The sequence below is a fragment of the Adiantum capillus-veneris genome, chromosome 6 (assembly GCF_014529385.1).
Source record: "Adiantum capillus-veneris isolate H3 chromosome 6, ASM1452938v2, whole genome shotgun sequence".
NCBI classification, from domain to species: domain Eukaryota; kingdom Viridiplantae; phylum Streptophyta; class Polypodiopsida; order Polypodiales; family Pteridaceae; genus Adiantum; species Adiantum capillus-veneris.
The window spans coordinates 52392906-52681263 of record NC_140936.1 but is presented as its reverse complement, the minus strand read 5'-3'; the positions used below and the strand labels follow the sequence as shown (position 1 = coordinate 52681263).

At 45.4% G+C, this 288358-nt stretch overlaps 2 protein-coding genes and 1 pseudogene across 5 annotated transcripts; 1 reads left to right on the top strand and 2 right to left on the bottom strand.

Annotated features, from left to right (window-relative positions):
- Window positions 1-54181: 54181 nt before the first annotated feature.
- On the bottom strand, window positions 54182-54957 carry LOC147455508 (Aldehyde oxidase/xanthine dehydrogenase, molybdopterin binding protein). Its single transcript, XM_086513724.1, has 2 exons — window positions 54916-54957; window positions 54182-54532 (listed from the first exon to the last, which is right to left on the bottom strand). Exons 1-2 carry the CDS (start codon window positions 54955-54957, stop codon window positions 54182-54184), a joined length of 393 nt encoding a protein of 130 aa, XP_086369850.1.
- Window positions 54958-55543: 586 nt separating this feature from the next.
- LOC147455506 (transducin family protein / WD-40 repeat family protein) lies at window positions 55544-262569 on the top strand. Of its 4 annotated transcripts, none has more exons than XM_086514268.1 (18): window positions 55544-55975; window positions 84463-86847; window positions 86932-87057; window positions 87247-87724; window positions 107787-108015; window positions 108101-108265; window positions 108871-109143; window positions 124864-125139; window positions 125221-125529; window positions 187174-187473; window positions 188214-188270; window positions 188353-188784; window positions 200456-200679; window positions 200800-200933; window positions 208291-208545; window positions 208997-209175; window positions 209283-209312; window positions 262083-262569. In XM_086514268.1, the coding sequence occupies exons 1-18, from the start codon at window positions 55621-55623 to the stop codon at window positions 262182-262184; spliced, it is 6309 nt and encodes a 2102-aa protein (XP_086370394.1). In that variant the 5' UTR covers window positions 55544-55620; the 3' UTR covers window positions 262185-262569. The 4 variants fall into 4 exon arrangements, with proteins under 4 accessions (XP_086370394.1, XP_086370393.1, XP_086370395.1 ...); XM_086514267.1 differs by having other exon boundaries at window positions 209280-209312; XM_086514269.1 differs by lacking the exon at window positions 209283-209312.
- On the bottom strand, window positions 111062-111699 carry LOC147455507 (diacylglycerol O-acyltransferase 2D pseudogene; annotated as a pseudogene).
- Window positions 262570-288358: the final 25789 nt, after the last annotated feature.

Genomic DNA, 288358 nt, shown 5'->3' with positions numbered 1-288358 from the left:
CATACTCAATGGCTTGTGAGCTAGTGGATCTCGTGTCAGTAGACACCCTCATGCCTGCTATCATCAAGTTGTCCTCTAGTTGGATTGCATTGGCAGTGACATCTTCCCAGGTTGTGATACCTCTAATCACTAGTCCATTATAGATTCCTTCATTCCTCAACCCTCGAATGAATCGATCAAGCAGTTGGTTATTGTTGAAGCGCTCATTTACAGGGCAACGAGAGTTTAAGTGCTTTAGACAACTAATGAAGTCCCTTACTGACTCTCCTTCCTTACGTTCGGCCTTCTGTAGCTGAGATGCTACACCCCAAAGCACACCTTCTCGTATGTACTCCTTTAGAAACAACCTTCGAAGGGTAGGGTAGATTGTTTTCTCGTCCACCCTTAGGGTCCTATACCAATCTCCAGCCTTCCCACTTAATGTCAAGCTTAAGGCATTGCACTTATGTAGTTCGTTGTGTTCCCCTAAGGAATCACATACTTGTTCAAACACTTCAATGTGTTTCCTAGCATCTTCGTCCCCATTGAATTTTTGCGTGAGTTTGGCAATTTGTACTGCCTTACTTCTAGGCTCTCTATCAGATGCATGACGCATATTTTCCGCGATAGATCGACCTATGGTTTGAGCAAACGCTGCCAAGTCACCTATGTGAGGAGGCAGGGCCGGTGGAGGTACTCTTGGAATCATATGTGGGAGAGGAACGGGTACCGGTCTTGGCATATGTGTAGATGATGCAGGATATGGAACATAACCGGGCATAGGTCCACTCGGATAAGAGCTAGGGAGCGGCACTCGAGGAGCATAAGCAAGTGGTACAATTGGAGGTGTGGGGGCCATGTGTGCATAAGGGGCTAGAGGCACATACGGTCGAGGCCCCATATTAGGTACTACGACACTAGGTAGTGGCACTGCGCTAACCGTAGATGTCATCGGTACATTCTCTGTCAGGCTTATCCCTGGAGTGAGCACTGTGTTTTCCTTGATAGAGGGTTGAGCCAAGTTAGGGAAGCTAAAGTTTTCGCTCGGAGGCTCAGATTGCATAGAGACCCCAGGTGAAATGACGTAAGATGGGTCCATGGGGCTCATTAGAGGAGTCTCCATTTGAGATAGAGTAGGCTGTTGAGCCTTGCTCGTATCTAGAAATCTCATGGGGCCATTTGAGAGTATATTTACCCCTCGGTTTTGCCTTTCTGATTGAATAATGCCATGGATAACATTGCAGATCATTTTCTGTTGATCTTCGATGCTCGTGGCACTAGAGGTGGATTGTACAATCTCTATCCATCCTACATGGTAGGCGTGGCCAGAGTGTAGATCCGTCAACACCTCAGTGTGGAGGTCGTATGTCCAATGATCATTAATGAACCATCCTTCTAGAGTCGACGTGTTAATGGTTTCTTGTGAGGTAGAAGCAATGTTGCTCCCCGTGGTTTTACTTGTCACCAACGGTACTCTAGAGGGAACTTCTGAAGGAGGCAGCTCAACAGGGCCTTCTTGGTAAGAAGTTGGTAGGATATCCACATGGACACTCTTTGGGGGTGTGGGGTCCACGTGCGATGTGAAAGGAGAGTCCACTTCCCCACCCCCTTCGTGTGCTTCATTTGCATCAGGTTCCGAGCGAGTAGCTCTACCTAATGTTTCCATGAAACGGCTAAACATACTAGTACTAGGCTGTGGAGCTTCGGGAGGTGCATGGCCTTCTCTCTCAGTGTTTTGGTTAGGGTATGCTTCCATGATTTCTGAGTCGGAGGAGGAATCACTAGCGGCTATTTTAGGGTCTTGGGTGGTGCTACCTTGTGTCCCCGCTGAGGGTCTAAAGCTTATCGTGGATGGGTAATGGGTGTCCGTATGAACAGAGGCACTCTCAATATGCTCGTGTTCTAGCACCCGCCCAGAGCGTAAGTGCATGTGCTTTTGATACCCTAAGGTGTCAAAAAGCTGCTTTAGGAGGCCTTGTGACTAGTTTTTAGCGTGTTTTTTGTTTGTTTTTTTGCTAGATTTTTTAGAGCGTGTCGTGGAATGGGCCGTGTGATAGCTCAAAACGAGCGTATCGGTCAGAGGGTCGTGCCGTGCTTTACAGCCCTCCGTTTGGTCACTCTATGCCCTCGGAATCCCTAAAACTGTCAATTTCCAGTAGGGAACTAGGCCCAAACTAGAAAGTCTAAGGGTGCAAGTGGGAAGAGAAAGGAGGAGAGTGGAGGACTTGTCCCACATGCTCTCATTCTCTCTTGAGGGAGTAGGGTATATATATAAGAGTGAGTCTAGTATATATCATAAGACTGAGGACTGAGGCCTGGGCCTGGGCTTGGGCTTGGGCTTGGGAAACCGATCCCGATCTATCTTTTATACAAACCAACCCGTCCGTTTTAAGAGTCACGTTTTTTATTTTCGAAAAATATCGCCGCCCACTCGCTCCCGTTTTTAATTTCCGGATTTTTTTTCTTTTTATATATATATATATATATATATTTTCTCAGAAAATGCAGAAATTGCAGAAAATGCAGAAAATGCAGAAAAAACGCAGAAATTGTAGCAAATTGACCAAAATGCAGAAAATTGCAGAAATTGAAAACGCCGAACTTGAAAATGCAGAAATTGCAGAAATTGAAAAAACGCAGACAATAGCGGAAATTGAAACTTGACAACAATTGCAGAAAACGCAAAAAACAGAAATCTTCCACACACTCCTTCCCTGCCTTTCCTATGATAGAAATTGCACCACAAGGAAGCGTAAAGTGCTAACCGAGCTTAGTGTAGGGCATATCCCCGGCAGCGGCGCCAAAAATGTGCGCTCCTTGCCGCACTGTCGAAGCAAGGGACTTGCCAATACACCGTATGCGAGCCACAAACGGCTCCAAGCACACAACAAGTCTAAACTAGCAAGCTCAAGAAAACAAAGGGTGTGTCACTCACCGCTCTACGCTCGCCTTCGTGGTGGATTCCTCGCCGCGATGAAGAAGAAGCTGCAGTCGTGCCGCGCTCAACCGCTTCGCCGCCGTCGTGCTTTCGTAATGCTCGATCGCACACACACTCTCCCTCTCTCTCTCTCACACACACACACACACACACAAGGAGGTGAAGAAGAAGAAGATGGAGATGGAGCAAGAGCACTCTTCAATTGCACAAATGAGAGAATGAGTAAAAATTAGGTTTAGTTGGCTTTTATAGGAGCTCACCCCATTCACACTTGGGCGCCCATGCTTAACCAACTAATCCCTTGAATGTCCAAGTTAAAGTGCGCCTCTCATTGGCGATCACTCTACCTTTCCCTATTGGTCCGACAAGCCCGGTACCTGACTCTAAATAATACAACGTTTATAGATCATAGGGTGTCCGTGTGTCGTGAGGGTTAACACCTAACCATAAAAATACACTTTTCCGGTTTAAGACAGATTTGATATGTTCTGCATTTTTCAAATACCTTTTGCAAATGGTCAATATGTTCCTCTCGTAGTAAAGAGTGAACACAAAGATCATCCATGTATATTTCTAAGAATATTCTCAGGTATTCTTTGAACGCATACGTCATTAACCTTTGAAAGGTAGCTGGGGCATTAGTTAAGCCAAAAGGCATAACTCGATACGCATATATTCCCCATTCTGTGGCAAACGCTATTTTGTGTTGATCCTCTATTGCAATTGCCATTTGGTTATACCCTGAAAACCCATCTAGAAAGGAATAAGCCCGTTTCCCAGCCACCCTCTCAAGTACATGTTCTGTGATCGGCAAGGGATAATTATCCCTTATGGTGGCTGCATTTACCTTTTTGAGGTGTACACACACTCATAGTTTTCCATTCTTCTTGGGGACTACCACAATGGGCGACACCCAATCTGTATGTTCGATTTCATAGATGAATTCAGCCTCCATCAGCTTATCAATCTCGTCTTTGATTCGTTTAGCAAATGTGTCATTATATGTATAAGGACGTTGTTTCTAGGTTTGGCATCTGATTTCAAAGGAATTGTATGTTGACATATCGATGGATCAACTCCTTTGAGATCTTTGTAGGACCATGCAAACACATCTTTATACTTCTTGAGAAGTTGTGTTAGCAGTTCTTCTTCTTCAGGCTCTTAAATCGGTTGTGATATAGACCGGCTGAGGCTTCTCACCTGGTTCAGCGAGGTCTATCCTTTTTGCATTTTCCGTCCCATTGTAAGATTCCTGGTTTGTTCTTTCCCTGACTAGTGGTGTCATGATGATTTTTCTGTCCTGGATGGTGAATTTCCGATAGTGTGATGGTACATTCATGTTTCCTTTTTCTAACTCTCCTTTACCATCACTATCTCCCTCAGTAGTCCATACCTCTCTTAAAGACCGTTTTAGTTCTTGGTATTTATGTTTACGCTCCAGTTTGGTCCACTCTGGGTCTTTTGTTGTTTATTTTTTTTAGTTTTGAGTTTTTTTTTTTTTTTTGTTTTAGCTTTCCGTACTTGTTTTATTTCCTCTCGCGTTCTTTCCCTTCGAACTTTTGAGAATCTTCCTGATATTTGATCTTTTACATAATCCTCTGCTTTTACAAGCATTAGATAGTGAGTTTTATCTTTTATCCTGGGCATCAGGTTCTCTCTCGCTTTGTTTTCTGTTCGTTTTTTCCTATAGCGTTCCTGGCGTCTAGGGTGCTGATTGGCAAAATCATAGAACTTGATATTCTCTGTTTTCTCCCCACGCTCCCTTGCGTTGTCTGAACACTCATTATCTGCATCGTTATTTACCTCCAGATGCTCAGAGGAGTTATAAAACTCTTCTTGTTCTGGTGGTTCTACAAACTCATCTTCTCCTGGTATAATGCTTACCATGTAATAGGGTAGCACATCATAGCCATCTTTATCGCAAAATTTTGTTGTTGGACTATCTGTAATGGTACAGACATCCAATGTTGCTAGTATGTGTTCCCATTCCAGAGGTTCTAAGGCATCTTCAGGAAAAGGTTTCGGAATATAATCCTTGTCCTCAATCGCTCTTTCTAAGATGCATTCCTCTCTTTTTAAGCTCCCACAATGTGAAGCTCCGCACATCCATAGCTCTTTTTATTGCCCTAACCATGCTGGGAGTTCCGACCCTACCAATGTAGCTGAATCAAACTCTTCCACTGGTGTTTGGTTCACATCCTTGTAACTGTGGTCTTTCAAGTGAATTTTGGTTGTTGTCTCACCATGTCTGAGGTATATGTGGTCGTAACCCCAATCCTGGACCATTTTTAATTGGCGCATGAATGGTCTTCCTAAGATGATCTCGTAATTGTTCTTTTTGTCGAAATCGACTATTGCAAATGTATGCTCATACTCGATTCCGCATGAGGTGACAATCACTTTTTCTAAGAGTCCTAGAGGCTTCTCCATGAACCCATCTGCTAATTGCAATTTCATTATGGTAGCTCTCAAAGCTGGTTTTCCCCATTTTTTCTAGATTTCCTTGGTGGCGATAGCAACTCCTACTCCACTCTCAAGAATAGCTTTGGAAACTACTCCTTGGAACTCTACTGGTAGCGTGGTGTTTCCGTCTTCTCCCTCACAATACTCTCCAACCTTGTTTAAAGGTACTCGCCTAGTGTTTAGTTGAGGCCAGTCCAATTCTCTGATCCCTTCCTGAAGCTTCGAGGTGGGGTCTTTCACTCCAAATTTTTCTAGGAATTTGCCTACTGTGGTCCACATGTTTGGTCGTAACCTTAGGAGTTTGGCTAATGTGATTGTGCATGCCACAGGAGTGGACAATAACTCAATCAACCCTTGTGAATCCATTACTTTGTTAGAAGAAAGTCTTTGAGATGGGATTGCTCTCACCTCAGACTTGGCTTTATAGTCTCCTAGGTAAGAGGGTAGAGTTTTCAGCGAGTTTGGTTGGCTGTGCCCCCCAAACTAATTGATCCCTGGTCTCCCCCTGTGAATGCATATCAAAGTTCATTTGCGATCTTGCCTCAAATTCTTCAATAGGAGGTAAGATCTCATTTTTTTCTTTTCTCGTGCTATTCATGTGGGAACTCACCCTATTAGCTTCGTTGGCCTCACGGATTTGCTTCCACAGATCATCTAGACCGTTATAATTCTTACCCATTTCTACCAATGTTTTAGGCTGGAACCCGTCACTTGCCTCATCTGTTGTATTTGGCACTATGATAGGCTCTCCCCTAGACTCATAAGCATTCATGAGTCTTTCCTTTGTTTCTACTTGTTCCTCTAAAGTTGGTTGGATAGGGGTTGGAGATGGTACTTCATGCCAATTTGCAGGTTTACCAAGCGGGTTTTCTATCAAAGATTGAGTTGTTTCAATCATCTTTCTACACATTTCCAATCTCTGTTTTTCTATTCCAGCATATGGATAAGTCATCCATCTTTGCTCTTGGGTTTGGTTCTTTGTGATTCTGGCTTCGTAAGCTTTTAAAATTACATCTAACTTCTCATTTACCTTGTCTGCCAATACTGATCCTCCTGATCCTGCACTTTTGGTTCTGCTATTTCCTTGGGTGTTATGGTTTCCGCAATGTGTGAGCTTAGGCTAGCTAGATCCTCTAACCACTCTAATCTATCCTTTGTGTGTTTTAACTCCTCGGATAGAGCCGTTTGCTCTCGTTCTCTCCTGGCTTTCATACGCGCCTTTCTAGCTTCCAAGTGCTTCTCTGATTTTTCGTTTCTGAACTTGGGGCATCGGTTTTTGGCTCTTCAATTATGGGTTCGTTTGTCCTTTTTTGAGCTTGGGGTCGTGTCAGTGCCTGAATAGGTATGATTGTCTCGTTTTCTGACCCCTCCACTAGAAGGCACTTCTTCCAGCATGTTCAAGGTAGTTTTTTCTCCTTTGCTTGGGTTCTTAGGGCAATCAAGAATCAAATGAGTAACTCAACACTCGGTGCAATACGTGTTGACTCTAATGGTTTCATCATGAGGACAGTCTCTTAACCAATGGTCTCCGCCACACTTCTAGCAGGGTCCTTTAGGCTGTTGAGGTGCTCCTTGAGCTCCTCTTTGTTGGTATGCATGTCTCTCCCTACCCATGCCTCCGTTGGCTATGAACAACAATGTTCGTTCATCCAAGCTATATCTTCTGTCTCCTGCTGACTGCGCAGTTGTTGGTGGTCCTACAGCTCCTATCATGCTCCATGGTTCTGGTGTTGAGGGTTCTTCCGGTGGATAATAGACAGGATTTGCAGCATATCCATTGGGATCTTCATAATAAGCCTGCATAGGCACCAAAGCCTTCTCTTCTGATTTAGTTACGGTTGGTGTGTACCTTATGCCAACTGGTTGTAATCCTGGTAGGGGTGGTTGTTGCCCCAACACTGGTTGTGGTCCTTCTACACCTACAGGTCCTGGTAGGTTTCCTGCTTGATACCTAGGCATCGGTGGAATTTGAGGAGATGCTACCTGAGCTTGGGGAGCATAAGGTCTCTCTCTCACATATCCCTTGTTATAATAACATTCCTCCGTCCCATGGTTTGTCCATTTTTGTTCAATAGCACACCACTTGGGCTGTTTAGCTTGGGGTTTGGCATACAAGTTAATCTTTTTTAGCACTTCCTCTACAAGCTGCTCTTGGTTTACAGCTACTTCTCCTTTCGATGCTATCTTAAAAGACTTGCTTCCACTATGTTGTGAGGATGAATCGTCGTCAAGATTCTTGAACTCACCCTCTTTGTAGGCCGCACAATTTTCCACAAGGTAAAGAGCCTCCTTAGTTAACTCATTTAACGTCGTGCTCCTCTTCATATGTAAGTCCTTCTGGAGATCTGCATTCCTTAGTCCTTGGATAAATATAAGCATAAGTATGGACTGAGTTGGCAGTTCTTCCACAGGACAGAACTTAACATATCTTTTTAGTCATAATAAGCATAAGTCTGGACTGAGGTGGTAGTTCTTCCACAGGGCAGAACTTAACATATCATTTTAGTCGTAGGGCTGCCTTTCGCACAGATTCCCCATCTTTCTGTTTAAATTTATGGATTTGTGAGACTGTATTATGAGCTATCCCCCTTTGTGAGAATTCCTCGATAAACTCGTCAAACACCTCCTCCATAGACTCACAGTCTCTTCGCTCCACAGAGTCTAACCAAGTAGCAGCGTCATCCTCTAGGGTTAGTCCAAACCCTGCAAATTGGTAGGAAAGTCTAACACCTCTTCCGCTCTAATTATACGCACAAAGGCTGCTACATGATCTCTCGGATCCCTGTTTCCCGTTTATTTCTTGTTTACCCATTTTTGCACTTGAGAAGGTTTAATTCTACGATGGTCTACAAATCTCATCATTGGATCTCCTCGTCCCAATCGATATACCTCCTCTGGCCTTGTGTAGTAGGCTGGTTCCTCTCCCAATGGTACTCCTAAGCCATAATTTCTAACAGTTCTTGCAAGAGATGGTTCATCTCTTAGAACTTGTTCTATGGGTGGTCTTCCAGGCTCTGTTGACCCTTGAGTTTTTGGCTTACTCTCTCCTTGATACCGTGAATAGAGTGGTGGTTCTTGTAAATCCCTTAGCCCTCATGCGGCTTGGTAACCATCTTGATTTTGGTCTTGTTCTAATGTTGCACTCTGTCGAAGCCATGCCTGCAATGATGGCTGAGTTCTGGTTGGTTTTGATTGTTGAATGTCTGCGGTCGGCGGGTAGAATGTGAGGTCGCGTCATACTCTTCTAAAAAGGGATTTGTCGACTTGTTAGGGGTGCAGGTGGCTCTTGTCACTTCATCGGGGGCATATGTTGATGCTTCTGGAACTGTTGCCTTTTCTACCTCCTTTGGGAGAATACGTTGGTATTCTCACCCGTACCTATCAACAAAAACGATATCCTTCCCCATAGAAATTTCATAAGAGAATAAGTAAAGAACCTTGTCTTTGCTTAACTCGTTTGGGTATGGTTCTTTGCAACGAAAGTAAGAAACTATTCCCTCGCTCTCATTTTTGTAAATTCCCACATTCTCGTTATAAGTTGAAACCCTGGTTGTTTTCTTATCATACATAAAAATCGCTCCAGGTCGATCAATGTTTGGGGGCGGTTCTTGAGTTTCTGAAACCATTTTCCCCTTCGCCACGTTATCTCCATATCTATTGTAATCCTCAGGGTTACTAACTATCAGATAGTGGCTCCCCTTTTCGTCTCGGAATCTATCTCCGTCATCATAGACTCGAATTATCTCCAGTATCTGAGCCGGCCATTCTTCAATACAAATACACTTGCATCCTTGATAGTCAGAATACACTAGGGCTCCCCTCGAGTTTGTTTCTTCTAAGAAGATCACAGTGAACTTGGAAGCATTCAAAGGATTTAGGGAGGTCCTTCCTCCTGGCATTGGTCCATCATAGGTGAAACCTCCTGGCTTGACTACCCATCATGAAGAAGGATTTGTCTAATGAAGTGTCAGTATCACTACATTCCTCAATAATCGGTGCTAGTGGATCTAGCCTTGCCTGAGTTACGCTCTCCTTGGTGGACACTAAGCTACCTTGGTTACCTGCCACCTTTTGGTCTCTAAAAATGTGTCTTCCTGATCTTAAATTCATCAAACTTAGCAATGCAATTTATCACAAATCCAACCACTCACCCGGCAAAGGATCAGTCTCTGCGCACTTCTTGCTTTGCTGCTAAATATACCTGTTCACAAGCGTTTAATTTCGGCAATTGAATCAAGGCATTTAACCGCTAGAGGTGATCTTAGTAATGATTGGTATAACTGGAGAGTTAACCTTAACCACTACTGTATTTTATACACTGCTGATGTTCCGAATTAGGTCTGCTAATCTGGAACTGTACTCCCCTCGAACGTTGGTCAATTTACATGAAAAGTCTGCATTCAGTCTTTGCTCCGTCAAAAGGTCAAACAAGGTCCAAATTCACTTCTGAAAGAAGTTCTAGAACCCTTAAGTCAAATGTAACCTCACTTTATAAGCTCAGTCAAATTTTCTCTTCACTAAGCCCCAGTAGACATCCTACGCGTAGGATGTCTCCTGCTCTGTTTTGCCTGGAGTTTTGCACTATGGATTCCCCTTGATGTTCTGAGTCCACAGTTGTTTTTACTTTTTCATTTGGACACCTATAAGCTGGTCCAACGGATCAGAAATCTATTCCGACAGCCTGCTCTGCTGGTCTTGATCAGTAAAATCAACTCCAATTTGGACCAAAATTGACTAGGAGGCTTGCCTCAGGCTATACAACACCCTGCTATGCCTACAGTCAGTATCTGGTTTCAATTTCTTGCTTTAGACATTCTACACGTAGCATGTCTTTTTGCTCTGAATAGCTTCAAATGCACAGCACAGACTCCTCTTGAGGTGCTGATCACTTTGGTATGCTCAAAACTTAGTTTGAAGTGCAAAATCACACAGATCACATCCTACGCGTAGGATGTCTTTTTGGTCTGTTTGACCCCAAACTTGACCCACAGCTTCCCTTTGATGTGAGCAACCCAATGTTATGCTTAGATTTTGGTTTGGATTTCAAAAGTCCCCAATTTTAGTTGTTCTAGCCTTTTTTAGTCAAAAGTGCTAAAGTCTTCTTAGAACCCAATTTTCTCACCCAAATGAGATGACAACCTCTCTCAGTCACTCAATATCTCATGCAGATCATGCTCATACAGCCATCCTATAGGTTTGGTCTTAAAATAATGCCTTGGCACAATTTGGGTAAGATGTCTAGCAATTTCTGTCTATCTGGCCTTATCCTGTCAAGATATCGTCAAATTTCCACTTTCCAAGTGAAAATAGGGTAAAACCTACCTTCTTAACACATTGGTCAACTCAAAATTCCAAAATTCCCACCAGATTAGCCTGTAGACATCCTACGCGTCGGATGTCTCCTGGCTTAAAATTAATTTTTTTCCTGACAGAAATGCTCCTGATGCTCTGCAGATCTATCAGAAACACTCACAGCAACTTTTGGACTTCACTTCAGCTTTCAAACACACTTTTGCGTCTTTTACAACCTTGTGACGAATCTAACAAGCAAGTATACATGCATGAAGTGCTCTAGATCCTAAATCATGATGTCCTACTTACCCTACTCCTCCTCATCATGTGAAATGGTGATAATGGTGTTTTGGTTGCTTCCTCGCCTCTCCTGACCTCAAGCTCTCCTCTCACCGCTTCTACCACTCCAACTCCTACTCATCAACTCGACTAATACCTAAAACTATCTCAGTCTTCCTAAGTCGAAGGATCTAGGCCAGACACACGCTCCCTAAACTCCCTCTAAGACCTAGAGAGTCCTCCACCCTCTGATCCTATCTAAATGTAAAATGAGACTCTTGGCGAGCCAAAGAATCCCTATCCTCAAGGACTACTCTCGGTCACCTACCTAAGGTTTTTGTCCCCGGCAGCGGCGCCAATGTTGGACAGATAGGCCACGACGGACGTCAACACAACGAGAACTCACCTAACAAGATTTGTCAGCTAAGGCGCGTGGAAGCAAGCATAAGGTGTCAACCTACACTCGATCGACTCCTAACTAATTCCTACAGAGGTCTCTACCCAATGTCTAAGTTACAGCCTTCAAGAGTGCATAAGAGGAACTTCCTACAACGCTTTCTAAAGCCGAATACCCATCAAACAATGTTGAAACACCACAGAACTTGTAGGAGACCCTACTAACACCAATAGGTCGCTCTCCCTAAGGTCTATGAACCAAAATCCCCACCCAAAACACCTGGTGCAAAATCACGTAGGATGTCTGGCCAAAATTTGCAGGTCTTCGTTTCCGAAATCTAAAGTGCCTAATGTGTAGCTCTACTCAATGCGAACGCGTGGATATGCTGCAATGCAAAATCGGACAACGTATGCTCACCGAATCACCAGATGAAGCTCGTAGATGGAGCTCGCAAAACCAGACCGTACGCGCACAATGTAGGTATTGGTGCGTAGCTCTAGTCGGGGGCAACACGCTGCACTTCTCCGCACTCGATTCCGACCACCGGTGCGCACGTAGCGTCAAGATGAAGCTCTCACTCTCTCTCGTACACAGTACGCTCACTCACAGACTTCCAACTTTTTAAAATGACAAAAGGTTTTTCATTAAGGTCAAAAAGTGATAAAAATACCTTACAATTCTTAAACCCTAAAGTTCCAAGTTAACCATCTACTCAATCTAAATGTCAAAACTGGGATACAATCTGGAAACTTCTGTAAGCCCCAATATTTACAAAGGTGAAATGTCGGGTTTTCTCAATAAATGAATAATTACAAAAAATAATAATCTGCTGAGCAGTCATTTTCCGTAGGGTGTGTCCAGCTTCTAACAGCCGTTACAGCATCTCCCATCTCAAAAGCTTGAATGCCCAACTTGGTGGCCAACTCCATTGATATAAAGTTGAGAGGAGAACCAGGGTCAAACAAGATGAAAGCATCATGCTCCCTTACCGTTCCCCAAGCATAGGAGAGAGGTGATCCTTTGCAATGAGTATCCTCTTTTGGAGCTTCGATAGTGGAAGCTCTAGGAGTCTCATTGCGAGCATATCTTTTGGGGCAAGAACGATAGCCATGTCCTTACTCCCCACACTTAAAACATTTGTGATCCTTGCGAAAAGTTTCAAGATCTTCAGGAGAGAGTTTATTTACCTTTGTAAACTCCTTTCTCCTTGGACCGATTATTGTTGTTGTTGTTGTTGTTGGAAGGGCCATGGGAAAAATTTTGGGCATTAATTTTTCCCTTTGCATCACTTTTGTCTTTATTTTTCATGGGTTTGACATTCCGTCTAACCCCTTGTTGGAAATTGATACGTGAAGCAACCATGGTATGGTGGATTACTTCGCTAATAGAGTCAGGCCATTGAGAGTTGACATACTCGGCCATCTCTTCAGGTAATCCCGCACAAAATTGTTGTTTTTGCTCAGCAAAGTCTATCTTTTGAAAGACAGTAGCCTTGAGATGTAAATCCCAAAACTTGTCCACGTATTTATGGATAGACTCATGAGAGAGAAGTCTTAAACTCTACCATTCGGTGAGAACTTTGTCCTTTGCATCACTTACAAGGAATTGCTTCATGATGGAAACTCGTAGAGTTTTCCATGTCTTTGGCGCTTCCCCATTGCCTTGAAGACTAGCCCACCATTGACGAGCCGATTTTTGGAAGTGCATAGCTACATGGCGTAGCTTGGAGGACTCCGTGAAGCCCTCGTCTCCAAAGGCCGCATCAAATTGTTGGATGAAGGCCAATACTTTGTTGGTAGCACCAAAGGTGCCATCATAGGTGAGAAAAGAGATACTCTTTCCTCCCTCTTTGAACTTCTTGAGCTTTTGTGACCTTCGCCATGCAGGGTAAGATTTGCTATGTCCTCCCCTCTTATATTCTTTAGGAGAATAGTCATAGCTTTCATCGGTAGAGGAGGAAGGTGAAGAAGAAGGAGAAGAGGGTGACCTCTTTCTGGCCCTTTTCTTCCTTGGTTTCCTCTCTTCAAGTTTTGGATTGACGAGGAGAAGGACTATGGGTTAACTGTTTCCTCTTGGGAGGAGTTGGTGATCGTTTAGTCCTTCTTCGTGGAGCCACATCTTCGGAGGAATTTAGGGATTCATTGCTTTCTTGATCTTTGGATTCCTCCTCTCGTATGGGAGAGAGTCTTCTTCTGGGGGTCTCTTCAAGAGGCCTCGTAAGCTCTCTCTCCTCTTGGAGAGGAAAGGAAATCCCATAAGCACGAAGTTGTTGAGTAACTTCGGCTTGCAAAGTGGGGTTGCCCATAGCTTGTTGCAACCTAGTGACAAGATAATTAACAAACATGGGAGCATCATCATTGGCACCTTCATGTGCAAAATCAAAGTTATCAATGTTCATTCTCCTCTCTTGATTATTGTCAACCATGTTAATTAAACTTATGTGTTTACTTAGTGTATGTTTTGGCAATTCAAAACCTTAGTTGCTACTCCTCTTAGCCTTTGAAAATAGGCACTTAGGTATCTACACCCAGGGCTCGAATTGGTTAATTATAGAGAGTAGTGGAGTGAGTCTAACATAGCGAAGATGTTGAGGGATAGCTCCTTTCGGACTTCTTATCGCTCAATAATGGTAAAGCTGAAGGCAAGTCTAAAAAGACTCCATTATTAAGTCCAAAGCTCCCGAGGTGTGCACCATATCCCACATAGTGGGCTCAACAAAACCGATAATAGATCCCAGTCCCACTAACCCTAATATAATTAACAAAATCAACCATTAATAGGATACTTAAGGACCTCTCTTCTTAAGCAAGAAAAGAGAAACCAAATGCTCTGATACCAATGTAATGGAAATTGCCTATGAACTTTGAGAGTAGTGGAATTAGGAAATTAGGTGAAGCACTTTTGAGAGATTCTTTGTGAGCATAGCGGGTGAACTTATTTGATGGCAGCAACATAAACATGGTACTTAGTTAACTTGGAATGAACAATAATTTTGCAAGAGAGAAAGAGTTTAGAGAACATGACAATAGTTGAGGACCGGATTCATATGGAGCCGGTCCCCCCTCCAATAGGCATTTTTATTATAGTTTCTCCCATCAAGAGAGACTTGGTACAATACAATCTTTGTGTTCCTTGTGACCTACGTGATGCAATGAAGATGGAAAGCTTCATGCATCACAAGCATAGCATAAACTTAAAGAAAGCATTAACTATCCCAAGTCTCAGTCCCAAGGCCTCAAACACCTTCGAAGCATTAACTATCCCAAACCTCAGTCCCAAGGCCTCAAAGTCTTTTGACAAGTGTCCTCCTTACCCTTTAGAGAGAGAGAGCTTGAAAATATCTAGATATTTGTTAGGTGGAAGTAAAATCTCATTGGACCCCTCTTTAGCCCAACCGATAGTATTCAAGCACCCATGTGGTTAAGCTTAATGAGAGTCTGACATGTGTCCCATGTGCTCTTTTAGAATTCCCCTAACTTTGAGATTTTTATGCATAGGAATTTTCTCAAGCAACTTCCTCATTAAGTGAGTAGGTTCTCTTTTTGACTCAAGCATCTTACCCCCCATGCATAGGAAGCTTCTCAAGAAACTTCCTCATTAAGTGAGTAGGTTCTCTTTTGACTCAAGCATCTTACCCCCTATGCATAGGAAGCTTCTCAAGCAACTTCCTCATTAAATGTGACAAGTACCTCAAGTACCTTAGTCATCATACATGACAAGCACCTTAGCTGGAGCTCCCACCTCAAGCATAGTCCTAGCTTGCCTAAGTTTAGGTCAGGTTCCCACCTCAAGCACAGCCCTAGCTTGCCTAAGTTTAGATCGGGTTCCCACCTCAAGCACAGCCCTAGCTTGCCTAAGGTTCTCACCTCAAGCACAACCCTAGCTTGCTTAAGGTCAAAAGAACTTTTAACACTAACCATTGGAGGTCTTTAATGAAGCTAACTCTAAGGTCTTTTAAGCTTCAATAGTTAACCTTGCTCTTTGACAGACCATCTCTGATTTGGGCTCCTTTACCATTGGCCCCGTGTAGAGATAGATCCGTAAGCACATGTCTATATTCTAACCCTTGTTCCCCTTTATTATACCATATTAAATGATCAGTTTAATATGAGAAAATCATTTGGGTTGGTTAGATATTAGATATTTGATGACATGTCGTATTACTACTGTGCGTTTTCTATGTACATTGGCAGGTCATTTTGGTTGAAATGTACATCAATCAGACATTGTTACTGCTTTCTTGAATGGTGACATATTTGAGGAAGTTTATGTAACACAGCCTCGCGGTTTTGTCATAAAAGTACAAGAGGACAAAGTGTGCAGATGTATGAAGGCTTTGTATGGGTTGAATCAATCTCTTCGTGCTTGGTATGAGAAAGCTGACACTCATTTGGTCAAACGAGGATTTCGTAACAGTCCAACAGAAAGCACATTGTATGTAAAGCGTGAGGATGATGTATTTCTCATTGTGGTTCTTTATGTTGATGATTTGCTGATCACTGGACCAAATGAGAGACATATTGCTGAATTTAAGGCTGATTTGAATGCTACTTTCAAGATGAAAGATTTGGGGCTGTTGCATCATTACTTGGGTATACAGTTTAAGCAGTGTGATGGTGGTATTGCCTTGTGTCAGAAAAGTTACATAGAGACATTGCTATGTAAGTTTGGACTTGAGGATTGCAAACCTATTGCCACTCCCATGGAAACAGGTTTGAAGTTGAGTCTACATGATGCTGGCGATCCTGCTGATGTCACTCTTTACCAAACTGCTGTTGGCTGCCTCATTTATGTATGCAACACGAGGCCAGATATTCAGTTTGCAGTCTCGCAGGTCAGCAGATTTATGCATAGCCCAGGGTCTAAGCATTGGCAGGCTGTCAAGAGGATTTTCCGCTACCTTAGTGGCACTTTACATCTTGGCTTGTTTTATCCCAAGGGGGGATCATTGCCGCCAGACTTACATGCTTTTTCGGACTCAGATTGGGCTGGTTGTTTTGACACGCGAGTGTCCACAAGTGGTTTTTGTTTCATGCTTGGCAGTTCATGTATATCATGGTTGAGCAAGAAGCAACCTACTGTGGCCACTTCGAGTTGTGAGGCTGAGTACAGGGCAGTCTTCACAGCTACGGTTGAGTGTGTATGGCTCAGACGCCTTATGGCTGACTTGGGTGTTGGACAGGACACTGCCAACACTATCTACACTGACAGTCAGAGCGCATTGGCAGTTGCGAGGAACCCAGTTTTTCATGCTCGCACAAAGCACATTGAGGTGCATTACCACTATGTCAGGGAGAGGCTCTCAGCAGGAGAGATTAGCTTGGCTTATGTGCCAACACAGGACAACCTTGCAGATCTTTTCACAAAGGCATTGTCTCGTGAGAAGCTTGAAGCTTTCTGCAAAGCTTTGGGCTTACTCCCCTTTGTGGATTGATCATGTCCTCAGGGTATGGCACTTCCCTTTACTCATGTGCCAGCTCTCGTTCACCCATCACTCCAGGGGGGATTTGTTACCATATATATGTGGTAGTGATGTGTGTGAACACACTAGGACTGCCGGGGCATTTTTTCCCTCTTCAGGAGGTTTTTCCCCCCGAGCATTGTATATACGCCTATCACTCTAGGGCTATCCATCTTTCCATTGCACACTAAGTAACACACTCTCTATTGTGTGCCTTGAGCTTCCTTCATCTTCTCCAAGCTTTGTGTGTTTCTCTGCAACCCTAATTCCAACAGGAACAAGGGTTAGAATATAGACATGTGCTTATGGATCTGTCTCAACACAGGGCCAAGGTTAAAGGGCCCCAAATGAGAGATGGTCTGTTAAAGAGCAATGCTACCTAATGGAGCTTAAAGACCTTAGGATTAGCTTCATTAAAGACCTCCAAAAGTTAGTGTTAAAAAGTCCTTTCCTAGGCAAGCTAGGGCTGACCTTGAGGTGGGAACCCTACCCAAGCATGAGGTGCTTGTCGGCTTGCTAACTAAAGTGCTTAAAGTCTTTGTGGGAACATTGCCCAAAGCTTGAGGTGATTTTTATGCCTAAAATGACTAAGGTTCTTGAAGTGTTCAATTCAACGATAAACTCTCAAGAGGCATAAACGGTTTCCATGCTTGATTGACTAAGTGCTTGAAGTGTTCAATTCAAACCAAATGACTTAAGAAGCATAAAATACACATGGCAAAATTCTCCACACGTGGCTCTCATGATGTGCTTGAATCCTATTGGATAGGCTTTAAAGGGGTCCAATGAGAATTTAGATGCATAAAAATAAATAATTAAGTTCTTTCTCTCAAAGAGGAAAAAGAGGACACATGTCCCAAATGATATAATTAAATATTATTGGAGAGAGAGAGAGAGAGAGAGAGAGAGGTGTGGACCAAGCATGAGAGGGGGGTATACTCTCCCACACACACACACACACACACATTCTCTCATTGTGTGGAGTGCAAAGTGCAAGAGCTCCATCTCCTTCTCCAAGCTTGTTGAAAAATAGAGAGCCTACACCAACACTCTTGGCTATGAAATGCAAATCCAACCATGAGTCATGTTTCAATGCTTAAGCTTTCCATATTCTTCATCTTCATTACTATGCTATTATGCTATGCTAAGCAAGAAGAGTGATGATAAGTGAGGAACTATTTCTTTCTCCTATGGATGATTCTTCTTCCTCTTCCCTACCCTCATTCTCTGCTACCTCTCTCCACCTTCAAAGGTGTTTGAGGCCTTGGGACTGAGGCTTGTGATAGTTAATGCTTTTTGCAAAGTTTATGTTATGCTCGTGGTGCATGAAGCTTTCCATCTTTATAGCATCACCAAGGTCACAAAGAACACAAACATTGTATTGTAACAAATCTCTCTTGATGGGAGAATCTATAATACAAACGCCTTTGGAGGGGGGACCGGCTCCAAGTAAATCTGGTCCTCAACTATTGTCATGTTTTCTAATACTCTCTCTCTTGCAAAAGTATTGTTCATGCCAAGTTAATTAAGTACTATGTTTATGTTGCTACCATCAATAAAGTTCACCTCCTATGTTCTCAAAGTAATCTAAAACCATATTAGGTATTATGGTAGAAATCCCGCATTATGGAAAACTCCAAATTGACCAAATTCATGTAATTTGGGAATTTCCAACTTAAAGTGGGAAAAAAGGAGACAAACTTGTTCATAAGATAGAGTGAGAATCTTATTGGATTGTGGTGTTGATAAACACCAAAAGTCAAGAGGATGAACAAAGCATGAATTTGAAGAAACTCTCTTCATTAAATAAAAGAAAGAACGGTTGATACAGCTAGTCTATCTTGTTTACAAAATTGACTCTTATCGTCACAATAGAAGCTCCGCATAATCTACTCCAAATTTGATGCCATATCCAAATTTTGATCCAAGGGTGGCTGATGTGCATGATCAAGACTTACTTTAGCTTTTAGAGCATGCCTTTCTGGAATCTTAATTCTAGAAAATGGTCCTTCTTTGCTGGGTCTCCATGACCAAACTATTGCATCTACTGTTTCCCACATTTGTGGGTCCTTGCAGTTGATAGCCCAAAAACCCTTCCAGCAATTAGTGTAAGCTTGAGTATCCGTCATCCCACTCTTTCTTGCACAAGGTACCCAATATTGAATCAAACTTTTTTTGTAGTTTGGTGATGTAGGCTCATCATCAATGTCTGATAAAGCCATTGCGAGCCAAATTGGATAGATTTCCATGTCACTTGGAGCTAGCATAACAAAGTCACTTTGGTGCACATCAGACATAGGGTCAAACTCTTCCCTTGGTCTATCTCGTTGAGGACCACAAAAATGATCATTCAACTCTTCAAGGCCTAGGAATCTTTCTGCTCCTTGTTGTAAGCTCATTGTAGTGGATTGTAGGTGACAAGAGTCCTGAGTTGTTGGCCAAAAATTTTCATACAAGACTCTCTCTGATATGGTTGCTTTTCTAAGCTCATTAATCACCTTACTCCAGTAATCTATCACAGGTCTATAATACCATGGCACATTTGAACCATTCCCTAGATTTTGCCAAAACTTAATATAATTCTTCAACCCTAAAATCACTTCTTCGTGAGCCTTGACATATTCTGCCATTGGCACCAAAGGTGGATCTCCATGTGGCAACATTGGATTGCCTTCTATGTCAGTTTTCCAAAGGCGAATGCTTCCACTCCAACTTGATACATCTACATGTGCCTTATACTACATCATTGGTGTCTCATCTTGCATAAAAAACATGAATTGAAGTGGTTTGGAATATCCAACAAATATGTCTTGTCCATCAAAGATAACCATCACAATATTGCTTGAAATCGGGGACCTTTTCAAGCAGAAATGGGGCCGGAGATGAAGATGAACTATTTCGTAATGTATCCATCAAGTGTGGAAAAGTATATGTTTGTGTAACTCTCAATTTTTTTGAAAACTTACTGAACATGGCATCTATGTCCTCATGTGTATGCCCAACCATCAAAAATCCTAGCTGGATGGTTTTGAAAACACCCCTTGCAACAAGCATTGACAAATAGGCAAATAAGTATTGATTTTTGTTTTCCCCTGCACAATTATCCAATTGTAGTAACAAGTTCTCTGGCAACTTGCAAACTGTTGACCCCGATTCCGCTTCTGATGGTTGCACGATGGGCTCTTTTCCATCACTCAAGTTGTGGTGGTCTAACGCATCCTTGAGTTCAAACCATGTAGTAGAGAGATACTACTCCTTGGTAGTCCATTTGTTGCTAGATCACCAAGGGTGCTATCGTTTATCGAGCGGGGGGCGAGCGGCAAAAAGCGAGCAAGAGATAAAAAATCAAGAATCATAGCATTGTAGGGTCCAAATACACATTGAGTTTTCAGATAAGTTATTTTATTTTTCTACTCTTCAAAACAATAGGAGCAAATTTCCTGCTCAAAAAAGGACAACATTAAAGTTATTATATTAGGATACCATTTTTTTATGGACTAAATTTTATGCTATTAATGTGGTTTATGGACCTTCCATTACATTACCAATATGTTTACTAAAATTTATCAAATAGTGTACTCTCATTACAAATTAGGTGGGCCAAAAATGTCTACTCAAAAAAAGACAACATTAAAGTTATTATATTAGGATACCATTTTTTTATGGACTAAATTTTATGCTATTAATGTGGTTCATGGACCCTCCATTACATTACCAATATGTTTACTAAAATTTATCAAATAGTGTACTCTCATTACAAATTAGGTGGGCCAAAAATGTTATAGATGCCAATAAGAAGTGGGGGGAAAAAAGTGAAACTCCAAATCAAGTTTTGCAATAAGAATCCATTTTTTGCTTATTGAAATTTGATCCTCAGCTTTCATTTCTCCTAACCAAGATGATAGAATGAAACAAGAGGTCCTTGCCTTGCTCATCTTTGCAATTTTCTTAAACTTGTAGGTAAAATGTAGCATTGCAAGTCAATCTTTGTATAGCTAAGTTGGAATCTACCACTTCACGTACACCCTTTTTCTAATTGAGATTTGAACCTTTGTCATTTTATAATGGATTTAGTGGTCATGACTGTATTAAATTTGAGACTATGGTTGTATCAAAGGATTGACATGATGGGGTCTAGCTCCCTCTAAACATTGACGGTAACTGGGTTAAATTTAGGAGGTCTTGTGGGGTCAAAATCATTAATCTTCTTCTCCATGGATGACAAATATGACCAGCCCTCAACCAGTATTTATATGGCTATATTACCATGCATGTGAGGACTAATTTTTTAAATATGATATGCTCACATCCCCTATGCTAGCCATCTCTAGAATCTCTACAATTTCTCCTCACAGTGACATAGGTGAGGAGTGACATAAGTGAGGTATCACTGAATTGATCATATATCATGTTATCCCAATTAAAACATGTTTCTCATTGCCTTCTCCTCATCTAGTTTGGCCAGCCTACTTGCATGCCCGCTTGAAAATCAACTTGTGCATGATGAGGTACATGCATTCAAAGCGGGTATGCATTTTTACCTTTGTTCATATCATTAGCGGTTATGATGCATTTTAAAATGTGCTTTCTTCTATATCTATTAGTTGCTAAAGAATTTATTACTTGAAAAAACAATATTATATCAATATGCTACTTTAAAACCAATAAAATTTCTCATACTCGAGGCATGGTCCTAGCTCACCACCCATGACACGAATGCTCAAAATGCTAAGTGAGATGACAATACAAGGACACACTATGAGACCAATTAAGATACCTTTTTGCTGTGCACAATATTATTGAATTTTAGTAGTTATGACCCTTCTAGTTTGATGTATCTATTCTTGATGTTTCTAGCCAAGTGGTGATTAAAGTCTATATGCTAATATTGTTGTTTCTAGAACTCTATATCCATGGGGTGCTCACTATATGTAAACCTATAGACTATCACATGCATTGAAGGGATATTAAGAAAATCCATTTCATTCATTGAACTCTCTTATCCATTTTTCTAACTTAGAATAGGATAATTTTTAGTTACCATGCACTTTTGGCAAGCATTCTAAATGCTACTGTAACATTGTTGGTGACAAGTATCATACAGTCACCCCTTCATTGTGCCATTTTTACAAGCTTTCAAAATGCTAAAAAGGGTACATGAGTAGGATACGAAGTGAAAAAATGGATTCAAAAGAATGAGAAAGTACCTTAAGGTTCCCTTTTTTGGGAAGCATTTTGCAATGTTGATAATTAAGCACTAAGTGAGAAGATAAATGGCTTTTAAAAATGAGAGTGGCTTCATACTTTACATTAAGGGTAGAACCTTGGAGTCCATAGCTCGCGGCGAAGGAGAAACCCTTTGAGGAAGGAGGAGTGGCAAAAGAGCAAAAAACAGGGAAACCCTTTGTAGAAGGAGGAGTGGTGGAAAAAGATCAAAAAATGGGGCCTGGTCGATGGGGCTATCGCTTTATAGAGAAGGTGGTGTGATGGTAGTTGTTTATACAACAACTACGATGATACTACATGAATTTTTGTTTACAAAAACGATTAACATCGTTGTTATAGAAACAAATAAAGACTTTGTAAGCTAAAACAAATGGGCTATTAATCATTATTTTAGTTTCTGAGTCAAAACCAAAGGCAACGCTATTAATTGCTAATTTGGGTAGTAGCGAGCAAGACCACACAAAAAAGAGAGTGATGTATTAATTGCTATTTTTGATAGCAGCGAGCAAAGGGGCAGGTTGGTGCCACCAAAGTGTGCTCACAAGGCACTGACTGACGGCGCTTCAATGTTGCGATGAGCTCGCTTGGTCAAGATGCATAGCACTTAACTAGCCCGCCTTCGTGCTATGGCAAGCTAGCCTACACCACTTTGAAACTTCAAGTTTATTGCAATACGCCAGGTCAAAACAAGTTTGAGTCAAAAACTACCTCGCTTTCCTTGAAGACTAGCACGCACACAAACGCAACATGCTCATCAAATCTCTATAGAACCATCGCCAGGTCACTCCGTGAAAAAAAAAAGTGTAAAGCTTAAAACATAGAAGGTAAGTTGTTTAAAAAATGGGAGATTAGATGAAACCATAGCCACTTTAAAAATGTTTGGAAATGCTAGTGGAAAGGGTTGGGTGAGAATGAGTTTTGTTTTAAAAAAATTGAATGACCACTATATCCCTCACCATGGCTTGTTGGAAAGCGTTTGGAAACGCTTGTGTAGAGTGCTTTGTGAGAAGAGAGGACAAGGCCTTTTGTTTTCAAAAATTGAGTGAGCAATAATCCTCTCACCATGATCTATTGCAAAGCATTTGGAAACGCTTCTCCAAAGGGCTCGGTGAGAAGAGTATGCTTGGTGAGTACCAAGTGCATATTGATTTTCTCACCATGGCAATTTATAAAGCATTTGGAAACGTTACTCCAAAGGGTTCGGTGAGAAGAGTAGGCGTGGTGAGTACCAAGCGCATATTGGTTTTCTCACCATGGCATTTTGCAAAGCATTTGGAAACGCTACTCCAGAGGGCTTGGTGAGAAGAAAGGGCGTAGTGAGTACCAAGTGTGTAGCGATCCTCTCACCATGGCCTTTTGCAAAGAATTTGGAAACACTGGTGTATAGGGCTTGGTGAGAAGGCTACCGCCTTTTAGTCAATGCACTGACCAAGGTGGTGGTCTTGTGATCAGAAGGGAAACATGGTTGCATATGTTGACGGGCTATTGGTGATGTGGGTGTCCAAGGTCATTGTACATGGTTAGGTCAACGCATAATAGACAACACCGTTTTAACAATGTTGTTTTTTATGTATCAATTGGTGAGGACAATTGTAATGGATTGAGACGTAGATGACCACAACCCGTCAAGAGATTGAGCTCAAATGGCGGCAGTTATGCATCAAATTGGTCAATCCACCTTGTATCCACTTTCAATAGTTCTTAGTGGATTTCCTCATACCACATGACATGTCATGTCATATAGTCCCACCAACCATGATCACATCGGTTAAAACACCTGCTGGTCATTACAACTAGCTACTGGTTGAAGGGTGTGATGAAGGAGCCATGTATATCTAGCCATGTTGCAGACTACACCATATTTCATTGAGCATGTACTTCACATACTAGCCTAGTTTTTGTACAAATTAAGTCAGAACTGCACTTGTTGTATTTTGAAATGCTATCAGCCAGGGGATGGTGAAGGCAACAATTCACAATTTGCTCTGTGTATGTCCATGAAGAAGTGATAATAAAACTTTAACACCTGAGCACTAAACTGGGTCTTTTCAACTTGGTCTTTGAATGCTTTGTGATAAAGATCCAAGCTCCTTACATTTACATTCAGCCCTATTTTCTTCCTCTTGCTTCTCTTATTTTCATTAATTGTTTTTACTATAGGCCATTGTAATCAAGGCCCTTGGCTATGGGTCGGATATAGGTTGTGATTGCTTACTACTATAAATAGTGATAGCTTGAATAACAATAAGTGACTAAATTAAAGTCACAACTCTATTAATGTATGCCTCCTCCTGATTGACCCTACAACTAGGCACCTGCATTATCATCAAAGACGTGTCACAAGGGTAATATTCAAGAGGAGTTTCTTGCATATTTGATAAGGCACTTGCGAAGGATAAATTGGATGTTTATTGGATTCTTTACATTAGTTTATTTCTTTCCCAATTGGTTCCATATTGTGGTCGTGCAACTTGTTACATATCTACCATTAAGGCTATCAGCAACAGCAATCAGTGTGAAAAATAAGGGACACATTCAAGGAAAACCATGTTTGCAAGGAACCTCTCATATACCATGGTCTTAGTATAGCCCTTTGCATGATAATTTTTTATGCTCTCTCTCTCTCTCTCTCTCTCTCTCTCTCTCTCTCTCTCTCTCTCTCTCTCTCTAATCAACACTTTCTTGGTGTTTCTATTTCCTTAACTCTTCTCACCTTGTGTTTTGAAACTCCATCTACCTCAATTAAAAAAACCTTCACTTTGAAAATTGGCTTTGAGAGCAAAAGAAATTAACTCTGTAGCACTTGGATAGGTAAACTTTGACGAACTTGCTTTTGGAATTTTCTATTTAACATGGCTCATATAAAATAACGAATCTTTTTTTTTTGGCAATACCACCCAAAAGGAGAGGGCTGAAATATATTATAGCATAACTCAAAGAAATACAAAAACTCCATGCCCAAATTGAGCCATGGGTTCTTCGGCACACTTAATGAAACTTAACAGTGGATCTAGAGTCCATATATGAATCTATATAGTTAGTGAATCTTATGAATCTTATACGATAACCTCACTCATGATTTGCATGCACTCCTATCTTGCTTTGATTAATAAACAATGTAGGGTTGATGAAGGAAAAGTGACAATATCCAAGCATAAATGACCTTTGTGGAAAAAATAAAGAGAAAGTCTCCTTCAATGTATATAGCATATAATACCGACTTCTTACAAATTTATTTTCTTTTTACTGACCTCTAAAATGGCTAGTTCAATTGGTCTTGGTTGAAAGTTAACTTGAGACACTCTTTGTCCTAGAAGTTTCATATGGCTACAATACCACTAACCATTTTGATGCTAAACCTTCAAGGGCTATAATATATTATTGTGTGAATGTAGAACTTCTATATTTTTGGCCAATTAGAAACAAAACTATTTTACTACATTACTATGGATGCCAAGGAAAGTGCTGTTAATGGTTGATATACTAAGTATGATGATCTCTTTGCTAGTTCAAGTGTTGCATCACATTATGCAAAAATCACAATAATACTATAAAAAAAGTGTTGCATCACATCATACAAAAATCACAATAATACTATTGAAAAAGAGGGTGTGACTAGCACAAAGGTGGTTTACATGTGAGATGTCGCCTCTGTTGTAGAGATTTTTAGGCCTTCCCAAAACTCTCTCTCTCTCTCTCTCTCTCTCTCTCTCTCTCTCTCTCTCTCTCACACACACACACACACACACACACACAAACAACACACAAAGTAAAGAACTTGTAGACGATTAATGTTGGTGTTGATAGCAAACCAAGTTACTTATCTTGTAAGACATGCAACAGAAATAAGAGATCCTTTTCTTTAAAAATATTCTTTAGAGTGTGCATAATAAAGCCTGAAAATTGGATTGTGCAAAATTTTGTAGGGAAGATATGATAAGGTGTGAGACACATTTGTCTGTTTTTCAAAAATGACATAAGGATTTTAATCAATGCATACAAGCTTTGAGAGCGGTTGGAGGTTGAGTTGATTGTTAATTAAGTAATTTAAAAGAATAAAATCCTCTATTTATAGGGAGCAATAGAGGACATAGGAATAACCATTTGCTATATTGCATACTTGTAGAGATACTTGATACAAGGAACATACTTGTAGAGATACCTAATACAAGGGCCATGTATAAGCAAAAATATTCACACAAGGGTCACTATTAGGAGTTAACAACATTAAAATTTGATCGATGTGGTTTATTCTTTCCATGTTCCTCGCTCGCTTTATATCCCTCACTCGCTTCTTGCCGCTCATTAAATGATATCACCCGATCACCAAGAGGATGCTTATCTATCCTCTCTAAGTTATGTAAACAATTAGCAATTGATCCAATTGTAAGATTTGGATCAGATGGCCACAAACAATTCAAGACAAAGTGACCATAATGACCTTCTCCATGGCCATGAGTGATCGTACCTATCAAAGCCACCTACAAATTGTATCCTGAATCCACACCCTTAGGAACAATCCGTAATCTAGGAATGACAGTCTTCTTTGATCCATCTTATCATGGATTATAAAAACATACTTTTGTGGTTGAGTTTCTGAATATGTGCACCATGCATAATATAAGTGCCTACAACTCTTCTGTTGTGCCATGTGAACTTCTCTTTCTCTCAAGAGAAGAGCTCTCTCTTCAAGAGAAGGTTTAGCTTCTAGCCTTGCCTTGATTGAACTACAGACATTGCACTTAGAGAACTCACTTGGCTTTGTTAAAGTGACATGTGGATACTCTTTGTTCCAAATTCTATCGAAAGAAGATTGAGATAACTTCTTCTCATAGCCCATTTGGTCCAGTGTTGTGTTCATTTCTCTTAAAATGTCAACTTGTTTGTACATTGATGGAATCACTAATTGAGACTCTCTTGAACCATCTATGTGTTTTGCTTCTATGTGGCATCTTCTTAGAGTTCTTATCCACAAATTCATTTAATAGTGATCTCGCTAAACTAGTCTGTTGAAGTCCTCTTCTCAATGTACATGTGTTACCATGCACATATTGGCGCGCACCGTTTTTAAAATTTTCCTTGTAGCGGTAAAATGATGTCTTTGGTATTCCATGTAGCTCATAACATGCTCTACAACGAACAATAGAGCCATTTATCTTGAATTGGTATCGCATCTTCTCATCTTTCTGATAGCATATAGATAGAACATCATATACATAATTTGTGTGTGCTTTTTGAGACTCTCCCCAAAATTCCTGCCGTAATCTTGTCACCAAATCAGGATCTGCAAACGGACATCATTTTTTTCCACAACAATCAATGCATGAAACCCTTTGAATTGACTCAGCTGAAAGCTAAAAAGTAGAAGCTGGTGTTGCTTGCACTTTTTGAGTCCTGTTGATGAAACTGTATCGTCTCTTACTTAGCAAAGGGGCATCAACACTACCATCAAGTTTTTTCCCAGCATTGGCATCATTGCATACATCCTCATGTCTAGTATGCATCCCATCTACAGGAACAAAGCGTTGTAGTGGGCTCCCATCCAACATGGTTGTCTATTGGATGGGCCACTTTAGCAAAGTAATGCTTCCCACTTCATGCATATTCTCACTCATTGCATTCTCCCTTTCAATACCTACGCCCACAAAGTCATCACCAAGTACCTGAAAATTGACATAATCATGTGGAAATACATACAAGATGGTCCCTTCATTCACAGTGTGCATCATTGTGTCGTCCTTTAAAAGGACCCTTTGATTTCTCCAAGGTTCGCATAATCATGTGGAAATACATACAAGATGGTCCCTTCATTCACAGTGTGCATCATTGTGTCATCCTTTAAAAGGACCCTTTGATTTCTCCAAGATTTGTGTATTGACATTTCAAACTTTGGGTTTGTAATAGGTATTGCATCTGTAACTAGAGGATCAAGATGATCCCCTTGTTCATCAACACTGTAGCTTTCATTTGTTTCAATTACGTTGTTATTCATTATGGATTTCTTCAAAAGAAGCTTAGGCCATCGAACAGCACTCCGTAATGAGCTTTGGAGAGATGTAGTATCCATTGTAGAAAAAGGGAGGACCACATCCTTCAAACATTCCTCCACTAGTATAGATACATTTCCTTGCCCTATCTTTGTACCACCACAAGTGGAATCAGGATCTGTTCTACACACACAACCAATACCAACAATTTCATTATCAAGTACCATATACACTTTCTCCCCAGATTCAAAGTCCATCCTGTAAGTTGAAAAGAAACACCTTGTTGATTTCATATTTATAGATAAATTCTCTTTGAAAAAATATGTATAAGTTACATTACACATTACACAAGGGTTGTGAATACTATAATTCTATAGACATTGCTATATTAGATCATAGCTTGGACAAGTGGTGGTTCTAGTTGTAATGGCCATTGTCCAAGGTGCTATTTTAGGAACTTGCTTGTCAATGTCCAAGTATCTCTTGCGTCTTCAAATGGAAGTAAGGTTGGACAAGGGGGGATCTTGAAACCAAAAGCCCCTTTCTATATGAGGTAAATCTTGGAGAAATGGTGGACCTAGTTCTAATGGCTATGTTCAAGGTGAACTATTGTAGAAACTTGCTTCCCAATGTCCAAATATCCCTTCCTTCTTTCAATGGAAGTAAGGTTGGACAAGTGGTGGATCTTGAAACCGACATTCCCTTTTTCTATATGAGAGTAAAGCTTGGACAAGTGATAGACCTAGATTTAATGTCCACTTTCCAAGCTGGTAATGCACGAACTTGACTCCCAATTTACAAGTATCTCTTTCTTCTTTCAATGGAAGTATGGTTGGACAAGTGGTGGACCTAGTTAATGTACAAGGTGAACTATTGTAGGAACTTGCTTCCCAATGTCCAAGTAGCACTTGCTTCTTTCAATGGAAGTAAGGTTGGACAAGTGGTGGAGCTTGAAACCGACAGTCCCTTTTTCTATATGAGAGTAAATCTTGGACAAGTGATGGACCTAGTTTTAATGTCTAGTTTCCAAGGTGGTATTGTAGGTACTTGATTCTCAATGTGCAAGTACCTCTTGCTTCTTTCAATGGGAGTATGGTTGGACAAGTGGTGGACCTAGTTAATGTACAAGGTGAACTATTGTAGGGCCTTGGTTCTCAATGTCCAAGTAGCCCTTGCTTCTTTTAATGGAAGTAAGGTTGGACAAGTGGTGGACCTAGTTTTAATGGCCAATGTCCAAGGTGGTATTGTAGGAACTTGATTTCCAATGTGCAAGTATCTCTTGCTTCTTTCAATGGAAGTATGCTTGGACAAGTGGTGGACCTAGTTAATGTACAAGGCAAATTATTGTAGGGCCTTGGTTCTCAATGTCCAAGTAGCCCTTTCTTCTTTTAATGGAAGTAAGGCTGGACAAGTGGTGGAGCTTGAAACCAGAAGTCCCTTTTATATATGAGAGTAAAGGTTGGACAAGTGGTGGACCTAGTTTTAATGGCCAATGTCCAAGGTGGTGTAGGATCTTGGTTCCCAATGTCCAAGTATCTCTTGCTTCTTTCAATGCAAGTAAGGCTGGACAAGGATGGATCTTGAAACCAAAAGTCCTTTCTAAATGAGAGTAAAGGTTGGACAAGTGGTGGACCTAGTTTTAATGAACAATGTCCAAGATGAAGTATTGTAGGGACTTGCTTCTCAATGTCCAAGTAGCCCCTTGCTTATTTTAATGGAAAAAAAATGGAGCAGTGGTGGCTCTTGAAACAAAAACCCTCGTGCTTTATTTGAGGGTAGCTTGGACAAGTGGTGGACCTAGTTTTAATGGCCAAGGTTCAAGGTGAACTACAAGCAGTTGGTCCAACCATAATAGAGTATATCTTGGACAAGTGGTGGACCTCCAAGTTTTAATGAAGAACATAGGACAATTTCAAGGCTTTACTTCCCAATGTCCAAGTAGCCCTTGCTTTTTTCAATGGAACAAGGTTGATAGTAGGGCCTTTCTTCTCAATGTTCGAGTAGCCCTTGCTTTATTCAATGGAAGCTTGGAGAAGTGGTGGACGTAGTTTTAATGGCCAATCCTGAAGGTGAATTCCTAGATGAGCTAGTAGCTTCCTGAAGTCAAAGAAGTACTTGCTTAACAAGGACAAGTCGTAAAGATTTGACAACTGGTGAAATTTTGAAACAAAAACCCCCAAGCTTGCTATGACGAGAATAGCTTTGAGCATGGTTTAGGCATGTTGTAGATATGGTCAATGTTCTAGGAAAATTTTGAGTTCTGAGCTCCAAAATAGAGTCATTCTCCACCACTTATTTATGTTGATTGTCCTTGGTGAGTTGTGAAGCAAGGAAAGAGACTAGGTTTTAGATACAAAGTTTATCTAAGCTAAACCACAATTGACAAAGTGGAGTAGGGTGGTGCAACAAGAGTTTAGATTGGGGTTTAGTGTAGCACCCCAAGCGGGGTCCCGTGGGGTTTGGGACAACGTCCCAAGCAAGGTCAAGGGGCGGCAGCCCCTGTGGGCTTAGGAGCAACGCCCCGATCCGGGTCGAGGGGTAGCAGCCCCCGTGGGGTTTGAGGCAGCACCCCAAGCGGGGTCAAGGGGCAACAGGCCCTGTGGGGTTCGGGGCAACACCCCGAGTAAGGTTGAGGGGCAGCAGCCCCTGTGGGTTTCAAGGCAACGCCCCGAGCAGGGTCCAGGGGCGGCAGCCCCCGCGGGGTTTGGGGCAGCGTCCCAAGCGGGGGATACTCAAAAGGTCTAGTGAGTTTTAAGTTTTAAAGTACACGTGGCATTTTAGATAACCCTACCACAAAAACACACAGTGAACCAAGTGAGACACAGACGAAATAGGGGAGATTCGTTCTTGCACGCAGAGAGGGATTTCTTGCTCGTGCACACAAGGAAACCATAGCGCATGCAAAACAGGTTGTGCACAGCACGATAGGGGCGACATCACAGAAAGGATATTCTTTTACTGTGTAAATCAAAATCATTTGACAAGGTGCATTTCATCTCCCTCTCTCTCTCTCTCTCTCTCTCTCTCTCTCTCTCTCTCTCTCTCTCTCCATCTACATCAGGTTTCTGTCTTTATGTTTCGTTCTCCAAGAAACCAAAACGTTTCTCTTTCTCTGTTCTGCCTTCTTATACACGCATATACATGGATGTTTTGCTCGCACACACAACCCACACATAAACATGATGAAAACTACTTTCCTTCACATTGTTCACCTTCCTTGCTCCCATAAAGACCCACATACATACCAAATCACACATATTTACATAGATACTCTATCTCTCTCACACATACATATACATAAAATATAAATTTCTAATTATTGCTCTATTTGGCCTACTTATGTATGTGCATCCATCGGTAATAATGTAGTGTATGCATGTTGTGAATATGACTGGTAGTGTGTTTTCTTTGCCTATGTATGTAGGTACATATGTTTATGTATATGTATGGTAGAAATGCATACTATCTCATGGTGATATACATACAAAACATACAAATACATATGCTTGTACATGACATAGTATGGATACATGACATACATACATATGCACAGAATTTTTTTTTGTACATAAGCATGTAAATTTCAGTAGTTGACTTACTTGTGTCTTCCAGTGAAGTTGCTTTCTTTGGTATTTTGCTGCTTTTTGTCTAACGCCTCTGTAAATGTGATTCCTTCTTTCATTTCTCAACAAAGGTAACATAGCTTACTGAGGTTTCTAATGAACATGATAGTTGAAACTAAGAGAGGCTCATAGATAATACATGAAATGAAAATTTACCTACTATTGGGATGAAATAAGATAGGTTCTTAGTATAAAGAAGGTTATAGATTGAAGTTGGACAAGTGGTGGACCTTGCTCTAATGCTATAACATCTCCCTCAAGTAGAAAATTTTGAATTGAAGCGGGAAATTTTTAATTTAGGCGATAAATTTTGAATTTTGAATACAAGCAGGAAAATTTGAATCCAAGCGGGAAAATTTAAATCCAAGCGGGAAACTTTTAATTTAGGTCAGACAAGTGGTGGATCTAGAAACCAAGCAAGCCATGCTGCTAGATATAATAGCCAATGATAGGTTGTACATGTGGTGGACCTTGCATGGATTCTCCATGCTTAGCTTAGACTATGGTCCTTGTGGCTCTCTATGCTCCAATGGAGCTTAGATTGGACAAGTGGTGGACCTTGCATCAATTCCCCATGCCTAACTTAGATTGTAGACCTTGTAGTTGTATATACTTTAATGAATCTTAGCGTGGACAAAGAGTGGACCTTGTGTCAATAATAGAGTTTAGCTTGTAGAAGTTTCTGAGATTGTCACTCTTTTTGCTTCAATGATAGATTTTCCTTCAATGATAGACCTTGCATCATTTCAGCCTAGACTAAGGATCTTGTGGCTCTGTATTGTTCAAATGAGCTTAGCTTGAACAAGTGGTGGACCTTGTGGCTCTCTGTGCTTTGATGGGGCTTGGACCCATGCATTTTTCTTCCATGCCTAACTTAGACTATGGACCTTGCATCTCTCTATTCTTGACTGGACCTTAGCTTGGATAAGTCATAGACCTTTTTGCTTTTTAAACTTTAATGGGACTTTTCTTAGACAAGTGGTGGAACCTTGCATCCATTCTTCATGCTTAAATTAGATTGTGGACCGTGTGTCTCTCTATGCTTCAGTGGATCCTAGCTTGGACAAGTGGTTGACCTTCTGGCTCTCTATTCTACAATAGAGTGGGTCTCTATGCTAGAATAAATCTTAGCTTAAACAAGTGGTGAACCTTGTGAATCTCTATGCTTCAATAGAGCTTAGACTTTGATAAATGGTGGACCTTGCATTAGCTCTCCATGCATATATTAAATTATGGACCTTGTAAGTATTTATGATACAATGGAGATTAGGTTGGACACGTGATGGACCTTGTGGCTCTCTATGCTTGAATATAGCTTAAGCTTGAACAAGTGATGGACGTTCCATCATTTCTCCATGCTTAGCTTAAATTGAGGACCCTCTGTCACTCAATGCTTCAATAGAGATTATCTTGAATAGGTGAGGACCATTATGGCTCCCTATTCTTCAACGAAGTGACGCTCAATGCTTCAATGGAGCTTCGCTTGAAGAAGTGGTGGACTTTGCATCAATTTTCCATGCATACCTTAGATTGTGGACATTCTGGCTTTGTGTGCTCTGGTTGGATCTTGTGGCTCTATATGATGTAATGAAGATTAGCTTGGACAAGTGGTGGACCTTGTGGATATCTATCCTTCAATAGAGCTTAGCTTGGATGAGTGGTGGACCTTGTGGATCTCTATACTTCAATAGAGCATATGTTTCGACAAATGGTGGGCTTCACACATACTTCCCAATTCTTAGTCTACATGGCCAAGTGGTGGATCTAGGATCTACTCATCCCACCAACATTGTGTAAAATTACAAGTGTTATGATGGCCAAGTGTTGAATGCACTTAACTTCAAGACATGGTTAGAATGGCCAAGTGGTGGATTTAGGAGACACCAATAATTGGATCCACATTTCAAGCCTTTTTTATAATGGCCAAGTGGTGGATATGTGATGCACCTACTTCCCAATTCTTAGTCTAAATGGCCAAGTGGTGGATCGAGTATCTACTCATCCCACACAACATTGTGTAAAATTACAAGTGTTATGATGGCCAAGTGTTGAATGCACCTAACTTTAAAACATGGCTAGAATGACCAAGTGGTGGTTCTAAGAGATACCAACAATTTGATCCACACTTCAAGTCTTTGTTCTAATGGCCAAGTGGTGGATCTTTGATGTATCTAATCCCAATTTTTAGTCTAAATGGCTAAGTGGTGGATCTAGGATCTAATCATCCCACAGACATTGTGTAAAATTACCAGTGTTATGATGGCCAAGTGCTGAATGCACCTAACTTTAGGAAATGGTTAGAATGGCCACGTGGTGGATCTAGGTGACACCAAAAATTGTATCTACAATTCAAGCCTTTGTTATAATGGCCAAGCGGTGAATCTTTGATGCACCTACTTACCAGTTCTTACTCTAAATGGACAAGTGGTGGATCTAGGATCTACTCATCCCACCAACATTGTGTAAAATTACAAGTGTTATCATGGCCAAGTGTTGAATGCACCTAACTGGCCAAGTGGTGGATCTAGGAGACACCAACAATTGGATCCATATTTCAAGCATTTGTTATCATGACCAAGTGGTGGATCTTCGATACACCTACTTTCCAATTCTTAGTCTAATTGGCCAAGTGGTGGATCTAGAATCTACTCATCCCACAAACATTGTGTAAAATTACAAGTGTTATGATAGCCAAGTTTTGAATGCACCTACCTTTAAAACATGGCTAGAATGGCCAAGTGGTGGATCTACGAGATACCAACAATTGGATCCACACTTGAAGCCTTCATTCTAGTGGCCAAGTGGTGGATCTTTGATGTATCTAATTCCCAAATTTTAGTCTAAATAGCCAAGTGGTGGAGGCTAGGATCTACTCATCCCATAGACATTGTGTATAATTACCAGTGTTATGATGGCCAAGTGTTGAATGCACCTAACTTTAAGACATGGCTAGAATGGCCAAGTGGTGGATCTAGGTGACATCAACAATTGTATCTACAATTCAAACCTTTGTTATAATGGCCAAGTGGTGGTCTAGGATCTACTCATCCCATAGACATTGTGTAAAATTACAATTGTTATAATGGCCAAGTGTTGAATCCACCTAACTTTAAGATATGGTTAGAACGGCCAAGTGGTGGATCTAGGAGACACCAATAATTGGATCCACATTTCAAGCCTTTGTTATAATGTCCAAGTGGTGGATCTTTGATGCACCTACTTCCCAATTCTTACTCTAAATGGCCAAGTGGTGGATCTAGAATCTACTCATCCCACAAACATTGTGTAAAATTACAAGTGTTATGATGGCCAAGTATTGAATGCACCTAACTTAAAGACATGCTTCAAATGGCCAAGTGGTGGATATAGGAGACACCAACAATTGAATCCACATTTCAAGCTTTTGTTATAATGGCCAAGTGGTGGATCTTTGATGCACCTACTTCCCAATTCTTACTCTAAATGGCCAAGTGGTGGATCTAAGATCTACTCATCCCACAAACATTGTGTAAAATTACAAGTGTGATGATAGCCAAGTGTTGAATGCACCTACCTTTAAGACATGGCTAAAATGGCCAAGTGGTGGATCTAGGAGATACCAACAATTGGATCCACAATTGAAGCCTTTGTTCTAATGGCCAACTTGTGGATCTTTGATGTATCTAATTCCCAAATTGTAGTCTAAATGGCCAAGTGGTGGATCTAGAATCTACTCATCCCATAGACATTGTGTAAAATTACCAGTGTTATGATGGCCAAGTACTAAATGCACCTAACTTTAGGAATTGGTTAGAATGGCCAAGTGGTGGATTTAGGTGACACCAACAATTGGATCCACAATTCAAGCCTTTGTTATAATGGCCAAGTGGTGGATCTTTGATGCACCTACTTAAGTGGTGGATCTAGAATCTACTCATCCCACAAACATTGTGTAAAATTACAAGTGTTATGATGGCTAAGTGTTGAATGCACCTACCTTTAAGACATGGCTAGTGGATCTAGGAGATACCAACAATTGGATCGACACTTGAAGCCTTCATTCTAATGGCCAAGTGGTGAATCTTTGATGCCCCTACTTACCAATTTTTACTCTAAATGGACAAGTGATCGATCTAAGATCTACTGATCCCACAAACATTGTATAAAATTACAAGTGTTATGATGGCCAAGTGTTGAATGCACCTAACTTTAAAACATAGTTAGAATGGCCAGATGGTGGATCTAGGAGACACCAACAATTAAAGCCATATTTTAAGCCTTTGTTATAATGGCCAAGTCGTGGATCTTTGATGCACCTACTTCCCAATTCTTAGTCTAAATGGTCAAGTGGTGGATCTAGGATCTACTGATCCTACCAACATTGTGTAAAATTACAAGTGTTATGATGGCCAAGTGTTGTGAATGCACCTAACTTCAAGACATGGTTAGAATGGCCAAGTGTTGGATTAGGGAGTCACCAACAATTGGATCCACATTTCAAGCCTTTGTTATAATGGCTAAGTGGTGGATCTTTGATGCACCTACTTCCCAATTCTTAGTCTAAATGGCGGTAAATCTAAAATCTACTCATCCCACAAAAATTGTGTAAAACTACAAGTGTTATGATGGTCAAGTGTTGAATGCACCTACCTTTAAGACATGGCTAGAATGGCCAAGTGCTGGATCTAAGAGATACCAACCATTGGATCCACACTTCAAGCCTTTGTTCTAATGTCCAAGTGGTGGATCTTTGATGTATCTAATTCCAAAATATTAGTCTAAATGGCCAAGTGGTGGATCTAGTAACTACTCATCCATAGACATTGTGTATAATTACCAGTGTTATGATGGCCAAGTGCTGAATGCACCTAACTTTAGGACATGGTTAGAATGGTCAAGTGGTGGATCTATGTGACACCAACAATTGTATCTACAATTCAAGCCTTTGTAATAATGGCGAAGTCCTGGATCTTTGATGCACCTACTTACCAATTCTTACTCTAAATGGACAAGTGGTGGATCTAAGATCTAGTCATCCGCCAAACATTGTGTAAAATTACAAGTGTTATGATGACCAAGTGTTGAATCCACCTAACTTTAAGACATGGTTAGAATGGCCAAGTGGTGGATCTAGGAGACACCAACAATTGGATCCACTTTTCAAGTCTTTGTTAATGGCCAAGTGGTGGATCTTTGATGCACCTACTTCCCAATTCATAGTGTAAATGGCCAAGTGGTGGATATAGGATCTACTCATCCCACAAACATTGTGTAAAATTACAAGTGTTATGATGGCCAAGTGTTGAATGCACCTAACTTTAAGACATGGTTAGAATGGCCAAGTGGTGGATCTAGGAGACACCAACAATTGGATCCACTTTTCAAGCCTTTGTTATAATGGCCAAATGGTGGATCTTTGATGCATCTACTTTGCCATTCTTAGTCTAAATGGCCAAGTGGTGGATCTAGGATCTACTCATCCCACCAACATTGTGTAAAATTACAAGTGTTATGATGGCCAAGTGTTGAATGCACCTACTTTAAGACATGGTTAGAATGGCCAAGTGGTGAATCTAGGAGACACCAACAATTGGATCCACTTTTGAAGCCTTTGTTATAATGGCCAAGTGATGGATCTTTGATGCACCTACTTCCCAATTCTTAGTCTAAATGGCCAAGTGGTGGATCTACGATCTAATCTCACAAACATTGTGTAAAATTATAAGTGTTATGATGGCCAAGTGCTATATGCACCTAACTTTAAGAGATGGTGAGAATGGCCAAGTGGTGGATCTAGGAGACACAACCAATGGATCCACATTTAAAGCATTTGTTATAATGGCCAAGTGGTGGATCTTTGATGCATCTACTTCCCAGTTCTTAGTTTAAATGGCCAAGTGTTGGATCTACGATCTACTCATCCCACAAACATTGTGTAAAAATTCAAGTGTTATGATGGCCAAGTGTTGAATGGGCCTACCTTTAAGACATGGCTAGAATGGCCAATTGGTGGATCTAGCAGATACCAACAATTGGATCGACACTTGAAGCCTTCGTTCTAATGGCCAAGTGGTGGATCTTTGATGCCCCTGCTTACCAATTCTTACTCTAAATGGACAAGTGGTCGATCTAGGATCTACTCATCCCACCAACATTGTGTAAAATTACCAGTGTTATCATGGCCAAGTGTTGAATGCACCTAACTTTAGAACATGTTTAGAATGTCCAAGTGGTGGATCTAGGTGACACCAACAATTGTATCTGCAATTCAAGCCTTTGTTATAATGGCCAAGTGGTGGATCGTTGATGCCTCTACTTACCAATTCTTACTCTAAATGGACAAATGGTGGATCTAGGATCTACTCATCCCACAAACATTGTGTAAAATTACAAGTGTTATGATGGCCATGTGTTGAATGCACCTAACTTTAAGACATTGTTAGAATTGCCAAGTGGTGGATCTAGGAGACACCAACAATTGAATCCACATTTCAAGCCTTTGTTATAATGGCCAAGTGGTGGATCTTTGATGCACTTACTTCCCAATTCTTAGTCTAAATGGCCAAGTGGTGGATCTAGAATCTACTCATCCCACAAACATTGTGTAAAATTACAAGTGTTATGATGGCCAAGTGTTAAATGCACCGAATTTTAAGACATTGTTAGAATGGCCAAGTGGTGGATCTAGGAGACACCAAAATTTGGATCCACATTTCAAGACTTTGATATAATGGGCAAGTGGTGGATCTTTGATGCACCTACTTCCCAATTCTTAGTTTAAATGGCCAAGTGGTGGATCTAGGATCTACTCATCCCAGAAACATTGTGTAAAATTACAAGTGTTATGATGGGCAAGTGCTGAATGCACCTACCTTTAAGACATGGCTAGAATGGCCAAGTGGTGGATATAAGATATACCAACAATTGGATCCACACTTCAAGCCTTCATTCTAATGGCCAAGTGGTGGATCTTTGATGTATCTAATTCCCAAATTTTAGTTTAAATGGCCAAGTGGTGGATCTAGGATCTACTCATCCCATAGACATTGTGTAAAATTACCAGTGTTATGATGGTCAAGTGCCGAATGCACCTAACTTTAGGACATGGCTAGAATGGCCAAGTGGTGGATCTAGGTGACACCAACCATTCTATCTACAATTCAAGCCTTTGTTATAATGGCCACGTGGTGGATCTTTTATGCACCTACTTACCAATCCTTACTCTAATAGACAAGTGGTGGATCTAGGATCTACTCATCTCAGAAACATTGTGTGAACCTACAAGTGTTATGATGGCCAAGTGTTCAATCCATCTAACTTGCCAAGTGGTGCATCTAGGAGACACCAACAATTGGATCCACATTTCAGGCCTTTGTTATAATGGCCAAGTGGTGGATCTTAGATGCACCTACTTCCCAATTCTTAGTTTAAATGGCCAAGTGGTGGATCTAGAATCTACTCATCCCACAAACATTGTGTAAAATTACAAGTGTTATGATGGCCAAGTGTTGAATGCACCTACCTTTAAAACATGGCTAGAATGGTCAAGTGGTGGATCTAGGAGATACCAACAATTAGATCCACACTTCAAGCCTTCATTCTAATGGCAAAGTGGTGGATCTTTGATGCATCTAATTCCCAAATTTTAGTTTAAATGGCCAAGTGGTGGATCTCGGATCTACTCATTCCACAGACATTGTGTAAAATTACCAGTGTTATGATGGCCAAGTGCTGAATTCACCTAGCTTTAGACATGGTTAGAATGGCCAAGTGGTGGATCTAGGTGACACCAACAATTGTATCTACAATTCAAGCCTTTGTTATAATGGCCAAGTGGTGGATCTTTGATGCCTCTACGTACAATTCTTACTCTAAATGGACAAGTGGTGGATCTAAGATCTACTCATCCCACAAACATTGTGTAAAATTACAAGTGTTATGATGGCCAAGTGTTGAATCCACCTAACTTTAAGACATGGTTAGAATGTCCAAGTGGTGGATCTAGGAGACACCAACAATTGGATCCACATTTCAAGTCTTTGTTAATGGCCAAGTGGTGGATCTTTGATGCACCTACTTCCCAATTCATAGTGTAAATGGCCAAGTGGTGGATATAGGATCTACTCATCCCACAAACATTGTGTAAAATTACAAGTGTTATGATGGCCAAGTTTTGAATGCGCCTAACTTTAAGACATGGTTCGAATGGCTAAGTGGTGGATCTAAGAGACACCAACAATTGGATCTACATTTCATGCCTATGTTATAAGGGCCAAGTGGTGGATCTTTGGATCTTTGATTAACCTAGTTCCCAAATCTTAGTCTAAATGGCCAAGTGGTGGATCTAGGATCTACTCATCCCACAAACATTCTGTAAAATTACACGTGTTATGATGGCCAAGTGCTGAATGCACCTACCTTTAAGACATGGCTAGAATGGCCACGTGGTGGATCTAGGAGATACCAACAGTTGGATCCACACTTCAAGCCTTTGTTGTAATGGCCAAGTGGTGGATCTAAGATCTGCTCATCCCACAGACATTGTGTAAAATTACCAGTGTTAAGATGGCCAAGTACTGAATGCACCTAACTTTAGGAAATGGTTAGAATGTCCAAGTGGTGGATCTAGGTGACACCAACAATTGTATCTACAATTCAAGCCTTTGTTATAATGTCCAAGTGGTGGATCTTTGATGCACCTACTTACCAATTCTTACCTTCTTTGAAAGCGTGCTACTGGTAGATTTTCCCTTGTTAAAATTTCACTATCTCCCTCTGCTCGGCTGTCAACTCCTTCTCATGCCTTACGTTGCAGCTAGCTCCCTATTTGTGTGCGCCCTCTCCTTGTAGACCAAGCAAGGCTACCCTCTTGACTCACACTTCATTTGTTTTTTCTTGCAATAGACTTTTCGAAGTGCTTGTCTTATTTTGCAATGTGGACTTGTCCTTCCAAGGTCAGATTCAAGCAAGCTTGTATCAAATGGACAATACATTCGCCTATTGCCTCCCCTATGCAAGGTTGCATGATAATGGCCATGTTGAGTTCGGCATCCCCATAGCCGAAGGCATCATATTCACTTCGCTCATCACTAACCCAAACACAAATTTGGTGTACTACCACTATATGATGCTCATGGGCATTAGTACATGTGCTACTCGGTAGATTTTCCCCTTGTTAAAATTTCACTATCTCCGTCTACTCGGTCGTCAACTCCTTCTCCCGCCTTACATTGCAGCCAACTCCCTATTTGCATTGTGCCCTCTCCTTGTAGACCAAGCATGGCTACCCTCTTGAATCACACTTTTTTTTTTTTTAATTGCAATAGACCGTCCTAGTGCTCTCATTGGGCTGCAATGCGGACTTCTCCTTCCAAGGTCAAATTCAAGCAAGCTTGCATTTGCCAAACAATACGTTCACCTATTGTTTTCCCTATGAAAGTTCACATGATAATGGGTGTCTTGAGTTTAGCATCCTCATAGTAGAAGGCACTATATTCACTCCGCTCATCACTAACCCAAATGCAGATTTGGCAAACTAGTACTACGTGACGCTCATGGACATTAGTACGGGTGGCGTTCCGCTCAATATTGCACCATTCACAAACAGATCCAAAAACTGACGAGTGGTGTCATTGTATGCTATCATACCAATGTGCTTTTGATGTTGAGTACGCCCTACATCTAAGCATCATCTCCCCCTGATCGTCCCTATTGCGTATGCCCTACATCTTAGCGTTGTCTCCCCTTGTTCATCATCATGCATAGAATCTCTCTCTCTCTCTCTCTCTCTCTCTCTCTCTCTCTCTCTCTCTCTCTCTCTCAACCATCAAAGCACCATTATGATTAGTTGAAGGACAAATCCTGGAACTATCTCAATCAAATGCTAGCATCCACATTATCAAGGCCCTTCTTCCTTACTACATTGCTAGAGGACAACCATCTCTTTCCAACATCATGCGTGCCCATCTAGTGTGAAACAAAATTATACATTATACTCCTTGCACTTCCCTACTCAAGAACAGAGAAGGTCTAAACAGTGCACCCAAGTACCAACTTTTGGTAACTTCAAGAATGAGCATTGATGTCTGGTCATAATCAAGTAGCAACTCTCTTTAACACCGCTAGAAGTCAAAGACCTAGATGTTGGGGAAGTTTCATTGGCCATGGCCTCACTATGTACAAAGCAAGAAGGAGAGGGGAGCAAGCATCTTCTCTCTCTCTCTCTCTCTCTCTCTCTCTCTCTCTCTCATTGCAAGAGGATTTCAAACTATCTCACCAAGTGTTGTACTTCTTGCAACTATCAAAGCCTACACCATGGACCCCTCAACCAGGTAAACGATTCTCCTCTGGACACCCATCGCCAGTAACATCAAAACTATTGTAAAAATTCTCCAAGTTGCTCTAAAATAGGCTCACTTTGCCTATGGATGTAGATTTTTTAATTAAATGTCTTCTTCTTTGGACATACATGTGTGATTCATTCATATCTACTCCCCTAAATTTCCAAGGAAATTTTGAATTGTTCCATTTAATACTCTCTCTCTCTCTCTCTCTCTCTCTCTCTCTCTCTCTCTCTCTCTCTCTCTCTCTCTCTCTCTCTCTCTCTCTCTCTCTTGAAGGTCTCTTGGGAAAGTTTCCTATGACGTTAAACTCTCTTCTTCGTTTTCTTCTTCTTCTTCTTCTTCTTCTCTCTCTCTCTCTCTCTCTCTCTCTCTCTCTCTCTCTCTCTCTCTCTCTCTCTCTCTCTCTCTCTCTCATTGCAAGAGGATTTCAAACTATCTCACCAAGTGTTGTACTTCTTGCAACTATCCAAGCCTACACCATGGACCCTCTCAACCAGGTAAATGATTTTCCTCTCTGTGATGCATGTGCATGATGGACACCCATCGCCAGTAACATCAAAAATATTGTAAAATTTCTCCAAGTTGCTCTAAAATAGGCTCACTTTGCCTATCGATGTAGATTTTTTAATTAAATGTCTACTTGTTTGGACATACATGTGTGATTCATTCATCTGTACTTCCCTAAATTTCCAAGAAAATTTTGAATTGTTCCATTTAATACTCTCTCTCTCTCTCTCTCTCTCTCTCTCTCTCTCTCTCTCTCTCTCTCTCTCTCTCTCTCTCTCTCTCTCTCTCTCTCTCTCTCTCTCTCTCTCTCTCTCTCTCTCTCTCTCCCCCTCGTTGCTATGTTCTTTAAAAGTCTCTACTTTGCTGCGTTTTACTGGCAGAGAAGTCTATGGCTTGATTGGTGTGGCTAGTACTTTCACACATGGAATATTGTTTAAGTGGCTATGTTTTTGGCCTTCCAAACCAGGTACATCACAAGGACCCTTGACTCCTTTCAAGCCTTCAAAAATCCCAAAAGCTAGGGGTAACACAATGGCCCGAACGAAGCCTGCTGTTTGTGTGCCTATATTTGTCAATATGTGTGGATGTTGGAGCTTGCAGTCACTCCTTTTTTAGGGACAATGACATCTCTCTCTCTCTCTCTCTCTCTCTCTCTCTCTCTCTCTCTCTCTCTCTCTCTCTCTCTCTCTCTCTCTCTCTCTCTCTCTCTCTGTGTGTGTGTGTGTGTGTGTGTGTGTGTGTGTGTGACAAACCTGTAGAGAAATCTGTCGACCTACTTCTGGAACCAACGAACTGCCTCTGCGAAGCTGTGATCTACATCTGCGAACCTACTTGATTTTTTTAATTACGTGCTAAGCTTTTCAAGACGGTGTGAGATATTCACAGGGGTATTTTTTTATTACGTTCTAAGCTTTTGATGTCCATGTGTTCGCTTGTGTGTCTAGATTTTGCAAAAAGAGCCTTTGGATCGCCAAGGAAAGAAGGTGGCTAAATCTCATTTTTCATGTGTCTCAAGAAATTATGTGCCTACTTCACATGGGAAAAGTGGTGGGAGCTCTCCATCTGTCTCTCATGACCATGCCACTAATTGAAGCGTGGGATAGAGTGGTTCACTCATGTAGAGATGCTTAGCTTGGTTCCACATTTGCATCATGCCCTAGGCATCAACATCCCTCGCAAGGAGTCTACTTTGTTGGCTATTGGTATGGAGGTAGATGTGCCAATGGGCACCTCTTCTTGATAATTGTGCCTTGTGGTTCTCTTGTAACTATTGTACATATGCACTCTCCTCTTAGATGTTTCACGTTTAATGTGTGCGGGTTGTGCACCCATGACAAGTGAAAGCTAACCTAGCATTATGTACATACACATAAAGCAGATGTAGTAGTATTATAGGAACATAATCAACATGAGTTTGCTGGTCAATTTTTGTACTATGCATGCTTTTGGATTTCTTATGCTGGTACTGGTTCTTTTTTGGATGTTTTGATGATGGTGCGACATGAATTGCAGCCAGTCTTGGCCCACAATGGTTGAGAGGGGCGATGGATGGTTGTTCAATGTCTTGTACAAGGGAATATTCTAGAATTTGTTGGCATTTGTGCTTATATTGCTTTGGCAAAAATAAGTCAACTTTGGCAAAATTAGCCAAATACTCATGCCATTCACATGCTTTTTGGTGTGGGGATTTTAATAATGTACATACAAACATGGACAATACATCTGACCATTCACATATGTTGAGCTTTGAGCGTTCTTCTTGGGATACTATGGTGAGTGATATAGATTTTTTGGATTTGTGAGTCATTTCTCATTCTTCAAATGGAGTTATACTTTTACCCACATGCCCACTCCAGATATAGAGTACAATTGGATCGTTGGTATTTGTTGGGCACTCCACAATATGATATGTCTGCATGTGATATGAGGGTTGATCATTCCTTTACTCTATGTGATCATTTCTCTCTTTGGCTTTTGGTTCATTTTGAGGCATTGTCTACAGATTCTCCTCTTTCCGGCAAGTGGTTATTGCATATCAATAACGCATATCTTTCTCACTAGGCCTTCCAAATTTTTATTAAAGCGATGAATCATGATTCCTCCACTTCTCTCATATGTTTATTGATGTGGATGTGGCTTGGTATCTTTTGTTATGTGTATCCACGTAGTCATAAAGGATTATGGTACATAATACATGCATTAGCAAAGAGACAAGGTGCAAGAAGGTAAGGCAACTTGTCAAGACTTAGAAAGCCTTGCAAATTCTAGACCACTTATTGATTCGAAACGAGAGAAGTTATGTGTAGCTAAAGTCTCTTTGATGCATAACAACAAGAGGAAACTTGAAAAATGGAAGGTTAGATTGAGACAATATGCTTTCATGGATAAAAGTTGTTTGTCAAAACAAATTTTTAAACATTTGCATCATTCGCGACAATTTCTAGCCATTAAAAGAGTTTATGGTGAGAGTTAAGGATGATATTGGTCACTAGACTACCAATAAAGTCCAGCTAGCAAATTCCATGATGAATCATTTTCAACGGCTTTTTGCAACTCTTGAGGCTCCCTCATGTGAGGTTTTGCAAGCAAGGCAATTATTGTTGTTTGTATATGCAACCTATATTGACAATGGATGATGTAGCTACTCTTGAGGCCAGCTTTATTGAAGCCAAACTACATAGTAGTTTGTTACATCTTGGTCATTGGAAATCTCCTACGGTTGAATTTTTCCTTTTCTTTTGGGAGTCCCTTAAACAACCTCTACTTTACATGATGAATCATGCATGGACTACACAATCTTTGCCGCAATTATGGAAAGAAGGACAAGTGAAATTGTTGCCTAAGAAAGTACTATGTGAATCCTTCTTACATTGGTGTCCTATTACGCTTATGGCATTCATTTACAAATTGATGTCGAAAATGATAGCTACACACATCAAAGATCATTTGTTTACTGGCATACATACTGCTCAGTATGGGTTCATTCCTCACTGGCAAATTATGAATAATATTGCTAACGCTTTCATTGGCATTATGCAAAATATACTAGACAAGATGTAATCATGCAAGTTGATATAGAGAAAGCATTTGACATTGTTCATGCACAGATCATGGCGGCCTTGGGCTTTGGTTCCAAAATGCATAGTGTGGTCTACTTTCTTTATGAGCATAGTCAATCTTTGGGGATAATTGATGGAGAGCTTACTCAGTTGTGGGATTTTGGTCGTTCAGTTGGCAAGGATGCCCGTAATTGCTACACATCCTTTATTGCTGTATTTGAACTCCTTGACGACATGTGGCCAATTACATGGATTGGAATTACCATCCCATAATCATTTTGTGGCGCAAGCATATGCTTATGACTCCATGATCTAGCCTAGAAATCAACTAGATGATGTTTGATGTATCATGGAGGCTTTACATGTTTATGGTTAGCTATTGATGTGCAAGTTAACTTTCAAAAGTCTAATCTTTTGCCATTGCTCAAATGGATTGGCATTCTATATTATGGTGAGGTGAGATAGTGAAGTCGGATCAGATTGTGCGGAGTCTTGGATACCCTATGGCTTGGTCAGTGAACAATGTCAAATTCTTGGATTGGGTTGAGAATAATATTAGGTCTAAATTACATTTTTGGAAATTATCTACCTGGCCATTACATGTAAGACTCAAAATAGTGCAGTCCATCTTGGTGGCATACATGCAGTTTTTTCTACCATTTTTGCATTGGTCACCTCGTCATCTTTGGGCTTTCATGTCTCAGGTTTCGGAGCATTTTTGGTCTACTTGCTTCCACCAAAAAGGCTTGCGATTGCTCGTTATGGATAAGCTATGTACTCCAAAGCATTGTGGTGGTTTAAATACTTTACATTTGTAACAGGATACTTTATTCCCCATCTCATGTTATTGCAAGGAAGGCCACCTTGTTATTGGTAATGGTAAAGCAAAAACAGCCCTAGACATTGATGTTTGCATTTTTGTGTTCTCATGCGGTTTCTACACTGATTTTTGGGCATTGGCACCCTTCATACGGGGATGTGGTTTTTGGCATTTGAAGCCACGATACTTGGCTGCCCCCTTCTTTCCAATCTTGTAACTAATTTTGGAAAATAGTCACGAAGGAGTTGTTGTGGCATGGTCGAGATGACACAAGTGGCAATTTGCTTAGAATAGAGAGTTTGCATTGGAGTCAAGTTTTTTATTAGTGTTTAACGGTCTCCCAAACAGGCTTATTTTCTCTCCTGGAAAGGCATTGAAATGGTATCTCAAAGTTGATGGGTAGGTGCTTTCATTTAGACATGCTGCTTTTACTTTTGTTCTTGGAATGCATTTTAGGCACGTGTGGCACACCATTAAGGAACTAATTGATTCTATATATCCCATTGTGTCGCTTGTTTTGTTGAGGATTGAATTTGTGATTGGCACTATGTTGGTTCTTCGATCCTCTCTATACCTACGAAGAAGGTGTATTGTCATTTGCAATCATATCTTGGATACATGAACACTATAGTAAGGTATGGGATATGAATAAAGGTGCTACATGGTGGCGACATAAAGTTATGAAAATGTGGTATGTTAAGCTTCCTTTAAAAGAGTGATTGTTTATGTGGACATGAATCATTGGGGTTCTCCCAACTGGCTAATTTTTGCGCTCCATAAGATTCGCTTCCTCGCAATGTGTTTGTGTGGTGCCTGCACTGAGAAAATTCCACATCTATTGTGGTCTTGTTCTCATATGCAACAGTTTGTGGATTACATCTCTACATATCTTTGCATGCGTTTCCCTGCGGTACATTTTGGTTGATATTTCTGGCCTTTTCGAGTGCTTCTTCTACTACTTCAACCGTATGCATACTTTTTTGATTGGGTTAGATTCTACGTGCTTGGACAATGTGGAGAGCGCATAATTTCCTCATGTTTCAGCACATTCAAGTGGATTATGTATCCTCCTTCAAAACCTCTCTTTGACAGTCTCTTAAATTTGTCTATGACTTGGATGACCTCTCCTCCCTTCATTACGAGCTCCACTTTGACTATTTTTTATTTACCACTTGTAATATTTCCTATGGGTTTTCCTCGATTTGAGGTTTTCCATTAGTAATTCAATCTGACATTACTAAAAAAAAAAGTGATAAAATCACAAGGCCGGCCATAAGAAGTTGCAACAGTGGTAAAAAAAAGTTGTCTTTTGGAGACGTAATAGAAAGATTCTTTTGATGGTGGCAAGAAATGTATTCTCTTTTTTCACTTGCTCAAAAAGAGACAATTTGCTAAAGTAGGTCATGGCCCACTACAATTGAACTCCTAAAACCCAGAGAAACATCAATGATTATTTACATAAGGTGATGCAGGCTTGTTGACATCTGTGTCCAACTCAATCCCTTTCACTAGCTACCCCACCTTCTCTAGACTAACTTGGCAATTAGACTGGGTAAAGACATCCTCAATACCTTGCTTCTTCTGGCCAAATTCCTCATCCTTGGGCTCGTGGCACAAGGAGATCAACCAACATCTTTCCCAAGTTACTGTCGATGAGCTTGTTTGTTTGTTGGCAAACGCTCCATGGAGGACAACTAATTACAATTTGAGGGGGGCATCTTGAAACTTTTATTGAGAGAGCAATGATCTGTCCTACCATTTCACCACCACGAACTAATTGTTACAGAATTGACTAAAGCTAGCCTCAATTATGAGGAGCAGAGGGTGATTCTTGCATAGAGTAGGGTACGGTTGTTTTAATCACAGTTGTTTAAGATACTCTCTCAAACTCACATGCTGTCCAACTCATTAGTTGAAAAATTTGCCCCCCCCCCCCCCCCCCCCCCTTCTTGTGCTATTATGTGTTAGTGTGCAGGCACTCGAGCCACTCAATAGGCAAGAGGTAGGCACTAGGGATACACATGCATGAAAGAGGGGAGGTAGGACATCATGCTCCGAAGGAGGGGACATGGGCAACAACCTGAAAGGGGAAAACTCTCTCTCTCTCTCTCTCTCTCTCTCTCTCTCTCCTTTTTTTTCTTTAAAACTAAGCAATTTGTCATGTTTACACATTACCTACTATAGCTATTATTTACAAATTGGTGTATTCTTGAGGGAGATGGGAATGGAGAGATCTTTTGGAGGGAGCTTTTTCTAAGCCTTTCCCTGAATAGTGTCTGCATGGAAAAATCTTATCATGCCACTTGGAGAGAGCTTTTTGGAGGATCTTTTTTTTTCTCAATCCAATAGAACCTTAACAATAACATGTAATTTGCAAAAAATTATGCTTCGAACGTAGGAGAAGGACAAGAAGATACAAGACACCCTATTAAATCATGAATCTCCCAAAATAATAATAATAAAAAGTTTAATTTAGCAACGTACATTTACTAACAAAAAAGTATGCTTTGTACATAGGAGAATAACAGGAAGACACAACTGTTATACAGTCTGTGCCATACAATTACATATGGGCACTAGGGGATGTGAATGACACAATCTAATCACGATTCTTTTTTATGTTGTACGACAATAGTTGAACGCACGAAGTAGATCCACATTTGTTAGCTTGCTGTGGTGGATAAACATACTGACATGAATCTCCCAAAAGAATTATAATACATCATTTAATTTAGTGGCTAACATGTTTGCACATAGCAGAACAACAGGAAGACTCAAGCCACCCTCTCAAATCATGAATTCCTACAAATAGAATTGCAATCTTAAATTAGTTGTGACAGTTTGTGCCATACAATTACAAAGGGGATTTGAGTGAAACCATTCAATTATAATTCTATTTTATGCTGTACGATGACAGTTGAACATATGAAGTAGATCCTTATTTGTTAGCTTGCTCTGATGGATAAACATATTGTGGTTGGTCCAAGCCAAAGTAGCGAAGGAAGATGAATTAAATATGCTTTTGCAGGCCATGTAGGGTTTGCTTTGTGCCACCCGTTCTGTGAAGTCACCACATGTATTCATTGGGCTACTTGCAATATGAACTTCATAACTCTCGCCACGCACTTGTGAAGAAGATGTCCCCACCATGAATTTTCATGCATACCTCTCCTCACCACAGTGTGCTACACAACCTGACCTTCCATGGTTATTGCCAATTCAATTCTCTTGGATGCTTGAACTGATACTCTAGGCCGATAACGCACAATATTTTTTTCCTTCACCACAATCTTCTTTACTGTGAAGCCTTTTGTCTCCAATGCCAGCAACTCTAAAGTAGTCATGTTTGTTCCTTTTTCCACAGGCCATATACTTGGGACTTTAGCAAGGCATTGAGTGATTGTGTTACAGATCTGCCACGTGTGATCCACACTATCGTTACATAACCACATGAATTGTGCCTTTGAACCATTACCGTGAGCACTATCATCCCCTCTTTCCCAGTTGAATACCCCAAAAGGATGGTGTTACAGCACCTGCACCCGTGTTCTTTATATTCTTCTTACACTTTTCGACTCTAGATCCTAACCACCCTTGACATTGAACCATGCTTCCCTTTGGTATACAGCGGATTGCCCACATTGTATTATGATCTTCTACTTCCTCAATTATTAGCCCACCCTAGTTTTCTTTGACAACCTGTCCGACCATTCCGGTAGTTTCTTGGAGACCTCGACAATTTCATAGGATGTTTTGTGTGAGATACTCAGGTCGATGTGAAGCAGTCTCCTCCTCATAGCTTACTCTCCCAGCATATTTTTGCTTTTTGGGTACTGTGACATCATATCCCTCCATTGCCAGTTGTTGATAGAGTGGTGTACCTCTGAGCCCATCCTCAATCTCTCTAGTACATTAACTAGCCCTGGTGCTCGACCTTGTTATGCCCGACGAGCAAGTTTTTATGTAGAAGTCCTGTTCCATGATATCTACCCTCCCCAAATGCAAGCATCTGCACTTTGTACCAAAGTGTTTCATGCATCGTACAAGCTCAACATTTCCTTATTTCCCTCCGCAACAAGCCAGCTCATGTGCTTTGTTTCAACAAGGTTTGTAGTCAAAATGTATGACCGATCATCCACTTTCTACAACATAACTACAGGACTCCAACATAAATTTGTTTGGTAATGTTTACCTCAACGAAGTGTTTTCTCTAGCGAGGGTACCATACATGCCACAAACTTAGCCAACAATCCATTTGCAACAAGTTACGTTCGAACACTTTTCCAGAAGCCCACCAAGCTCGTATAGTCCTGTACAAGCTGGTTGCCTCTTCCTCGCTCCTTGCGTAGCGTCATAATTCACACATACGCTTGTGCTCATCCTGGAAATTTTTATGCATGTATTGCATGGTGTGAATGTGCAAGCTTTGCTCCCAATGAAACAAGCACGACCATTCTTTTCCTTCCATAACATTGGCAAGTCCTCCGTTGAAAACAGTTTGAATAGCTTTCCAATTTGCTCTAGCCTCATCTGCCATCAATCCTCTAAAATCAGCTAGACGGTGACGGTTGTCCAGCAACACCACATTCATCATTTGCCATAACATGATCTGCACTTGTGTGTCTTCTTCCTTCATCTTGAAGATGGCAATTGTTTGCATTTCTTCAATCCTGAAGAGACAAATGATTAATCAATGCTACAAAGGAACGAAGAAGAAGTTGGAAGTTGTCTTTGCAGGCCTTACAGAGGATCGTAGACATGTGTTGCCATTATTATCCACCCCACTACGCTACGTACATGATCGAAGAAATTCCAACTTCTTTACAAGTCCCCTCTCCCATCTTGTTGCATTCTATTTACCAGCTCGACACCAGATACATGTGCATTGATCGACATTTTGAAAACATGACATTTGTTATTATGGTCTGTTGATTGTCCTGGAAATAGCATACTGTGGAAAAACCTATAGCCGAAATTGTTTTTCAGTCGAATCAATTCGGACCCCGCACCGATTCCAATCAGGGTAGCAGTTGCTTCTTTCATCCAATGTTTAAACTTGAGATTAATAACACAAACATGTATGTCAGCCAAGAGCAAGCGCAACAGGTTCAAAGACAAGAAAATAAAACAACACCTTTGAGTATGGATCACTGGTTGAGCTCATTGTAATTTAGTTGCTCCCCATTTTCTCAAACCACCACTCCCATTACCATCTGCTTTGCAAGATTCAATTGCAAGTGCCTAGGTCCACTCGTTGGTGATTCATACAACACACAAGACACAAGTTCTCTTGTCTTCTGTGTTGCCGATCCCAAAACTCCCTTTGTGACGGGGTGGTTATGCATTCTGATGTGGATGAAAAATCGTGTCTAGTTGTATTCAGCAAGCAAGTAACAGACAGCACAAGAACACTCTCGAAGCAGCACTAGACTCTGACCACAGTGAAAGCACCGTAGTGTCCCGTTTTTCGAGCTTAACATACCAACTGGCATAATTGATGTTAGCAGTTTGCATGTCCAAGAAATCTCATTTGGCCATCCGTTTATCGCATTGATTGAGCATGAGCTATTTTTATAGACGAGATGTCCGCCACACATTTACTTCTCTTGATTAAAGCTAGATACTTCATTCTGGAATGAACATGCTTAACCCAACAATGGCCATCGTACTTTGGGAACTTCATCAATCTTTTTCTTGATTGAGCACCTAGAAATCATATAGCTCGACTTGGGGTACTTGTGGCTATTTAGCACGATGTGCTCCAATCTACTCTTTGTTTTTTCTACTTGGTTTAAGCCCGAAGGTATTATTTTATCTTTTTGTTCTTCTTCAATCCAAACATCTTGCATTGTTTCTTGGAAAACATAGAATGAATCTTGATGTTTCTTGGATGAGTTTCCAGCAACAAAACCTTCTTTTTCATTAGTGGAGCTATCATAAACTCCACCATTGTCACATTTGACCTTGAGGACATATCCACACCAATTTTTGTGACCAACAAAAACTTTGTGGACAACGGTTGAATCCAATATAAATTGAAATTGATGACCTAATGTCACACCATCTTTCACTTGAGTCTGAATATCGCCATCCAGAGTGGAAATGATGGCAAATATCTCGTTGTTACTAACCCCCCCCCCCCCGCCCCATTTTTTTTTTTTTTGAGGATTGACCATGGCAAATCTTGCAAGGAAATCAAGCAACAAAGGTTCACCTCTAAAAATATTCAAGAACAAACTCACTTGCATGACAAAGAGGAAGCCATTGATGGTAGAACTTTATAGAGTTTAGTGGCTATCTAGATATATTTTAGCTGACACCTAAGCCTATATTTATAGACAATCGACACACTCAAATACAAACATTAAATCTCTTTATGTTACCCTATCATCAAGTATATCTTGGAGAAAACCCCGGTGGTTGAACGACTCTATTAGTATCAATTTCTGCTCTCTTCTCTCCATAACTCTCTATCTATCTCTATCTTTCCTCTTCTTTCTCTATTTATTTTCTTCTCCACACTTTTTATCTCTATTTAGCCCCCTTTCTCTCTATCATCTCTCTATCCTCACTTTCTCTATCCCTCTCCCTGTACTTCTATTTCTCCATCCCTCCCCCTCTATTTCTCTTTTCATCTCTTCTCTCTCTCTCTCTCTCTCTCTCTCTCTCTCTCTCTCTCCATCCCTCTTCCTCCATTTCTATCTATCTCTCTCTATCCATTTCTCTCTCTCTCTACCTCTCCCTCTACTTCTCTTTCTATCTCTTCTCTCTCCATTGATCCCTCTCCTTGCATTTCTCTCTCTCTCTCTCTCTCTCTCTCTCTCTCTCTCTCTCTCTCTCTCTCTCTCTCTCTCTCAATTTATCTTCATCCATTTCTCTTTCTCACTCTATCCCACTCTCTCACCCTCCTTCGGATATTAAAAAAAAGAGACATACAAGCAATTTTCTGCGTGCTTTTTCCAATCAAGATTTCACTTGCTTTTTATGATATATATAAAGAACTTCTTAAAGTTTACTACCACAAATAGATGAAATTGAAGCTTGAACTCAAAGGTACTCTTTTGTCTCTCTCTCTCTCTCTCTCTCTCTCTCTCTCTCTCTCTCTCTCTCTCTCTCTCTCTCTTGCGTTAATCTTAAGTGGTTGCAAGTGAGATAGAGAGAAGGAGGGAGGGAGGGAGGGTGCGTAGGTGGGGAGAGGGTGAGATTAAAGCATTTTTTTGAAAATCACTTTGGTGAAATTGAAACCATAATTCTCACCCTTACTTTCACCTTCCCTCTCCCCCCCCTCTCTTTCAATTGCAATAATCGCTAGTGAGCGCTAGCTCTCACTTGCGATTAACGCATGCGCACGCGTGTGTGTGTGTGTGTGTGTGTGTGTGTGTGAGAGAGAGAGAGAGAGAGAGAGAGAGAGAGAGAGAGAGAGAGAGAGAGGGAGCGATGGAGAGAGGGTGAAAGTGAGGGTGACAGAGCGAGGGAGGGAGCTATCACTCATTTGGCGGAGGGAGATTTTTGCATAAGATGAGAGGATCCAACACAAACTTGATAAAGAGAGATTTTTCAATAATTTTGACAAACGGTCCATTTTCCAAAAAAAGCTCCCTCCATTCCCCTACTCCTTCCTAAGTTATTAGGTATATAAGTCTCTTTCTCTCTTTCTCTCTCTCTCTCTCTCTCTCTCTCAAGTTTTGCGGAGAGGAAGAAGAGAGGTTAATCAAGCTGAGACTGGCCCTTGCGTTCAGAGATACTCTTCTAGCCTTCTAAACCACACAACTTCTTCAATCTCTCCATGGAAGCTAATGTCTCAAATCAAAAGAACCTCTCCTTCCCTTCAATCACCAGCTTCATTGCAGAGTGAATTGTCCTTGCCGAGCGAGTGAGGCTCTCCAAAAGCTTTGGATGAAAGGATTCTATTCTTATGAGCTACAATGTTCTCCATCTCCACCACAAATTTTTGTGGTATGTTATCCACAATGGACGACTTATACATTCTAGTGCCATTTGTAGTCAACGTGCCCTTGTCATCCACTTCCAGCTCCTTCGTCAAGAAGTAGCCGATGCCTTGAACAAAAGAGCCTTCAATCTGTCCAATGTCCATTGTTGGATTTATACTTTTCCCACAATCGTAAAAAATGTCCGACCATAAGATAGTTATAGTCCCTGTGATAGTATCAAGCTCCACCTGAGTTGTTGCCACACCATAATTAAGGTAGCTTTCGGTAATTTAACTTGGAGATTAGTGCACATGGGTAGACAAGTTCACTTGTTTATGTTCAGTTAGCTTGATAAGATCGTTCCAAGAAAGGACGGCAAATGACTCTTCCTCTTTTTTCAACTTCAACGGAAACAACCTCTCAACAAGAACTTGGCAAGCCTGTCTTACTTCCTCACAACTTCCTTCAAACGCGATGCTACCAACAGTGAAACCCCCATGGCAGAGTCTCTCTCTCTCTCTCTCTCTCTCTCTCTCTCTCTCTCTCTCTCTCTCTCTCTCTCTCTCTCTCTCTCTCTCTCTTTCTCGTGCATCAGTAGTATATTGCTTGAAGGTCACATGCGCACACAGACCTGAGGTTCTCTTGCATTGCCCCCTCTACTCAGAAACGTCATCGTCATGCTTCCAAGGGAGTATCTGTAGTAGCTATCTATACAAGGCATGGCATGTTTTGCATCGACTGTATTAAGATGTGCATGGTGATGGTGATGGGGTCATTGTTGTAGGCACAATTTGATGGAAAGAAGCTTTCGAGCAGCCCGCAACTCTCCCTTCACACGCCTGGGCCCATCACCACCTCCTTCTTCATTCATGGTTGATGCACTTCTTCTTCTCTCTGCTTCCATGCTCACGTCGAGATAGTATGTGTGTGTGTGTGTGTGAGAGAGAGAGAGAGAGAGAGAGAGAGAGAGAGAGAGAGAGAGAGGGAGCATTCCACCTAAACTTTAATTCTTGTGCTACAAACCTACTCATGAGTCCTATGCCACTTCTTTCCATGATTCACTAGATGTGAAATATATTTGTTTTGTTTTTGCATTGAGTATTTGCTGTCTCTCCTACCCAATCAAAAAATTATGCATTTAAAAAAAAGAAAAAATTACCAAAATACCCCTCTATTTTGGGAATTTCCACAAATTAGAGGGATATTTTGGTAATTTTCCCTTTAAACAAAATAACCTTCCCTTTTTCATTAGCAAAAAGGAGAGCCATCACTCAGCGTCAGCGCCAGACGTTCATCAAGAACGTCATAAAACGGAGCGGTACTTCAGGAATGAAAGATGGATTCTAACAAAGCGCCTCTCAGCTTGGAAGTCAAACAGCGCAGCTTCCCAATCTCAAGCGGATCTCCATCACAGACAGTAGATTGGCTTCCCAATTTTTTCGGCAGCAGTTGGGTTGCCTATGCGTCTCCTAGCAGCTTGGTCATCTCCATTGTACCATCGCCCACCTCAACCCATGAAGAAAAATTGGGCCTTTGCCAGGTTATTGACAATCCTCACGATGCTCCTGCACGTATTTTATGCGTACGTTGGGCTCCCAGCCCTATCGGCCTCCTGGGTGCGTCATGCGAGCACCTAATTTGGATCTACACACCACAGTTTTCCAATACTCATGAGGAACACAACTCTCCCGGTATATTTCACCGTCTTTTGAATTGGCATGTGCATGAGCTGTTTAATGCGCTAGTCGAATGGCATGCTTAAGTTCTAAGGATCATCCCAATCACTGGTTTTTTTACACTTATCGCGTATACAGTTAGCAATTGGTATAATCTGTTAGTGGTATGAGAGGTTTAAGCTAGTTGTATGAGAAGCTCACGTTCTAAGGATTATCCCAATTGCTGGTTTTCTTACAATTATCTCATATACATGTAACAGCACGTTAGCAATCTGCATGATGAATTTGCTACTTATGAAGGTTGCCCCCAAAGATCGATTTATTTTCAATCTTAATTTTGCAGCTCAATTTGTCTAGAACTTATGGGGAGCTTCTTGCTCTATTAGACTTTGGATCATGAAGGCAGTGATTGTTTCTTACCACCTCAATCTTATGTAGAACAACGTGGTTAGCGGAATCAATGGATGTCTTGCTAGCCTTATATATCATTGAAATACTTGATAAAGGGACTATTGAAATAGTGTGATCAAGTATTGCATACTCATAGTTTTCTAAACGTTTGATGGTCATGCCAAAGACCTTACACAGGTGGATGCAAGATACCATATCCAAAGATTAGCCAGGTTTAATGGTTATTCAAGGGCCACATACAATTGGAGCAAAAACCCACGTTTGGGCATTTTTTGTGACCACCTCCTTGTAATATGTGCAGGAATATTGGAGAGATCAAGTCTCCAATGCTGTAGCAGTCCAAAATAACCGCTTAGACAACCACCGGATTGTTAGAGTTTTTGTCACGTGACACATCCAACCCTATGTGTTCGTGGACAAGCTACAGCATAACAGGGTCCAGTCAGTCCAGTCAGTCTAGATTAGAAGTGATCTGACACTTTTGTGAGTCTATTCGTAGACCGTGCATGCCCAGTCACTTGGTATAGATGCATATCCTCTGGTTGCACATAGCATGATCATCAATATTCCCATCAGAATCCATTAGAATCAGCTAGGGGATTTTTCCAGTGCATTTAGCCTATTTTTCCTATTTTTGACATTTTTCACTTATTAATTTAAGTGACTTTCCAACAAAAGTAGGTAGGGCAATTTTGCTAAGTTTATATATAAGCAAACTAGAGCTAGCACTATTTGGCAGAAGAGGCAACAGGAGCCAAGCTCAGCAGGAAACTTCTCAGCAGAACCTTGGCGGTTTCCCCCTCCAAGCAAGACCCCTCACCTAGCGTTTTTGGAAATTGCACAAGCTAGCGTTTTTGCATCAGCTTTGCCTAGCGTTTTCCAAATCCAGCATCATCGCCACAGGACCCAGCAAGCTAGCGTTTTTGCAAGGACCGAACCACAGTACCTAGCGTTTTTGACATCAGAAGCATGGCGATTCCAGCAGACTCTTGCAGCGTTTTCAGCAATAGAAGACTTGCAGATTCAGCCCACAAGAAGTAGCAGATTCAGCTTCGTAAAGACATCAGTTTTCAGCATTTAAGAACCTCAGTTTTCAACCCTAAACCTGCAGATTTTTAGCGACAAAGACCTACAAAAAACAGCCCCAAAATCAGCGTTTTTCGGCAACAGCAGATTTCAGCCCATAGCGTTTTTGGACAGTAGTAGGAAGATTGCAGATTTCAGTCCTTAGGTCGACTTCGTCATCACCGTCGTCATCGTCGACATAGCCTAGACTTGCATCAATCACTTGCATTCATTTGTACCAGATTGTGCAATCATAAGTAGACCACTCTCGCCGACGAGAGTGGGGCCTTCGAAGGAGGGTTTTACAGCGTCTCTGGTGTTGTATCTCTCTTCTCTCTCTATCTCTCAGTCTCATACACTTGCACGCACAGTATCCATTCACTTTGTTTGTGATCATAGCATTCTCTCATTAAGAAAGGTAGGCTCTCCCTTCCATAAGAACAAAAGGAACCTTGAGCACAGTTCGGAGCACAGTAAAAAGCCTTTAAAACTCAAAAGCTTCTGGTTCAAAAACAAAGCCAAAATGCTGCCAACGCAATTTACGGAAATCCGTACAGCCTGCCACGTCATCAGCCAGCGCAAAACGCGGAGATCCGTACAGCCTACCATGTCATCATGTCAGCGCAATTTTCGGAATTTGTCTGTTGCCTTAGGGTTAGGGTTTTTGGCAGAAATTAGGGTTTGCAGGTTTTAGGGTTAGGGTTTTCAGAATTAGGGTTTTCAGGTTTCAGGGTTAGGTTTTCCAGCATTAGGGTTTCAGCAATTAGGGTTTTTGGTAGACATTAGGGTTTAGGCCCCTCGGCCACATCTGTACGTTAACTCCATTCTTTAGGCTTTGACACGTCGGCAGTTTGTTACATAAGAGCACCCAATCATCCTCCTTCAATTTCAAATCGCGACCATGGCGACCCTCTGTCTTTTTGTGTCGTTCTTGAGATTTCTACAAAGCCTCGTGGACCTTGGCAAAAGCCGTGTCTAAGTCGCGCATATACTCATCCGCTTCAAAAATCTTATCTTTCGTGCTTAGGAAGGGTGGAACCTTTGTAGCACCTTCAACAACCTCAAATGGCGCCTTCCCCGTCGAAGAGTTTATCGTGTGATTGTAGGCAAATTCTACCAAAGGTAGACACTTTTCCCATTGAGTCTTCTAATCCGAGATATAAGGCTTCAATAAATGTAAAACCACTGAATTGGCAATCTCAGATTGCCCGTTAGTCTGCGGGTGGAACGATGACGAGAACTGCAACCGCGTGCCAATGTTCTCCCAAATTGCCTTCCAAAACAAACTCGTAAATCTGGGGTCCCTATATGAGACAATCGTCTCAGACATGCCATGTAATCTGAAGATCTAGGCCACAAACAGTCTCGCTAAGTGATCCGGCTTGACTGTTTTCTTCACTGGAATGAAATGAGCTTGCTTGCTAAATTTGTCAATAACAGTCCAGATACCATCGTGACCACTCTGTGTTCTCGTGAGATCAAAAATGAAATCCATTGCAATACTTTCCCAGGGGCGGGTGGGTATGGGCAAAGGCTGTAACAATCCCTGTGCTTTATGCCTGTCAAACTTGACCTTCTGGCATACCAAGCAACTGCGCACAAACTCTTCCACATCCTTCTTGAGTCTCGGCCAAAAGAAGTATCTCTCTACCCCTTTCATGGTGGTAGCGATGCTGCGGTGACCCGTAAAAGGTGGACAGGGGCATTCAGTCATAACCTTTTCCCTCAATGGCTGTGTAACGCACAACATAGTTGCTTGCTAAATCTGTCAATAACAGTCCAGATACCATCGTGACCACTCTGTGTTCTCGTGAGATCAAAAATGAAATCCATTGCAATACTTTCCTAGGGGTGGGTGGGTATGGGCAAAGGCTGTAACAATCCTTGTGCTTTATGCCTATCAAACTCGACCTTCTGGCATACCAAGCAACTGCGCACAAACTCTTCCACATCCTTCTTGAGTCTCTGCCAAAAGAAGTACCTCTCTACCCCTTTCATGGTGGTAGCGATGCTGCGGTGACCCGTAAAAGGTGGACAGGGGCATTCAATCATAACCTTTTCCCTCAACGGCTGTGTAACGCACAACATAGTTTTTCTCATCAAGTAGCCATCACGAATGGAATATCCCGCTACTGTCTCCCCATTCAATATCCGCGTGAAAACGGCTGCAAAATCCGAATCTGTGGCATATTGGTCGACCATTTTCTCGAAGCTCCTATGATATATCGCGGAAATAGCCAGAACCAACGGCTTCTGAGACAAAGCATCTGCCACCACATTCTTCTGTCCCTGAACACGGACAATCTGGAAGTGAAACTGTGACAAGATGTTCGCCCACTGCATCTGCTTTTCCGATAGCTGCTTCTGTGACAAGTAGCGCAAACTTTGATGGTCTGTAAAGACAGTAAAATCCGCTCCGAGTAGGTAATGCCGCCGCTGAGTAAGAGCATGGATAACCGCCAAAAGCTCTCTCTCATAAATCTGTGCTGTCATTTCCGGCCTTGAGAACAATTGGCTCTCGTAAGCAATGACATGGCCTTCTTGCATTAAGACCGCACCTAGACTACGACCATAAGCGAGCTCTCTCCTGAGCAGTAAGCTTGGGTCGTGCATCTTTCTTTTCTGGGTTGCTCTTTCTCTTTCTGCTTTCATTTGCTGAAGTCTGTTCGGCTCGTTGTGTCATGACCTCATTGGTGACTTACTCTTTAGCTGTAGGCATTCTTATATATGATATAGTAGCTACGATGCTAGACACTGCGTTTGCAGTGGGAGTGGTTAGTCTATATATTGCTAATCTTGGCAAGCAGCATTGGATAGCGGTGAAACACATCCTCAGATACTTGCAGGGTATAGCAAGCAGGTGTTTACGCTTCGGTAAAAGCGACACATCTATTGTTGGTTACATGGATGCAGATTATGCAGGTTGCAGAGATAGCAGGAGATCTATGTCTGACTACAATTTCATATTTGCAAGAGGAGCCATTTCTTGGAGACCATCTCTCCAAGATTGTACGTCGTCTTCCACTACAGAGGCTGACTACGTTGCAATGTCAGATGCTAGCAAGGAAGCTATATCGCTGGCTCGTTTAGTGGGAGATCTAGACATTTAGCAGGTTCCGGTTTTGCATTGTGATAGTCAGAGTGCCTTGGCAAGGAATCTCGTGTTTCACTCAAAGTCAAAACACATTGAGGTGAGGTATCATCTCATTTGGGTTGTATTGACGGATAAGCGCTTGGAGCTTGTCAAGGTCCACATTGATGACAACCTAGCAAATGCTCTTGCGCAGTGCCTAGCTACGGAGTGGTTTACACATTGCATTGAGTCAATGGGTTGTAGGGTGAACATATAGTTGTACAAGGGTGAAGGCACTAACGACCACATTGGCCTTTAAGTGGGAGGTTGTTGGGTAAACTTTAAAGGCCTTGTGGCCAGCACCTGCACCCATGTGACCCTAACCCACTAACCGTTTTTTTGTATACTAACCCTTCTATATACAATATATGAATAAAGGACACACATAAGGCTAAGGGCTTGACTGTGTGTTTTTCCCAATCTACCTCCTCTCCACTTCTTCTCCTCCTTCCTGCATGTACTCGCGCACGAGGATCCATCCCCACACGAGTTTGCCTTTCATTGTCAGGCATCACAGTGGACTCAGGTGGGCGACAGAGTTACTCGTGAGTTCTTTGAGATTGTGGGTCCTCGTCATGCGCACACTGTAACAGACTTGGACACTCCAAGTCAACAATCTACCGCGACAGCACCAAATAACCACTTCAAAACAGTTCACAGTTTACAATTGATTCAACATTGGCCCGGCGGAGTTCTGTGCCTAGAGATATTGGCCCCAAAGACTAGCGCTCCTTTCGGTATTTCTTTTTGTATTAATCTGAGTTCAAAGTACAAGAGTGCGGGCAGGCGCTCACACTCAGACTCTGTGTCCAGATGCTCTGAGTTGTGAGAGGCCAGCCCGTTTATTTAAAGGTTACATGGGATGCCAAAAGCAGAGCCCCCAAAAGCTTCTTTAAAAAGCTACCATAAAAACTGCCTCTAAAAAAAAGCTTTCAAATAAAGCAACTTTAAAATTTAAAGCCCTTTCTCTCTCTACAGCTTACGTAGAATAAAGCACTTATCAAAAAGCTTCATCGTAGCATCACGTGGACCAAAAAGCATTGCCAAATGTTGCCAAAAAAACTGAGCGTTGCCGCAGTTGCTGCCACGTCATCAGCTGTCCGTACTGCTGCTACATCAGCCTACCGCTGCCAGCCAGGTGCATTGCAGCCCGCCAGGGTGTGTGTATGTGCATTGGGCAGCCTCGTCCTTAGTTTGTGACACACACCAGTGTTAGTCAGCTGAGGAGACCCGATAGGTCAGTTGCTACAGAGCCCAAGGATATACGTGTAGTTGCGCTTTAGTGCCCGCTCTAGCTTGAGGAACTACAGGAGACCCTCATGTGCCTTCGAGGGATAGTTGCCCAGGAAGGATGGTTTGACTCCTAGTTTCTTCTTGGAGTACTAGGAGGTGCTCGATCTTGTCCTTTGTAGTGCTTACCAGCACATTCTGCACACTGGGGAGATGCCTGACAACATGAGCGAGAGATTGATCTACCTTATGGAGGGAGGCTCCTTGGATGAGATTCGGTAGTGGCGACCCATCACTATTCTCAACTCAGCCTACAAAATCTTAGCAAAGGCTCTAAGTTTGAGAATTCAACCACTACTTGACATCATTATACATGAGACACAGACGGGTTTTGTCAAGGAGCAACATCTTTGACAACATTTTCACCTCTGGGAGGCGATTGCCCTTTGAGAAGAGGATCTTGTGATACTTTTTCTCGACTTTGAGAAGGCCTACGACAGAGTTGACTGGGGCTTCCTTGAGGGCACTATGCGTCGGATGGGGTTTTCAGATGCATGGATTAGAGGAGTGTCAACTCTCTACAGGCATGTGCACAGTCAGATGTTGGTGGTGAGGGAAGAGGGGAACACTTCATGCTCACATGATCGATTTGATAGGGCTGCCGTCTTGGCCTTTTCTTGTTCCTCTTCTATGATGAGGCGATGAGTAGATTTTTGACATCACAGGAGGAGGATTTGGCGGACCGCAGCTCCCCATTCGGGGAGAGGAGCCTTTGGACGTTGAGTTTACTAATGACTTAGGCTTGTTCTTGGAGGCCGTGAGGCCAACCTACAATGGTGTGAGCAGTCTCTTGAGGTGTTCCGTTTGTGCATGAAGAGCACTGATCAACCAGCAAAAGATAGTGGCTTTCTGGGCCTGTAGTGCTCCCATGCCCAATTGGTCACTTGGAGAGGTCTTTCAATGGATTCCTCCAGGGACATTAGAATTTAGTACGTTACTTGGGTTGTTAGATTGGCTTAGATCCGTCACTAGAGCAGCAGAGTGCTCCTCTTCTCCTTTCCATCAGGAGGAAACTGCTCCATTGGAGTTCAACACGGCTTTCTCTTGCTAGTAGGGTTGTGGTGGTCAACCAGGTACTGTTGGCTACTATGTGGTACATTGCGTCTTGCTGGATTTTCTCGAGCTCTTGTATCAGCCAGCTGTAGGCGCTAATCAGGAACTTCTTGTGATCAAGGCGAGACACACAGTTGGCTTCGGCCAAAGTCGCTTGGCATGTCATCTCTTTACCTTGCTCTCAGGGAGGGTTGGGGATCAGCGACCCAGCAGTGGAGCAGTGATAGAGAGCGGTGTTGGGAGCTCATCTGCGGCTCGACACTGTGGTTCGTCTGGCGAGCCCGCTGTTTTTGCACCTTTGAGTCTCAACCTGTTCCACCGGCGGAGAGTGTTGGCACATCTGGCTAGAGCTGGTCCATACACTCAGGGGCCAGTTTGAGAGACTTTAGGCAAGCTTTGACTGCATGCGAGAGCGCCGCGAGGCCTTCTTGCGACTGTGGCATCCTGGATCCTTCTTCACCATGGTTCATGGCGTGCCTAGATGGCAACTCTGTCCACCAGTGTGGTTGTTTCCTCCTCCCATTTCCTGATTTCTCCCCACACGTTGATGTAGCCCTCTTTAGCAAGGACAGATGATTGTAGCCCATTGGGCATGTTTTTAACTAATGGAAGGATCTTTTTCTTTAAAGAAAAAAAAACAAAGATTGAGAGTGACACATTGTTGACACGGTGTTGAGTATGCCAACATATGTGCGCCTGTATGGAATCTTGGCCACGTGCAAGTCACTGACAACTTAATAAGTTGGGAGGGGTTAGGAATTTCAACAATAAGGGGCAAACTGGACACATGTCAATATGAGAGTAACCTGCTTGACAACTCACCACCTAGAAGTAGCTTGGGGGCACCCAAATGATAGTGGGGACTGCTTTTTGTCATTCTGTGAGTGAATTTTCAGGTTCACAGCTTTAATGGACGACTTGCCTTTTCCCTTTTGAAGCACAATGGAACTTTGGGCTTAATGCACAGAAACCTACCAAAGATAATGAAGTTTAAAAAAGTAATCTTACTGACCATGAAATTTGAATACAATTTGCAAATCAGCTTGGGGTCGGAACTAACTCACAAATTTCAATCCGTACTTTGTGATTGTGACACTACACCTATGTAGGGAGGGCATGCTATTTTGAATGCTTATGGAAACACAGTTGCAAAGTCAAGGCTGACCATTATACTGAAAAGTTGAAAACAATGATCAATCACATTTGTGTCGGGGGTCTTTAATACAAATCATGATCATTGTAACCTATTTAGTGATGACATCCAGACCCTACTGACCTTGTCACGGTTGTCGTCCACCGGATAATTTGGTCAAGGGCACTTTTTGGCTCTTAATGCAAAGTGGATGGAGGAGGAGAACATTGCAAATTCTCTTCGGTTTTGAGCTGTACTGAGCTTTTGGATTATTAGCAGTGTCTATGCCAAAATTACCGATCAATTAGTAGGTTGAATCTCGTGCGGTATGGACTGCACAAGAGGGGAGCCACTTCACTTCTTCGTTACAGATTACCTAAATTGAATTTTTAAGATTTTAGGGATACTGACAGGCTGGCATTATTTTGCATAATGACTTTATGAACATATGTACATTGAATTGAAAATTTCCTTGATTGAACTGATGACATGTGCTCTTTCATTTGTGTATCGTTAGAGTCATGTAGAGAAAGATAAAATGTCAGCAACATTTTATTTGATGAATGGTTTGAACTTAGTGCATCTAGACATCTGTTAGAGATTAGTGAGATTTGGATGTGAGGGCAAAGTGAATGAGAACTGAATGAGATTCTAGTGCATCAAGATTTCTATCTGAATGAGATGATTGTATACTGTTGTGAGTGCATCAAGAGTTCCGGAAAAATGAGATAGCTGCACAATGATCTAGGTACATCGAGAGTTCTAGACGGGATGAGATGGCTAGATTGAATGCTTGAAACAAGGTGTTTTGTGTGAGTGAAGTGTGTCATTTTGTGAATTGCATGCTATGTGAATGTACTGTCTTGTGGGGATGGCCATGGGCATGGTTTGCTTGATTGAAATGTGAAAAGAAAGGATATGAATCTGATAGCAACAAGATTTAGTAGATCAAGACATCCGTGTAAAGATCAATGCAGTCTGGATGTGATTGCTAAATAGGTTACAATCATCATGAGTTATTAATAAAACCCTTGACAGAAATGCGATTGATATCTGAGACCCTCCATAGAAATGTGATTACTAAATAGGTTACAATCATCATGATTTATATATGAGACCCTTGACAGAAATGTGATTGATCAGTGACGATGACTTCGTGAAAGTGTTGGATTTGTGGAGTGTGGTGCCTGAGTACATAGAGTCTGTGTCTACTAAAGAAAGTTTATGTTTGACTGTTTTGCAAGCGTAATCGAGGGCAATTACAATTCTTTCAAGGGGAGGAAATGTCACAGTGATGATGTGGCATGCCCAACTGGAAAAAACTAAGAAATTGAACCTAGAAGATCGATTGAGACACCTAAGGAGGGTCCAGGGGTCTAAACTCAAATAATCAAAAGCTTGAACTCTGGCTAGCAGTTCCTTAAATCACATGATGACGTGGCAGTCTGTACGGATATCCGCGTTTTGCGTTGGCAGATTTCAAGAGTTTTGGGCGTGAGCTTTTCGATGGAGATTCTTTTTGGACTCAAGTGCTTTTAGAACTAATGCTTTTAGGCATCCCCTGTAAGTTTATAAGGACCCTTGGAGCCTCATTCTCAAAGAGCATATGGGCGCAGAGTATTGGAGAAGAGGACCGTCAAGAGTTGTACTTTGCAAAGCATAATAATAAAGAAAGACTGAAAGGGGCACTAGTCTTTGGGGCCAGTGCGTCTTGGCTCGAAACTTCGCCATGCAGTGTCAACTCTCTCTCCATGGCACAGGCAGCCCGAGACCGGCTTACACGAGGATATGCAGCGCTGGCCACCTTGGAGCGCAGATGCCATCAGGCCCACTTCCAGGAGCCCCGCACCAAGGGGTGGCTTTTTGACACTCTAGCCACACCTGCCATGATGTATGCAGCCGCTGTATGGGCTCCAGGGCTATCCGCATCCCTATGGACATAGATAGAGCGCCCACAGATCATCATGATCTCCCGTTTGCTCCACAACAAACCCTCAGTACCACATGATATCATCAGAGCAGAGCTAGCTACCCCACCGATGCTACTAGAGGCTCTCTTTGAGACAGTTTGTTTCATCCAGTGCATGCGAGAGCTCCCACCAGACAGACTCACCTGCAGAGCTTTTGAGGCATCGATACAGCTGCATCAGGAGGGGGACACGAGGGCATGGTACTCACAGGTCATAGAGTGGTTTACATCCCATGGCTTGGACATCACGGATCTGCCCCCTTTTCAGTATGATCCCGACTCCCCTTACATACGCCTCTCACACACCGAGAGGAATCGAGTTCTCAGACAGGATCTCTGGCAGCTATACATGAGGGAGACATGGATCACACCCAGAGAGCCTCTTCCCACGAAGAGGCAGTACTACAGAGACCACTTCCTCACTATTGTAGCAGATGTTTCATCCAGAGACCGAGATACATGGATGTCTATATGCCACATAGAGCATGGGTCGCCATCGGACAGCTCAGAGTATCATCACACTAGCTAGAGATTGAGGCAGGGAGAGCGGCACATGTCCCCAGAGCAGAGAGGATATGCAGACTTTGCACAGCAGAGGTTGAGAGCGAGGAGCATTACGTATGCAGATGTAGAGCATATGAGGAGATTAGAGGCAGATATCTGACCTTGTTTGCAGATCAGCCCACTCTACATCAGATCTTTGAGTCCAGAGACCAACGACAACTCTGCCGCTTCCTCATAGAGGCACAGCAGCATCGGGACTCCCTCCTCCAGGCAGCACTAGGGATGAGAGACGAGCGCCAGACACAGCTCACGGACTTTTTCCAGAGGACCATAGCAGCACCATCACTTTCGACCACCCAGAGAGGAGTGACTCTACAGCAGGCTGAGGAGGTCCGAGCTCGCAGACGCCCACGCACACATGGACGTAGGGCACCGCGCCTACACCAGAGAGATCCAGGAGATCCAAGAGCACTACTACAGATCCTTGGAGGAGCGACGTACTCGGGCTTTTGCAGATCCAGCCGCCATCTTACGCGGATTGTCCGCACCCTACCCATCCATGCATCATGTATTACACCCTGATTATGGGACTGGATGGAGTTAGAGATAGAATAGCATCTCATGATTGTATTTACCCCAGCATATAGGATTGCATCTCTCCCCCAGTTTTTGGAGCTCACCCCCACCCTCTTTGTATCACCTCCCCCCAGACATTACACAGGATAGTTTACTTTTACTTTTGTACCCTTTTATCCTTTATGGATACACAGAGGACACCCACCTCATGTACTTTCATTTGTCTCATAGGCCGATTTCGGCCTCTTTATAGACGTTAAAAAATCTTTCTCTCTCTCTCTCTCTCTATCTCTCTCTCTCTCTCTCTCTCTCTCTCTCTCTCTCTCTCTCTCTCTCGACATGGATTCCATTATTGTTATATGCTGATGATATTGTGTTGATCTCCAACTCTCCGGAGGGGATGCAACATCACTTGGATGCTTTGAATAGGTTTGCTCAGGAAAGTGGTTTGTCCGTCAACCTTGGTAAAACCAAGCTCATGGTATTAATACCACCCCACAGTGGATCAGGAGATCAGCGCCAGCATTCACATACGGCCAGGAGATTGTGGAATATACAGAGGCGTACACTTACCTCAAAGTGGTTTTTAGTGGGCCAGCATTTTCATTGAGGAGGGCAGCAGACACTGGATTGACCAGAGCCCATGCAACATTGGGTAGATTGGAAAGGATGTGTTCACAGGTTCAGTTTCAGGAGCCTCGGACGAAGCTCTGGCTCTTTGACACTCTGGTGGCTTCTGCATTGCTTTATGGAGCTGAGATTTGGGGACCATCATTAGATCATCACGGGAGGACAGACCGCAGTGATGGATGGGGGGACATGGAGAAGCCTCTGGTCTCTATGATCTCGCGGCTCATTAGAGCCAAGGCCTCAGTACCACGTGCTATTGTTCGAGCAGAGCTAACTGCCCCCCCACTAGTGGTTGAGGCGCTCACCAGATCGGTCTCCTTCATACACCGCATGTGGGAACTTCCCAGAGACAGATATGCCCGCCTTGCACTTGAGTCCTCTCGACAGTTAGCCATGCAGGGAGATACAACATGTTGGTATGGGGAGATGACATCATGGTTTCAGGCGCATGGGTTCAGCATAGACAGATTGCCTCCCTTCCAGTACTCACTGGATGCACCCTCTTTGACTCTTACACAGTCCGAGATCACCGGGCTCATCCGCCAGGACTTGACTCAGCTAGACACCAGGAGGACATGGATACAACCAGCACAGGAGCTGGGCAGTGGGCACGAAGATGGCTTTCTACAGAGAGAATCTCCTCCAGCTTACGGTTGATGGTTTTGTGACGAGGCCCAGACACATGGACACCCACTTGTCTCATGGGATACGATGCGCTATCGGCCAGATACGTACATCTTCACACCAGCTGCGGATCGAGACTGGGAGATACATCGGAGTACCAGCAGAGGCTAGGACATGCCCCCTGTGTGACATCGAGCCTGAGACAGAGTTGCACTACACATGCCACTGCCCCGTCTACTACGAGATACGAGGCCGCTTCCATTGCTTGTTCAGAGAGGGCTTTGGATCATTCTCCAAAGTCATGCAGTACGAGGATCAGAGATGCTTGGGTTTGTTTTTGCTCGAGCTACGCAGACACAGAGAGAGCTTGATGAGAGGAGAGGCTAGCCAGTCCCAGAGATAGATCACAGATTTCTTTAGAGCTGCCACTGGACACCTGGAGGAGTTACTACCACAGCAGAGCTCGTCGCCTCACACCAGAGGCACACTAATCGACCGAGCGACTGAGCTGGGAAGATCCAGACGCCCACGACTGCGGAGGACTACACAACATCGACGGAGGCTGCATCAGAGGATTCGGATCACTTTGGCTCGACATGCATGACGCCCGGTCAGACTACTGACCATGGAGGAGATTGATGAGATCCGCTAGCGACCGAGGCTGGATCTCTTGTGATCTAGCTATCCCAGCTAGCTGCTTAGTTCACACCTAGTAGTTTAGGATTCCATAGTATTTTATTGTGACATTTGTCATTTCATTTTTGTCATACTCTGACTTTGTATCAGATCCACCACATTGTAACTTTCTGGTCTCATAGGTCACTTTGGCCTTTTGAAGACGTTAATATAACATTTCATTTCATTTCATCTGTGTGTGTGTGTGTGTGTGTGCCCTGCAGCTGCCCTTGCGCTGCCCTATAGCCTCGCGATGTGCTGCATAGCAACCCCGCCATCGTGCTGTCCTGCAGCCTCGCGCCTCTCCCTCGCTGCCTCGTGTTGACCTGCAATCCCGCCCCCCCCGTACAGTACCACGTGCCCCCCCCCCCCGTACAGCAATCAGCAGAATCAGCAGGCAGGCAGTTTTTTTTCCTGCGCAGAAACTAGAGAACGTAAATTTCAGATTCAGAAATTTAAAATAAAACAGAGCCAAGCACACAGGACATGACAATGGCAAAAATTGAAGACCTCACGAAGATCGAAGACAAGCTCCACGTCGCCATCAAAGAAAATAAAAAGATGACGGATTTGCACCAGCTATGATCTATGCAGCGACAGTTTGGGCCCCGGGCCTCACAGACGCCCAATGGAGTGCGGTCGAGAGGCCCCAGGTACGTATGATCTCGCGATTCTTTCGCGGGAAGCCGTCACTTCCACATGACATTATCAGAGCAGAGCTAGTGGCACCTCCCATGATAGTAGAAGCACTGTTCCAAACTATCTCCTTCATTCAGAGGATGAGAGAGCTCCCAGCAGACACACACACGCAGAGCATTTGAGGCAGCTATACAGATCTCAGACAGGGTATGACAGAGCTTGGTACACTCAGGTTAGAGCATGGTTTGACAGACAGTGTCTAGACATGGATAGACTACCACCCTTTCAGTATGACCCAGATTCACCCCACATCCGCCTCTCACTACGTGAGAGGAACACTGTGCTCAGACAAGATCTATGGCAGCTCTACTCCAGTCGGACATGGCTCACACCCGACCTGGCATCTAGACGGTCACATTACTGAGATCAGTTCCTGGACATACTAGCAGACGGGTTCATTCAGCGACCACGATACATGGATACTTACATGCCTCACAGCTCGAGAGTAGCTATTGGCAAGCTGAGGGTTTCCTCACATCGACTAGAGATTGAGACTGGCAGAGCATCAGACACCCCCAGAGAGGAGCGGATATGCCGGGTATGCAGAGTAGAGCTAGAAGAAGAGGAGCACTTTGTATGCAGATGCAGAGCATACGATGACATCAGAGGCAGATATGAGGGTTTATTCATAGGGCAGCCTACCCTTTGGGAGATCATGGACTCCAGAGATCAGCGCCAGCTGGGGCGATTCTTACTAGAGATACAGAGCCACAGAGAGGCCTTGCTTGAGCCCACGACAGCTCAGACAGGAGGGCGACAGACCCAGCTCATTGACTTCTTTGTCTCACGACATCTACCAGCCGCCCCACCACCCGACACATAGAGAGGGGTGACTCTTCATCAAGCTGAGATCTCCAGAGCTAGGAGACGGCCCCGCGCTACAGGTTGCCCGGACCCCAGACTTCATCGACGCCAGATTGCGGAGATTCAGACCCGTGATCGCCGAGCCACTGAGGAGAGACGAGCCCAGATGATGGCTGACCCCACTGTTACCATATACATGTGGTAGTGATGTGTGTGAACACACTAGGACCGCCGGGGCATTTTTTCCCTCTTTAGGAGGTTTTTTCCCCCGTGCATTGTATATACGCCCATCACTCTAGGGCTATCTATCTTTCCATTGCACACTAAATAACACACTCTCTATTGTGTGCCTTGAGCTTCCTTCGTCTTCTCCAAGCTGTGTGTGTTTCTCTGCAACCCTAATTCCAACAATTGGTATCAGAGCAGGTCACGTCCTCCCGGGCTTAGTCGCCAGCTGCTCCAGCACACGCCTGCTCACTTTCTCCGATTTCAGTGAGCTTTGGCAAGCGTTCGCAGGTCGACAAATATTTTGGGGAAGCTCGAAGAGCTTGGTCTGCTCAGAATTTTGATTTGGGCTCATTTCGGCCTCCGTTTCCACTACGGGCAGTACTGCACAGGCTATTTCGTCATTTTGTGCAGATTTTCTGTCAGTGCCGTTTTCTGCATAACAGGTGCCTTATAGTCTTCTACGGTTTGTGCTATATAGCACAAGTTGTTCCCGCTCCATTTCTCCTATTTTCGGGCAGTTTTCACATCAGGTGCAGCATTTACCATGGCTGACAACAACAACACAGATGTGTTCAAGATGTTTGCTGCTGAGGACAGGTTGGATGGGGACAACTACCCTATGTGGGCTTATATGATGCAACATGTTCTTGTGTCAAAAGGTGTCTGGAACATTGTGCAGGGCATTGATGTACGTCCTGGTTCTGAAGATGTAGGCGATGTTGAGGATGTTGCAGGTCTTGCTGCAAGGATTGCAGCTGTTAGAGTTGTTTTGCCTACAGCAGAACAAGCTCGTTGGGATGTTAAGGATGCGCAGGCTCATGCATTGATTGCGTTGTCTGTGAAGCGCACCATTATTCCTCACATCCGTTCAGCAAAATCTGCAAAACAGGCTTGGGATATTCTAGCAGGTCTTTATGCAAGCCGCAATGAGGCTAAAATTGCTTTGCTGCGTAAAGAGCTAGAGTCGAAGATTATGCATGAGGAAGATGATATGGACACTTTCCTTGCTAGTGTCAAGGATATCAATGAGCAACTCATTTCTGCAGGTGAAGTCATTTCTGACAGTTCCCTTGTGCAGACTGTTCTTGATGCCTTACCAGATTCCTACCAGACTTTTGCTAGTACTTGGAGACTGATGACCCAAGGAAATCCTGAAGTTGTCAAGTTTGATGCATTATGCACATTGCTGTTGCAAGAGTCACTTTCTAGAAAAAACAGGACTAGGCAGCGTGCAGTTGAACAGGCTTTTATTGCTTCTCAAAGAAAGGGTGGTAACAGTAATGCAGCCACTTCTTATGGTTCTGCTGCGAGTGGCAAAAATTCTGTTCCTAATGCTTCTGCTGGCAGCACTTCGTCTGGCAATTCTGGTGATAAGGGCAAAAAGAAGATGCGTTGCCATTATTGTAAAGCCAATGATCACTTGATCAAGTCGTGTCCTAAGTTGAAGGCCAAAGAGGCTAAGAAGAAAGAGGGTGGTTCCACTGCAAATGCTGGTTCCACTACAAATGCAGCCATTGTTGAGTCTTCTGTGAAAGGAGATTGTGATGCTGATGTTGATGCAGAATGGGCTTTTAGCGCAGAGTGCACTTACAATCCTGCTGTCCATGATGCATGCTTGTCAGTTGCTGCAGATTCACATGTGTGGTATTTCGACAGTGGTGCTACAAAGCACATTACCTCACATCGTGAATTGTTTACCTCTCTCGAGTCTGTCCCTCATGGGAATTCAGTCACTTGTGCCAACAACGCCTCTTATCCAGTTCAGGGAGTTGGAAAGATTGTGCTCACTGCTGCTAATGGCAGTTCCTTCACACTTGTTGATGCACTTTATGTACCTGGGATCAAGAAGAATCTATTGTCTGTATCCGCACTTGCTAGACTTGGACTTGTAGTCAAATTTGTGGATGACAGATGTACAGTTCATGATCTCAGTTTTGGTGATGAAATTGTTGCATCTGGGCTTTTGTGCCGTGGGCTGTATAAGCTCACTTTGTATGACAAGTGTGGACAAAATTTTGCAAATGCTGTTGCAGATTCAAGGGCTATTTCAGATGCAAAACTTTGGCATGCACGTTTTGGTCATCTGAATTTTGCCAGTTTGCTGCGTTTGCAGAAATCTGATATGGTTGCTTCTTTGCCGCCTCTTGAAGCACCTATCAAACATGTTTGTGAAGGCTGTATTCTGGGTAAAATGCAGCGTTCTAAGTTTCCAAAGGATGGTTCAGTTAGGGCCACATGCAGGTTGCAGCTTGTGCATAGTGACGTTTGTGGGCCCATGCAAACTCCGTCCTTGGGCAATTACCTGTACTTCGTGACTTTCATTGATGATTACTCCAGGCATGCGTGGGTATTTCCGCTTAAAGCGAAGTCCGAAGTTTTTATGTGCTTCAAACAATTTTTGGCTATGGCTGAAAATGTCTCAAAATGTACTATGGGCACCCTCCGTTCCGATCGAGGGGGGGAGTATATGTCTCATGAATTTAATGCATTTCTGGCTAGTCGTGGGATAAAACACCAATGTACAGTGCCTTATACACCTCAGCAAAATGGTGTTGCTGAGAGGAAAAACAGGTCACTAACGGAAATGGCACGATGTATGGTCAAAAGTCAAGCTTTGCCGCATTCTTTTTGGCTTGAGGCCATCATGTGTGCCACTTATGTACTTAACAGGTGTCCTACGAAAGCTTTGCAGTCTATTACTCCATATGAAGCATGGCATGATAGAAAACCTTCTATTGAGCACATGCGTGTTTTTGGCTGTTTGGCATATGCTTTAGTGCCACAAGTGCAGCGCAGAAAATTGGATGATAAGGCTGTCAAATGTATTTTTGTTGGTTATAGTGCTGAAAGCAAAGGTTACAGGTTGTATCATCCGCAAACAAAACGTATTTTGGTTTCACGGGATGTAGTGTTTGTGGAAGATTCTGTTCAACCCTTGCTGTCATGTACTAGAGACAGTAATGTAAGCTCACAGGACATTTATGACACTTTGTTGCCTCTTTTCAGTGGTGGAAATACGAATGTAAGTTCCAATGAGGCAAATGTACAGCCTATGGGGGTTTCTGAAAATGTTTTAGAACAGCCTATTACTGATGCAGATGTACATGATGTACTTGATGAGGAAAGGGCTGAAAATGAGCAGGCTAGAGGTATGCCAAAATGGCTGGTGCACACTTTGCGTGACAGTAAATTGGATGCACCTTTATCTAGTCGTACTCGTTCAGGCTCTCGCCATGCATCTTATGCATCAGATTGTTATGCTTTGGCTGTGTCTAGTTTACATGATGTTGAGGAGCCTCTGTCTTTTCATGAAGCACAGAATTCAGAAAATTGGATTGCTGCCATGAAATCAGAATATGATGCACTTATAGAGAATGACACATGGACTTTATGTGATTTGCCTCCTGGCAAAAAGGCCATTGGTACGAAGTGGGTTTACAAGTTGAAACGCAAGCCGGATGGTGAGATCGATCGCCATAAGGCTCGACTTGTTGCAAAGGGTTATGCACAACAAAAAGGCATAGATTATGAAGAGACTTTTGCTCCCACTTGTCGTATGACTACTGTGCGTTTTCTATGTGCATTGGCAGCTCATTTTGGTTGGGATGTACATCAATCAGACATTGTTACTGCTTTCTTGAATGGTGACATATTTGAGGAAGTTTATGTAACGCAGCCTCGCGGTTTTGTCATAAAAGGACAAGAGGACAAAGTGTGCAAATGTAAGAAGGCTTTGTATGGGTTGAAGCAATCTCCTCGTGCTTGGTATGAGAAAGCTGACACTCATTTGGTTAAACGAGGCTTTCGTAACAGTCCAACAGAAAGCACATTGTATGTAAAGCGTGAGGATGATGTATTTCTCATTGTGGTTCTTTATGTTGATGATTTGCTGATCACTGGACCAAATGAGAGACATATTGCTGAATTTAAGGCTGATTTGAATGCTACTTTCAAGATGAAAGATTTGGGGCTGTTGCATCATTACTTGGGTATACAGTTTAAGCAGTGTGATGGTGGTATTGCCTTGTGTCAGAAAAGTTACATAGAGACATTGCTATGTAAGTTTGGACTTGAGGATTGCAAACCTATTGCCACTCCCATGGAAACAGGTTTGAAGTTGAGTCTACATGATGCTGGCGATCCTGCTGATGTCACTCTTTACCAAACTGCTGTTGGCTGCCTCATTTATGTATGCAACACGAGGCCAGATATTCAGTTTGCAGTCTCGCAGGTCAGCAGATTTATGCATAGCCCAGGGTCTAAGCATTGGCAGGCTGTCAAGAGGATTTTCCGCTACCTTAGTGGCACTTTACATCTTGGCTTGTTTTATCCCAAGGGGGGATCATTGCCGCCAGACTTACATGCTTTTTCGGACTCAGATTGGGCTGGTTGTTTTGACACGCGAGTGTCCACAAGTGGTTTTTGTTTCATGCTTGGCAGTTCATGTATATCATGGTTGAGCAAGAAGCAACCTACTGTGGCCACTTCGAGTTGTGAGGCTGAGTACAGGGCAGTCTTCACAGCTACGGTTGAGTGTGTATGGCTCAGACGCCTTATGGCTGACTTGGGTGTTGGACAGGACACTGCCAACACTATCTACACTGACAGTCAGAGCGCATTGGCAGTTGCGAGGAACCCAGTTTTTCATGCTCGCACAAAGCACATTGAGGTGCATTACCACTATGTCAGGGAGAGGCTCTCAGCAGGAGAGATCAGCTTGGCTTATGTGCCAACACAGGACAACCTTGCAGATCTTTTCACAAAGGCATTGTCTCGTGAGAAGCTTGAAGCTTTCCGCAAAGCTTTGGGCTTACTCCCCTTTGTGGACTGATCCTGTCCTCAGGGCATGGCACTTCCCTTTACTCATGTGCCAGCTCTCGTTCACCGCATCACTCCAGGGGGGATTTGTTACCATATACATGTGGTAGTGATGTGTGTGAACACACTAGGACCGCCGGGGCATTTTTTCCCTCTTTAGGAGGTTTTTTCCCCCGTGCATTGTATATACGCCCATCACTCTAGGGCTATCTATCTTTCCATTGCACACTAAATAACACACTCTCTATTGTGTGCCTTGAGCTTCCTTCGTCTTCTCCAAGCTGTGTGTGTTTCTCTGCAACCCTAATTCCAACACCCACTGCAGCCATCCGAGTAGCCCTGGCTCCACCCCCACCCATGGACCACATCTTACACCCACCCATTAGCACATGATGGAGCTAGTTTAGTCAGTCACCTAGATGCATATCATGCGTGTACTACCCTCTTGCATATAGGCGCCGTATGCCAATCTAAAAATCATCCGCATGCCTCACATTTCTTCGAACATTTCTCTTTTAGCTAAGTACGGTGTCATTTGCTCTCAACTATTTAGATTTTCTCGTCTTTGTTCTAGTAAATCTACTTTTGTTGTTCAATCTTGCCATCTTGTTTCTTTACTAGTTGAAAAAGGATACTCATTCAAAAGAATCATGAAAAAATTTCGTTCATTTTTGCATCGTAGTAAGTTTATGTTTAGTGTTTCTTCCTTTGGAATGTTCAAGATAATTAGTCGTAAATTCAATAGAAGTGGGGAGCTAAAAAGCCCACTTATTGTTTGACTTAATAACACCTTATTTTGTTGTTTTGATCTTTAGCGCTTCTAGTATTTTCACTATAGCTTGACAATTGCTAGCCTTTATCATGGCTGAGTATGCCCATCACCTCCGGAGGGTGATAGAAACTCAGCTCGTTGGTTTTGTAGAGTACGTTCAAAGCATGAATGGCCTCTATATAAACCTGCACCTACTCTTGGGCACTGACGACGTGAGTAGGGATGTCATAGCTATTGTCCAAGCTATGCATGATAAAGGTGATAATCTTATTCTTCCTGTTTGGACAAGCAGTGAAGTTGAGATCACATATTGTCAAGTTTGGTTCTTTGCTCTTTGTAGGTTTGTAGTAGTATTCTTTTTTCGATTTCATATTTAGCTTACGTAAGGACTTAAGAATGTGTTCCGTTATAAGTTGTGTGAAGTTTGATTTCTAGGATTAAGTTTTTAAGATGTCTTATCCTTTTTTTGCTTAAAGTTGAGTACTTGTTTTAAGCCAAGTAAGTTGCGTCAACTTATTTTACACATGCCTTTTCTAAAAACATTTTTAAGTTAATAATGTTTTGTTTTATCTAGTTTTGTTTCGTAGCAAACAAAGTGATTTAGTTTGTTTGTTTGTTTGTTTTTGTTTTTCTTTTCTTTTCGTGTGTCCCTTGCTTTTATAGTTTTATGAGTGCTTTATTCCCTCTTATAATTCGTGACTTCAGACTATTCTGAACTTATGAAGGTATACCATAGTGATAGCGCTCCACACACTCACACTCTCATCATGGAGATTTGTATCAGCTTTATCAATTAGTCAGTCAGTTTTTTCAGCACTTTTGTCTTTCCGATTGACGGAAGACACACCCATGTACATTGATTTGTCTCATAGGCCGATTTCGGCCTTCTAATAGACGTAATTTTTCTTTCTTTCTTTCTTTCTTTCTTTTTCTCTCTCTCTCTCTTAACCTCCTCCCGTAAGCCCCTCCCCCCCCCCCTTGTCACAGCCCCTCGCGTAAACAACCCCCCCCCCCCCCCCCCCCCCCCCCCTCGCGCTTCCACTGCCCGCAGCCCTGCCCCTCGTCACAGCTCGCGCTTCCACCCCCCCCCCCCCCCCCCCCCCCCCCCCCCCCCCCCCCCCCCCCCCAGGGTACAACAGGTACAGTGGCCAGCAAATCAGAAATCAGAATTTCGCAGGGGAAAAAATCAGTCTTTTCGGAAGAACTTTCAGAAAATTTACAGAGGATTTTACAGGAAATCGCAGAATTCAGAAAGTGCAAAAATTGTTGATTTTCAAAAATTGCAAAAATTGCATAAAACGGAATTCTTTGGTCGTTTTGATCGTATTGTGTAGAAATTGTAAGAAATGCACGCCATGTATGCTTAGTGTGGAACATGTATGCATAATGTGGAAGCGCTTGTGTGTGTAGGTCAATTTTCTCTCTTCTCTCGTTTTTTGACACCGATCAAACATGAGGAAGCAAAATGATAAGGCCGACCCCTTAGAAGATGCAGTTTCAAAGTGCAAAGAAGCAATGGTCGAAACCATTAACAATATCAACCGCCAATTATTAGGGACAATAAGAATGCTCGAGGATCGCGTTTCGGCCCAAGAAAGCAAGATCATTGCAATGGAAGATCGGATGACGGCCCAAGACGGAGAGATTGCATCACCCAAGAAGGAGCTCACCGAGGCACGCTCACGAAACACGCTTGAAGAAGGAGAATTGCAACCTTCAGTAATAGAGAGCGCAACACGATCAAAGAACAAGTGCGAGCCATCAAAGAGGGGGAAGAGCAACACAAAGAAATGACGACCTCTTGGGTGGACGTTATCACAAAGACTCAACAGAAGGCAGATGAGGCCGAGAAATGGATTGAGGTTGCCAAGAAGGGGAAAAGCAAGGAAACAACAACGTCCACACCCACCATAATTAACCTGACACTAGAAGAGGAGCAAAGAAGGCGTGTGCACTCTCTACATGTGAGAATTTGCGGCCTTAAAGACAGATAATGTGGACGAAGAGGTAAAAGAACTCATGGCTTTGACGGGGGTTCATGAGCCGATGCACTCAAGAGCATGGAGAGTGGACAACAAGAAAAGTGGGAGCAAGGGGGAAACCTTGAAAGAAAGGGCACTCATCCTTCGTTTTTCCTCCATGGAAGCGAAGGACTTTTTTAAGAAGAGACCAACTCTTAAGAAAACGGGCATCTTTCTCGGGGATGATCTTACCCTCTCATAGATCGCTCATATGCAGGAGGTAATGCCAGAGATTAGAGCGGCAAGGGAAAAAGGTAAGATCACTTTTTACTGAGATGGAAGAGTGGTGATATTGGAGCCACGCTCCACATGACGGTGTGAGACCTATGGGACCACACTCAAAGTTGCTACCTGGAATTGTAATGGATCTATGCGTCTTGATGTGGGTGCTTTTGAGGAGAGTTTTACCGGGAGAGACATCATCTTCTACTCTGAGACACATCAGGCCCCTGGGCAGTCTATGCCTCACATTAGTGGATACAGATGGGAGACAGTTTGTAGACAGGAGACACGATTAGAGCACAGAGGGCGGGGCTCAGGAGGAGTGGCAGTGTTATTCAGGGAGGAGTTGCGGCCAGTGATACATATTTCTCGTAGGGATGAACAAGCTAGGTACATGTGGGTGAGATTGAGAGCAGAGACTGGTAGATATCTTTACATTGCTATTTGCTACTTTCCCTCGAGTACGTCAGTATATGCACCACCCTGAGGACAGTCCCCCTTTTGATGACATATGGGGATTCTCTAGAGATGGTGACATTATCATCCTAGGGGACTTCAATGCTAGGACTGCCCATCATCAGACGGTATTTTATGATACTTCAGAGGAGATGCTAAGAGAGCTGGATGTTGCAGAGACGGGCCTATCCAGGATATCACACGATGGAGAACATACCGAGTATAGATGGCACTTGATAGACATGGGGACTGCACATGGATTGGCCATCTTGAATGGCCTACAGAGATTTCCCGCTGCGGGAGGCTTCACATGCTTCCACACAGACATGGAGCCAGCATGGTAGTTTATGTCATGGCACAGCCGAGCCTCATCTCTAGTATCCAGGATCTCATAGTTGGGCCCAGACTTGTGGGGGTGGTAGTGGATCCTGCTATTGTGTCACTGACCATCTCTTTCCAGTTCAGAGTAGCACACATTCCACGAGTAGCAGCCCCTACTCGCCTACACTTTCACGTAGGAGACGGATTCTGTATACATAGACGCGATTTACAGACGCCTATCCACTGAGGAGCCAGGACAACCTCTGGAGGAGCTTACTACCATACTGACACAGACATTACATGATGCAGCAGCAAAGGCATACCCACACACACAGCCTGAGCAGAGACGTCGTTCTGGGAGCATGCCTCAGGATAGCTGGTATGATGAGGAATGCCGTCAGACTAGAGCTAGACTTCAGAGGGGAGTGCTTTTGGGGGACATCACACACAGACAGTTTCACAGATTGACTTCCGACGCCTAGTGCGGCGGAAGAAGAGGGCATTTTTGGCTCGACTAGAGCAGGATCTATACCAGCTATTCTTGAGTCAGGACTCGTGTGAGGCATGGAGGCTCTTTCATGAGCAGTCTCCCCCCCCCCCCTTGCCATTACCTCTACAGAGACCTGGGGTCAGTATGCATCATTTTTGTACACAGTTTCTGGACAGCAGCCCCTTCTCGACCCCCCCGATCCATGCCCACACACATGTGCTTTTTTCACCGTTGGGATGGTGAAGAAGGCCATTGACAGGATGAGGACTGGGAGAGCATATGATCATGATGGCTTAGTGGCTGAGCATTTCATGCATGTGAGAGATCTACTAGCAAAGCTTCTAGCAGTTATGTTTAACCGTGCCATGTGTGAGGGCTTGCCTGATTCTGGGAGCTTGTCTACGATCGTACCTATCTTCAAGTCAGGAGACCCTATGGAGCCTGGAAATTATCGCACTATCATGATTGGACACACATTGGCACGGTTGTATGCATCCATTCTTGAGCAACAGCTGAGTAGATGGGCAGAGAGGGAGGGAATGTGTGCTGTTGGGCAGGCAGGGTTTAGGAGAGGTTTTTCTACTCTTGACCATATTTTGACACTTAGGGCCATCATCGAGGAAGGCACATCCCGTGGGAGACGGATCTATTGTAGCTTTGTGGACTTCCGCAAAGCATTTGACACAATACCCTGAGCTAGATTGATGCGTAGATTACAGGAGATGGGAGTACCACAGAGCTCATTTGGGGGATCATGGCACTGTACAGATCAGTAGTAGGGCATGTACGCACCTCAGAGGGTCTATCTACACCGGTTCACTCCAGGATTGGGGTGAAGCACGGATGCCCGCTCTCTCCTACTCTATTTGGTATGTATGTGGATGAGGTTTCTGACTACATTGAGAGATGGTGATAGAGGTGCACCGCTAGCAGGGACATGGATTCTGCTATTGTTATATGCTGATGATATTGTGTTGATGTCCGACTCTCCAGAGGGAATGCAACGTCACTTGGATGCTTTGCATAGGTTTGCCCATGATAGTGGCTTGTCTGTCACGCTTGGTAAAACCAAGGTCATGATATTTAATACCACCCCACAGTGGATCAGGAGGTCAGCGCCCGCATTCACATATGGCCAGGAGACGGTGGAATATACAGATGCTTACACTTACCTTGGAGTGGTTTTTAGTGGACCAGCATTTTCTTTGAGGAGAGCAGCAGAGACTAGATTGACCAGAGCCCCTTCGGCATTGGGGAGATTGGAGAGGATGTGTTCACAGGTTTAGTTTCAGGAGCCTCGGACGAAGATCTGGCTCTTTGACACTTTGGTGGCTTCTGTATTGCTCTATGGAGCTGAGATACGGAGGCCTTCATTGGATCATCACGGGAGAACAGGTCGTACTGATGGATGGGGGGGCATGGAGAAGCCTCTGGTCTTCATGATCTCGCGGCTCATTAGAGCCAAGGCTTCAATACCACGTGCCATTATCCGAGCAGAGCTAGCTGCCCCCCACTAGTAGTTGAGGCGCTCACCAGATCTGTTTCGTTTCTACACCGCTTGTGGGAACCTCAAAGAGACAGATACGCCCACCTTGCACTTGAGTCCTCTTGACAGTTAGCCAGGCAAGGAGACACAACATGTTGGTATGGGGAGATGACGTCATGGTTCCAGGCACATGGATTCAGTATAGACAAATTGCTCCCCTTCTAGTACTCACTGGATGCACCCTCTTTGACTCTTACACAGTCCGAGACCACCAGGCTCATCCGCAAGGACCTGATTCAGCTAGACACCAAGAGGACATGGGTATAGCCAGCACAAGAGCTGGGCATGAAGATGGCTTTCTACAGAGAGCATCTTCTCCAGCTTACGAGGGACGGTTTTGTGACGAGGCCCAGATACATGGACACCCACTTGTCTCATGGGATACGGTGTGCAATTGGCCAGATACGCACATCTTCACACCAGCTGCGGATCGAGACTGGGAGATACAGCGGAGTGCCGGCAGAGGCCAAGACATGCACCCTGTGTGACATGGAGTCTGAGACAGAGGTACACTGCACATGCCACTGCCCCTTCTACTACGAGATATGAGGCCGCTTCCACTGCTTGTTCAGAGAGGGTTTTGGACCACTCTCCAGAGTCATGAGGTACGAGGATCAGAGATGCCTGGGTTTGTTTCTGGTTGAGCTGCGCAGACATAGAGAGAGTCTGATGAGAGGAGACGCTAGGCAGTCTCAAAGACACATCACAGACTTCTTTAGAGCAGACACTGGACACCCAGAGGAGCTACTACCGCAGTAGATGTTGTCGCCTCACACCAGAGGTACACTGATCGATCGAGCGACTGAGCTAGGGAGATCTAGACGCCCACGACTGTGGAGGACTACACAGCATCGACGGAGGCTACATTAGAGGATTCGGACCACTTTGGCCCGACATGCACGATGCCCGGTCAGATTGCTGTCCATGGAGGAGATTGATGAGATCCGCCAGCGGCCGATGCTGGATCTCTTGTGACTTGTGATTTAGCTACACCCAGCTAGCTGCTTAGTTTACGCCTACCAGTTTAGGATCCCATAGTACTTTTATTTAATCAGTTTATGATTTTGTCATTTCATTTTGTTACTCTGACTTTGTATCAGATTCCCCACATTGTAACGCTCTGTTCTCATAGGTCATTTTGGCCTTTTGAAGATGTTAATATAACATTTCATTTCATTTCTCTCTCTCTCTCTCTCTCTCTCTCTCTCTCTCTCTCTCTCTCTCTCCAAAGTTTAGTTATTTGCAGATTTTGTTCATGTGTTGCTATTGATTTTTCGCTTGGAGTGTCCAAGCTTATAACACATACAGGGATAGATGCGACATTCAAGGCAATCGATCGATTGTTACTTTTACCTGCCTCAACTAAGAAGGATGTGGATGATTTTCTATATCCTTTACCGATTTGAGTAAGACCATGGGAAAGTATTGCTATGGACTCTTGATCTCTCGAGGACCCGGGGGTGGGCATGATGGTGTTTGGACTATTTTGAATAGGTTCATTAAGCAAGCTCACTTTGTACTAGTTAAGAAGAAAATGGATCATTTGGCTAATCTGTTTATTGACAAAACTTTTGAATTCACGGGATGGCTAAGTATATTGTGTCAGACAGAGACCCCAGGTTTACTTGTTTGTTTCGGAGAGCAGTGTGCAAGTTGGATATGACACTCAATTTCTCTTTGTTGTTTCATCCACTGATTGATGGGCAATCAAAGATTACCAACTGAGTGGTATACGACATGTTGAAGTGTTACATCGTTAATCATAAGTCTTGAGTGGGAGAAGTATCTACCATTGGTGGAGTTTTCTTACAGTAAAAATATACACACATCGATTGGGAAGGCACCATCTGAGATAGTCAAGGGTGGCAAGAAGGTGCCACCTATCTTCAATCTTGTGTTCCAAGGACAAGATCTTTTAGTTGTAGTGGATCTAGCTACATCGCTTGCCGTGGTCAAGGGGCTTTGTAGATGTCTCAAGCATGTCATAAGAAATCAGTAGACTAGCATTGACACACTTAAAGTTGAAGGTGATTGGGTGCTTCCTAATTTCGAGAAGACTAGATTGAGGAAGATCAAGGGTAAGGAGAACACGAGATACTGTGGGTCCCTTCCAAGTCTCGGAAAAGAAAAATGAGGTATGCTTTAGACTGAAGTTTTCAGATACTTGAAGGACTCACAATGCTTTTCATATGTGTCTACTACGATCTTTCAAGGGACAAGTGCCAAAGGATAGGGATTCAGAGGAGCTCCCTGATGTAGAAGAAACAGAGGAGATTCTTATACCTTAGAAGATCCTAGCGCACAAGGAAAGGAAAGTGAAGGGTGAAAATACTTGGTCAATTCCAAGAACTGTCTTGCTCTTGATGCGATATGGGATGGAGGAAGATGACTTGGCAGATACTCCTTAGTTGTGAGAACTTGAAGGCTTTTGGTTTCGCTGCGACCATTCCAAAACTGCATGTCGGTTCAACATTTTAGTCTAGTGCCTTGTGTGTTGCACAAGAGGGGAGCCACTCACTCCTTTGTCGTAGATCAAGACAGATTGAGAGTAGAGCCTACCATTGCAACTTTGGGGATACTGATGTGTTGGCGATCCTCTTCTTGGTGACTACTATTTGTATGTATGTTATACCATGAGATGTGATGTTATGGTTGGAATTCCAGTGTGTGATTGAATTGTTCGAACAAGTGGGAGGAATGGAAGCATCTGAGGCTGGTGGAGGGGGAAGAGGAGCAAGTTGAAGGGGAGGGAGCTGCTCGATGGGGCCATGGGAGGGAGAGGAGAGGGGAGGGGCCAATGGTGGGCTGTGGAAAGGGGTACGCACAGTGTGAGGTGAATGCCTACATCTCCTCTTCAGTGCTGATGAACGATATCTTCAATCATTCTAAACGATTTGGATTGGTGTTGTTGAAGTGTGATATGTTTTACCCTGTTACTTCCAATTTATTGGTCAAACTTTTAAGGACTTTGAAGAGCTTGCCACTATCACATAAATTTGTTTGAATTTATTTAGAGAGCCTAACTGAGGTATCTAAATGCTAGTGTTTGCTAATTTCTTGCAGATTTTCCTCGGGGATGGGTCTTGGCTGATAAGCTGAGGCATACTTTTAAAGTCTGGAGCTTTGGATGGACCGAGTCAGGGGATGGGTTGCTTTCAGTAGGCACAGAGGTTACTATGTGGAAACAGGATGAGACTGGCTGGCGTTGCTTATGGACATCTCCTGTTATGCATCCTCAGGTATTTGCAGCGGCAACGTGGTCTGCCAATGGGTTAGCTGCAACTGCAGAAGGCAGAAACAGTCAAGCGGATGACAGCAATCAAAGCGCAACAAAAGGCAAGGCGACAGTGTGGTGGTGGGAAGATAGTCTGGGATTGCTAGAGTCTGAGCTTGTTCATCCAAAAGAAATTGTGTTTCTTCAATGGAGGCCATCAAAGGGACCGTTAGGTTTGAAGGAGGCTTTTCGGCCAGTCCTTCTAACTGCATGCAAAGATGGTGCAGTACGGCTGTGGCTAGAAATAGACAGTGGAAGAGCTAGATTAGATAAAGCTTCGGGAAAGGATGTATCTTCAAAGCACCTGAAACCAGCTTATTTTGTGAGCGCCGTCATAGAAGCTGAGCAGTCCCTTCATGGGGTTTTAGGAGCAGATGTCTTTGTAAGCTGGCCTCTTCAGTGCAGAGCCGAAAAATCAAACAGTACATCTGCACGTAGTAGCACTGCCATCACAAAAATGAAAAACTCTGGTTCATGTGAGTGGTTAGTAGGTTTAGGTCCTGAGGGTTCTATCTTCTTGTGGTCTGTATTTTGCCTTGATGATATATACCCTCCTCGATGCCCTCGGATCTTTTTGTGGAAGCAGGCTAGTGGAGTATTGGCTATTCCTCTTCCACACGCAGGATTTGATATCAGGCAGGTGTTTGTAAAAATTGTTGCACAAAGGTTAAGCAGTAGATTAACAGATCCACCTTTCACTCTGGATCTTTTTTATACATCACAGCCTACTCTGTTTCAATGGTCTCGGATATGGCCACCAATTATTGCCTTATGTGGAGATTCTTTAAAAGAGTCGGAATCCCCAGAAGTAGATACCCATGAGAGAGCGCCAACAAAGACTAAAAAGGATGTCTGGGGTGTGGTCACAGAGAATTTTAATTTGCACGGCCATTCAGATAATATCATCAGCATTGCTGTACATCCGATCAGTTTCATAGGGCTTGTTGCCACAGTGGATAGTCAAGGGCACATTTGTCTCTGGTGTACCTCATGCTCGTCGAATAAAAGGTCAAGTTTGTTTTCTTCAGTTTGGAGGCCCTCTGGTGAATCAGTTGTGGCGCTGGAGTCCAACATCTTGACTTGGTTGCCAGCAGTGCTCTCGGGAGGTCAAACTGTGTTGCTTCTTACTCGTGCAGGAAATGTTGATTGTTATTTGATCTCAGAAGTACAGAACACTATTTATCGTGGCCAACCATTGGCAGTTAAACTGCTTTGTAGTCTCAATCTAGCTGTACGTAGTCCTGAACAATTTTTGGCAATCTGGGCTTTGCCATTTAGTGTACAAACAAAGAATTTTGTGATAGTTGGGTTAGGAAAAGCAAGTGGTAAACTGGTTTCGTGTGACTTGCAAATCATTGAAGGAGAAATCAACTCTCATGACAGGGATCAAGATCCTTCTGACCAAGTGGGTAATGGGATCAACTTACTGGTAAAAAAATTTTCAAGTAGAAATTTCGGGGCATTGGAGTCATTTATATCTGTTGCCTTTCCCCCTGTAAGTTTTTTGCCCTTTCTTCAAACACACTCCAATTCCATAACTTATGAGCCTTTGGATTCATCTCATTTTTATGACATTGCTACTGGTTCTGAAGATGGTGCTCTAAGGTTGTGGAAAAAAGATGCTCAATACTCTACAGACAATTCTGAAGTTGCTATCAAAGATGATGTTTGGCAGTGTGTGGGCTTTATGAAGGTCAGTTCAGGGCCTGTGACCATGATTGCTATCGGTTGCTTTGGTCTGAAAATGGCTACTTGGTGTCCAACTTCTGTAGATACATATGGTGAGGGAATTCTTATATGGAGCATTGAGAGAGTGAGCGACAGAGCCATGCTTTACCTGAGTGACAGAGTCTCATTAGTGGGGAGCCCAACTTCAATGCAATGGCTTGACCTTGGTAATGGAGGATCATTTTTGGGATTGTTAATGCAGACAGAATTGCAAGTTTACACCGAGTCACGTGTTTTTGACAAAAGACTAGAATCCTTTGCACCAAGCAAAAATCAGGAACAGCAATCTTCTGAACAATTCTCTTGGCGCTTGTTGGCATCTAGAGCATTATTTTATAGGACATCGTGCTTTTCCTGGGGACCAAAAGGGTCACTGCTTGTGACATTCAAGGAGCATCTTCTTGTCTATGATCTGGCCGACGTTGTGACAAGAGTTCAGAATCAAGGTGCTTTAGTTTTGAGACATCACCTTCAATCTTTAAGAAAATGTGTTTATTTTAATCTCCTTTACTGGTGGGGTTGAACTGCAGTGAACTTGAAATATTTTCTGGGATCACAGCGGGATCACACTTGGAGCCTTGTTACAGCTGGAACAATACTAAGCAGTCCACTACCTGCGTATCATCCAGTGGCAATGCTTTATCACCTTTATACAGGTATCATTTTTTCTCCTCATAAACCCATATATGCCACAGTGCAGTCATGCATGTGACATGATGCATCAGCATGAGGATGGGCCATTGTAGTAGTTTGTGTTTGTGAGTTGTAAAGGAGTGATTTAACATTCCATTTTGATCTTTGTTATCTCTTAGAGCTTTACTCAATAAGTTTTGGTTGCCTTCAAGGAAATCATCAGCGAGCCAGAGCGTGTCTTGGGTACCTACAGCAGAATCTTTCAGGACTGTTTTCTAGTACCCAGGGTGAACTTCCCTGTGGCGGTTTACTTCAGATCTATAGTCCAGCTCAGTTGCTAGAAATCTTCCTGAAGGAGGTTAAATCAGAAAAGAATGATAGAAAGACAGAAGCAGAATTTTTGAGCTGGGGCGCTGGAAATGCCAGTGAACTCGAGGATTATGCTGCAAGTTTTAGTAGAGTGAGTCTGGCAGGGGATGACATAAGTAAAGCTGACACTCATCATGAAAGTGAGACTTCAAATGAGCTGAATGTAGAGAAGCTTGAATTTCTCCTTGCAAAATTTGCGGATGGACTTGGTTTAAAAGAGGAGCACAGAATGCAGCTATTAAATGTAGCAGATGTGCTTGTAAAAATGGACTCCGAATCCAAGGCCTTGGAGTATGCAAGTCTGGATCGTCCAGGTCAAAGGTAAGAAAAAAAGTGTTCTGCTTCAATGAGTAGTAGCTTAGTGGTGTGTAGATTTCTGGCTGTTTGTAGTTATGTGCGTACTTAAAAGATAGTGTACGTGTGTTCAAGTACTGCTCTTTTGTACTCTTTCCATAATATCCAAAGCGTGTAGAAAAAACTTAGTCTGGTTGTATGGGCTTATGTGTGTGTACACATATTGTAAGTGCGGGCATGTGCGTGCACGCTCGTGCATGTGCGTTTTGCGAGATGATTCACGATGTTATTCCCCCACTGGTCGCCCAAATGCATCTTGATCTTGATATTGCTTGGTATCGTTTCATCATGCACGTGCAATGTGTGATTCAAGATTATGGCAAACACTATGTGCTTCATTTAGGTGGAGATGTTGAGGATGCCAAACATGTCTATCAAGAGCTCCAAATTTTTGCTAATATGCGACCATTAATTGAATGCGAATTGACAACGCTTTGTCAGGCTCGTGTATGTTTGCAACATAATGATAAATGCAAACTAGATAATGGTAGACTCACGCTTGACATCGAGCGTTTGTGGATAAGGGATGTGCCTCAAACAAATTTTTAAGCACCTACACCATTCAAGGGCCTCTCAAACCATCAAGAGAGTTATACTCCGGCCGGGCTCTTGGAAAACCTCAAAACGTAATGCCATGGCTTCACACTTTGGGAATGTATTTGCAGCTCCAGCGCTGGCTTCTGCTGAAGCTCATTATGTGCGACAACTTTTCTTATTCGCGGTGCATTCAATTCTCTCGCCTCAAGATGCACAAGCAATGGAGGTGGATTTTACTGAAAATGAATTGCACTCGGCGCTACTTCCTCCTGGGGGATGGCGTTCCCCTTGTGGGGATGGGCTCACTGTTGGCAACGTTGCCTCCTCAGTGCTTTTTTCTATGCCATTGCCACTCACTCGTTGTTGCATCTGGATCACTTGATTTCGCTTGGTCGTCTTCACCAGTTGCAATTACTCTCTGAAAATGACTATTTATGCTGACAACTCGTTGTTTATGCCTCCCAATAACCAGGATGACATGCGAGAGATTATGTAGTATTAGATACTTGCGGTAGGCATTAAGGTCAATTTCTCAAAATCCAAACTCCCGTCTCTTATTAATGCACGTGACTGGCATCATCTTTTGTGGCTCGAAGATATTTTTGATCCACATGTGATTGTCAGACACTTGAGGTATCCTACTGGTTGGAAGGTAACTAATACTCACGAAGTGGATTGTGTTATGCAACGCCTGAATGTCAAATAAGAGTATTGGAAAGTGTCCATATGGCCATTACATGTTTGGCTTTGTATTGTCTAGAGCATCATGATGGCTTATATTTAGTTCTACTCGCTCATGTTTTGATATTTTATCTCATTTGTGGCGCATGTAGTAGGAAAAGTGTGTCGTGCTTTCTAGTGTGGGTGCTCCTCTGTGCAATATGTGATTGTCAGACACTCGAGGTATCCTACTGGTTGGAAGGTAACTAATACTCACGAAGTGGATTGTGTTATGCAATGCCTGAATGTCAAATAAGAGTATTGGAAAGTGTTCATATGGCCATTACATGTTTGGCTTTGTATTGTCTAGAGCATCATGATGGCTTATATTTAGTTCTACTCGCTCATGTTTTGATATTTTATCTCATTTGTGGCGCATGTAGTAGGAAAAGTGTGTCGTGCTTTCTAGTGTGGGTGCTCCTCTGTGCAATATGTGTGAAACCTCACTCCAACAGGAAGTAGCGAGAGCACTTGTAGCAAGAAAAGTGTGTCCGCTCTCTATTGTGGGTGCTCCTCAGTGCAATGTGCATGAAACCTCATTCAAATAGAAAGTAAACACAATAGAGCAATGGAATGAGCAACTAACAGACTCAAAACACCATGGAACTCAACTAACTCATGGAACGAGTATAGACTCTGGTTGGCAGCACTCTCAGCTATAAGCCTAGGAGTCATAGGTACAATGGGGATGTCGAGGCTCCAATGTGCAGGGAGGGTGTAGACGTGCGGTGCTAGACACAAAACATACGATGCTAGACCATAGAAAGTAGATGAAGCGTGCGACAACTAGAACCAACTACTCATAGATACAATCATAAGGAGCCAGCAACGGCTAGAAATATATCCTTGATAGTCCAGCTACGTCTATCTCCAAACTGTGGTGGTGGTGATCTGGCCATGGTGTCCACTAGACCACCACCCATGTCTCTGCCCCATATCACCCACGCGAGAGTCCATCACGAACCCCAGACCAACTATAACTAAGTACCCGTTCTATGCAAGTGACACTGTAGCCTTGCTACAACGTGCTTTGTTTGTTATCAATGGAGAAACTTTGCACTCCGAAGCGTTTTGAGGGGCTGGATATTTTGGACCTTCGCCGCCACCCTCTTGCGAGGAAGGCCATGTTGTTACCTACTCTTGCACAATTGTCTTAGCCATGGACACTCATGATTGCCTCACTATGTAAGCAAGTTGCCACTTCCACCATAGGTCACTGGCAGACCTCCCTCTGGGAGATTGTATTTGGCAAGATAATGACTCATATTTCTGGTTGTGCCGTTACCGTTACCGCTCACCTTTCATGGCATGGCAGACAACCACCAAATGGGAATTCACTATGCTTGGAAATCATTCATTGGAGTAGGGCATCCTCTCTTACTCTTGTTGATTGGTCACCACTCCAGACGTACTTCCCCTTTCTTGCCGAGGCATACACACGGTGGCTGATGTGGTTGACACGTTTAGGAATATGCTTTGTTCTTCTCAGCCAGCAGCACGATTTGGTTTGGGCGTGCATTATTGTTAGATTTGGAGCGCGCTTGAGCACATGCTGGCTGTTTTCGTGCCCATTCCGCCACTGGCCAATGGATGTTGTACGTCGGATTGAACTTTATAAGACAAACTTTTTGTAGCCATTTCTGACCGTAGCATTTATGCTTCTTTCCTGCATGAGTCTTGGCTGGCTGACCATTGTAATGCGCTATGGTCTCCACATAAATTTGATAAATGGTGGAGAGAGGCTCTTACCGCAATTCGGAAGAGCCATTTGCCTCTGAAGGAACGTCTATTCCTATGGCGCTGTTTGCTGGGAGTTCTCCTTGTTGGAACTCTCCTTATTGTGCGTCACATTAGCTCTTCTCGTTGTGCTAGATATTTACGTATGATGAGGCTGTCAGCCACCTGCATTGGGATTGTTGCTTCACCGGGGCCTACCTTGACTGCATATCAGCGTGTATGCGCCTTTGCTTTTCCTCTGTCAGCAGCAGACACCTGCATTGGGATTGTTGCTTCACCGGGGCCTACCTTGTGTCACAAAGTGATGACGTGGCGGATAGCAAAAACCCTAATTTCTGCCAGAAACCCTAAAATTCCTGCAAACCCTAATTTTTGCCAAAAACCCTAAATTCCGAAAATCGCGGAGGCGGATTATTATTAAAAAATAAAAAAAATAAAAAAAATGAAAAATGATGAGCGACGCGAATTTTGCTTTTGCTTTTAAAAAAAAAAAAAGAGAAAAGACTCTCTAAGAGAGAGAGAGAACTGATGCTTTTGATTTTAAAAGCTTTTGGGGCTCTGCTTTTGGGCATCCCTTGTAACCTTTAAATTAGTGGTGAGGACCTCACTTCTCAGAGCATCTGGACGCAGAGTCTGAGAGTGAAACCCTAACCGCTCTCTTGTACTTTGATGATTGATTAATACAAAAAGAAATACCGAAAGGGGCGCCAGTCTTTGGGGCCAATATCTCTAGGCACGGAACTCCGCCGGGCCAGTGCAAATCTATTGTGATCTGTGAATTGTTTTGAAGTGGTTATTTGGTGCTGTCGCGGTTGATTCTTGACTTGGAGTGTCCAAGTGCGTTACAGTGGTATCAGAGCCCGATCGATTTCTCTTCTACGGGAAATCCGATCCCCGAATTTTTTTTTCCGCGGCACCTATGGCTTCAGGCAATGATCAGTCGACTCCCTCTGCATCTGGAGATGCGGGTTGGGATCACAACGAAGATTCAGGCAGAGAGTATGGCCCGCCTTGGCCTACTTAGGTGGAGCGGCGAGAGATAGAGCGTCGCCTGTTGATCAGCGATGCAACAAAGATGATGCTCAATTTTGCCAAAGACCCGAAGATGGCAAAATATATGAACCAGACCTCTTTGGAAGAGGTACAGACGGAGTGGCAGAGAACCACAACACCACTCCCGAAACCCGCTCTCAAGAAACCTTCTGCCTCCAAGAAATATACGGAGAAGGAACTGGAGAACGTGGTTAATGCACGGATTCCTCAGCTTTTTGACACGCAAAAGAAAGCCAAAAAGCACGGCAAAAAGCAGATGAAAGGCATTGACTTCCCGGGATATTTGGGTCGTCGGTCGACATTTGACAAGGCAAAGAAATTGAAGAAGCACGTCAAGTTTGAAGACCTATCCAGTTCTTCTTCTTCCTCTTCTGACAGTTCTTCTAGCTCCTCGGATTCGAGCGAAGAAGACAGAAAAGGTAAAAAGCGAAGCAAGAAGCAACGCTTTGGAAAGGGCAAGAGAAAGGCAAAGAAGGCTAAATCTCGCCCAGAGACTGACAGTTCTACTGAGGATTTGTCTACAGACAGCTCAGATTCCGATGACGGAAAGTTTTATGCGAACACGAAGAATTTTTACAAAGCCAACCAGTATGACTTTCTCAAAGATAAAAGCAAGAAAGTCCGAGAGTTTAAGGCAGGTGGCCACTCGATCAAGTTTGATACTTTTCAGGATACTCAGATGCTTCGAAGGCTTTGTCTTTTATACAGCAGTTTGACATCGCTTTCGCGGGAGGACGCTATTCAGAGCACTCCAAGATTCGGAGAGCTGCCTCTTACTTTAAGGGGAATGCTCGTACTTGGTGGTCCACGCTTCTATTAAGCAAGACTGTGCTAGTTACATGGCTGAAATTCAAGAGGCTTTTTATTTCTTCTTGGTTGACTCAAGAGTTTGAGCAAGATATACGAGCTGCTTGGAACCATCTCCGGATGACCAAGAGCGATACAGTGAATTCTTATTGTGAAAGATTTTGGAGCTCTTTTCTACCCACCTCTTCATTCAAGAAGATCTCGTTAAGAGAACAGATTGAGCGGTTTACCTTGGGTCTACCTACAGAGATCCGAGATCACTGCTTGGAACAGAAGTCATCTTCTATTCACGAGTTGATGAGTCATGCGAAGCGGGGCTTTGCCATTCACTCTGGCAGTCTGACCTACCCCACAGATGAGGCCATGACACAACGAGCCGAACAGACTTCTGGGAATGAAAGTAGAATGAAAAAGAGCAACCCAGAGAAAAAAAAGGATGCACGACCCAAGCTTACTCCTGAAGAGAGAGCTCGCTTCATCAGAGAGGGGAAGTGCTTTGGATGCGGGGAACATGGACATATTTCCGCGAAGTGCCCTGATACGGCACAGAAAGATTAGCATGATAAAAACGACGACAGGTCTAAGAGTTCGAGAGCAACTGAGGAATGTGGTAGAAAAGGCAGATAGAAAAGCAGAACTGGTACCACATGGCGTGGGACCTGCACCGAATCTAATGAATGAAAGTACAAACTTTGCTGCTTTCGGGGCAAAGCGAAGGATCAGGAAGCTCTTTTGAAGGAGCCAAGGCCAACTTCTTTTCACTTGGAATTGGCGGCTCGATTTGGAACTACGCCCGACAGACTGACGCCACAGGCGGAGGTAGTTTGACTGGCACCCGGATGGGATGTTTCCATTACACCGAGCATTGGCAAACTTTGTTTGCAATGACAGGGGTGTTCAGGGCACGCGAGTGACGTTCTACTCGGGATCCCTTGGTACCACAAGAACTACGCCGTGGTTGACTACTTGGCCGAGAAAGCGACTTTGATAAATGAAGGGCTTAGAGATTGTACTTGAAGAACTTCAGTTTTCTTACTCATTCTTTTGGGAGAACTGAACGATGGATAAAAGTTGAATATGTTTTGACCTGAAGAAAAGAACGCCAAGATTTTTTTCTCCACGCTTATGCCGATTGCTTTTGAGAGGGCCTGAAGATCATACCATTGATCTGATATCTGGAAGCACGCCACCGAATCGGCCACCTTATCGTGTGAGCCGAGTACAGAATGAAAAGATTATGAACTCAGTGAAAGACCTCTTGGAAAAGGGTCTTGTCCAGCCTAGTACTTCACCGTATTGCTCTCCAGTGTTGTTGGTTTTGAAGAAAGACGGATCTTGGAGAATGTGCATCGATTATAGCACTCTCAACGAAATCACCATCAAGAACAGATTTCCGATTCCTAGGATCGATGATATACTCGACAGGTTACAGGGATCCTCGTGCTTTAGTAGGATTGACTTGAAGAGTGGATATCATCAGATCAGGATAGCGCCAAGAGATGTCTACAAGACAGCTTTTCGGACGACTTTTGGGTTATTTGAGTTTTTGGTGATGCCTTTTGGCTTAACCAATGCTCTTGCGACATTTAACCGGATGATGGATAGGATTTTTCGAGAGTACAGGCTATTTGTTGGCACTTTCTTTGACGACATCATTGTTTTCTCCAAGAATGAGGTAGAACACAGAGATCATCTGCTTCAAGTCTTTCAGGCATTACGAGATCACACATTAGTGATTAATGCTACAAAAAGTGAATTTTTCCTACCAGAGATACATTTTTTGGGACACATTGTGTCAACAGCAGGAGTGCAAATGAACCCGGCCAAGATAGAGACTATCCGTGATTGGCCCGATTTGAGGAATGTCCATGAAGTTAGAAGCTTCTTGGGACTGTGTTCGTACTACAGGCGGTTCATACGAAAGTTTGCAGAGGTTGCTTCCCCTTTGCATACCTTGACACAGAAAGGAGTACCTTTTTCGTGGGGACCCACAAAGGTGACTGCCTTTTAGACATTGAAAGAGAAATTCACTACAGGACCAGATTTGACTTTGCCGGACTTGCAGAAGTCATTTGAAGTATTTTGTGATGCTTGTGGTCGTAGTCTGGGTATGGTCTTGATGCAAGAAGGCCATGTCATAGCTTACGAGAGCCGTTTGTTCTCTAGGCCGGAGATGACAGCACAAATCTATGGGAAAGAGCTTTTGGCGGTTATCCACGCTCTTACTTAGTGGCGGCATTACCTACTCGGAGCGGATTTCACTGTCTTTACAGACTATCAGAGTTGACGCTACTACTTCTTGTCATAGAAGCAGCTTTCGGAAAAGCAGATGCGGTGGACGAACATCTTGTCATAGTTCCACTTCCAGATTGTCCATGTGCAGGGACAGAAGAATGTGGTGGCAGATGCTTTGTCTCGAAAACCGTTGGTTCTGGCTATTTCCGCGATACATCATAGGAGCTTCGAGGATATGGTCGATCAATATGCCACAGATACAGATTTTGCAGATATTTTCACACGGATACGGAATGGGGAGACAGTAGCTGGATACTTCCTTCGGGAAGGCTACTTGATGAAAAAGACTATGTTGTGCGTTACACAGCCGTTGAGGGAAAAGGTTATGACTGATTGCCACTGTCCACCTTTTACGGGTCACCGCGGCATTGCTACCACCATGAAAGGGGTAGAGAGATATTTCTTTTGGCGGAGACTGAAGAAGGATGTGGAAGAGTTTATGCGCAGTTGCTTGGTATGCCAGAAGGTCAAGTTTGACAGGCATAAGGCACAGGGATTGTTACAGCCTTTACCCATACCCACCCGCCCCTCGGAAAATATTGAAATGGATTTCATTTTTTTGATCTCCCGAGAATACAGAATGATCACGATGATTTTCCGATTACATGGCACGCCTGAGACGATTGTCTCCGACAGAGACCCCAGATTTATGAGTTTGTTTTGGAAGGCAATTTGGGAGAACATTGGCACGCGGTTGCACTTCTCGTCATCGTTCCACTTGCAGACTGACGGGCAATCTGAGATTGCCAATTCAGTGATTTTAGATTTATTGAAGTCTTGTATCTCGCATCAGAAGACTCAATGGGAAAAGAACTTACCTTTGGTGGAATTGGCCTATAGTAACACGATACACTCTTCGACAGGGAAGACGCCATGAGAGATTGTTGAAACTGCTGCGAAGGTTCCATCCTTCCTGAGCACGAAAGATTAGAAATTTGAAGCGGATGAATACTCGCGAGATTTGGATACGGCTTTTGCCAAGGTTCGCGAGACTTTGCAGGAGTCTCAAGAACGACAGAAAAAGGCAGCGGATCGCCATCGTCGCGACTGGAAACTGAAGGAGGATGATTGGGTGCTCTTACTTTTGAGAAGGCACGCCTAAGAAAGAAAAAGGGAAAGGAGAGGCTTTTTCCAAAGCTTAGTATGTGATACTACGGACCTTTCCAGATTACTGACAAGATAAATGATGTCTCCTTCCGATTGAAACTGCCAGATACTTGGAGGATTCACAATGCATTGCATGTGAGTCTCTTGAAACCTGTTAAGGGTGATGTGCCTGATGATGGGGAGCCTGATGAGAAACCCGAAGTGGAAGAAAACGAGGAGATCCTTATTCCTGAATAGATTTTGGCACATAACGATACGAAGAAAGGTAAAGTCCGAAGGCGGTTCTTGGTTTAGTTCAAGAACTTTCCTGCATTTGATGCGAAGTGGATGGAGGAGGAGGACCTAGCAGATACTCCTCGGATTGTGAAACTTTACCTCGATGTTTTGGTTTAGCATAGTCTACTCCAAACGGAACCCAGAAACTCAGCTTGGCCGAAGATCTGGTGCAGTGGGATGCACAAGAGGGGAGTCACTCCACTCCTTTGTCAACAGATGCCTCGATTTTGATACTAAAGTCACTGATGTCTCTTTGAGCTTCAGGGATACTGAGAGCTGACAGTATTCTGCTGGATGACTTTATGAAATGGAATTCCTGATTATGATACTGATTTGTTCTTGACTTCTTGTGAGTGCAGGAACTGATAGCCGAAATGACTGCAGCATTTTGGTCTGATTGATCTCGAATAGACATGGTTGCAATAGGGGTTAGTCAATCGGACATCGATGAGGTCCCGATTGGACCTAGATGTGATTGCTAGCTACATTGCCGATAAATCATGGTCTAAGATCCGAATGAATGTTGAATGTCATGTGATGTCCTGTGATGTCTGGTGATGTCGTAACTAAGTCAGACTTTGTAAATAATTAATTTATTTACGAGAAAAGAATTATCTAATTAGTTGTGTGCACACCAGAATAGACCTAGCAGTTCTAAGGCCTCAGGTGAGCCTAAATGCGGGCTGGAACACCTCAGAGGGACCTTAGCAGAAATTACCCTGAAGCCCTAGTGATTGGGAAATCGGGTCTTCAGAAAGGGGTAAGCAGTAGCCTCAGATTTTAGGCTCAGAAAAATACGCGCGTCAGTACAAGCACATGAATGAGATGGGGTCCTTAGAACAGTGACCCTAAGGCTAATAAAGCTAATAAAGCCTTAGGGTAAGTTTCGTGAAATTAAATTTAACGGTCCGTGCCCGGGCGGACGGCTGGACAAGTGTGAACAGGTAAAGGCGGTGCACTGCCCATGCGGCATTGCGCCGGCAGACCTTTGGTGTTCTCATAAAAGAATCATTGGTAGCAGTTGTTAGTTAGTTGCACATTTTTTTTTATGAGCTAGAAGTTTTTAAAGTCAAAAGTTGAATGGTTTTTAAGTTTTTAAAGTAAGTGTGCCAAGTGGCACACTTACCAATGCAAACTAATTCTCTCTCACTCTCACTCTTACCCTCTCTCTCTTCCTAGCGCCCCCTCTCCCTGATGGCTATTTAGGAGCCCCCCCTCGCCCATTTTCAGGGCTGGCAGTGCACCTACCCCCCCTAATGTGAGCGTGCTCTACGCGGTGGAGCCCTCCATTGAAGCTTGAGAGCAGCCCCTTGCGACATATGTGGTAGCCTTGTGCTCCCATTGTCAAGAACAAGGGATCTCACAGTCATAGACACCTTCTGGTGAAGTTTCATCGCGAGAAGCTGCCGTAGACGCTCTCTTAGCAGAGTGCGGCTGCTGTAATTCTCTGTTTTCAGCCCCTAATCACCTAGATTAGGGCTGTTTTCAGCAGATCAGCCATAGAAATTCTCTTCTCTCTCCTTATCCTAAGTCTACATCATGTTTGGCGCGATTCCATCGCGAAGAAGACCTCTGTTTCGGCGTAGGGGTGTGCACAGGTAAGAATTTCAGGTTATGTGCAGAAAATTACAGCAAGCATGTGCGTGTGCATTTTGCTTGTTTCTCTTTTGTGTTCGATGCATGAATGAATGAGCATGAAGGCAACACATAACGGAAGATGGACTCTCCTCTGTGAGAGCTTCCGATGAGCTGTTTCGGAAGATAGACTCTCTTTTCGAGAGCGTCCAACCAGTCTCGCAGAAGAGGGGAAATCCCCTAAGCAGTAAGAAAGTGGAAACACTTTCTCAGTCAGTAGTCAGAATAGAACAAAAGAAAGAATAGAGGACGGGCGTATGCCCCGTTCCTCTGCTTGTAAAGATTCTCCCTTAGTAATAAAGATATTCTCTTTATGGGGGGGGACCAGCCCATCTTCTGGTCCCCAATGAAGTGTCAAGTTTTCTCGCTCCCTCTAATTCTCTTGAGTATTTGAAGTGCAATTAAACGTCAGTTTACGCTTCCGTATTTTTGTGACAGTGGTATCAGAGCAAGGTCCTCTCTCTCTTCCTGAAGGGATTGACGACTCTTGGCAGATGCAGAAATGGGAGGACGCGAGATAGAGTTATCTCTCCTTCAACAGCAGGTGGAAGAGTTGCAGAAAGCTCTCTCCCATCCAGAAGTCCAAAAGATTCTCCTTACTCTTGAAAAAGGGAAGGAGAAAATGCCGATGGGGTCGTGAGAAATCCCGCAGAACCCAAAGGCGCCACAACCAAGGAAAGATCCTTTGATTGGAACCTCCAGCATGCACGAGAGGCAGAAGAAACCTCCAGAACGTCATGTGCGGTTTAATCCAAAAGTTCAAGAGCAGGATCCCCCTGATTCCCCTCAGTTCTCTTTTATGAAGGATCTGGAAGACATAGTTTCTCCAGAAGACATGTTTCTCGACGATCCGTCGCAGCAAGAAGTGCATTCAAGGGAAAGGACTCCTGTCCACAAGGAGTCTAAGCATAGAAAGAAGGAGCACCATAAGAAGAAACACCATAGGCAGAAAACATTCAAGTCGGGAGATAAAGATGTGAAATTCGACACCTACAATGGACGGCCTGATAATGACAAATCTTTGGCTTTCATCCGCCAATTTGAAGTTGCATTTGCAGAAGGGAATTTCAAGGAAAGATCCAAGCTTCGCCATGTCAGTTTGTACCTGAAAGGCACCGCCAGCAATTGGTGGTTAACCCTTATCCTGGAAGATCGCAAACCCCAAGATTGGATTGCCTTCAAGAAGGAGTTCTACGCACAGTTCCTTCCTCTAGACTATGAGGAAGAGGTAAAGAAAGAATGGGACCGACTTTCACAGTCAGAGAACGAAACTGTTCCACGTTATGTGGATAGGTTCTGGGACGTTCTCTTGAAAGTCACTCCATTCAAGAAGATTGACGATTCGGAGAAGATGCGCAAGTTTGAAGCAGGTTTGCATGAAGCCTTGCAAAAGGCTATGAAGCTTTACCCTCGAGGTAACTTGCAGATACTTATGGAATCAGCCCGCATAGCTGATGGAATACATGACAAGGGTACTCCCAGGAAGATGGAGCAAAGCACTTACCATGCTAAGCAGAAGGCTCTCCATGAGCAGCCTACCTCTTCTACTTCTTCTCAAAAGAAGAAAAGAACCGCCTCCGAAGCAGAAGCAAAGCCAAATCAGCCCAAGAAAGGGAGATATCTCTCTCCTGCTGAGTTGCGAACATACATTAGTGAAGGAAGATGCTTCAAGTGCGGACAAGTTGGTCATATGAAGGGTGACTGTCCTACCAAACCTCCACAACCACCCTCTTCCAATGCAGTCCCAGATGTACAGGGAAATACAACCAAGGATGGAAAAGAAAGAGCTCTTCTCAAAGCATGGGGTAGTATCAACAACCAGCGCGCTCTTATTTTGTTTGACCCTGGTAGCAAAGACAACTTCATCTCTACCAAGCTAGCTGACGACCTGAACTTGCAGCCCAATCGTTTCGGAGTCTCTATTCAAGCGCAATCTGCTTTCAAAGGGCAGAACTCAAACTCTACTCCAATCATAGGGAAGTTGAATCTAAAGGTCGACGACTACAAGGATCAAGAGTCTTTCTTACTAGCTTCACTTGAAGGATGCGATGTTATCTTGGGAATGCCCTTGCACTACAAGATGCATCCCATTCCTGACTATGTTCAGAAAACCTTATCTTTTGCTCATAAAGGAAAGGAGTATCTTGTACTTGCAGATGCAGGTGATTGGCGTATTCCTATCGCCAACCACATTGCCATCAAGAAAGAAATGAAAAAGTGTGTTTCAGCGTACTTGATTTTTGCAAGAGAGAGAGATGTGTCTGTTTCACAACTTTCTTCCTCTTTAGAGCAAAAAAGACTTAAGTTAATAGAAAGATATAAAGATTGTTTTGCAGATGAACTTCCAAATGAACTCCCACCTTCGCGACCTGAGGATCATACCATTGATTTGATCCCAGGAAGTTCTCCTCCAAATCAGCCCCCTTATCGAGTTAGTCTAATGCAGCAAGAGGAAATTCTCAAGCAGGTTAACGAACTTTTGGAGAAGGGCTTAATAAGGCCTAGTACTTCTCCATATTGTTCACCTGTCTTGCTAGTACAGAAAAAGGATGGCACATTCCGCATGTGCATAGACTATAGATCTCTAAACAAGATCACAATCAAGAATCGATTTCCAATCCCTCGGATTGACGACATTCTTGATAAGTTACAAGGAGCCAGTGTCTTTAGTCGTATAGACTTGAAGAGCGGTTATCATCAAATCCGCATAGCTCCTCGGGATGTGCATAAGACTTCATTTAGAACAACCTTCGGGTTGTATGAATTTCTAGTGATGCCTTTTGGGCTCACTAATGCACCAGCTACATTCAACAGAATGATGGATAGAATCTTCCACTCATACAGAAGCTTTACAGGCGTTTTCTTTGATGACGTCTTAATCTTCTCAGAGACGGAAGACGAACACTATAAGCATCTCGCCTTAGTGTTTGAAGAATTACGCAAACACAAATTATTTGTGAATGCTAAGAAGAGTGAGTTCTTTCTAAAAGAAATCCACTATTTGGGCCATATAGTATCTCACAACCAGGTGAGAATGGACCCTGATAAGATTCAAGCAGTTGTAGAATGGCCTACGCCAACTACAGTACATGATGTACGAAGTTTCCTTGGCCTCTGTTCTTATTATCGGCGTTTCATTCGAGCTTTTGCCGCGATAGCAGGTCCCCTCCATGACCTGACAAAGAAGCGGATTCCATTCCATTGGGGGTTTGGACAAAAACAAGCTTTCGAAAAGCTTAAGTATCTACTCAGTCAGGGACCTGTTCTCACCGTCCCTGATCTTCGCAAACCTTTCGAGGTATACTGCGATGCATCTGGAGATTGTGTAGGAGCAGTTCTGAACCAAGAGGGTCACGCGATAGCCCATGAAAGTCGGCGCCTTAAAGATGCAGAGTTGCATGCCTCCATATACGAAAAAGAGCTACTGGCAGTAATTCATGCTCTTTCCATTTGGAAACACTATCTATTAGGAGCTGATTTTATTATCAAGACAGATCATCAAAGTCTTCGCTACTTTCTCACACAGAGAAAGTTATCAGAAAAGCAGATCAGATGGGCCAACTTTCTTTCAATGTTTCATTTTCAGATTTTACACACTTCTGGAACAAAGAATGCAGTTGCAGATGCTCTCTCCAGGCGTCCAAAGATCAATGCACTAACAACAATTTATCATGAGGAACTAGAATCTCTCAGCGAGATGTATCCTCAAGATCCAGACTTCGCCACAATTTGGGCAGATCTTCAAGCTGGTCAATCAAAGCCACCTTATTCTATCAGGGATAATACACTCTATCGTCAACAAGCAATATGCATAGCTCAGCCCTTACGACAAAAGGTGATGGATGAAGCACATAATTCTCCTTATGCCGGGCATCGGGGAATTGCTTCCACCACTAGTGCCCTCGAAAGGTATTTCTTTTGGCCAACACTCCGTGTGGACATTGAAAAACATGTACGTGAGTGTTTAGTATGCTAAAAAGTGAAATATGACAGACATAAAGTTTATGGCAAGCTTCAGCCGCTCCCTGTGCCTAACACGCCATGGGAAAGTATTGCCATGGATTTTATTACGGATCTTTCTCGATCCAAGAATGGAAATGATGCAATCTGGACTATCGTAGACAGATTCAGTAAGCAAGCCCATTTTCTTCCAGTAAAGAAGACGATCAAAGCTGATCACATGGCTAGAATATTTCTAGCTCAGATTTTTAAACACCATGGATTGCCAAAGACTATTGTCAGCGATAGAGATCCCCGCATGACTAGTCTATTTTGGCAGGCATTGTTTGAAAACTTGGGAACTAAGCTTGATTTTTCATCAGCTTATCATCCTCAAACAGATGGTCAAAGCGAAATCGCTAATGCCATTGTTTTAGATCTCCTCAAGTGCTATGTTTCGGAACGACAATCCGAATGGGAACAGTACTTACCAATAGTTGAGTTTGCGTATAATAATACCATACATTCCTCAACTGGTAAAGCCCCTTTCGAAATTATTTATGGGAAGCCACTCTTACTTCCTATTATGGTGACCAAAGAAAACATCTTCGCCGCAGATGAATTTGTGCGCAATATTGATATTGCCCATCAACAAGTAAAGCAAGCGATTCTTCGAACTCAAGAGCAACAGAAGAGAAAAGCAGACAAGCACAGAAGGAATCTCAATCTTGAAAAAGGACAATATGTCCTGCTTCGGTTTAAGAAAGCTAGATTGAAAAAGCGGGTCGGCAAAGGGAAAGTTGTCAAACTTTCCCATAGATTTTACGGCCCTTTCAAAATTACAGATAAAGTCAATGATGTGACTTTCAGATTGGATTTGCCTTCTAACTGGCGCATCCACAATGCTTTTCATGTCAGTCTCTTCCGACCATATGTTGGACCTCCTCCAGTGGCGCCCGTACAAGAAGATCCTCTAGAAGTCGAAGAGACTGAGGAAATCCTTCAACCTGAACAGATAATACACCACTCGGAGAGACAACTCAAGTCGGGGAGTCTACATCGAAAGTATTTAGTCAAGTTCAAGAATTACACTCCTTTAGATGCAAAGTGGATGACTGAGTCCGATCTCAAGGACTACCCTGACATCTTGCACAGTTATGTTGACGCTCTAATGTTGAGGTCAACTGTTTAGAACCAAGAGGGATGTAACTAAGTCAGACTTTGTAAATAATTAATTTATTTACGAGAAAAGAATTATCTAATTAGTTGTGTGCACACCAGAATAGACCTAGCAGTTCTAAAGCCTCAGGTGAGCCTAAATGCGGGCTGGAACACCTCAGAGGGACCTTAGCAGAAATTACCCTGAAGCCCTAGTGATTGGGAAATCGGGTCTTCAGAAAGGGGTAAGCAGTAGCTTCAGATTTTAGGCTCAGAAAAATACGCGCGTCAGTACAAGCACATGAATGAGATGGGGTCCTTAGAACAGTGACCCTAAGGCTAATAAAGCTAATAAAGCCTTAGGGTAAGTTTCGTGAAATTAAATTTAACGGTCCGTGCCCGGGCGGGCGGCTGGACAAGTGTGAACAAGTAAAGGCGGTGCAGTGCCCGTGCGGCATTGCGCCGGCAGACCTTTGGTGTTCTCATAAAAGAATCATTGGTAGCAGTTGTTAGTTAGTTGCACATTTTTTTTTATGAGCTAAAAGTTTTTAAAGTCAAAAGTTGAATGGTTTTTAAGTTTTTAAAGTAAGTGTGCCAAGTGGCACACTTACCAATGCAAACTAATTCTCTCTCACTCTCACTCTTACCCTCTCTCTCTTCCTAGCGCCCCCTCTCCCTGATGGCTATTTAGGAGCCCCCCCTCCCCCATTTTCAGGGCTGGCAGTGCACCTACCCCCCCTAATGTGAGCGTGCTCTACGCGGTGGAGCCCTCCATTGAAGCTTGAGAGCAGCCCCTTGCGACATATGTGGTAGCCTTGTGCTCCCATTGTCAAGAACAAGGGATCTCACAGTCATAGACACCTTCTAGTGAAGTTTCATCGCGAGAAGCTGCCGTAGACGCTCTCTTAGCAGAGTGCGGCTGCTGTAATTCTCTGTTTTCAGCCCCTAATCACCTAGATTAGGGCTGTTTTCAGCAGATCAGCCATAGAAATTCTCTTCTCTCTCCTTATCCTAAGTCTACATCATGTTTGGCGCGATTCCATCGTGAAGAAGACCTCTGTTTCGGCGTAGGGGTGTGCACAGGTAAGAATTTCAGGTTATGTGCAGAAAATTACAGCAAGCATGTGCGTGTGCATTTTGCTTGTTTCTCTTTTGTGTTCGATGCATGAATGAATGAGCATGAAGGCAACACATAACGGAAGATGGACTCTCCTCTGTGAGAGCTTCCGATGAGCTGTTTCGGAAGATAGACTCTCTTTTCGAGAGCGTCCAACCAGTCTCGCAGAAGAGGGGAAATCCCCTAAGCAGTAAGAAAGTGGAAACAATTTCTCAGTCAGTAGTCAGAACAGAACAAAAGAAAGAATAGAGGACGGGCGTATGCCCCGTTCCTGTGCTTGTAAAGATTCTCCCTTAGTAATAAAGATATTCTCTTTATGGGGGGGGACCAGCCCATCTTCTGGTCCCCAATGAAGTGTCAAGTTTTCTCGCTCCCTCTAATTCTCTTGAGTATTTGAAGTGCAATTAAACGTCAGTTTACGCTTCCGTATTTTTGTGACAGATGTCCTGTGATGTCGTGTGATGTGACTGTCGATTTTGTACATGTGCTAGATGTGCGTTCCTAGTACGTAGGTACTAACAGTCAGTGTCTGCTAAGACGGTTTATGGCTTTTGTCGGTTTTGCAGGTGTAATCGCGGTCGATTACAATGCTTTCAAGAGGGGGGTATGTCACAAAGTGATGACGTGGCGGACAGCAGAAACCCTAATTTCTGCCAGAAACCCTAAAATTGCTGCAAACCCTAATTTTTGCCAAAAACCCTAAATTCCGGAAATCGCGGAGGCGGATTATTATTAAAAAAATAAAAATAAAAAAAAATGAAAAATGATGAGCGACGCGAATTTTGCTTTTGCTTTTTAAAAAAAAAAAAGAGAAAAGACTCTCTAAGAGAGAGAGAGAACTGATGCTTTTGATTTTAAAAGCTTTTGGGGCTCTGCTTTTGGGCATCCCTTGTAACCTTTAAATTAGTGGTGAGGACCTCACTTCTCAGAGCATCTGGACGCAGAGTCTGAGAGTGAAACCCTAACCGCTCTCTTGTACTTTGATGATTGATTAATACAAAAAGAAATACCGAAAGGGGCGCCAGTCTTTGGGGCCAATATCTCTAGGCACGGAACTCCGCCGGGCCAGTGCAAATCTATTGTGATCTGTGAATTGTTTTGAAGTGGTTATTTGGTGCTGTCGCGGTTGATTCTTGACTTGGAGTGTCCAAGTTCGTTACACCTTGACTGCATATCAGCCTGTATGCGCTTCTGCTTTCCCTCTGCAGTTTTCCACAAACGGTTTTGGTCTCTTAGCATTCACCCAACTTCCCTTCAATGTTTTGCAGTCTTCTTTACATGGGTCAGATTTTGGGCTCTATGGTCTTTGTGGCGTCAACGCAATTTTCGCATGTTCCATCAACATGATGTGGATCCCTTTCCTTCATTAAAGATTTCACTTAAGCAATCCTTACATTTTGTCCTTGATGTTGGGGACATACCATGGCATATCCTACAACTCTCCTACGTTTGCTTTTAGAGCCTTCACATCATGGAACAATTCAGTGTTCTTCCCGTTATATCTGATCTTTCTGATGGGTTTACTTTGGGTCTCCTACTTGTAAATCAATACAAAAAGAATTACAAAAAGAAAAAGTGTGTGTGTGTGTGTGTGTGTGTGTGTGTGTGTTGGGGAGGTGTCACAAACTGCTGACGTGTCAAATCGTAAAGAATGGAGCCAACTTGCAGGTGCTGGCCGAGGGGCCTAAACCCTAAGAAGAACAAGTAACAGAAGAAGTCCTACCAACTTATGGGGACCCCGTCCGATGGGCCCCCAAGTGACAAAGGAAATAAAGCATGATCCACACGCAAAAACTGATGACTGACAGATTTTCGAAAATTGTGCTAGCATGATGAGTGGCAGGCTGTACGGATTTCTGCGTTTTGCGTTGGCTGATGACGTGGCAGGCTGTATGGATTTCCGTAAATTACGATGGCAGCTTTTGGCATTGCATTTGGGACCAAAAGCTTTTGAGTTTTGAAGGCTTTTCACTGTAACTGCTTATCAAACCAAGGGCCTTTAAATATGAGGTTAGGGCTCATTCTCTGGCATGCTTCCTGGAGAAGGTGCAGAATGTGGAGTACCGGCTTGTACTGTGTTGATGCAATATAAAGAAATACCGGAAGGGGCGCCAAGGTTTGGGGCCAATACTCTCTGGGGTGGAATTTCGCCACTCCGTGTCGCGTGTCGTCTCTCTCTCTCTCTCTCTCTCTCTCTCTCTCTCTCTCTCTCTCTCAATTCAGTTGTTATTGAAGTGCTAAAAGTCTGTTCAGTCTGTTCTTTTCTATTGGCACGTGGTGCCCGTCTTGTGACGCGGGGGGGGGGGGGGGGGGTGCGTGTGCACGCGCGCGTGTGTGGTGCTTGGCATATTGCACCCTTTCTTTGTCTCAGAAGTCATGATGCTGAGGAGACTGTGCCACACTTATTGTGGGGCTGTCGCTGCTCTTGGTCCTTCATTCGGCTGCTCTTCGGTTGCGTTTTCCTTCTACCACTTTTCACAGACGGTTTTGGCTTTTTGGGGAGCTTCAGTCTTTACAGTCTCAGTTTACAGTCTTTTTTGGTTGGGTCAGATTTAAGTTCTGTGGACCATTTGGCACCATCGCAACTCCCTAATGTTTCAAGGCATTTCCGTTGACCCGTTTCCCTACTTCAAATTTTTGCTGGGTCAGGCATTGCATGTTGCCTATGATGCCTATAGGATTTATTTTGACTGTTTCTAGCCCTTGGAGCCCCATGTTGCTCTACTTTTTGTATCTTTTCTACTTCGTGGATTTTCCTTGCTTTGAGGTTTCCCACTTGTAATTTACATCAACCAGATTTACAAAAAAAAAAGTCTGTGTGTGTGTGTGTGTGTGTGTGTATGTGAGTGATATGCTATACCTCCTTTGAATGTGGACTCCTGCTTTTCAGATTGGAATCTTGCTACTACCAGATTGGAATGCATTTCAGCCGGCAATGTTTATGCCCTCTTGCAATGTGATTCGTGGATTGTGCGTCATGGTAATCAGCTGTGGTCAGTCTGCAAGTCATCCTTGTGGTGGCAACGAGCATTGTCTCTACCTGTGAAAGAATGTGTTTTCTTGTGGCGCTGCTTGGTGGGCGCTACCTGTTGGCAGCCTATTGCATGCACGGCATATTGCGCCTTCTCGTTGTCTTAGATGCCATGAAGCTGAGGAGATTCTGCCACACTTATTGTGGGGTTGTCTCTGTTCGAGATCCTTTATTCGACATGTGTCGGCTCCTCTTCGGCTTCAGTTTCCTTCCGGCACTTTCAACAGACGGTTTCGGGTTTTTGGGGTGCTCCAGTCTCCGCAGTCTTAGTTTGCGGTCTTTTTTAGTTGGGTCAGATTTTGGGTTCTATGGACCATTTGGCACCACCGTAACTCTGTAATGTTTCAAGGCACTGATGTTGACCCGTTTCCCTACATCAAATTGTCGCTTGGTCAGGCGCTGCATGTCGTTTATGACGGTGGGGACATCACTCTTGATACCTATAGGAAGGATGTACTTTGATTGTTTCTAGCCCTCGGAGCATCATGGTGCTCCACTTTTTGTATCTCTTATTTGTCGTAGGTTTTCCTCCCTTTGAGGGTTCCCACATGTAAATTGCATCAACAAAGGTTTACAACAAAAAAGGGTATGTGATATGTTATTCTATTGTTAAACAGATTTTGGTTGGCAGTACAACTCTCTCACAGCAGGCAAAGGAAAAAAGGTGGCATGTTTGTACGCACTGAGGATCTGTGCTTGGATGCAAAGGCTATGGCCTGGGCCTTTCAATCAGAATGCAAAGATACTCTTCTGGATTTATGCTTGGGTTCTGAGATCTCATGGCCTGCAATGAGAGCATTGGGTGCTGGTTTTTGGCTTACAGACATTTCTCAACTTCGTTCAAGGGTGCATTCTTTGTTTATAGCAGTTGCTTTTCACAGCAGTGAATGTTTAAAAGCTATAATCTCATCTCATCACAATGTTGATGCAGATGGAAAAACTGGCTAGAGCACAGTACCTCCTGGATAAAAGCCCCAAGCGTTGTGCTCTTCTTTACCTCGCCTTGCAGCGGAAGAATGTTTTGATGGGACTTTTCAAGCTCAGCAAAGATGAAAAGGATAGAGTCCTGTATGAGTTCCTTGGCAGAGATTTTTCGGTGCTTATCTTTTGATAACCTGTTAGATACTACGTACTTTTACTGTTTCTCAAATTTTTTTGATGGTCATTGTTAGGGCTTATGATGGATTTATTTGATTGAAAGTGTTGTATAGCTATTGTCAAAGGTCAAATATTGTCAAGGTCAAGTACAACAAGCTGTAGAGGCGAAGTTGTCTCTCTTTTCCTAAGTGCATCGTGCATATTTCATTGAGTGCCCCTGCCCTGTGAGCGCTCTGCAGAGGTCTTCAAGATCTCTATAGATGATTTTTCTTAAGTTTTTAGACCTCTTTTGATTTCCAGTCAAGTAGTTATTTTGTGTACGTCTGTTCAGGCATGTCCCTCGGGCAGTCTAGAACCAAGATATGTGTTCAAAGTAGTTGCATGATAGACATCAGTGCATGTAGAATGGACTATGGCAAGAAGTAAGTTCTGGGTGAATGTGCATGTGGCATATAGGCTTAAGGGCATACTCTCTAATGTTTGGTGTGTGGTTGTTATATGCACACACATGCACAAGCCGTGAGGTAGGGACAGTGTCTTCTTCGTCCTTGCCTGCTCTTGTCATTTTTAATCACCTTATAGTTTCTCATCTGGTTTTTTCAGCTGGAGAAAAATACAGCGGCGGCATTAAAGAATGCTTATGTTCTACTTGGAAAGCATCAACATGACCTTGCGGCGGCCTTTTTCCTGCTTGGTGGTGATTTGAGTTCAGCTGCATCTGCTTGTGCAAAAAACCTGGGGGATTTGCAACTTGCTCTTGTGATTTGCCGCCTCTTTGAGGGTATCAATGGGCCAAATGAACAAAGATTGGTTAAGGAGTATGGGTTGAAAAAGGCACAGAATGAGAGAGACTACTGGCTGGCTAGTTTATTTCAGGTGAGAAAACTAAAAACTTTAAAGCATTTGAACCGCTTGATGGATTTCATGGCTTTGTGCAAACAGATGGTCATAACCAATATTTTTCCGTTTGAAAGTTTTCATTGTCACATAACAATAATAATAATAAAAATTTCAGCTTATTAAGGAGATTGCTTAATCAAATCAGTAAGAGAACATCCACCTGAGCTATGCCATTCTTGCTCGGTCAGGGGTCAAATATACACAAAAGGCGGGAATCAGAGCAAGCATGGAGAGAATATGAAGTTGTCTTTGAGTAATGCATTGTAACCAATGTTGGGGGAGTTGGTGATGAAAAAGATGAGTACTTGACTCTGCCAGTGTGGATAGGCTTTTGTGTCACGTTTTCCAGTCTAGTTCAACTTTTGGTGGCTCGTTTGAAGAAAAGTCTTATCCTAGTTGACATTAATGGTACTTATAGGCATATAGAATTTATTTACTTTTGCAAGAAAAGAGATCCTTCCATTAGTTATTAATAACTGCGCGAAGGCTACAACCACCTCTACGAGAGAGGGCGACATCAGAAACATGGGGAGACTCTCCCAGTGAGAAAAAGTATGTACAATGAGGGCTAGATCACTAGATGGGAGGAGGAAAATGCCACACTGGTGGTCGGTAGTGCCATCTAGGTGCACCCTGAACCATGGTGAAGAAAGGCCCTAGGCGCCAAAGTCGCAAGAAAGCCTCTCTGCGCTCTTGCATGCGATCGGAGCTGCCTTGAAGTCTCTCAAACTGATCCCTGCGTGTATGTATCAGCTCCAGCCAAATGTCATGAACAGTCTTTGCCGGTGGACCAGGGCGAGCCTCGAAGATGCGAAAGCAGCGCGCCCGCCAGATGAACCAGAGTGTCAGGCCGCAGATGAGCTCCCAACACCACTCTCTGTCACTGCACCACTCCTAGGGGATGAGCTCTATGGCAAGCTGAAGTGTAGGTGGACCCTCCTGGATCACTATCATCCTGCTAGTGGAAGCTGGAGTGCCGGGCCCCGGCCAGTGAGAGTGGATCAAGCTACATGCTGTGGAGAGTGCTGACATCAGTCGGAGCACTCAAAGCCAAACTTGTTGTGCCATGGGGCAGTCCCACAAACAATGACGGTGACTGTCCAAAGGATGGCCACAATCTGCCCATGTTGCCGAGAACTCACTATGTACTAACCAACTCCCAACTTCTGTAGCCCTGTGCGCTACAAGCCACTAAAACATAGTAACTCTCCTCGGCTGCTTGCTGTGTAAGGTGCAACGGAAGTGAATGTTGAACTTTGCTCAAGATGAATGTAGTGCGGATAGTGTGTCGTGCTCTCTACAGTGGGTGCTCCTCAGTGCAATATGCGTGACATCTCACTCAAAATAGAATGAAAACACAGGATACAATAGATAACCGCTAATCAACACAGAGACACAGCAGCAGACCAGAACATATGGACTCGACTATCTCAAAGAATCGATATAGACTCTGGCGTGGCAGCACACTCAGCTCCAGCCCAGAACTCACGGATACAATGGGGTGTCGAGGCTCAGATGTGCAGGGATGGTGCAGACGTGCTGTGTGTATAGACTCACTCCTCTAGATGACAACGCTGGACCATATATGAAGAAGATGATAATCATGACCCAACAGCTACTAATCACATGTACCACCATAAAGAGCCACCAACGGCTCATAAATGTCAGCCATCTAAGTCTATCTCCAAACTGAGGGTGGTGACTTGGCCACGATGTTCACTAGACCACCGTCCATATCCCTGCCACGTGTCACTGCCCAGCCTAGAGAGTCCGTCCAGTGTGAACCAGACCAGACCAATTGTACTAACTGTGTGTCTTGTGAAAGTGACATTGTAGCCTGCTACAGCTCACCGTCTCGGTGAGAGCAATACTGAAAAACTGTGGAACAAAACCACTAGTTACCGCATCCGTACATCTTTCGTGAAGCAGGTGCTATGACCTTACATGCCTCAAAAGTGGAGTTAAAAACACTGCACTGCTTGCAAACGCCTTAAGCCTTTGAATAGGTAGGAACCCATGATGATTGCATAGTCCAAGAATCCCAATTGGCAAAAGAGAATGAGGCTCCACAACAAAGAGATATGCTTGGTTTGGATCCAACGCATCTTTATCCTCCATAACCATAGTGAGAGGAAAATAACTTGGTCCATGCTTGCAGATGAACCTTGCAACACTTTTTGCAACAGCACTCTTCTCGAAAAGAGGGATGACCATAAGCCCAAGTAACACCACAAATAAGGTTAAGCTCCATCGTGATGGCAGAACAAAAAGCATTAACAACAACAGGATGACAACTAGGTGAATGCTTGAAAGCCACAAAGAAACAACGGCTCTTCAACTTGCTCGTCTGTTGTGATCGGATTACAAAAAACTTGCTCTCCCCCTTTGTGTCGCTGGCCATCTCCTGTGAACAAGGAAACAAAGCCAGAGGGCCGCTTGATTGTTAAATTACAGAAGGTCTCCGTCTCCTCAAGCTGAAGACAAGAGCCTAAACAATGTGAAAGTACCCGGGGGATAGGGTGAGGAGAAGCCGCAAAGGGAGTGTTGGGCCATGTATGGGCAGGGGACGAGGGGTGGGTAGGGGGGAAGGGGGCGAGGGCTGGGGTGAGGGGTGAGTAGGGGGGGGGGCGTGGTGTGGGTAGGGGGGCGAGAGTTGGGCAGGGGGGCGAGGGGTGGGTAGGGAGGCGAGGGGGGAAGGGGTGGGTAGGGGCGAGTAGTAGGGGGGGGCGAGTGCTGGGCAGGGGGGGGCGAAGGGGTGGGTAGGGGCGAGTAGGGAGGGAGAAGATAGGGGTGAGAATGAGTAGGGGGCGAGGGCTGGTGAGGGGGGGGTGAGGGCTCGTGAGGGGGGCGAGGGGAGGGTAGGCGGGCAAGAGCAGTGGAGGGGGAGGGGCGAGAGCTGGTGAGGGGTGGGCGAGGGCTGGTGAGGGGGGCGAGAGTAGTGGAGGGGGAGGGGTGAGGGCACGATAGGGGGCGAGGGGTAGGAGAGAATCTACTGTAGTGGATGCTGCCTTCCGTCACACATACACATTCCCACGCCCACTTCCATTCTTGATCACCATAGCTAGACCCTCTCTTCCTAGCTCCCCATTTGCACGCAGGACTCTCATCCCTGCGTCATCCCCTCCTCAAATGATAGAGCCCGATAAGCCTGCCATGCCCTTGAAGCAGAAATTTGTCATGCTGGATTTCCTTAAGACAGTAAACCTCAAGTATGTGGCTATCACTACTTGATCCAGCATGCCATGTACCTTTTTTTGCTTCCCTTGTGTATGGCCGTGGCCGTAGAGATGGGTCACCTTCGGTATGTCGGTATGAGAGCCATTTGGGATATGCTTCAATACAATCTGGTCAATGTCATGCTCTTCTCCACCACACTTGTCTTTGTCATTAGTATCTACTTCATGACAAGGCCATACCCTGTGTATATGGTGGACTTCTCTTGCTATAAGGCGTTCAAAACGGACGTGCAGTAATGAGGATTTCATGAGATACATGTTGCCATGGGTGCCTTCAATGATAAGAGCTTGGAATTTGGGTGTAGGATTTGTGAGCGATCCGAACTTGGTGAAGAGACATACTTGCCGCCTGGTGTGATTAGCGAGCCGCCTAATCCATGTATGGTAGAGGCACGTCTTGAAGCAGAGTGTGATCTTTGGCGCTCTGGATGATCTCTTTGCCAAAAGTGTGAAACCTAAGGATGTGGGCATTCTTATTGTGTATAGGGGTGAGGGGATAGGGGTGGATAGGGGCGAGGAGGGAGAAAACAACTATCATGAGCAAGACAGCTATCATGAGTAAGGAATTCATCAAGCAGGACTAAGGCTCTGTGAAGGGAGTTCGCTAGACACAGAGGAGAGCTTTGTTCTGATCACAAAAGCAGAGACCACTGGAGGTGATGTTTGAGGGAGGGTGAACTCCTGTAGAGGAGATTTCTTCCCGCTTCTATGATTCTTCATAGGCTCACCAAATTCAAAGGCTCCCACCAAGGGCGCATCAGGAGTAGCTTCTATGACCTTCAACCTTTGAGCTGGCTCAGGTGGCTCATTAGGTATAGTTACTGTGGAAACATTGGAAGAGGGTGTACCTTCAGGCAAAGAGTGAATAGAGACTCCATAACAGGGCATAGATTTGGTAGCATCCAACCACTCTATCAGATCCTCGTCTGACCTGTCAGTTGGAGTAGGCTGTTCCTATTCAAGGCTAGTTGCTAGGGACAAAGAACTATGTTGCACGACGGGATCCATGCCTCCTCCTAGGCGAATGAGTTGCATCGGGGAGCCAGGAGTATGTATCCACATGGCATCGTTTCCCCAATCATGAAGTGCTTTAGAGTGTCGCAGCCATGGTCTACCGATGAGCAAGGGAAATCTGCCCTCAACCTGGGAAAGACGAACCACAACAAAATCCAAGTTAAAAGTAAAGGCTTGTACCTGCAGAGGCACATTGTCCACTATGCCCACTTAGTAGACTGTCCGCCGGCCGGCCAATGGAACTGTGAAGCGAGCAAGGCGAGTAGGCTGTAGACCTAGAGCTAACATAGTGAACTCGGGCATCAGGTTGATGCCAGATCCACCATCCACTATCACTCCTGAGAAATGCGACCCCAATACGGACATGGTGAGACGAGGGCTTCTATAATCAGTGAGGGGAGTAGCGGGATGGGATATCATAAAGGACTTTGATGGTCGCACTGGGAGGTGCCCGCCAATAAGACTTGCTCCGGGGTAAAGGGATTGAATAACTGCAAGGGTGTCACTTCTGGAACTCGCATCTAGCCGCATCATGTCATAGAGGGAGACTTGTTGGAAGGTGTTCTTCAAGACTTTCTCTGCTGTAGGCTTTTCTTTTTCTACCAATGGTTTCTCTGGTACCTTGATCTTCTGTAGATCGGAAACTGCTTCCAAGAAAGCTTCATCAATATCGGAGAGCAAAGATTTGGATTCTTTCTTGGCACTGGGGGATGGCTCGTCAACAGTTGAAGGCAGGGTATCCACTGTTGTGAGAATCTGTGGAGGAGTTGAACTTGCTGGAATGCTAAGACCGAGAGCAGCTCTCTGGGCCCGAGTGAGGACACTAGATGGCTCCTCTACCACTTGCAGCTTATTTTCAGGGGTAACCACGTGGGTAGAAGCTGGCGGCTGAGTAACGGTGCTAACTGCTATTAGATTGAGCTTGGGAAAGGTAAACTCATTTTGGCTTTGACTTGGATTCGAAGCCATGGATGCACGAAGTTTAGGGCAATCCTTACTGTAGGGATCCTTTGTTTCAGGGCAATGACAGTAGGGAGGGGACCCTTCGGGCAGAGGGCGTTTGCTTTGGTAATGACCATATTCCCCGCATCTGTAGCACAAAATGGGCCGATTCAATGGGTGAGTCGAAGGGCGAGGGTCCTTGCTCCTGGTGCATGGAGTTGGAGGTGGAGGCATAGAAGCTTTGAGGTGATGAAGGAGCATGGGTATGATAAAAGCTCTGAGACAGAAAAGTACTTTGCATACCTTGCATAGGAAGGGCTGCCAATAAAGGTGGCATGTGGTGTGGATGGCCACAGGGAGAAAGCATGCTGGATGCAGGTGCTGGCCCTTGTTGAAGAGTAGGACCAAGACTTTGCTGTATTTGTCGCAATCCCTTGAGGTAGTAGCAGTCCCTGTCCTCATGTCGAGACTTTTCACAGAAGTGGCCGTAAACCCGAAGGGGACATTCATGTGGAGGGTGCCCTGGAGAGCGGCATGAGCTACACCATACCATAGCGTTAGTCTCCTGCTGAGATTGAGCTCTGCTAGCTCGCGCTTGATCTGTACCAATGCCTTGTGATGTGGAGGCTTCTCCTGTCTAAGAGAGCAGGACCTCTCCTCTTGAAGAGCTCGCTGTAACTTTAGGGCTTCCAGTTCCCTGCGTAAAGAAGCTAACGGATTAGAAGGACTTTCCGAAAACACTGAGGGGGTCTCTACATGAGGGGAGTTGGTGAACAACTTCCTGGCTCCCTCTATCCTTGTAGCACCCGCGACAAACTCGTCCATTGTGGCGTCAGGTCGGAGACTCTCTCGGAGTTTTTGCTGAGAAGTTTTGGGAAGAGCCTTCTCCACCCACTTCTTAACCATAAATTCACCCGGTTGCTGAGGAAGCTTGGCCACCAGAGACTTTGTTCTGGTCATGAGCTCTGCAAAAGTCTCATTCGGCTGGAGCTTCAGGTTTGCCAATTTATCCAATACCTTCTCCTGGAAGTCCCCTGGTCTGAAGGCTTCACAAAACTGTTGTCTTAAAGCTGCCCAAGTTGAAAAGTGATTCTTTGCAAACTGACTATACCACTTGGCTGCTAAACCATCCAATGTTGATGGAAACAACACCAAATAAGCATCTTCTCTATCAAGACCACGACCTCTACAGAGAGATACAAACCTCCTTGCATTGTCGTCTGCATCTGCTGAGGAGAGTCCCTTGAAAGTAGGAAACTTGATGTTTACCTTGGCCAAAACACTGGTCAACGCCTCCATGACCTCTTGCTCAAGAGCCTGCTGCCCAATAGCTTGCTGTAACAAAATGGGAGAGAGCTTTAGTGGGAAAGGTGACCTGGAAGATGTAGAACCGGAGGGAGGAATGGATGATGCCGTATGTGGAGGTATGGGTGATGAGGTTGCTGGACTTCTACTAGGTACCAAGGGTTGATGCCTTCGTTGGTAGTGCTTCAGAGGACTCAGTAGTGCGCTTTGACGCTCTAATGACCGCCTTGTATGTGTCATGCAGTAACCACAAACCCAACCAAGCTTTGGGCAAGAAGACTTTTAACTAGTGAACACCGGTCTAGACTCTACTAGACTAGGGCGAGTGACTAGACCACCTGGCTGGACCAGGGACGAGGAAGGACTAGACCAGGACGAGAGCTGGTTGGACCAGGGCGAGAGAGGACCAGACCAGCAGGGCGAGAGACTAGGTCCCACCGGGCGTGCCAAAAATGAGAGCACCTGTAGCGCGGATAGTGTGTCGTGCTCTCTACAGTGGGTGCTCCTCAGTGCAATGTGCGTGACATCTCACTCAAAACAGAATGAAAACACAGGAAACAATAGATAACCGCTAATCAACACAGAGACATAGCAACAGACCAGAACATATGGACTCGACTATCTCAAAGAACCGATACAGACTCTGGCGTGGCAGCACACTCAGCTCCAGCATAGAATTCACGAGTACAATGGGGTGTCGAGGCTCAGATGTGCGGGGATGGTGAAGACGTGCTGTGTATAGACTCACTCCTCTAGACGACGACGCTGGACCATATATAAAGAAGATGATAATCATGACCCAACAGCTACTACTCACATGTACCACCATAAAGAGCCACCAACGGCTCATAAATGTCAGCCATCTAAGTCTATCTCCAAATTGAGGGTGGTGACCTGGCCACGATGTCCGTATCCCTGCCACGTGTCACTGCCCAGCCCAGAGAGTCCGTCCAGTGTGAACCAGACCAGACCCTCTGTACTAACTGTGTGTCCATGAATGCTCCGAACTGTGCTCAAGGGTTCCTTTTACCTATGGAAGGGAGAGCCTTCTGTTCCTTTAGTGAGAGAGTGCAAATGATCACAAACAAAGTGAATGACAATGTGAATGAAGGTGCTGAGAGAGAGAGAGAGAGAGAGAGAGAGAGAGAGAGAGAGAGAGAGAGAGAGAGAGAGAGAGAGAGAGAGAGAGAGAAGAATACGACACCAGACGGTTGTCAAACCCTCCTCCAAGGGCCCCCTCTCTATGGCGAGAGAGGTCTATGCTATTGATTGCACAAATCTGGTACAATGGTCTAGATGCAATGGACTCACCGACGATCCGCTCACGGAGTTGGTGTCCAGAGGATTCATACGTCCTAGTGTAAGTCCTTTTGTTGCACCTATTTTGTTTGTCCGCAAGAAGGATGGTTCGTCTCGTTTGTGTGTCGTTTACAGGGCATTGAACAAGATGACCGTCAAATACAAAGTTTACGATGCCTCGTATTGAGTATATCCTCAATAGGCTCAATGGGGCAAAGGTTTTTTAGTAAGTTCTATTTCAAAAGTGGATACCATCAGGTAAGGGTATTCAAAGGTGACATCTACAAGACTGCTTTTCGCACAAAGCAAGGGCAATGGGAGCATGTGGTCATGCCTTTTGTATTGACAGGTGCCGTGGGTACATTTAGCCCTCTCATGGTAGGCCTCTTAACTCTTCTTCCCGAGTCTTGTTCAAACGGTAGGGAGCCTTATTGACTGGTTGTGCCCCCTCCGTAAGTTCGATGCGATGGTCCTCCGGCCCCTCGGGTGGGAGACGGGGTGGAAGATCATCTTGCAAAAAGAGATGCTTAAACTTGGTAAACAAAGCTGAATACCTGTTTGGAGCCTGAATGCTTTGGGTAATTGGAGAGGCATAGGTGAATGCTGCTTGTGCTCCTCTTCGTAATTCACGCTTTGCTTGAACATGAGAAATGAGAGGCAAAGAATGCAGACCCTCCTCACCACGAATAATCATGGGAGAGTCGCTTTTGGCATTTAGAGCGAGAGTATTGTCCGCCCAATCAATGAGAGGGTTATGCTCACGAAACCGTCTAATGCCTAAAAGCATATCACATCCTGAGAGAGGAGACACGACAAATTTTCTACGGAAGGCAGCCTGTTGAATTGTAAACAAAACATCAAGGCACTCTTGCGTAATGAGAGAGTCCATACCAGGAGCGAAGCCCAACACCTCGAGAGGAGATTTCTGACTAACCTCTAAGCAGGCTCTCTCTACAAGAGAGGCACTAATCACATCATGCATACTGTCTGAATCAATCAATATGACAAAACGTTGACCCTTCACATGACCATAACACTGAAAGAGAGACTCGTCAATGTGTGTGTCAGAGACATGTGAAGACTCAGATTGGTTGATGCTCTGGAGAGTAAGCCCCCTTGGGTTCATTATAAAGGTTACAAGGGATGATAAAAGTAGAGCCCCAAAAGTTTCAAACTCAAAAGCAATAGCTCCCAAAAGAAACCATCTCCAAAAACTGCCAAAAAGGAGCCAACGCAATTTCCGGAAATCCGTACACTGCCACGTCAGCATGGCAGCTCGTTTTGCGGAGAATGCCACATCAGCAGTCAACAGAATCTACGGGCATTCGTACAGTTTGCCACGTGATCCTGTCGGCGCATTTTACAGACCTGTGCCACATCAGCAGGGTGTGTCCGGACTGCCACGTCACCAGTTTGTGACGTACCCCCCTCTTGAAAGAATTGTAATTGCCCTCGATTACGCTTGCAAAAACAGACAGAGGCCATAAACTGTCTTAGTAGACACTGACTGATAGTACCGACGCACTAGACACAACACATCTAGCACATGTATCAATCGACAATCACATCATCGGACATCACTTGACATCACAGGACATCACATGACGAATCACATTCAAATTCATTCCAAATCTCAAACCATGATTAATCGGCAACATATTTAGTAATCACATCTAGATCCAGTCGTGACCTCACAGATGCCGGATCTAATCCTTATTGCAATCATGTCGATAGAGATTTATGAGACCGAAATGGTGCAGTGTGCCCATCAGTATCCCTGAAACCCAAAGGGACATCAGTCACTCTATATCAAAAATCGGGGTAATCTGTTGACAAAGGAGTGGAGTGACTCCTCTCTTGTGCATGCCCGCTGTACTAGATTCACCCATGCTGAAATCGGGGTTCTATCGGAGTAGACTATGCTAAATCGAATGCTTCAAGGTAAATTTCCACAACCTGAGGAGTATCTGCTAGGTCCTCCTCCTCCATCCACTTCGCATCCAATGCAGGATAGTTCTTGAATTTAACCAAGAACTGCCTAATCACTTTACCTTTAATCTTTCTATCTTTATGTGCCAATATTTGTTCTAGAACGAGTATCTCCTCGCTTTCCTCCACTTCGGGTTGCTCATCTGGCTCCCCATCATCGGGTACATCGCCTTTTAAAGGCTTCAAGAGACTCACCTGAAAAGCATTTGAATTCTCCAAGTACCGAGCAGCTTCAGTCTAAAGGAGACATCATTTATCTTTTCTTTTATCTGGAAAGGGACATAATACCTTATGCCAAGCTTTGGAAAAAGCGCTCCTTTCCTTTTCGTTTTCTTAGGCGTGTCTTCTCAAAATGTAAGAGCACCCAATCGTCCTCCTTTAATTTCAAATCGCGACGATGGCCTTCTTATGTCTTTCTTGAAATTTCGCTAAAGCCTCCCGGATCTTGACAAAAGCAGTGTCCAAGTCCCTCGTGTACTGGTCGGCTTCAAAAATCTTATCTTTTGTGCTTAAGAAGGGTGAAACCTTCGGAGTATCTTCAATGATCTCAAATGACCCCTTCCCCGTCGAAGAGTGAATTGTGTTATTTTAGGCAAATTCCACCAAGGGCAAAAAATTTTCCCATTGAGTTTTCTAATTAGAAAGTAAGACTTCAATAAATCCAATACGATTGAATTTGCTATCTCAGATTGCCCATTTGTCTACGGGTGGAAAGATGACGAGAACTGCAACCGTGTGCCAATGTTCTCCCAAATAGCCTTCCAAAACAAGCTCATGAATTGGGGATCTCTGTTAGAGATTATTGTCTCAGGCATGCCATGTAATCTGAATATCTGGGCAATGAACAATCTCGCTAAATGATCCGACTTGACTGTTTTCTTCAGTGGAATGAAATGAGCCTGCTTGCTAAATCTGTCAATAACAGTCCAGATACCATCGTGTCCACTCTGTGTCTTCGGGAGATAAAAAATGAAATCCATAGCAATACTCTTCCATGGGTGGGTGGGAATGGGTAAAGGCTGAAACAATTCTTGTGCTTTATGCTTGTCAAACTTGGCCTTCTGGCATACCAAGCAATTGCGCACAAAATCGTCCACATCCTTCTTGAGTCTCAGCCAAAAGAAGTAACGCTCCACACCTTTCAAGGTGGTATCAATGCCGCGGTGACCCGTAAATGGTGGACAGTGACATTCGGTTAGAACCTTTTCCCTCACACAACATCGTTTTCTTCATCAAGTAGCCATCCCGTATGGAATATCCCGCTACTACCTCACCATTCTATATTCGACTGAATACATATGAAAAATCTGGATCTGTGGTGTACTGATCGACCATGTCCTTGAAGCTTCTATGATGAATTGCGGAAATAGCTAAGACTAACGGCTTCCATGACAAAGCATCTACCACAAAGTTCTTCTGTCCCTGTACATGGACAATCTGGAAATGAAACTGTGACAAGATGTTAGCCCACCGCATCTGTTTTTCCGAAAGCTGCTTCTGTGACAAGAAGTAGCGTAAACTCTGATGATCAGTAAAGACCGTAAAATCGGCTCCAAGTAGGTAATGTCGCCACTGAGTAAGAGCGTGGATAACCGCCAAAAGCTCTTTCTCATAAATCTGTGCTTTTAATTCCGGCCTTGTAAACGATCAGCTCTCATAGGCAATGACATGGCCTTCTTGCATTAAGACCGCACCCAGACTACGACCACAAGCATCACAATATACTTCGAATAACTTTTGCAAATCCAGCAAAGTCAAAACTCGTCCCGTAGTCAATTACTCTTTCGATGTCTGAAAGGTAGTCACCTCTATGGGTCCCCACGAGAAAGGGACTCCTTTCTGTGTCAGAATGTGCAAAGGGGAAGCGACCTCTGCAAACTTTCTAATGAACCGCCGGTAGTAAGAACATAAGCCCAAGAAGCTTCTAACTTCATGAACATTCTTCAAATCGGGCCAATCAGGTATAGTGTCAATCTTGTCCGGGTCCATCTGTACTCCTGCTGCTGAGACAATGTGTCCCAAAAATTGTATCTTCGGCAAGAAAAATTCACTCTTCTTGGCATTGATTACTAACTTGTGATCTCGCAATGCTTGAAAGACATGTAGCAGATGGTGTCTATGTTTTGCCTCATCCTTATAATGTCATCAAAGAAAGTGCCAACAGAAGATCGGTACTCTCTGAAAATCCTATCCATCATTCGGTTGAAAGTCGCTGGAGCATTGGTAAGGCCAAAAGGCATCACCAAAAATTCATATAAACCGAAGCTCGTCCGAAAAGCTGTCTTGTGTCTAGACATCTCCCGGCGCGATTTTGATTTGATGATATCCGCTTTTCAAATTGAGCCTGCTGAAACAAGAGGATCTCTGTAATCGGTCAAGAATATCATCGATCCTCGGAATCGGAAATCTGTTCTTGATGGTGATTTTATTGTGAGCTCTATAATCAATGCACATTCTCCAAGATCTTTCTTATAAACCAACAACACCGGAGAGTAGTAGGGTGAAGTACTCGGCTGGATAAGAGCCTTTTCTAAAAGGTCTTTCACTTGGTTCATAATCTCTTCATTCGGGGCTCGGCTAATACGGTAAGGTGGCCGGTTCGGTGGTGTGCTTCCAGGTATCAGATTAATAGTGTGATCCTCAGGACGAGATGGTGGCAACTCGCCTGGAAGCCCCTTAGAGAAACAATCAGCATGTGTGGAGAAAATCTTGGCGTTCTTTTTCGAATATTCGACCTTCAATCATCATTTAGTTGTGTTCAGAAAATTGAGTAAAGAAACTGAATTTCATCAAGTACAATCTCTTTGCCCTTCATTTGTTGAAGTCGCTTTCTCAGCCCGATAGTCGACCACGGGGTTGTTCTTGCGGTACCAAGGGATTTCTCGGAGGACATCAAAACCTTCATGAGGGCATTACTTAGAAGTCCTCGTTCCTAAATACCCCTGACATTGCAAACGAAGTTTGCCAATGATTTGTGTAATGGCGACATCCCGTCCGGGTGCGGCTAGAACTCCTTCCGCCTGTGGCGTCAGCATGTCCGGCGTAATTCCAAGCTGAGCTGCCAATTCAAGTGAAAAGAAGTTGGCCTTGGCTCCTCCATCAAAGAAAAATGAGGGCTTCTTGATCTTTCACTTTGCCCCAAGTGCGGCAAAGTTTTGTACTTCTGTTCATTTGATTCGGTTCGGGCCGCACGCAATGTGGTACTGTTTTCATCTGCCTTTTCTGCCACGTTTCTCTGCTGCTCTAGAACTCTTTGGCCTGTCTTCAGTCTGTTCTTGCTGTGCCTTTTTGGGGCACTTTGCGGAGATGTGTCTAAATTTCCCGCAACCAAAACACTTCCCCTCTTTGAGATAGATAGCCCTTTCTCTAAGAGTCAGCCGAGGACGTGCATCTTTCTTTTCTTTGTCCTGGGAACTCTTTCTCTTTCTCCTTTCATTGTGAGAGGTCTGTTGGGTTCTCTGAGTCAAGATCTCATCAGTGGAGTAAGTCAAATTTCCGAATGTATCGCAAAACACTGTTTCGCATGACCCATCAATTCTTGAATAGAATTCGACTTTTGTTCTAGGCAGTAGTCTCGGGGCAAAACCGCTCAATCTGTTCTTTAAAAGAGATCTTCTTAAATGGAGAGGTTGGTAGAAAAGAGTTCCAAAATCTCTCGCAATAAGCGTCCAAAGAATCTCCCTTGGTCATCCGAAGATGATTCCAAGCGGTTCGTATATCTCGTTCGTACTCCCGAGTCAGCCAAGAAGAAATAAAGAGACTTTTGAATTTCAACCATTTAATTGGAGCTTCCTTCTTCAGAAGAAGAGTGGACCACCATGTTCGAGCATTGCCCTTGAACAAAGATGTAGCCCTCCTAATCTTGGAGTGCTTTGAGTAATGTCCTCCAGAGAAAGCTATGTCAAACTGCTGAATGAAGGCCAAAGCCCTCGGAGCATCTCGGAACCCAGAAATTGATTCAAACTTAGTCGAGTGTCCACCTTCTTTGAAGTCTTTTGTTCTCTTGCTCTTGTCTTCGAGGAAATCATATTGGTTGGCTCTGTAGAAGTGCTTCTTTTCAAGAGTGCTTGTCCATGTCTTTCTGCGAGTAGAGGTTCCACTTTTCTGTACTCGTCTGCCTTTTCGGCTTTCTTCCCTACCTGAGAGGAGAAGCAATGGCCACATGCCATCTCGAGTAAATCTTATCAATCGGGTAATTCTTCAGGTGTTTCGCTAATCTCGAGTCCCTGGAGTACTTAATCAATCTGTTCACACATATGCCAATCTGCAATTGACGTTTGTACTCCTTTTTGGCAAACTTGTCCGATTTTTTTTTTTGCCTAAATCTTCAATCTTTCCTTCAGTTCCCACACCGGCTTTTCAACTTTTCTTTGCCTTCCCATCGAGAGGTGTCATTTCTGTCAGATTCTTCACGAGAACCCATGTGTAATCTGGGATTCTTTATGGCTTTATGCCCTGTAAGACAGAGCGATGAAGACGGGAGCGCGCCCGATGCACGATGTATGAAGGGTGGTAGTGGCTAATAAGTCCCAAAAGCTGTGCGTGCTGCAAAAAGGATCGGATCCTCCGTAGAAGAAGAATCTTTTTGGGCTCTGATACCACTGTAGAAAACTTGGACACCCCAAGTCTAGATTCTACCGCGACACAGCAGAGAGTAGTTCCATGCCAAGAAGTATTGCCCCCAAAGACTGGCACCCCTTTCGGTATTTCTATTTATAGTAATCTTTGAGCAAAGTACAACTCCCGTGGGTGCTCGCTCATGGACTCTGCGTCTAGATGCTCTGCAGGTGAGCCCCCTTGGGTTCATTATAAAGGTTACTACGGATGCTAAAAGTAGAGCCCCAAAAGCTTCAAACTCCAAAGCAATAGTTCCCAAAAGCAACTGTCTCCAAAAACTGCCAAAAAGCAGCTTGCGCAATTTTTGGAAATCCATACACTGCCACGCCAGCATGTCAGCGCGTTTTGCAAAGAATGCCACGTCAGAAGTCAGTGGAATCTGCGGGCATCCGTACAGTTTGCCACGCCAGCTTGTCGGCGCATTTTACGGACCTGTGCCACATCAGCAGGGTGTGTCCGGGCTGCCGCGTCACGAATTTGTGACATGGGCTCATCGATATCACTATGGTTGCCATCTATAGAGACTTAAAATCTTATTTGGTAATAACCTCTCTGGAGAATATACACATCAATGATTTTGCCCACGTCGGTGAGGAGTCAGGCCTCGAGAAAATCCCGAACTTCGCATCTGCTGGTGCGAACAATCTTGCAAATGACCGAGGTGGCTTGAAGTCGTTCCACTTCGTCCATCAAGCTCGTTTGCTCTTCCGGCGAAAGAGCAAGCCGAAGGGTCCCTTTGAGGTGGAGCAGGGCCCGCCATTCTGCTGTAAAGAGGAGGGCGATGACGTCAATTTAGGCTACCGGTAAGCTGAAAGCCGCCCACAGATAGCTAGGGACGGAAGCTGCAGGGTGGGGAGGGGGCAGCGCAAGCCAAGGATTTTCTTTTTTGGGGTGGAGTGTGTGTGTGTGTGTGTGTTCGAGGGGGCAGCTCGAGCGGGGGGAACAGGGGCGGGCAGTGCGAGCGAGCGAGGGGGAGCAGGGGCGGGCAGTGCGAGGGGGGCAACATGAACGGCGCGATTGGGGGGAAGAGCTACGCAATTGGTGGGGGGATGGTGATTGGGAGAAGGAGAGCAGCAGCCAGCTCAGTTATGTCTTTGTTTTTTCAGAACAGGCTCTTGTTATTTTCTAAGATTTTGGGAGAGGAGTGTCACTTTGAGATTCTTTTTCTTGAACGCTTTATGCTGGTATAACTTTCTTTTGTCTCCCTTGTTTCATTGCTGCATTAAAGGATGTCTATTGAAATTTGTGTTATAGAGGCTTACAAGTTTTGACACACTGAAGTTTTTTGGGTCAGTGGTTGATGGGTGAGCGAACCAAGGCTATTGAAGAAATGATTGGTCACCTGGGTGGCGTGTTTGAATCAAGCTATGAAGATCGAGAATCTGGCCTTGAACTACATTTTCCAGATGCCATGCGAGGAGCATTTCAGGATCCTGACATAGGGATATTTTGCCTTCATTTAGCTTCCAAACCTGTCATGCAGTTAGGGGTAAATAATGCAGCCATGACAGTTTTTTGCAAGTGGCTTTGTTCAAGAACTTCAGCCACTTTAGAGCGACTTGGGCTTCCGGTAGATGTTGTCGATTTTATGACTGCCGACTTGATCTGTTTTTTTAACTGAATTCCTCAACTGGTTTCCTCTTTTGTGCAGTTAGAAGCATTGGAATATTTGTGCTTGTCCAAAGATAGCTTCGGGACAAATTTACAACCCAAAAATGATGACATCTTTGGAGCAGTAGCGACTCACATTAGTGATTTCAAGAACACATTGGCTTTGCAATTTCAAGCTCAGCTTGTAATGGCTCACCCTTGTTGGTTGGTTGGGACACACACTGGATTAAATGGCGCAGGTCAAGAACACGTTTGTACATCAGCAACTGATGCCAGTAAACAGCTGCTGCAGAGTCTTAATCTTTTGGATCATCATTTTACAGTGGACTCTCAGTACGTTGCTGCTGAGGTACATCCCTGTGGAAGCACACACTCACACATTTGAGTATTTCTATATTACAAAAAGGAACCTCTCTCTCTCTCTCTCTCTCTCTCTCTCTCTCTCTCTGACTTAGTTCACTCCACTATCGGGGTGAAACAGGGTTGCCCATTGTCTCCTACTCTATTTGGTATGTATGTTGATGAGGTGTCTGATTACATTGACAGAGAGGGTGATAGAGGTGCCCAGCTGGCAGGGACGTGGATCCCATTGTTGTTATATGCTGATGATATTGTCTTGATCTCTGACTCACCAGAGGGTATGCAGCGACAGTTGGATGCATTACACAGTTTTGCAGAGGATAGTGGATTGTCTGTAAACCTTGGTAAAACCAAGGTCATGGTGTTTAACACCACACCGCAGTGGATCAGGAGATCGGCACCGACCTTCACGTATGGTCAAGAGATTGTGGAGTATACAGATGCATACACTTACCTTGGGATAGTCTTCACTGGGCCGAGGTTTTCTTTGGGGAGAGCAGCAAAGACTAGACTGACCAGAGCTTATGCGGCCTTGGGAGGCTTGGAGAGGATGTGTTCGCAGGTTCAGTTCCAGGAACCTCGGACAAAGTTATGGCTCTTTGATACTTTAGTAGCCTCAGCTATGATGTATGGGGTACAGGTATGGGGACCTTCTGTAGGCCAGGATGGTTGGAGAGGTATGGAGAGGCCCTTGGTATCTATGATCTCCCGATTGATTAGAGCCAAGGCCTCCGTACCTCACGCGATCATTCGAGCAGAGCTAGCTGCCCCCCCCATGGAGATTGAGGCGCTTACCAGATCAGTGTCCTTTGTGCACAGCCTATGGGATACTACTAGAGACAGATATGCTAGATTGGCCCTTGAGTCTTCCAGACAGTTAGCTCTACAGGGGGACACTTCATGCTGGTATGCACAGATGACTTCATGGTTTCAGACGCATGGCTTCACCATGGACAGGTTGCCCCCTTTCCAGTATTCTCTTCAGGCACCCTCGCTGTCTCTTACACGGGTGGAGATCACTAGACTCATTCGTCAGGACCTGATCCAGCTCGACACTAGGAGGACATGGATAGAGCCGCCTCAGGAGTTGAGCACAAAGATGGCTTTCTATAGAGAGCATCTTCTCCACCTCACAGGAGATGGGTTTGTGATTCGACCCAGCTACATGGACACACATATGTCTCATGGTTTGCGTTGTGCCATTGGTCAGATACGCACATCCTCACATCAGCTCGAGATTGAGACCGGTAGATTCAGAGGGATACCAGCAGACAGCAGGATATGCCGATTATGCCAGAGAGAGCCAGAGACAGAGTTGCACTACATATGTCATTGCACAGTGTTCTATGAGATACGGGGGCGTTTCCACTGCTTATTCAGAGAGGGTTTTGGTCCTCTATCTAGGGTCATGAGTTATGAGGATCAGAGATGTCTTGGACTATATCTACTTGAGTTACACAGGTATAGAGACACTTTACTGGGGAGAGCTAGAGAGAGGCAGTCCCAGAGACACATTACAGATTTCTTTTCACTAGATATGGGACAGCCAGAGGAGCAGCCACCACTGCAGAGCTCGTCCCACACTCATTCGACCACTACTGGCACTCTCATCGACCGAGCATTGGAGCTACAGAGATACAGACGACCGCGACTGAGGAGAGGAGCTACACAGCATCGACGGAGACTACAACAGAAGATTCGAGCCATACTCTCTCGACATCCAGAGTGCAGATGAGGATGGATCCTCACCATTTCTTCCATCTTTGTTTCTCACACTGTTACATCCAGTTTACCGGGTACCTATTGTATCAGCTGCTACACCCACGTAGTTTTAGATTGTAGTAGTAGTAGTAGTATTTTGTTCCACTTCTAGTTCTTTTGTACCCAGACATGGTATTAGATTCACTATTTTGTAACTGATTGGTCTCATAGGTCATTTTGGCCTTTTGAAGACGTTAATATAACATTTCATTTCATTTCATTTCTCTCTCTCTCTCTCTCTCTCTCTCTCTCTCATGTGATAATACCCTTGCGGATTGGGATGTCTGTTTTTCTACCAACTGGCTCTTTCTTCTTAGTTGCTCACTTTTTAGGACTTGTAACATTATCTTTTGTATCGGACACTTGACACACTTGATGATCATGATGTAATCGTTTGGTCTCATAGATCTTTTAGGCCTTTTGTAGACATTAATAAACATTTCAATTTCTCACACGCACTTGCGCGCGTGCACGCACACACGCAAACTTGCACGCATGTGCACACACAGACATTGCACTACTCACTGAGACACATGAAGCCTAGAGCAGGGTTTATTGAGAGTACACGGGTATGTGTTGGAGTCTTTACATTGGAAGTGTATGCGGCACAATACTTCCATAGGATCAAGAGGGGTTGGCCATCCTCTATGAAGAGAGCTCTACAGGAGGGATACAGATTATGGCCCGAGAGTCGGAGGCCTGCTGCATGTGGGTTAGAGTACAGCTATGCGTGGGACAGCTCATCTATATTGCTCTATGCTACTTCACGCCCTTGGGGTCGAAGTGTGTGACATCGGGAGGAGCAATAGAGGAAAGAGGTCTAGCAGACTATGAGGAGGAGGGGGACACCCTCTCACCATACACATGCCTTGTAGAGAGGATCATGGGTACTCTTAACCTCGGGGAGGTCTTCCTTCTGTGAGATTTCAACAGGCGGACAATTAACAATGTGAGACATGAATTTGAGGATTTGAGATGCAACACCCCCTCGAGAGTAGAGAGAACCTTAGATGTGTGTGTGTGTGTGTGAGAGAGAGAGAGAGAGAGAGAGAGAGAGAGAGAGAGAGAGAGAGAGAGAGAGAGAGAGAGAGAGAGAGAGAGAGAGAGAGCTTGCGACCGTTCTTACCAGATATTATTCATACTTCTCAGACAAGCTTTGTCATGGATCGATGCATACTGGATAATATCTTCACTTTTTATGAGGCAGTAGAGTCGGCCAGATCATCTTCTGAACCTCTCACTTTTTTCATCCTTGACTTCGAGAAAGCATACGATCGTGTTGAGTGGGACTTTCTCGAAGGATCGTTAGCCAGGATGGGTTTCCCTTTGAGATGGATCTCAGGCATTCTGCTCTCTTCAGGACTGCCAGCAGTGCTATTACTATTGGTGGCCGTGTCAGTCGCAGTTTTCAGCTTTCTCGATCTGTCCGTCAGGGATGTCCTTTAGGAGCGTATCTATATCTGTTTGTAGGAGACTATGTCCGACTTTCTTCGTGCTCAGAGTCATGCATTTCGTGGCTTGACCATGCCAGTACCTTCAGCTCCGGACCTTATCGATCAGGAGTTTGCTGATGACACTATGCTGATGTTGCGCTATTTACTAGCTGCTCTTGATGCCATGCGGGAGGCCCTAGAGGTTTTTTGCATTGCCAGTGGTGCACGCATTAACTGGCATAAATCCTATGGGTTACTGGTTGGCAGTGATGACATACCTACTTGGGGAGTAGCTGATGGTTTCACATGGCTGCAGCCGGGTCACACATGTAGATATATGGGCTTTCAGGTTTGATTTGACGTTTCCTCACAGCAGCAGTTTGCACCCATACTACAGTCTATTCGCAGGAAGCTATGTCGTTGGTCTTCACGTCATCTGTCGTTGGTTGGCCGTGCATTGGTCGCCAATCAGGTCATTCTGGCTACAGTATGGTATACGGCCTCTTGTTGGATGCTACATTCTGGTGTGATAGCCCAGCTCCGCCGATTGGTGTGGAACTTTTTATGGAGTGGCACAGATGGGACTACTGATACTCGTGCTCGAGTTCGCTGGTCCACGATTATTCGTCCTAGGTCGGAGGGCGGCCTTGGCATTATTGATCCAGAATTACAGAGCCGCGCCCTTCTTACCAAGCTTATTGTTCGGGGTCTTTTTCCCGGCCAAGAACCTTGGAAGATGCTTCTTCAGGCCGCTCTTTGCACAACGACTCCACGCCTCGGCACTAGAGATGGTCATACTTGGCATATAGGGTATCGTTTTCTCTTTACGGATGCCCCCTTGTTCACCAACACTCTCTCACCCTTCATCCGATCGCTCCTTTAGATTTGGGTTTCCATGCGACGGGCTATCATACGCTCACCTCCCTCATGTCGTGAGGAGATTGAGCGCCAGCCTCTCATTTGGAATGATGCAGTTCTTGATTCTTCGGTTAATCCAGCCCGTCAGCTTGGAGAGAGGACTCACATTGATTGGGCTGCTTGGGACACTGGCCCTGCTGCCTCTATGCGGTTGTTTCATGAGACACGTATGTTGGATGCAGATTTTGTGGCAAAACATTATGACATTGGTCGCGGAGTGACAGACAGACTGCTTGAGATTGACTCCGCCGTTCCTTCACAATGGGATGCGGTCATGCGAGGCACGGTTCAAATGCCTCCACATTGTGGCTGGGAAGGTCTCTTTGCTCAGAGCACTCTCTTATTAGTTCGTTTAGACACCATGCTGTTCACAGTTGATACTGACTACTCTCAGGGGATTCATGCTAGATTGACATATGATACCACCTCTCCGCATCTTGTCTACCCCGGAGCTGGATGGGAGGCCATACGAGTAGTTGGCTCCCGCGGGAAGCGTCGTTGTGTTGACCCCCGTTTCGCTTCTGCTGATGCCGCACTTTGGAGGCTTTGGGTGTGGGAGGGTCGTGCCCTATCTCAGCTTTATTGGGACCAAGGAGAGTGGCATTGGCCTCACTCTAACCCCACCGGTGCACCTGTATCATTCTTTGAGTACACTGTCAGAATTGGAAGATTAGCATTGATGAGACAGCACCCAGAGCAGCCCACTCGTATGCGTTTCTGGTTACATTCAGGTCTCTCCCATGCCTATCTACAGCAGTTTTGGTCAGCCATCTGGGATTTACATGCGTCGTCGTATTTCTTTTTTCATGTGGATGATTGCACATGCGGGACTTCCAATTGGGACTTGGCTAGCTACTATGGGTCATGATCCGTTATGTACTCGCTGTCCCTTGCGACTACTTGAGTCACCTGCACACTGTCTTTGGTCACGCTCCTCTTCTCATGTAGTGTGGCTAGCAGTTTGCTTTTTACTTAGCAGAGCCGGTGTTTAGCATGGATTTGTCACTTGGGGATCTGTCTCATGGTTGATGCCGATGCCCGGACCGCATTTTTTCTACGAGGGCTCAGACACAGATCCAACTCTTATGCTTACCTCGACTGGTTATCGGCGAGGGACTTTGGCTATGTTACCACAGAATGCTTGGCAGGGGGCTCTTCAGACACGTGATGAAGTTTTTTCAGTCATCACTAGCATTACACCATGGAATGTTTGGAGAGCTCTTTGTCTTCACATTCTCAGTGCGCTCCACAGCTCCTTCAGGATACCCTCACTGCCATTTGGCTGGACATCATTCACACCCTGATTTGGCAGTGGGATTCTTCCTCAGGTACATCTCGAGCAGCCGAGGCTTGTCGATTTGCCTTCCTTCGGCGTTGGGCCCGATCTCCACTCTTCTTCACACTTACAGGTGGCCAGATTACATGGCATTATGCCCCCCCTCGGTGGTTTCTCCTCCACTCATCACACAGACCACCATGAGATTGTTCTAGTCGAGTTGTCACTATAGTGGCTCTCACCCTTACATTCAGCTTGTACACCCCACGTGATAGGCTATTTTGGCATCCGTTGGGGATTATATTATACTCAGTAATATACAGACCTGATTTTTACAAAAAAAGAGAGAGAGAGAGAGAGAGAGAGAGAGAGAGAGAGAGAGAGAGAGAGAGAGAGTCCAAGCTTCACTTTGGGTCTTGCTTTTATCATTTGCCAGTCTCGCCCATTCTTCATGGCGGCTTTGCTGGTCTCGAGTGCTCCTCATGGCGCTCCATCACCACTTGCCTGTCGCGTGGATTGCACTGGCGACCTATTGACACGCATTGACTCCAAAGTACAACACTTGGCTCTGCATGCCTTAGTTGGCCGGATGATTGGACAGTCTCCACCCCGATCTTCTATACGTGATTGGTGTCAGACTGCATTGGGCACTACTCAGGGACGGATCTCGAAGCTTATACTCCTTGGCAGAGGCATATTCATGGTACGTCTTTCAGATCCCGCCACCGCCTCAGCTCTCCTGGCTCGCTCTCCGATACTCTCTGATCGCAGGATGATATACTTAACGAGGTGGTATCCCTAGTTTTCCACTGAGGAGTTTGACAGTCGACACCTTATTCCCAGATTCCCTCTGACGCTCTCCTTCCCGGATATGCCTCTCCATTTTATCGATGAACATCTCCTCCAGATGATTGCTGCTCATTTTGGCACGGTAGTTCCAGGATCTTGCATCTTCTCATCTGGCCCACCTCGCATTCAGGTCTTGGTGTTTGGGGATACTTCATTACGAGATAGAGTTACTGTGGCTGTGCGCGATCGAGACTACTCTCTCCGTATGGTAGTCACTGGCCGCCGAGGACAGTGCTTACGCTGTCACGAGATGGGACACTTGGCGCGAGATTGCCCCACCCTGCCACGACATCGGTGGCAACAACAGCCGGCCCGCGGCAGTCATGCTTAGCCACGTGGTCAGCGTCAACAGCCGGTTCCTCCTCCTTTCCCATCTACTACTCAAGAACCTCAGCAGCCCACAGGCGCTCCTCGAGCTCCGGTCCTCCATGTTCCTCCCTCCGCTTCAGCTCCCACTGAGGCAACATGGCAGAGAGTGGGTCGTAATCATTCCTTCCGTCCTCGTCAGCAACCAACAACGCAGCCAGCTCCCAGTGTTACCTCTCCTGCTCCCTCTCAAGTTTCCACCACCCCCTTACCCCCTGCATCTCCTCGCCATTCTTCTTCTTCTTCGTGACAGGATCACTTACCTCTGCTACCAGCTCCTCCTTCACCTGCAGTTCCCCCGCCCGCTCCTTCCCGAGGTCCCTGTTCCCATGCAGATGGGTCATTCACCGCTACTACCTCTCCCTTCTCCTCCTCTTCCTCTCGCCCTTACTCTCCCCCCTCCGCCTTCTGGTCCTCCCCCTCCCTCAGCAGCTCATACTTACGTCTCACGTAGTTTTCTCAGCTCTTGCCCTCTTTCCTGGGGCACTCATTGGGCTGAGATGTGCGGTGACTCAAAAGGGCCATAGCGGGTGCAGCTCTATCTTATGCATCACAAGATAGATTGTGTTCCCTCTTTAATAGGCAGTCGCTCTCAGCCTACCCATTCCTTTTTCCTTCCATTCCACGCTGCTCAGGAATCGTCCGAGGATCAGGTTCTACATTTTGTGCACGCACAGACTATGGTTCAGCTTCATTTATGGTTGTCTACTTCCGCTCTTGATGTTTTGTCCCCTCACTACCCTTCATGTATTGGTGCTATGGAGTGGAGTGATGTTTATGCTTGCTATTCATTGCCTATGGTCATTCATGTATCCTCAGATGTGGTGCTTCCTATGTCTATGCGCATTTGGGGTGTCAAAGCTGCAGCATCGGTAATGCAATGTAAACAAGCTGAGGTCCGCAGTTGGTGCAATGAGACACCATATCTTAGAGAGGGCTTGTGGGTAGCTTTCCTACCGCCTGAAGCTCACCCCTTGGATGGCCCAGCTGCCTTCAAGAAGATGCGCAGTTAGTTAGATGCTATTCAAACTCTTTCATGCAGTCTATGGATTTACATGTAGTTTCTTGGAATGCTAATGGTTTACAGACTTCTCGGGTAAAAGGTTCCCGTAAGCTTTTACTATGCAGAGATTTACACGCTCATGTAGTGGGCACTGTGGATATATTGCTAGTACAGGAGCATAAGATTGCCACTCCCTTTGGCAATCTCATGCCCTCGGGCGCCCGCACTTTTTGGGAGCTTGCTCTGGGCCTTCATGGACAGAGTTGCGGTGTATGCATCTCAGTGGGACCACGTTACTTGGCCTCAGTTCAGCAGCATGGCACCCTTGTCGCTGGCAGAGCAGTTTATGTTTCTATTCGGATTCGGGAATCTATCATTGGTTTTATGTCAGTCTATGCACCCACTACTCCTCGGGAGAGGGCTACATTTTGGTCCTCTTTGGCTGCTGTTCTACCTGCTGTAGACTCTTGGGTTGTTGGAGGTGACTTCAACAACGTTGAGAGTGACTCTGATTGGCACGCCATCACACCTCCAGTTCTATCATCCATCTCTCCCGATGAGCAGCTAGCTTGGGATCGATTTCTTCTAGCTATTCAAGGTGTTGACGCCTGGCACATACCCTCTTTTGGTCGCCACCCTGCTACACTTCATTACTCATGGGGGTTTCAGAGACAGCGGGGGAGATTATTAGAGCGATTTGATCGTTTTTACATTGGCCCTTGGGCAGCAGCTCTAGGCGGATTCACTACTATATGGAGAGGGACCAGCCTCTCAGATCATTTACCCATCTCATTGTTTATCTCCTTCACTAGATCCTCTGCACAGAGACGAGGCTACCGCATCCCTGACAGTGTTCTCACCACTCCAGTATTGCAGCAGCAGATTCGTGACTTATGGTCCACGGATGCTTCGTATTGTGGACCCCCTGGAGAGTTTCTTGCTCATTGCATTACTCAGTCTAGTATTTACTGCCGTGATCAGACCGCTATTATTCATCGTCAGTTGAGAGTACGCGAGTCTGATCTTCACATCCCTTTCGGCTCCACTCAGCGCTTGCTTGAGGAGTGGCCTCAAGATGCATATCTCGCTGCTAGATAGACAGAGCTCACAGAGGAGTTCGTCGCGTACAGGAGGCTAGGTCTGAGTTCACTCATCATGCTTCATGATCTCATTGGATAGCTAAAGCTGATCGAATGAATAAAGACTTGTTCGTTGCGCATAAAGAGCGCCCTCATGGCACCACCCTTCGGACTTTGTGCGATGCTCAGGGGACACTACATATGCATCCTGATGTTATACTTGATATGTCTGCAGATTATTTTGAGACATTGTTCACTGCTGATGTATGCACTACTGAGGTTATACTTGCCCGTGAGTAGATCTGGCATTACACGCGACACTGTTGTACAGACACTATGGCAGAGATCTTGTTGCCACCCTTCACACTTGCAGAGCTCCATGCTGCTATAGAGAGTCTTGACCATCCTCCTGTCCAGGAGAGGATGGCCTCACTAGAGCTTTCTTTTTGACATATTCGGATGTATTGCATATACCACTGCTTCGCGGTTGTCAGGACATCTTTGCATCAGGATATATGCATCCGGATCTTTGTTCAGGTCTCATATCTCTTATTCCGAAGGGGGGTGACACCACTCAGCTCTGACAGTGGAGACCTATTACCCTACTCCCTTCGGTCTATAAGATATTAGCGTTAATGATCAGCCATCGCTTGCGGCCGTTCTTACCAGATATTATTCATACTTCTCAGACAGGCTTTGTCATGGATCTATGCATCCTGGATAATATCTTCACTTTTTATGAGGCAGTAGAGTGGGCCAGATTATCTTTTGAGCCTCTCACTTTTTTCATCCTTGACTTCGAGAAAGCATACGATCGTGTTGAGTGGGACTTTCTTGAAGGAACTTTAGCCAGGATGGGTTTCCCTTCGAGATGGATCTCAGGCATTTCCGCTCTCTTCAGGACTGTCAGCAGTGCTATTACTATTGGTGGCCGTGTCAGTCGCAGTTTTCAGCTTTCTCTATCTGTCCGTCAGGGATGTCCTCTAGCAGCATATCTGTATCTGTTTGTAGGGGAGACTATGTCCGACTTTCTTCGTACTCAGAGTCATGCATTTTGTGGCTTGACCATGCCAATACCTACAGCTCCAGACCTTATCGATCAGGAGTTTGCTGATGACACTATGCTCATGTTACGCTATTTGCTAGCTGCTCTTGATGCCATGCGGGAGGCCCTAGAGGTTTTTTGCATTGCCAGTGGTGCATGCATTAACTGGCATAAATCCTATGGGTTACTTGTTGGCAGTGATGATGTACCTACTTGGGGGGTAGCTGATGGTTTCACATGGCTGCGACCGGGTCAGACATGCAGATATCTGGGCTTTCAGGTTGGATTCGATGTTACCTCACAGCAGCAGTTTGCACCCGTACTACAGTCTATTCGCAGGAAGCTATGCCGTTGGTGTTCACGTCATCTGTCGTTGGCTGGCCGTGCATTGGTCGCCAACCAGGTCATTCTGGCTACAGTATGGTATACGGCTTCTTGTTGGATGTTACATTCTGGTGTGATAGCTCCGCTCCGCCGCTTAGTGCGGAACTTTTTATGGAGTGGCACAGATGGGACTACTCATACCCGTACTCGAGTTCGCTGGTCCACGATTATTCGTCCTAGGTCAGAGGGAGGCCTTGGCATTATTGATCCAGAGTTACTGAGCCGCGCCCTTCTTACCAAGCTTATTGTTCGGGGTCTTTTTCCCGGACAAGAACCTTGGAAGGTGCTTCTTCAAGCCGCTCTTTGCGCAGTGACTCCACGACTCGGCACTAGAGATGGTCATACTTGGCAGACAGGGTATCGTTTTCTCTTTACTGATGCCCCCTTGTCCATCGCCTCCCTCTCACCCTTCATCCGATCGCTCCTTCAGATTTGGGTTTCCATGCGACGGGCTATCATACGCTCACCTCCCTCATGTCGTGAGGAGATTGAGCGCCAGCCTCTCATTTGGAATGCTGCAGTTCTTAATTCTTCGGTTGATCCACCCCGTCAGCTTGGAGAGAGGACTCACATTGATTGGGCTGCCTGGGACACTGGCCCTGCTGCCTCTATGCGGTTGTTTCATGAGACACGTATGCTGGATGCTGTTTTGTGGCAAAACATTATGACATTAGTCGCGGGGTGACAGACAGACTGCTTGAGATTGATTCCGCCATTCCTTCACAGTGGGATGCAGTCACGAGAGGCACGGTTCAGATGCCTCCCCATTGTGGCTGGGAATGCCTCTTTTCTCAGAGCACTCTCTTATTAGTTCGTTTAGACACCATGCTACTCACAGTTGATACTGACCAGTCTCAGGGGATTCATGCTAGATTGACATATGATGCCACCTCTCCGCACCTTGTCCTTCCCGGAGCTCGATGGGAGGCCATCAGAGTAGTTGGCTCCCGTGGGAAGCGTCGTTGTGTTGACCCCCGTTTTGCTTCCGTTGATGTTGCACTTTGGAGGCTTTGGGTGTGGGAGGGTCGTGCTCTATCCTAGCTTTATTGGGACCCAGGAGAGTGGCATTGGCCTCACTCTGACCCCACTGGTGCACCTGTATCCTTCTTTGAGTACACTGTCAGGATTGGACGGTTAGCATTGATGAGACAGCAGCCAGAGCAGCCCACTCGTATGCATTTCTGGTTACATTCAGTCCTCTCCCATGCCTATCTGCAGCAGTTTTGGTCCGCCATCTGGGATTTACATGTGGCTCGTCGTATTTCTTTTTTCATGTGGATGATTGCACATGCGGGACTTCTAGTTGGGACTTGGCTAGCTACTATGGGTCATGATCCGTTATGTACTCGCTGTCCTTTGCGACTACTTGAGTCACCTGCACACTGTCTTTGGTCATGCTCAGCTTCACATGTAGTGTGGCTTGCTGTTTGCTTTCTACCAGAGCAGGTGTTCAGCATGGATTTCTTACTTGGGGATCTGTCTCATGGTTGATGCCGATGCCCGGCCCCATCTTTTCTACGAGGGCTCAGACATAGATCCAGCCTTTATGCTTACCTCGGCTGGTTATCGGCGAGGGACTTTGGCTATGCTACCACAGATTGCTTGGCAGGGGGATTCTCAGACACGTGATGAAGTTTTTTCAGTCATCACTAGTATTACACTATGGAATGTTTGGAGAGCTCGTTGTCTCCACATTCTAAGTGCGGCTCCACAGCTCCTTCACGATACCCTCACTGCCATTTGGCTGGACATCATTCACACCCTGAGCAGGGATTCTCAAACACTGATGAATTTTTTCAGTCATCCTAGTATTTACACTACGGAATGTTTGGAGAGCTCGTGTCTCCACATTCTAAGTGCCTCCACAGCTCCTTCACGATACCCCACTGCCATTTGCTGGACATCATTCACACCCTGATTTGGCAGTGGGATTCTTCCTCAGGTACATCTCGAGTAGCCGAGGCTCGCCGATTTGCCTTCCTTCGGCGTTGGGCACGATCCCCACTCTTCTTCACACTTACAGGTCGCCAGATTACGTGGCATTATGCCCCTCCTTGGTGGTTTCTCCTCCACTCGTCACACCAACCACCATGAGATTGTTCTAGTCGAGTTGCCTATAGTGGCTCTGCTCCTTACATTCAGCTTGTACACCCCATGTGATAGGCTATTTTGACATCCGCTGGGGATTATATTGTACTCAGTAATATACAACCCTGACTTTTTCCAAAAAAAAAAAAAAAGAGAGAGAGAGAGAGAGAGATTTTTTAACGTCTATAAAAGGCCGAAGTCAGCCTATGAGACAAATCAAAGTACATGAGGTGGGTGTCCTGTGTATCCGTAAAGGATAAAAGGTACAAAAGTAAAAGTGACAATCTTGTATGATGACTGGGGGAAGAAAGTGATACAAGGGTGGGGATGGAGCTCCAAAACTGAGGAAAAGATGTAATCCTATATGCTGGGGTAGAATGTACAATCAGAAGTTGAAATGCTATCCTATCTCTAGCTCCATCCAATACCATAATCCGGGTGTAGTACAGGATGCATGGGCGGGTAGGGTGTGAGCAGTCCTTGTAAGATGGCTGCTAGATCTGCAAAATCCCGGAGGCATCTTTCCTCCAAAGATCTATAGTAGTGCTCTTGGATCTCGCTTTGGTGTAGGCAAGGCGCCCTGCGTCCATGGGTACGTGGGCGTCTGCGAGCTCGGACCTCCTCAGCCAGCTGTAGAGTCACTCCTCTCTGGATGGTCGGAGGTGGTGGTGCTGCTATGGTGCTCTTAAAAAAGTCTGTGAGCTGTGTCTGGTGCTCATCTCTCCCAGCTGATGCTACCTGGAGGAGGGAGGCCCGATGCTGCTGTATCTCGAGGAGAAAGCGGCCGAACTGTCGCTGGTCTCTGGACTAAAAAATCTGATGTAGAGTGGGCTGATCTGCAAACAAGGTCGGGTATCTGCCTCTGATCTCCTCATGTGCTCTACATTTGCAAACATAGTGCTCCTCGCTCTCAATCTCTGCTGTACAAAGTATGCATATCCTCTCTGCTTTGGGGACATGTGTAGCTCGTCCTGCCTCAATCTCTAATTGGTGTGACAACACTTTGAGCTGTCCAATGGCGACCCGTGCTCTATGTGGCGTGGCATGTAGATATCCATGTATCTCGGTCTGTGGATGAACCCATCTGCTAGGATAGTCAAGAAGTGATCTCTGTAGTACTGCCTCTTCATGCAGAGAGGCTCTCTGGGTGTGATCCATGTCTCCCTAATGTAGAGCTGCCAGAGGTCCTGTCTGAGAACACTATTCCTGTTAGTGTGTGAGAGGTGTATATGAGGAGAGTCAGGATCATACTGAAAAGGAGGCAGGTTTGTGATATCCAAACCATGGGATGTAAACCACTCTGTGACCTGTGAGTACCATGATCTCCGTGTCACCCTCCTGATGCAGCTGTATCGATGCTTCAAAAGCTCTACGAGTGAGTCTGTTTGGGGGAGCTCTCGCATGCGTTGAATGAAACAGATTGTCTAAAAAAGAGCCTCTACTAGCATCGGTGGTGTGGCTAGCTCTGCTCTGATGATGTCATGTGGTACGGAGGGTTTGCTATGGAGCAAACGAGAGATCATAATGATTTGTGGACGCTCTATTTGTGTCCATAGAGGTGTTGAGAGTCTTGGTGCCCATACTGCCGCGGCATACATCATGGCAAGTGTGACTAGAGTGTCAAAGAGCCACCCTTTCGTGCGGGGCTCTTGGAAGCGGGCCTGATGGCATCCGCGCTCGAGGGTGGCCAGCGCTGCGTATCCTCGTGTAATCTGGTCTCGGGCTGACTGGGCCATGGAAAATCTGCCAGTGGTGCCAGTAAAAGTCACCCCCAAGTAAACATATGAGTCAACCACCTCGACCTGTCCGCCTGTTGCTGTAAGTACTGCTCTACTACGAACTGTCCTGGAGGTATGGAAGATCATGACCTTGGTCTTGCCAAGGTTCACTGTGAGCCCTCCGTGTGTGCAGAAATCATCTAAGGCTCGTAGGTGGCTCTGTAATCCCTCCCGTGTCTCAGAAACAAGGATGATATCATCAGCATAGAGCATAATGTGGAGTGGTATACCTGCCAAGTCTGAGCCCGCGGAGCCTGCTCGTAGGATGTGATCTGAAATCTCGTCGATGTAGAGACCAAATAGATCTGCCTCAAGAACTGCCCCGTATAGTTTGGCCAGTGTGTGGCCAATCATGATAGTCCTGTAGTTCCCTGGATCCAAGGTGTCGCCACATTTGTGGATAGGCACAATGGTGTGTATAGTCCACTCCTCTGGTAGGGGGGAGAGAGTGTCTGCCGCATAGATCAGGTGCTCGCTCTGTAGGCCGGTATGATCTGCTGAGCGGCCGTGTTGTAGGCACCGAATGGCCCTCTCCACCATAGTGGATGTAAAGAAAGTCGAAGTGGTAGGTGGAGGGTCGGATGGCTCTGGGATCAGTGGCTACCCAGGTATCTGGTATAGGTGCTCGGCATAGTCATGCCAGGTCTGAGGGTCCTCTAGTGGGGTAGTAGGACGTGGCTCTCTGAGAATCCTCCATGCTGTGGCGCAGTCTGAACTCATGAGAAGGTGGTATAGCTCAAGCTCTTGCTCTTCCTCGAAGGCCCGCCTTTTACGGCATGTAATGGCCTTCATCCGTCTCCTGACCTCGCTCTCGAGGATCTTCTCCAAGGCTCGTTGAGCCCGCAGCTGTCTGTAGAGGTCTCTGCACTCCCTATCATACCAACTGTTTTGGGGCATCGTTTGTCACAAGACGGGCACCACGTGCCAATAGAAAAGAACAGACTGAACAAACTTTTAGCACTTCAGTAACAACTGAATTGAGAGAGAGAGATGACACGCGACACGGAGTGGCGGAATTCCACCCCAGAGAGTATTGGCCCCAAACCTTGGTGCCCCTTTCGGTATTTCTTTATATTGGATCAACACAATACAAGCCTATACTCGAGACTCTGCACCTTCTCCAAGAAGCATGCCAGAGAATGAGCCCTTGGCCCATGAAAAGCAGTTTACATGAAAAGCCTTCAAATTCAAAAGCTTCCGGTCCAAAAGCAATGCCGAAAAGCTATCAGCGTAAATCACGGAAATCCGTACAGTCCTGCCATGTCAGCACTGCCAGCGTAAAAAGCAAAAATCCGTACAGTTCTGCCATGTCAGCAGTCAACAGAATTTTCGGACTGTGCATCCAGGTGTGCCACGTCAGCAAACCAGCACGTATCTTTTGTGTGTGTGTGTGTGTGTGTGTGATGGCACTGCTTCATCTTCTGCTGCTTTGCCTCTTCACATAGGGTTTAGGCCCCTTGGCCCACATTTGCAAGTTGGCTCCCGTCTTCAGGGCTTTCACACGTCAGCAGTTTGTGACATCGTCCCAGAGGTTGGGGGTCGGCCACTGTGAGTGGTGTGTGGGAGGCAACTGAGGGCTGAAGTGTGAAGAACTGTGGAGAGCTGGCTAGTGAGTGTGGAGAGTGGTGTATTTGGATTGAGAGCATAGATCCCCTCATATACATGTGATGAATAGACTCTGGCAAGCTCATGTGTGGAATGTACGGTAGTGTGTGGTGTGGGTGTGGGTGGTGTGTGTGAAATGGGTGAGCCAGTGAAAGAGAGAGCAAGGTATGCGTGGTCAACCCCGATAGGTAGTGGTGGGATGGTGAAGGATGTGAGCAGGTGAGCTGCCTCTCTTGAGGCCGATGATGTAATCCGCTCTACTACCTCCACCATGTATGGATGGTGGTATGCAAGTCAAGCCTCCAGATGATGGCCATTGCGCCATCCCGTTATAGTTAAGAAGACGGTGCTGTGATCCCAAACGGAGTATGTGTCTCCCATATGGTGTGGGCGTGGTGGTATCTCCGGAGGTCCTCTCTACCTCTGTCTTCTCCAGGGTGGAGAGTAGTTCTGGGTCATCGAAGTCGTAGATGTCACACTGTCTACTTAGTGTCCTGGCGTTGAAATCCCCCATAAGGAAGACTTCCCCTAGTCTGGAGTACTCCATGATCCCCCTCTGAACACTATATGGTGATTGTGTACATCCTCCTCTCCTACATGTGTATGGGTCTCCTCTAACCCTGCTCCTTCTGTATGTGCAAATCTAGAACCGCTAGGCGCGTAGCAAATGGAAATGTATAAAGTGTGCTCCTCCGATAGCTCAATCCGTATCCACATGTAGTGTGCCTCTGGGTCGCGGGCTACTATCTGTATCCTGCTGTGAAGTGAGCGGCGATAGAGGATTGCTACCACGCCACATCCTCTAGAAGTGTTGTGCCGTGTGCACTTTCTTTGTAGAGACTCCCATTGGTAATCTTGTACTCGAGGTAGGCCTCTCTCGGGACTCGCATGTTTCTTTGAGTAGAATAATGTCTCGGTCATGTGTCACCTCCTCTAGTCTCCTTGGATGTGTCCATAGAGAGCCATTGCAGTTCCAAATTGCCATGTGTATCTCCTCGTATAGTCACTAGTGTCCCATAGGCAGCGAGTCCCTATGCTACGGCCTTGCCATCAGTGATGACTCAAACGTCTCTGTAGGAGGCCCATTTCCCCTCTTTGCGTGCTTGTTGTACTCGAGGCATGCATGCTCTCCTGTGTTCTACTTGCATCTTTGTGAGGTCATCATCAAGGTAGATGGGTGCCCCTGTGAGGCCTCCTAGGATGACCCTCTTGCGGATGAAGAGGGTACGGGCTTCTTCTAATGGAAATTGGAGGATGAGGGGCCTCTTTTTGGTTGGGTCTTTACCGGCTCTCCAAGCTTTGGTGAAGGGGGTTGGGTCTTCTATCTTGTACCCAAGTTTGGTACATAGGGTTTTGCCATCTTTCTCGGGAGTGGAGTCTTTCCCTTCTTCCATGCCGGTGACTCGTATATTTAGGCGGCGGGCATGCCGCATCTTCTCCTCTTCAAGTGTGGTGTGTACAAGGAGGGCCTCTTCTTTGTGAGCATCCTCTTTGGCTTCTTTTACAAGGTTCTTCTTGACCACCTCTACCCACCCTTCCTTTGTGGCCTCGAGCTTGTCTTCCAAGCTTTCGGTGAGAGCTTTGGTGAGTTCTTCCTTTATGGCCTCTTTGATTTCATGGTTTATTTTGTTCCTCGGGGGTGAAGGATGCGATTGAGGCATTGAGGATGGCCATTTGTTCATGTATCTCCTCCTCCTCCTGTTTCTATCCTTCTTGGGCCTCCTACCACATCGCGAGCTCCTTCCTTGTCTCCTCATCTTTAATCTCTTTTTCTTTGACCCACTCCTCTTTCTCCTTATTCGAGGCTTCCACTTCCTTCTCGAGCTTGGAGAGATGGTTGATGATAGTGTTGATGGCAGAGTCCGTCATCTTCTTGTTCTCCTTGATTGTGGCATTGAGCTTGTTGCCCATCTTGGTTAATTCCTCCTTGGTTACTCCTCCTTTTGCCATCTCGGAGCTTTCTTGATTTGAGTCGTTTGCCTTGCGTGACTCAAATGTTGAGGAGAGTCATGATGAAATGTAGTGTGTATGTGCAATTGGGGGGGGGGGGTGTGCAATGTGCAATGCGGGGAATGTGTGATGTGATGTGAAAGTGCAATGTGAAATGTGTGTATGTGTGTGTGCAACAGACGGATGCGGGTAATGTGTATTGTGAAAATGTAATGTGCAATGTGTGTGTGTGTGTGTGTGTGTGTGTGTGTAGGGTTTTGGTTTGGGCATGCATTATCGACAATTCTGGAGACAGGTGCAAGTCATGCTTTCGGACTTCTTACCCATTCCACCTTTAGCTGATGAGGATCGTTTCTTGGATTGGCAATTACAGACCTTATCTTTAGCTAATATTTCAGCCCGCCAGGTGTACAAGGTTTTCTTGCCTGATCCTTGGCTTGCTGACCATTGCAACACCCTATGGTCATTACAACATTCTATTTCTTGGTGGCGGCGGGCTCTTCTTGCTATATGGCAGAGTCACTTGCCTCTTAAGGAACGTTTGTTTCTTTGGCGCTGCTTGCTTGGTGTTTTACCGGTGGGCTCCTTTTTGCAAGCTCGTCACATGAGCTCTTCACGGTGTGTTCGCTGTTCAGCCTTTGAAGAATCTGTGACTCATTTACTCTGAATTGTCGCATTACTCGAGCCTTCATCATTCGAGTTTCTACACTCATGCGTCTTCGCTTTCCTTCCGCGAAGTTTGGCAAGATGTTTTGGCTTTTTGGGATTCTACCATCCGTGATAAAGCCTTATGCTTCTTTTTTCACATGGGTCAGATATTGGGTCTATTGCAGTATTTGGCATCAACGCAATACCCGCTTGTTTGATCGCGTGGATATAGACCCTTTCCTCTTCTTCAAGTTTTCGCTTCGGCAATCTTTGCACTTTGCTCTTGATGCCGGGGACTTATCTCTTGACCTTCATCAGCTTTATTATGTTTGTTTATGAGCCCTTTTCACACTTGAACACACTCGTGTGCGTCCATATGTATCAGTTTTCTTTGGTGGGTTTTCCTCGTTTTGAGGTTTCCCACTTTTAATTATCAAGATGCATTTACAAAAAAAAAAAGTGTGTGTAGGGGCGGCAGCAACAGGGAGGGATGGGGGTGGCAATGCTGATGCAGGTGCAGCAGCTACAGGCGTGTGGAAGTGCAGTGGAGCGGCAGCAAGAGCAACAGCAACGTGCAGGTAACACAGGGGGTGCTGGCGGGCGCTGCGTGAGCAGGCAGGGGTGGTGGACAAGCAGAGAGAGAGAGAGAGAGAGAGAGAGAGAGAGAGAGATGAAATGAAATGAAGTGTTATATTAAACGTCTTCAAAAGGCCAAAACGACCTTTGAGACCAAGCTGATACAATCTTGGTGGATCTAATCCAATGTCTGGGTACAAAAGTAAAAATGAAGTAAAGCGAGAGACTAAAATCATCATTGCCCGAGGATGCCCGACATGGGGCTTTGTCCGAGAAAGTATTGCATCGATTGCTGAAGGGCTTCGTCAATGTCCACCTCTGTAAATAGTCATATTGGGCGTCTCCCATGTCGTGCTAGAATAGTCTTGATCCTCTGATGAAGCCTCCGTTGATGTCGTGGTCGCCCTCATAGACGTGGGCGTCTAGCTCTCCCGAGCTCAATGGCTTTGTCAACTAATATAGTGGTGGTATAAGTGGGCTCTGATGTCTGCTGTAAAGCATGCTCATCTGGCTGCCGAGTCCTTGCTCTAAAGAAGTCAGTGATCTCCCTCTGCGAATGTCTCCCACTGCATGATCTCTTCAAGAGACTCTCCTTGTGTCTGCGCAACTCTAGCCAAAACAACTCGAGGCATCTCTGATCCTGATATCTCATGACTCTAGCCAACGGTCTAAAGCCCTCTTTTAATAGACAATGAAACCGGCCTCGTATCTCATGGTATACCCGACAATGACAAATGTGATGTAACTTTGTCTTTGTCATCTGGCTCTATATGACACAACTGGAATATCCTGGCCTCTGCTGGTACTCTCCTAAATTTGCCAGTCTCAATCTCTAGCTGATGCGATGATGTGCGCATCTGACCAATAGCACATCATATCCCATAGGATAAATGAATGTCCATATAGGCCCGTCTGATCACATATCCATCCTGTGTTAGTTTGAGAAGATGCTCTCCATAGAAAGCCATCTTCGTGCGCAACTCTTGTGTCGGCTATATCCATGTACTCCTGGTATCTAGCTGAATCAAATTCTGAGGTATGAGTCTAGTGATCTCTGTACGTGTGAGAGATAGGAAGGGTGCATCCAAGGAGTACTGGAGCGGAGGCAGTCTATCCATGCTGAAGCGATGTGACTGAAACCATGATGTCATAATGCCCATACCAGCATGCTGTGTCCCCTTGTAGCGCTAGCTGTCGGGATGACTCAAAGGCTAGCCAAGCATATCTGTCTTTGGGAAGGTCCCACAAATTATGCATGAATGATACTGACCTAGTAAGGGCCTCTAACTACGAGAGGAGGGCCAGCTAGCTCAGCCCGAATAATCTCATTTGGCACTGAGGCCTTAACCCGAATCATCCGAGAGATCATAGAGACTAGAGGCCTCTCCATACATCTCCATCCATCAGTGCTACCAAATCTGCCTTGGTGGTCCACTGAGGGCCCCCAAATCTGAACTCCATAGAGCATAGCTGAAGCCACTAGAGTGTCAAAAAGCCACAACTTCGTTCGAGGTTCCTGAAATTGCACCTGTGAACACATCTTCTCCAAACCTCCCAAGGCTGCATAAGCTCTCGTCAGTCTAGTCTCTGCTGTCCACTGAACACTACGGTGTATGCATCTGTATACTCCACCGTCTCCTAGCCATATGTAAAAGTTGGTGCTGACCTCCTGACCCACTATGTTGTGGTGTTAAACACCAGAACCTTGGTTTTCCTCAGGTTAACAGACAATCCACCATCGTGGGCCAAATGTTTTAATGTGTACAAAGCATCTAAATGACGCTGCATTCCCTCCGGGGAGTCGAAAATCAGCACAATATTGTCAGCATATAATTATAGTGCAAGCAAATCTCGAGCATGTATAAAATGCTCTGCTACTAGGCCATTGTGATCATATGCTTTCCTGGTCCTCATCCTATCGATGGTTTTCTTTACCATCTCGGTGGTAAAGAAAGCACGTGTGTGTGGGCACGGCTTTGGCGGATCTGGAAGAGGTGGCTGCCCCGAGACTGTGTAGAGAGATGATGCATAATGATCCCATACCTCCGTAGAAGTGATGACTGGCGGGGGAGAAGGCCCATGGAAGAGTCGCCATGCCTCGCCTGAATCCTGGTTCAAAAACAACTGGTATAAATCTTGCTCTAGTCGAGCTAGAAACGCACGCTTCTACCGTTGTACCAAACGCTGAAAAGCAATCCTTGATTGCCTGTGAGTGATGACTCCTAGAAGTACCTCCCTCTGAAGGCGGGCTTTGGTCTCTCTGCACTCCTCATCATACTAGCTATCCTGGGGTATGCTTCGAGAACGTCATCGCTGCCCAGGCTCAGTGTGTGGGTATGTCTCTGCTACTACATCATGCAGTGTCTCTGTCAATATATAAGTGAGCTCCTCTAGAGGTCTTCCCAGATCCTGTGTGCATAAGTGTCTGTAGATACCATGTATGTAGACACAATCAGTCCCCGAAGTAAAAGTGTATCGTGTATGTGCAGGTGTCTGTGCCAGTCAAGCTGTGCTAAACTGAATGAGACGGTAAACGTGAGGAGGGCATGATCTATTGCTATCCCGATAGGCCTGACCCGACTGTAACGTCTTGAATAGAACAAACTTGGACACCCCAAGTTAGGATTCTACCGTGACACAACAGAGATTCACTTCAAAACACTTCACAAATTTAAGAGAGTCGGCACGGCCCGACGTTGTTCCGTGCCAAGAGATATTGCTCCCAAAGACTCGCGCCCCTTTCGGTATTTCTTTTTATATTAATCTTTGAGCAAAGTACAACTCCCGCGGGTGCTCGCTCTCAGACTCTGTGTCCAGATGCTCTGGAGAGTGAGCCCCCTTGGGTTTAATTTAAAGGTTAAAGGGTTGCCAAAAGCAGAGCCCCAAAAGCATTAAAGTTTAAAAGCAATGACTCCCAAAACCTAGCGTTGCCAAAAGCAGCCAACGAAAATCGCGGGATTCTGTACAATTTTGCCACGTCAGTAGCTAACGCGTTTTACGGCAGTCCATACAACCAGCGCTTTTTCCAGGCATCCGCACAGCTGCCACGTCATCCATTTAGCGTGAATTGCGGAGATCCGTACTGTCAGCCACGTCACTTCCGTATGTGTGTGTCCGGGCACTGCCACGTCATCAATTTGTGACATCCCCCTCTTGAAAGAATTGTAATCACCCTCGATTACGTCTGCAAAACAGACAGAGGCCATAAACTGTCTTAGTAGACACTGACTGTTAGTACCGACGCACTAGACACGACACATCTAGCACTTGAACAAACTGACAGTCACATCACTGGACATCATAGGACATCACATGACAAATCACAGAAAATTCATTCCAAACCTCAGACCATGACTGCCAGCAACGTATTTAGTAATTGCATCTAGATCCATTCCGGACCTCACTGATGCCCGATTGACTAATCCTTATTGTGATCATGTTTATAGAGATTCATGAGACCGAAATGCTGCAGTCATTTAGTCTTTCAGTTCCTACACTCGAACAAATCAAGTGATAGAATACAAATCAATCATATTCATTTTCAAAAATTGCGTGTCATAAAGCCATACATTAGAATACTAGTCAGCCCATTAGTATCCCTGAAACCCAAAGGGGACATCAGTGACCTTATTTAAAATCGGGGTAATCTGTTGACAAAGGAGCGCCCCTCTTGTGCAAACCCGCTGCACTAGATTTACCCTTCCTGAATTTGGGGTTCTATTGGAGTAGACTATGCTAAACCGAATGCTTCAAGGTAAAGTTCCAAAATCTGAGGAGTATCTGCTAGGTCTTCCTCCTCGATCCATTTCGCATCCAATGCGGGATAGTTCTTGAATTTAACCAAGAACCGCCGAATCTCTTTACCTTTCATCTTTCTTTACTTGTGTGCCAACATCTGTTCGCTTTTTGCCCTTTCTGTCCTCCTCGCTTGAGTCGGAGGAGCTAGAAGAACTGTCAGAAGAAGAGGAAGAAGAACTGGGTAGTCCTTGAAAACGCACACGCTTCTTCTGCTTTCTTGCATATGCAAAAGAAGATTGACGGCCGAAGTAACCAGGGTAGTCAATCCGCTTCTTGGCTTCTTTAATTGCTTTTTCGATTGATTCTTTGTGTCCAAAAGTTGGCCGATCTGGGTTTGAACCACCTCTTCAAGTTCTTGTTCTGTAAACATCCTCGGAGTGGGAGGTTTCTTGATTGCCAGTTTAATTGGTGGTTAAATGGCTTTCTGCCACTAAGTATGCACTTCAGCCATGGACTACTGAGTCAAAAATTTTGCAAACTGAGGATCTTTAGCAAACTGAAGCATTTGCTTTGTGCACTCGTTAACTTGTTGTCGATGTTGCATCACCAAACGTTCATGTTGTGTAGGCCGAGGTGGCCCGTACTCATCTTCTGTTAAGTCGTTTGAATCTTTTGTGTTGCCTCCTACCGCCTCAACGATTGCAGAAGAGGTCGAATGATTCTTTTCAAAATCCATAAGTGTCGCGAGAAAAGGGATCGGATTTCTCGGTAGAAGAGAAATCTGCCGTGCTTTGATACCACTGTAACAAACTTGGACACCCCAAGTCAGGATTCTACCGCGACACAGCAAAGATTCACTTCAAAACACTTCACAAATTTAAGAGAGGGTCAACACGGCCCTGCGTAGTTCCGTGCCAAGAGATATTGGCTCCAAACAATGGCGCCCCTTTCGGTATTTCTTTTTATATTATTCTTTGAGCGAAGTACAACTCCCGTGGGTGCTCGCTCTCAGACTGCGCGCCCAGATGCTCTGCAGAGTGAGGCCCCCTTGGGTTTAATTTGAAGGTTAAAAGGGTTGCTAAAAGTAGAGCCCCAAAAGCATTAAACTTTTTTTTTCAAGAAAAAGATCCTTCTATTAATTAATGAAAACTGCCCATAGGGCTACAACCACCTCTGCAAGAGAGGGCTACAACAAACATGATGGGGAGACTCCCCCAATGAAGAAACAACATATATACAATGAGGCTAAATCAAGAGATGGGAGGAGGGAAGAGCCACACAGGTGGACTTTAAAAGCATTAAACTTTAAAAGCAATGACTCCCAAAAGCATCAAACTTTAAAAGCAATGACTCCCAAAAGCTAGTGTTGCCAAAAGCAGCCAGCGGAAATCACGGAATTCCGCGCAATTTTGCCACGTCAGCAGCCAGCGCGTATTGTGGTAGTCTGTACAGCCAACGCTTTTTCTGGGCGTCCGTACAACTGCCCAGTCAGCCAGTCAGCGTGAATTGTGGAGATCCGTACTGTCAGCCACGTCACGTCCGTATATGTGTGTTTGGGCACTACCACATCATCAATTTGTGACATAGCCCCATGTCCATGAGGAAAACAAGTGAACCCACTCGACATTGGAAATCTCTGGAGGCCATTCAAGATGGCGAATCCATGCGCAATCCCCATATTTGTCAGATATCCCCCATATCCAGTGTGCTCCTCATCGTGCGAACACTTGGCCAATCCCATATCATTGACATCCAATTCTCTCAATATTTCCTCTAAGGTATCGTAGAAAGCTGTCTAAGACTGGCCCGTCTTGTCATTAAAGTCTCCCAGAAGAATGACATCTCTATCCCTAGAGAGCTCCCATATGTCTTCATTCAATATCATGTAGCGTGACTGCCCCTTGGGGGATGCATAATGAGATGTGCTGGGGGAAAATAGCATATTGCCATGTAGAGTGGCCTCCCTGTCTCTGTTCACTCTGACCCACATATATCTGGCTTGCTCATCTCTCCAAACAATATGAATGAGGGGGTGAGCTCCTCCCTGAATAAAATTGCCACACCGCTTGACCCACGTCCTCTATGCATTCATCTCACATCCTGCCTACAAGTAGTCTTCCAATGGTATCCCGTTACTATAGGTAATGTGCCGTCGGGAGTCTAATGCGTCTCCGAGTAAAAAATAATGTTTCTTCCCTTAAAGGTATCCTCAAATGCGCCTACATCTAGCTTCATCGATCCATTACAACTTCATTCTGCCATTTTAAGGTTGGTCCCATAGGTCTCGCATCGTCGTGCGGTGCGGTTTCCGAACTACTCCCCCTCCCCTATAGAAAACAATTTTCCCTTTCTCCCATGCTGCCTTGATCTCTGACATCAGCTCTTGCATGCGTGCTATTTGTGTTAGAGTGAGGTCATCACCCAAAAACATCCTAGTTTTTGCGAGTGTTGGAGGAATTCCTTCCTAGCTTCCAGCGTAGGGAAACATATAATGAGTGCTCTCTCCTTGGGACTTCCTTTCTCGTCACTTCCATTCTTACCAACTCTCCAAGCACCTACTATGTGTGTGGGTTTAGAAATACCCATGCGCTTCAGGAGCTCTTGCACTTCTTCTTTTACTTATCGAGTGTCTTTGAGACATGTAACACGCACATGAAGGGATCTAGTCTTCCTCTTTTGCTCTCCTCAATTGTCATATTGATGATAGTGGATGTTGATGTGGCTTGTTTATTAATAAACTTGACTCAGCAGAGTTCTGGGTGAAATTGTCACACATTTGCCCACTCGGAAACTAGATTGACATGGGGAATGGCTCCTCTAACCTAAAAGTACGTGCACGTCACCAGATGCTCAGTGCAGTGTAACATCTGTCAAAATGCTTATACAATCCAATTATGCAAGAGGGTTTCAAAACTCGAAAACCTACTTGCCTGGACATGCAGGTCGTGTGCAAACAGGCTCACAGAGTTGCCGGTGCTAATCCTCCTAGGATTCTAGACACTCTATCTAGGGATAGTTGCAAAATTGGCTCTGGAAGTCGATGAAGCATGTCCATGTGGCACTCAGAGCTATGTGCACATGACATCATGGTGGCTTCCTCTTGTGGGGGTTTCTTCTCTTCATGGGAGTTTGGTAGTGCCTATCTTTCAAAGGTTTTGGTGGATACCCTCTCGCTGCTTCTTCTGTGTTGCAATAGTTGCTAGGGCACTTTTTACTCTCTCTTTAAGGGGGAATTTTTTTCAAGCGTAGGGTTCTTGCTTGGCATGGAAATTCACATATTTGCATTTATGAGTAAATATATATGATGTAATTTAGTCACAATCGTGACATTCCCTCCCGTTTAAAATAAAACCCAGGGGTAGTTGTAGAAGCTCGGGGAGAAGGAAAATGTATTTCTGCTTGCTCTTGCATCCAAAACTCTAACTGTTAAGTCCCACGTCATGGCACTGTTATTGACCACAACTATTTTGTCAAACTGAAAACTGATAATATCTGCAACTTGTCTCATCTTTGTCAAAAGTATGAGTATCACATCTGCAACTTGATAAGTGCCTTTGGCAAAGTCATTTGTAACTTTTACTCCTGTGGAGAAAGCTCTGTAGCAGGCTGGAGTGTAGGTCGATCCCCCTGCATCACTCTCATCCTGCTGTTGGAGGATAGCTCAAACTGAAGTGCCGGGCCCGTGAGAGTGGACCAAGCAGTTTCGCCCCAAGTGTACTGCCGAGCTGTGGAAAGAGCTGGCATCAGCCGAAGAACACCAAGCCAAACCTGCTGTGCCAAAGGACAATCCCAAAGACAGTGACACTGACTCTCCACAAGATGGTCACAAGATGCACATGCGGCCGAGTGACCACTATGTACAAGCCAGCTCCCAACTGCTGTAGCTCGGTGTGCAACCAGCCACTGGAACAAAGTGACTCGCCTCGGTTGTCTGGAGTCCCACAACCTCTCCCAAAAAACTGCCAAGAAGTCAGCTATGAGACCCTCCTCCTGCCAATGAGGTGCTGCAGTAGGACGAGCCTCTCTCTGCGCTGCCGGTATGTGACGTCCCAGTCGAACAGTGTACTGAAAGAAAGGGACGCCTGGATGGTCTGTTGAGGAGAAAGGATCCCTCCAAAGCCACTCTCCAGGATCCCACTGTACTCGTGCTAGTGGACAGCTCTCCCAAGCCCACAGTCTCCAGTGTCCAGTCTCAAGAGCTGCTAGGTCAGGATCTATGACACAAGTCCTCCCGCAGATGCCCACCACTCGGATCCTCTGAAAACAGCACTCTGCCACCTATGGGGCCTCTACCGCAACTCGGTGTAAGCATCCTTCACCTTGTAGCTCGAAAAACATGGAGGGTATAGTCTCTGAGCAAGCCCGAACTGAGATGAGAACCTCCACTCGCGTGAAGGCCCCCATCCATCTGGGCGCTGCTGACTCCAGAGGTGTGAGCCACTCAGTTTGTACTGCCTCTGAGATGTCCTGACACATGCTCTGCACCCCTCTCATGCACTGTAGCTGAATGCCTTGAAGCTCCTTTGACAAGCTTGAAAACTGTAGCCAGTCACCTAAAGTGCGTGCTGGACCCTCTACCATGGGGCCCCAGGAAACATGAGGCCGACTACCAACCAAGTGGCCTCATTGAGTGCTAACCCTCGGTTTCCAAACAAGGGGCTGTCTCAGGCGCTCCTCAGTGCAAGTAGGCTGACTCTGCTCAAGGCCTCTCCGTAGTTGCTCCCAAGATCAAAGCAAACTCACAGCGAAGCGGTCCTCTAGTCTCGTGCTCAAGCCAACTCTGCGCATCTCTGTGAAAATCCATCTAGTCGAGGGTCGCCAGGGGCCTCTAGCGTGAGGCATCCTAGCACTAAGCCGCTGAAGCAAGAACTCCTTCTAGGGCTCTTCTCCTGGAAGAAGTCCTCTGACGATAAACTTCCCAAGAAGGGCTTTGCTCTACTGTGCTGGGTCTATGATCTCCAATCCTCCTTGAGAACAAGGAAGAATGATGACCTGCCATGCCACTTTGTCCCGGGCTATCTAAGTGTCACGTCCTCACCAAAGAAGTTCTTGATCAGCCTCTCTACATGGCTGATACAAGAACTCAAAAAGATCCAACAAGAAGTGATGTACCACATAGTAGCCAACAACACCTGGTTGGCCACTACAACTCTGCCTGCCAGAGAAAGTCTTGTGGAGCTTCAATGTAACAACTTCCTCCTAATAGATAGGAGGAGGGGAGCAATCTGCTGCTCGGGCCAAGTCCAAACCAACTTCACAACCCAAGTACCGAACTACAGTCCCTGGGGGAATCCACCTGAAACCCTCACCTGGCATCCAATCAAGCGTAGGAACACTACCAACCAAGAAATCCACTGTCTTTCTCTAGTTGATCAGTGCGCCTGATGCACAACAAAAAGTCTCTAGAGCTTGCTCACACTTGTGAAGGTTGGCCTCTTGGCCATCCAAGTACAAGGCTGAGTCGTCTACAAATTCAACATCCAGTAGCTCATCTCCCAGAATAGGGAGCGCTAAGCCACGTAAACCAACCTGCTGTGAAACCAAAAACCTGCTTATCGCCTCAGCATAGAACAGAAGAGGAAGGGGGCAAGAGGGCAGCCCTGTCTGACCGAACGTGTGAGCATGAAGCGATCACCTCTACCTCCTGACAAAAGTACCTGACTGTGTGTGTGTCTGTACAAAGCTGACACCCCTCTGATCCAAGCATCTGAGAAGCCCATCGTGCGTAGAGTGTCCTCCAAAAAGTCCGAGTCAACTCTGTCGTAGGCCTTCTCAAAATCGAGAAGAAGTATCACCAGATCCTCACCACGGAGCCACGAGAGGGCAGAAGCCTCCCAAAAAGTAAAGATATTGTCAAGGATACTACGCTCCTTCACAAAACCTGTCCGTGTCCCATGTATAATGCTCTGTAGAAGTGGCTGAATCCTCAAACTCAGAGCCTTGGCAAGAATTTTGTAGGTTGAGTTGAGGATGGTGATGGGGCGCCACTGTCGAATCTCATCCAAGGAGCCACCCTCCTTGGGAATGAGGTAAATCAGGCCCTCACTCATGCTATTAGGCATCTCGCCTGTGTGTAGGATGAACTGAAAAGCACTACAAAGATCTGAGCCAAGCAAGTCCCACTACTCCAAGAAAAAGCTGGGAGTCAAGCCATCCTCACCTGGACAGCTACCACGGGGGAGTGCTCTAATAGTCGTGTGTAGCTCCTCTAGTTGAAGAGGAAGCTCAAGCCTTTGGCACATCTCCTCAATCACATGAGAAGGCATCTGTGCCCACACCTGCTCTTTGCATGCATCTTGACGCCCTGACTGAGGCTCTGTAGACAGTAGATCACGGTAGCTGTCAGTAGCAACTGCACGCATGTCCTCTGGCTCTAAAGCAACTGACCCGTTGGGCCTCAACTGGCTGACCTTGGCATGTGTATGCTGGGGTTCCACTGCCTCATAGAAAGCGCCTGTCACTCTGTCACCCACCTGGGTCTACTGAGATGCTTGTCGATAGAAAGAAAACTCATGGCACCTCTCCTCTGTGTTGATGAGCTCCTGGCGAGCCTGCTGTAACTGCTCCTCCAACCAAGGATTGTCTGGATGCTGCTCCTGCATCCTCTGCAAGGAAGCAACGCCCCGTCGGAGACGTTGCTCCTCCTCTCTCGCTACAGCGAGGCGAGCCGAAGACTCCTGAAGAAAGAATCGACTAAGCTGAGCAAGTCTTGAGGCCACTCTATCAGCAAGAGAATCCTGCATGTCTAAGTTCTACGTCAAAAGAGCCTCCACTCCCTCTCTGAGCGCAGAGTCCAGCAAGACCCTCTCAGGGATGCGTAGCATCGTGCTCCCCCTCCTCTGCCTATCTGTCACTGTAAGGATCACTGGTGCATGGTCCGAAAAGGAAGTCCCTGCCAGAATGCCGACTTTCCCACCCAAGTCACAGAAGTGGTCACTAGTGTAGAAGCGATCTATTCGAGACAGATTCACGCCTCTGACTGTGCGGTCCGAACGAGAGAAGGCCAGGCTGTCTGGGGGCCTCACAAAGCTAGAATGCTGCCACACATCTGAAACCCGCAGTCATACAAAAGCTCTCCCAAGCTGCCAGCTCAACTCCATGCATAGTAGGATGGCTACCACCAATCCTGTTAGAGGGGTCCTCCAACATGTTGAAGTCACCCCCTATGCACCATTGCTCTGCCTAGGGCAGAGACTCAACAATCTGAGATTAAAACTCTGTACGTGCACTCGCCACATTGGGCGCATAGATGTTCAGGAAGCCCATGAGACAACCCTAAACCTGCACAGTGATCCATTGAGCCTTGCCCGGCACAATAATCCCTCTGCCCACAATGGCCTGCTGCAAAGAATCCGCAATAGTGATACATACCCCGCCCTGGATGCCTCCAGGTCCAAATGCAGCTGACCAAAAAGTCTCATATCGTCCACGCAAAAACTGACCACCTCTAATGCGGCTCTCACATAGATGATGCTCATGTAGCATAAGAAGGTCAATCTCTCCTCCCACCAGGCATCGCTGAAGCTCGTGACGCAGTCGGCCCCTCTGACGTTGAAACTGGGGCCCACCTAATCCTTGTACGTTCCATGAGACGATCCTCATGTGGAGCGAGAGAGAACTGATGCTGCCGCAACAACTAACCGTGCTATCTTTGAGGCAGGCTTGGATGGGGAGTAATCCGCATCCAAGCATCCTCGAGATAGGCGTGACTACAAAGAGTGTCTAGCCCAAGCCCAAGTAGACGGAGCCGTGCGTAAAGCAACCTCCTGTGTCCAAGAGTCCTCATGTATGTGTACATAGCATAGCGGGCTCTGCGTGTCAGCAAAGAAGTAATTCACAATGTGTCTATATCCTGCTGCATCTGCAGGTGTCACAGTAAATGTGTCACAGTAAATTTGGCCAATGGCCAAAGAGTCTGAAGCAAGTCTGTAACTCCTAGGTCTCCCATGTGGTGAGAGAACTCTAGGGCCTGTGTCTACAGCCACTCCAACACTGAGTCTATAGTCCACTCAGCCTGGTCCATGCCGCATAGGGAAAAAGAGAAGCCAACCACCGAGTCCAAGGCCTCTATCCCCCTAGTTGCAAGGAATAGTACATGAACTCTGAAGCAGGTTGCTTCAAGGTCTGGTGAGGGGTCGCCGAGAAACCGTGTAAAGTCATAGGTAAAGAAATCCCAACGACGACGAATGTTGAAGCTCGTCAGACCACGAGGAACTGCTGCATAGGGAGACGTCTGCACCAGAAGGGGGGGTCGCAAGAAAGGATGTCCCTCTCTCGCCAAGTGACTCGTGGCAAAGGCGCTGCGCTGCCAAAAGATCTCCTAGCAGGCGAGGAAGGCCCTGCCTCCTAGGACGGCTGCGGGAGTGGAGCGGGAGGAGGTGAGGGAGAAGGGGGGGCGGAGGGGATCGACAAAGGTAGTAGGGCGAGATGGAGAGGCAGAGGGAGAAGGAGGAAAGGGGGGGGGGGGGGGGGGAAAGAGGGGGAGAACTCAGGGGGAGGAGGGGCTGTCGAGGGTGAGGCTGAGGTGGTGGCTGAAGTAGGGACCTCGTCTTGTTGAAGAGGGTCGAATCGGTCCCCCGTGGAAACCCACTGCTGTTGGGCAGGAGCCTAAGGACCAGTCTGAGTGCTAGGTTGGCGCGGTGGCCTCTGTTGACGTCGACCACAAACCTGCTGCCAGCTCTCCTCCGCTTGAGCCCCAGTCTCGGAGGGTGGCTCTGCCTGCGTACTCTGTGACTCTGCCTGCTGCTGCTGGCCAGCCCTTGAGGGCTGGGGCTGGGCTTGTGGTGTTGGTCGGGGTCTCCTCCGTGGACAGGCCTTCGCAAGATGGCCCATCTGTCGACAAATGAAACACTGATTTGGGGGGCCTGAATCATAGTCACAAGGGACGCATTCCGGGACGGGGAACGGGGGACGGGGCTCAAATGGATTTTTAGTGTAAAAAAGAGGGCGGGACGGCAAATGGGGACGGAAAAGTGAGGACAGGAAGCCCGAAAAAGGGCATCCCCTGTTACTATGGGGCCCCGAATACTCAACGCTCTGTCGGAACCAACCTCCACTCACCCGAGGAAGTAGGATGACTTTCGAGAGAGTGTGGGTGTCCCTAACCAGAACACGTACTGGGGGAATGCTGGCCGCCTTGACAGCTACTGAGGCTGCCGTGCGAGGTGTCTCCAGGACAGTCCCAATCTCTAAGCCTATCCTGGACAAAAGAGGTAGGTACTCCCTCCTCAAACCAGGAAAGCAGACGGAGATGGGAAGGTCTGCCTCCTCTACCAGAACATCTGAAGCTGGGTCAAAACCATGTCTCCACTGTCGAAAGTGGGCTCAAACTGCTAGGATGGTCAAGGGGCTCATTGCTATGACCTTGGACGCCATCTCGGAGGTCTCAAACTCTATTTGATAGTAGCCACGTCCGAGGAACTGAACATCCAAGATCTTGCCCACCTCTGTGAGAAGGTGGGCCTAGAGAAGATCACGCAGCTCTCCTTTGCTGGGTTTGGTGCCGATACTCTTGCAGATGACGGGAGTCGCCTGAAGGCGTTCCACCTTTGCGGCTAGGCTCGCTTCCTCTGTCGGTGTGAGAGCAAGTCGAATGGTGGGCTCAACGGAATCGGGCTAGGGGACTTCATCGGAGTCCCTCTGTGGCAGAGCTTGAGCCTCTAACTGTGTCTGTTGACGAAGAAGGGGTGGTGGGGGGTGTGGGCGATGTCGAAGCTAGTACCCAAAGACGAAGAGAGAAACCTTAGCTTGTAGGAACCATGGAGGGGGGTAGGAGGCGTGTGCGTGTGTGCGGGGGGGAGGGAGAAAGGTGAAAAAATGGGGTTCCTAAAGAGGGGGGGGGGGGGGGGGGGGGGGGGGGGGGAGGAGATGACGGCCTGATGCAAGATGGACGGGTAGTAGCTTATGAAAGCCGAATGGACTATGCAAGTCTATGAGAAAGAGCTCTTGGCCGTGATTCATGCGCTTTCTAGCTAGAAGCACTACCTCTTAGGTGCTGATTTTGTTGTCCAAACAGATTATTAGACCTTACGATACTTCTTGACACAGTCAAAGTTATCCGAAAAGCATATGCGATGGGCAAACATTCTTTCTATGTTCCCCTTCCAGATTATGCATGTGGAAGGCAAGAAGAATGTTGTGGCTTATGCGTTATCAAGGAAGCCACAAATTTCATCTGTGTCAATTCCTTATCATCATGAGTTAGATGACATGAAGAAACAGTATGCTACTGATAAAGATTTTGCAAGGATCTTTGAACAGTTGCAAGAGGGGCAACATCATGAGCACTACCTCCTCAGAGATGATTTTATGATGATGCATGGCAGATGTAGCAGGCTATAGTGTCACTTTCACAGGACAGTTAGTACAGTTTGGACTTTACAGTTGGTCTTTGGTCTGGCCGGTTCACACTGGATGGACTCGCTGGGCAGTGACACGTGGCAGCGATACGGTGGTTTAGTGGACATCATGGCCAGGTCACCACCGCCATCCAATGGAGATAGAGTTAGATGCTGTCAATTATGAGCCATTGGTGGCTCTTTATGGTTGCATATATGAGTAGTAGCGGTTTGGTCAGGATTATCTTGTACGTAGTCGTCTAGAGTGAGTCGATACACACAACACGTCTTCACCATCCTGGCACCTCTGAGCCTCGACACGCCCATTGTACCTGTGAGTCCTGGAATGGAGCTGAGTGTGTTGCCACGCCATAGTCTGTATCAGTTCTTTGAGATAGTGGAGTCATATGTTCTGGTCTGCTGTTGTGTCTTTGTGAGCTCAGTTGATGTCTATTGTTTCCTTTCTTTTCAGTCTGTTTGAGTGAGATTGTCATGCACATTGCACTGAGGACCACCCACTGCAGAGAGCACGACACATTTTCCGCGCTCCAGGTGCTCTCATTTTGGCGATCACGGTGGGACCTCAAATGAAGTCTCACTCTCTGTTGAGATACAAATCGTGAAGCTAGTTGGTTGTTATCTAACTTCGCCCACTTTGCTTGCATTGTGTAGCTAGTCTGCTGGTCTGATTCTCTCTCGCCCTAGTCCAACCAGTCCTCGTCCTCGTCCTCGTCCCTGGTCCTGGTCCAGTCCTCCTCGTCCTGGTCCAGCTAGGTGGTCTAGTCACTTGCGCTGGTCCTGGACCAGGTGGTCTAGTCACTGTTCTCACTTGTCCCGGTCTAGACCTGTGTTCATTAAGCACCACAGTTAAGGGTCTTCTTGCCCAAAGCTTGGTTGGATTGGTGGTCACTGCATGACACATACAAGGAGGTTAGTCGAGCGTCAATGCGCACTACTGAGCCCTTTGAAGTACTATAACAGAGGACGACCTTTGGTACCTAGTGGAAGTCCATCAACCTCATCACCCATACCTCCACATACGACATCACCCATTCCTTCATCCAGTTCCACATCTTCCAGGTCACCTTCTCCAGTAAAGCTCTCTCCTATTCTGCTACAGCAAGCTATTGAGCAACAGGCTCAGCAAGGGGCCATGGAGGCGTTGGCTAGTGTATTGGCCAAGGTAAACATCAAGTTCCCTACCTTCAAAGGACTCTCTTTAGAAGATGTTGACGACCATGCAAGGAGATTTGTATCTCTCTGTAGGGGTCGTGGTCTTAACAGAGAAGATGCTTATTTGGTACTCTTTCCATCCACCTTGGATGGCTTAGCAGACAAATGGTACAGCCAGTTTGCAGAGAACCATTTTGCAACTTGGGCAGCCTTAAGACAACAGTTTTGTGCAGCTTTCAGGCCAGGTGACTACCAGGAGAAGGTGTTGGATGAGTTGGCCAACATGGTGCTCCACCCAGAGGAGACTTTTGCAGAGCTTATGACTAAAACCAAGTCTCTGGTTGCCAAGCTTCCCCAGCAACCCGGTGAATTCATGGTTAAGAAGTTGGTGGAGAAGGCACTCCCCAAAACTTCTCAACAAAAACTCCAAGAGAGTCTCCGACCCGACGCCACTTTGGAGGAGTTCATCGCAGCTGCTACTAGGATAGAGGAGTTCATCGCAGCTGCTACTAGGATAGAGGGGGCTAGGAAGCTGTTCAACAACTCCCCTCACATAGGGACTCCCTCTGTGTTTTCGGAAAGTAGTCTTGCTGATTCATTGACTTCTTTGCACAGAGAACTTGAAGCCCTAAAACTACAACGCGCTCTCCAAGAAGAGAAATCAATCTCTCTTAGACAAGAGAAACCACCACATCTTGAGGCTTTGGATCAAATCAAGAGACAGCTAGAAGAGCTTCGGTCTCAGCAGGAGACTAAAGCTATGGTATGGTGCAGCTCTTGTCGCTCTCTAAGACTTCCTAACAGGACTGTCCCCTTCGGACTTATTGTCACTTCTGGGCGAAAAATCTTGGCATGAAGACAAGGATTGCTACTATATCAAAGGATTGCGGCAAATACAACAAAGTCTAGGTCCTTGTCTCCAACAAGGGCTAGCACCTGCATCCAACATGGTCTTACCCTATGGCCATCAAAACCCTTTGCCACCTCTGCTGACAACACCTCGTATGCAGCAAGGTATGCACAACAACTTTGCATCCCCCAGCTTTTATCATGCTAGTACTCCCTCAGTTTCCCAAAGCTTCTACACCTCAGCCTCCAACTCCATGCAGCAACAAGAGCAGCGACCACCTCGTCCCCCGTTTCATCGGTCTAATCGGCCCATCTTATGCTACAAATGTGGTGAATATGGGCATTACCAAAGTAAGTGTCCTTTACCTGAAGGGTCTCCTCCTTGCAGACATTGTCCAGAGTCTAAGGACCACTACGGTAAGGATTCTCCTAAGCAAAGGGCATCCTCATCTTCATGCCCGACTCAAAACCAACAAGAGTTCACATTCCCAAAGATCAATCTAATCACAGTGAACACCACCCCTCAGCCAGCACCTGCTACTCATACAGTTCGGCCACAACAAGTGGTAGAGCCCCCTGGCGTGCACTCGGGCACAAAGAGCAGCCTTGGGTTTAAGCTTGCCAACAGGACCATCTCGTCCATCACTTCCGCAACCTGATCAAACTGTCCAGACTCCAACCCTTAAGTGGTGAAAAGGATAGGCAAATCTCTATGGTTTCGGACATTAATGGAGCCTTCCAGGCAGCAGTGGCTGACTTGCAACAGGTCAAAGTTTCCGAGGAGGCCCAAATTGTAGGAGCTAAGCCCACAGCCGAAGCAATCTTGAAGAACACCTTTCAACAAGTGTCCCTTTATGAGATGCTCCGGCTAGATGAAACCCTCAGAAGTGACACCCTCTCAATAATTCAGTCTCTGTACCCTGGTGCACGGCCTAGTGGCGGGCACCTACCTGTGCAGCCCTTGAAGTCCTACATGATTTCATATCCAGCTGCTCCCCTAACCAACTACGAAAGTCCTCGTCTCACTGTATCTATTTTTGGACATCCATTCTCGGGCGTCATAGTGGATGGTGGATCTGGGATCAATCTAATGCCATAATTTACTATGTCAACCTTAGGTCTACAGCCTACCTGCCCTACTCCATTCACTGTTACATTGGCAGACCAGAGGACAGTCTACCCTGTGGGCATAGTAGAGAAGGTGCCTCTCAGGGTACAAGACTTCACATTTAGCTTGAATTTTGTAGTGGTCAGTCTTCCTCAGGTGGAGGGACGATTTCCTTTGCTGATTGGTAGACCATGGTTGCGGCATACTAAGGCACTTCATGATTGGGGAAACAACGCTATGTGGATACGTACTCCTGGCTCCCCAATGCAACCAATTCGGCTCGAAGGAGGGATGGATCCAGTGGCTCATCACAGCTCATTGTCAGTACAGCCCAACCCCGACCTTGAGCAGCCCATCCCACCTGACGGGTCTGACGAAGACCTACTACAGTGGTTGGAAGCTACCACCTCGGTGCCATGCTGTGTGGTCTCTATTCAAAACTCACCTGTGCTGGTAACACTCTTTGTTGCAGCTCCTCAGGCAGACACCAATGTCCCAAGTCCTACAGCAGACAGTGGTCCTACAGTAGACAACGTACCAATCGAAGAAGTAAGTGTGTTAGCCCTTGATTCTGAGATTCAAATAAATTGGAAGCCGTCGGCCTCGGGGAACCTATAACACATCATCAAAGGGGGAAGAAACCTCCTTTGCATGAACTCGCCAATGATTCCCCCCTTCCTCTAACATCTCCGAGGTCGGACGCCCCGCCCCTTCAAAAGCACTTTGTTATGTCTGTGTCTGAAGTTTTACCCTTTGAGGAGCTTCCACCAGGATGGTTACAAGAAGAGTACGCGGAGTTTCCAATTGATCAAACACCAGCACATGATGTCTCGAAGCTCCAAGAGGCAGCTCAGTTTTCAACTTCTGAAGTACCCTCCACAGTTACACCTCCTGACCCGGTCGAAAAAGTCAACCTGGGAAACCTTTTTTTTTTTTCCGAGAAAAAGATCCTTCTATTAGTTAATGAAGACTGCCCATAGGGCTACATCCACCTCTGCAAGAGAGGGCTACAACAAGCATGATGGGGAGATTCTCGCAATGAAAAAACAGCATATATACAATGGGGCTAAATCAAGAGATGGGAGGAGGGAAAAGCCACACAGGTGGACAGTAGTGCCATCCGAGCACCCCCTGGACCATGGTGTAGAAAGGCCCAGGGCGCCAGAGTCGAAGGAAAGCCTCGCGGCGCTCCCGCATGCGGTCGGAGCTGCCCTGTAGTCCCTCAAGCTGTCCTCTGAGAGTATGGATCAGCTCCAGCCAAAAGTCACGAACAGTCTCTGCTGCTGGCACAGGGCGAGCCTCAAAGATGCGGAAACAACGGGCCCGCCAGATGAACCAGAGAGATAGGCCGCTGGTGAGCTCCCAACACTCATCTCTCTCACTGCACCACTCCTGTGGAGTAAGGTCTGTAGCAGGCTGGAGTGTAGGTCGCCCCCCCTGTATCACTATCATCCCTGCTGGTGGAAGATAGCTCAAACTGAAGTGCCGGGCCCGTGAGGGTGGACCAAGCCGCTGTCCCCCAAGTGTACTGTCGAGCCGTGGAGAGGGCAGGCATCAACCGAAGAACTCGTAGCCACACCTGCTGGGCCGAGGGATAGTCCCAAAGACAGTGTCACTGACTCTCCACCAACTGGTCACAGGCTGTACATGCGGCCGAGAGACCACTATGCACAAGCCAGCTCCCTACTGCTGTGGCTCTGTGTGCAACCAACCACTGGAACAAAGTGACGCGCCTCGGCTGTCTGGAGTCTCACAGCCTCTGCCAAAAAGCTGCCAAGATCTCAACTGTGAGGCCCTCCTCCTGCCAATGACGTGCTGCAGCGGGGCGGGCCTCTCTCTGTGCTGCAAGTATATGACGTCCAAGCCGAACAGTGTACTGAAAGAAAGGGACTCCTGGGCGGTCTGCAGAAGAGAGGGGGTCCCTACAAAGCCACTCACAAGGATCCCACTGTACTCGTGCCAGTGGACAGCACTCCCAAGCCCATAGCCTCCAGTGTCCAGCCTCAAGAGCTGCTGGGTCAGGGTCTATGACGCAAGTCCTCCCACAGATGCCCACAACTCGAATCCTCTGGAAACAGCACTTTGCTACCTGTGGGGCCTCGTCTGCAACTCGCTGTAATCGTCCCCCACCCTGAAGCTCGAAGAACAAGGCTGGGACAGTCTCTGAGCAAGCCCTAACTGAAATGAGAACCTCCGGTCGTGTGAAGGCTCCCATCCACCGGGGTGCTACTGGCTCGAGAGGCGTGAGCCACTCAGCTGGAACTGACTCTGAGACGTCCTGACACATGCTCTGAACCCCTCTCATGCCCTGTAGCTGGACAGCCTGCCCCTCCTCTGACAAACCTGTGAACTCTAGCCAGTCACCTAGAGAGCGTGCTGCACCTGCTGCCATGGAACCCCAAGAAACATGAGGCCTACTCCCAACCAAGTGGCCTCTCTGAGTGCTGATCATGGGGTTCCAGACGAGGGGCTGCCGCAGGCGCTCCTCCATGCACGTCGGCTGTCTCTGCTCTAGGCCACACCGTAATAGCTCCCAAGAACGAAGCAAACTCACAGCGAATCGGTCCTCCAGTCTCCTGCTCAAACCAACTCGGCGCAACTCTGTAAAGATCCATCTGGTCGAAGGTTGTCAAGGGCCTCCTGACTGAGGCACCCTGGCACGAAGCCTCTGTAGCAAGAACTCCTTCCAGGGCTCCTCGCGTGGAAGAAGTCCTCTGACGATGAACTTCCCATGAAGGGCTCTGCTCTGCTGTGCTGGATCAATGATCCCAAGCCCTCCCTGAGAACAAGGAAGTGTGATGACCGACCAAGCCACCTTGGCTCGGGCAATCTGAGTGTCGCGACCTGACCAAAGGAAGTTCCTGATCAGCCTCTCTACCTGGCTGATGCAAGAACTCGAGAAGATCCAGCAAGAAGTGATGTACCACATAGTCGCCAACAACACCTGGTTGGCAACTACTACTCTACCAGCCAGCGGTAGTCGTGCTGAGCTCCAATGTAACAACTTTCTCCTGATGGACAGGAGAAGAGGAGCAATCTGCTGGTCGGGGGACAAATCCAAACCAACCTGACAACCCAAGTACCGAACTGCAGTCCCTGGAGGAATCCACTTGAAACCCTCTCTTGGCATCCAATCTGGCACAGGAGCACTGCCAACCGAGAAAGCTACTGTCTTTCTCCAGTTGATCAGTGCGCCCGATGCACAGTAGAAGGTCGCCAAAGCCTGCTCACATCTGTGTAGATTGGCCTCCTGGCCCTCTAAGTACAAGGCTGAGTCGTCGGCAAACTCAGCGTGCAGCAACTCATCTCCCCGTATAGGTAGTGCAAGGTCCCTCAGACCAACCTGCTGAGACACCAAAAATCTGCTCATCGCCTCCGCATAGAAAAGAAAGAGAAAGGGGCAAGAGGACAACCCTGTCTGACCGATCGTGTGAGCATGAAGCGCTCACCTCTACCTCCTGCCAAAAGCACCTGACTGTGAGCCTGTTTGTACAAAGCTGACACCCCTATGATCCAAGCATCTGAGAAGCCCATCCTGCGTAGAGTGCCCTCTAGAAAGTCCTAGTCAACTATGTCGTATGCCTTCTCAAAATCGAGAAGAAGAATCACAAGGTCCTCCCCACGGAGCCGTGCCAGGGCAGAAGCCTTCCAGAAAGTGAAAATGTTGTCAAGCATACTGCGTTCCTTGACAAAACCTGTCTGAGTCCCATGTATAAGGCTCTCCAAAAGTGGTTGAATCCTCAAACTCAGAGCCTTGACAAGAATTTTGTAGGTTGAGTTGAGGATGGTGATGGGGCGCCACTGTCGAATCTCATCCAAGGAGCCACCCTCCTTCGGAATGAGGTAAATCAGGCCCTCACTTATGCTATCCGGCATCACTCCTGTGTGCAGGATGTACTGAAAGGCACTACAAAGATCTGGGCCAAGCAGGTCCCAGTACTCCAAGAAGAAGCTGGGAGTCAGCCCATCCTCACCTGGACAGCTACCACGAGGAAGGGCCCTAAGAGCCGTGTGCAGCTCCTCAAGCTGAAGAGGTAGCTCTAGCCTCTGGCGCATCTCCTCAGTCACAAGGCAAGGCATCTGCGCCCAAACCTGCTCCCTGCATGCATCCTGTCTCTCTGACTGGGGCTCAGCCGACAGTAGCTCACGGTAAAAGTCAGTAGCAACTGCACGCATATCCTCGGGCTTACAAACAACTGACCCATCGGGTCTCCTCAGCTGATTCACCTTGGCATGCGAGTGCCGAGGTCCCACTGTCTCAAAAAAAGCACCTGTCACTCTGTCACCCACCTGAGTCCACTGAGATGCCTGTCGGTGAAAGGCAAACTCATGGCGCCTCTCCTCTGTGCAAGCAAGCTCCTGTCGAGCCTGCTGTAACTGCTCCTCCAACCATGGACTGTCTGGATGCTGCTCCTGCATTCTCTGTAGTGAAGCAACTGTCTGCCACTGTGAGGATCACTGGTGCATGGTCCGAGAAGGATGTCCCTACCAGGATGCCCACTGATCCCCCCAAGTCACTGAAGTGGTCACTACTGTAGAAGCGATCTATCCGTGATAGATTCACTCCTCCCACTCTGCGGTCTGATCTAGAGAAGACAAGACTCTCCGGAGGCCTCACAAAGCCAGAATGCTGCCATGTATCCGAGACCCTCAAAGTCATACACAACCTCTCCCAAGCTGCTAACTCGACTCCATGTACAGTAGCATGGCTGCCTCCGATCCTGTCAGAGGGGTCCTCCAACATGTTGAAGTCCCCTCCTACACACCAATGGTCAACCTGTGGCAAAGACTCAACAATCTGTGACCAAAACTCTGCACGAGCACTCGCCACATTGGGCGCATAGATGTTCAGGAAGCCCACAAGGCCACCCTGAACCTGCAAAGTAATCCACTGAGCCCTGCTTGGCACAATAATCCCTCTGCCCACAATGGCCTGCTGCAAAGAGTCCGCAATAGTCATACATACCCCACCCTGGATGCCTCCAAGTCCAAAAGCAGCTGACCAAAAGGTATCATAACGTCCCCGCAAAATCTGACCACATCGTCGAATGCGGCTCTCAGACAAATGGTGCTCCTGAAGCATAAGGAGATCAATCTCTCCTCCCACAAGGCAACGCTGAAGCTCTTGACGCAATCGGCCCCGCTGTCGCTGAAACTGGGGCCCACCTAATCCTTGCACGTTCCACGAGACGATCCTCATGGGGAGGGAGAGAGAACAGATGCTGCCGCAGCAGCAAGACGGGCTATCTTCGAGGCAGGCTTGGATGGGGAGTAATCTGCATCCGAGCGTCCTCTAGATAGGCGAGCCTGTAGTGAGTGCCTGGCCCAAGCCCATGCAGAGCGAGCCGTGCGTAAAGCAACCTCCTCTGTCCAGGAGTCCTCATGAATGTATACATAGCAAGGCAAACACTGCGTATCAGCAAAAAAGTACACCACAATGTGCCTACATCCTGCAGAGTCTGGGGCTGTCACCGCAAACTTGGCCAGTGGCCACAAAGTCTGCAGCAAATCTGTACTCCAAGCTCTCCCATGTGGTGAGAGAACTCGAGAACCTGTGTATGCAACCATCCCACCACTGAGTCTAGGGACCACTCTGTCTCGGTCCGACCACAGAGGGAAAAAGAGAAACCAACTGCTGAGTCCAAGGCCTCTGTCCCCCTAGCGGCGAGGAACAAAGCGTGGACCCTGAAGCAGGCTGCCTCGTGGTCTGCTGCGGAATCGCCGAGAAAGCGAGTGAATCCGTAATCGAAGAAATCCCAGCGGCGTCGGAGGTCAATGCTCGTCAGATCGCGAGGGATAGCTGCAAGGGAAGATGTCTGAATCTGTAGAGGGGGCCGCAAGAAGGGCCGACCCTCTCTCGCTAGGCGACTCGTGGCAAAGGCGCTGCCAAGAGATCTCCTAGCCGCCGACGAGGGACAAGTCTTCTGAGTCGACTGTGGCACTGAAGCAGGAGGAGGGGGAGAAGGAGCTGGGGGAGGCGGAGGAGACACGAAGCAGGGTGGGGCGACAAAGACAGGGGGGCGAGGTGGGGAGTGAGCGGGAGCAAAGGGCGGGGGAGGGGATGAGGAGGAAGAGGGGAGATCTGAAGGTGGGGTGGCTAGCGAGGGTGAAGCGGAAGTGGAGGCTAGCGTAGGGGGGTCCTCCTGCTCAAGAGGACCAAAGCGGTTCCCCGTGGGAACCCACTGCTGTTGAGTAGGCACCTGAGGGCCACTCTGAGTGCCAGGCTGCCGCTGTGGCCCCTGGCGTCGACGGCCACGGGCCTGTTGCCATCCCTCCTTCGCTGGAGCCCTAGGCTCGGAGGGTGGCTCATAATCTGTGCGCTGTGCTGTTGGCTGTGGCTGTGGCCCAGCCTTGGCAGGCTGGGGCTGAGGCTGAGGCTGAGGTGCAGGTCGTGGCCTCCTCCGTGGACAGGCCTTCGCTAGATGGCCCATCTGTCTGCAAATGAAGCACTGGTTCGGGAGACCCGAGTACTCCACATTCTGTCTAAACCAACCCCCACTCACCCGAGGCAGAAGGATGACCTTCAGGAGCGTGTGGGTATCTCTGACCAAAACTCGAACTGAAGGGATGCCAGCCTCCTTGGCAGCTATTGATGCTGCCGTATGAGGTGTCTCCAGGACAGTCCCGATGGCGGAGCCAATCCTGGAGAGAAGTGGAAGGTACTCCCTCCGTAAACCCGGAAAGCAGACTGAGATGGGGATGTCTGCCTCCTCTACTAGCACATCCGAAGTCGGGTCAAAACCATGTCGCCACTGTCGAAAGTGGGCGCGTGATGCTCGGATGGCCAGTGGACTCATAGGTATGACCTTGGAGGCCATCTCGGAAGTCTCGAACTCGATCTGGTAGTACCCTCGTCCGAGGATCTGGACATCCAAAATCTTGTCCACCTCTACGAGAAGGCGGGCCTGGAGAAGGTCTCGTAGCTCTCCTCTGCTAGGACGGGTGCCGAGAACCTTGCAGATGACAGAAGTTGCCTGCAAGCGCTCTACCTCTGCGGCAAGGCTCGCTTGCTCTGTCGGCGAAAGAGCAAGTCGAATGGTGGGCTCAGCGGGGTCGGGCGAGGGGACTTCGGATGAGTCCCTCTGTGGCGGAGCTGGAGCCTCCATCTGTGTCTACTGCTGTGGCGAAGAAGCGGTCAGTGAAGGCGCTCTGCAACCGAGCACTCCTAGCACTGCTTGAAGTAATAGAGATGCAAAGCGAAGTGCAGGTCCTTCAGGATTGTCGAAAACGGAGGGGGGGGAAGAAAAAAAAGGCAGCAAAGCAAGGAAAAAAGAGGCAGCGAGGGGGGGGGGGGGGGGGGGGGATGGCGGCCTGAGAAGGGGGGGTGCTGCGGGCAGGCGGGGAGGCAGCAGGCGGCTGCAAGCGGGGGCAGGAGGGGCGGGCTGGAGTGGCTAGCGCCCGCGAGCGGGTGGGCAGGCAGGGCGGCAATGCGAGGGGCAGACAGGGGACGGGAGGCAGCAAGGGGGGGGGGGGGGGAGAGCGATGGCGCAGAGGGGGAGGGGGGCGAGCAGCAGTAGCGAGCGATAGGTTATTGACACAGAACAGAACCTGGGAAACCTTAACAACCATTAGCACGTCTTCTTAGCAGCTTGGTTATGGGAGCAACCCGCATTACTTGATCAGGTAGTTTTTCTTATACACTCTTTTAAGGATGTTTTTGCTTGGTCCAAGGATTTGGAAGGGATCCCACCAGAATTGGGTCTCCACACTATTCCCCTGGTTGAAGGGGCTAAGCCGGTCAGAGGTCGAGCTTACAAGCTCAACCCAAAGTATGCAGAGGCTGTCAAGTCAGAGCTCGTAAAAATGTAAGAGGCAGGGATCATTGTACCTGTGGAGCACTCTAAGTGGTTATCACCCATGGTGATAGCGGCTAAGAAGCAGTCCAATAAATCCGGGTGTGCGTGGATTACCGCGCTCTAAACAAGGTAACAATCCCAGATGGCTTTCCCACACCCTTCACTGAGCGTATGCTAGAAGATGTAGCAGGGCATGTATTGTACAGTTTCATGGATGGGTGTAGTGGATACAATCAGTTGGGCATCCATCTAGGTGATCAGCTGAAAACGGCCTTTGTGACTCCCTGTGGTATTTTTATCTACACTAGAATGTCTTTGGGGTTGAAAAACGCTCCACCTTCTTTCAATCGGGCGGTATATCTCATCTTTTGTCGTCTGCTTCCGGATCATCTTCGCATCTTCATGGACGATTGTTGGACCTTCTCAGGTGCTCAATGTTCAACCCCAGTGGAAAATCTAGGGGAACACCTCGCTCAACTCTCTGATGTCTTCCTCAGGTGCAGAAAAGCACGCCTAAAGCTAAATCCTAACAAATGTCATTTTTTGGTCACTGAGGGCACACTTCTAGGCCATGTGGTGTCTGCTAAAGGTTTAGCGCCCGACCCAGAGAAGATCATGGCAATCTTAAAAGTTACCACCTCCCATCAACCCAAAAGGGGTGCAGAGCTTTGTAGGCCACACAAGCTATCATCGCAGGTTTATACGCATGTATGCATAGGTGGCTCAACCCCTAACCCAGGCCTGACCAGTGCTACTGTTCCCTTTCAATGGTCAAATACAGAGGCTGAAGCTTTTACATACCTCAAAAAAGGCCTCACTGAAGCGCCTATCCTACAATTGGTCTCTCCCTTTTCATGTGCATACTGATGCCAGTCAACTGGCTGTGGGGGCTGTGCTCACTCAGCCTAGTAAGAGTACAACGTGGATCGCCCTGTTCACTATGCAAGTTGCGTACTCACCAAGGCAGAGCGCAACTATAGCACCATAGAAAGGGAAGGTTTAGCTATTGTGTATGCTCTGCAAAAATTTCGGCATTATTTATTAGGGGTTCACTTCACAATTATTACTGATCACCATGCCCTGCGCTATCTGCTCAACAAGCCGCAACTTGCAGGTCGAGTATGGCGATCGCTACATTGGTTTCAAGAATTTGATTTCGAAGTGGTACTCAGGCCCGACAAACATCATGTCCTTGCCGACCACCTCTCTCGCATTCACACGGGTGAAGAAGCAGCGGGGGTGGCTGAGGACTTTCTAGATAGCAGTCTCTCTAAGGTGGATACCACTCCGGAATGGTACGGCGATGTTTTGCATCTGCTTTCTACTAGCGTGTACCCAGAGAATGCTTCTCCACTGCAGAAGAGGCGACTGTTGTTGAAGTCTAGGCCATTCACTCTGATTGGGGGCCAGCTATACAAGTCTAGACAGGATGGTGTTCTGAGGTGGTGTGTCTTCCCTCATGAAGTGGAGTATATTTTGGAGGATGCCCGCAGTGGTCCTACTGGTGGCCATTACCCTGGTCATATTAGTGCCCAGAAGATTCTCCAGTGTGGCTTATGGTGGCCCTAAGTTTTTCGGGATGCAATTGCCTATGTAAAAGTATATGATGTGTGTCAGCGCTGTGGCCCTAAACCAAGCAAGCAGTCAAACCGTCCTATGCAGGTCTCTATGGCATGGCAGCCCTTTGAGAGATTACTCCCTCCGCCCAACCAGGCAATCGGAAGTATCTACTAGTGACTACAGATTATGCAACAAAGTGGGCAGAGGTACTGGCAACAACGGATTGCACTGGCACTAATGTAGCCAAGTTTCTCTACGAAAATAATTTTGTGCAGGTTTAAGTGTCCCCTAGAAATCACCAGTGATAGGGGTAGTCACTTTGTGAATGAAACGATTTCAACCTTGCTTGCCACCTACAAGATTTTTCACCGAAAATCTTGTTCCTGTTACCCTAGAGTAAACGGGCAAGCCGAGAGCACTAATAAGGTTCTGATAGCACTTCTGCAGAAAGCATGTCATCTTGATCCTGCGACTTGGGCTCAAGCTATCCACGGCACCCTTTGGGCATACCGAACTTCTTTCAAAGCCACAACCAATCACACCCCATTTCAATTAGCTTTCGGTTTGGAAGCTATAGCACCCTTCGAATTCAACTCAGGGTCTCTGCGAGTCGGTAGTCTGCGTGTCAATGGAGATTTGGGGTCGGCATCTATCTCTCGTCTTTACCTTGTGGATGAAAGCCGAAGTTTGGCTTCCCTGGCTTTGGAGCAGCTTCGTCGCAAAGTGGAGCATGATCTCCATCTCCGAAAGCCGAAAATAACGCAAGGAGCACTGGTGCTACTTTATCAAGCTAAGTATCTGAAAAAAGCAAAAAAGTTGGTCCCAGCCTGGCAAGGGCCATATAAGGTAATGGAGATTCTACCCCAAGGGGCCGTACAATTAGCCACCCTTGAAGGAGTTCAGCTCCCTTTAGTCAATGGATCTAGAATCAAAAGCTATTATACTGTATGTTGACGGTCAAGGGGCAAAAGTCAACTATCGATCTTCGCAGAATCCTCAATCCTAAACTGGATCTTAATGTTCCCCATCACTATCTCATACACCCTCCACTTCTCCTGCTTCTACTGCTTGTATGGATATGCTTCTAAAATTTGGAAAAACCATTCTCTGTCAGCATCTCTCGTACCCTCTCCTTTCTATCTGGCCTTCGCTGCTCTGGTTTAAGGATAATAGAGTTCTCACTCTTGTTGAGGTTCACGATCAATGGATAGGGACATGTTAATTGCTCAGGCTCAAGATCGCATAAAGATTCTCACTCAACAGGTAAAACATATTGTCCGCACTCAACAAATACAGTTAAAAGAGGCAAATGATATGGCCGCAGTTCATGACCTTTCTCTTGTGGTACATGCAGTGTGTCCCTCATGTGCCAAATACCAATCTATAGCCATTTCATAAACAGCTAGAGCTAGAGCTACAGCTACAGTTACAACTCCGGTTTCTATGCAAGTTCGTGCTATGGCAGGACGGATATAGACGGATGTTTCCAAAGCCGATTCAGGGGATTCTCAAGGAGCTGAGAAAACAAATCCTACCACTATGGAGTATAAGCCAGCAGGATCGGCTTCATCGCAGTTTCATGGACCCTCTATGGCCTCCCCCTCCCTGTCCACCTCTTTCCCTCAGCACTTCTACAGCTTCCCTGGATTCCAATCACCTGTTCCACCCTCTCAGTCTACTCAGTCTTCTCCTGGGTTTCCACCTGTCCCACCTTCTCAGCCTACTCAGTCTTTTCCTGGGTTTCCACGTGCTCCACCTATTCACCCTACTCAGTCTGCTGCTGCTCATGGGGTGGCCACTCCATATCCAATGTACCCTCCTCATGGCCACTACCCCCCACCATACACATGGCCTTCATCTCCTTACCTACCTTTCTACCAGCCTTCTCCTCCTCCTCCATCATCCGACCACCAACAATAGATATCACCTTTTGGAGTTTTACCAGTAGTAGACCTGGTTGCCGATCTTTCAGTTCTTCAGTTCCGCTCTCCGGGACGGGAAGCGGTCTTGTGGCAGGCAACCTGTAGCAGGCTATAGTGTCACTTCCACAGGACAGTTAGTACAGTTTGGACTTTACAGTTGGTCTTTGTTTGGTCGGTTCACAATGGACGGACTCGTTGGGCAGTGACACGTGGCAGGGATACGGTGGTTTAGTGGACATCGTGGCCACGTCACCACCGCCACCCAGTGGAGATAGATGCCGTTGGTGGCTCTTTATGGTTGCATATATGAGTAGTAGCGGTTTGGTGAGGATTATCTTGTACGTAGTCGTCTAGAGTGAGTCGATACACACAGCACGTCTTCACCATCCCGGCACATCTGAGCCTCGACACCCTCATTGTACCTGTGAGTCCTGGACTAGAGCTGAGTGTGCTGCCACGCCAGAGTCTATATCAGTTCTTTGAGATAGTCGAGTCATATGTTCTGGTCTGCTGTTGTGTCTTTGTGAGCTCAATTGATGTCTATTGTTTCCTTTCTTTTCAGTTTGTTTGAGAGAGATTGTCACGCACATTGCACTAAGGACCACCCACTGTAGAGAGCACGACACATATTCCGCGCTACAGCAGACTTTGTGTCATTAGGCCATTGCGACGTAAGGTCATGGAAGAGTCATGTCCCACCATATGCAGGGCATTGTGGTATTGATGTGACAGCCAAAGTGGTAGAGACATTCTTCTATTGGCCTACCTTGAGGAGAGATGTGGATGCCTTTGTGCGAGCATACGTGATGTGCCAAAAGGTCAGGTTTGACAAGCAAAAGGCACCAGGGCTGTTACAACCTTTGCCGATTCCGGATAAGCCATGGGAAAGCATTGCTATGGACTTTATCTTTAATCTTCCAAGAACGCCAACAAGGAATGATGGTATATGGAACATTATCTGCAGGTTTAGCTAGCAGGCCCATTTTATCCCTTTCAAGAAGAAGATAAAATCTGTTTAGATGGCATGCCTGTTTATGTACAATGTCTATAAGTACCATGGTATGCCACAATCAATTGTCAGTGATCGTGATCCTCGCATGACCAGTTTGTTCTGGAGAGGATTGTTTGAGAACATGGGCACTACGCTCAAGTTCTCGTCTTCGTTTTATCCACAAACTGATGGACAGTCAGAAGATGCTATTTCTACTGTCTTAGATCTGCTGAAACGCTATGTGTCAGATAATAAGGGCAAGTGGGAACAATATTTGCCTATGCTTGAATATGCGTACAATAATACGGTGCATTAGTCGACTGACAAAGCACCTTTTGAGATTGTTGAAGGCGGCAAAAAGGTTCCTCCCATGTTGCATACAAAGGACAAGATCTTTGAGGTAGATTGATATGTTGAGAATATGGATGAAATGTATAAGAAAATTAAAGTTGTCTTATAAAAGACTCAGGCAAAGCAGAAAAAGGCTGTTGATCGGCACCGTCGTGAATTGTTGTTATCAATTTGTTGATTGGGTATTGTCAAGGTTCGAAAAGGCAAGGTTAAAGAAGATGAAGGGCAAGGAACGGTTGTTTCCTAAGCTCAGTATGCGTTATTATGGGCCTTTTCAAGTGCTTGACAAGATCAAGGATGTGGCTTACAAGCTGAAATTGCCTTATGCGTGGAAGATTCATAAAAGTTAAAGGACAAGTTGCAAGACGCTACTTGGTGAAGTTCAAGAACTATCCACCTATGGATGCAAAGTGGATGGAAGAGTGTGAACTGTCAGAGTCACCAAATTTGTTGCAGCTTTACCTTGAAGCCTTTGGGTTACAGCCTACCTATGCCCCAACCCAACGTGTGCAAAGGAGGGGTAATGATAGGGCTAGCACATCAAATGTACATATGAATTCAGTGTAATAGATGGAAATGAAAAAAGTATAAAGATCTCATTATGTCATTTGTGTGTATGTTTTACGACCTTTCTTGCGGATATATGCGATGATAAAAGAGTGCTAACAACACAAGATGATCAGTGGCGTGTATTTAGGTATGCACTCGAGGACGTTTGTGATTTCAAGAGGGGGGTATGTCACGAGGAACGTGGCAACTGTTAACTATGTCACGAGGACGTGGCCATTGCTAATCTTAGTTGTTGGTTTCTTTCCAATGATTTTTGTTTTATTTTTGAGACTCTCTTTTTGAAGTTGCAAATGGCCGGACATTGTATGGCCAATGTGAACGGTAGTTTCACCCGCAGACGGGAAGTTGGTCGGCACTGGAATTCATATAGTAAGAGGATGTCTAGGCTCAGTGCAGATCATGTACGTCCCCCCGTCGCACTTAGCAAGTTGGTGGATACTAGGAAGTTAATAAACGCATAAAGTGAAGGTGGGATCATCAACAGAAAGTATCCGACAGTTGGGCCACATTGCACTTTTGGATGCGGTCCCAATGAGGATAGATGGTCAGATGACCAGTGGGAGCCCAACGGAAGCATCTCCTAAAAATTAGGGAACTGCTATTTTGGGCCGTGCAATGTGTCCGCGTCATTACCTTCAGAATGACAAGGGAAACATTTTATAACTCTGCCGCGAAGTCAACTGGGCAACCAAACTGGGCAACCAATCGGGAGATTTTTAGGTGACAACCCCGAAACGGGCAAATGCTTGTAAATGTGCCAAGTGGCACTTTCTTGTGTACTTGCCTCATACAGAAAAAGGAGCGCTAATTTTCAAGCAAGGAGAGGCCTCCTTTTGCATTTGGTCACAAGTTAAGAGCTATGGAGTGCTTTCTTTCCACTCTATGTACAGTGTGGTGCTAGGAGTGATGCCCTGCACACTACACACTGCTCTCTCTCGCCCCTACGTGCAGTTATGTGATGCCCCACAAGAGGGCTCTTCATTTGACTGATGTACAGCTGTGTGGTTTCATGCTTTTGTGCTGAGGCAAGAGCCTCCTTGAGCAGGAACAAGAGTAGCCAACTGCTACTCCAAAAGCAGGCACCGGTGAGGGTCATAACCTCACCAAACAGGTGCACGTGTATGTGCTGTAATTTGACTGTTTTTCAGCCATACGGATGCCAGAATCATTGGGAATAGTGCCCCACTGGCAGAGGACATTTCGGGGACTGTTTAGGGCTGAAAACAGGGCAAAAACCAGTAAATACAGCGTGCTGAATTTACTGTTTTTGGGCAGGAATCAGAGGATTTATGCCAATGGAAGTGAGTTCCAGCAGGGGAATTGGTTTCGTGCAAGTTTTGGGGCTGTTATGCTGCCGAAATTTGGCCAAAACAGGCGGTATCTAGCTAGATATCCCCTCCGGGGTGCGTACATGTCCCATCACTGATCTGTATAGAGCCATAATCCTCCAAATCAACACTATGGGCACTCCCATCTCTTGTAGTCTGCGCATCAATCGAGCTCTCAGTACCATGTCAAATGCTTTGCGGAATTCCACAAAGCTACAATAATTCCGTCTCCCATGTGACCTGCCCTCCTCAATGATGGCTCTGAGTGTTAGAATATGATCAAGAGTGTAGAAACCTTTCCTAAAACCAGCCTGGCCCTTTGCTCGTACACCCTCACCCTTTGCCCAATTACTCAACTACTGCTCAAGAATGGATGCATACAACCGTGCCAATGTGTGCCCAACCATAATAGTGTTGTAATTCCTAGGCTCTGTAGGATCACCTGCCTTGAAGATAGGCACAATAGTAGACAACCTCCAAGTCTCAGGTAGCCCCTCACACATGGCACGATTGAACAACACTGCAGGAACCTCTACCTGCATATCTCTAGCATGTATAAAGTGCTCTGCTACTAGAGCATCATGATCGTATGCCCTACTGGTCCTCATCCTATCAATGGCTCTCTTTACCATCTTAGTGGTAAAGAAGGTGCTGGTAGGTGGGCATGGCTCTGTAGGATCTGGAAGGGGTTTCTGTCCAGGAATTGTATATAACGATGTCGCATATTGGCCCCACACATCAAGAGAAGTAATCATTGCGGGAGGGGTGTGCTCATGAAAGAGTCGCCATGCCTCTCTACTCAAGAACAGCCGATACAAGTCTCGCTCTATCTCGTTTCTTCCGTCGCACAAGGCACCGGGAAGCAATCCGAGATTGTCTGTAAGTGATGACTCCTAAAACAAGATCTCTCTAGAGCCGGGCTCTCATCTCTCTGCACTCCTCATGATACCAACTATTCTGGGGCATGCTCCCAGAATGTCGCATCCGACCCTGCTGAGTGTGTGGGTATGCCTTTGATGCTGCACCATGCAATGTCTCAGTCAGTAAAGTGGTGCACTCCTCCACTGAGAGACCAAGACTAGCTGTACATAGACGGATATAGATGTCCTCTGTATAAACTGAGTCAGTCTCCGGTGTAAATGTATAACGGGTATGTGACCTGCCTCCTGATGTCTGGACTGTACTATATTGAAAAAAAAAGGACAATGTCAAAAGAGCATGATCCACTGCCACACCCATTGGTCTGGCTCCCACTATGAAATCTTGAATACAAGGAATAAAGCTCGGCTGTACCATAACATAGTCCACTGTACTCGCCCCGTGTTTGTGTGGAAAGCATGTGAAACTGGCTGGTCAAGGAAATCGCTGTAAGCCATTAAGTATGGCTAACCTATGTGTGGTCGTCATCTCCATGAGGTATCTCCCATACTCCGTTTGCGCTCTATCATGTGAGCATCTGTCAAGCCCCAAGTCACCCACATCCAGCTCTCTAAGCATCTCATTTGAAGTGTCGTAGAAGACTGTATAGAGTCAGCAGAGTGCAAAACGAGGAAATCATGAACCAAGTGAAAGAGCTTCTAGAAAGGGGTCTAATTCAGCCAGCCAAGTACATCACCTTATTGTTCACCAGTGTTGTTAGTTTTAAAGAAAGATAGGTCTTAGAGAATGTGCATTGACTATAGAGCTCTCAACAAAATCACCATCACGAACAGGTTTCCAATACCCAGGATCGATGATATACTGGACAAGTTACAGGGTTCTAGAATCGACCTAAAAGGTGCAGAACTTTGCCATGCCATGTTGTCTCTCCTCTTCTCTCTCGCTCTATCTTTCAATTTTGTTCAGTTGTTTCCAGTTTCTCTCACGTGTGCTCCTGTAGATCTTCACCTTGGAGTGTCCAAGTCTTTCATTTTTTGTATTTGCTGGCCTGTTGTGTTCCATGTGGAGGATGGTTGTGCGCGTCAGTTTGTGTGTGCGTCTTTTTTTAGTGCTTTTGTGCTGCCTGTTTCTTTGTTTTTTTCTCATATCTGGGTTTCATCAATCGGGTGGTACCCTTCAAGATAAGAGCCTCTTCTTGTGCTCTTGGATAAGTGATTTCCTCACATTGCTACTCCCCCTCCTCATTCATCCTTGCCCTGCTAGTGGTTGCCTTGTTGGTCTTGACGCGGCCCATTGCTAAACTCTCTTTTGGAAGTGCTTTTTAGTGGCCGGCTGGTGGTTGACCTGAGGTCTCCTCCCTTTTCCCCATGACATTCATTGGGAGTGGTACGCTTTTCCTTGCTGGAGGTTGCTTTACCGGCTTCAATATGCTGGCCTGCTCTCTCGGTGGTGCTTTTAGCGGCTATTTAATGGTTGCTTCGCGGTCTTCCTCGACTTCCTCCATAGCACTTTAGTGTTTCTTCTTCTTTCTCTTCGATGGCACCTTCCGTGCGGCGTGGTAGCAGTTTTGGTTATCCTCTTCAGCATCTTTCTGCCCATCCTTAAACCTCAAGCGCAGTGGTTGCTTCTCAGCCCATCTGCTGATGTTGTCCTGGGCTGCTTCAATCATGCTCTAACCTTTTTGGGTGGTTCTCTCTTCATACCGGTTTGGCAGTGCTCATCTCTTAACAGGTTTTGGTGGATACCCTCTCCCTCTTCCTCTCCCTTCAGTAGCTGCCAGGGCACTTTTTACCCTGATTAGGAGGGTTTTTTTTGTCTGGCGTGTTTTTACTAATTCCAGGTTTGGCCACTGCACTGGCCCTTGTAATTGCCTACGGTCGTTTGATGTACCAGTTTTTTAACGTCCTTTTGGGCACTCCAAGTGGGATCAAGTAATAGAATGTCAGCTATGCCTTTTGTGTGTGTGTGTGTGTGTGTGTGTGAGAGAGAGAGAGAGAGAGAGAGAGAGAGAGAGAGAGAGAGAGAGAGAGAGAGAGAGAGAGAGAGAGAGAGAGAGAGAGAGAAATGAAATGTTATATTAACGTCTTCAAAAGGCCAGAGTGACCTATGAGACCAAACTGATACAAAAGCGGTGAGTCTGTTACAATGTCTGAAAAGTGTGAAAATGTGAAAATAAATGCGAAAAACTAAATACAAAGTATTAGATAAACTTCTTAGGAGCATTCTGGGTGTCTGGCTAGAATGCTTCTAATCCTTTGTTGTAGTCTCCTCCGGTGAAGTGTGCTTCTGCATCTCGGTCGTGGTCGTCTTGATTTCCTAAGCTCAATCGCCCTGTCAATGAGGGTGCCTTTGGTATGAATGTGGGTACTCCTTTGTGCTCGCTGCTGGCCTCTCGCTTCTCCTTCCATTCCTGCTTCTCTCGATCCGAAGAAATCTGTGATCTGCCTCTTAGGCTGTAGTGCAATTTGTCTTCTCATTAGATTATCCCTATGCCGATGTAGTTCCAGTAGGTACAGGCCTAAGCACCTTTGATCTTGGTATTGCATGACTCTATCTAGAGGTCCAAAGCCTTCTTTAAACAGGCAATGGAAACGCCCACGTATCTCATAGTATACGGTGCAGTGGCATATGTAGTGTAATTCTGTTTCTGGCTCCATTCCGCATAACTTGCAAATTCTGCTCTCAGGTGGGATTCCCCTGAATCTGCCAAATTCAATTTCCAACTGGTGTGAGGATGTACGAATCTGACCAATAGCACATCTCAAACCATGAGACAGGTGGGTATCCATGTAGCTCGGGCGAATCACAAAGCCATCTTCAGATAGCTGTAGGAAGTTTTCTTTGTAGTCGGCCATCTTCGTGCCCAATTCTTGTGTAGGGTCTACCCATGTTCTCTTAGTGTCCAACTGTATAAGATCCTGGCGGATGATTTTATTAATCTCCATTCGTGTGATTGCCAGTGATGGAGCCTCAAGAGAGTATTGGAAGGGGGGTAATCTTTCCATACTGAACCCGTGTCTGTGAAACCACGAGGACAGTTGCGCATACCACAGAGAGAGAGAGAGAGAGAGAGAGAGAGAGAGAGAGAGAGAGAGAGAGAGAGAGAGAAATGAAATGTAATATTAACATCTTCAAAAGGCCAAAATGACCTATGAGACCAAAAGGTTACATGTGGTGAATCTAATACCAGGTCTGGGTACAAAAAGTACAAAGAGCTGAAAAGAAAATAGTGGGTAGGGGTGGGATGAAAGCTGATACAAGGGGAATACAAAGGGGTGAGCTGATACAATGGAGCTCTCTGACAGTCGAGGCATCATATACATATACATATACGTCAGTATCCAAAAGGCTATAGAGATTCAATGTCCTCCAAGGTAGGCACTCTGTCAGGACGGCTCCTATGTCGCACCAGCATGGTATGGATCCTCTGTCATAGTCTGCGTCGATGTCGAGAGGGCCCCCTCATCCGTGGGCGACGGGACCGCCCCAACTCTATCGCCCGATCAAGCAGTATGCTTCTGGTGGCTCTGGTGTTGTTATGATGTTGGGGCTGCTCGGACTCCTCTGTCTGTGACTGAAACAAATTTGTAATCTTCCGTTGTTGCTGGATCGCTCTCATTGTGCCCCTCTTCAAGAGGTCCTCTTTGTGTTTTCAAATCTCCAGTAAGTATAATCCAAGGCATCTTTGATCCTGGTATCTCATGACTCTAGAAAGTGGCCCAAAACCCTCTCTGAATAGACAGTGAAAGTGGCCTCGTATCTCATAGTATACTGGACAGTGACGTATGTAATGTAGCTCTGTCTCTGGCTCTATCTGGCACACCTGACAAATCCTAGACTCAGCGGGTACTCCTCTAAATCTGCCTGTCTCAATCTCTAGCTGATGTGAGGATGTGCGCATCTGACCAATAGCACATCGGATCCCGTGGGATAGATGAGTGTCCATGTATCCTGGTCTGATCACAAAACCATCCTTCGTGAGTTGGAGAAGATGCTCTCTATAGAAAGTCATGTTCGTACCTAGCTCATGTGTAGGTTGTATCCGTGTCCTCTTCGTATCCAGTTGAATCAAGTCCTGCCTGATGAGCCTAATAATCTCTGCCCTAGTGAGGGAGATGGAGGGTGCATCCAGAGAGTAGTGAAATGGGGGTGGCCGATCCATACTAAAAGCCATGTAACTGAAACCAAGATGCCATCTCTACATACCAACATGATCTATCTCCCTGCAATACGAGTTGTCGCGAAGATTCTAGTGCTAATCGAGCATATCTGTCTCTGGGGAGAGCCCAAGTGCTATGCATAAATGAAACCGATCGAGTGAGTGCCTCCACTACCAATGGAGGAGCAGCGAGCTCCGCCCTAACAATGTCATGTGGTACTGAGGCCTTGGCCCTAATCATCCGAGAAATCATAGACACCAAGGGCTTCTCGAGCTCTGCTATGGTGATCAACTGAGGGGCCCCATATCTCCACTCCATAGAGCATGGCCGAAGTGACCAAAGTGTCAAAGAGCCAAAGCTTTGTCCGAGGTTCCTGGAACTGAACCTGCGAACATATCCTCTCTAGTCTCCCCAATGCTGCATAGGCTCTGGTCAATCGCGCATCTGCTACACGCCTCAGGGAAAATACTGGACCACTAAAAACCGCCCCAAGATAAGTGTATGTATCTGCATACTCCACAATCTCTCTACCATATGTAAAAGTGGGGGCAGACCTCCTTACCCACTGCACTGTGGTGTTAAACACCATTACCTTGTTCTAACCAAGGTTCATAGACAATCCACTGTCCCGTGCAAATCCATGCAATGCATCCAAATGACGATGCATCCCTTTGGAGAATCGGAGATCAACACAATATCATCAGCATATAACAGCAACAGAATCCATGTCCCTGCAAGCTGGGCACCTCTATCACCCTCTGTATGTACATAATCTGAAAACTCATCTACATATATCCCAAAGAGAGTGGGAGATAGGGAACAACCCTGCTTCACCCCAATGGTGGAGTGAACCATGTCGGACATGCCCTGAGTAGTGCGTACCTATCCTACCACTGTCCTGTATAAAGCTAAGATCCCCCAGATGAGCTCTGTGGACACCCCCATGTCCTCCAATCTACGTTTGAGTCTAGCTAGTGGCACTTTATCAAAGGCTTTGTGGAAATCCACAAAGCTACAATATATCCTCCTGCCATGGTGTCTACCCTCCTCAATAATGGCTCTGAGTGTCAAAATCTGATCAAGAGTGGAGAAACCTCTCCTGAACCCTGCCTGTCCTGCTACCCGTATGCCCTCTCTCTCTGCCCATCCACTCAGCTCATGCTCAAGAATTGATGCATATAGCCTAGCCAGAGTGTGACCAACCATGATGGTTCAGTAATTCTCAGTAATTGCTTGCTCTATCTGCAAGTTCTCGCTTGAGGGCTGAGACCTCTTCTTTGAGTGCTTGTGAATCCGCCTTAAGTGCTTGTATCTCTACGTGCAGGTCTTCTTTCTCCTTCTTCCATTGCGTGCCTTCGTTGAGGAACATTTGAAGAAGGTTTGCCTTCTCCTTCCACCATCCTTCCATCTCTGCTTTCCACTCCTTCATCTCCCTTTCCACTTGTGTTATCCGCTTGTTTGTAAGCATGAAGGTTGCCTTCGTGCGGGACTTGCAGACTGGTGAAGCACTCATGATCTCCATCATAACGGCCCCTGTTTTCTATTCCTACAAGCCCCAAGTCTACGCGAGTCCCCTTTCCTTTGCTTTTACCGTAAGGGCGTGCTGCGCAGTCTCTGGTCTGCTGCTTGTCCACGCACCCTATTTGAACCTAGTGGTGAGAGCTGCTTTGCGTAAACATGCGAGCATGCAAACCTGCTCTCAAGCGGCTTGTGAACCTGCCCTCTTTGTTCCCTGGCGGACACTACCTGCTGCAAATTGTGAGCGTGACCTGATGGTCCCCTTGGCACTGAAGGCCTCTCTTCCTTTGTGCAGTCATCTGCTGCTGCTGGTCCAGCCCTGCGCGATCTGCTCCCCTTGCGTTTCTGCACACCTGCGCGCTCAGCAGCCCGCCATTTTCCTCCTGCTCGTGCTAAGACAGAGACGACTGCGTGCTCAGCAGCCCGCCGTTTTCCTCCTACAGACCTGCTCGCGCTAGAGAGAGAGAGAGGGGGGGGGGGGGGGGGGGGGGGGGGGGGGGGGGGGGGTTGTTTTGCTGTACCTTGTTGCCCCACAGGCCCAGCGGTCGTCACCTCCCGAGCGTGCAACTCATCCTCAATCAACAGCAGCAGGTCGTTACCTCCTTGGCACTCAACTCGTCACCTCAGCAGTAGCAGGTCATCCCCTCCACAGGACTGCTCGCGCTAAGACAGACATCAGAGAGAGACAGAGAGACTCTGCGCATCCCTACATGAAAACCCTAGGCGCAGACCCTGTCGTACGCTAGGGTTTGCTGCTGTCTGCAAGGACCCCTTTTGCCTCGCGCTCAGCAGCCCGCCAGAGAGAGAGAGCTGTCCTCTTCGCTGCAGAGAGACCCTCGCGCTGAGCAGCCCACCCGTCCTCCTCGCTGCAGAGAGACCCTCGCGCTCAACAGCCCGAGAGAGAGAGAGAGAGAGAGAGAGAGAGAGAGAGAGAGAGAGAGAGAGAGAGAGAGAAATGAAATGAAATGAAATGTTATATTAACGTCTTCAAAAAGGCCAAAGTGACCTATGAGACCAAAAAGTTACAATGCAGAGTATCTGATACAAAGTCAGATTAACAAAATAAATTAAACTAGGATAACAAAATATAAATACTGCGGGATCCTAGACTAAGCAGTACAATGTGAAGACAATATGGGAGGGGAGTAGAGATCCATCTTTATCTGCACTCTGGACGACAAAAGAGTATGGCTTGAATCTTTTGCCATAGCCTCCTTCGAAATTGTGTAGCTCCTCTCCTCCCTCGGGGTCGTCTAGATCTCCCTAGCTCCAATGCTCGGTCTATGAGAATGCCTGTAGTGCGGGTAGACCTCTCCACCGTCGCTGGTTGCTACTCTGTCCATCATGCCTCAGTATCCTCTTGGATTTCTAAAGCTGATAGGATGAACAAAGACTTTTTCGCACATAGACACTCACTCAGCTTCAGCTAGAAAAGTCTGACTTCACCTATCATGCCTCAGTATCCTCTTGGATTTCTAAAGCTGATAGGATGAACAAAGACTTTTTCGCACATTTTCGAGAGCGGCTGCTTGGGACATCCTTATAGGCATTGAGGGATACCCAGAACACTCTACATATAGACCCAGATGTAGTGCTCACTCTGGCTTTGGACTATTATTAGCATTTGTTTACAGCAGAGCCGATTACACCTGCCATCCTAGAGGCTAGAGAGGAGGTTTGGTCTCATGTGCATCACGTTGTTAGAACGGATATGAGCATGATTCTATTAGCTCCATTCTCACTACAAAAGATGCATGATGCAGTGCGTGGCATTGATGGTGCCTCTTATCTAAGGGATGATGGATTGACCCATCAATTTTTCTTGGTACATTGGGATTTGATTTGTCACACTCTATTGCGAGGGTTGCAACATATTTTTGATACAGGGGAGATGCCTCTTGCCATTTCATATGGGCTAGTATCTCTTATACCAAAAGGTGGGGACTCTACTTATATACACCAGTGGCGCCCAACTACTCTCATGTCTTCTGTGTACAAGATTCTCGCCTGTATGATTGCTGCTCGATTGCAACCATTTATGCCTAATCTCATTGATGCTTCACAGACTAGTTTTGTTCACGATAGATGCATCCTGGATAACATTTTCACTTTTTATGAGGCTTTGGAGTGGGCACAGCAGTCTGGGCAGCTGGTGGCTCTTATAGTTCTTGACTTCGAGAAGGCCTATGATCGTGTGGATTGGGGTTTTCTAGAAGGCACGCTAAAGAGGATGGGTTTTCCTACACGGTGGATTACGGGGGTTTCTTCCTTATACAAATTTTCTTATAGTGAAGTTGCTATCAATGGTCCTATTGGTCGCTAGTTTCACCTCTCGAGATGTGTGCGACAAGGATGCCCTCTGGCTCCTTACTTTTTCTTGTTCTTTGCTGAGGCTATGTCTTTATACTTGCGTGGCAGGACTCCTTCACACTGCACAGTCTTCACATGCCAGTGCAAGGGGAAGTAGATTTATTGGATCAGGAGTACGCAGATAATACCTTGGTTTGCTCTGGGTATGCACCTCATTTGTTGGATAGATTGCGGGATGCTCTTACTGTTTTTTGCATTGCTATCAGAGCTCTTATCACCTGAAATAAAACGTTTGGTTTTCTAATTGGTGTTGATGAAGCTCCACAATGGGGTGTGCAGAATGGTTTACTTGGTTAGCTCTTGGACATTCATACTATTACTTGGGCTTTTAGGTTGGCATTGATGTATCGCTGGAACAATTTGTGTATCATGCTTTGTCCCGTGCAGTGCCACGTTTTGGATCAATAGATGCAGAGGGGCCTTGGCGCACGACTATCCGTTTCATCTTCATTGATGCTCCTTTGGATTATTCTCAATTATCTCCTTTTATGAGATCACTTTTACGGATTTGGCTGACTGTACGTCAGGGTATGATTCGCCGAAGACCGCGATGCATTGAGGAGATTGAGAGACGGCCCTTGATTTGGAATGCATATGTTCGTGATCATGAGGGATGTCAGTTAGGGGAGTGAACTCATATTGATTGGGCCAGATGGGATGATGTTGATTGGGCCAGATGGGATGATGGGCCAGTAGCTTCTGTACGAATCTGGTTAGAGGCAGGTTTGCTTTATGCGGATTTCATTAGCATTGAGTTCGGTAATGCTAGAGTTTGAGGATGCTCTTCCTCCGGATTGGCGGCAGGCTATCCTGGGTGACTTGGGTCTGCCCATGCATGAGGGCTGGTGGGCTTTTTTTGATGATGACAGGCATCCGCGCTTGGTGTGCAGAGGTACTCTTGTCTTCTCGCTTGCAGATCATAGACATAGTAGAAGGCACATGCGCCTGACATTTCAGGGCTCTTCTCCTAAGGATGAACAGCCGGATTTGCATTATGAGCCAGTTCGAGTAGTAGGTGCTTTTGGCAAGCGCTTATGTGTAGACCTTGTGTTTTCTTCAGAGGAGGCAGCGCTATGGAGGTTGGGGGTTTGGGAAGGTTTACCACTGGCACAGCTTGTTTGAAATTCAGGAGAGTGGATGTGACCGGGACATATTGCAAAGGGAGACAGTGTCATTTTTTGAGTATATAGCGCACATTGGCAAAGATATCATTCTTCGCCACTAGACTGTCCGTCATCAGCCACGCCAGCTACAAGATTGGTTGGAGCAGAAGCTCTCTCATGCATTCATGTATCAGTATTGATCCTGCATTTGGAGCCTTGATGTCAGCCGTCGTATTTCGTATTTCCTCTGGATGCTAGCGCATGTAGGTCTCCCGGTTGGGACGTGGGCTGCTCGGGCAGGACATGATCTTGCTTGTCAGTGTTGTTCGACACAGGTGGAGGAGACGCTCCACCATTGTTTCTGGATTTTCCCACATGCACCTTATGTATGGCGTGCTGTTTGCTGCCTTTTGGTAGACTTGGGATTGAGGAGGGTTTTGTGACATGGGGGGTTGCACTTGGCTTTTGCGACATCCAGGCTCACATACCATGTATGAGGAATCTTCCACAGATCCAATATTTTTGCTGACAGCCTTGGGATACAGACAGGGCACTCTGGATATGGTGCTTGCTTTAGTACATGAGTTTGACATACAGCCTCGTGATGTTCTCTTTGCTACGATATGCAGCATAGTATTGTGGATTATATGGAAGGCTCGCTGTGCTCAGGTTTTGGGTGGTCGTCCTTCCCATGTGACCACTACTTTGGTTGCAGTTTGGTCTGAGCTTTTGCATACCTTGCGCAGCCAATGGGATTCTTTAGCATGCCTCTCTAAGGCAGCAGAGAGAAGATGACATCAATTTCTTCGACTCTAGGCGCGTACTACAGTTCTTTTCAATATGGATCGAGGCACGATCACGTGGCATTATGCCCCTCCACGGTGGTTTATTCATTATTCTTCTCAGTTTCCACCTTGATGTACATACAGCCCTGCCACTGATCATCCACAGTTTGTACTTCTAGAAGACGGGCTCTCTTGAGCATCTCTAGAAGTCTCTCTGTACTCAATATATAGCAAACTATTCTTTTAAAGAGAGAGAGAGAGAGAGAGAGAGAGAGAGAGAGAGAGAGAGAGAGAGAGAGAGAGAGAGAGAGAGAGAGAGAGAGCATGCTTTGACAGATATCAAGGTTTGCCAATTGTCATAACATGGGGCACCTTCAATCTGTATTTGCAAGAGGAGTTTCAGATGCCTACGAAACACAAGATTTTCATTGGCCAGTCATGAAAAGTAACGGAGAAGGAATTGCATCGCATGACAGCGGAGAGTTCCATGAATTTAAAGAGGAGAAATCAGTAGGCCATGTAATGGGAAATGGAAATGGTGAGGTTACCAGCAATTCAACTCCTTGCACAGCAGTTGACAGTGTTTGCTACAAGATGGGGGAAGAAGTTTTTCATTCCAATGGAGACTTGCTTGAGGTGCTTCTTTTCCTCTGATTTTTATCATACATTTTTTAAGTGCTGCAATCCAATAGTTTCTGTTATCACTCTAAGGTTTAATAATTTCTCATTCTGGACTAAGAAAGGGGCTGGGTGGTAGATGTAGATGATAAGTGCACTTTTTCAAAGGATTTACTTTTTGTCAGATTCCTTGGTCTCAGTGTATAACTTACCAATGTTATAATGTGCTCCATGTCTGAATGTGCCTGCCAAAATCATCATCGAAACGGGAACTGCATGAGCCGCAAATAACTATCGTTTGTGACTTATAGTCTCTTGTATCGAGACAGGAAGGCAAGGAGTTCCCGTTCTTGGTGTTTATAGAAGACTCATGAATGGCCATCCCCTGTTGTTTTCACGCTCCCTGTACTGCCTCTTGGTAAAGATAATGCATGTTTGCGTGTCTCAAGATCATGAGCATAAGCGTCTTCAAGTCTGTTCAAATGTTTTCCTAGTTGAAAGCAGCATGTTTTTGTTGCATCATTCCACTATCATATGGCACAAATACAGTGTACAGTACGATAATTAGTTGTTTTCACTCCTCAGTTCTGGAACTCATTGTCAAGTTACTGATCCTCACATCTTAGCCTAAGACAATTCAGCTTCAAACATTAAAAGAGTGATGTAGTAGTACCATGCTCTTCATTGTGGAGCTCTTAACATCAGTCTCTCGATGTGCAGGAATCCTCCCTCTAAATTTTGTTGTTTTTATGATACAGGAAATCTGTGTGAATTCATGTTGTCCTGATCAAGTTGTGGTTGCTAGCAGCAGAAAGGTACAGTAGGGCTTTCTCTCGAGGCTGATGAGAGTTTCTTTTGTCTAGCATTGCACTGACCCTTGTTTGCATTTATCTGCAGGGTCTTCTGTATTTTGACATTAACACAGGCAAAAGCTTTTCATATTCCGAGTCCAATCTCTGGAGCCGAGCAGAGTGGCCTAAAAATGGCTGGGCAAATTCAGAGTCAACCCCAGTTCCAACATTTGTTTCGCCAGGAGTTGGATTGAGAAGCAAAGAGGGTCCAAGCGTGGGGTTAGGAGGAGCTACTGTTGGTGTAGGGCTGCTAAATAATGTGGTAAAAGAGTCTTCATTCAAGGGTGTAGGAGTTGGTATTCCTGGTTATGGGGGCATGGGAGCTTTGGGGCTTGGATGGGAAGAATGGGAAGATTATGAGGGGGTTGTTGATCCTTTGGCTACGATGGAGAATGTAAACACCCAGGCAATGGATTCACACCCACTACGACCACTTTTTTTAGTGGGGTCAAGGAACACACACGTCTATCTATGGGAGGTATGAAACATATATATATTTTTTTTCTTTTGTATTTATGCCTTCAATGTTTGTGTTACTGTAGCTTCTCTCTCTCTCTCTCTCTCTCTCTCTCTCTCTCTCTCTCTCTCTCAAGTCGAAAGAGGCTTCTTCATGGGCGGAGGAGAAGAACAAAACTCGAAAGAGGCTTCCTCATGGGTGGAGCACCTTTCTAAAACGTTGATGAAGCAGAAAAATGGATCGAAGGTGCAAAGAAAGGGAAGGCCCGGATGCCAGAATCCGCACAGACTTCTACCATCATCAATGGCCATTGAGGAGGAACAGAAGAGGAGGACTAGAGCCCTCCATGTGCGTATTACTGGTATCAAAGACGCCGAAAATGTAGAAGACGAAGTGAAGGAACTCTTGCAGCGCATGGGCATCCCGGAACCTATGCACACAGGTGCTTGGAGAGTAGGAAAGAAGGGAGTGGATGAGAAGGGAAACGTCAAAGAGAAAGCACTTATTTTGCGTTTCCCGACTTTGGAAACAAGGAATGAATTCCTGAAGAAGAGACCAGCACTTAAGAAAACTGGAATATTTATGGGGGATGACCTTACTTTAGCACAAATAGCACATATGCAAGAGTTGATGCCAGAGATCAAGGCAGCAAGGGAGAAGGGAAAAATTGCCTTTTACAGAGGAGGGAAAGTAGTGGTTTTGGAAAAACGCACAGCATGACGGTGCGAGATATATGGGACCACACTCCGGATGGCGGCATGGAATTGTAATGGATCATATAGGCTGGATGTGGGTGCCTTTGAAGACAGCTTCAGAGATAGAGACATTGTCTTTTACTCAGAGACACATCAAAAATCTGGACAGTTGCTGCCAAGTGTGACTGGTTATTTATGGGAGACAGCTTGTCGGCCAGACGCTAGATCCCAGCATGGAAGTCGAGGTTCAAGAGGGGTAGCAGTCTTATTCAAGGAAGAGTTGCAGCCGCTATTACAGATTGTCCGGAGAGATGACCAGGCGAGATACATGTGGGTGAGACTGAGAGCTGAGACAGGCAAATTCTTATACATTGCTATATGTTACTTTCCCCCTAGCACATCAGTCTATACCTCACCTAGAGGGCAATCCCCTTTCTCTATACTTGATGATGACATATGGGAGTTCTCTAGAGATGGAGATATCATTCTCTTGGGAGACTTTAATGCCAGGACGGCCAACTCCCAAACGGTATTTTATGATACCTCGGAGGAGATGCTTAGAGAGATGGATATATCGGAGATGGGACTTGACAGACACTCACAGGATAAAGAGCACACAGAGTATGGGAGATATCTCATGGAGATGACAACTACGCATGGTCTAGCATTCCACACAGACATGGGGCCAGTACAGTAGACTATGTCATGACTTCACCGAGCTTCATCTCTCATATTCAGGATCTCAGTGTGGGCCCTAGGCCTGTTGGAGTAGCAGTGGACCATGCTCTCCTGACTTTTTCAGTCTCTTTCCAGTATAGTGTCTCTCAGACACCATGGAGGAGTGCACACACACGGTATACTTTTACACCAGAGACGGATTCAGTTTATGTGGAGGAGATTTACAGACAGTCTCGGATTACCCTTCGGCGTTTAGTGCGACGGAAGAAGCGGGCCTTTTTAGCCCAGATGGAACGTGATTTGTGTCAGCCCTTTTTGAGCCGAGATTCAGGTGAGGCCTGGCGTCTCTTCCATGAGCACTCACCTCCTCCAGTGATTACCTCTCCTGAGATTTGGGGTCAATATGTAGCATCATTATATACAGTACCTGGGCAACCACCATTACGAGACCCTCTAGAGCCATGTCCAGCCACTAGTACCTTCTTTACCACTGAGATGGTGAAGAACGCCATTGACAGGATGAGGACTAGGAGAGCATATGATCATGATGGTTTGGTGGCAGAGTACTTGATACATGCTAGAGATTTACTGTCAGAGGTTCTTGCGCGGTTGTTTAACCGTGTCATGTGTGAGGGACTACCCGAGTCCTGGAGATTATCTACTATTGTACCTCTTTTCAAGGCAGGGGACCCCACGGTGCCAGGGAACTACCGTACTATTATGATAGGGCACACATTGGCACGGTTGTATGCATCCATTCTTGAACAGCACAACTGAGTAAATGGGCAGAAAATGAAGGCATACGAGCAGCAATACAGGCTGGATTTAGGAGGGGTTTCTCCACTTTGGACCATATTCTTACACTCAGAGCCATTATTGAGGAGGGTCGGGCACATGGGAGACGGATGTATTGTTGCTTTGTGGACTTCCGCAAGGCATTTGACACAGTGCCGAGGGTCAGATTGATGCACAGGCTACTGAAGTTGGGAGTACCCACAGAGATCATATGGGGGATCATGGCTTTATACGGCTCAGTGTTGACTGGCCAGGTACGCACTCTTGAGGGGATTTCTGACATTGTTTATTCCACTATTGGAGTGAAACAAGGGTGTCCTTTGTCCCCTACACTTTTTGGTATGTATGTAGATGAGGTCTCTGACTACATTGACAGAGAGGGTGACAGAGGCGCTCAGCTGGCAGGGACATGGATCCCTTTATTATTATATGCTGATGATATTGTGTTGATGTCAGAGTCGCCAGAGGGCATGCAAAGACATTTGGATGCATTGCACAACTTTGCAGAGGATAGTGGACTGTCTGTGAACCTTGGTAAAACCAAGGTTATGGTGTTTAACACCACACCACAATGGGTCAAGAGATCGGCACCTACACTCGTATATGGCCAGGACACTGTGGAGTACACAGATGAATATACATATCTGGGGGTGGTATTCACGGGACCGAGGTTTACCCTGAGGAGAGCAGCAGAGACTAGACCATCCAGAGCCTATGCGGCATTGAGAGGGCTAGAGAGGATGTGTTCGCAAGTTCAGTTTCAAGCACCACGAACAAAACTATGGCTCTTTGATACTTTGGTTGCTTTAGCTATGCTTTATGGGGTCCAAGTTTGGGGACCATCTGTGAATCATGACAGTTGGAGGAATATGGAGAGACCCTTGGTATTTATGATATCCCGGATGATTAGAGCCAAGGCCTCTGTACCACATGCGATTATTCGAGCGGAGGTAGCCGCCCCTCCTATAGAGATTGAGGCTCTCACCAGATCATTGTCCTTTATGCACAGTCTATGGGATACACATAGAGGCAGATATACTAGACTGGCTCTTGAGTCCTCTAGACAGTTAGTGATGCAAGGAGATGCATCATGTTGGTATGCACAGATGACCTCATGGTTTCAGAGGCATGGTCTCAGCATGGATAGATTGCCTCCCTTTCAGTATTCCCTAGATGCACCCTCCCTGCCAGTCACACGGACGGAGATCATTAGACTCATTCGTCAGGATCTTATACAGTTGGACACCAGGAGGACATGGGTAGAGCTGATACAGGAGTTGGTCACGAAGATGGCTTTCTACAAAGAGCACCTTCTCCAACTTTCAGGAGATGGGTTTGTGACTCGTCCGAACTACATGGACACTCATTTATCTCATGGTCTGCGATGTGCTATTGGTCAAATTCGCACATCCTCACACCAGCTGGAGATTGAGACGGGTAGATTCAGAGGGATACCACCAGAGTCTAGGATATGTCAACTATGCGGCAGAGAGCCAGAGACAGAGCTACACTACATATGCCACTGCACTGTGTATTATGAGATACGAGGGCGCCTCCATTGCTTATTCAGGGAGGGTTTTGGACCCCTAGATAGAGTCATGAGGTATCAGGACCAAAGATGCCTTGGCTTATATCTACTTGAGCTACAACGACATAGAGATAGTCTGTTGGGGAGACATGGAGTACGACAGTCGCAGAGATAGATCACAGACTTCTTTGGATCGAGGGAGCCAAGAGACCAACCACCAGCACAGGGTTGTACCCGCATTCATACCAGAGGCACCCTCATTGACAGGGCGACTGAGCTCGGGAGATCGAGACGACCACGACCGAGACACAGGAGCACACTCCATCGACGGAGACTCCAGCAGAGTATCAGAGGCATTCTAGCACGACACCCAGATTGCCATTGAGGGCCTTTTCTACATTTTCACTTTTCACATTTCATATCTCATACTTCATTTTCAGTTTTCATTTTTTGTACTTTCAGTACTTGTACTTCAGACATTGTATTAGATTCACCACTTTGTATCTGATGGTCTCATAGGTCATTTTGGCCTTTTGAAGATGTTAATATATCATATCATATCATATCTCTCTCTTTTCCGGACACCCGGACTACCACTAGATGTACATTGATTTGTCTCATAGGCCGACTTCGGCCTTTAGAAGACGTAAATAAAGATTTCTTTCTTTCTTTCTTTCTCTCTCTCTCTTCACCTACGCTTCCTCCTGGCCAGCCTCCTTGCACTTCCTCCTGCCCGCCTGCCCTCCCTGCACTCCTGCCCACCCTGCACTTCCGCCCAGCCCCCTCTCGCTTCCTCCTGCCCAGCCCCTCTCGTGCTCACGCCAGCCCTCCCTGCACTCCCGCCCTCTCCCCCTCGCACTTCCTCCCGCCTAGCCCTCCTCGCGCTCTCCCCTGCAGGAGTGGCCTAAAAATGGCTGGGAAAATTCAGAGTCGACCCCAGTTTCAACATTTGTTTCGCCACGAGTTGGATTGAGAAGCAAAGAGGGTCCAAGCGTCGGGTTGGGAGGAGCTACTGTTGATGTAGGGCTGCTAAATAATGTGGTAAAAGAGTCTTCATTCAAGGGTGTAGGAGTTGTATTCCTGGTTAGCATGAGAGCTTTGGGGCTTGAATGGGAAGAATGGGAAGATTATGAGGGGGTTGTTGATCCTTTGGCTACGATTGAGAATGTAAATGCCCAGACAATGGATTCACACCCACTACGACCACTCTTTTTAGTGGGGTCAAGGAACACACACGTCTATCTATGGGAGGTATGAAACATATATTTTCTTTTTTTCTTTTGTATTTATGCCTTAATGTGTTGTGTTACTGTAGCGCCTCTCTCTCTCTCTCTCTCTCTCTCTCTCTCTCTCTCTCTCTCTCTCTCTCTCTCTCTCTCTCTCTCTCTTGCTGTGCTTGTTGCCCTGCCCCCCCTTGCCCTGCGGTGCTCATTGCTCCTGCGCGCTGCACGGCTCCATCCGCCCCTGCTCGCTGCCCTGCCCCCCAACTCCCGCTCTCTCTACCCCCTGCGCTGCTGCCTCCCCTCGCGCTGCATCTGCAACCCCGCCCCCCCTCGCTCCGCCTGTAGCCCCGCGTAAGGTTCCCCCCCCCTTCTTCTATGCGTAGGAAGTGTTTTTTTTTTTTTTCGGGACACGGTATCAGATTCACTATGTTGTATAAGCTTAGTCTCATAGGTCAATTTGGCCTTCCGAAGACGTTAATATTTCATTTTGTTTCTTTTTGATACCCCCCCCTCTCCCCTTCCCCCCCCCTCTTCCCCCCCTCTCTCTCTATCTCTCGTCTGCACTCTATCGCTCCCCCTCCCTTGCCGTACCGCCCCACGCTCCTCCGCTCGCCCAGCTATCGCGTCCGCTGCTGGTGTGGGTGCACAACCAAGCATGAGAAAGCTGAGCGATAAAGCCGACCCCCTAGAGGATGCTATTTAAAAATGCAAAGAGGAAATGACGGAGATCATTACCAAGATGAACCGTAATCTCTTGGGCACAATAAACGTGCTCGAAGGACGCATGCTGATCCAAGAGAGCAAGATAAGTACGCTGGAAGACCGAGTGACGACTCAAGAGGAAGAGATTGCGTCGCTCAAGAAAGATCTCACCGAAGCACGATCAAGAAACACACTGGAAGAGGGCGAACTACAACCCTCAGTAATCGAAGAAATCAACACAATCAAGGAGCAAGTACGGGCCATCAAAGAGGGAGAAGAGCAACACAAAGAAATGACGACCTCTTGGGTAGATGTTCTTACCAAAACTCAACAGAAGGCGGATGAAGCCGAGAAACGGATCAAGGTGGCCAAGAAAGGAAAAGGCAAGGAGATAACGCACAGGTCCACACCCACTATCATTAATCAGACACTAGAGGAGGAGCAAAGGAGACGGGTGCGCGCTTTACATGTGAGAATTTGCGGTCTTAAAGACAAAGGCAATGTGGACGAAGAAGTAAAAGAACTCACAGCCTTGATGGGGGTTCATGAGCCGACGCACACAAGGGCATGGAGAGTGGGCAACATAAAGAAAAGTGGAAGTAGTGGAGAAACCTCAAAAGAAAGAGCACTCATCCTCCGTTTTCCCTCCATGGAAGCGAAGAAGTCCTTCTTGAAGAAAAGACAAACTCTTAAAGAGACTGGCATCTTTCTCGGGGATGATCTCACCCTCTCGCAGATCGCTCATATGCAGGAAGTAATGCGGGAGATTAGAGCGGCAAGGGGAAAAGGCAAGATTGCTTTTTACCGACACGGAAAAGTGGTAATAATAGAGCGACACTCCACATGACAGTGCGAGACTTATGGGACCACACTCAAAGTGGGTGCTTGGAACTGTAATGGATCTATGTGTCTCGATGTAGGTGCTTTTGAGGATAGCTTTACTGGAAGAGACATCATCTTTTACTCTGAGACACACCAGGCCCCTGGGCAATCCATGCCTCACATCAGTGGATACAGGTGGGAGACAGCTTACAGACAAGAGACACGCTCAGAACACAGAGGGCGGGGCTCAGGGGGAGTGGCAATGTTATTTAGAGAGGATCTACAGCCACTGATACATATAGCCCGTAGGGATGAGCAGGCTAGGTACATGTGGGTGAGATTGAAAGCGGAGACAGGCAGATATCTCTACCTAGCTATTTGCTACTTTCCCCCGAGTACATCAGTTTATGCATCACCTAGAGGACAGTCCCCTTTCTCTATTCTGGATGATGACATATGGGAGTTCTCTAGGGATGGTGACATTATCATGCTAGGGGACTTCAATGCTAGGACTGCCCATCACCAGACAATGTTTTATGATACTGCAGAGGAGATGCTAAGAGAGCTAGATATCGTGGAGACGGGCTTGTCCAGACTATCACACGATGTGGAATATACTGAGTATGGGCGACACCTGATAGACATGGGCACCGCACATGGATTGGCCATCTTGAACGGCCTACAAAGATTTCCTGCCGCGGGAGGTTTTACATGCTTCCCACGCAGGCATGGAGCCAGCACAGTGGACTATGTCATGGCACAGCCGAATCTCATTTCTAGTATCCAGGATCTCACAGTTGGGCCCAGACCGATCGGGGTAGCAGTAGATCATGCTCTGGTGTCGATGACCATCCCTTTCCAGTTTAGTGTAGCACACAGGCCACGGGTAGCAGCCCCTACTCGCTACACATTCACACAGGAGACGGATTCTGTATACATCGACGGGATCTACAGACGCCTATGCACTGAGGACCCGGGGCGACCTTTGGAGGAGCTAACTACTATACTGACACAGACATTACATGAGGCAGCAGCAGAAGCATACCCACACACCCAGCCTGAGCAGAGCCGTCGATCAGGGAGCATGCCTCAGAACAGCTGGTACGATGAGGAGTGCCGCCAGACTAGAGCCAGCCTTCAGAGAGAGGTGCTTTTGGGGGACGTCACGCACAGCTGGTACGATGAGGAGTGCCGCCAGACTTCAGAGAGAGGTGCTTTTGGGGAACGTCACGCACAGACAGTCATAGATTGACTTCCGACACCTAGTACGGCGGAAGAAGAGGGCTTTTTTGGCTCGACTCGAACAGATCTATATCAGCTATTCTTGAGTCAGGACTCGCGTGAGGCGTGGCAGCTCTTTCATGAGCAGTCCCCCCCCCCTGCTATTTCCTCCACAGAGACCTGGGGTCAGTACGCATCATCTTTGTACACAGTTCTTGGACAGCCGTCCCTCCCCAACCCCCCCGAACCATGCCCACACGCATGTGCTTTTTTCACCGTTGAGATGGTGAAGAAAGCTATTGACAGGATGAGGACTAGGAGAGCATATGATCATGATGGCTTAGTCGCTGAGCATTTCATGCATACCAAAGACCTACTAGCAGAGCTTCTAGCAGTTATGTTTAACCGTGCCATGTGTGAGGGCCTATCGGACACTTGGAGCCTATCTACGATCGTACCTATCTTCAAGTCAAGAGACCCGATGGAGCGTGGGAATTATCGCACTATTATGATTGGGCACACACTGGCACGGTTGTATGCATCCATTCTTGAGCAACAACTGAGTAGATGGGCAGAGAGGGAAGGAATGCGTGCAACTGGGCAGGTAGGATTCAGGGGCCTACTCAGGCGGAGCGACGAGAGATGGAGCGTCGTCAATTGATCGACGATGCAACGAAGATGATGCTCAATTTTGCGAAGGATCCAAAATTTGCAAAGTATATGAGCGAGACTTTTTTTGAGGAAGTGCACGAGCAGTGGCAGAAAACCACTACACCACCCCCGAAACCCGCTCTCAAGAAACCTTTTGCTCACAAGAAATATTCAGAGAAGGAATTAGAAGAGGTGGTTGATGCACGGATTGCTCAGCTTTTTGACACTCAAAGGAAAGCCAAAAAGCATGGCAAAAAGCAGAAGAAAGGCACTTACTTCCCGGGTTATTTGGGTCGTCAGTCGACATTTGACAAAGCAAAGAAACAGAAGAAGTGTGTTCACTTTGAAGGAGTACCCAGTTCTTCTTCTTATTCTTCTTCTGCAGTTCTTCTAGCTCTTTAGATTCGAGCGAAGAAGACAGAAAAGGTAAAAAGCGAAGCAAGAAACAACGCTTCGGAAAGGGCAAGAAAAAGGCGAAGAAGGCTAAATCTCGCCCAGAGACTTACAATTCTACTGAGGACTCGTCTACAAACAACTCAGATTCCGATGACGGACACTTTTATGCGAACAAGAAGAATTTTTATAAAGCCAACCAGTATGACTTTCTGGAAGATAAAAGCAAGAAAGTCCGAGAGTTTAAGGAAGGTGGCCACTCCATCAAATTTGATACTTTTTCAGGATACTCAGATGCTTCGAAGGCTTTGTCTTTATACAACAGTTTGACATCGCTTTCGCGGGAGGATGCTACTCAGAGCACTCCAAGATTCGGAGAGCTGCCTCTGACTTTAAGGGGAATGCTCGCACTTGGTGGTCCACGCTTCTTTTAAACAAGACTGCGCTAGTTAAATGGGTGAAATTTAAGAAGCTTTTTATTTCTTCTTGGTTGATGCAAGAGTATGAACGAGATATACGAGCTGCTTGGAACCATCTTCGGATGACCAAGAAAGATACAATAAATGCTTACTGTGAGAGATTGTGGAGCTCTTTTCTACCCGCCTCTTCATTCAAGAAGATCTCGTTCAGAGAACAGATTGAGCGGTTCACCTTGGGTCTACCTACAAAGATCCGAGATCACTGCTTGGAGCAAAAGTCAGCTTCTATTCAGGAGTTGATGAGTCATACGAAGCGGGGCTTTGCCATTCACTCTAGCAGTCTGACCTACCCCACAGATGAGGCCATGACACAACGAGCCGAACAGAGTTCTGGGAATGAAAGTAGAAAGAAAAAGAGCAACCCAGAGAAAAAGGATGCACGACCCAAGCTTACTCCTCAGGAGCGAGCTCGATTCATCAAGGAGGGGAAATGCTTTGGATGCGGGAAACATGGACATATCTCCGCGAAGTGTCGTAAAAAGGCACAGAAAGAACAGAATGATAAGGACGAAGACAGGACTGAGAGAGTCGATTGTTCTCTAGGCCGGAGATGATAGCACAGATTTATGAGAAAGAGCTTTTGGCGGTTATCCATGCTCTTACTCAATGGCGGCATTACCTACTCGGAGCGGATTTTACTGTCTTTACAGACCTGCACAGAGGAGGTGGAGAGCGAGGAGCATTTTGTGTGTCGATGCAACGCATATACAGATTTCAGAGGCAGGTATGAGGCCTTATTCAGAGGGCAGCCCACTCTCTAGGAGATCATGGATTCCCGAGATCAGAGACAGCTAGGGAGTTTCTTACTAGATATACAGAGCCACCTGGACATACTACTACAGACACACACAGCTACACAGACAGAGGGGAGACAGTTGCAGCTCACAGACTTCTTTCAGAGGGTTACAGTCCGCCCCTCATCTGACACTCAGGGAGTGTCACTCCCACAGGCCGAGGCGAGCCGAGCTGGACGACGACCACCCGTCAGTGGCTACAGGGGTGCGAGCCTCCACCATCGGCAGATTGAGGAGATTCGGGCCCGAGAACGAAGTGCTAGGGCCGACCATGCAGCTTTCATCCGGGCAGCCCTGGCACCAAACCCGCTCATGTACCACATATTACACCCCCCCATTAGTACAGGATAGAGCTAGATAGCTTGATGCACTCTCATGATTGTACTACCCTGAGCACATAGACATGCATATACCCTTAGAGATAGAGCTCCATCCCTCCTCAGATATCCCCTGGATATAGCACCATCACCATCTTCAGCACATCACTACTTATTTTCAGTTCAGTTCAGTTTTGTATCAGTTTTATTTCATTTGTCTTTCCGATAGACGGATGACATACACACCATGTATATTTGATTTGTCTCATAGGCCGATTTCGGCCTGACAGACGTTAAAAAAATCTCATTTTGCCCTTTTAAGGACGTTAGTATAATATTTCATTTCATTTCATTTCTCTCTGTGAAAAAAGTGGGCTTTGTACTCGCATTACATGGAATTTTCCCATAGGCCAATATGCAAGATATTCAGGATTAACCCTGAATAAATACACAATGACATCATAGGAATAAAATACCCATACAACCATAATAAGATACAGTCAATCATCAAAGGTGGTGTAGAAGCTACTGACTGCGTGAAGCCTACAAGTCTGCCAAAAGCTCTATCCAGTCTGTCTGTGTAGCGGAACTGTGGAGTCCAGTGCTAGATACTAAACATGATCTCAAATATATGCTATAAAAGCCATCCTGTAGCACCTCATAGAAACCATGGGACTCAAAAATCAACCGCATCCAGTCCATTAACACTATATGTGGTACACCAAGGTAGGATGCAAATCTCCTACAGAGCCATAAGAGCAGTGGGAGGAATCCACCTGACCTCCACTATAAAGGCCAAGGAAAGGTACTAAGATGAAGAGCTCTCTGACCATACCAACTTTCCCAAGGCATCACTAATTCTTAATTCATATATGCTTGAACTGTTTTAATAATAAAGTCTACGGTAGCCTTACAAATAGTGGAGGTATAACCACATTATGTCAGAACTTGACCATGGCTTCAGCAAATCAATAGCCAATCAAAGTGTCCTCTATGTGCAAGCTTAGTTTCTCAAGTAATCACTTAGGGGAAAGGAAGTTAACCAGCAATGACAACCAGAGGGTGGCCTGGAAGGAGCCATCCTTCAAATAAGCAAAATAGCTCATTCGTCTAACTTCATGGCACTGGAAATGCCTTGTGCTTGATTATGTCTTTTATCAGCCTTCTAAGCCTAGGTAACTGTTGTTTGCTCGTGTTATTTCAACCCAAGTTTGGTATACAAATTGACACCTTCTCTTTGATGTGTGCTTGACTTTTGAATTTAATACATGAAAATTTGAAAGTATCAATTAGTTTAGTGCCTTGCTGTATCCATTTCTTAAAATGTGAGACCTTTATGCTTAAAAGAACCATGAGTTTGTGGTTGATGTTTTCTGATTGGGCATATCTTATAGTTTGGCAAAAGCTCTGCAACAGCAACGTATGGAATTCTACCAGCTGCAAATGTTCCGCCTCCATATGCCCTGGCATCTGTCTCGTCTGTAAAGTTCGATCACTCTGGCCATCGTTTTGCCACATCAGCAATTGATGGAACTGTTTGTACGTGGCAATTGGAGGTGGGAGGACGAAGCAACGTGCGCCCAACAGATTCATGCCTATGCTTTGATCGACATGCCTCGTAAGTAGTTATAAAGAACTGTTTGACCATGTATTATAAGTTGATTCTTTGTATACACCAAGCTGCAGTGAATTCCAGCAATATTTTTGTCTGCATGTAAAACAATTTGGTGTGGAACAGAGATGTTGCCTTTGTCGGAGGAAGTGGTGGTATTATCGCGGCTACAGGAGCGTCACAAAATAATTTCAACTTAGTGTTCTGGGATACACTTGCACCAGTATCCACGTCCCAAGCTTTTGTGTATTGTCATGAAGGTAATAATCTTAGCAGGCATGTGAGTGTTGAATATTGCTGCTCTTATAAGCGTTTTCTTTCTGATGAAAGTGATTAAAAAGAAAAAATGTATAACAGGCTTTAGTTTGTGTTTTTTATTATAGTTGACAAGGTATGTTGCATTATTTCAAAATATGCACTAGTCCAACACAATTGAAGACTTTACAATGGACGATTGTTAAAATGGGAGATAGGAGCCACCGATGTGATGCATACTGCAATCCAGGATATGAACCACTCCTTTGCTTCCTTCTCTCTAAGTGACCCAATAGCCCCAGTCCTCCCTCAAAGTACAGCCATCCTCCATATCTGATATAAAATTCTTTGCTAGGTATTGATCTCCTCTCTGAAAATAATGCACACCTGTAACACCAATTTGCCAATGCAGGACAAATCAGGGCGTAGGTCTGAAAGTGACCATTGGAATCTATCAATGACAAGACCCAACATGTTTTGGATTTTTGCTTGGCATTCCTGGAACATTCTCTAGGACACACAAACCCACTAATTTTATTTTTTTTCGCTTGTTTGAACTAATGGTCTCAATGTATAAGACTGTCTCCAAATTGTGGACTTAAACCATTGGCCATGGGTATTTACAGCTAATATCCATGGGCAAATCATAAGAGTTGTCTCCAAATTGTCAACTCACACCATTGGCCATTGGTATTTACAGCTAATGCCCATGGGCAATCATGCTGAGATGGAGAAAATCCATACATATACCTGCGCAACCATATTACTCACTTACCTCACTCATGTTCATGCATTCATGTTTGTATTCCTTTCAACTTCAAACTATTGAGTCCCATATGACCTATCTTTCAACACAATACCCCACATTGTCACTTTATAGCTGCCAAAGAGTCAATACTGAGCAGGAATACTCTCTTTCTGGCAAGGATAGATCAGCTCACAACATGCTCTCTAAACTCTCCAACTTAGCATGCATCTTTCAGCCTACAATTTCTCTCTCTTTTGTTCAGGAAGCTGACAAGCATGACAGGATGCTTTTCTTCTAACTCCTCATGTGTAATACATATCATTCCCAATCTGCTTGCACGCACAAAACATTCGCCCTCTTATCTGCTCTCATAGAGCAAGCATAGAGCAACACACCCTGCTTTCAACATGAAGGTACCTCTAAAATACATACTCCTGCCAGAAAACCCAGCATGATTAACCTGATCCTCTTCTAGGCTTCAAAACCTCGCCCATGCCAGTTCTCTTCACACATTAAGTGGCATCACCACATCAAGCAACCATGTTGTTTGGGTCTCCACATCTGTGCACTTCATTAAGAGTTTCTGCTCCTGCCACAACCCCCAAGAGCCCTCGCAGCTGCAACTTGTGCTGCCTTTCCAAAATTGGGCTCTTTAAACCAGTCCATAACGATCATAGCCTAAGAGGAGATTCAGTCCCACAAGTGTTGATCCTGCCTCTTGCCCTAACGATGATGGCTCACACAAATATTTCTTGGATTACTGGGATATTTTGAGGATAGTGTTGCTACAGCGCTTTCAAGTTCCATACTTATGGGAAGGGGGGAATGGGAATCCGAACAAGAACAGAAACGGAAACACCAAAAACTTGGAGTTTATAGGGAATGAGTGGAAACGGAGACAGAAACGGGAATGGGAAGGAGATGCTGCCTTCTCTCCCATAGGGAGAGATGCTATCTTGCTGAGACAGTGGCATGTGATTACTCCCTTTTGGATATAAGATCTTGGCTCCTATGGGAAGTACCTGTTTATGCCCCCATTTGACCAGATTTGATACGCGCCTTGCAGGCACGTTTCTTCCGGATAGATCTACCTTGGACAATATTTTTACATTTTATGAGGTAGTTTGGCAGGCCAGACAGTCTGTACAGCATACCTCTATTCTCCTTCCTGAGTTCCGACGTTCAAACGGCCTATGATTTTTTTTTCGAGAAAAAGATCCTTCTATTAGTTACTGAAACTGCCCATAGGGCTACAACCACCTCTTCAAGAGAGGTCTACAACAACCATGATGGGAGACTTTCCCAATGAAAAAAAAACAGTATATGTACAATGGGGCTAAATCAAGAAATGGGGGGGAGGGAAGAGCCACACAGGTGGTCGGTAATGCCATCGGAGTACACCCTGGACCATGGTGTAAACAGGCCCAGGACGCCAGAGTCGAAGGAAAGCCTCTCGGCGCTCCCGCATGCGGTCGGAGCTGCCCTGTAGTCACTCAAGCTGTCCTCTGAGAGTATGGATCAGCTCTAGCCAAAAATCACGAATAGTCTCTGTTGGTGGCATAGGGCGAGCCTCAAAGATGCGGAAGCAACGGGCCCGCCAGATGAACCAGAGTGTCAAGATACTGATGAGCTCCCAACACTCCTCTCTCTCACTGGACCACTCCTGTGGAGTAAGCTCTGTAGCAAGCTGGAGTGTAGGTCGCCCCTCCTGCATCACTATCATCCTGCTGGTGGAAGATAGCTCAAACTGAAGTGCCAGGCCCGTGAGGGTGGACCAAGCCGCTGCTCCCCAAGTGTACTGTCGAGCCGTGGAGAGAGTAGGCATCAGCCAAAGAACTGGTAGCCACACCTGCTGGGCCGAGGGACAGTCCCAAAGATAGTGACGCTGACTCTCCACGAGATGGTCACAAGCTGCACATGCGGCCGAGAGACCACTATGCACTAGCCAGCTCCCAACTGTTGTAGCTCTGTGTGCGACCAACCACTGAAACAAGGTGAATCGCCTTGGCTGTTTGGAGTCCCACAACCTCTCCCAGAAGGCTGCCAAGAACTCAACTGTGAGACCCTCCTCCTGCCAATGAGGTGTTGCAGCGGGGCAGGCCTCTCTCTGCGCTGCTAGTATATGACGTCCTAGTCGAACAGTGTACTGAAAGAACAGGACTCCTGGGTGGTCTGCAGAAGAGAAGGGATCCCTCCATAGCCACTCACCAAGATCCCACTGTACTCATGCTAGTGGACAACACTCCCAAGCCCACAGCCTCCAGTGTCCAGTCTCAAGAGCTACTGGGTCAGGGTCTATGACACAAGTCCTCCCACAGATGCCCACTACTCGGATCCTTTGAAAACAGCACTCTGCTACCTGCGGGGCCTCTACTGCAACTCGCTGAAGGCGTCCCCCACCTTGAAGCTCGAAGAAAAGGGCTGGGACAGTCTCTGAGCAGGCCTTGACTGAGATGAGAACCTCCAGTCGTGTGAAGGCTCCCATCCACCGGGGTGCTACTGGCTCGAGAGGCGTGAGCCACTCAGCTGGAACTGACTCTGATATGTCCTAGAACATGCTTTGCACCCCTCTCATGCCCTGTAGCTGAAGACCTTGCACCTCCTCTAACAAACATGTGAACTCTAGCTAGTCACCTAAAGAGCGCGCTGGACCTGCTGCCATGGGACCCCAGGAAACATGAGGCCGACTACCAACCAAGTGGCCTCTCTAAGTGCTAACCATGGGGTTCTAGACGAGGGGCTACCGTAGGCGCTCCTCCGTGCACGTAGGCTGTCTCTGCCTCAGGCCACGCCACAAGAGCTCCCAAGATCAAAGCAAACTCACAGCGAAGCAGTCCTCCAGTCTCCTGCTCAAACCAACTCTGCGCATCTCTGTAAAGATCCATCTGGTCGAAGGTTGCGAAAGGCCTTCTGCCTGAGGCACCCTAGCACGAAGCTGCTGTAGCAAGAACTCCTTCCAAGGCTCCTCACCTGAAAGAAGTCCTCTGATGATGAAATTCCCAAGAAGGGCTCTGCTCTGCTATGCTGGATCAATGATCCCAAGCCCTCCCTGTGAACAAGGAAGAGTGATGACCTGCCAAGCCACCTCTGCTTGGGCTATCTGAGTGTCACGTCCTTACCAAAGGAAGTTCTTGATCAGCCTCTCTACCTGGCTGATACAAGAACTCGAGAAGATCCAGCAGGAAGTGATGTACCACATAGTCGCCAACAACACCTGGTTGGCAACTACTACTCTGCTAGCCAAAGAAAGTCATGCTGAGCTCCAATGTAACAACTTTTCTTGATAGACAGGAGAAGGGGAGCAATCTGCTGCTCGGGAGACAAGTCCAAACCAACCTGACAGCCCAAGTACAGAACTGCAGTCCCTGGGGGAATCCACATAAAACCCTCTCTTGGCATCCAATTTGGCACAGGAGCACTACCAACCAAGAAAGCCACTGTCTTTCTCCAGTTGATCAGTGCGCCCGATGCACAACAGAAGGTCTCCAGAGCCTGCTCACACCTGTGAAGGTTGGCCTCCTGGCCATCTAAGTACAAGGCTGAGTCGTCGGCAAACTCATCGTCCAATAGCTCATCTCCCGAATAGGAAGTGCTAAGCCCCGTAGACCAGCCTGCTGCGACACCAAAAACCTGCTCATCGCCTCCGCATAGAACAGAAAGAGGAAGGGGGCAAGAGGACAGCCCTGTCTAACCAAGCGTGTAAGCATGAAGCGATCACCTCTACCTCCTGCCAAAAGTACTTGACTATGATCCTGTCTGTATAAAGCTGACACCCCTCTGATCCAAGCATTTGAGAAGCTCATCCTGCGTAGAGTGCCCTCTAGGAAGTCCCTGTCAACTCTGTCGTATGCCTTGTCAAAATCGAGAAGAAGAATCACGAGGTCCTCACCACAGAGCCGTGCGAGGGCCGAAGCCTCTAAAAAAGTAAAGATGTTGTCAAGGATACTGCGTTCCTTGACAAAACCTGTCTGGGTCCCATGTATAAGGCTCTCTAGAAGTGGCTGAATCCTCAAACTCAGAGCCTTGGCAAGAATTTTGTATGCTGAGTTAAGGATGGTGATGGGGTGCCACTGTCGAATCTCATTCAAGGAGCCACCCTCCTTGGGAATGAGGTAGATCAGGCCCTCACTCATGCTATCAAGCATCACTCGTGTGCAAAATGTACTAAAAAGCACTACAGAGATCTGGGCCAAGCAGGTCCCAGTACTCCAAGAAAAAACTGGGAGTCAATCCATCCTCACTTGGACAGCTACCACGGGGGAGGGCCCTAGGAGCCGTGTGCAGCTCCTCAAGCTGAAGTGGCAGCTCAAGCCTCTGACGCATCTCCTCAGTCACAAGACAAGGCATCTGTGCCCAAACCTGCTCCCTGCATGCATCCTGACGCTCTGACTGGGACTCTGCAGATAGTAACTCACGGTAAAAGTCAGTAGCAACTGCATGCCTATCCTCGGGCTCAGAAGCAACTGACCCGTCGGGCCTCCTCAACTGACTGACCCTGGCATGCGAGTGTCGAGGTCCCACTGCCTCAAAGAAAGCACCAGGCACTATGTCGCCCACGTGGGTCCACTGAGATGCCTGTCGGTGGGAAGCAAACTCATGTCACCTCTCCTCTGTGCTAGCAAGCTCCTGTCGAGCCTGCTGTAACTGCTCCTCCAACCAAGGACTGTGTGGATGATGCTCCTGCATCCTCTGTAACGAAGCAATGCCCCGTCTGAGACGCTGCTCCGCCTCTCTCGCTGCAGCCCGATGAGCCAGAGACTCCTGGAGAAAAAAACGGCTAATCTGAGCTAGGCCTGAGGCCACTCTGTCAACAGGAGAATCCTTCCTGTCCAAGCCCTCTGTCGAGAGAGCCTCTACTCTCTCTCTGAGTGTTGAGTCCAACAAGACCCTCTCTGGGATGTGAAGCATCGTGCTCCCACTCCTCTGCCTGTCTGCCACTGTGAGGATCACTGGTGCATGGTTCGAGAAGGAGGTCCCTGCCAAGATGCCCACTGACCCTCCCAAGTCACTGAAGTGGTCACTAATGTAGAAGCGATCTATCCGTGATAGATTCACTCCTCCCACTCTGCGGTCCGATCGAGAGAAGGCAAGGCTGTCTGGGGGCCTCACAAAACCAGAGTGCTGCCACGCATCCAAGACCCTCAGAGTCATACCACGGGCCTGCTGCCATCCCTCCTCCGCTAGAGCCCCAAGCTCAGAGGGTGGCTCTGCATGTGTGCGCTGTGTCTCTGTCTGTGTCTGCTGGCCAGTCCTTGCAGGCTGAGGCTGAGGCTGTGGTGTAGGGCGAGGCCTCCTCCGTGGACAGGCCTTTGCGTGGACAGGCCTTTGCTAGATGGCATCTGTCGACAAATGAGCACTGGTTCGGGAGGCCCGAATACTTCACACTCTATCTAACCAACCCCCACTCACCCAAGGCAGAAGAATAACCTTCGGGAGCGTGTGAGTGTCTCACCAAAACGCGAACTGAGGGAATGCCAGCCGCCTTGGCAGCTACTGAGGCTGCCGTGCGAGGTGTCTCCAGGACAGTCCCAATGGCTGAGCCGTATCTGGACAAAAGTGGTAAGTACTCCCTCCGCAAACCGGAAAGGGGGGTGGGGGCAAGCGCTGGGGCGTGGGGGGGGGGGGGGGGGGGGGGGGGGGGATAGCGATGGCGCAGCAGGGGGAACAGCAGCAGCGAGCGCGAACAAATCAGTTCGATCAAACGGCCTATGATTTAGTGGACTCTTGAGGAGACTTTTGAGAGGATGGGATTCCTCCGTAAAATACGGGGTCTCTGGATGCTGAAGCTCAGCTATAGCAGTGCGGGGACCATTGAGGATTTTGTTAGACAGCACTTTGAGCTCTCCTGTGCTGTGCGATAGGGTTATCCCTTGGCTCGCTGTTTGTTTCTGCCCTTTGTTAAGACAATAGAAGCCTTTTTGTGTGCTTAACCGTAGGATCCCAAGGTTTGAGGATGGTTTCTTGAAGCGGATCGCTACTGGAAACACAAGCCGTGATGAAGCCATTACTGTTCTCCATTTCCCTCACAGGATTCTGGTCGTCCAAGACGATTGGAAGGAAGCTCAGTTAGCAGCATCACTGCAGCTTACTTGCAAAGATTAACGGGCTTTAGATGAATATGTGGAGAAGTTTTGGCCAACTATGCTTCCAGTCGCTTCTTTTTGCCCAGGGAGGGATAGAGGGAGGGGGATGTAGCTGCTGTCAAGGTATTTTTCCTTGCTTTTGTAGGGATATGGCTACGCTTATTTATAATATCTGTGAGTTTGAACCACAAGCAATCATTAGAGGTTTCAGCATGGTTTTGGGTTTACATTTCTTCAGACAGCTTCTAGTGAGTAATCTGGAGGCCAGTAGGCTTGTTCTACGTACTATTTGTCTTTTACTTCCGATCTGGCCTACATTAGGTTTCGTAGGATGTGCAATATATGATGTTATACATGTTCAGTGGTTGATGGTTCAACAAAAACATCTTGTAGTTAACCTGCATTTTTACATAAGAAAGATTCATTCAAGCACACTCGTGGTTTGCATGCTTATTGGGGCTAGTATTTTGAAGAATGTCACAACCTAATATACTTTCACAACCTTGTTTTTGTGTGTTGCTGATAATTCAGGGGGCGCACGCTGTTTGGAGATGTTTGACCAGCATGTGGGTGGTGGATCGATTTCCTCATTAATTGTTACCTGTGGGAAAGGGGGTGATGTTGCTGTACATGACTTCCGCTATATTGCAACTGGAAAAACAAAGCGAGCAAAGAACTTGAGTAGAGAGCATGGATCATTTTTTAATGATCAGTCCTCAAGCAAACAGCAGGATGGGGATCTGAATGTTGATGGCAGTGTTTGGTATATTGCAAAGGCTCACTCTGGTAAAAAAATTACTGTATTAAAAGTCCTTGTTTCATGTGTTTCTTTGTTGGTGCATATTAGAGGGTGGGTGTGTCCGTTTGCACATGCATGCACTTGTGGGTGTGGGTGTCTCCTGGCATGGCGAAATAGTGGCAAAGTACCACTCTCATGGTGCTATTATTTTTGCAACAATAGTAATGTTCTAGAAGCGTAATAGTTTTTAAAGGCTTGCAAGCTTTCATGGTAAATCATTGTATTAGTAGAGGACGAAAGCAGTCTCTGTCATTTATTCTTTAGCATTACGACTAAAGCATAGTGAGCTACAGTAAAAAGGACACTTAGGTTTTTGTTTATGTCTTTAGCATTACAACTGAAGCATAGAGAGCTACATTGAAAAGGGTATTTAGGTTTGATAGTTCACTTTGTCTCTGCAAGTACTCTTATAAAATAAATGGTTTATTGGTCCTGTAGGTAGTATCACTTGTGTGTCTGCGGTCCCAGGGACGTCACTTTTCTTTACTGGAAGCAAAGATGGGGATGTCAAATTGTGGGATGCAAACAAATGTGAACTTGTCATTCATTGGCACCGAGTGCATGATAAACACATGTTTCTTCAACACAATGCTCGAGGCTTTGGTGCTGTTGTACAGGTTAGAAGCTTGCCTTTCTTGTGCTACTGTATGATCAAATGTATATCAAATGTGTGAAGATCCCTTAAGCCCCAGGAGCGCTTAAGAGGGGTATGTCTTTGCAGCAGGAATCTCGAGGATTTGGTGGGATCTTTCAGGTATGTGAAGGTCTGAAAAGTATTGCATTTTTTCATGAAAAAAAAATAGCGTTTGTGTAGCTTAAATTATTGCCACGTGTCCCTTTTGACGCCGCTCATTGAGTACATGCGACTTATGGAGGCTCAGGGATTTTCCCTTCTGTTCTTTATTCTCTAGGTCTGACAAACTTCTTTCCACTTTCTAAGTAACTCCCGTCCTCAAGTTTCTTATCCATAGTTAGGCTCTGCCTTCTGTAAACCCATCCCACTCCTAAATGGCTGACTAGTGTTTACACATCTTGACCTGCATACAAATAGCGTGAAGAATTTAAAGTCATTTTGACATTGTTTGCCACTAGAAACTGGGTTTTTAGGATTTGAAGGTTGCAGATTAGTCCTTTGGCTACTTTTGTCAAATTATACTGAAAATGTTGACCAGGAGTTCTTGTGCATATGTCATGGATAAAGATTTGGTTTTGACTGTTGCTTTGGGACGCTCTTCGTCTAATCGCTAGACGTGCTATCTGAGAGTCTTTTTCCCGCTTTTAGAAAAATTAGTATCACTTATAAAACTTGTCAAAATGGGATGATGTGATATATCCTATAGCTGGGCAGACAAGCACGCCTACACTCGGAACTTAGGGGCATGGCCTAGTGTGGGAGCTGCCTCTTATTCTAGATAAGGGTCAAGAGGGCCAAGTGTCGTGATGGTTGGGGATTACCCATGCAAGTTGACAGCGCACTCAAGGGCCATGAGAGGGGGAAGGGACGGTAGCTCCTGTTTGTGTGTGAGAGAGTCCTCGGCAGCAGCTCTCGCCATAGCACTAAGAGCCTTGACTTGCCTTTACCTAATACTGGTATCATAGCCAAGTTCTTCAAGCTGCAGCATTTACGCCAAGCTCGTCATAGTGAAGTGGATTGCGCCATCTTTTACTCTCTGAGCTCTTACGCCAATACCTCCATGGATGGCACCTGATCTACTAGCAGTGCTCACGCGTGTATAAGCTTCGTCCACTATAGCTGGACCTCATAAGCTCCCAAAGAAGGCCTCAGAAGTGCCAACACCCTCTCAGGCTGCTGTTTGACTATTGTTTTCACCCCACCGTCAACTCTTCGAAGCTATAGGAGCCAGGTGTCAATCACATACTTAATCACTGAAGGAGCCTATGCCTATTGAGCAGCTCAATCCTCTGTGACTCACATGACAATTTGTTGTTCTTGGTGGAGGCGTTAATTGTCACGCTGAAGTGCGCCATCCCGGTTGGGCGACAACTATTTTGCTAATCTATGCCAACTATTATCTGTTTCAATGCTAGAAACATAGCTTATGTTACCCTTTTACACTCCAATTCATGTATCCCAAGGGGTTTGGCATGCATGTTCAAGATCCAAATAAAGCTCAGCTTGTAGAAAACATAGAACTACAATTATAGACTTTCCTTGCTACTCTAGATGGTCTCAAAGATCATATGACTAAATTGATTGAGTGCATGCAGATGGGAAAGCAGGGGATGACATCACATGATCCAAATATGCCTTCCACGTCTAGGGACAGGGGAATCATATATAGAGAGCCTACTATATCTTCGCTTGACTCCCAGTCGAGACCCAAAGAAAACCTTGTCCTGAAAGACATGAAACCTTTTCAATTTAATGGTGAAGAAAAGGATAGAAACAAAGATTCTATTTATACTTTCCTATAGAAATGGCAAGACTTTCATAGGCTAAAAAATACCCCACCTAAGTACCAACCACTTGAGGCTAGTCTGACAAATGGTGGATGAGTCGTCTCAACACATCACGAAAGATTCCAAGAAATTGGGCAATTTGAGAATATTTTTGTGAAAGAATTTCTCCTTGCAAATGAACTAGAAAGAAATTGGGAGGATTGGGACAAAACTATGCAATGGGGTAGACATTTTCTTACTTACATTGCAGAGTACGGCCTCAGGCTTTAGGGGATATGTCACGATTGTGACTATGTTAACAATAATACATCTATTCCTAGTTGCAGATACGCGAAGTGCCATGCCAAGGACCCCTGCGCTTGGTTGGTCAAACCCCTTCGCCCAAGAGACGTGCCTCTTCGCCAAAAGCCACACTCCTTCGACGACTAGTCACACCCCTTCGCTCTACGGGTGCGACTCTTCGCCCAATGGTTGCAGCTCTTCGCCAAAAGGATGTGTCTTTACGTATAAAGTCATGTTTCTTCACGAGGAGCCATGTCTTTTCAGATATCATTTGTGTCTCTTCGTCTCCTATATAAGGAGCCCTTGTATCACATTCGTTCAATCAATCAACACAGAGTATTCTGAGTCTTGTTTTCGAGTTCAGTTCAAGTTTCTTAAGTCTTAATCATGAGTTTAAGTACTTAATTAAGGATTAGTACCTAGAATCCTTACAGTGGTATCAGAGAAAAAAATTTCCCGGGACCCAAAGGTTGTGAGCCTCTCACCCTCGCCGCTACCCTCTCCCCCCCTCTTTTTCCGGAGTTGCATGGAAGCAGAAGAAAGGTGGTACATGTGTGCATACGAGCATGAGGTAACTTGAAATAATTTTTTCTGTTCCATTTCTATAAGTAAAGACAGAAGAGAGAAGTGTATATGTGCAGCGTACCCGGAGAACCTGCGTATCCCTTCATCGGATTGCACTCTTGTGCACCCGTGTCCACCCCATCATGTGAAAGGGCACGGATCCGATAGGCAGTCGCACCTTCGCATATGCTCGCACCTCTTCCCCAAGGAGACGTGCCCCTCTGCGCACCCCTTTGTGGGCTGGAAATTCTGAAACGCTGGCTGAGTGCACCCTTTTGCTGGAGACTTCTCGTGTCGCATCCTGTCCCAAGCGTCACATGCTCCAAGCGATGTTTCACCAAGCGGCAGCCAATATACCAAGCGGCAGCTAGACTTTTTACGTAGGGCAAGTTTTCACGATGGCAGCCAGTAAACATCTACGTTATTTAACCAAAACAAACCCCAAAATTATTAAAATACTAAGTGGCCGTCCAAACTTGGCTGGCCTACCCCAAAATTTATACACAAGAATACACCCCATGTGCAACCATTAAAAGAGCCTTACAGTAAAACAAATAAGACCCAGCCAGAGTTTTCAGTGACGTTTTTTTTTCTCACGCCGACGCTCCTCCCCTTCGCGTTGGCACTCGCACACGCACTCCCCCACGTGCTCTATAGTCGACGGACGCCACAGATAGGTTCCAACCTCTCGTACATGAACGAGATTCCCGAAGAGGTTCTGTAGGAACGTGAAGAGATCATTATCCCGGATACTTCAAAGCCGAAACTCGTTCTGAATATAGTTTTCCTCTCCCGGAGTTACACGTCCCAGCACCTACTCCTGCACCTGTTCGTTATTCCCTTTGAGGCGTAACCATGCCGAATTCTCAGGATGGAGGTGGTCAATCTGAAGATGCCCTTACTCTTGTCAAGGAGCAGATGGCCACACTTTCCATAAGCCTCGCATCACTTCACACTCGCTTGGATGAGATGCAGACGCAAAACATTTCTTGAAGTCGTCCTGTTGTTTCTCGGACTACTAACGCAGCATCTTCAACACCTTCTTTCAAAGCTTCAATGGACGAACCAGATCCAATTGAAGAAGTAGACGATCGCAAACTTCAATTACTTTACAAAAGTTTTAATGCTGCACAAAAGAAGAAGCTTGATGTTAAACTGTCGGAACCATACACTGGTTGCCGCAACAAGCGCGTACTGGACCAATGGCTAATCAAAATGGAGATTTACTTATCGAACACAGATTTGGTCGAAAGTAAAAAAGTTGTACTTGCATTTCTTTGGTGGCAATGACGGGTTGTTGATGGTAAACACACACCTTCTTGGGATAAATTCCAGCGTGCTATTCGCAAGGTGTTCGAACCTGCCAATGCGGATTTTCATGGTCGGTTCTCTCTTCGCCGCCTAAGCCAGACAAGTTCCTTGGCCGCGTACATCATAGAGTTCCAAAGGCTAACTCTGGAGATAGAGACCCTTACTCCCCCTCTAATAAACATCACAGCTTTATTGACGGACTCGACCAACCTGAAAGACGATGTGCACAAATACAACCCTACCACCTTGGATGCTGCAATTGCCTATGCGGAGCGTCTTGGCGATAATTGGCGCCCTACACAGAATTTTCTCCCTGGTGACAGATCTTCAAATAGCGCTCGCTTTTCACAGCGCGATCGTAGAGAGCTATAGCCAAAATCAGCAACATCAGTCTCAGTTCAGACAGCAAGCAACGTAATCTTATTCAACTTCAAGGTTCTATTCTCAAGACCGACAATCTGAAAGCAGATCTTCTTCACATGTTCCTCCACTTGATCGTAGTAAAGGACGTGATTTTTCTCAAGATCAGCATTCCAATACTCAGCAAGGCTCTTCGTCAACCGGATCTACGACTTCAAAGAAGGAAGGATTATGTACAATTTGTGGTGGTAACCATAGATGGTATCAATGTCCAAAGAAACCAAATCCATCTAATTCGAAAAGAAATTCCAACGCAAAAACATCATCGAATGTTGAACAACCAGATTCTGCTAAGGATAAAGGAAAATCTGTGGTCAATACGATTCGTGTCTCAGAGGATACGACTATTCTTATGAAGCGTGCTCAATGCAATTCTTCAGTTTTGGAGCCTCTCTCAAAGCAAGGTTTGAGCCTTCTTGGAACACTCAATGGTCGCTCCATCAATATTTTGGTGGACAGCAGATGCTCGAATAATTTCGTCAACACTCAGATAGTTTAACAGCTTGGCTTACCAACTCAGAAGACATTTCACTTATATGATGTGGAATTAGCAGATGGATCAATTTTGACTTGTGATCAGACAGTTCGACAGTTACAGTTCGAGATTCAAACTTATGCAGATCAATTGGATTTTGAAGTCATGCCTTTATCTTATTACGACATGATTCTTGGTCAGCGTTGGTTATTCCAATATGATCCAACAATTAGCTTTCGAGGACATACTATCAATTTGTTCAAAGATGGACGTGAATTGACTTACACGGGCTTTCTCATGCGGAAAGAGTGATTCTGTAGCAGGGCTACAGTGTCACTTCACAGGACAGACAGTTGGACAGTTGGTTACAGTTGGTCTGGTTCACACTGGACAGACCCTCTGGGCTGGGGAGTGACATCGTGGCCAGGTCACCACCACCACTTAGTTTGGAGATAGACCTAGCTGACTGGACATTTATGAGCCGTTGATGGCTCTTTATGATTGTACATATGAGTAGTCGTTTTGGGTCATTAGCATCATCATCTTCATATATGGTCGAACGTAGTCGTTTAGAGTGAGTCTATACACAGAGCACTTATTCACCATCCCTGCACATCTGAGCCTCGATACCCCATTGTACCTGAGAGTCGTGAGCTGGAGCTGAGTGTGCTGCCACGCCAGAGTCTGTATCAGTTCTTTGAGATAGTCGAGTCATTTGTTGTAGTCTACTGTTGCTGTTGTGTCTTTGTGAGTTCAGTTTTGTCTATTGGTTCTTGTTTTCAGTCTGTTTTGAGTGAGATTTTCACGCACATTGCACTAAGGAGCACCCACTGTAGAGAGCACGACACACTATCTGCGCTAGAGGTGCTCTCATTTCGGCGATCACAGTGGGACCTCAACTGAAATCTCACTCTGTGAGGTACAAATCTTGAAGCTAGTTGGGTCTATCTAGCTTCGCCTACCTTGCCTAGCTTCGCCTGCTTCGATTTCGAAGTGGGACTCAGTCCCGACAAACATCATGTCCTTGCCGACCACCTCTCTCGCATTCACACGGGTGAAGAAGCAACGGGGATTACCGACGACTTTCCAAATAGTAGTCTCTTTAAGGTGGATACCACTCCGGAATGGTACGGCGATGTTTTGCATCTGCTTTCTACTGGCGTGTACCCAGAGAACGCTTCTCCACTGCAGAAGAGATGACTGTTGTTGAAGTCTAGGTCATTCACTCTAAGTGGAGGCCAGCTATACAAGTCAGGACAGGACGGTGTTCTGAGGCGGTGTATCTCCCCTCATGAAGTGGAGTATATTTTGGAGGATGCCCACAGTGGTCCCACTGGTGGCCATTACCCTGGTCATATTACTGCTCAGAAGATTCTCCAGTGTGGCTTATGGTGGCCCTATATTTTTCGAGATGCAATTACCTATGTAAAAGTATGTGATGTGTGTCAGCGTTGTGGCCCTAAACCAAGCAAGCAGTCAAACTGTCCTCTGCAGGTCTCTATGGCATGGCAACCCTTTGAGAGATGGGTCATTCATTTTGTGGGTCCAATTACTCCCTCCGCCTAACCAGGCAATCGGAAGTATCTACTAGTGGCTACAGATTATGCAACAAAGTGGGCAGAGGTACTGGCAACAACGGATTGCAATGGCACTACTGTAGCCAAGTTTCTCTACGAAAATATTTTGTGCAGGTTTGGGTGTCCCCTGGAAATCACCAGTGATAGGGGTAGTCACTTTGTGAATGAAACGATTTCAACCTATCTTGCCAACTACAAGATTTTTCACCGCAAATCTTGTTCCTATTACCCTAGAGCAAACGGGCAGGCTAAGAGCACTAATAAGGTTCAGATAGCACTTCTACGGAAAGCATGTCATCTCCATCCTGCGACTTGGGCTCAAGCTATCCACGGCACCCTTTGGGCATACCGAACTTCTTTCAAAGCCACAACCAATCACACCCCATTTCAACTAGCTTTCGGTTTGGAAGCGATAGCGCCCTTCGAATTCCACTCAGGATCTTCGTGAGTGGGTAGTTTGCGTGCCAATGGAGATTTGGGATCGGCATCTGTCTCTTGTCTTGACCTTCTAGATGAAAGCCGAAGTTTGGCTTCTCTGGCTCTAGAAGCAGAGCAGCTTCGTCGCAAACGTGGCATTATCGCCATCTCCAAAAGTCGAAAATAACGCAGGGTTCCCTGGTGCTTCTCTATGAAGCTAAGTATCTAAAGAAAGCTAAGAAGCCGGTCCCAGCTTGGCAAGGGCCATTCGCGGTGGAAAAGATTTTGCTACAGGGAGCTGTCCAGATAGTCACTCTGGAAGGTGTGCCCCTGCCACTAGTAAATGGATCCAGGGTGAAATGCTATCACCAATCCTCTAACTCAGTTTAAGGAGTTCTCATCTATGTTATCTTCAGTACAACCTTCTGTCTTCTGTCTTCTGTCTGTAACCTCAATCAGATTTCAAGCTTTCAGATGTATCTCTCTTGCTCTGTGTCCACCAATCCACCAATTGTTCTTACATCTCTAATCTTCTTTTCAAGTGTATCACTTTTGATGTAATTGCATTCTCAGTTATTCCTAAGTTTAACTTCGCCTTTTCATCTCCAATTTTATGGAATCTATAATTCTCCCGTCCCACTTATCTTCCTCTCTTTCATAGTCACTACACTCATCATTTTTCATTTCATCGTTTTCTACTCTCGTCTCCAATCTGCATGCACTATGATTATATTGTTACACTCCAGATCCTCTTCCCCATCCGAATCTCCCTCCCTCCTTCGTACATTCACTCTAGTTCTGGAAGTCAATTTACCTTGTTCCTCAGCAGTTAGCATCTCTCTCCCTCAATGTGGTAGATTAGGTCAGGTCTTGAGTTCAACTCTCGTTGCATAGATCTTTGAGGTTTCTTGGATTGCTTCAAGGCAGTTAAAATTCTCTTTTGTTCTGCTTTTGCTTTTGGTGCTTCATGGCATTTATTCTCTTCGGGTGCTTTTGCTTTTGAACGTTAGAACTAAATTTCTCTCTGCTCCCTGGCTTTCACATGTTTCAACCGCCTCGCCCCTACCCAATCCCACCCCCTCACCTCTCGCCCCTACCCTCTCTCTCCCTCGCCCTTATCCTCTCTCTCCCTCGCCCCTACCCACCCCCTCACCCCTCGCCCCTACCCTCAACCTCAACCCTCGCCCGTGTGTCTCCTATCGGCTCGCCCCTACACTTACCTCACCCCTCGCCCTGTGTCTCCTTTGGCTCGCCCCTAACTTGCCTCACCCCTTGCCCTACCCTTTGGCTCGCCACTACCCCTTGCCTCGCTCCTACCACTCTGTGCCTCGCCCCTACTGGGATCGCCCCAAGCCAACACCACCCTAAAAATAAAAACCGCCCCTATCGAATCTACTGCTCTCTACCTCAACCTCGTATACTAGTCCTGCTAGTGTCGGGTCTCGTGTCGGATACACTCTTCCAACTGCACTCACTCTACTCACTATGGCAGGTGGTAGCAAACAAAAAGAATTGTTGAGAAAAAAGAAAGCTATGGCTGAGGAATCAGAGAGTGAGGAGATGTCAGTAAGCAGTAGCCACGGCTTGGATGACATAACTTCCAGCGACCCCAGTGATGAAAGCTACAAAGCAGACTCACCGTCTTATTCAAAAGAAGCACACTCCGAGTCAGATGCTTTGAGTGATCAAGAGGACCATACAAAATCAGCTCAAAAGAAAGGTAAACAGCCAATCATGAGTCATATAATCAAGAGGCCTGCAACATCTAAAAATCGCACCGTGTTCTCTTTGGATTTTTATTTACAGCAACCTTGACCATCTCTGAGCGAGGTCTTTTCCAATGCTCAGTTGCAGACTCTGGGTCTCACAGCATTGGCCGATGCCGATTTACCTACCACTGTTCCTGCGGAGATGATACATCAACTTCTAAAAGATTTTCCAAAGGTAAGGGGCCACAAGTAGACAGCTACAAGGCTTGGCCATGCCATGGGTATGACTAGCTTTCCATCTGTGAAGCCGGCTACACGCACTTTTTCTAAGCTGACCAAGGATGCAACAATTCAAGCATGTCAAGAATTGCTAAGTTCGGATCACCCAAACTATGAAAGGAACAAACGGATTCTGGCAATCTTCAGGTATTACTTTCTCACTAGAGAAGCCAAAGAAGATAAAGAAAAAGGTGATCTTCCCACTATCTTCTCCCACTACGATGGCCTTGCGATGGCCTCTACTATTTGATCCACACCATACCCTGTGGATTCCACCAGATTCTCTTTACCTCTTTACAGTCTCGGGCTAAACAATTTCGGGCCCAAGTGCGATCTGTGCAGTTAAGCTTTAAATGTTATGCTGCACCTCTCTTAGCATGGGTCATAAATATATATGTTAGCCTCGACGAAGTGGATGAGGATCCATAGGGAACCTCGAAAGGGAAAAGAAAATCTGTAAGTATTCAGGTTGACCCTACAGTTACCAAGAAAAAAGAAGATCAAAGCGAAAGTGGCGAATGATACAGTGCAGTCTTTACTCTCCTTGCCAGTTTCAGAGAGCCAGCAGACTAGGGTGACGCATCTTCCGAGTCACACTCCATCTACTTCTACCCCTCGTTCTACTGTGCCAACGCCAGTGTCTACTTCTGCTCCTCAGGACAAGATGGCCGCTTCGCCCTTACAGGATCCTCTCCCTTCTTCTCCCATCTTCACTCATACTCCAGTCAACATATCTCACTCTCCATCTACAACAACCATCTCAAAGGCACCTAGTACACCCGTTGTACCGACTCCTAGCTTGCCAGTTGTGCCACTTACGCGTCCTCCAACATCCCATGCATCTGAGGGATCTTCAGGGATGCCCGACTCTACTTCTCTGTTTCAACTTTCTGAGAAGTTACTTCAGGACTCGAGGGCTGCTATTGCCACCATAGAACTAGGTACAGAGCAGCTAGCTGCCACGCACCAGCGTCACTCCACCACATATGCAGCTATGGAGGGATCTCTGAGAGTCGTCGAGAGTGCCATCGCAGATCGAGATGCTACGATCTTCGCATTACAACAAGCATTGAAGATTAAGTCAAAGATCATTGAGGACGACCTAAGAGCACAGCTACAAGGATTTCAACAGATGCTTTTTATGGTAATAGGTCTACACAGGTTCTTGTGGGATACGGATGGACTGGGCCTGGGACACAGGTCCAGACACCTGCAGGGTATGCAAGAGCATCAGCAAGTCCGTCTCAGCAGTTCTTGAGATCGTACACGCAGCCCATATTCCAGTACTATACTTCGCAGGGGCCTCAAGGTCAGGTATCACAGGTGCAGAGCGTTCCTTGCTGTGACGGTGTTGCTAGTGCACACCGCCATGGTTGTGTCACTAGGCATCTTGAGTACACTTTAGGGCAGGTGCTTCCATCTGCTGTGCAGCAGGTGGCTGCTCCAACCACAGGGAGTGAGTTTGTTCAGAATATAGTCCAGCAACCGTAGCGTTACACAATCGATTTGATGGCTCCGTCGGACGTCGAGACCTCTGGTGCAGCAGCGGCGACGACACTTTCTCTTGGGTGACAGGACTGCACTACTTGCTACTCCTTTCATTGTACATATGGTTACTTTTTGCAATTTTTCGGTGTTGGCTCACCGAGACGGTGACCACTCTTGTGGCGGGTAGCCTGTAGCAGGGCTACAGTGTCACTTCACAGGATAGACAGTTGGACAATTGGTTACAGATGGTGTGGTTCACACTGGGCAGACCCTGTGGGCTAGGGAGTGACACGTGGCAAGGTACCGACGGTGGTCTAGTGGACATCGTGGCCATGTCACCACCACCACTCAGTTTGGAGATAGACTTAGTTGACTGGACATTTATGAGCCGTTGATGGCTCTTTATGATTGTACATATGAGTAGTCGTTTTGGGTCATTAGCATCATCATCTTCATATATGGTCGAACGTAGTCGTTTAGAGTGAGTCTATACACAGAGCACTTATTCACCATCCCTGCACATCTGAGCCTCGACACCCCATTGTACCTGAGAGTCCTGGGCTAGAGCTGAGTGTGCTGCCACGCCAGAGTCTGTATCAGTTCTTTGAGATAGTCGAGTGATTTGTTGTGGTCTACTACTGCTGTTGTGTCTCTGTGAGTTCAGTTGTTGTCTATTGTTTCGTGTTTTCAATCTGTTTTGAGTGAGATTTTCACGCACATTACACTGAGGAGCACCCACTGTAGAGAGCACGACACACTCTGCGCTACAGATTCAAGCCTCACGTGTACTAGTCAAACGACATGATACAGTGGATTATGAAGAGAATATGATTTCCGATGTAGGTGCAGATATTATTATTGATGAATTTTTGAATTCATTAACTTCTCCTGAATCAATTGCTAAGACAAAGATGATTTCAAGCACGAAGTTTTTCCAAGTGATACTTCGTTACCAGACAAAGATAAGGAGATAGTTACAGATTGTGAGTCTGAAGACGACTATGCTTTCTTTGATTCTTTACTGGATGATGATATGCCAATTGCAAGTCATGAACTGACAGTTTCTGAAGATGATTCTGAAGAATGTTGGGATTCATTATTGGAAGATGATTACAGTCTCAAGCCAAAATCCTCTCCGGTGATTATTAAAGTTGAAGTTGTAGCGCAGATAGTGTGTAGTGCTCTCTACAGTGGGTGCTCCTCAATGCAATGTGGGTGACAATCTCACTCAAACAGATTGAAAACAAGGAACAAATAGACAACAATTGAGCTCACAGAGACACAACAGTAGACCACAACATATGACTCGACTATTGCAAAGAACTAATATAGACTTTGGCGTGGCAGCACACTCAGCTCCAACCCAAGACTCACAGGTACAATGGGGTGTCGAGGTTCAGATGTGCAGGGATGGTGAAGCAGTGGTGTGTATAGACTCACTACCCCTAACGACGACGCTGGACCATAGAGCTAGAAGATGTTCCGATGTCCCAATAGCTACTACTCATATGTACAACCATAAAGAGCCACCAACGGCTCATAAATGTCAGCCATCTAAATCTATCCCCAAACTGAGTGGTGATGACCTGGCCACGATGTCCATTAGACCACCGTCCGTGTCCCTACTGCCACGTCACTGCCCAGCCAAGAGAGTCTGTCTAGTGTGAACCAGCCTAGACCAACTGTACTAACTGTGTGTCCTGTGAAAGTGACACTGTAGCCTGCTACAGGTTGCCCGCCACAAGACCGCTCACCGTCTCGGTGAGAAAAACAACTGAAACTGCTAATCGACTGCAAAGAAACCACTACTGCACATCACTGTCATTATAAAAAACTGCCCAGTCACCCAACAAAAAGATTAGTCCCCACACCACCTGAAGCATCAATCTCTGAAGGTGGAGCCATCAAATCAATGGTGGGGCCCTGCTATATGTGAGCTCTCCTGTCCGTAACTGAGGCCCCTGGGAAGGGACCAGCGACCTGCTGCTGGGCAGATGGTAGCACCTGTCCAGTAGTGTACTGAGGACGTCGAGTAACACAGCCATGGCAGTGTGCTCCAGCAATTCCGTCGCAGCAAGTAACATTCTGCATCTGAGGCAATGGTGACGACTGAAACCCCTGATGATATTGTTGTTGATTGTAGTATTGAACTGGAGTCTGTGGGTAAGGTCCCATAAACTGCTGAGAAGGACCCTTTGCTGCATTCTGCATTGGTGCTCCTCAATGCAATGTGCGTGGCAATCTCACTCAAACAGACTGAAAACAAGGAACAAATAGACAACAAATGAGCTCACAGAGACACAACAACAGACCACAACATATGACTCGACTATCTCAAAGAACTGATACAGACTTTGGCGTGGCATCACACTCAGCTCCAGCCTAGGACTCACAGGTACAATGGGGTGTTGAGGCTCAGATGTGCAGGGATGGTGAAGCAGTGTTGTGTGTATAGACTCACTACCCCTAACGACGACGCTGGACCATAGAGCTAGAAGATGATCCGATGACCCAATAGCTACTACTCATATGTACAACCATAAAGAGCCACCAACGGCTCATAAATGTCAGCCATCTAAATCTATCCCCAAACTGAGTGGTGGTGACTTCGCCACGATGTACACTAGACCACCGTCTGTGTCCTTGCTGCCATGTCACTGCCCAACCAAGAGAGTCCGTCTAATGTGAACCAGCCTAAACCAATTGTACTAACTGTGTGTCCTGTGAAAGTGACATTGTAGCCTGCTACAGAAGTTGCCCCATCTGAAGAGTACCTTGAGAAGATTTCCTCTTCCCCAAATATTTCGCAGTTAGTGGAAGATTTTGAACCAGAAATCTTACATCGCATGAAGGATTTTGAAGATCAACCTCTTGTTGCAGTCAACCTGATTATACCAGATTCCTCTTAAAAGTCTTTGAATAATGCAATGACATGGGATTTAGCAGTCAAAGCAAAAAGGTTTTGTAAGAAGCAAAGGTTCAAGACAAAGGTTTCCGATAACTCAAAGATTGAAGATTTTCGAAGATTCAATGCTTTTCCAGAGTTTATCAACATCAGAAGTCGTTTCTTTGACACGGGCTCTCATTTTAAATGGGAGGGAATGTCACGATTGTGACTATGTTAACAGAAACACATCTATTCCTAGTTGCAAATAAGCGAAGTGCCATGCCAAGGAGGACCCCTGCGCTTGGATGGTCACACCTCTTCGCCCAAGAGACGGGCCTCTTCGCCAAAAGCCACACTCCTTCGACGACTGGTCACACCCCTTCGCTCTACGGGTGCGACTCTTCGCCCAATGGTTGCAGCTCTTCGCGGAAAGGATGTGTCTTTATGTATAAAGTCATGTCTCTTCACCAGAAGACATGTCTTTTCATTTGTGTTTCTTCGTCTCCTATATAAGGAGCCCTTGTATCACATTCATTCAATCAATCAACGGAGTATTCTAAGTCTTATTTTCGAGTTCAGTTCAAGTTTCTTAAGTCTTAATCATGAGTTTAAGTACTTAATTAAGGATTAGTACCTAGAATCCTTACAGGATAGATGACTTCACAAAGCAAGAGGGTTTATATGATGGCTATATAGGCACTTCAAGCGAGAGGTAAACATAAGTGTACCAAAAACTTTGGAGGAAGCAATTAAATTTGCACAAATTTAAGAAGATATTACCCCCTTGACAGCTTCTAATTCCACTCAGACTGAGCCCAAGTTTACAGATACGGGGTATCACGGCCTTTTCAAAAAGAAAAAAGGAAATTTTCATTTAGCAAGGAGGGTAAACCACTATCTAAAAAGAGGGTTGCACCAAGATCTAGGGTGAACAAAGAGGGCTTTGGAAAGGCTAGAAAAGAAAACTTATGCTTCAGTTGTTTGTCACCCGACCATTCTCAATGGAATTGTCCAAGGAACAAAAGGAAAAAAGATTATAAAAAAGGTAAAAGTCTTGATAGGAGTCATCAAGATAGGCAAATCCATGTGATCCAAACACTTCCAATAAATGGTAATGAAAAGTATAAATTCATAGAAGTATTGCATGAAGACAAAGAGCATCATTGTTGTTTGTCAAGCAGCATGTGGAAATCAAGTATTGGTTCACATGAGCTAGAAGCATGGGTTTGTAAATGGGGAAAGGGTCAGGTTCATGATAGATGACTTTGCCACACTCTTGTCAAGAGACTAAAGCTTTCTCAACAACCAAGTGCTCACCAATATGTCGTCTCCATGATGCATGGTGAAGACAAGAAGATATAGGATACAGTGGTATCCAATTCAGAAGTTGAAATACAAGAAAAGCAATTGCAAGACTATCGAGATAAAGGTTTTATTAAACCCCGCAATTCTTGATGAGATTTGCCAATCTTATTGGTGAAGAAAGAAGATGGTTCTATGCGACTTTGTGTCGACTATAGAGCACTAAATAATCTCACAATTAAGAGCAGGTTCTCTATGCGTAGGATTGAAGATCTTTTGATCAGTTAGAGGGAGCCAAGTATTTTACCAAGATCGACTTACGATCTGGCTTTCATTAAGTCAGAATAAGGGCTGAAGATGTTGCAAAAACAGCCTTGATGACTAGATATGGACATTATGAGTTTTCGGTAATGCCTTTTGGGCTTACCAATGTACCAGCTTCCTTTATGAAGCTGATGAATAGTGTTCTACATCCCCATCTAGGCAAATTTGTAGTAGTCTTTCTTGAGGCTATCCTTATCTATCGTTGTACTCGAGAGGAGCATTTAGAACATCTCAGTTAAGTGTTCCAATCGCTCAGAGAAAATTCTCTTTATACAAAGGAATTCAAATTTGAATTCTTTGTTGAAGACGTGAAATATCTTGGTCATATCATTTTCAGAGATAGACCACCGTCCGTATCCCTGCCACGTGTCACTGCCCAGCCCAGAGAGTCCGTCCAGTGTGAACCAGGTCAGACCAATTGTACTAACTGTGTCTTGTGAAAGTGACACTGTAGCATACAACATTTCAACATGGGAGCGAATAAGCACTCTCCGGAAAAGGTTCCCCTACTTTAGGATTACTCTTTCCAATGAAATTTTTGAGGACGAAAATTCTTCTTAATTGGGAAAAAATGTGATATATCTTATAGTTGGGCAGACAAGCATGCCTACACTCGGAGCTTAGGGGTCGTGGCCTAGTGTGGGAGCTGCCTCTTATTCTAGATAAGGGTCAAGAGGGCCAAGTGTTGTGATGGTTGGGAATTACCCATGCAAGTTTGCGGCACACTCAAGGGCCACAAGAGGAGGAGCGGCGGTAGCTCCTGTGTGTGTGTGTGTGTGTGTGTGTGTGTGTGTGTGTGTGTGTGTGTGTGTGTGTGTGTGTGTGTGTGTGTGTGTGTGTGTGTGTGTGTGTGTGTGTGAGAGTGAGAGCAGCAGCAGCTCTCGCCATAACAGTAGTAAGTTACTTATAAATCACCACATAGTATGTCAATTGTTTGTAATTTACAGTAATTCACATGACTGTTGTTTTTCATTTATACAATTTTGTGAATTTCTCTCCATGTGCATCAGTTGAATCTCCAGATTCTTTGAATCTCTTTTTTCTGTTTTTGTGCCTGCCTTCGGCTTGACATTCTGCGTCTCATTTAAAGATAGAGTGGAAAGGATGTTCACCATTTCTTACTTTCAGAAAAATGCCACAAGATGAGCTGTAAGTATTTTTTTGGATGATTTGAGCAGAGCTGATGAGCATTAATGTATGTCTTGTAAAGCCAAGAGAGCGTTTTGCTGCTGTTCGCTGTTGACACTCTCCATTGCATAAAATCCCCCCGCCGCCCCTTTTTTTTAAACCTTTGACACTCCATTTACAATCAAATAACACTCTTGGATTGTCCAAAAAACTTTGAATTTTTATGGCTAAATGCAGTGTTTTCTGGTTCCACTTCATCTTGTATGAAATAATGAAATTTCTTATGATTGTGAGAAAAGTCAATGCACTCCCAGAAAAAGCAAAACCCAAGGTCCACCATTGCTTGTTTGCAAAAAGATGACTCAAGATGAGCTTGGGTAGCTTTTTGGATGATTTGAGCAAAGCTGATGAGCATTGACAGATGTCATGCAAAGCCAAGAGCTTGCAGCTGCGCTTTGCTGTTTCCCCCTCCCCCCCCTTGCAACTTCCCTGATCAAATCCTAGTGTATCGTTTGTGTATGAGATTTACAATCTCAACATATTACCTTTGACTTTCCATAGGCAATCACTTACCACTCTCGGATCACCAAAAATCATGCTGAAGTGCGGTTATTAGGGTTTACATTTCTCATATGAAATAGTGAGAATTTCATAAGAGTACAAGAAAATTCGATGCACTCCAAGAAAGAGCAAATCCCAAGGTACAGGGCTGCATTTTTGTGCCTCGGATAGTGCCAATAATTAATCCATTAAACAATTTGCCAGAATGGTAACTTCAAGTACAAATATTTAATAGTTAGAAATATTATTACTAGTTAGTAATTACCTTTCAAGCCTTTCTCACATGCTTCATGCACTGTATAAAATGTAGACTCAATTTTGAATATTCTATAAGAGAATGTAGCCATTTGCATGCTGTTAGTCTATTGAGTAGACCAGGCTCAGTTGCAAGAGAGGGACCTTCCATGTATATGCAGATAAGTGTGCCACAGTTTCCAAATATTTAAGGAAGGATCTTTCTCCACTTAACCATAGACGTGGACCAAATAGTTTTCAATAGGGGGATTGGAGTTGGAGATCTAGGCCGGTTGTCTGGCCCCTTTGAGACATTAATAAATGTCACAAAGTGTTGACGTGTCAAACCACTGAAGAACCGAGCCAACATGCAAATCTCGGCCGAGGAACCTAAACCCTAAGAAGCAGCAGCAGACAAAGAAGTTGCCACCAACTTATGGGACCCCGTCCAATGGGGCCCAAGTGCCTAGGGGCACAATAATAAAATGAAGCATCTCACTCACACACAGAAAATCATTGTGCTACTGGAATGATGACGTGGCAGTTGTAAGGCACCTCCAGATTTTGCGTTAACATGATGACGTGGCAGCATTACGGATTTCCGCGTTTTGCGTTGACAAGTGCTAATGTGGCAGTGTACGGAATCCCTTGTTTTGTGCTGGCAGCTTTTGGGCAAGATGCTATTGGAACAGATGCTTTTGAGTTTATAGCTTTTCATGTAAACGGCTTTTGAGAGGCCAAGGGCCTTTAAATATGAGCAAGGGCTCATTCTCTGGCATGCTTTTGCATGAAGGTGCAAAGGATGGAGTATCGGCAATGTACTGGGTTGAAGCAATATAAAGAAATACCAAAAGGGGCACCACGGTTTGGGGCCATTGCTCTCTAGGGGTGGAACTCTGCCACTCCCCGTCTCTTGTGTTGTACACTCTCTCTCTCTCTCTCTTTCAATTCAGTTGTTATTTGAAGTGCTTAAAGTTGGTTGGTCTGTCTTTTTCCGTTGGTTACAATGGTATCAGAGCTTCGAGCGTGTGCTTTTTGTGAAAGCATACCGGCCCTTATCAAAGAGCAGACACAGCAAGATGGCGCTTCGAAGTTTCACGTGGAATTCTATTTAGGAATCTTCGTGTCCCGATCCCAGACTTACTAGCCACTCCCACCCTTACTCCATCGTACATCGGGCGTGCTCCCCATCTTCATCACTCTGTCTTACAGGGCATAAGCCATAAACATCACTTCCAAGTTCCAATAGAAGGATCATAGAATTTTCTAACCGTCGTTTTGCTAAGAGGTAGTGCCATCTAGTGGTGGATGTCTATTGCTACCGAGCCGCACACTCCCAAGGACTTAGCAAGCTTTCAAGAAATTTTTTGACCGAAGTTACATGCCTTCAAACATCCTTCTTTGGCGTGCCGCTTCTGGCAAAGTGGGATATCCTGACATGCTTGGTAAGAAACTCTAGCAGATTACAACTGAAAATTTTTGGACATCTGGCAATAGGTGCCTCTTCTCGAATTGAGGTCCAGTGTGATTGTTATATCTTGGGGCTACCATCAATTCCACATGAATACTGTTTGTCAAGGATTGTTTCGACTGTCCAAGAGCTTATTGCAATCGGCTACAACCTTATGGAAGAAATTCAACCCTAATTTTGGTACAAGTTTCAGGATAGAAGCCTCGTCGACTTTCGAGCTCGATTAATGTCGAGAATGCTTTTTCGACTTGAATTAGCAATTTTTGATTGAGAACTTGTTTGGTGACCCTATTTTAAATGGATGGTATCTTTTTTGAACTTGTCTTGGTGCCGATTTGAATTGTTTGACTCTGGTTTTAATACCGGTTTCAATGATTGGTGATTTCACTCTCGGGTGTAGTAGTGAGAAATGTTGTTTTGGTATCGTCTGAACCTCGGAACAAGTCAGACGGGATATCTTGGGAGCGTTTCGTTGTACGCTGGAAAACCTCTGAACAACACAGACGGGACGTCTAGGGAGTGTTGGTTGTATGCTTGAACCTCTAAACGATGCAGGCTGCGATCTGAGGGTCGCTTGGTTGTAAAAGGCCTCTATATCTCCCGGCCCGGACCTTTTTAGGTTATGTGGTAGGAGTGATGAGGGAGTCATTGAACAACTCATGGCTCGGACCTGGATGGTTATTTGTGAGGGGAGTGTTCATCGGCGACTTTATGTTTTTATGTCTTGTAGCATGCATATCTAAGCATTTGTGTTGCATTGTGATGTGCCAACCACTCAATACTCCTTAATGGATGAGATTGTTCTGGGAAACCAACGACCCAAGTTATCAAGAGCTCAAATCTGGAATGAGACTCCTTATTGAATGAGATTTTTCTAGGAAGCCAACGACCCAGGATATCAAGAGCTCCAATATGGAATGAGAAAACTGATTGTCCCTTGGAATGTTCCTCGGAATGACCCTCAGAAATTTTTGAGCTAACTTGAGTTGTTTTGCAGTTATGCTATAATCGCGGACAATTAATTTTTTTCAAAAAGGGGCATGTGAAACTGGCCCGTAGGGCGGTAGACTTTAGCTTTCACCCGATCTTTTAACTTTATTTGAACTTTACGACACAAAGGAACTTCATGATTAAGCCTGTGATTGGAATTCAACACAAACAAAACTCGGCTTGGCAGCTAGAGCGCTCCCAAGCAGACAACGACATCCTGTAGACCCCAAAGACTGGCGCCCCTTTCGGTATTTCTTTATTCCTATTACACTTGAGAAAAACGTGTAAGCTTCTACAATCTGTCCCACTTTTATCTGGCTGAAATTCCCTTACCCTAACCTGATCTTGGCAACATAATCACAATAGAAGTCTTCCTCGACAAAATCCCAAGTAAACAGTGACTTTCCATGCACTTTAGAGCATTTTACAAAACCTGGCAAGAAATTACAGCACGCTGAAATCTCTGTTTTTTGTCTCCAATTTGCACTAAAACACTTGTTCGGTGATTCTCTAGCTTCCCCAAAGGTTTTGGGACCTGTAGGCATCAAAACTAGCCAAAACCCTAAACCTGCAAAAAAATTACAACAAGCTGTAATTCTCTGTTTTGCGCTCTGATTTGTGTGCTGATCGTTCTTGTTGGTAGTCCTCGAGCTCCCACACTTGTACGGTCACTTGCCCCTTGAATTAGACGAGATTCTTCACGGGAAATCTCTCTAAACTGTCCTGTACAAGCACCCAAGGCTTCCCTGAGGCTCCCCTGGCGATGACTTGTAGTTAAGGTGCGAACCCTAAACCTGCAGAAAAACACAACAGGCTGTGATTTTCTATTTCGCATCATTTTGAGTGGAGCAAACACGGCTACGCGTGTCTCAGAGGCTCCCGCACGCAATGGGATAGTTCCCTTGTAAATTGGAAGAGTTTTCACGCGAGAAAACTCTCCGTTTTCGCATTCCTTCGCTATGGAATTGTGCGTACCTAAAGGGGATTAGCAATTAGCTAATCCGGTTCCTGTACAGAAGGCTCTTGCCTTGGCAAATGCGCATAAAACCCCCAAAACTATACATGGTCATCTGCCAAGCCCAACTAGAGGGGCATTACCCTATAGGAGAGAGAGATGCACGAGAGCAAATCATCCCGCTATATAAAGCAAGGGCGAAGCCAAGTTTTCCATTAAAGCTGTGATCACTTGCACCCACTACTCACCCACATTGTGTAGCACACTTATGAAGTCCAAAAATTAGTCCCCCACTCAAAAATGGGCACCCCCTCTTGGATGAGGCTTCTAGAAAGTGTGTCTTGGCCTGCATGCAGCTCCCCTACTCTGAAGTGTCCATTTGACTCTCTTTGGTTTAATTTCCTAGTACCCACCAACTTAAAAGTCCTGTCGAGGGGCCTAAATGACTTTGAACTTTGCCTAGCCAACCTTTTACTGCTCGGATTTCAGTGCCGACTAGCCCAACCATCTCGTGGCAACCTGCCCTTCTTCACTGGGGGTGAAACTCTCAGCCAACGGCCGTTTCACATTGGCCATGCAATGTCCGGGCATTTGTGATTTTAACAAGAGGGTCCCAAAAATCAATTAAAAATCAAGGGAAAGAAACGAGCAAATATATATAGTGGTTGTCACAATCTCGTGACATAACCCCCTCTTAAAATCGCAAACGTCCACGATTGCATGCCGTATATACATGCCGTAGATGATTTCGTGCACCCTATTATCATCGCATGTATCCGCAAGAAAGATTGTCAAATATGTGCACAAATGACTTAATGAGACCTTTGTACTTTTGTCAAGCAATGTACACTCGTATTGCACTGAATCCTTACATACATGTGAAGTGCTAGCTCTATCATCACCCCTCTTTTGAGCACGTGCCAAGCCCTTTGACCTTTGCTCTACTGAAGTGACGTGAGTTGGGGAATATGTGGATTGTAAACCAAAAGCTTCAAGGTAACACTGCGATACATTTGGTGACTGTACGTGCCATACATGATTTAGTGTGATAAGAACCCTTTTATCATCACACGTATCCACAAGAAAAACTGTCAAACATGTGTACAAAATGACTTAATGAGACCTTCATACTTTTGTCAAACGATGTACACTTCTATTGCATTGAAGTTGGATGCCAATGTTACCATACATGGGGTTTGGCATCATGCCTTGCATACCCCAAAGACTGTTTCTAGCATAAATTGCTTGTTTCCAGGCACATAACCAGCCATGCTCTGAAACGCTGATCCACCTTCGAAATACCTAGGATGTACCGTGGGTGGTGGAAAAACCTGTTGCATAGCCTGAAAATTGGTTCCCTGTCTATTTAAACCAACATTTGAACTCCGGAGGGTGGCTAACTGAACTGGTAAAGCCTGTGGAATTGGCGCTAACCACTTGTTCGTGGACAAAAGGAATTTTCCTTGGAGCCCCAACTGACTCCGCAACGTGCGAGTACGCCCTGCCCTGCTGAGACGCATAAGGGACCTGGGCTTCAGCCTCAACGGGCTATCCTGCATGAGAAAGTTGCCTTGTCTATTGTGACACTGGTGGCGATTGCAGAAATTCCATAAACCTAGGATTTTGCACTAACCAAGAAAACGCATTCACAGGAGCAAGCAACTGTGTCCTGAACGCATCCTCTTCTAGCTGCCGAATCATAAACCCTTGAACTTGTGGAGCATTCACATCAACAAAAGGCACAGACAGTGGTCGCAGTGAACTCTTGCCAACCTCAAACACTAGAGGAACTTCTTGTCTATCCTCCAAAGAAGAACCCTCTTCCTTGGTGTCATTCATCCTATCAACCAGTGTAATTCCGAGTTCCTGTGCTCTGTGTCTTAACCAAAATCCAACCAAGGCTCACTTCTTAAGGAAAAAGTGATTCGATCCCGGCAACGAAACCATGAAACTGGCCCATAGGGCGGTAGGCTTCAGCTTTCACCCGATCTTTACACTGTTTAACTTTATTTGAACTTTACGACACAAAGGAACTTCACGAATAAGCATGTGATTGGAATTCAACAAAAACAAAACATGGCTTGGCAACTAGAACGCTCCCAAGCAGACAACGACACCCTTTAGGCCCCAAAGACTAGCGCCCCTTTCGGTATTTCTTTATTCCTATTAAATTTGAGAAAAAACTGTAAACTTCTACAATCTCTCCCACTTTTATCTGGCTGAAATTCCCCTACCCTAACCCGATTTTGGCAACATAACCACAGTAGAAGTCTCCATGGACAAAATCCCAAGTAAACAGTGACTTTCCACGCACTTTAGAGCACATTACAAGACCTGGCGAGAAATTACAGCATACTGAAATCTCTGTTTTTGGTCTCCATTTTGCACTAAAACACCTATTTGGTGATTCTCTAGCTTCCCCAAAGCTCCTAGACCTGTAGGCATCAAAACTAGCCAAAACCCTAAAACTGCAAAAAATTACAACAAGCTGTAATTCTCTGTTTTGCGCTTTGATTTGTGTGCCGATCGTTCTTGTAGGTAGCCCTCGAGCTCTCGCACCTGCAGGGTCACTTGCCCCTTGAATTAGACGAGATTCTTGGTGGGAAATCTCTCTAAACTGTCCTGTACAAGCACCCAAGGCTTCCCCGACGACAACTTGCAGTTTAGGTACGAAACTGTAATAGACTTGGACACTCCAAGTCAAGAATCAACCGCGACGGCACCAAATAACCACTTCAAAACAATTCACAGATCACAATAGATTTGCACTGGCCCGGTGGAGTTCCGTGCCTAGAGATATTGGCCCCAAAGATTGGCGCCCCTTTCGGTATTTCTTTTTATATTAATCAGCTCAAAGTACAAGAGAGTGGCTAGGGTTTCACTCTCAGACTCTGCGTCCAGATGCTTTGAGAAGTGAAGCCCTCACCACTTATTTAAAGATACAAGGGATGCCCAAAAGCAGAGCCCCAAAAGCTTTTAAAATAAAAAGCATCAGTTCTCTCTCTCTCTTAGAGAGTCTTTTCTCTTTTTTTATAAAAAAAGCAAAATTCGCATCGCTCATTTTTTATTTTATTTTTTCAGCCTCCGCGATTTTCGGAATTAGGGTTTTTGGCAGAAACTAGGGTTTCTGCTGTCCGCCACGTCATCACTTTGTGACATACCCCCCTCTTGAAAGCATTGTAATCGACCGCGATTACGCCTGCAAAACCAACAAAAGCCATAAACCGTCTTAGTAGACACTGATTGTTAGTACCTACTTACTAGGAACACACATCTAGCACATGTACAAAATCGACACACATCACAGGACATCACATGACATTCAACATTCATTCGGATCTTAGACCATGATTTATCGGCAATGTAGCTAGCAATCACATCTAGGTCCAATCGGGACCTCATCGATGTCTTATTGACTAACCCCTATTGCAACCATGTCTATTCGAGATCAAGTAGACCAAAATGTTGCAGTCATTTCGGCTATCAGTTCCTGCACTCACAAGAAGTCAAGAACAAATCAATATCATTATCAGGCATTCCATTTCATAAAGTCATCCAGCAGAATACTGTCAACTCTCAGTATCCCTGAAGCTCAAAGAGACATCAGTGACTTTAGTATCAAAATCGAGGCATCTGTTGACAAGGGAGCGGAGTGACTACCCTCTTGTGCATCCCACTGCACCAATTATAAAATTATGCCAAGCGTGCGTAGCACTTGAGTTTAATCCTAAGGGAAAAAGGGTTTAAGGCTGGGGTTAGGTTAAGGGTTGAGAGGTTGACCAAACGCGTTTCGCTCTGTGAGGAGCTCATCAGTGGTAGGAGGTATAGAGGGGAGTTCAAAAGAGGGAGGAGGAGTTTATATAGGAGGTGGGTTGGGGAATGTCAAGAGGGGGGGGGGGGGGAAGTTTGTTTGGGAAAAAGTGTCAAAAAGTGGTTTGTAATTTAGAAGATTTGTAGAGAGGTTCAGGGGAAAGGGGTGAGGGCATAGGCTAGTATTTAAGGGAGAGGCCTCCCCTCAACAAAAGAAGGGGAAATCAGGGAGGGGGGATCGAGAGAAATTGCGGGAAAGAATTTTTTTGAGGAAAAAAAATTAGTTTTATTTCATGAGGGTAAAATTTATTACGGTTGATGTTGAAGGTAGCTTGGTTTGATTGTATTGCAAGTGAGCAAGTGAGAGAGGGTGAGACCGTTAAGTTAAAGGCAGTGTGATTTTACAAGGGTTCAAGTGTATCGCAACTAGAGTGAAGGGGAGTGAGGGGAGGCTGCGGTGGAGTGGGCAAAATTTATTACCGTTAATCTTGAAGGTAGTCTGGTATGATTGCATTGCAAGTGAGCAAGTGAAAGAGGGGGAGATCGTTAATTTAAAGGCAGTGTGGTTTTACAAGTGAGCAAGTGAAAGAGGGGGAGACCGTTAAGTTAAAGGCAGTGTGGTTTTTCAAGGGTTCAAGTGTATTGCAAGTAGAGCAAAGGAGAGTGAGGGGAGACTACGAGGGTGTGGGTTAGCATGTGTAATATAGGGAGATGGGGGTGGATGGGGGGTTTGCGAGAGAGAGAGAGAGAGAGAGAGAGAGAGAGAGAGAGAGAGAGAGAGAGAGAGAGAGAGAGAGAGAGGTATGACAATATTACCATATCCAAATGTTTGGGCAATAAACACTTTTAATGGTAAAGGGTAGAGGGTAGTTGGTGGTATGGGGGTTTTTCTTTACATCATGAGATCAACACAAAGAAGGGAGTACAATGACCCGAGGTATGTCGAGGTTTCTTGTCGAGGGAGGCTCAAAAAAGACTAGGAAAAAAAAGGGGGAGATTCCTTGTCGAGGGAGGCTCAAAAAAGACTAGGAAAAAAAAGGGGGAGAGGAAAAAGGCCAAGAAGGGGTTGTCCAAGTATGTGAAATCTTTGGGCGTATTCCTGCAAAACACAAAAATGGTTGTTAGGGTAGGGTAAACTATAGGGGAAAGAGATGCTCTTCAATGCGTTTTTAAGGCTCTAGTTAGGATAGAGCTTAAATTAGGGCCATTAGTCCAACAAAGGGTGGGTTTGTCGAGATGTGCAAGGGAGGGGGAAAGGCTGCAGGCTAGTTGGAGAGGTTTTCCAATGGTACGGGTAGGATTGAGTTTCCGAGTTTCTGGTGAGAAAGGAAGTTTAAAGATAGCGGGGAGAACTTTTTTGGGTTTTGGAATTTTGCTTAAAAGAGAAGGTCTCTCCTGGTAAGAGATTGAGCAAAAGACTTTAATTAAAAACCCTCTAGGATAACCCCTGCAACGGAGCCTTTGGAAGAAGAGTTTTCTTAGGCTTGAGAAGCCCTTTGAGGTGCTCTCTCTAATGATATATCGTCTGAGTTCTGCTTTTATAAAAGCCAACTTTTGGTGGAGAGGGTGCCTAGAGATCCACGGTATGTATTGGTAAGAGTTTAGTGGTTTTTGGTGGCAGCTAGAGTCTAGAATGCCACATTGATTAAATCGATGTCCTTTATGAAAATGGACATCCAGGATAGTGGCTTCGAAGGTGGAGATGACATGGGTGATCACTATATGCCTTTGTAGAGGGGCGGCATAGGAGTCTAGTGCTTTGGAGAGTATGCTAAGTGTGCCGGTCCAGATTCCAAACACATCATCTATGAATCTTTTATAATACGCCAGGTTGGGGTTGTGGATAAGAGGGGAGTGGTTTTCTAAGTGACAAAGAAATAGGCAAGCATAAACTACTGCAAAGTTTGACCCCATAGCCGTGCCTTTTATTTGTTTCCACACTTTATCTTTGAAGCAAAGATAATGGTGTGAGAGGATTAGGGTGGCAAGTGAGATGATGAACTCCGTTTTAGGATTATCAAAGTGGTTAGTGATAGAACTTCTAAGAGCTAGAAGTCCTTGGGATATGGGGATGCTAGGGTAGAGAGAGGTCACATCAAAAGTGAAGAGGAGACTGTGTGGAGGGAAGGGTTTATTTTGGAGATCTATGATGAGGGATAGTGAGTCCTTTAGGTGTTGTTTCTGTGTAAGGAGGATAGGGTAAAGTTGGTAGTGTAGCCATTTGGAGGCATTTTCTAACATGTATCCTCGATAGGAGCAAATAGGGCGGGCTACAAGGGAAGGTTTATGGATCTTAGGAAGGAATTGGATAGGGCAAGGTTTGAAGGGTTTGGAAATCGGTGTAAGAATAAAGGTTGATTCCTCTAGAGTAAGGAGAGTGTATTTAATAGTGATGGAGTAGAGTAAGGAGGCAATGTAGTTGCGTGGTGGTATGGTAACGGGCTAATAAGTGGATTGGTCATTGAGTTGCCTAAGGGCCTCCTGGTCATACCACTCTCTAGAGAGGATGGTGAGGCCTAGGTTTTTATCGGCCGGTTTAATGATTATGGAGGAGTCTTTAGAAAGGGTTTTGAGTGCTTGTTTGACAAAATTAGGAAATTTAGAGCGTGAGGTGTTATAGCTTGAGAGCGTAGAAATTAGATTTAGGTGGTTTTGAAGTGTGATGTTTTTTAACTGAGGGTTTAGGGAGGGGGGCATCCAAGAGGGGTTAGGGGATTTGAAAAGGGAAGGTGGGTTGAAGGGTGAATTTTGAAAGAACACTTTGAGTTGAAGGCTTCTAGACAAGGCTTCGTGAGCTTGGAGGATGAGCTTGGGTGGGGGGTTGGGGGGTGGGGGAATGTATTTAAGCCCTAAGTCTAAGCATTTAGTTTCGTTGAAAGAGAGGGGACGAGTGGTAAGGTTATGTACAAAACAAGAGGTATGGTTAGTAACAGGTGAGTGTGAGGGAAGCTTACCAAAGAGCATGAGCTGGTAAGCATGCGGATTAGTGAGGGGAAGCCAAAACTTACGCCTGCTTCTTTTCCTTCTCTTCATATGCTCATGGATAGGGGTGGGGGGAATTTGTGCGGAAGCTGGTGAGGTAGAGAGGGATAAACCAATCCAAAGGTTTGGGAGGAGGGGGGGCTTACTAAAAAGCAAGTGGATCCAAGACAATGGATGTGAAGGCCCTAATCCCTCCTCCCTCTCCCTTTTCCCAACTCCTTGCCATTATGATTGTTATCACAGTTGTCCTTCAGGTTGTCATTACTGGTGCCATCATTGTAGCCATCTCGGTTGTGAACGCCAAAACGGTTGCTATCACGATTGAGGTTTAGGTTTATGTTGGCGGGTTTGTTATGTTTTGAAGGTTTGGTAAATTTGTTGTAGGGAAAAGGTTTGGCGATGGAAGGAGGAGGGATCTTGGGTGAGAAGAGGTTATGAATGTGATTGAGAGGATATTTAGGATATTTAGGAGCTAAAGTAGGTAAAGTAGGTTCTTTGGGCATGAGGTGCTTAAGAGGTCTTTTAGATGGTGGGGAACATGGTGGAGAGGGGGATTTTGGGTTTTTGGAAGATTGGTTAAGAGGTTTGGTAGGGGATAAGAAGGAGTGTGTAGGATGGGGGGAATGGGAGAGATCCTTGGATGGTTTGTGGGTATGGTGTGAGGATCTAGGGGGGCAAAAAGGGGCTTTGGAGGGAGGATGGTGACTTGAAGTTTTGGAGTAGCGGAGATTGGTGGAGGTTGCAATAGCATGGGTTGCAATAGTATGGGGTTTGGAAAATGGGAGAGATTTTAAACGTTTATTGACTTCAAGTTCCACAAGCTCTTTGATAGTTTGCTCCTTTGGGAGGTGTAGGATTCCCTCCTTCATGGTAGCTATAGAGCGTTTCCTAGATTTGTGAGCTTCTTCTTCCTTTGAGGAGGCCAAGTGAGAGTTAACGATAAAGGATTGCATTAGGGCGAGAAATTGTTGAAGAGAGGGTTCCTTCCAAACCCTTAGGTATTAGTGCCAATCGCAAGAGGCTAATCGAGGCAAGGTGATACAAGAAAGATTTTTCACAAGATCGGTGAGGCGGCTTTCTACTTCGAGGTGATATCCCTCAACTTTAGATTGTAGGTTTTGCACTAGAAGCTCTTGCGCTTGGGTAAGGGCTAGAGTACAATCCATTTGATATTGGATTGTAGGTAATGCCGCCACTGAGTAAGAGCATGGATAACCGCCAAAAGCTCTTTCTCATAGATCTGTGTTGTCATTTCCAGCCTAGAGAACAAACGGCTCTCGTAAGCTATGACATGGCCTTCTTGCATAAGACCGCACCCAGACTACGACCACAAGCATCACAATATACTTCAAATGACTTTTGCAAGTCCAGCAAAGTCAAAATAGGTCCCGTAGTCAATTTCTCTTTCAATGTCCGAAAGGCAGTCACCTCTGTGGGTCCCCACGAAAAAGGTACTCCTTTCTGTGTCAAGGTATGCAAAGGGTAAGCAACCTCTGCAAACTTTTGTACGAACCGCCTGTAGTACGAACACAGTCCCAAGAAGCTTCTAACTTCATGGACATTCCTCAAATCGGGGCAATCACGGATAGTCTCTATCTTGGCCGGGTCCATTTGCACTCGTGCTGTGCTGACACGATGTGTCCCAAAAAGTGTATCTCTGGTAGGAAAAATTCACTTTTCTTTGCATTAATCACTAATGTGTGATCTCGTAATGCCTGAAAGACTTGAAGCAGATGATCTCTGTGTTCTGCCTCATTCTTGGAGAAAACAATGATGTTGTCAAAGAAAGTGTCAACAAATAGCTTGTACTCTCGAAAAATCCTGTCCATCATCCGGTTAAATGTCGCAGGAGCATTGGTTAAGCCAAAAGGCATCACCAAAAACTCAAATAACCCAAAAGTCGTCCGAAAAGCTGTCTTGTAGAAACCTCTCGGCGCTATCTTGATCTGATGATATCCACTCTTCAAGTCAATCCTACTAAAGCACGAGGATCCCTGTAACCTGTCGAGTATATCATCGATCCTAGGAATCGGAAATCTGTTCTTGATGGTGATTTCTTTGAGAGTGCTATAATCGATGCACATTCTCCAAGATCCGTCTTTCTTCAAAACCAACAACACTGGAGAGCAATACGGTGAAGTACTAGGCTGGACAAGACTCTTTTCAAGAGGTCTTTCACTGGGTTCATAATCTTTTCATTCTGTACTCGGCTCACACGGTAAGGTGGCCGATTCGGTGGCATGCTTCCAGGTATCAAATCAATGGTTTGATCTTCAGGCCCTCTGAAAAGCAATCGGCATGAGTGTGGAGAAAAATCTTGGCGTTCTTTAGATTAGGTCAAAACATATTCAACCTTTATCCATCGTTCAGTTCTCTCCCAAAAGAATGAGTAAGAAACTAAAGTTCATCAAGTACAATCTCTAAGCCCTTCATTTATCAAAGTCGCTTTCTCGGCCCGGTAGTCAACCACGGCGTAGTTCTTGTGGTACCAAGGGATCCTGAGTAGAAAGTCACTCGCGTGCCCTGAACACCCCTGTCATTGCAAACAAAGTTTGCCAATGCTCGGTGTAATGGCAACATCCCATCCGGGTGCGAGTTGAACTACCTCCGCCTGTGGCGTCAGTCTCTGTCGGGCGTAATTCCAAATCGAGCCGCCAATTCCAAGTGAAAAGAAGTTGGCCTTGGCTCCTTCAAAAGAGCTTCCTGATCCTTCACTTTGCCCCAAAAAAATGGCAGAGTTTGTACTTTCATTCATTTGATTCGGTGCAAGTCCCACGCCATGTGGTACCAGTTCTGCTTTTATATCTGCCTTTTCTACCACGTTCCTCAGCTGCTCTCGAACTCTCAGGCCTGTCGTCGTTCTTATCATTCTGTTCTTTCTGTGCCTTTTTAGGGCACTTCGCGGAAATATGTCCATGTTCCCCGCATTCAAAGCACTTCCCCTCTCTAATGAAGCGAGCTCTCTTCTCAGGAGTGCCTCGGTCGTGCATCTTTTTCTCTAGGTTGCTCTTTTTCTTTCTACTTTCATTCCCAGAAGTCTGTTCGGCTCGTTGTGTCATGGCCTTATCTGTGGGGTAGGTCAAACTGTCAGAGTGAATGGCAAAGCCCCGCTTCGCATGACCCATCAACTCCTAAATAGAAGCTGACTTCTATTCCAAGCAGTGATCTCGGATCTCTGTAGGTAGACCCAAGGTAAACCGCTCAATCTGTTCTCTGAACGAGATCTTCTTGAATGAAGAGGCGGGTAGAAAAGAGCTCCAGAATCTTTCACAATAAGCATTGATTGTATCTTTCTTGGTCATCCGAAGATGGTTCCAAGCAGCTCGTATATCTCGTTCATGTTCTTGCGTCAACCAAGAAGAGATAAAAAGCTTCTTAAATTTCAGCCATTTAACTCGCGCAGTCTTGTTTAAAAGAAGCGTGGACCACCAAGTACGAGCATTCCTCTTATAGTAAGAGGCAGCTCTCCGAATCTGGGAGTGGTCTGAATAGCGTCCTCCCACGAAAGCGATGTCAAACTGCTGTATAAAAGACAAAGCCTTCGAAACATCTGAGTATCCTGAAAAAGTATCAAACTTGATCGAGTGGCCACCTTCCTTAAACTCTCGGACTTTCTTGCTTTTATCTTCGAGAAAGTCATACTAGTTAGCTTTGTAAAAAAAATTTCTTCTTGTTCGCATAAAAGTTTCCGTCATCAGAATCTGAGCTGTATGTAGACGAGTCCTCAGAAGAACTGTCAGTCTCTGGGCGAGATGTAGCCTTCTTTGCCTTTTTCTTGCCCTTTCCGAAGCTTTGTTTCTTGCTTCGCTTTTTTGATTTTTTCTGTCTTCTTCGCTCGAGTATGAAGAGCTAGAAGAATTGTCAGAAGAAGAAGAAGAACTGGGTAAGCCTTCAAATTTGACACGCTTCTTCTGTTTCTTTGCCTTGTCGAATGTTGACCGACGACCCAAATATCCCGGGAAGTCGGTGCCTTTCTTCTGCTTTTTGCCGTGCTTTTTGCCTTCTTTTGCACGTCGAAAAGCTGAGCAATCTGTGCATCAACCACATTCTCCAGTTCCTTCTCCGTATATCTCTTGGAGGCAGAAGGTTTCTTGAGAGCGGGTTTCGGGAGTGGTGTTGTGGTTCTTTGCCACTCCATCTGTACCTCTTCCAAAGAGGTCTGGTTCATATATTTTGCTATCTTCGGGTCCTTGGCAAAATTGAGCATCATCTTTGTTGCATCGCCAATCAATTGACGACGCTCCATCTCTCTTTGCTCCGCCTCAGTAGGCCGAGGCGGGCCATACTCTCTGTCTGAATCTTCGTTGTGATCCCAGCCCGCATCTCCAGATGCAGAGGGAGTCGACTGATCATTGCCTGAAGCCATAGGTGCCGCGGAAAAAAAAATTCGGGGATCGGATTTCCCGTAGAAGAGAAATCGGCCGTACTCTGATACCACTGTAACAGACTTGGACACTCCAAGTCAAGAATCAACCGCGACAGCACCAAATAACCACTTCAAAACAATTCACAAATCACAATAGATTTGCACTGGCCCGGTGGAGTTCTGTGCCTAGAGATATTGGCCCCAAAGACCGGCGCCCCTTTCGGTATTTCTTTTTATATTAATCAGATCAAAGTACAAGAGAGTGGCTATGGTTTCACTCTCAGACTCTGTGTCCAGATGCTCTGAGAAGTGAAGCCCTCACCACTTATTTAAAGATACAAGGGATGCCCAAAAGCAGAGCCCCAAAAGCTTTTAAAATAAAAAGCATCAGTTCTCTCTCTCTTAGAGTCTTTTCTCTTTTTTTATAAAAAAAGCAAAATTCGCGTCGCTCATCATTTTTTATTTTTTATTTTTTTCAACCTCCGCGATTTCCGAAAATTAGGGTTTCTGTTGTCCGCCATGTCATCACTTTGTGACATAAACCCTAATTTTCTTCTTCGCATCATTTTGAGTGGAGCAAACACGTCTATGCGTGTCTCAGAGGCTCCCGCACGCAATGGGACAGTTTCCCTGTAAATTGGACGAGTTTTCACGCGAGAAAACTCTCCGTTTTCAAATTCCTTTGCGATGGAACTGTGCGTACCTAAAGGGGATTAGCAATTAAGAGAAGGCTCTTGCCTTGGCAAAGGTGCATAAAACCCCCAGAACTGTACATGGTCATTTGCGAAGCCCAACTAGAGGGTCATTACCCCATGTGCAAAGGGGGGAGAGAGATTTGCGATCGCAAATCATCCCGCTACATAGAGCAAGGGAGAAGCCAAGTTTTCCATTAAAGCTGTGATCACCTGCACCTACTATTCGCCCACATTGTGTAGCACACTCATGAAGTCCAAAAATCAGCCCCGACTCAAAAATGGGTGCCCCCTCTTGGATGAGGCTTTTGGAAAAAGTGCGTTGGCCTGCATGCAGGTCCCCTACTGCCAAGTGTCCATTTGACTCTCTTTGGTTTAATTTCCTAGTACCTTCCAACTTAAAAGTCCTACCGAGGGGCTTAAATGACTTTGAACTGAGCCTAGCCAACCTTTTAGTGCTCAGATTCCAATGTCAATTGGCCCGACCATCTCGTGGCGATCTACCCTTCCTGATCGCGGGTGAAACTCTTAGCCAATGGCCGTTTCACACTGGCCATGCAATGTCCGGGCATTTGTGATTTTAACAAGAGGGTCCCAAAAATAAAATAAAAATCAAGGGAAAGAAACCAGCAAATATATATAGTGGTTGTCACAATCTTGTGACACGATGTCACAAATTGCTGACATGTCAAGCCACTGAAGAACACAGCCAACATGCAGATCCCGGCCAAGGAACCTAAACCCTAAGAATTAGCAGCAAAAGAAGAAGAAGAAGAAGCATAAGAAGTTCCCACCAACTTATTGGACCTCGTCCGATGGGGCCCAAGTGCATAAGAATATAATAATAAAATAAAGCAGCTCACACACACAGAAAATCATTGCGCTATTGGAATGATGATGTGGCAATTGTACGGCACCTGTGGATTTTGCGCTGACATGATGACGTGGCAATAGTACGGATTTTCGTGTTTTGCACTGACAGTGCTGGCGTGGCTATGTACGGAATCCCTTGTTTTGCGCTGGCAGCTTTTGGGCAAGATGCTTTTGAGTTTATAGCTTTTCATGTAAAGTCTTTTGAGAGGCCAAGGGCCTTTAAATATGATCTAAGGGCTCATTCTCTTGCATGCTTCTGCATGAAGGTGCAGAGGATGGAGTACCGGCAATGTACTGAGTTGAAGCAATATAAAGAAATACCGAAAGGGAAGCCAGGGTTTGGGGCCAGTGCTCTCTAGGTGTGGAACTCCGCCACTTCCCTTCTCGTGTGTCGTGCACTCTCTCTCTCTCTAGTTCAGCTGTTATTTGAAGTGCTTAAAGTTGGTCAGTCTGTTTTTTTCTGTTGGCACGTGGTGCCCGTCCCTGTTACAAGAAAAGCTTCATTTTCTCTTTCTTTTTGTATCTCAAGTAGGTTGTGGCAATAATTCTCCATCAACCCTCTAAATTTGGGCCGCCCTTTGAATGTGGAGTAGTGTGTTTGCCCAATATGCTCTCATAAGCCATACATAGTGCTCCTCTCTGTCTTCCTCTGTGGTACATAGCCTACAAGTCCTCTCAGCTGTACGAATGCATGCAGCTTGGCTGGTCTCAATCTATATTCTGTGTGACAACACTCTGAGATGTGCAGGTTCGGTTCCCCTTGCTGTGTCAGAGATGACCATAGGATAAATCGGGATCATACGAGACTCGAGAGTCAATGTGCACTAATTGATAGTGTCTGCAATGCATACCTTGATCTTCTCTCTTCTGCCTGTGCTAATGCGACGATGCCTCAAACACCCTGTTTGAGAGTTTGCTCGGGGAGAAATGGCATATTGGAATATAAAGTGGCCTCCCCATCTTTGCTCTCACCCTGACCCATCTCTCCGAACAATACAAATGAGAGGGTGCAACTCTTCCTTGAATAAAACTCTTGACCCACGTTCTCTATGCTTTGATCTCATCTCCTATCTACAAGTGGTCCCCCATTGGTATCCCGTCACTCTAGGAAGTGTGACACAAGGGGTTTGATGTGTCTTAGATAGAAAATAATGTCTCTTCCCTTGAAGCTATCCTCAAATGCATTAACATCTAGCTTCATTGATCCATTACAGTTCCATACTGCCATTTTACAGTTGGTCCCATAGGTCTTGCACCGTCATGTAGTGCGTCTTTCCAAGTTCACCACTCTCCCCCCTCTATAGACAGCAATTTTTCCCTTCTCCCTAGCAACCTCAATTTCTGGCTTTCGCTCTTGCATGTGTGCAATTTGCGCTAAAGTGAGGTCATCGCCCAGAAATATCCCAAGTTTTAAGAGTTGGTTTCTTCTTCAAGAACTCTCTTCTGGTTTCCACAAGAGGGAAACATAAAATGAGCGCTCTTTCCTTAGAACTTCCTTCCCCATAGTTTCCTTTCTTCCCCACTCTCCATGCAATTGTGTGTGTGGCTTCAGAAATGCCCATGTGTTTCAAGAGTTCTTGCATTTTCTTCCACATTTCCAATGTCCTTAAGGCCTATAACACGCACGTGAAGGGCTCTAGTCTTCCTCTTCTGCTCTTCCTCAATGGTCATATTGATAATGGTGGTTGTCGGACTAGCTTCAACCATCTTGGTTTTTCCCTTCTTTGCAACCTCAATCCACTCTTCAGCTTCAACAACCTTCTTTTGCGTTTTGGTGAGGACATCTTCCCATGAAGAGGTTGTTCTTGATTTCCTACTTTTTCTCGTCCTGGAGGGTTTGCACTTGTACTTTGATCTTCTTAATCAGTGAGGGCTGAATTTCTCCTTTATTTCTAGGAATACTTTCTCTTACAAGCTACCAGTTCTCTCTTAAGTTTTTCAATCAATGCATCTTTTGCACTTTTCCGTTTTCATATCTGATTTCCACAACTCACTAGCAGCAATATCATCATCGAGCCTTTTTTGCATCACAGCTTCCAAATTACTACTTATGGTGGCTTGAAAGTATCAAGAGTAGTAATTAAATGTTTGGTTCAAGCTCTTTTCTATTTTTTACATAAAATAGTGATACCTGCACCTCTGCCCTCAGAATAGCTTAATCATCACTTGTACCTTCTCAAATATTAAGTCATCCTTTACCCTGGATGCTTTCCCTGCTCTTAAGAGAACCGGGTGACAATGTGTTGTCCCGGCTTTTCCGCCTGAATGTAACCTTAGCTTTGGGCAGCGTTTGAAATGCATTCGGATCTCCGATAATGTCTAGTTGGTCCATCATTTGTGTGTCTTAATTTTAGACTCAGAGACGATCCTCAAGGCCAATCCACCAAGGAGCGGCAACTTGAGCTGGGCTGAAAAATCGCTGCTGCCTCACTCACAGCTTCTTCAGAAGCCGCAATGGGTTATGGTAGAGCTGCGCTGAAATCGTTTGCTGCCTCACTAAAAACACCTACGTGGACACTCATAGAGATTCAACTTTACGTAGGTCTTGAGCTGCCCTACCCTGAAATCGCTTGCTTGTCTTGAGCTGCCTTGAAATCGCCCCTTGCCTGACTCACAAGATTAGAAAGGTGCAAGTCTTGACAGTTGTTGAGCAGCGATCTGTCTTGAAATTGCCCACGCTGCTTGCTGGTGATTTCCACGTGAGGTGCCTCACATAGGGCAACATGTACATCTCAACCTCAAATAGAGAGAGTGGTGTGGATAATGTGTCGTGCTCTCTACAATGGGTGGTCCTCAGTGCAATGTGCGTGACAATCTCACTTAAACAAACTGAAAAGAAAGGAAACAATAGACATCAACTGAGCTCACAAAGACACAACAGCAGACCAGAACATATGACTCGACTATCTCAAAGAACTGATACAAACTCTGGCGTGGCAGCACACTCAGCTCCAGCCCAGGACTCACAGGTACAATGGGGGTGTCGAGGCTCAGATGTGCCGGGATGGTGAAAACGTGCTCTGTGTATAGACTCACTCTAGACGACTACGTCCAGATCCTCCTGACCCAAAACGCTACTACTCATATATATACAACCATAAAGAGCCACCAACGGCTCATAAATGACAGCACCTAAATCTATCCCCACTGGGTGGCGGTGGTGACCTGGCCACGATGTCCACTAAACCACCGTATCCCTGCCACGTGTTGCTGCCCAACGAGTCTGTCTAGTGTGAACCGACCAGACCAAAGACCAACTGTAAAGTCCAAACTGTACTAACTGTCCTGTGAAAGTAACTGAAAGATCGGCAATCTACTGTTGGTGGTCGGATGATGGAGGAGGAGGAGGAGGAGGAGGCTGGTAGAAAGGTGGGTAAGGAGATGGAGGCCATGTGTATGGTGGGGGGTAGTGGCCATGAGGAGGGTACATTGGATGAGGAGGGTACATTGGATATGGAGTGGCCACCCCATGAGCAGCAGCAGACTGAGTAGGGTAGGTAGGTGGAGCAGGTGGAAACCCAGGAAAAGATTGAGTAGGCTGAGATGGTGGAACAGGTGGTTGGAATCCAGGGAAGTTGTAGAAGTGCTGAGGGAAAGAGGTGGATTGGGAGGGGGAGGCCATAGAGGGTCCATGAAACTGTAATGAAGCTGATCCTGTTGGCTTATACTCCATAGTGGTAGGATTTGTTTTCTCAGCTGCTTGAGAATCCCCTGAATGGGCTTTGGAAACATCCGTCTGTATCTGTGTTGCCATAGCAGGAACTTGCGTAGAAATCGGGGCTGTAGCTGTAGCTGTCTGTAAAATGGCTACAGCTTGGTATTTGGTACATGAGGGACACACTGTATGTACCACAGGAGAGAGGTCCTGAACTGCGGCCATATCATTTGCCTCTTTTAACTGTATGTGTTGAGTGCGGACAATATGTTTGAGGTCCACTACATGTTGAGTGAGAACCTTTATGCGATCTTGAGCCTGAGCAATTAACATGTCCCTATCCATCGCTCGTTGAAGATGGCTGCGCACTTCCCTTTGCATACTGTCATAGATAGCGCGATGCAGACCTTAGGTACCTTGCAATGAGAAGGCTGCATCCATAATCATCGAAATGGCTCTTCTGTCCACATCTAAAAATCTGTCGGCTTGAGGTGCAAAATTGGCAAACATGTCAGGTTGCCCAGATGTAGGTGTCCCAGAGCTAGATGCCCCTGCAGTATCCCTAGGTGCCCCTGCACTAAGAGTAGTACATGGTGCGACCGACACAACTGGAGGTTGTGTTTTGGTGCCTGCAACACTACTCACAAGAGGTGGTGTGAAAGTAGAGGTGGCCATGGAAGTAGTCATGCCCACTTTTGGTGGTGCAGTATTGACGTCAGAGATTTTGACCTATGATTCAAAGAAGGGTAGTGTTGCTAGCTGCTCAGTCGAATCTTTTTGTACTTTTGCCCTCTTGCGCAAGGTGCCTTTCCCTTTGGCCATTTTGGAATGGCCTTGTTCTTGTTCTTTGGCTTCATCTTGCAGGGTGAGAACAGGGGTTGCATCTGCCTTTTGCTGCATAATTTGCACTACCCAATACATAATAGGGGCTGCATAGCAATTGAACCTCTCTGCTTTCCCTTTACGTTGAGTCCGAAATCGCTTTGCCCTGTCCTGTAGCGCTTTAAACAACAGATGGTGAAACGGATACGGAAGAAAGTGGTAGAGACAAAAAAAAAGCATCGCATATTCCTGGAGAACCTGGAGAAGATGGAACTACTTCTCTTTCCGGTGCGCGCAATAAAAAATAATACTGTAAAATTGAATACAGCTACTGACTCCTGTGATAGTTTGCATGTGAGTGCAGCAATAGTTCTTGGCACGCATTTGCAGTGTCTATTGGAGAGAGATTTGAGAAGGTTTTGGTGGCGGACAAAGGTGCTAGCACATTCAATATTCCCATGGCCTGTCCGATATCCTCCACTGTAAGTGTAATTCCATTTAGTTTTGGAAAAGTATAGCAAGAGGGCACTTAGCTTGGCACTGGAGATTGTGCAGGACAAATCGGCCTGAGCCAAATTTTGGAGACCCATGTGTATCATTTGCTACTGAGAGAACACATCTTTGAGTACCGGGTTTGGCGCCTGTAAATGATAGATCATTAGCAAGGGTACCTTCGAGATGGCACCAGAAGGGCGAGGCACCTGGAGAGTGGTGACCTTGCCAGCAGTGACTGATTGGGGTGAATCTTCCTCAGAAGATTCTCCTGAAAGTTGCTCTGAACTAGGAGTATAGTCTGATTTATTGTCAGAGCTATCCCCAGAGGAGGCGGAGGACTCTTCCGCGGACTGTAGGTGCTGCTCTCGATTCCTAGTACGAATCATCTTGATACAATATACCCGAGAATCTGCAACTGATGAATTCTTAACAACCTGTATTCTTAAGTCCTCACTGTAGCAAGAGCAAGGTCGAGATCAAGCTGCTGTTATCAAAGAGCACAGAGAGGTAGGAACGCCGGAGAGAGAGAGAGGAACGCCTGGAGATGGATGAGGAACGCCTGGCGATGGCCAGAGATGTTGGCGATGGAAATTGACTGAAGGGAGAACCAGCGCTTGAATTTATAGATAACGAGCACTTGAATCTATAGACGTTATCTGATTTTTCTTTTTGCTTTTTACTGGGCAGTGCTTTTCGAAGGGAAAATTAAGCATTTTAAGTATGCTTTAGCGTATTATTTGGCTTGCTTTAGGCGGTGGAAGCCACGGGCGAGGGCAGCGGGGAAAGGCGAGGGCGAGGGCGAGGAGATAGGGGGACGGCGAGGGGAGGGGCAAGGGCGAGGGCGAGGGCGAGGGGTGAGGACGAGGAGATAGGGGGAGGGTGAGAGGCGAGGGCGAGGGCGAGGGCGAGGGCGAGGGCGAGGGCAGCAAGGCTTCAGGGCGAGGTCACATGGATATTTTCGAGGCAATCAGAAGCAAAGTGAGTGAGTGAGAGGACATCAGAAGCACCAAACAGGCAAAGGGACTAGCAAAGCAAGAGCAGGGAAGTTTCCCGGAATCGGAGATCATCTAACCCCTCTGAAAGAATCCGTGGTAGATAAAATGCGAAGTAAAATTGCTAGTGAACATGGTACCTTCATAAATACCCAATTCAAGAACTTAGCAAAAGAACTTAGTGTCACTTGAGACGTTATAGATCAACAGAATTTTGTGCTTTGTAAAAGGGCATGAGTCGGGTTGAGGAAGTCGGTAGGTTAAGCCCAAGACTAGAATCATTCCTACAAACAGAAGAGGGGTTACATAGGACACAGACAGAGAGTGAAGACAGAGAGTGAAGGAAAGGGTTTTGCCAATTCTAGAATCAAGCCCATTGAACGCAACAGAGTCAGCAGAAGGAGAGCTGTATAAGGAGAGGGTGTATGAGATAGGATGAAAAATAACAACAGGGATGTCGAAAATAGTGATCCAGAAGATATTTAAGGGTTCAAAAGTCGGCGAAGATCAACACTTGATTTTAGACCGTTGATCGTCAGCTTAAGCATGATAGCATTTGATCCTAGATCCATTGACTAAAGGCAGCGGAACTCCTTCAAGGGTGGCTAATTGTACAGCCCCGTGGGGTAAAATCTCCATCACCTTATATGGTCCTTGCCATGCTGGGACCAACTTCTTTGCTTTTTTTAGATACTTAGCTTGATAAAGTAGCATCAGTGCTCCTTGCATTATTTGCAGCTTTCTGAGATGGCGATCATGCCAAGCTTTGCGACGAAGCTGCTCTGCTTCCAGAGCCAGAGAAGCCAAACTTTGGCTTTCATCCAGAAGGAAAAGACGAGAGACAGATGCCGAACCCAAATCTCCATTGGCACGCAGACTGCCGACTCGCGGAGATCCCGAGTTGAATTCGAAGGGTGCTATCGCTTCCAAACCGAAAGCTAATTGAAATGGGGTGTGATTGGTTGTGGCTTTGAAAGAAGTTCGATATACCCAAAGGGTGCCATGGATAGCTTGAGCCCAAGTCGAAGGATGAAGATGACATGCTTTCCGTAGAAGTGCTATCAGAACCTTATTAGTGCTCTCGGCCTGCCCGTTTGCTCTAGGGTAATAGGAACAAGATTTTCGGTGAAAAATCTTGTAATTGGCAAGTAAGGTTGAAATCGTTTCATTCACAAAGTGACTATCCCTGTCACTGGTGATTTTCAAGGGACATCCAAACCTGCACAAAATATTTTCGTAGAGAAACTTAGCTACCGTAGTGCCAGTGTAATCCGTTGTTGCCAGTACCTCTGCCCACTTTGTTGCATAATCTGTAGCCCCTAAGAGATACTTCCGATTGCCTGGTTGGGCGGAGGGAGTAATTGGACCTACAAAATCAATGCCCCATCTCTCAAAGGACTGTCATGCCATAGAGACCTGCAGAGGACGGTTTGACTGCTTGCTTGGTTTAGGCCCACAGCACTAACACACATCACATACTTTTACATAGGCAATTGCATCCCAAAAAATATAGGGCCACCATAAGCCACACTAGAGAATCTTCTGGGCAGTAATATGACCAAGGTAATGGCCAGCAATGGGACCACTGTGGGCATCCTCCAAAATATACTCGACTTCATGAGGAGAGACACACCGTCTCAGAACACCATCCTGTCCTAACTTGTATAGCTGGCCCCCAATCAGAGTGAGTGGCCTAGACTTCAACAACAGTCGTCTCTTCTGCAGTGGGGAAGCGTTCTCTGGGTACACGCCAATAGAAAGCAGATGCAAAACATCGCCGTACCATTCCGGAGTGGTATCCACCTTAAAGAGACTGCTATCTGGGAAGTCGTCAACAATCCCCGTTGCTTCTTCACCCGTGTGAATGCAAGAGAGGTGGTCGGCAAGGACATGATGTTTGTCGGGCCTGAGTACCACATCGAAATCAAATTCTTGAAATAAGAGTAGCCATCGCCATACTCGACCTGCAACTTGCAGCTTGTTGAGCAGATAGCACAGGGCATGGTGATCAGTAATAACTGTGAAGTGGACCCCTAATAAATAATGCCGAAATTTTTGCAGAGCATACACAATAGCCAAACCTTCCCTTTCTATGGTGCTATAGTTGCGCTCTGCCTTGGTGAGTAGATGACTTGCATAGTGAACAGGGCGATCCAAGTTGTACTCCTTACTAGGCTGAGTCAGCACAGCCCCCACAGCCAGTTGACTGGCATCAGTATGCACATGAAAAGGGAGAGACCAATTTGGAGCCACTAGGATAGGTGCAGTGAGGCGTTTTTTGAGGTATGCAAAAGCTTTAGCCTCTACATTCGACCGTTGAAAGGGAACAGTAGCACTGGTTAGGCGGGTTAGGGGTTGAGCCACCTGTGCATACATGCGTATAAACCGGCGATGATAGCCTGTATGGCCTACAAAGCTCTGCACCCCTTTTGGGCTGATGGGAGGTGGTAACTTTAAGATTGCCACGATTTTCTCTGGGCCAGGCACTAAGCCTTCAGCAGACGCCTTCAGCAGACACCACATGGCCTAGAAGTGTGCCCTCAGTGACCAAAAAATGACATTTGTTACGATTTAGCTTTAGGCGTGCCTCTCTGCATCTGAGAAGACAACAGAGAGCTGAGCAAGGTGTTCCTCTAGATTTTCCACTGGGGTTGAACATTGAGCACCTGAGAAGGTCGAAAAATCGTCCATAAAGATGCGAAGATGATCCATAAGCAGAGGACAAAAGATGAGATATACCGCCCGATTGAAAGAAGGTGGAGTGTTTTTCAACCCAAAAGACATTCTAGTGTATATAAAAATACCCCAAGGAGTCACAAAGGCCGTTTTCAGCTGATCACCTGGATGGATGCCCAACTGATTGTATCCACTAAATCCATCCATGAAACTGTACAATACATGCCCTGCTACATCTTCAAGCACACGCTCAGTGAAAGGTGTGGGGAAACCATTTGGGATAGTTACCTTATTCAGAGCGCTGTAATCTACACACACACGGATTTTATTGGACTGCTTCTTAGGAGCTATCACCATGGGTAGGACCAGGCAAAAACATCTGTAAAAGAGTGTATAAAAGAGACTACCTGCTTCTTAGGAGCTATCACCATGGGTAGGACCAGGCAAAAACATCTTTAAAAGAGTGTATAAAAGAGACTAGTTGATTGAGTAACGCGGGATGCTCCCATAACCAAGCTGCTAAGAGTACGTGCTGAGGGTTGTCAAGATCTCCCAGGTTGACTTCTTTGACCGGGTCAGGAGATGTAGCTGGAGAGGGTGCTTCCGAAGATAAGAAGTGAGCTGCCTCTTGGAGCTTCGAGACATCATGTGCTGGTATTTGTCGATTGGAAACTCCGCATACTCTTCTTGTAACCATCTTGGTGGAAGCTCCTCGAAGGGTAAATCTTCAGACCCAGACATAACAGAGTGCTTTTGAAGGGGCGGGGCGTCCGACCTGGGAGATGCTAGAGGAAGGGCAAGATCTTTGGCGAGTTCATGCAAAGGAGATTTCTTCCCACTTCGGTGATGTGTTATAGGTTCCCCGAGGCCGAGGGCTTCCATCGGAGGATCATTTGAATCATGAGAATTTGGGGCTGACACACTTACTTCTTCGACTGGTCCACTGTCTGCTGTAGAACTACTGTCTTTTGTAGGACTCGGGACGTTTGTGTCCACCTGAGGAGTTGGGAGAGAGAGTGTTGCCGGCACAGGTGAGTTTTGAATAGAGACCACATAGCATGGCATCGATGTGGTAGCTTCCAACCACTGTAGTAGGTCTTCGTCAGACCCGTCAAGTGGGATGGGCTGCTCAAGGTCGGGGTTGGGCTGTACTGACAATGAGCTGTGATGAGCCACTAGATCCATCCCTCCTTCGAGCCGAATTGGTTGCATTGGGGAGCCAGGAGTACGTATCCACATAGCGTTGTTTCCCCAATCATGAAGTGCCTTAGTATGCCGCAACCATGGTCTACCAATCAGCAAAGGAAATCGTCCCTCCACCTGAGGAAGACTGACCACTACAAAATTCAAGCTAAATGTGAAGTCTTGTACCCTGAGAGGCACCTTCTCTACTATGCCCACAGGGTAGACTGTCCTCTGGTCTGCCAACGTAACAGTGAATGGAGTAGGGCAGGTAGGCTGTAGACCTAAGGTTGACATAGTAAATTATGGCATTAGATTGATCCCAGATCCACCATCCACTATGACGCCCGAGAATGGATGCCCAAAAATAGATACAGTGAGACGAGGACTTTCGTAGTTGGTTAGGGGAGCAGCTGGATATGAAATCATGTAGGACTTCAAGGGCTGCACAGGTAGGTGCCCGCCACTAGGCCTTGTACCAGGGTATAGAGACTGAATTATTGAGAGGGTGTCACTTCTGAGGGTTTCATCTAGCCGGAGCATCTCATAAAGGGACACTTGTTGAAAGGTGTTCTTCAAGATTGCTTCGGCTGTGGGCTTAGCTCCTACAATCGGGGCCTTCTCGGAAACTTTGACCTGTTGCAAGTCAGTCACTGCTGCCAGGAAGGCTCCATCAATGTCCAAAAGCATAGAGATTGGCCTATTCTTTTCACCACTTAAGGATTCGATAGTTTGATAAGGTTGCGGAAGTGATAGACGAGATGGTCCTGTTGGCAAGCTTAAACCCAAGGCTACTCTTTCTGCCCGAGTGAGCATGACAGCGGGCTCTGCCACTTGTTGTGGCCGAACTGTATGTGTAGCAGGTGCTGGCTGAGGGGTGGTGTTCACTGTGATTAGATTGATCTTCGGGAATGTGAACTCTTGTTGGTTTTGATTCGGGCCTGAAGATGAGGATGCCCTTTGCTTGGGACAATCCTTACTGTAGTGGTCCTTAGACTCCGGACAATGTCTGCAAGGAGGAGACCCTTCAGGTAAAGGACACTTACTTTAGTAATGCCCATATTCACCGCATCTGTAGCATAAGATTGGCCGATTAGACGGATGAAACGGGGGGACGAGGTGGTCGCTGCTCTTGTTGCTGCATGGAGCTGGAGGCTGAGGTGTAGAAGCTTTGGGGATCTGAGGGAGTACTAGCATGATAAAAGCTGGGGGATGCAAAGTTGTTGTGCATACCTTGCTGCATAGGAGGTGTTGTCAGCAGAGGTGGCAACGGGTTTTGATGGCCATAGGGTGAGACCATGTTGGATGCAGGTGCTAGCCCTTGTTGGAGAGAAGGACCTAGACTTTGCTGTATTTGCCACAATCCTTTGATATAGTAACAATCCTTGTCTTCGTGCCTAGATTTTTCGCAGAAGTGGCAATAAGGCCGAAGGGGACAGTCGTGTGGAGGATGTCTTGGAGAGCGACAAGAGCTGCACCATACCATATCTTTAGTCTCCTGCTGAGACCGAAGCTCTTCTAGCTCTCTCTTTATTTGATCCAAAGCCTCAAGATGCGATGGTTTCTCTTGTCTAAGAGAGATTGATTTCTCTTCTTGGAGAGTGCGTTGTAGTTTTAGGGCTTCAAGTTCTCTGCGCAAAGAAGTCAATGGATCAGCAAGACTACTTTCCAAGAACATAGAGGGAGTCTATGTGAGGGGAGTTGTTGAACATCTTTCTAGCCCCTTCTATCCTAGTAGCAGCTGCGATGAATTCCTCTAGAGTAGCGTCGGGTCAGAGGCTCTCTCGGAGTTTTTGCTGAGAGGTTTTGGGGAGCACCTTCTCCACCCACTTCTTAACCATGAATTCATCGGGTTGCTGGGGAAGCTTGGCAACCAGAGACTTGGTTTTAGTCATAAGCTCTGCAAAAGTCTCCTCTGGCTGGAGCACCATGTTGGCCAACTCATCCAACACTTTCTCTTGGTAGTCACCTTGCCTGAAAGCTGCACAGGACTGTTGTCTTAAGGCTGCCCAAGTTGCAAAATGGTTCTCTGCACACTGGCTGTACCATTTGTTTGCTAAGCCGTCCAAGGTGGATGGAAAAAGTACCAAATAAGCATCTTCTTTGTTAAGACCACGACCCCTACAGAGAGATACGAACCTCCTTGCATGGTCGTCAGCATCTTCTGAAGAGAGTCCTTTGAAGGTGGGGAACTTGATGTTTACCTTGGCCAACACACTAGCCAACGCCTCCATGGCTCCTTGCTGAGCCTGTTGCTCAATAGCCTGGTGTAGCAGAATAGGAGAGAGCTTTATTGGAGAAGGTGATCTGGAAGATGTGGAACCCGATGAAGGAATGGGGGATGTCGTATGTAGAGAGGTATGGGTGATGAGGTTAATGGACTTGTACTAGGTACCAATGGTAGTCTTCTGTTATAGTACTTGAGAGGGCTCAGTAGTGCGCTTTGACGCTCGACTGACCGCCTTGTATGTGTCATGCAGTCACCACCAATCCAACCAAGCTTTGGGCAAGAAGACCCTTAACTATGGGTTGAACAACACAGGTCTAGACTAGGACAAGTGAGGATAGTGACTAGACCACCTGGTCCAGGACCAGTGACTAGACCACCTAGCTGGACCAGGACGAGGAGGACTGGACCAGGACTAGCAGGGACTAGACCAGGACCCAGGACGAGGACGAGGACGAGGACTGGCTGGACCAAGGCGAGAGAGGACGAGACCAGCAGACTATCTACACAATGCAAGCAAGTGGGCGAAGCTAGGTAACAACCAACTAGCTTCACGATTTGTATCTCAACAAAGAGTGAGACTTCATTTGAGGTCCCACCGTGATCGCCAAAATGAGAGCACCTGTAGCGTGGATAATGTGTCGTGCTCTCTACAGTGGGTGGTCCTTAGTGCAATGTGCGTGACAATCTCACTCAAACAGACTGAAAAGAAAGGAAACAATAGACATCAACTGAGCTCACAAAGACACAACAGCAGATCAGAACATATGACTCGACTATCTCAAAGAACTGATACAAACTCTGGCGTGGCAGCACACTCAGCTCCAGCCCAGGACTCACAGGTACAATGGGGGTGTCGAGGCTCAGATGTGCCGGGATGGTGAAAACGTGCTCTGTGTATAGACTCACTCTAGACAACTACGTCCAGATCCTCCTGACCCAAAACGCTACTACTCATATATACAACCATAAAGAGCCACCAACAGCTCATAAATGACGGCACCTAAGTCTATCCCCACTGGGTGGCGGTGGTAACCTGGCCACAATGTCCACTAAACCACCGTATCCCTGCCACGTGTCGCTGCCTAGTGAGTCCGTCTAGTGTGAACCGACCAGACCAAAGACCAACTGTAAAGTCCAAACTGTACTAATTGTCCTGTGAAAGTGACACTGTAGCGTGCTAGAGAGAGAGAGAGAGAGAAATGAAATGAAATGAAATGTCATATTAACGTCTTCAAAAGGCCAAAGTGGCCTATGAGACCAAAAAGTTACAATTTGGTGGATCTGATACATAGTCTGAGTAACAAAATAAAACAATATTATGGAATCCTAAGCGGCTAGTTGGGATTGCGTAGGATATGAGTTTTTTTTTTTTTTTTTGGGGGGGGGGGCGGGGGGTAGAAATGAAATGATATATTAACGTCTACAAAAGGCCAAAATGACCTATGAGACCAAACTGATTACAATGGTCAGTCTAGTACCAAGTCTGGGTACAAACAAAGAAAACTACAAACTAGAAACTGAGATAGAAGTGCTACCAACTCCAATGGGTGGCTGGTAAGCTGAGCAATGGTATAATGCCACAAAGGTACAAAGTGGGGATAAGTGTCACCGTGATACAATATAGCAGTAGCATGAAGCCTATCCTGGTCGACACTCTGGGTGTCCTGATGGAATCCTGTGGATCCTCTGCCGCAATCTCCGTCGGTGTTGCGTGGCTCCCCTCCTCATTCGTGGTCGTCTCGATCTCCCCAACTCTATAGCTCGATCAATGAGAGTACCACTGGTGTGTGTATGGGTGGGAACCGAGCTCTATGGTGGTGGCCCCTCTGCCTCTGTGGTACTCGGACTGAAGAAGTCTGAGATGGTCTCTGGGGCTGTCTCTATCTATGCACTCTCAATAGAGAGTCTCTATGTCTCTGTATCTCAAGTAGAAATAATCCGAGACATCTTTGATCCTAATATTTCATGACTCTATCTAACGAGTCAAAACCATCTCTGAATAAACAGTGAAAGCGTCCCCGAATCTCATAGTAGATTGTGCAGTGACATATGAAGTGAAACTCTGTCTCTGGCTCGGCATGGCATAATTAACATATCCTCTTGTTGGTATGCCTCTGAATCTACCTGTCTTCATCACAAGCTGGTGTGAAGATGTGTGTCTCCGGCCTATGGCACATCGTAACCCATGAGATAGATGTGTGTCCATGTAGCTGGGCCGTGTGACAAATCCATCTGTTGTGAGTTGGAGAAGATGCTCTCTATATAAAGCCCTCTTCGTACCCAGCTCCCGTGATGGCTCTATCCATGTCCTCCTGGTATCAAGCTGGATAAGATCCTGCCGAATGAGTCTAGTAATCTCCATCCGTGTAAGAGCCAAAGATGGTGCATCAAGAGAATACTGGAAAGGGGGCATCCTGTACATGCTTAAACCGTGCCTCTGAAACCAATGCATACCAGCATGATGTATCTCCCTGTAATGCCATCTGTCTGGATGACTCAAGAGCAAACCTAGCATATATGTCCTTGGTGGTGTCCCATAAGCTGTGTACAAATGATACTGATCTGGTAAGTGCCTCAATCTCCATAGGTGGGGCAGTCAGCTCCGCTCGTATGATGTCATGTGGAACTGAGGTCTTGGCTCCAATCAACCTAGAAATCATAGATACCAAGGGTCTCTCCATATTACTCCATCCAGCACTGCCAACAGATGGTCCCCAAACCTGAACCCCGTATTGCATAATTGAAGCGACCGAAGTGTCGAAGAGCCAAAGCTTTGTTCGAGGTTCCTGGAATTGAACCTGCGAACAAATCCTCTCTAAACCGTCTAGGGTTGCATAGGCACAAGTCAATCTAGTGTCTGCTGCCACTTTCAGTGTGAACCTCGGTCCACTAAAGACCACTCCAAAATATGTGTATGCATCAATATACTCCATAGTGTCCTGACCATAAGTGAACGTAGGTGCTGATCTCCTAACCCACTGTGGCATGGTATTAAATACCATGACCTTGGTTTTACCAAGGTTGACAGACAATCCACTATCCCCTGTACCAATGCGTCCAAATGTCTCTGCATACCCTCTGGTGAGTCTAATATCAACACGATATCGTCAGCATACAATAAAAGAGGGATCCATGTCCCTGCAAGCCGAGCACCTCTATCTCCTCCTCTATCAACATAATCAGAGACCTCATCAACATACATACCAAATAAAGTAGAGGACAATGGGCACCCCTGTTTCACTCCAATAGTGGAGTGAACTATGTCAAATATCCCCTCTGTTGTGCGTACATGACCCAATCACTGAACTGTACAATGCCATAATCCCCCATATCAGTTCTGCGGGTACCCCCAATTCCATAAGTCGGCGCATCAATCTGGCCCTCGGTATTGTGTCAAAAGCTTTGTGGAAGTCCACAAAGCTGCAATATATCCGTTTACCATGTGCTCGACCCTCCTCAATGACAGCTCTGAGTGTAAAGACATGATCCAATGTGGAGAAACCCCTCGTGAAACCAGCCGTTGGAGTGGTTTTTAGTGGGCCAGCATTTTCATTGAGGAGGGCAGCAGAGACTAGATTGACCAGAGCCCATGCAGCATTGGGTAGATTGGAAAGGATGTGTTCACAGGTTCAATTTCAGGAGCCTCGGACGAAGCTCTAGCTCTTTGACACTTTGGTGGCTTCTGCATTGCTTTATGGAGCTGAGATTTGGGGACCTTCACTGGATCATCATGGGAGGACAGGCCGCAATGATGGATGGGGGGACATGGAAAAGCCTCTGGTCTCTATGATCTCGCGGCTCATTAGAGCCAAGGATTCAGTACCACATGCTATTGTACGAGCAGAGCTAGCTGCCCCCCCACTAGTGTTTGAGGCGCTCACCAGATCTGTCTCCTTCATACACCGCATGTGGGAACTTCCCAGAGACAGATATGCGCGCCTTGCACATGAGTCCTCTCAACAGTTAGCCATGCAGGGAGATACAGCATGCTGGTATGGGGAGATGACATCATGGTTTCAGGCGCATGGGTTCAACATAGACAGATTGCCTCCCTTCCAGTACTCACTGAATGCGCCCTCTCTGACTCTTACACAGTCCGAGATCACCAGGCTCATTCACCAAGGCTTGACTCAGCTAGACACCAAGAGGACATGGATATAGCCAGCACAGGAGCTGGGCACGAAGATGGCTTTCTACAGAGAGCATCTCCTCCCTCCAGCTTACGGAGGATGGTTTTGTGACGAGGCCCAGATACATGGACACCCACTTGTCTCTTGGGATACGATGTGCTATTGGCCAGATACGCACATCTTCACACCAGCTGCGGATCGAGACCGGGAGATACAGCGGAGTACCAGCAGAGGCCAGGACATGCCCCCTGTGTGACATCGAGCCTGAGACAAAGTTGCACTACACATGCAATCGAGACCGGGAGATACAGCGGAGTACCAGCAGAGGCCAGGACATGCCCCCTGTGTGACATCGAGCCTGAGACAGAGTTGCACTACACATGCCACTGCCCCGTCTACTACAAGATACGAGGCCGCTTCCATTGCTTGTTCAGAGAGGGCTTTGGACCATTCTCTAGAGTCATGCGGTACGAGGATCAGAGATGCCTGGGTTTGTTTTTGCTCGAGCTGCGTAGACACAGAGAGAGCTTGATGAGAGGAGAGGCTACCCAATCTCAGAGACAGATCACAGACTTCTTTAGAGCTGCCACTGGACACCTGGAGGAGTTACTACCACATCAGAGCTCGTCGCCTTACACCAGAGGCACACTAATCGACCGAGCGACTGAGCTGGGGAGATCCAGAGGCCCACGACTGCGGAGGACTACACAGTATCGACGGAGGCTGCATCAAAGGATTTGGATCACTTTGGCTCAACATGCACGACGCCCGGTCAGACTACTGACCATGGAGGAGATTTATGAGATCCGCTAGCGACCGATGTTGGATCTCTTGTGATCTAGCTATCCCAGCTAGCTGTTTAGCTGCTTAGTTCACACCTACCAGTTTAGGATTCCATAGTATTTTATTCTGTCATTTTGTCATTCTGTCATCTTGTTACTCTGACTTCGTATCAGATCCACCACATTGTAACTTTCTGGTCTCATAGGTCACTTTGGCCTCTTGAAGACGTTAATATAACATTTCATTTCATATCTCTCTCTCTCTCTCTCTCTCTCTCTCTCTCTCTCTCTCTCTCTCTCTCTCTCTCTCTCTCTCTCTCTCTCAATGGTATAACCTTTCTATCACCCAAGTGTGGTAGATTGGTTATGCCATTTCCCTCTTGAATAACAGGTCTTGAGTTCAACTCCCCTCGTCGGATAAATCTTTAAGGTCTCTTGGGATAGTTTCCTACGATGTTAAAATACTACTCTTTTCTCTCTCTCTCTCTCTCTCTCTCTCTCTCTCTCTCTCTCTCTCTCTCTCTCTCTCTCTCTCTCTCTCTCAATCACACCCCCCTCTAAAACAGTGTGCTTGTTGGGAATCGTTGCTGCTATACATACGCTATCAATCGAGTACCTTAACGCTTGTCGTTCACTCTGGCTGGCCCTTTTCACAACGAGCCCCAAACTTTTAAAGAGATTGGCCTTCTAAGCCTTGTGTTATTAAGTCCAGCAAATCAACCCTCCCAACAGATGTACGACAAGCAAAGAGAGTGTGCGTGCAAAAAAAAAAAAAAGCGTGGGGCCTTCTGATTCAAACGAAGCTCACCCACTATGACCTCTCCAGGCTCCTCGCTACCTCTCAGGCTTTCCCTCTACCCAACCACTCATGTATGTGGTGCATGGCTGCCCCCTACACCCCGGTGAATTCCCAACAAATGCCGCAGTGTGGTAGCCCCATTGTAGTAGGACACATTTCCAAATCTGTAGCAATTGTTGATGGAGCCCTAGTATACCTCTCCGTCGACAGCTTATGTTTTCAATTCCCCAGAAGTTATTTCGATTCTATTAGCAATTAACTGATCCTTGGAGCAGCACATTGCACAGCAACAAGCTGCATTCTAGCCGTTTCAAGCCACGTTCCATCAACCACCAAAAGTTGGTGACGATGAGCTTTAACGGGTTTCTCAACAAAAATCTTCTCACCCTAAGCAAGGTTCTTCAGAGACAACTAGACACAAAGTATCTCCGTGCAAGCAATGTAAGCCTCAACATGGATATTCTTGGAAATGTCTCAGTTCTAAGCAACCAACTTCTTATTGGAATCATCAGCAATAATAGTAGCAACATGAAGCTTCCAAAGGATCTCATCTTAAAAAGAAATCAGCCATATCAAGATGGGCTTAGTTAGTGGCACATATATCTGACCCTAGTCGAGTGCTCGGTCATGAATGCCGCGATGCTCAACAAGTTCCGCCTCGCGAGCCATGCCCCACATTTAAATCTTCTTGTCTGATGGTGATAATGTTAAAAGAGTTATTGATCCTTTCCTTGTGCAAGCAAAGGTCTAAGAGGCCACATCTGCCTCAACCTCCCCCTTCTCAACTGGAAGCCTTAATACCCGCTGAGAACGCTGAAGATTCAAAAGATTCTAGCTCTTGTGTGACAACCAACAAGCATATAAAACCTTTTTTGGCCGTGTTTCAGGCAGTAAAAGTCGCCTCATCACCGCCCTTGAAGAACAAAGTCTTTGTCTATGAATAGATACCAGATGCCGTGGTGAATGAAGGTTTTTTTAAAAACCTCAAGAATGCAATCCTTACCATTACAAACTGTTGCAGCATGACTTCAGTTGTTGCAATTGGATCTTTGGACACAACTTGTTCCACTAATAAACCTTTTTAGATGGACTTCACAACTTTATCTCCAAACACTGCTCTCTTGTCTTAGTCTACAACAACACTTCAGGAGGATTTTACTTCTCCAGACCAACCAATCCTCTACAAACTTTCAACTCGTGGTCACCCCTCGACAGGATAGTTTGGTGCCACAATCTTCAATTATGGAAACTCAAGTCACTTTACCAATAGTTTCACTCAAAACAGATAAATATTCAGTACTTTCTCATGCAAAACTCAAAGTTATGATAGAATTCCTTACAAGCCCTTATTTCAATAAGAATTCTTGCCAAGTTGGAGATGTTATACTACTTTTGACAAAGATGAGACAAGCTGCAAATATGATCAGTTTTTAGTTTAGCAAAATGGTTATGGTTAAGAATAATGCCACGACATGGGATTTAAAAGCTAGGCTTTGGATGCAAAATCCCTATAACAATACATTTCCTTCTCCCAAAGTTTCTACAACTACCGTTTTGTTTTATTTTAAATGGGAGGGAATGTCACGATTGTGGCCATGGTACATTATTACATCTAATCCTAGTTGCAAGTACGAGAAGTGACATGCCAAGGAGGACCCATGCACTTAGATGATCACAACTCTTCGATCTAGAGACATGCCTCTTCGCCAAAAGCCACACCTCCTCCAACGATTGGTCACACTCCTTCCACAATGGTTGTAGTTGTTCGTCCAAAGGATGTGTCTTTACATCAACAATCATGTCTCTCCACCATGAGACGTGTCTTTTCATTTGTGACTTTTCATCTCCTATATAAACAGCCTATTGTACTCAGTTTCAATCATTCAATCAATCAAACACGGAGTCTCTCTTAAGTCTCTTGTCAAAGTTATCTTTTCAAGTTCTATTCACAAACACAGTAAATAAGTATGAAGTACTAGAATTAGGACACAGATCCTCACATTGAATTTTAAGAGGAACCTGTAGTGTACAAAAATTATGTAAGAATGTGAAAATTAAAAAATTCCCATGCCATGCTGATCCTTTCCTCCTAAGGTAGTTTTAAGATTTTTTTCATTATGAATTGTCAATGCTCTTAAGGTAGACATTTGATCAGGTCAATTTTGACCATGCCGCTGCATTCAACTTTGGCTGACTATTTTTTGTCCTAGTGAGCATAAAAAGTGAAAATTATTGTTCTTCAGGCTGCAGTTACCGATGTAAAGCCAGTGCCTCATGGATTTCTAACATGCGGCGGAGATGGTGTGCTCAGGCTTTTCCGCAAAGGTGAAGCTGGAGCAATCTAACAAGCTTTTCTGCATGCTCAGAGGTTTCAGGCCTCCAGTTTGTAGTAAGACCTTGAGAATGAAGAAGGGGTTATCAAAGTCAGTTGAGGCACTGATGTGGATCTGCTGTTTTGGAGAAGTTCTGCTTTTGACACGATCATGCATTTACCGATGCGAGCCATCTCCGGATTTTGATACACATTTGATATTTGTACTTTTACACACCCACTTTTTGTATATGTACCTCTCGGGCTCTTGATACCCACCTTTTATAGGTCTATTAGTGTTTTTGTTTAGTTAGTTTCTTTCTTTCTTTTTATCCAGATCTTGCATCAGATTCAACTCTTTGGTTTCATAGGTCAACATGGCCTTTGAAGATGTTAATATAACATGTCATTTCATTGTATTTCCTCTCTCTCTCTCTCTCTCTCAAAAATCTCTCGCTCTCTCAGAAGAGCACATTATCGATTCTCTAATGCTTCGATCCTTAGGCAAGTGCCTACACTCAAAGAAGTTAAATTGATACAACCACCCAAGGGCAAAGTACAGCCCAACAAAAACCTATAAAATTGAGAGAACATTGTAGACCAAAAAAAACTAAAGTATTTAAAAAAAACCAGGGGAGGGTAAAAGTGCCCTGGGAACTAGGTGGAGACTTGAGAGGAGTGGTGTCCACAGATGTCATCCAGGAAACCTATAAAACTAAGAGAATGCCCATAGGGCCAAAACAAAATGAAGTATTGAAAAAGACCAAGGGAGGGTGAAAGTGCCTGGAGAACTAGGTGGAGAGCTGTGATGAGGGGTATCCACAAATGCCTTTAGAAGACATGCACCTTGTAGCTGTCAATAAAAGAGGTTGCCGAGTAAATGGTAAAGGGGTAGCTATGCTACCCAAGATTGCCAAGCGATCAGGAAATTGCATCTACAAGGAGGAGGAGAGCAGGAAGAAGCACTTGGAAACACTAGAGAGAGATGCATCAAGACCACCACCCCACACAACCATGCATGCACGAACAATGTTCAAACACAACATGCACGTGCACATGCACGCACACCCCCAAACAAACACACACATGGATGCATGTCTAACACCACTCTCAAAACCATTAATTCACAAGCAAACGAACGCCCACACGAAGCCACACACCAAACCTCAGAGAAGAACCCAAAAGGAAGGAAGAACACACACCCCACAAGGAACACGTGCACACTTGGACACACACACACACACACACACACACACACAAAAAGAGGAGCAACATAGATTGATAGAGCAAGGACATGCAAGGTATGTTGAGTGGGATGGAGAATTAGGAGCACTATGTATACATATGTCTAGCGTATGAGAGCATATGGGTTCGATTTGCAGACCTTGTCATAGGACATCCGACACTTAAGAGTGGTATTAGAATTGAGAGACTAGTGTCTCAATTACTTCTTACTAGAGATTCAAAGACGTAGTGAGACTCGTCTCTCATCACCTACACACCCATGAGGGTAACAGTCACAATTCACAACTTCCAGAGAATTGCCCCATACCCACCCACCGACACTTAAGAAGGGTCACACTACAATAGGCAAAAGATTGTTCGAGCCCATAGATGCTCCAAAGCACCGGAATTCCAAGCCTAGAGAGTACAAAGTACATCACTTAGCCATCCAAGGGATTTGACTATAACACGAACAAGCCAAATAAGATGAGATAGAGCGTTTCTTATCAAACCTTGTTGTTATGCTTTGGGGACGCTTCACTCCCTACCCACCTATGCATGCCACTCAGATGTGTTATACCTAGACTAGTGAATCTGCATTTTTTGGGACGAATATGTATATAGTATGAATGTACACTTCTTAAACCAACGGATTTGTGTAGATAGGAGCAACATTGGACTAAGGAAGAAATAAGCAACAAAATTGTTTGCTAGTTATCTTTGTTCATAATTTGAATACACATTAACCTTTCAAAAATATGGCCTTACGAACATGATTGAAATGTCTCACCCATAGTAGTAGATTACTGCTTAGCTTTTTCTACAAAGAACATGAATAGAAAACTAGACAAGATATGATAATATAGGGGTAAAATTGAATCATATGAGATAGTCATGATGCCACTCTTAAGATACCATAGATAATCAAAATGACAAGAAAACTATGGAACATAGAAGATTCGTGCTTATACATGCACAACCAAATGAAATTGGTAAGCCCCCTTAGTTGCACATGCGGGCTCCAACAACATGTACATGTCATCATATCCATGTCCATAACATGCATGATGTGTTTACATGGAATGATAGAAGCCCAACAAAAAAGTTAATTCAACAAGTTTTATTTGGAATAGACAGTATTATCATCTTGATATTTACAAACACATGTAGCTAAGAGTGATACCTACTTTTGTATGACCATATCTTCCATCAAATTGCTAACAATGCGAGAATCAAGATCTAAAAATAGTCCAAATTATCCACTTATTGTTTAAACATGACAAGTATGATTATTACTAGTTAACTTTTATAATCACTACAAAAGAATGTAATATTATGTTATTAGAAATGCTTTTCTTAAGTTTTTTTTTTTAAAGAAGTGATTAACACATAAAAGAAGAAATGCTTATTGCAAAGACAAGAAAGCAACAATCGGTCAAAAGTTAAATGATATTATGGAGATACAACAAAGAGTTGTTTGTGTTGAAAACACCTTTGAATTCTCAACTAGTAGCCATGGGTGAATTAATGGTTAGAGGTCATAGTGATCTCATAGCGATAGGCTATGGGCAAGAAGAACTCAATGTAAAAGCTATATTGGGGTTGGGGTTATCCAAAGGTAGAAAAACAAAATTTAAGTTATTCTTTGACAAGTTGTCAAGTTTAATGCATTATGCACATTGCTATTATAAGAGTCACTTTCAAGAAAGAACATAGCTAAACAGCATACATTCTCGAGGGTGTTGCTCAAAGAGGAGGTGATAATAGCAATGCAGCTACTTCTCAAGATTCTTCTATGAGTAGAAAATCACATATGTTTATTGCTTCTTTTGGCAACAACAAGTCATCTGGAAAATATGGTGAAAAAGGCAAGGAGAAGATGCATTGCCATAATTGCATTTCTAATTATCACTTGATAAATCAATGTCCTAAGTTGAAGGCAAAAGAAGCCAAGAAGAAAGAGGTTGGATCTACTATAAGTGCCCCTATTGTAGAATCTTCTGTAAATGGAGATTGTGACATTGATGTAGGTGTAGAGCGGGCATTTAGTGGAGAGTGTCCTTATGTCCATGATGCATGTATTTCAGTTGTTATGTAGAGACACATGTTTGGTACTTTGTAGTGATGCTACTAAGCACATTACTTTGCATCCTAACTTGTTTGTCTCTCTCAAGGTTGTCCCTCACAGAAATATGGTCACGTGCCAACAATGCCTCTCATCTAGTCAAGGGAGTTGGAAAGATTGTGCTAATTGTTGTGAATGGCAGTTCTTTCATGCTTGTTGAAGCACTTTATGTATTAGCAATCAAAAAGAACTTTTTGTATGTATTTGCACTCGCAAGACTTGGTCTTGTCGTCAAATTTAATTATTGAGAGATGTAGAGTTCATGAGCTTAATTTTGGTGATAAAATTGTTGCATCTTGCATTTTGTGCCATGGGTTATATAAGCTCATTTTGTGTGACAAGTAAGGAAATTTTACAAATGCAATTGTGGATTCAATGGCTATTTCAGATGCCAAACTTTGGCTTGTATTGGGCATCTAAATTTTGTCAGTTTGTGGTGTTTGTAAAATCTAGTATGGTTGCTTCTTTGCAGCCTCTTGAAGCATCGTCTAAGTATGTCTGTGAGGGTTGTATTTTGGTTAAGATGAATTGCAACATTCAAAGTTTTCCAAAGGATTTTTTAGATAAGGGCTACATGCAAGTTACAACTTGTGCATAGTAATTTTTGTGAGCCAATGTAGTCAAGTTTTACCACATTCATTTTCACTTGAGGCTATCATGTGTGCTATTTATGTACTTAACAAGTGTCCTACCAAAGCCTTGCAGTCTATGACTCCTTATGAAGCATGGCATGATAAAAAGCCATCTATTGATCACATGTATGTTTTGCTTACACTTTGGTGCCACAACAGTGTTCAGGCCAAATGGCCGGCTGCCCATCACTAACAATTCACTTAAATTTTTGGATAACATAGAAGAATAAGGAGCGGTGAGGTCCACCAGATTGCCTCTTTGCTGCACTGCACTACACCGCGCACTCAGCACGCACGAGCTCCCGCTCAACGATCACAAGTGGTATCAGAGCACAATGGTTTTCGATCTGATCCCGGCGTGTGCACAAGTTTCCCAACGAGCTAAAGTTCGGATGCTTTAGCAGAGAAAGTAATTCGCTGAGAATTGGAGCTTCCACATCTGCAGAAAACGTTTTCCACTAAGAGCACTGGACTCTCTGAAGCTTTGGCAAAACAAGGTAGCGTTGATTTTCCAATACAGTAATGCTGTCAAGTTTTTCCAACATAACGTTGGTATCTGCAAGCAATATTCCAAAGCATGGAGGTCTTTGCACCATAAAGTGACACTGAGGCAGTAAAATCACAGAGACGAGAGAGAGAGAGAGAGAGAGATGGAGCCGACAGCGCTACACAGAGCAACAGCGTGTGTTTATGTGCATACAGACTTTTTTTTTTGTAAGTTTGCTTTGATTACTTTACAAGTGAGAAACCTCAAAGCGAGGAAAACCGACGAAAAGAAAGGGATACAAAGAGCGGAGCACTATGAGGCCCCGAAAGCTAAAAACAGTCAAAGTAAATCCTATAGGCATCAAGAGTAATGTCTCCAACGTCATAAGCAAAATGTAGTGCTTGACCAAGAGATGATTTGAAATAGGGGAAAGGGTCAACATAAGTGCCTTGGAACATTAAGGAGTTCTTGTGGTGCCAGATGGCCCACAGAGTCCAAAATCTGACCCAAGTGAAGAACACCGCAAACTGGGAATGCAGTGACTGAAGCACCCCAAAGAGCCAAAAGCGTCTGTGAAAAGAGCCGGAAGGAAAACGCAGCCGAAGAGCAGTCGCCACTTGCCGAATGAAGGCTCTAGAGTGGCAACAACGCCATAGTAAGTGTGGCACGGTCTCCTCTGCTTCAAGGCATCTGGGTCAGTGGGAAGGCGCAATATGCCGAGCATGTAACACACTGCCAACAGGTAGAGCTCCCATCAAGCAGCACCACAAGAAAACACGTTCCTTCAAAGGGAGATGACTCTGCCAAATACGACACTGTGTGTTACCACCACAAGGCTGACTCGGAGAGCAACCACAGCTGATTACCATGATGCACAATCCATATATTAGACTGAAGGATGGCATATACACTGCCACTTGAGATGCAGTCCAATCTAGTAGTAGCCAGATTCCAATCAGAGAAGCGAGAATCCACCTCCAAAGGAGGAATGGGTGAGTGATCAGCGAGCATCCTTTGAATTTCCTGCCAGAGAGAAGAATAGTGAGGACCCAACCGAAAGCGGGACACTGCATCAGCAAAAGAACATAACCCGAGTCATCAAGCACCTGATGTACCTGACAGATTTCTTTTTGGGCAAGAAAAGATGCTTGGCGAGGAGACGGTTGAACCAAAGTCGAAGCGAAGGCCCCGCTCCAATGCAGACTCTCCAAACGAAGAGAGTTACCCACATCGGATGGTTGACCATTCCAAGCCAAATGCGAAGTGACAACCTTCCAATCAACAATGAGAGAAGTAAAGGGACATCCAGGAATATGTCCTTCAGGCTTCCCAAAAACAACATCCCAATATGTCGGTTGCCAATGACCAAAAGCTGGGGTGACAATGTGCATACACAAATGTGTGACCATGAGAGCCCACGGTTGCTGATGCTCCACCAAAACTGGCAACAGCATAGTTTTCCGAGCCCAAAGATGAAGTCGCAAGTCCAAAATATTTAACCCTCCAAGCCGCTTGGGAGAACAAAGCTTGTCCATAGAAAGAAGCCGAAGACCCTTCTTTGGTAGACGAGGTCCGCCAAAAATGCTCTAAAATATTGGACATGAGGGACTGCAAGCGCAACCGAGGCCAGGATAACAAAGGCAAGTAAAACTGCACATAAGCCACAAGGCTGCATTGGACAATCTTGAGACGTACATGAAGTGGCCACGTGGACAGTTTTCAATAATTCAAGTTAGAATGTAGATGTTGGAGCACCCAATCCAGTTTCTGCATAGCCGATACAATTCCAACCCAACGGATAACCCAAATGGCGAACCAGAACATGTGGAGAAACAATCTCCCTATGCCACAATATCTTATGATAATCACACTCCTTCAGAGGCAATAGCTTGGATTTACAAAAGTTAACTTTGAGACCCGCTGCTAGTCCAAACAAGTGAAGTGTATGCATAATTTGTTGTACATCATCATAGTGATTGCGGGGCATAAACAAAGAGTCATCCGCATAGGCCTGACTAGCAAATTGCCGTCCAGAAGGTAAAGTCGGGCCATGTAGCCTGCCACTGGAAGTCAAGGATTCCAAATACATAAACAAGGGGTGAGTAGCGATCGCATAAAGCAAAGCACTCAAAGGGCAGCCCTACCTCACACACGCACACACACACACACACCTTCGCCAAAGTAGAGAGAGAAACCAGATTTCGACACACACTCGTATCAGCCCGGTGTCCCTTCTTACACAAACACACTTGCGGATTTGCTCGATAGCAACTTCTCAGCTGCTCTTGGCTTTGGCATCGATTTTCACGGGATCAACTCGTCGATTTTCAGCTTCGACGCTCTCGGCATCGGCATCGGCATCGGCATTGGCATCGTTCTCGGCATCGGCTTTGGACGAATAGTGTTTTTGACACACATAGGATTACGTGGTTATGTATGCTTATATGGTTCAAAGATCGCCTTTCCTTGAGGTTTCACCATAGTCGTGTCAGCTTACAGATACGGGTTGACAGGTTTACAAGTGCTTGTTTACTACTACAAGATTTGCATCTTTCTCTACAGTTTTCAGAGAGCTTGCCACTGCTTACGTTTTGGCACATGTATGACATATGTGGTTGCATGCTTGGCCTAGTTGGCTACGACTAATAGATTCATGCCGTAGTGGGACTTCATGCATTGTTTCATGCGTGATTAGTACTCAGTCGTGCGATTGTGCTCTATTGTTGAGAGGGGTTTTCACTCCCCGAAGGAAGAGACATCAATATAGATTTTCTTGCATCTCTTTTGGCATTTGTTTGTGCACGATCCTTCTACACTAGCAAAGACTTTTGACTCACATGTGTGTTGAGTTACAGATATTGCCTTTTGGTACAACGTTGTGAGATTAGACGTGAGTCTCTTGATGCGAGTGGACACGGTGATACTTATGTGGCCAGTGGAAGTCGTGACAAGCAAAGGCAGTGTGGTCGTAGTCGCGGTTGCTATCAGGATTGTAGGAACAAATCGTAGTAAGGATCATGGAAGAGACATGAAAAATGTTGAATGTTATCACTGCCATAAAAAGGGACTTGTGAAAAAGGATTGCCAAGCATTACAGTGTGAAAAAAACAAAAACAAAAATGAAGTATGATACACCTAAGAGCATTGTGAAGATAGAAGAATTTAATGTTGTTGAGTCTCCAATTGTCAAGACTGTTTTTGATGTGACGAAGCCATCAGATGTGTTGATCTTTATCTCAAATTTGAGTCACGATGCATTGTTAGCTCTTGACAAGTGGTATGCCTAGTATTGGACAGCCATAGTGTAATTGCGTTAGCAAAGAATTTCGTGTTTCATTTCAAATCGAAACACATCGAGGTCAGGTATCATGTGATACGGGATATTTTAGCTACCAAACGCATTGAGTTAGCCAAAGTTCACACAGATGAGAACCCAGCGGATACTCTGATAAAGAGCCTATCTTGCACATTTCATATAGAGATGATGGACGTAGGGTGAATACATAGTCATGCTTCACACTTGTATAGTTGTGATTTATACTTTAGCCACTTGGGCCACATTGGCCTTCAAGTGTGAGGTTGTTGGGGTTCAAGCCAAGTAGCTGGCCATCCATCACTAACAATTCACTTATTCTTTGGATAATATAGAAGAATAAGGAGCAATGCGCAATCTTCTCACAAAGAGCACCAGATCGCATTTCTGTTGCATTGCACTACACCCCGCACTCACACGCACACGCACACGCTTCCGCGTAGCACTCACAAAACGCATCGCAAAATATTGGATGATAAGGATGTCAAATGCATTTTTGTTAGTTAGAATGTTGAAAGCAAAGGTTTTGGGTTATACCATCTACAAACAAAACGTATCTTGGTGTGACGTGTCCTATAGTTCGGTGGCAAGCACACCTACACTCAGAGCTTAGGGATCGTGGCCTAGTGTGGAAGCCGCCTCTTATTCTAGATAAGGGGGTCAAAAGGGTCAAGTGTCGTGATGGTTGGGGATTCCCATGCACACTCAAAGGCCATGAGAGGGGAAGCGGCGGTAGCTCCTTTTTGTGCGTGTGTGCGTGTGTGTGTGTGTGTGTGTGTGTGTGTGTGTGTGTGTGTGAGAGAGAGAGAGAGAGAGAGAGAGAGAGAGAGAGAGAGAGAGAGAGAGAGTCCTTGACTCCTCATCAATATGTCTCCCCATAGCATTGAGAGCCTTGACATCACCTTCTCCTAATATTGGTATCAGAGCCAAGTTCTTCAAGCTGTAGCATTTGCCCCAAGCTTTCCACAGTGAAGCGAATTGTGCCATCTTTTACTTTATGAGTATCTGCGTCAATACCTCCATGGAGAGGACTTGATTTGCTAGTAGTACTGGCTCGTGTATAGGCTTCGTACATCATAGCCAAACATCAAAAGCTCCCAAAGAAGGCCTCAGATGTGCTAACACACTCTCAGGTTGTTGTTTTGCTACAGTTCTCACCTCACCATAAACTCCTCAAAGCTTCAAGAGCTAGGTATCAATCACATACTTAATCGCTAAACGAGACTATGCCCACTAATTCACAAGAAGTTTTGACAAATTCTCACAATAATTCCCACATTGTGACTTACCTCAGCATCATGAGCTTCTGTGAGGGAGGCACCGCATACCTAGCTAGGTACGATTGGGGGCAGGGGACCGCCGCCCACCGGCGGTCCCCTGCCCCCAATCGTACCTAGCTACCTCCCTCACAGAAGCTCATGATGTTTAGCATTGTATGAAGAACAATTGAAAAGACTCCATTTTCCTACATGAGAAAATTTCTAAATCTTCTTGTGTAAGCATCTCAATCTTTTATAACTCTCACATGACAATTTATGGTTTATTTGTGGAGGTTAATTGTCATGCTAAAGCGCACCTTCCCTCTTGAGCGAAAATTGTTTTGCTAATCTGTGCGAGAACCATATCTTAGGGTATCCCCTTTACATTCCAATCCGTTATGCTTTATGTATTCCAAGGGGTTTGGCATGCATGTCCGAGATCCAAGTAAAGGAAAGTTGGCTTGAGATCAAGTTATACAGTAATCAAGTAGAAGCAAGGGTATGGAGTATTGTTGCTAAGGCAAGAGTTTGTTTTGCAAGTAGTTTAAATAAAGTATAATGAGCAAAAAAAGAGAGCAATTTTTTTTTAAAGAATAAAAAATAGTACTAAAAATATAATTTTAAAAAATGCAATGAGTAAGAAAAGAAAGAGAGGAACAAAAAATCTTCTAAGGTACTAAAGGGGGTGAAAACTTAGATTGGGGATTGAAAAAAGACTACAACATCGAGAACGTTGGATCTTCTAGATCGCGGTAATCTGCGCGATGATAGTCGCGGTGATATCTGGTGGTCTTTAAAAAGAAACAAAGCAAGGTATGTCGCGTTTTTTGGGCATACCTTGCTCTTGAAGCATTGCCACCATCGCACTTGCTTCCTCCCCCTCTCCCTCTCAAGCTCTACCTCCCTCTCCCTCACTCTCTCTCTCACTCTCACTCTCACCCACACACACACACACACACACACACACACACACACACACATACAAGCAAACACACATACACACAACCACTCTTTGGTGGAACTCTACATCATCGCCGTTGGAGAATAAAGGGTGGACCGTGAGAAGAAGGTGCAGGATCGCAAGAAGGATAGATTGCGCAAAAGATCTACACAAGTAGACGGCAAGAAGATACAACTCCGACGGACATAGAGTAAGAGGTAATCTTCTTTACCAACCCATCCCGTCCTATTGTTTTAAACACACATATATTATAATAGATAGATGAAAAAATCTCATACCTCTTGCATATTTGTAGACAGTGTTTGCTTTCTTGCCCTCACTTTGCTTGTTTGCTTGAGTTCTTGGTTGCCTTCACTTGTATTACTTATAGAGAGCGTGTGATTAAGTTGTAGGTGTTGTTTGTTTGGTGTGTGATTAAGAAAAGAGCAAAAGGACAGAGAGGAAAAGAGAGCGAGAAAGAGAGATTAGTGTAGATTTAATGCTTAATGTTAAGCTAGTGTTGAAGTAAATAGACAAAATTAATTTTTCTTGTATATTTAATGTTAACTTAGTGTTATATTAGAGTAAAAAATGTCCTATTTAAAAGATGTAATTTAAAATGAAAGAATTACCAAAAAATTTAAACATTAAACAAAAGACCTAAAAAGAAGAACTTTAAAAGACACAGAGAGATAGATATAAATAGAAAAATAGGTAGAGAGGGAGATGGAAAGAGAGAGAGAGAGAGAGAGAGAGAGAGAGAGAGAGAAAGAGGGAGAAAAATAAACAAAGGGAGAGGATAGAGATAGAGAGAAAGAAAGAGAGAATGCAGAGTGGGAGAGATAGAGAGAATGAGGGAGAGGTAGAGAGAAAGAGAGGGAGGGAGAGGGAGAGCATAGAGAGAAAAGGGAGAAGAAAATAGAGAGTTATAGCTTTAGTATTGGGGTTTAAATCCAGGGTTAGTATCAGGGTTTAAAATTAGATAGAATATAGAGATAGAAATAGAGAGTAGAGAGATGATAGAGAGAGTAATAGTAGCCTTCAATCTCATTTGCTCTCTCTATCCTATCTCTCTAGTCTCTATCATATTAGATAGATAGAGTACAACAGGAGTATAGAGAGAGCAATAGGAGTAGATAAATCTCCTATTGCTCTCTCTCTACTCTATTGCCCTCATCCTACCCCTCACTACCTCGCTATAAAGAGAGTGCAAAGATAGATAGATAGTGATTAGAGTTTAAGTTTCTTTCTTTTCTACCTTAAGAAGAGATGCATCCCTCTAATCTATGAAAGGATGGAGTTGTTCATTGCAATACAGTAAGTAGGACTGGGATTTATTATCTCGGTTGGCATGCCTATTTACAGGGCTTGGAGGACACCATCAAAAACTATGGACTTGGCTACGGCTTAACCATTATTGAGCTATTAGCAAGCTCGATAGGAACCGGTGTCAGCTTAGCATTGTTAAACCCACTCTACTACTCTTTGCAATAAACAATATTCTAAACCACGGGTGTAGTTACTTAGATGCATTTTTTTGAGGCTAAGAGAAGTAGTAACCGAAGATTTGATCTCTATCTATCTCTACCCTCTCTATACATTAGATAGAGATATTACTACTTAAAGGTATGCACTACTAGCCCCTACTTAGGTCTAACAATATATATGTGTGTAAGATGTCCTAATGCTTACCTACCTTTTAAGTAGATGTCGGACAAGAGACCTGCTATAGGGGAGCAACCCAATCATTCTTCCTTTGGTTGGTTCACATCCCATATGGGCTCCCATCCAGGGTGGACGTCACCTCCAGTGGATCCAAACCTTGAGCAGGCATGGCCCTCTTACACCTACAAAGGTGTCGGTCCATCTACGCAGGTTCCTCCGCTAGTGATAGATCCAGACCTCTAGTGTGCACTCTTTTTGTGGGATGAGTATCTCCGTTCGACGGAGGGATTATTTGGCTGCTACACTCCAAAGCAACTTACAGCCTACGATCTTTTTGAGCATAACGCTCCCTAGGAGAGCCAGGGAGGGACTCCCTGGCTCCAGAGCCTTGCACCAACGGCACCTCCTTCTACGGTCCCTTCTTACCGACCTATTCCCCTTCCATCGTAGGGCCCCACTCCCCTTCCATCATAGGTCCCAAGCCATTCCATTTGACTTTTGCTTCAACCGAGCATTGTCAAGACAATCCACAGCTGGTCGACAAACTTCTTTTGGTAGCGCACATCGACGTTCGTCTTTGGGCAATGAGCGCCGTGAGAGGCAAAGCGGCAGAGGATCCTATGGCTTTGTTTGTTTTGGTAGTAGAAGGGGGATGGAATTCCCTATTTCAGAGCGTGTCGTTCCAAATGTAGAGGACAAGGACACTGAGACACCCATGCTAGACATGCATAGACACTACTACATAGTAAATTATGGCAATGAGATGGACTTTGATACAGCATAGGGCAAGGCATTTCGATGCCATCTTTAGATTCTTATACACTCAATGTATAAGAATTGTTTTATACACTCAACGTATACGAATTGCTTTATACACTCAACATATAAGAATTGTTTTATACAATTCAGAGACCAACAGTCCGATCATGCACACTACATCGAGAAAGTGTTGCATGCTCAATTTCCAAATGCCCCCAATGAGCATTTTTTATCACATGGTTGGAGGGCTATATCAAAAAAAAAAAAACAAGCAATCAAGTGTACGACGTACACCAGTCAATCAGGTCGCAAATCCAGACAGGAGCTATCATGGCAGCAACATGGCAAATGCGGAGTCGGAGTGGGCAATGCAAAAAAAGAGCGAACAAGCTGCAACATACTCCTCCTACTGTCAACAGTGCGATTCTCGAGCCAAACAAACTTCCACACACTATGGTTCGGGAGGCAAAGCAGCTTGGAAGGACAAATATGTAAGTTTTTTTGAATTGGAGCTACATTGGTGTAAAAAATGTTTCAGTTTATGAATTTCTTTGTTATTGCTAACTTGGGAAAATATCACTTTGAGTCGCCCGACCAGAGAGATGGTCGAGTATCTCAGCAACAATCGGAACTCTACAAGCAATAAGTGTGGACAAACTATATTGGATTAATTATTTTAAGTTATTATTTTTTTATATTTGGTTTTGGTTAATGTAGAGTTAGGGTGATCAAATGTATGTACTTCTTCTGGACAAGGAGAAGGCGGACGAGGACGAGGACAGATAGATAAATTTTTGTAGTCCTCTTTAAAGTGCACACAAAAAACTCTAGGCTCATATGCATATACAACTCAACTAAAATTTTGATCTTATTTGTAATTTTTTGAAATTATTGCTCTTTTGTACTTTGAATTATCAAGGTAAGGTATATTCAAAGTCTATTGTTTATTTTTTTATGTACACTTTTCACAATGCAATGGATGTTTCATATGTTTTATGTAAGTAAAAAATAAAGATGTATAGCGGTATAGCCGTATAGCAGTAATAGGCGCGGCAATAGACGCGATATTAGTTGTGGATATATATTTGCGACTATTACCACGTCTTATATTGCTGACAAACCATTGTCGCGTTTGCCGCGCTTATAACCGCCAACGCAATGTTTTCTCTCTCCATTTTCATTTGTTAATCCACGGTAATAACAACGGTTCCCAATTTTTTCTCTTATATTGAAGGGGCAATGGGCACCATTAACAGTCTTCTCCAACTATTACGGCCTCATCCCTTTCACCCAATATCAGGAAGCTCCTCTATATTTGTGCATAGCTAATTTTTAACATACTTTTTCTAAGCTTTTTTCTTTCAAAAATTTACAAAAAATAAAAAAAGAAGATATAACCAAAAACAACCTGAGACCGAGATCAATCAAGATCGAAATATGTATGGAATTGATTGGAGAATGGGATGTGTCATCCGGTAAATAGTATGAGTTGATAGTACATAGGATAGAAAATATAGAACTACAATTACAAACTTTCCTTGCTACTCTATATGGTCTCAAAAATTAGATGACTAGATGATTGAGTACATGCAGAAGGGGAAGCAACCAATGACACAATCTTTTGTGCCACTTGATCCAAATATGCCTTCCATGTTTAGGGACGATGGAATTGTATATAGAGAGATTTCTATATCTTCACTTGACTCCCAGTCGAGACCTAGAGAAAAATGTGTCCTTAAAGACATAAAACCTTCTCGATTTAATGGTGGTGAAGGAAGGTATAGAATCAAAGACGTTATCTATACTTTCCTGCAGAAATAGCAAGACCTTCATATGTTAAAAGATACCCTACCTAAGTTGAACCAAGAGGACTTTGCAAAGGCTTAAAAAGAAAACTTATGCTTCACTTGTTTGTCACCTAAGCATTCTCAATGGAGTTGTCCAAAGAACAAAAAGAAAAAAGATGATGAATAGGATAAAGGTCCTATTGACAATAGTTATAAAGACAAGCAAATCAATATTGTCCAAACGCGTCCGATTAGTGGTAATGAAAGGTATAAATTCATAGAAGTGTTGCATGAGGACAAAGAGCATCATTGTTGTTTGTCAAGCAACAAATGAAAATTATATTTTGGTCCACAAAAATGCATGGGTTTGTAAATGGGAAACAGGTTAGGGTCATGATAGATGACTCTGCCACACATAACTTTGTGGACTATTCTCTTGTCGAGAAACTAAAACTTTCTCAACAACCAAGTTCTCACCAATATGTCGTCTCCATGATGCATGGTGAAGACATGGGATACATTGTATCCAATTTGGAAGATGAGATACAAGGGTATAAAGACATGCTTGACTTCAAAATTATGAATATGGATTGTGCGGACTTGGTTTTGGGAAGGGAGTGATTGTGGGGACTAGGACTTTCTTTGAAACGGAATTACCAACAAAACTTACTAGAATTTAAAAAAGGAGGTAAAAAGTTTTTTATACAAGGTGAGCATGATGTACAAAATAGTCCTTTGGTTTGTTCTCTTGAGTTACAAAAGCTTGTAAATAGAAGTTCTTGCGATGTATGTATGCTTTGGTCAATCTGTTGTGAATAAAGACTGTGATATGAAACTGAAAGATAAGGTTTTTTACTCGTCTTTTTCTTCTTGTAGTGATTGGGAAATTAATTTATCCTTGTTGGTCAATAGCCTTGCTCGATTACATTTGTGCCTATGGTGTTTGATTTTCTTTGCACCATCCATGTATAGAGCCTTACTCCTTGAACTCAAACAATGCTTTGCATGATGCTTTGCATCCCTCCTTTATTCACCTTTCTCATATGTTCCTTGATACAGACTTTGCACGGCTAGAGTTCCTACACTTCAAGCTTCTCCTCTGTGCATGACTTCACATAGGCTTTGGAAGACTTCACATAGGCTTCACTTCAAGCTTCTCTGGAATTGGAGCTGATCTCTTGAGACAGCTAATTCCAATGTTGAAAGATTTCAGTTACTATTGTGGGTAGACAGCAGACTGGACAGAAATCAGAGACTAGACTGAAATGTAGATACTGAAATAAGAATCAGACTTATGTACTGAGTTTAAGGTTCAGATTCAGATTCAGATTTAGAAGACTGGACGAGAAGTAAGTATAACTGAAATATATTCCATGATTGGGATTACAGATCAAGATTATAGCGAATATGATTACAGAGAGAACGTACAGCCAATGATGCTCAAGTACAATTATAGCCAAAGCGCTAACCCAAGTGATAACAATTGCCAACTAGATAACAATGTAATAGGCCCTATTTACACACTTCGGGTTTACTGTAGTAATTACTCTAGTAATTACTAAGTAATTTGTTGCCCATCTTCTAAGAAGACGTTCCCACATAGTGACTATCCAGCCGTCTACATCCTTCCCTTCTTTCTTGAATTTTGGCAAGATTCCAAAATTTTTGGAAAATTCCCCTGTCTGAATCTGATGTGAGACTAAAAATCCATCGTCTGGTTCTGATGTTGGGATGCTAGCTTGACCACTGAGAGAATGGCCCTTCAAAGATTACAAGTAGGAGTTCAAGAAGGATCAGGGATTGCGAGAGGCAGCTGAAAAGGCCAAGGTGGAGCTCTCATCTTTCCCTGCCTGCGGAGAAGAAAAGTCGCCACTGAATTCTGAGATGGAACTACCCAGTATCCTTCCATTGGACTGTCTTCCTTTTGCCTTTGCTCTTTGACCGGGACGGTGCCTGAGAAGTCCCAGCACCAGCATTCTCCTTCTGAATCAGTCGGTAAATGGCCTCCTACTCAAGCTGATCCCGCCGGTCGGTGGTCATCTCTACTTTATAAGGCGTGAGAGAATGATAAGTTTTGGTGTCAGGATCATAGAGTGTACGCCTGCCCTTACTCAGTCTGGTTCTGGCCAGCTTATGACAATGCGAAGCAGTATGGATCCATCCTTCTGGAAGAGGCTGATTAGTTTTGACTCGAGCTTCGAAAAGAATCTCAGCCATCTCCCTGTACTGTGGTGCTAGACCCGGCTTTGCTGCAATGTCTTTTTCAGGCAATTTGGACCGTAAGTTGTAGCAACTAATTAGTAATCCTGGTCAATCCTCGGACTTGAATCTTCCACTGACCCATACACAGCTGGATCTATGCATCTCCTCTTTCATTGCCTGAATGTCATTGATTTGGAGGGCATCATTGAGCAACGTCTGCCAAGTCTTCCATTCTACAGTTGACCGCTCATACCAATCCTGAAGCTCATCAGTAATTTTGAAGTATGTGAGACGATCAAATGGTTCTTGATGTTGAGGATACAGCGCTGGAAAGAATCTTGGGAGCTCGGTTTCTCTTGCTGTAACAGCATACAAGAGAACTGGAGAATCATGCACAAATTCTAAGAAATTGAGAACAGTCTCCTGCTGTATCATCTTTCTAGTGACTCTCACTAGCTGGAACAGTGTTCTGAGAGCAGTTGCCTGTGCTCCTACTGACATCCGCATTTGAGGTCCTCTGCTAGTGGCTGTCTGGTCCTCAAGAATGGCTTTGACTCTCTAATCCAAAACACCTCTGGCAATTTGCATTTGTATCAAAACTTCCTTGAGTTGAACCCTAACATCCTTCATACAGCGGTAGGTTGGTTTGTTACCCAGCAGGAGTTCCAGTTCCAGAGCCAGGGAGCGACAATCTGCAGTAGACTGTCTTTGCCAGTGCGGGTTTACCACTCTCTCATCAGCATTGAGTATCCATTCAGGAACTCGTTCCAACAGAAGCTGGACTGTACTGGGATGCGCAGGTAGTCAACAAGCTTCTTTATCATGGAAAGCTGTTGATTTCCAATGTTCTACCATTTCTCTGGCTCCCACATATAGTCTTTGAAATCTTTCCAAGTCAGTCCAGAGAGCATCATCCTCCAGATACTGTCTGGTGATGGAGGCCTGTTGATGTCTCAGTTGTCTATTCAGGGTAATGAGCTGCAGCGAATACTGATGATCAGCAAAATTGGTCCCTCATCCTGTACTTTCATTTTCCCTTTAGCATCTCTGTTGAGATGGGACTGATCATTTGGCTGATTCCCAGTGTGACTGGGCTGCTGCTCTTCAGTCTGCTGATTACCCGACTGGTGCTCTTTGTCCTGTCCTTCCCGTTGGTCCTCATTCTGGTCTGATTGGTCTGGCTGTGACTGGCCTCCTTCATTTGTCCCTATCCCACCAATACCAAGTCCTGGAGGTGGAGATGGTGGTGGGGCATCATCATCATCCTTTGTATGCCCAGCTTCTTGATCATCCTCCTCCTGATCAGCTTCATCTTCTCCATCCTCATCCGGAGAAGTCTGCTGCTCAATATAATCCATTATAGCTTGGTTCATTAGAGCATTATTGAACTCACCCACATTGTCCTGCAAATTGCTCTGCATACTTTCCATCAAAGACTTTAAATTTTCTAAGTTGAAAACAGCATTTCCTTAGGGATTTAAAATTTCAGACAAGCTATTGTAGATGTATCTTTCAGTCAGCAAAGCCTTCAGAGCTTTATGGTGCAGTAGCAGCTTTCTGAATTCCGCCCACTTCATCCTGAGCATTGTTTCAGCTCGCTCGGCAGCTCTTAGTGCTTCATTCCTTTGACTCTTAGCAACTCATTAGTCCTTTCTGATTGAGCTTCCAGTACCTTGTGTTGTATGTTCTGCACTTCCTGGGCTTTCTGGAGCGTTTCAATCTGATGTTGTGCTTCTGCCAAGTCAGCTTTGAGCTTTTTAACTTCTTCTTCTGATCCAGCAGCCTCCACCAATTGTCCCATACAAGTGACAATGGTATTCCAAGAAGATTGTATAAGGACTAAACATCTGTCCTTGACTGTGGTTGGATCAGAATCAATAGGCTCATATATTGCCACTAGAGCCACGTAGGGTAGAGTTGCATAATCAGCTTTACTGAGCATAAGATGCCCTCTCAATTTCTGAGTCTGCATTTGCTGCAACTTATCTTGTTTTACCAGTTGCAGAGGGTTTCCCGTATCTATAGGAACTCCACCAAGCCGAGTCGAGAACACTGGACCTTTCCCTTTGTCCAGTTGACTCTTGCCTTTGTCCCCTGACTGGTATGTTATCTTCTCAACAGTGACTGGTTTAACATAATCTTTCCCAAACCCAGAAGCAACTGTACTTTTTGCAACTGACTGGTCAGCCACAGTCGTCTGAGCAAATTGCTGCTCAATCTGACTCACCTCAGCTTTCTCAGTGCTTACTGCTTTGACTTGGCTTTCTATTTGTTTCAAAAACTCACTACTTTTAGTCAATGTAATTTTTGGCTTCTTTGAACTGCCAGCTTCATCTGCAGTTGCTTTCCTTTTTAGGTCGGTGGAAATGGTTTGACTATCTGTTTCCTCGTCGTCTGAGGACAGCTCAATTCTCTTTGGTTCAGAAATTGGCTTCTCACTCCAAGCCTGCTTTGCCTACTCATTAACATCTGCAACAGTAGCTCAATACAGGAATTGCCAAACATACCAGTCCTTGAAAACAGTTTGAGATTTTAGCTTGGTAGTCTGCTGGAGTACATTATGCGAGAGTGTTTGACAAAGGTTGATATGGACTTGTCGATCCAGTATCTTGGCCAACAGCATAGCAAACAATTTTTCTGACACATACGTTGGGTTGCTTTTAAGGCTTACTGCTTCAGCTACAAACATGTAAGCAGCGGAGGCTTCCAGTCCTGCTACTGAAACTCCTTGAGCACTTTCCTTGCGCTTCCTTCTGGCCGTTTCATCCTCCATCAGAGCGATACTTATTTGCTGCGCAGTTGCCACAGAATGTTTGGGTTCATTGGGCATCCGGAATGCAAATGCTATGGCTTCTGGTGTTACTGACACCTTCCTACTATTTACCATGGCACTGCCACTTTCAGCATCAAAGGAATCAAGAACTTTCTTGATGATATATGAATCAAAAGCAATCCTTGTAGCTTGCAGTACAACTCAAAGATCCCATAGTTGTAGCAGAGTCATTGCTTGATCAGTAAATACATAACGCTGGATTTTACTATATGGGAGAACGGGAAGGCTTGCCTTTGCCTCAGCAACTATAGCCTGGGTTTCCTCAAGAGACTCATACATCTTCTCTGAGCGTTTCTTTCTACCCATACACTGTGAGGTCGATGACGATGAAACAGGCGAAGGAGAAGATGACTTACTTGTGTTGAAGCCGTTTCCTAGTGTCACTGGCAAGACTATCTGACAGTCAACTGTCTCGTCAGAGGTCGAAGTTTGCGGTTGTATTGAAGAAACCTCGGAGCTCGGCGATGGCGAATGGTTGACAGGAGGGAAGTGTCGCGCAGGAGATTTATAAGGAAAAATGCTAACTCTCCTGACTATTATACGTGTTCGTGCCATAAAAGCTCCACCACTCGCCGCTCCTAGACTTGTGTGCGCCGTTGCTGTCGTGGAAAACATGCATTGGACAAGACTGCAACCCATCCTTGTAATAATTACCACTAGCATGCCATTTGACCGTTGGCCACTTAAAAATTGGAAAGTGTGTCCATACTGGTTCTGAACTGATTTCCACTCTGGCTGGACCATACTAGTACTGATTCTAAGGTCAGCTTGATCTGGTTCTTCTGGTACTGGTTCTAAAACTGGAACTGGTTGCACATGAAAAAGTCCAAAAATATCTGATTCCGGTATCTCTTGATCAGCAACCTCCAGTTCCTTAGTACCTTGTTCCGACCCAATTTCTCTGGTCTTTGAATAATAGAGCTTAATCTTTGCTCCATTATATACTCCCTACAACATCAGTCCAGATAAATCTTTCAATCTGACTGTGCCATTGGAGAAGACCCAATCGACCTCAAAAGGTCCTACCCAGGCAATCTTCAAGTTCGGCTTCTTTGGACCCAGTCTAGACTGATATAGAAGCACTAAGTCTCCTTTCTGGAATTCTCGAACTCTAATTCGGCGATCATGCCAGTGCTTCCTTCGTTGTTGAACAATTTCTTGTTCCAATATAGCCCTTTGCCTGAGTTCGTCTAACTGCATCAGTTCATCTAGCCTTTTCTTAAGATTATGGTTGAAGTCTAGTCCATACTTCACAGCCATTCTCGGACTGGGGATTACAAACTCCATAGGAACCAGAGCTTCAGTACCATACACCATTCTGAATGGTGTCATTCCAATAGTTACCTTATAAGCTGTCCTATAAGCCCATAGAGCAGTCTGAAGTTTCAAATCCCACTGGTCTGGTTTCTTTTGCACCACCTTAGTGAGAATAGTCTTTATTGTCTTATTGCTACTTTCAGCCTGTCCATTGCATCTAGGATAGTAAGGAGTAGATTTCCGATGCTTGATTGAAAGCATATCCAATAGGATTTCTATAGTGTCATTGATAAAATGTGTTCCTTGATCGGTCACGATCTCTACTGGACATCCATATCGGCAGACAATATTCTCAAACAGAAACCTTGCAGTTGACTTGGCTGTGTTGTCAGGAAGAGCCTTAGCTTCAACCCACTTGGTCACATAACAAGTAGCCATCACTATGTACTTGTTCTTCCTGGGAGCTACCTTTTTAAAGGTCCCATAAAATCCAATCCCCATTTCATGAATACTCCCAATGGTTGTATTGGCATTAAGGGAGTCATATCTGCAGCTGTTGGTCGGCCCATTCTTTGGCATATGTCACAAGTTTTACAAAAACTTATGACATCAGCAATCAGTGTTTGCCACCACAGACCAGCTTGCAGAATCTTCTTGTAGGTTACTTCGTTGGAGAAGTGTCCACCAGACTCACCATTATGAGCTTCTGAAATCACTTGCATTCTTCCTTCCATAGGGACACATCGTCGAAGTATACCATCCACACCCAGTAGATAAAGTAATCCTCCTATGATGGTAAATTTCAGGCTTTTTATGATTAGAGCTTTCTTCTAATTCTGCTTCCAATCCTCTGGAAAGGCACCGTGGGAAAGGAATTGATAAATATCATACCATTCAGGATCCACTGATTCTCTGCTTCTAACTAAAATAAATCAGCATCCCCACTGGCTCATCTCTCAAGGATGATTCTGAATATCCTTCCGTACTTCTTGAGAGAAAGTCAGCTCCACAGTGGTTTCGGCCAGGCTTATGGAAAATTCTGAATTCAAATTCCATAAGGAACATCATCCATCTGATCAGCCTGCCTTGAATAATGACTTTGTTGATCAGAAACAAAAGAGCTTGATGGTCCACATAAAAATGAAATAACTTTCCCAACAGGTAATGATTGAACTTCGTGGTGCTAAAAACCATTCCGAGGGCTTCTCTTTCAGTAGTTGTTCAGCCTGATTGAATCTGCGACTAGCAAAATAAACCGGATAGTCTGTTCGGCCATCTGGCTGAGCTAATATTGCCCCCATTGCCAATCCTGAAGCATCCACATGTACGTGAAAAATAATATCCCAATTCGGTTGCCTAAGGACTGGTTTACTGGTAATGGCTTTTTTCAAATTCTGGAAACTCTCCTCATACTCAGTAGTCTAGTTGAACTTACTGGTCTTCTTTGTAAGCTCATATAGTGGTACTGCTTGAGAAGAAAACTTGTGTACAAATCTTCTATAGAAACTCACATAACCCAAGAAAGAACTCAACTCTGAAGCAATTCTGGGTGCTTTAGCTTGCTGGACACACTGTATTTTGTCATTGGTCATCTCTATTCCATTGCGGGAAACCACATGTCCCAGTAGCTGTCCCTTCCATACTAGAAAAACAGATTTGATGGATTCAAACAAATCCTCTTCTCCTAACAGCGTTTAAAAACCATTTCTAGGAATAGAAGGTGCTGGTCCTCATCTGAATAGACAGTAAAGTCATCCATGAAAATGGCGAGGAACCGATGAAGAAATTCATTAAACATCTCCATCATACACCGCTGAAAAGTAGCTGGTGCATTGTACATGCCAAAAGGCATCACCAGATACATGAAAGCTCCCCACTCGGTGATGAAAGTGGTCTTAGCTCTATCTTCAGGAGCGATCTGTAACTGGTTATAGCCGCTATAACCGTCCATGAAGCTATACATCTCATACCCTGCGATCTCATCAAGCAACATATCAGTAAAAGGTAAGGGGAATGGATCCTTAATAGTCTAGGCATTTAGTTTCCTATAGTCGACACAAACTCTTAATTTCTCATTCTTTTTAGGAACGACGACTATGGGAAATAGCCAATCACTGCTTGCTACTTCTGTAATGAACCCAGCCTTGAGAAGATTATCAATCTCCTCCTTGACCTTCTTTGCATAATTGGGGTTCATCCTGTATCTTTGCAATCTTACTGGCCTAGCATCTGGTTTCAGTGGTATTCGGTGCTGACAAACTTTAGGATCTACTCCCTTCAAATCTGTATGTTCCCAGGCAAACACATCTTTATAGTTCTAGAACATTTCCCGTGCCTTTTCCTTCATTGCCGGGTTAAGGTGCTTGTTAACCTTGATCATCCTGGGATTTTCCTCTAATCCCAGGTTCCACTCTTCTACTTCCTGATCGTCTGGAAGCAACCAGTTTGGTCCGCCTCCTTTTCGTTTGGTCGATTCTTCAGCGTAGTCTCAGGATGGTCCATTCATTTCTGAATAGTTATTCTGATCCAGTGGGTACTCTTCAGAACATACTGGTTCCTCTCCTATACCAGTATCAGTTGGTTCCTCCATCCTTCCAATTAGTTAAACTGTTCTTTCCCCTGCATTGACTTCGGTAAACTGATCAGGAAATTGTCTCTTCTGCTTGTCAGCTTGCTCTTTATTCAGCAAGACTACATTCAAATCGATTTCTGCCAAAGGGAATATGTTCATAGCCGCTAGCATTCGCTCAATTTTCTTGGCTCTGTACTTCTGACACAACTCCTTCGGCCTCAGTTCCTTCTTCCAGCTCCTGGTGTTGTTGGTCTGGATTTGGATTCTGCCACCACTGGCCCCTTCTATGGTCAAAGTTTGGTTTGCATAGTCATGAACAGCATGTGTTGTTCTTAACCATGGCCGCCCTAGTAGCATTCCATATGCTCCCTGCACATCCAGGACTAGGAAACTGGTTTTGAATTTCTCCCTCCCAACTCTTATCTGCATGTTTTCAATCATACCCGCCGCCTGTACGACTCTATGATCTGCCATTCTTACTTTGAATGGTGCTAGTTTTATATTAGTGATACCCATTCTTTGCTGAAGATGGGCTCCCATTATGTTGACTCCTGCCCCTCCATCCAGAATAACGCTTGAGAGAGGTTCCCACTGCTTCCTAACATTGTAGTCTACCTGAATAAGTGGAACTTCATCATCCCGGACAGCCGTCAGGTCCACTGTTCTGGCCTCTGCTTCAGTCTTTCTGCGCTGCCTGATAAAGTTGGCCACCTCAGGCAATGTCTTTCTTATATCCTCCAGCTCTACAGTCAGGTTCTGGATTCTATCACAAATTTTCGCATGAATTTCTTCTCGCTCTTGGTCAGACTGATTGTCAAAGCTTGAAGAGCTGGTATCTTCACACTGCCACTCTTCTTTTGCAGTGCTCCTACTCTTTCCATCCACTCCCATTTCATCAGCTAGTCCATGTACCATAGCCAGCATGGTCCCTCTCATAGCCGGTACTGACTGATCTTTATCAATCGATTGGGCTGGTATCCTCTGAATGACTCTAGCTTCGGAACTTTTCGGCTGCTATGGCAGCTTCTTAGCTAAATCCCCCGTGATTTTAGCTGCTAGTTCCCGCTGCTCTTGCCACTCATCCACCACCTTTTCTTTACCTTTGGCTTTCCAAACTTCCCTTTGTTGAGCCCACTTGCTGTTGTTAGGATTTACTGGTACTTCTGAAATGTCTGGAATTTCTTCAATGACTACTCCCTTGCTCCTGGTAACCACCCTGATTGGGCTGGCTCTGGTGCCTTAGACTCAGTAGTAGTCGTTACCGGTGCATCTGGACATTGGGCTGCAAAATGACCATACTTCCCACCACTGTAGCAATTCATGCTCCTGTTCTGGAAGTTGCCTCTTCCTCTTCCTCTACCCATTCCTGGTTGGTATCTGCCACGTCCTTGACCAGTACCACTGGTACCTGGTCTCTCTTCTTGAGCTACTTTGATTGGTTCTACCTTCACTGGTTCAGTGTAGGCAACCACTGACAGACCACTGACAGATCCTTTCCTCTCTTAAAATGGTGAATTCTGATGCCACAATTATTCCATAAGTGACCAAAGGCTTTGCAGTAGGTACATTGTGGACATTCAGTGGAGATGTGGTCCTTTGATTTGCATCTTAAACACCAAGTCTCCATCTTTCGGACTGGCTGTCTTGTGTGGCTAATTTCTGCAATCTGCCTAGCCATCTCTTCAATTTTCTTGGTCCATGATCCCTTCTTTGATTTCTCCTTTGTCCTTTCATTGGAGCTGCTCTCGGAGCTACTGGACATTTCACTGGAATCAGAAGTTTCAGTAGCAGAGCTACTGCTACTGGTCCTTCGCTTCTTGTGGCTCTTCTCCTTCTTAGCCTGCTGTTCCAGCTTTAATGCCCTTTGGACCAGATCATTGAATTTTTTTGTAGGGGCTGGTACTTCTTGTTCCCTAAGCTTCTTGCTTCTGAACCCATTCAGGAACCATGCCCTCAATCTCTTCTCAAACGGCGGTTCCTACAACTGCCTGGTTAGCTCTTTTATCTTTTCCACATAGCTGCGGACTGACAAATTCCTCTGTTTGATCTTATTTAATTCACAGAGAATATCTTCGTCCCCTCTATTGTCGGAATATTCCAACCTGAAGGCCTTCAGCAATTTGTTATATGATCTCAACTGGCATGCAGGGTAATGGTAATACCATTTCCTCGCTGCCTCCTTCAAGGTTTGTGGAAAATATTCCCTCCAATCATCTTCATCAATGTTTTTGAGTTCAGCAGACTGCTCGAAAGCTTGTATGTGGACATCTGGATCATCCTTTTTCCCCCCTTTGAATATTGGAAAGGAAATCTTCAGAGAAGTGGTGTAATCATTTCGATTACTACTGATCCGGCCACTTCTCTTCTTGGCTTCAGAATGATGCTTGGGAGCCTTCTTGCAATTGTCAGTGTCAGCATCCCAATCAATCTCTGTCTCTGTCTCAGTATCAGTGTCTTCTCTGGTTTGTCTGCTAGAAGTACGGTGACTTCCCTTACTGCCCTTGGTATGCTCATCTCTCTGGCGAGACTGAGAACTCTTGGAACTCTTTGCCTTCCGTGCTTCCCGTTCTGCCCGTCGACATCGAGAATGACTGGAGTGTTGTGAGTCATGTGCCTCATCTGCCTGACTATGCTCCTCCTGAGCCTCAGTATCAGTCATTTTCTCTTGCTTGGGGTCAGACTCTCTTCCTGACTCCTCAGTAATGGGGTCCACAGGAATGGTAGATTTCCAGCCACGATTGGATTTTGGTGCCATTGCTGAAAACTTCAACTGGGAGAAGAGTCTTTCAGTCAACGAGCTTCAGCTCAAGCCACCGTGATCGCCAAAATGGAATTGGAGCTGATCTCTTGAGACAGCTAATTCCAGTGTTGAAAGATTTCAGCTACTATTGTGGAAAGATTTCAGACAACAGACTGGACAGAAATCAGAGACTAGACTGAAATGTAGATATCGAAATAAGAATCATACTTATGTATTGAGTTTAAGGTTTAGATTCAGATTCAGATTCAGAAGACTGGACGAGAAGTAATTATAACTGAAATATATGCCATGATTGGGATTACAGATCAAGATTACAGCGAATATGATTACAGAGAGAAAGTATAGCCATCAATACTGCCAATGATGCTCAAGTACAATTATAGCCAAAGCGT

What these genes read in the sequence shown, in the direction of transcription:
- LOC147455508 (XM_086513724.1), bottom strand. Translation starts at nt 54,957, where the DNA reads ATGACGTTTCTGAGTAGAGGGGGCAATGCAAGAGAACCTCAG. An exon ending in GCAATGCAAGAGAACCTCAG is followed by an intron (nt 54,533 to 54,915) that starts GTCTGTGTGCGC and finishes GCAACAACTCAG; the next exon opens with GTGGAGCTTGATACTATCAC.
- LOC147455506 (XM_086514267.1), top strand. Translation starts at nt 55,621, where the DNA reads ATGGATTCTAACAAAGCGCCTCTCAGCTTGGAAGTCAAACAGCGCAGC. An exon ending in TGAGGAACACAACTCTCCCG is followed by an intron (nt 55,976 to 84,462) that starts GTATATTTCACC and finishes AATTTCTTGCAG; the next exon opens with ATTTTCCTCGGGGATGGGTC. An exon ending in GCTTTGGTGCTGTTGTACAG is followed by an intron (nt 209,176 to 209,279) that starts GTTAGAAGCTTG and finishes ATGTCTTTGCAG; the next exon opens with CAGGAATCTCGAGGATTTGG.